At 45.5% G+C, this 265,410-nt stretch overlaps 1 protein-coding gene and 1 long non-coding RNA gene across 21 annotated transcripts; one reads left to right on the top strand and one right to left on the bottom strand.

Annotated features, from left to right (window-relative positions):
- Window positions 1-24,552: 24,552 nt before the first annotated feature.
- On the top strand, window positions 24,553-235,741 carry LOC143269704 (uncharacterized). 11 transcript variants are annotated; one of them, XR_013046284.1, is made up of 8 exons: window positions 66,021-66,189; window positions 93,841-94,130; window positions 94,927-95,008; window positions 163,205-163,281; window positions 170,942-171,046; window positions 224,638-224,823; window positions 233,977-234,103; window positions 234,314-235,741. XR_013046284.1 is itself a non-coding variant. In XM_076555713.1 (6 exons), the coding sequence occupies exons 3-6, from the start codon at window positions 94,948-94,950 to the stop codon at window positions 234,319-234,321; spliced, it is 273 nt and encodes a 90-aa protein (XP_076411828.1). In that variant the 5' UTR covers window positions 66,021-66,189; window positions 93,841-94,130; window positions 94,927-94,947; the 3' UTR covers window positions 234,322-235,741. The 11 variants fall into 11 exon arrangements, 1 of the variants encoding a protein (XP_076411828.1); XR_013046282.1 differs by lacking the exons at window positions 66,021-66,189; window positions 94,927-95,008; window positions 170,942-171,046 and adding exons at window positions 24,553-24,746; window positions 159,104-159,164; XR_013046285.1 differs by lacking the exon at window positions 94,927-95,008.
- LOC121824497 (uncharacterized) lies at window positions 119,820-149,498 on the bottom strand. 10 transcript variants are annotated; one of them, XR_013046294.1, is made up of 8 exons: window positions 149,167-149,492; window positions 147,680-147,805; window positions 145,921-146,075; window positions 141,921-142,058; window positions 138,878-138,913; window positions 131,966-132,048; window positions 123,980-128,719; window positions 119,820-120,292 (listed from the first exon to the last, which is right to left on the bottom strand). It is a non-coding gene; the product is annotated as an uncharacterized LOC121824497 (long non-coding RNA). The 10 variants fall into 10 exon arrangements; XR_013046293.1 differs by having other exon boundaries at window positions 123,980-127,929; window positions 128,299-138,913; window positions 149,167-149,498; XR_013046290.1 differs by having other exon boundaries at window positions 131,966-138,913; window positions 149,167-149,497.
- Window positions 235,742-265,410: the final 29,669 nt, after the last annotated feature.

Raw genomic sequence — 265,410 nt, 5'->3', positions numbered from 1 at the left:
ACTCACTTGGTACCCTAGGCTGGCCTCGAACTCACAGAGATCAGCCTGGCTCTGCCTCCCGAGTGCTGGGATTAAAGGCGTGCACCACCACTGCCCGGCATAAATCTTTAAAGATTAAAAAAATAAAGGATGATGATGGAGGATGAGGATGATGATACTGTTGAGCATCACCCACATCCTACTGTCTTAGTTTTCAAAAAACCACTCAGAGACTCCAAATCTCAGATATCCATTTTCTAGTGTTTAGCCTAAAGCACTGGACCATGTGACTGAGCTCATTTAAATGGAAAGGCTCCATGGAGAAGGAAGAATGAGACAGAGCTAAGCAATCTGATATGCTTTCCAAACTGTATTTACTGCTGAGTGGGTGTGAATGTGTACACATATACTACTGCAAACATGAGCTACAGGCCAGTGAGTGTACAGAACATTGTGAGAAAAGCACACACAGAGAGAACAAATCTATATGGTTTCGTAAAAGCCTGCATTTTGTTTTAAATAATAGGAAAATCAGCCTGGTACAATAAACTAGCACCCGTAATCATGGCAGGTGGAGGACAGAGACAAGAGGATTGCTAAAAGTTCGAAGTCAGTCTGTCCTATATAGTGAGTTTAAGGCTAGACAAGGCTATCAATACGACCCTGAATTTAAAAAAGAAAAGGTATGACCCAAGTGGATATATTAGCTGCTGGCCTTTGTGGAGCCAGGGATTATAGTGGATGTCACGATCTACTGATCCAATTAGCCTTTCTGACCACAGCATCCATTGACCCTGCTGCTAGAAATGCCTGCTGCCTTCCTCTCTGAGCTCCCCCGTCCAGGGCCATGACCCTCTCCCAGAGTAGCCCACATCTAAGAGTGACAAGGTGAGCTGGCCTCCACTCATCTTCTCTGAATGACCATCATACTTACAGAGTTTTCCATGAGGCTAGTTACCACCCATCTTTCTTTATTCCCAAGGTTCAGCCTAATAAGCTTCCTACAGGAAAACTTGCACCAGGGAGTCTGTTTCCCAGGAACCTGGAGGCAACAAGATTACTCTAGGGGATGGTTGCTCAGTTGACTCATAGCCTGAAATGCACAAGTATCTTGGTTGTTAGACCTTGAGATAGGCTGTTCTTGAACTCAGGATCCAGCCTTCATACCTTGAGTGCTGAGATTAGAGGAGTGTGCCACATACCCAGCTTTCCTTCCATTTCTCTTTTAAGCAAAAGAATACCTTTCTGGATCATTTTGATAAGTGCAGTTATCTATGTACACATGAATGCATTTAATATAAGAATCACCTGAATATAGGAGTGCAAACTTGTACAATCACTAAGGAAATTGATATGGCAATTCTCATAAAAATGTGAATATATCTACCTCAAGACCCAACTATACTCTCTTGGGCATGTACCCAAAACTTTCCATCCTACCACAAAAATACTTACACAACTATGTTCATAGTAGCTTTATTCATAATAGCCAGACACTGGAAACAACTTAGATATCCCTTGATGGAAGAATAGGTAAAGAAAATGTGGTACATTTACACAATGGAATATTACTCAGCTGTTTAAAAAATGACATAATGAAAATTGTATGCAAATGAATAATTTAGAAAAAAAAAGCATCCCGAGTAACAAGACCCAGAAAGACAAACATGGTATATACTCACTCATAAGTGGATATTAGCTGTTAAGTAAATGATAATCATACTATAATCCACAGACCCAGAAAAGCTAAATAATGAGGGCTCTAAGAGGAACACATGGGTCTCCCTGGGAAGAGGAAATAGAATTGGTTTTGTGGATTGATTGTGGGTGGGTGAAAATGGGAAAAGGAGGCATAAGAAGAAATGGAGGGAGAGAGTATGAGAACAGATGACTGAAATTGTAGGGCATCTGTAGGATGATATGGAAACGTAGTACAGTGAACATCCCAGGATTCTAGAAGGGTGACCCTAGTGAAGACTCCTAATATTGGAGGATTGGGAGCCTGAACCGGCCATCTTCTATAGCCAGGCAACTTCCAGTGGTGGGACTGGAATGCCAACCCAGCCATAAAACCTTTGACTTATAATCTATCCTGTCTGCAAGATGTGTGGGGACAATGGAGGTACAGATCTGTGGGAATGACCAATCAATGACTGATCTTATTTGAGGCCTGTGGCACAAAAGGGAGCCCATGCCCAACACTGCCAGGATGACCAGGAACCAGAAGCTGGATAGCCCAGAGACCTAGGATAGGAAAAAAATAAAACAAAGCTGAGGGGAGGGGTAGTGTCGCACACCCTAATCCTAGCATAGAGGCAGGTGGATCTCTGTGAGTTCAAGGCCAGTCTTGTCTACAGAGCTAGTTCCAAGAAAGCCAAGTCTACACAAAGAAACCTTGTCTTGAAAAACCGATAGATAGATAGATAGATAGATAGATAGATAGATAGATAGATAGATAGATGATAGATAGATAGATAGATAGATAGATAGATAGATAGATAGAAATTTTTGAAAAAGAAAAAATCAAAACAAAACAATAAAATGATTCCTAATGGTATTCTGCTATATTCATAGGTGCGTGCCTAGCCCAATCATCATCAAACAGGCTTCCTCTGGTAGCTGATGGGAGCAGATACAGAGACCCACAGCCAACCATTAAGCAGAGAGAGAGAGCCCATATTAGAGATCACCATCAGGTCCCTCCCCTTGGAGCTTGGAGAACCCTGTGGAAGAGGGGAGAAAGAATTGTAGGAGTCAAAGGGCTGGAGGACACCAAGAGAACACACAGCTAAGCATGGCTTCTAGGGGCTCACAGAGACTGAAGTGACAATCAGGGAGCCTGTATAGTTCTGAGCTAGGTCCTCTTCATATCTGTCATGGTTGTTGGCTTGATGTTCTTGTGAAACTCTTAACAGTGGGAGTGGGGGGTATCTATGACTCTTTTGCCTGCTCTTGGGATGCTTTTCCTACTATTGGATTGTCTTACCCAGCCCTGATATGAGAGGAGGTGCCTAGTCTTATGTAACTTATTATGCTGTGTTTGGTTGATATCCCTGGGAGGCCTGCTCTTTTCTGAAGGGAACCAGAGGAGGAATGGATCTGAGGGAGAGGGGAGGTATTGGGGGGAGGACTTGAAGGACTGGAGGAAGGGGAAACTTCAGTGGAGATGTATAAGAGAAGAATGAAAATAGTAAGAAGAAAGAATCATGGAAACAGATGTGTGTTTATAGATATATACTCACCATAACTTGATCATTTTCTACAGCTTCCACTGACATCTTCTCTGGGCCATGCTAAAATGACCGAATCACTGCTTTCAGTTTTTACTTCTGGCATCCCATTCATCTAGCAGCTGCGTTATCCTTTTAGAAGCGACCATAGCTCACTTACAATTACTTAAGTGGCCTGCATCTTAAACATTATTGTCGGCATCTTACATCTCTAACCACACTCTGGGAGGCTTAAAATATTGTAAAATGTAAAAGTATTGCTGCAGTTTTGAAGGGTAGAAGTCCAGGGCAAAGGGACTAGCACAGTAAGTAGTTCTAAGTCCTTGGAGTCCCATCATTTTCTCTCAGCTCCTAGTGTCTTTGGTGTTCCCTGATTTGCAGACATATCACTCTGGTCTCCACCTTCATGTTCAAGCAGCATTCTTCTAAAAAATAGTTTAGCATCAGTTATGTGTACCTGTGTATGTGTGTGAGGGGCATGCACATGTGTGAGTACAGTGCTCTTGGGGCAGGTGAGGGAGTTATAGGCAATTGTGTTCCTTCAGACATGGGTGCTGGGAGTAGAACTTAAGTCTTTGCAAGAATGATAGGCTTGCTCTCTTAACGTCTGATCCATCTCTACAGTACAAGCCTCCAATGGCATTCTTCTCTCTGCTCTGTACCCCTGCCCTCAGTGTGTGTGACCAGTTTCCCTCTTTTTATGAGGACACCGATCACACTGGAGAAGAGCCTACCTTATACAACTATGACCTCAGCGCAAGTAATTACATCTGCAGCGATTCCAAATAAGGTCTCATTCTGAGGTACTGAGGGTGAGGACTTCAATATATGAATGGGGTGTGGGGGGCATGATTCAACCCAATAAACCCTCCTCTCTGCTTTATTTTTTTCCACATCAGTCACCACCTTCTAATGTATGGAATGGCTCCTTTGCTTCCTATAGCATCTACTCTTGTCCATAGATGGTAAGACGTCTTCAGGACGGCAGAAATGTGTTTTAGGTGTTTCGTCTGTTTGTCTCCTTTTGAGAAAGGATTGTAGAGTCCAGGCTAGCCTCAGACTCATTGGGAAGCCCCAAAATGACCTTAAACATCGGCTCCTTCTGTCTGCAACCTCTCGAGTGCTGGGACTGCAGCTTGGATATCACAACACTGTGTGGTGCTGGGGTGGGTGCCTCAGAGAAGGCAGGAAAATCCTTCAACAACTGAACTACATTGCCAGGCCTGTTTTTTGTTTGTTTGTTTGTTTTGTTTTGTTTATTGATTGTTTGTTTTGCTCACTACCTTATCCCCTGTGCCCAAAGTTAACCCCTGCAAATAACAGTTTAAAGACACATATTTGAAGAACAAATACAAACAAAGGAAGACGTGCATTTCTCACCTCTTTCCCCACACCTCTGGCACATTGCAGAAGCTCCAGGCTCAACAAATCCATGGACTCTGAGACTTGCATGGATATCAGGACAATCACATATAGTTCTTCCCTATCACTGAGGGAAACTGATACCCGAGGGGCCAGTGTTTCATTCAAGCATGTGGGAGGAGGGGCAGTCAGTTCTCCTTCCTGTCACTGGCCTGCACAACTGCCAACTTTAGTATACATCATTTTCTCAGGAGCCAAAAAGGGCTGCAATGACAATTTAAAAGTCATCGCATTCTTTGTGTTTGCCCAGTGACAGATGGGCACATGGCTATTTGCTCTAGATAAATTGAGTTGATCAAGACATCAAAGACTTCAGACTTGATGGGCTGGTCCAACCAGATTATGATATTCAGGGTTGATAGGAATGCATTATAAAGGCAATGAACCAACCCCATCAGTCTTAGCTATTTATAAGGAAATGTTCCTGTTTGGGAGAACCTGCACTTCTGGTTTGGAACCAAGAATTACTCAATATAGACCTTACCATGGGGCAAGAACTCAGGTCTTCCAACTGACTTGGATTACTGGCAAGGCAGGAAGAAATGGTCCACTACTCCCTAGTAACAGCTAGAAACAGCATAGTGCCCATATCAAATAAGCCCTCAAGACATCATTTGAATAAAATACACACACACACACACACACACACACACACACACACACACACACACACAAATTTTTTTTTAAAAAAAAGCTTCTAAAATCTTTTCCCTCCTTTTATTCCTATATAGTGACTTTAATTATAGACTCTAAAGCTGACTGAGTGACCTTGAGCAAACCGCTGAAGCTTTTGGTGTCTCACTCCCCCTTCCATAAAAATGGGTTAATAATAGTGTTTACTTCATTATTTGCTCTGAGATTTCAGTGTGGTTACACACAGAAAGCACTCAGAAATGTGCTTGGCCAGTAATAAGCTCTATTCATGTTGCTGGAGTGTCTGTCCTCCCCATCTATTCATTTACTCAACCAACATATACTAAGGGTTTGAGTTCTAAGCTCTGTGCTGTCTATTAAGGATAAAAAAAAAAATGCAAAGGGATGGTTCCTATGTCCCTGCATGCAACAGCCTAAAGCAGATATTGGCAACCAGGGACCAATAGACCATTGAAATGACAGGCATGTGCTACTATAGATATTTTCAGTGTAAAGGGTCCATGGTGATTATTATTTCCCTAAGGGGACAGAATGAACATTCTCCAGACTTTAAATCACCTCTCTCTCTCTCTCTCTCTCTCTCTCTCTCTCTCTCTCTCTGTGTGTGTGTGTGTGTGTGTGTGTGTGTGTATACATACTACAGTACATGTGTAGATATCAGAAGACAACTTGAAGGAGTCGATTTTCTACTTCTGCCATGTGGGGACCAAGCTCAGCAATTGAACTTGGGGCTTTAGGCTTTGGAAGCAAGCTCTCTTACCTACTGAGCCATCTTACTGAATTTCTCTAGATATGTTTTGGTAGATGGATAGACAGATGGAACAATTGATCTGATTTTAGTAATTTTATTAATTTAAGCCAGGAACCTACTGTGTAGCAAAAGCTGGCCTTGAACTTTCAATCCTTCCACCTCTGCTTTCCAACACAGATTTTTAAACAAACTAGCTGAAGACCACCCTCGTTATAAATATAAGCAGAAAATTCAGTAGACACTTTTATCGCAATGTGGAAATTGCTGTACTGGAAGTCTATACAGATTCAAGAGGGCAGATAGTCTGTCAGGTCTGCCTTCAAGTGTCTGATCTGGCCTTGTGTAGAAAATGGCCATCTTTACCCATAACTGCATCTTTGTTTGGTTTGTTTGAGGCAGAGTCTCATTGTGTAGATCTGGCTGTCCTGGAACTCACCATCCTAGCCTAGAACTCACAGATACCAGTATCTGCCTCCCAAGTGCTGGGATTGGAGGTGTGTTGTGCCACTACACTCAGCCTCCATAACTTCCTCTTGGTGCATTCACTGAGGAGCTGGGAATGGCAGGCACAGGTACAGAAAGTAGAGGAAGCAGAAATGAGAGTGAAATGAGTCCTCGACAGAGCTATGCTCTGATTTCTGGAAAAACACATCACTCACAGAAAAATTAAATCTCCACTTTGAGCGACTGTTCTTCAAATTTGACTCTTAAGAAAGGAGCAGGGAAAAGAATGCTTGTTTTGGTGTTCAGCAGACCTGGGATGGAACTTTGACTTTTATAACTGTTTAGAATATGAGGGCCAGATTTTAACATCTCTGAAATTTATTTATTTTTCATATGGAACTTGGTATTTATGAAAACTACTTGTTATGTCTTTCATATGGTGTCTTACAAGGCAAAAATGGTAAGCTGTGTTTTTTTTTCCTTCACTATCATATATTTTCTCTCTGTGTTTTTGTTCCCTGTGGGTAGAATCTGTTTTTGTGCCTACTGGCTTTGAGCTTAGCCTTGGCCATTATTTTGATGAATGTGTTGTGAATATGTGTGAGCAGCACCCAAGTGTGAGGCAAACCTGAGCACCATCTTTAAATACATGGATGGGTGTTATAAACATCTCTCCTGCTTTTATACCCTGCTGTGAGAGCTTGTCCCCAAAATGGGCATGTCCATCAAACCAGATCAGCCAATAAGAATGCACAGCTGAACAGAGCCACAGCTAAAATGTACATTTGCAAAAAAAGAAACAAATCACCAATGACTTTCTTGGGATAATTTTTTCTGCAGCTAAAGTTGACTAGTACATTCATACATAACTTGTATTCAGTGACGTTTCTCCTCTCTCTCACTCACCATTGACAAAATGGAAAAGTTACGAGAACCACTAGAAGATGTCAATGCAATAACATTTAAAGTGTTAGAAAAATCCTCAAGTGTAAAGACAAAAGGAGAGCGTTAGATAGAATGGAGGTTAATTGGGATACATGGCCAGCTGAACAACAGATCCATTCACTTTATACACACAAGTATTGATTGAGTTCTGGTGAAGAGAATGTGGATGAATAAATTAGAACCTCCAGGGCTAATCTTTACTCTGAACTCATGCTTACTCCTTTGTGAGATGATTAGATTGGTGACCTCCAGGTGACTTGGGAGTCACATTCTGAAGATTCTGATGAGTCCTCAGCCTTGAACCTGCCAGAATGAATGTCTGGAAGGGCTGTCCTACCACCTGAGCTTCCCTGGGTAGATACAGTTAGCCTTGCACTTCGGATCCTTTTGCCTCGCTACCTTTCAAGTGATAGGATCACAGATGCCAGCCTTGCTGAAATTTTCATTCTTTAGATATATAGCAGTGAGTTCAATCCCAGCCTGGGCAACACAAGATGCTTCTCAAAAAAAGAAAAATGTCAAGAAAAAGAAAGAATTGGAGAAGGATTGGCTCACATGACTGAAACTGGTTTATAAAGGACACGTCTTTAGGTGTTGGCTAGAACAGTAGTAATTCTTTTGGCAGTCATGGATCTTCTTAGGGAGGCACTTAATGGGTTTAAGATCGTCCTGGAGTTATATCTTTGTGCTACTAGAAACAGAGGTGTGCGTTCAAGTCCTTTGATGTTAAGGCTGAGGTCTACTCTGAGGGCCCAGAAAGGCCTGACTATAATTGAACCCAGAAGAGATTCTGTTATCACCTCTGTTGAATTTCCAAACAAAACCCAGGAAATACTATTGCAAATGGACACAAGCCAAGGGGTTAAGTACTGACAGTTCCTATCAAATGTTTACTGGACGGTGACTGTGTACCAAACACCACACACACACACACACATCTATAACTACAGAGCCTGTAAAACAATAACCCCGTGAAACAGATGTCCTTGGTCCCATATTTGAAGCACATAGTTATGAGCAAGTCGAGGATCTGTGTGCTCAATAATTTATTTATAATTATGTGTGGAGAGAAGCAGAAACAGATTGCAACCAGGTGGTTTTTGGCTCCCAAGTTGGTGCTGTGACCACACAGCATTGATTTCTTGTGTTAGCAAATTTTCAAAGACGTGTAGGTGGTAGATAACCTGCTTTAACCTAAGATCCAGAACATTAAGGAATGATTCTGTCTCTTCATGGGTCCTAGGGTTCTAGAAATTTTTGGGAATAGAAAAGGAGTGGTATTCTAATTTGATTTTTGTTGCTACGACAAAACACTAACCAAAACCAACTTAGGCAAGGAAAGGGTCTATTTAGCTTATACTATCATGTCATAGTCCATCACTAAAGGAGCCTGGGCAGGAACTTGGAGATCAGAAATGAAGCAGAGGCAAAGTTCCTCTGGCTTGCTCAGCTAACTGCCTTATAAAACCCAGGACCACTTGCCCAGGGTTCTCACCGCCCACAGTGGATTAGGCCCTCCTGCATTAATTGTCAGTTAAGAAAACATCCCACAGACCTGCCCACAGGCTGACTTAATGGAGACAATTCTTCAACCATGGTTCCCTCTTCTTAGGCATGTCACATAGACAACCAAGATTAGCCACCACAGGTGGATAAAGGGTAGAGCTAAACAAGCATCCAGGAAAGTTTGGTGGGAACAGGGACCATGTGTCTAGAAGGGCCTGGTTACTACTTAATCATGAATAAGCGTAAGATTCATCAATGCCATTCATCAAATTTTCTTTAACTGTGTACAGCTTCCCAGGTTCCCAAAAAAATATAGAAACATTGCAAGTGCTGAGGCCCGCTTTATGGGTGAAGGGCATGTAGACGTCCAGAAAAATGGAGGGAGCCCTTATAGACATCTACCACTCAAAAAAAGACTGTGTGGGTAGGAAACCTAGATCCAGTCCTGTCTGAGCCTGTAATTAGATATGTAGTATTGGGCAGGACAATTTTACTCCCAGAGACCATGTGCAAAGAAAGTCCTTGCCTGGGAGCTTTGTGGGGTCTTGTTTAGCTCAATCAGTCTGGTCATTGGTAATAATTCATTTGAGCCAGGCCTCAAGGAGGTAGATAATCCAGTTTACTTCTTTGTTGCTGTGATAAAACCCTGAACAAAAACAATTCACAGGAGAGAAGAGTCTATTTGGCTTGCATTCCACATCACAATTCATCATGGAGGGAGGTTTAGGCAGGAATGTGGAAGTGAGAACTGAAGCAGAGGCTGTGGAGAAATGTTGCTTACTGGCTAGCTCCCTACTTCTGCTCAGCCAGCTAGCTTCCTTATGCAATCCAGGGGTGGCACTACCCACAGTAGTCGAGGCCCTCCTCCATCGATCGATTAGCAATTAGCAAAATGCCCCCAGATATGACACAGGCCAATCTGATGGAGGCAGTTTGTCAACTGATATTTCCTCTTCCCAGGTATGTCTACGTGTGTGTCAAGTTGACAAAAACTATGATAGTAAATGTTTGTATTAGGTGTCCTTTCTCTTTTGATTGTACTGAAAATATGATGACCTCTTCTCTCATCTTCCTTCCTCCTTCCATCCCTCCCTACCTCTCTTTCTTCCTTCCATCTGCTTGTTTATTTGAGACAGGGTCTCATTTACACAGCACCAGGAGAGCTTAGGTGAAAACCCTGTTGGTGGAGAGGGGACCGAGTATGTAGCTTATGTTACATCAGCCCACTATGTAGCTGCTAGAGGAAGAGTCAGTAACACTGAAAGTTGACTGTTTATTGGGTGTCAGACCTCACCTTAGGGTCTGTACTCCACTTATGAACACTTATCAGTTTGACTGAGAACCCACTCTATGCCAGGCTCTAGAGATGCAGAATGAACAGGTCAGGCCTCTCAGGAATGCGGAGAACCAGCTGGCAGCTAATTTTCAGAAGGTGAGGGACTCAGGCTCCCTGAGTTTATCTTATCTCATGCTCTTAAGCAAGGTGTGAAGTAGATGCTATGACTTTCTTTGCTCAGGAAGAAACTGAGACTCCTACAATTGGTAAAAGGTCCTAGGCTGGTCCAACTCAAGCTTTCAGGCTCGGCCTTATCATATCCTGAAGTTTCTCTAAGTGAAAACCTAAATCCACAGAGAACATGTCCATACTGTAGATTATGCCTGTGATCAACAGTAGCTAACTTTCTCTACACAGCCATCTCTGTTCTTTGAAGTCTTCTGTATCTCAAGTGTTTTTTGATGTGCTTTGCTGGTGTGAAAGGCGCCTTCATTGATATAGGTAGAGGCTTCAGCCAGAAGACAGTCTACCCATGAGTGAATGCTCAGACACTTGCTAAGGTCAGGGTTGTGGGGTAGAAACTCCAACTGAGGATGCAGGAGCACCATACTCAGACCCAGATCTACACCATATGGTCCTAGTTATAGTCAGCCACGGGTCCTTCTAGTTACTCCTGCACTGGCTAGAGGGACCATGGAATTCAGCATTGGTGTCCCAACACCAGCATTCAGGCTGCTTCATAGGCTTTGCTAACACAACTGTGTGTTCCATCTTTATAGTGTTGAGGATGTACTTGCAATCTCCCAGGAGAAACACGGCAACATTTTATGACCCACTAAAGCTAATCTCCAGGCTGATTGTTATTTTCAGAAGGGAAAAGGGGAGCTATTAAAAACAACTTTAAAAAAATCAAATATTGTGTTGAGGTTATTCTTCAAACGACAGAATGCTCAACTCTAGCTGGTCGCTTATTAGTACTTCCTCAGTGCCTTTGCTGCAGAGAGTGAGACAGCCCAGCTTCCCTTGCAGATAGCAGATGCTTCAGGAAGTCTAATCTTGAGACTGGCATGCTACAGGCTGGCTTTGAACTCCTAATCCACTTGCCTCTGTGCTCCAACTACCTATCATCATAGGTGTGTACCATCAGGACAGGTGACCATTGCTTCTTCTGACCCAAGCTCCAGACATGGCTGCAGTTTTTCCTCTTCCTTTCATCATAAATGTGATGTCAATGGCTTCATCAAATACCTTCTAGCTGCAAAGAATATGCTGCTCTAAGTACATGGAGCCACTGAACCCGGGAGCCTCCATACTACCAAGTAATGAGAAATGTAAACTGTTATTTGCTGAAACCACTTAGGAAAGATTTCATACTACTTCTATGCAAAGGCATTCCTAATGGTAACCACTATCTCAAACAACAAAACCATTACTCTTTTACTTTAGAAGGGGAGAGATGATCCTTCTTTGTCCAGGATCTTGTACATTTTCCCTGGAACAGTCCAACTGCTTTCCTCCAATAAGTACTGACCAAAATGAATCAGTCAGTCCATTCCTGAACTGATATCTAGCAAAGAAGATGGAAGTATATGGTAGGCATAGTCCAATGTCTAGATAGAATGGATACTGGGGCATTGATTTGTTCATGTGATAAATAACAACTTTCTGGATGTAGAAACAAGAGGAATAAATCACTAATTAAAGGGCTGTTAGAGGTGAGTATACTAAAATTAAGCATATTTTTAAAACTTTCATCATAAGTACAGGAAAAACACAAATAAGACACAGGGGAATAATAACTGCATACCATACACAATTTGTATGGCAAGTGAAGTGTTAATATCCCATAAATCACTTTTGAGAATTTACCCTAAGGATGTCACTAAGGACCTATGCAAAGATTTAGTCTCAAAGATGTGTGTGACAGTGCTGGATTTAACAATAAAATGTGCAAGCAAAATGAATTTCCAGCCACAGGGACTGCTGAAGTAAAAAATATATTACAAACTTAAGGAGGAATGCTGTAAACCTGTTAAAGACCAGTGATGCAACAATGTAGCTATTGTCATGGAAACATGATCACCATGTATTATTAAATAACAAAGCAGAATATAAATAATGTATATGGCTTGCTTCTACTTTCCTGAAAGAAAAGCAGATGTGTAGGTATATGTGTATATATAAGATTCTAGGAGGGTAAATTAAGCACCCTATAGTAAACACTGTCTATTCTTAGCAGATGGCATGTTTTTTTAAGTTTCTTTAAAATTCCTTCTGCTTTCCTTTTATAATAAAAAATAATAAATAAAGGAACTTTAATCTGGGAACAAATACCAAAAAGCAAAGAAAAACTTATACAAATAATAATGGGTCTGATCAAAATATGTTCATTAAAAATATCTAATCAGTCAGCTGTAATAGCCCATGCATGTCATTCTAGCATTTGGGAGGCTAAGGCAGGAAGATCAAGAGTTCAAGACAAGCCTGGGCTTAATATAATCATAAGTCAACCTGATCTACATAGGAAAACCTGTTTTAACCAAAAGTAAATAAATAGTGTAATAAAACAATGAACAAATATATGAATATCCCCTTTTTTGCTATAAACCAATATGCAAAGCCAGATATGGTGGAACAGGTCTGTAATCCCAGGGTTTAGGAGACAGAGGCAGGAAATCCACATAGTCTTTGAAGTCGGTCTAGTCTGTATAGAAAATTCCAGGCTGGGCAGGGGTACTGTGTGATAACCTGTCTCAAAAAGCAAAAACAAACAAACAAAAAACCAATTAAAATGAAAATGAGGTGCACCATACACATATACACACACTATATTGGAGAATCTCAAGTCCATGAAAAGAGGGTACCATCTTTGGGAATACAGGCAAAGCCTTTATAAAGAACAGGTCATTAATGGGCAGATATTTTTAAAATGCTTGATTTCACTAGTCAGGGGAATGAATTCTTTAATCTGACCCCAAAATATAGGCCACAAAAGAAAATTTAGACACATGCAATTAAGTCAACTCTTTAGCATAGTAGAAAATGGGATCAAAAGAATAGAAGGGGTCAACAATGAATAGGAGAACATATGTAAGCCATCTCTTCAGTAAGACTTAAGTGTTTAAAACATGTAAGAAACTCTACTCAATAGCAAGAAGATAGCCAAATTCAGAATGGGCAAAGAACCTAAATATATAGTTTCCAAAAGAAGATTCCAATAGGTATATGAAAAGGCATTCAGGATCACTACTAATCAAAAATGTACAAATTAAAATCATGAATTAAAATGAAAACTTATGTTAGAATGATAACTAACCCAAAGATGAAAGATATTAAGGATGTCAAGCCAGGCAGTGGTGATGCATGCTTTTAATCCCAGCAATCAGGAGGCAGAGGCAGGTGGATGGACCTTTGTGAGTTCAAGGCCGGCCTGGCTTACACAGCTAGTTCTAGAACAGTCAGAGTTACACAGAGTTAAAAAAAAATTTTGAGAGAGATTTTTCTCAGGCTGCTGGGAATGTAAATTAGGACAGCATTTTATGAGAAATAACAGGAACTGTCTAAAAAAATTAAAAATAACAAAAAATGTAAAAATTACAAATATAACTTCCCTTTGACTGAGCAATTTCAATTCCAGTATGTATTTAAAGGCATTGAATCAGTGGGTTGAACAGATATTTGTCTCCTATGATCACTATGGTATTTTCATATGTCAGAGGCATAGAACAAACTGAAGTATCCATTGAGAGGTACATGGATAATGAGATTGCACTAGATGAACAATGAGATACTAGTGGGCCATAAAAAAAAAAAACGGAAATTACATAGTTTACAAGAATATGATGGACTTGGACAGCATTGTGCTCAGTGAAACAAGACGTACCTCACGAGACAGATGCTGTGTGGATTTTCTAATACATGGGGTCTGAACTGGTGAAGCTCCTAGAAGCGACGAGGAAATGGTGACCAGCTAGTGGGCACGAGGTGGTAGAAATGGAGGAATGTTAGCTGGAAACAAACCCATCTCAATGATCAATCTACTTCATTTCCTGACATGGACTCCAAAGACAACAGGAGAGGTTTGTAGCAGTCATGTGTATTCCAGGGTGTTCATCTCGGGGTTCAGCACTGTGAAGAAGATTGACGGGGAACAGCCTACACATTTAGAGGTGGGAGGAAGTTTTATCAATTGAGGTGGTGGAGGTGTGTAGTACTTAATTAAAAGAATTTCATTAAAAATATTTAATAGTATCCAGAAATGTTCAAGATATGAAGATGAGTCAAATGCAGTCAGATATAAAGAAGGTTGCATGAGGGCGGGAGAGATGGATTAGTGGGTAAAGGCGGGGAGGTACTTCATCATTTAAGCTTTAATGATGACTGCAACTTACGTCAAGCTGACAAAAGGCTAACCAGCAGACTACCCAAAAGAATGAAAAGTAGGATCTCAAAGAGGCGTTCACATACTCATGTTCACAGCAGCATTGTTTACAAGAGCCAAGAGGAGGGCGCAACTCAAGGATCCATGGATGGATGAAAGAATAAACAAAATGTGGTGTATGCTTACAATGGAACATTACCCAACTTGAAATAGAGGAGAAATTAAAAATGGCTGAAAGACATTTAAGGAAATGCTCAACATCAAAACGACTCTGAGATACCACCTTACACCTGTCAGAATGGCTATGATCAAAAACACTAATGACAGTCTATGTTGGAGAGAATGCAGAGCAAGGGGAACACTCCTACACTGTTAGTGGGAGTGCAAACTTGTACAACCACTGTGGAAATCTATGGTTGTTTCTCAGAAAATTGAGAATCAATCTACCTCAAGATCCAGCCATACCATTCTTGGGCATATACCCAAGGAATACTCAATCATACCACAAAGATACATGCTCATCTATGTTCATAGCAGCATTATTTGTAATAGCCAGAACCTGGAAACAACTTAGATGCCCGTCAACTGAAGAACAGATTAAGAAAATGTGGTACATATACACAATGGAGGATTACTCAGCAGAGAAAAATAATGACATCATGAAATTTGCAGGAAAATGGATAGAACTAGAAAATATCATCCTGAGTGAGGTAACCCAGACTCAGAAGGACAAACATGCTATATACTCACTCATAAGTGGATACTAGATAAAAAGCAAAGGACAGTCAGACTGCAACCCACAGATTCAGGGAGGCTACCTAGCAGGGGGGATCCTAGGATGACTGTGACTTATAATAAGTTTTGGGTTTGCCCAATCACTGGACAAGCTTTAGTGAAGCATTTCACTATTAGGATAAGAATTTATACTGTATCAAGCTGATGAAAGAAAAAAAAACAAAAAGAAAAAGAAAAAGGGGAGAAATTCTGACACATTTTATGACACAGATGAACCCAGGGAACATAATGGTAACTGAAATTAGAAATTATCTAGTCACGAAAAGTCAAATATTACAGGACTTAACTTATATGAAATGTCTCAAGGAATCCAGTTCGTAGAAACAGAAAGTAAAATGGTTGCTTTCAGAGACTTCCTCTTCCCAGTGTCTGTCTGGTGACTAGGTCCCTTAGACTCACCCACTTGCTCTTCTTATACTCACAGTCATGGCTCTGGAAAAAAAGACTTGTCTCTCTTCCTTCTGGATTCTGCAACAGTCCTCCAAATTCAATTCTCTTCCGACTGATGGCCTCTAAATAGTTGATCTCTGTGGAGGAGGTGGTGGAGACACCGTGGCTTACACAAAACACATGGTTTCCAGCCTAATAAAAACACAGGTTTCTCTGTTTCCACCCTAAGGAGGGAGGAAGGAATAGGGGGCTAGTGTGTGATAGGTGCAACTTTAAAAACTGTGTTATGTATTCTTGTCCTTATGTTTGTGTATGTGTGTGTGCACTGAATGTGGATGCCAGAGGTCCAAATCAGATATCTTCCTTGATCATTTTCTACTTTTTTTTTAAGACAGGGTTTCTCTGTGTAGCCCTGGCTATCCTGGAACTCGCTCTGTAGACCAGACTGGCCTCAAACTCAGAGATCTGCCTACCTCTCTCTGCCTACCGAGTGCTGGGATTAAAGGCATGTGCCACCACCGCCCTGCTCTCCACCCTATCTTTTGTGATAGATTTCTCATGAACCTGGAGCTCATTAATTTGACTAGGTTGGTTAGTTAGTGAGCTCCAGGGATCCTCCTGCCTCTGCACCCTGCCCCACACCGGGGCTCACAGATAGGCACTACTATTTCTAGCTTTTTTTTTTTTTTTTTGGTTTTTCGAGATAGGGTTTCTCTGTGTAGCTTTGCGCCTTTCCTGGGACTCACTTGGTAGTCCAGGCTGGCCTCGAACTCACAGAGATCCGCCTGCCTCTGCCTCCCGAGTGCTGGGATTAAAGGCGTGCGCCACCACCGCCCGGCTTATTTCTAGCTTTTATGTGGGTGCTGAGAATCTAGACTCAGGTCTTCATGCTTTGTGCAGCAGGCACTTCACTGACTGAACCACTTCCCTAGCCCACAGTTTCAGTTTTATAGAAGGAAGAGTTCTGGAAATGGATTATGATGATCTCCAACAGTGTGAAAAGACTCAATGTATGACGCTTAAAATACGCAAAATAAGATCCTCAGCTCCAAAAAAAAAAAAAAAAGAAACAAAAAAACAAACAAAAAAAAAACAACACACAAAGTAATAAATTTTATGTCACATGTACGTGACTACAACTAAATAAATAAATGGGGAAAAACGTGAGACTTTGAGCAATTCATCCAGAGTCATACGGTAGCAACAGGGTTTAAAGAGAGTCAGTATGACATCCACCTGGGCCTTTATGGCACTCCTAATTGGAGACTAGAATAGCAAGTGCTCCCTGTAAGCGTCATTTAGGAGAGCTGGCTCTCTGACTGGCCTGGCCTCAGTTCATCAGCAGGCAGCTGTGCTACCGAGCACAGGGGTGGCTGGGTAGCCAATCACAGTGATAACACTCTCTAGGTGTTTGACCGTAGCCAAAACCAGTGATTTCTTGGAGCTTCAGCTGGCCTATTTGATGTAAAGACCGAGAGCTGAAAGGGTCTCAGCCCAAGGACCCTTCAGGAACCAAAGAGGAAGTGGAGGCTTAGTCAGAAAAGAGCCAGAGGTTGCCAGGTTATGCTGGGGCAAGCATAGCTGTGGGTTGTCTAAGGAGAAGAGGTACTCAGAAGTCATGTGTCCATGGAAGAGGGGAGGATGGGGAAGAACTGCAGAAGAGAGTAACGTGCCTGAGCTGGGTCTTCTAGGTGAGAAGAACCATGTGTTTTGCGTAGACCACCGTGTCTCTAGCACCTCCTCCACAGAGATCAACTATTTAGAGGCCATCAGTCGGAAGAGAATTGAATTTGGAGGACTGTTGCAGAATCCAGAAGGAAGAGAGGCAAGTCTTTTTTTTTTTTTTCCCCAGAATTGTGTCTTTGAGTATAAGAAGGGCAAGTGGATGAGTCTCAGGGACCTAGTCACCAGACAGACACTGGGAATAAGGCTGTGTCAAAACCACTCCGGAGGCCTTTGAGAGCATATAGAAGATAGAAAACTAAACCCCAGAGCTTTGCTGAGTATTTTCTATTTATTTATTTTATTGTTTTGAGACAGGGTCTTACTATGTACCTCACCCTGTCCTATAACTTGCTATGTAGACCAGGCTGGCCTGAAACTCAAAGACTTGACTGCCTCTGTCTCTGGAGTGCTGGGGTTAAAGACATGTGCCACCACACCAAGCTATTGACTATTTTCTGAATATAAGCAAGCTGTGCCTATTTTGGTCTACAAAATTTTCAATCCTTAGAATTTTTCCTCTCACTTAAAACATTCTTCTGACCTAGGTGTGCTTACTACTGCCCAACATGTAAACCACTAGTGAATGAATATCTCTTTTTTTTCACTTTTTAAATTTTATTTTTCTATTATCAGCTTGATACAGTATAAATTCTTATCCTAATTGTGAAATGTTTCATTGAGGCTTGCCCAGTAATTGAGTGAAACCAAAACTTATTATAAGCCACAGTCATCCTAGGATTCCCCCTGTTATATAGCCTTCATGGTTTTGTGGGTTGCAGTCTGATTATTCTTTGCTTTATATCTAGAATCCACTTATGAGTGAGTACATATCATGCTTGTCCTTCTGGGTTTGGGTTACCTTACTCAGGATGATTTTTTTCTAATTCCATCCATTTTCCTACAAATTTCATACTGTCATTGTTTTTCTCTGCTGAGTACTCCATTGTGTATATGTACCACATTTTCTTAATCCATTCTTCAGTTGACGGGCATCTAGGTTGTTTCCAGGTTCTGGCTATTACAGACAGTGCTGCTATAAACATAGGTGAGCATGTATCTTTGTGGTATGATTGAGCATTCCTTGGGTATATGCCCAAGCATGGTATGGCTGGATCTTTTTTTTTTTTAATTTTATTTTATTTTACAATACGATTCAGTTCTACATATCAGCCATGGGTTCCCCTATTCTCCCCCCTCCCACCCCCTCCCCTTACCCCCAGCCCACCTTCCATTCCCACCTCCTCCAGGGCAAATCCTCCCCCGAGGACTGCAATCAACCTGGTAGACTCAGTCCAGGCAGGTCCAGTCCTTTCCTCCCAGACTGAGCCAAGTGTCCCTGCATAAGCTCCAGGTTTCAAACAGCCAACTCATGCAATGGGCACAGGACTTGGTCCCACTGCCTAGTTGCCTCCCAAACTGATCAAGCCAATCAACTGTCACACCTATTCAGAGGGCCTGATCCAGCTGGGGGCCCCTCAGCCTTTGGTTCATAGTTCATGTGTTTCCATTCATTTGGCTATTTTTTTCAATAATTGAGTAAAACTGAAATTTATTATAAACCACAGTCATCCTAGGGACCTCCATGCTATATATATAGCCTCCGTTGTTCTATGGGTTGTGGTCTGATTGTTCTTTATTTTATATCTAGAATCCACTTATGAGTGAGTACATACCATGACTGTCTTTCTGGGTTTGGGTTACCTCACTCAGGATGATTTTTTCTAGTTCCATCCATTTGCCTGCAAATTTCATGCTTTCATTGTTTTTCTCTGCTGAGTAGTACTCCATTGTGTATATGTACCACATTTTTTTCATCCATTCTTCCGTTGACAGGCATCTAGGTTGTTTCTAGGTTTTGGCTATTACAAATAGTGCTGCATGTATCTTTATGGTATGAATCAGCATTCCTTGGGTATATGCCCAAGAGTGGGATGGCTGGATCTTGAGGTAGATCAATTCCCAATTTTCTGAGAAACTGCCATACTGATTTCCACAGTGGTTGTACAAGTTTGCATTCCCACCAACAGTGGAGGAGCATTCCCTTTGCCCCACATTCTCTCCAACATTGACTGTTATTAGTCTTTTTGATCATAGCCAGTGAATGAATATCTTGCTTGAAGTGGTGTTGCAGGACTGTAATGCCAGCATTCTGGAGGCTGAGGCAGGGGCATGAAGGGTTCAATGCCAGTTTATGGCCATACAAGCCTGAACACACCAACCTTGTTTGATTCTGGAAGCTTAGCAGGGTGGTGTCTCATTAGTACATGGATAGGGCATTCTAGGCTAGCCTGTGCTACATAATGAGACTGTCCAAAGAAAGACTGTGTTTACTACTGAGACTCCTTCCATGCAGTAGGGACACCTAGGCTAGCTACCTGATGATATGCTATCAATTATTAATAGCTCACAGGCAAGGACTCCCACTCTCTACTCATAGCTGCATTTTCTTCTTTTGTTTCACATCTAAATGACCAGTCCCACCGATTGCTGAGACACAGAACCTGGCAATCATCCCCACTCTTCCTTTCCTCCCCGTCATCCTTGTTTATCTGGTAGGTTTGTTCTCCATATCTAGTCCTTCTCTGTATTCCCAAGGTGACCTTTCCAGTCCATCCAGTCCGCTGTAACCTCCTAACTGGACTTTGCTTCTGACAGACTGTACTAAAATCCATTCTTTGCATGACAAGCTGGGTGATGTGTCTAATGGGCAGGATGCCTCAAGTCTCAGTACTGCTCACAGATCTTCAAGTGAAGTGAAACACTCAGCATGGAATGCAGGGCCTCTAGGATCTGGTTTAACGTTCTGTTCTCTGCTTTAACCTGTCCTGGGGACTCTGTACTCTAGTTTCAGATTCCTGACAGACTCTTCTCTTTGCTCATATGCCTCTCTGGCAAAATGGCAAACCCAACTTCATTTTCCAAGACTCAGCACAGGCTCCTCGCCTCTTTTCATCTTTTGCCAAGTGCAGGCCTCCCTGAGTGCTGCCACATCTGGACCCAAGCCCCTTCTTCCTGATCTCTCTCAAGAGTCATTCACTGGCTCATGGAGTCACACATGTTTATGGAATTGGTGCTGGAGATGGGTGGTCAGCTCAAAACACATGGTTCTTAGCTTAACAGAAAATTGTCTGCAACTGTTGACCTGTCTTATTCAATGAGCCTTGACTGAATGACTGATCACCTTGTTCTTATGCGCCTCCAGAACTTACCCTGCTGTTTTCTCTCCCTGGAATGGTATCTTGTCTTTAGTCTGGCTTCTTCTCATGAGTCAGATTAACTAGAGTCAAGTCCCTTTGGCTCCATCCCCCTCGTTCTTTTGGGCTGGATTTGCTGTCTCATAATATAGGAGGAGCTCAGTCTTGTCTGATGGCGGAATGAAGGTTTCACATAGAGATGCAGATGTAGAGAAAGGGAGGACTGGTCCAGAACGTGGGTATCTTTCATTGCAGCTTCAGTAACTATAGCCATAGAAATTGCAGTATGGAATGCAGGGTGGCGACTTGAAGACAGCCTTGCAGCTCACAAGCAGCAGTGGAGTGTGGGGAAATGAGCTAATGCCATGAAGAAGAACGCCTGCTCTCTCGAATGAAAAGGGTCTGCATGCCAGTCTGCTCCTCTTCTTTACATCTCTGAACCCCTGGAGGATTATTCAAGAAACTAATCTTCATGTCATAAAGAGATATTTAAAATGTAGCCATTCTTTTGGCTCCATATTGCTCTACTTTCCTCCTAAAAAGAAAATTGAGTGATGGGGGGCCCTTGTATTACCTGCATGAGGTCTGCCTGCAGTTTAAACCCCAATAAACACTGAGGAAGGAAGGGAGGGAGGGAGGAAGGAAGGAAAGAAGAAAGAGAATGGCTGAGGTGGTTCAGCAGGTTAAGGTGACTTGAGTTTAATCCCAGGGACCCACATGCTGGAACAAGGGATCCAACTCCTACAAGCTGTCCTCTGACTTCCACGCATGCTCTATGGTCTGTGCTGTAGCTTTAGTTTTCCTGCCTTGCCCACAGTCAGGACAAATCTTTGTCACCCGCCAGTCCCACAGCTGCTCAGACCCAACCAAGTAAACACAGAGACTTATATTGCTTACAAACTGTATGGCCGTGGCAGGCTTCTTGCTAACTGTTCTTATAGCTTAAATTAATCCATTTCCATAAATCTATACCTTGCCACGTGGCTGGTGGCTTACCGGCGTCTTCACATGCTGCTGGTCATGGCGGTGGCTGCAGTGTCTCTCTCCTCAGCCCTCTGCTTGCCAGAATTCTCCTCTCTCCTTGTCCCACCTACTTCCTGCCTGGCCACTGGCCAACCAGTGTTTTATTTATTGACCAATCAGAGCAATTTGACATACAGACCGTCCCACAGCACTGTGCACATAAATAAATACAATCAAAACATTTTTCTTCATTTTTTTTTTTTTCCAAGACAAAGTTTCTCTGTGTGGCCCTGTCCTGGAACTCACTCTGTAGACCAGGCTGGCCTTAAACTCAGAGATCTACCTGCCCCTGCCTCCCAAGTGCTAGCAATTAAAGGGGTGCACCACCATGACTACCTTTAAAACCTTCATTTTGTAACATAAATGTAATTTGATGGTGGCACACGCCTTTAATTCCAGCATTTGGCAGAGGCAGGTGGATCTCTATGAGCTTGAGGCCAGCTTGATCTACAAAGAGAAACCCTGTCTCAAAAACAAACAAACAAAACTAATATATAAATAAAAATAAAGGTAATGCAATTTTTCTTAAAAAAAAAAAAAAAAAAGTCTGATAAGATGGTTCAGAGCATGAAAGTCGCTTCTTGCTAACCCTGACTTCTTCAGTCTGACACCAGAGACTCACATGAAGGGAAGAGAGAACACCCCCCAAAAGTTGTTCTCTGGCCTCCATGCCAGCATGCCTGTACACATATACACACAAACAGAAATAAATACACGTTTGTAAATTAAAGAGAAATAATATAAACAATGCATTTAAAAATAGTTTGAGATATTGACGTTCAAGATAAAACTGTTTTTGCTTTATCAGCCTCAGCCACGCATCAGTTCATATGTCTAGATCATCTGTCTGTGCCTGACCTCATTTCTAGAATTTATTAATGCTCCTGAAATTTACCCCTGGCTGATAGTTTACTTTTTCTGTATTTTTGTGTAATTTAAATATTTTAATATCTATAGAGAGCATCACTCACTATTGCAAGAAGAAAAATTACTTTTACATTTTATTTATTTACTTATTTACTTATTTTTGTTTTTTGAGATGAGATCTCATGTATACAAGGCTGGCCTCTAGGTCTATGTAGCTAAAGACAGCCTTGAAACTTCCTGACTCCACAGAGACTTCAGGCATTTGCCACCGCACTTGGGTTTATGTGGTACTTGAGGTCAAACCCAGGACTTGAGCATACTGTGGCTCCATCTCTGTACTGAGAGTGACTTTAAAACAAAATTAGAAGCAGATACATTATAATGTTTGTTCTGGACGGTAGCGCTATTAAAAATACTTTCTTCTGTGAAATTTTACTGGGAAAAAATTTAAACATTCCCTAAAAGGAACTTTATAAAAGGAAATTTAAAAAAAAAAAAAGGAGTCTATGATTAACACAACAGAATTCAGTCCAGAGAAAGGCAAAGCGGTCAAGGTCAAAGGTGAATGAGCCTGCATGAAGTCTTCAGTCATTAGGGGCCACATTATACAAGGCTAACGGACTAACCAACTAACCCAAGCGCCAGGCAGCATCTTTAGGATTTGGTACTGGGCCTTGGAGAGGAGAGCCTGGAGAGCCCGTGGTTACAGCTTCTCAAAGTCGCTGCAGGTGGCTTGAGAAATGCCGGAAGCATTAAAAGCGCCTACAGCACCTGTGTAGACACGAACTTCAGAACCATCTTTCCTTCTCTAGTGTAAGAGGTAGTGGATAATCTTAACCTCGGGATCTGCTCGGCCACTCAAGAGTGGAAACAAAGCCGACCCAGCGCGATTATTCGCGCACATCGCACGGGCGCACATTTTCTTTTCAACAGAGAAAATCTTCGTGTGGCTAAGAAGCAACGAAAAGAGAAGAGATTGAACGCAACACAGAGGGATGGAGGAGATGAAGACCCTCTCAGAGGTTGAAATAATGTGAGATGTAGTGTCCCGGGTGAAGAGTGGGGCCTTATTCCTTTCCACGGTTATGGTATCATCTAGTCATGCATACCGCTTTTTACCGGACTCAGGTTTCCTGCTAGGGTCCGAGTCTATCTCATCTTTCATTTCCCTTCCTGGTTGTAGCGTGGTACCACGCTGGACTGAACGTTGGTATCACCTTGCACCTGTTCAGTCCCGGATTTAATATAGAGAAAACAAGGTATTCACATGCTACGCATACTAGACTTCTTTCTTTTGGAGAGGATTTTGGACATCGGAGAGTTAGTTTAATACCCTGTATCGGCAAAGAGTGCAGGATGCTGCACTGACGTGTGGTCCTCTCTTAGCTCAGGTTCGCTTAGTGCTTGCGTTCCTGCGTCCTTCTCTCAAGAATACCCAGGGGTGCTCTCAGATTGTGGGATAGATTCAGGGGTCTTCTATGGGAACTGATGACCTCATTTCCAAACATCTTGGTGCTTTTTATTTACTGGAGTCTCCTTCTCTATCTGAAAAGTAGGAAGACTGCTAGCCTTCAAGGTGAAGGGGGAGGAGGTGTCTGTTTTAGAGAGAAACAGTGGGAGGGGAGCCAGCTGACATCTCCTGGGTGTACCGCTGGCTGTGTGAGACCTGGGTGTGAGTGTGGCCAGAACCCCCAGCCCAGGGCAGACAGAGTGTGTTCTCTACTAGAGCCATCCGGGCACTAGGCAGCCTCAGTGGCATGCCACCTCCGTGTGGTCCTCCTCTCAGCCGTGGTGCCTTCTTTGCCTGGGATAGTAAGTAGAGGGGCGAGCAGGACCCCACAGGCCTGGGACCTTCAGGCACCAGAAGACCCGGGACACACGCGGCCCGCCCGGTGGCGCGCGCTTCTCCCCCTCCCCCGCGGTCGGGAGCGAGCCGCCGTGACGTCACGGGCCACCCGCCAGCCCCGCGCTCCACCGGGCAGAGCGCGTGCAGCCGCCGAGCACATGGACCCGCTGGTCGAGCAGGCTCAGCAAGGCCGAGATGAAGAGGAGCTGCGGACCAGGATGCGAAACAGCACCCCCAAAGCCCCCGGAGTGGATATTCACGCGAAAAGGATGTTGGCAGTCCTGGCGACCTGGGAGTCATGGCTGAATCTACCCTCCCGTAAGTTCCAAGTTTATCCCTAGGAAACTCTGGAGCTCAGGGATGTACAGTCTAGATAGAGGAAAGGGGCTTTTGGATTCACTTTTCCTCATCACTGGACTCGAAGATTGCCAGGGAGTTTGGGTTGGGGTGAGGGGTGTGGGTGCGGGGGAGGTTACACAGAATGGCCCTTGAATAGAGAGAGTTCTGGATTTATGCACTTGATCAAAAGCCTATTTCCTCATGCCTAAAAAAGAGACGCCCCCTGCAATCAGCGCAGATTTGGGGCCGCTGATGTGGTTTGGAGGCCTCATTTGCGAAACTGGAAGTCTGAGTCGAGTGATGCTCCCTCCATCCTTGGCCAGCCCTCCTCTGAGACACCCCCTCGGGGCAGAAAGAAGGTGCTCTCCTAAAACTCCCAAACTGTGTCATGAAACTTTCTCGGCTTTTGTATTGCTTTCCTGTGTTTGTTGAAGGTCCCTACACCCTCATCGTGCTAATTCTGTATGGATGGGCTGTTGATTTAACTAGATTGGCCCTTCCTTGGCTAATATTTTCTGCTGTACTCACAGTGTGGTGTGGGAGAGCGGTGCAGACTTCCAGGAAGCGCAGCCATGAAGCTACATGTGCCCATGTGTGGACTCATCATGGATTTTCCTACTAGTTTTCAAGCCGGCGTTAGTCTATTCTTTTGAGCTCTTGACTTCAGGATATTCTAGAAGATCATGAAAAGTAGAGACATCACTTAAGAGGGTGTAGGGACAAGAGGGTGAGGTTTCTGCTTTCTTTCTGCTCTTGTGCTTTTGAGGGGCCCTTGTCAATTGGCCTAGAGAAAGCCATGGAGAAGTGTGTCCTGGTGTGTGTGTGTGTGTGTGTGTGTGTGTGTGTGTGTGTGTGTTGGGGAAGGCTAAGGATGCAGTGTTCTGTCTGCTGAACAGCATGAGGTAGGATGTTGCAGGCCCTGTTTTGCATATGGGCAGTGACAAGTTGGGGCTTGTTCAGTTGCCACGGTCCTGTGGTCAGAGCTAGTCCCTCTAAAGCTCTAGCCAGTGGGAAAGGGTTTGTGTTCAATCCTTGCAAGTCCAAGTGGGATTTCCTCCAAGATTTGTCAGGAGCAGAACTGTCAGGAAAGCAGACGGACAAATGGCACCTAGGACTGGGAAAAACCCCGTGGCCTGCTCTCCAGGACTGGAAATGTGTTGGTTACGGCCTGCAGGTGAGGATGTGCTTTATGGTTTGGGGGGCTCAACCAGGTTCATGATAGATTTGGTAAGACATCAAGACTGGGTTAGGACATTGTGGGCTGTCATGCTGGGGACCGTCCTCCTCCCCCTGCTGTCTGGGAGTGACTGGTAATGGGACTGCCTTGTTGTTCTGCCTAGTTAAGGGTGGCTGCATCTTCCTGCTGTACCTGCCTTGAGTGCAGAATTTTGCATCAACCATGTTCTCTTGAAAAGTAGAAGAAGTCGATTTTTTTCCTTTCTTTTTTATTTATTTTCTTCTCTTTTAACAACCACCACTGACTCATCCTGATTTTCTTCTGTGGCAGCAGCTTTCAGAGCTCTAAGGGTCCTTCCTCTCTTGTTTCTGATGTTTCTGGTGATTTGTGTGACTGGTCCTCGGAAAGCCTTGCAGAGTTCTGAGCATCTCCATGGATTCAATTCTTGTCTTCTTTTAACTCGGAAGGCTGGCAGGCAGCCCACCCGCCTGGTTTCTGAGGCCTGTGTTTGCCATGTCTGGGACCTTTTGTCTGCCCGGGCTAGGTGCTACCTCAGCTGCTGACTCTCTTGGACGCACAATTAACTTCCTTCTCTTCCATTTTGTGTGAGTGGCCCTGAACTTGCTCATAACAAGCACAGGCCAGCCTTTTCCTGGGGACATGGAGGGCTATGCATATTTGCTGGACTCTGCTCCTTAATATGTATATTTGAGAATTCCATGACTATGGCATTTACATCATTTTTTATCCCTCTTTCTTCCCTGCAACTCCTGATGTGACCCCCAGCCCCCTCTCAAATTCATAACTTTTTTTAAAATTATCCACACATACACACACACATACACATACACACACACACACACACACACACACACACACACACACACTCGCGAGCACATGTATTTATAAACATAGCCGGTGGAGTTCATTTAATGTTGCTTGTGTGTAGATGTGTTTAGAGCCAACTTCTTGGGATTGGGTAACTTAATAGGGACTCATCCATGGAGAAAACTGATTCTTCCTCAGCAGCCATTAACTCCCCATCTAGGGGTAAGGCTTTGTGAAGTTTGCTACATTCTCTTGGGCATGTGAACTGGTGGTGTGGTGGTCCCTGTTCTTTAGAGTGATAACTGAATGCCAGTAAATGACTACACGTCAATATGTATTAGATACCACATGGCCTTTCCACGCACTGGCTTGTTATTGTGTCTTTCCTTCTCTAGCTGGGTTCAGATTTAACACTCTCCACCCTGCTGAGCCCCCCACCCCATTTTCCTTCCTAATGTCAGTTTGTGATGAGCCTGGGATTTATCTTCCATGGCATATCTAATGTCTGTGTTGGCATATTGACTCAAAAAGGGGAGCAGAACAACAATCTGGAGTAAGAGTAGCCAGGCAGTGGAGATGGCTCTGGGGTTCAAGTGAAGTCTGGTGACTGAAGCCCATGGTGGAAGAAGAGAACCGACTCTCCAACGTTGTTTTTTGACCTCTCCAGGCATGCTTAGGCATATCCTCTATCTCATGCGGCCTTTTCTACACACACACACACACACACACACACACACACACACACACACACACACACACACAAATCAATTAAAAAAAAAAGAGAGACTAGCCTTTGAAGCCAGGTGTGGTGGCTCATGCCTATAATCCTAGCATATGAGAAGTTAAAGCAGGAGGATTATCATGAGTTCAAAGCCAGCTTTGGCTGTAGGCCTGCTTGAACTCCAGTGTGATGCTTGTCTGGAAAACTAAATATCAGGAAATTCAAACAAAACAAAAAATCAGCTCATGGTCAGTGGAGTCCTGCTGACAATCGTGTCTGCATCTTTCTAGAAAGTACCAGAAATTCTATGTCTCAAGAATAGACGGCTGCAAGGTGAATCCTTTGTTTAGCCATCAGAGTACTAGCTGTGCCTGACCATGTATAACCTTGGAGATCAGCCCAGATGTGAGATTTGGGGCTGTATGACTGTAGATCACGTGAGCTCTTTGGTAGGGGCCTGGATGGTCTGATTTGCTTTTCTGACACCAAGAAATCTAAGGAACAATACATAGTCACATTAACGAGTAGAAACAAGGACAGTAGTATGGCAGTGACTTTCAATTTCTCTAGTATGCTAAGCTTGTTCTTTTTATTTGTGTTGCCCACAACTTTGCACAGTACTTAAGAGAGAATGTCCAGCCATCATGGAATTCTTTTTATGGGTAAGGTTGTGTGTATTTGTTTTAGCCTAGGCTGCCCTTCAAATAACATTCTATCTGCCTCAACCTCCTATGTATTGGAATCATAGGTGTATCTCACCACATTCAGGCTAGTTTTAAAGGCTTTAGATATATTCTTTCATTTTAACCTCCCAGCAATCCCCCGGAAGATAGGATTATTATTATCATCAGCTTTTAGAATAGGAAGCTCAGGGTTAAAGGCATCACCCCAGGCCAGATAGCTAGGCAGTAAGCAAAGCTGATGGGATTTAGATCAGTGCTGTTTGGGCCACGTTCAAAAGTCAGGAGATAGTCAACTGAAGAACAAACCAAAAGATAGCCCTTGGCCTTGAGCAGGATGCCTGAGTATGCCCAGCCTACACACCCGGCTCAGGGACCTGTAAAAGTGGCTGCCTTTGTTTGGCTGCCGGTCTTTGCTGCCACACACAGCAGGCTGAGATAAGACAAAGGTTCAATGCTGGAAGAGTTCTGGGCTGTGGTCTTGGAAGGGGTCTGTTGGGGCTTGGGCAGGAGCCTTGGGTGGGGAGAGGTGGGAAGGTTTGGGCGGAGCCTATGATCTTTAGCAAATAGCTCTATCCAGGCATCCTGTTTGGCCTTGTGACCAAAATCATTCTAGCACTGTGTCCTGAATTGAATTACTGTTGACTTTCCAGCAGATGGAAGCTGGAGCTCCCTTGATATCACTAAAGCTTCTTCTCTCTCCCAGGTGCTCTCTGAGCACCAGCCTGTCTGTTAGGGGTATTCCGGACAGGACCATCATCAGTACAACGATGGTGATGGTCTTCCCTGCACCCTATCATTAAGAGAAAAAACACTAGCTTGTTGGTGTGGTCTTGGAGCCATGAGTTCCCCTCTTCTAGCCTGTGCTCTCCCTCCCTCCTCCCCTTTCTCCCTCCTTTTTTCTCTTCTTTCTTTTCTTCCCTGCTGTTCCGGGGATCCAGCCCAGGGAATCAGGCATGCTAGCTAAGTGTTCTACCCTATCCGAGCTATACTCTTAGCCCATGGCCTTATTAAATCTTTTCCTTGTCTGTCTGTTTTGTTTTGTTAGACCGTGTCTCTATGTAGCCCTGGCTGTCCTGGGTATCTATGTAGACCCGGCTGGCTTCAAACTAAACAAAATCTACCTGCCTCTTCCTCCCAAGTGCTGGATTAAAGGCGTGTGCCGCCACACCCAGCTTCTTTTTTGCTTTTTGAGATAGGGTCTCCTGTATTCCAGGTTGGTTTTAAATTCCCAGTCCTTCTTCCTCTTACTCCAGAGTGCTGGAATAACCAGTGTTTTTTCCCACTACGTTCAACTCTTTTTTCATCTCAGAATTCTGTTGCTTTGGTTTGTTGTTTATATATAGGCTGTTCCTTTTTTTAATGATTTATTATTTTTATTTTTATGTATATAAGTATATCTTGCCCTTGTGTATGTATGGGCAACACTTGTACCAGGTGTCTGCAGAGTTACAGACAGTTGTCAGTTGCTATGTGGTTGCTGGGAATCGAACCCAGATCCTCCGGAAGACAGACAGTGCTCTTAACCACCAAGTTGTCTCTCTAACGACAGGTTTTTTTTAATTTGAACCCAAGCTTTGCATATGCCAGGCAAGTGAGCTGTGGCACCAGCAATCGATGGCCTCCTGTTGCGATTGGTGGGGAAGCTGTTTCATTTTACCTGCCTCTCTTCCATCGTTGACCTTAAACTTCTTGTGAGTAGGCTGTCTGGTGCCTACACAGCTCTGGGCCTTTTGGGAATCAGGTCGCACCTACGAACTGCTTTGTCTTCAAGGAAAGCGGCACCTGCTGCCTCTACTGATACTGCCTTTTAGTTGTGAAACGATTTGACAGGGTGGGAAGTGAGGCCTTGCCTCCAAGGAAAAGACATTTCAAAAAGGAGGAAGCCGCCAGCTGCAAGAGGCAGCCTGGGCCACGTAAAGGAAATGAGTGTAGGGGCTGGAGAAATGGCTCAGAGGTTAAGAACACTGGCTAGTCTTCCAGAGGACCCGAGTTCCATTCCCAGCATCCACATGTCAGTTAACAACTGTCTGCAACTCCAGTCGCAGAGGATCTAAGGGCACCAGGCATCTATTCAGAACACAGAAACAGATGCAGACAAAAAACCTAGACATAAAACAAGATATATCTTTAAAAAAAAAGGAACCGAGTGTAGATCCCTATTACTTTTGAGCGAGTATGTCACCTCAGTTTCCATGTGTGTGAAATGGGTTGATGAAACACTGAGTTGCTGTGAGGAGGAAATGATAATCACAGGGAGGGCTTAAAGGGCAAAGGACCTAGGGTCAGCTCTCCACCCCCTAGCCAAAGCTAGCAAATGGCATTACTCTCACAGGGATGGAGCTTTATGACTACCGGGGTCTCTGAGTGCATTTGGATATGCAACCGGCCCATTCTGGGTCTGAACCCAGATCGTGAGAGGGCCAGTGACTTCACCAATCGGCATTGGAAAACAAGTTCTGGCTGAAATAAGATATGAGAAGAAAGCAAGCCAGCTGCACGAGCATTAGTGTAGAGATCGGAGGGCGCAACCTCAGCGGCCAGACTGGCTTGTATACAGCCGAGGGAGGCTCATGGTGCCACAATTTATTCAGCTCCACTACAGGGTGGTTGTGACCACTGAGGGATGGCGCCCAGCACTCAGTGCAGACGTAAGCCCTTGAGTAAAAACCATCACCGCCATTGTTTATTATTCTCCAGGCCTGTTTGCCTGGTGAATCAGCCCTGCTGTTTGCTGCTCTTTCGAGCATGGCTCGAGTGACTCATTCATTTACTGAGCACTTGCTGGGTGCCAGGCACTAGTCTAGCCGCTGAAGAACTAGCAAGAGCAAATAGACAAAAGTACGTACCATCCTATGGCTTCCGTTTTCATAAAGGTCACATAAGACGACAGGATGGAGGGAGGGAAAGACGGAGAGAGGGGGGAGGCATGATGTCAGTGCCACGTGGGCCTAGTACCCTCTACAAATAGTGGGTGCTCAGCATGTGTCCCGTCGGGCCCGGCACACAGTGGGCACCATGTAAGTACTGCTCGCTGTGTTTATTATTATTATCCTCTTTCTTTGGTGGTTGCCTTGTAAAATGTCCTTCTTCCCAGTTCCTCTGAGTTTTACTTTCTTTCATAATGCTTGCCTGATTTTTCAGGTGGACTGCATGTATCTTTTCCCAGTAAATGGTTAAACCCTTCGAGGCTGAAGACTCATACCTACTCACTCAGTCCTTCATTATCACGCGCTTGGGATATGTTCACTGCCGGCCTGTTCTATTCCAACATGTTTCCGTGCTAGCTGAACTTATGTTATAGCAAGAAGAGGCAGGTGAGGAATTATGCATGTAATAATGGCATGGTATCTGTGAGGGTCACAATTCCACGGAGCCTAGACCGTTAGCATCTGGAGGGAGGGCTGGAGCGGGCCTCGGAAGGATACTGTCTCGGTAGAGCAGTTCCATTGAGAAGCAGCTGCTGAGCTGTCATGCAGGCTGAGGAGCTAGTGTGCTAATGTGGGGCTGTGTATTTGAGGCCCTGGGGAGAGGTCAGACAGTGGCCCAAGGTCAGGGCAGAGAGAGAGACTTGGGAGCAGCAAGAAGAGCAAAATCCGTCCGAGGAGAGCCAGGTGACGGTAACAGAAACAGAAACTAGAGAGCCACGAGCTACAGTGCTTTTCATAAACTCTGCAAAAGCTCTCATTGTTTGTGTATGTTGGGGTGGCTAAATGTAAGTGTGTTTGAGCGCATATGTGTGTGTGGTGCATGTGCAAACCCAGAGGACATTCCTCAGGTGCAATCCACCGTTTTTGTTTGTTGGTTGGTCTTCAGACAGGATCTCTCATCGGCCTGGAGTTGAATAGGCTAGGCTGCAAGTGAACATGTCTTTTTTTATATGGGTTCTGAGGATTTAACTCAGGTTGTCTTGATTGCAAGGCAAGTGCCTTATTGGCGGAACTTACTCCCTAATTGTCTTAGTTAGAGTTTTATAGCTGTGAAGACATACCATGACTATGACAATTCTTATAAAAGAAAACAGTTAATTGAGGCTAGCTCATAGTTTGAGAGGTTTAGTCCATTATTGTCATGGTGAGAATTATGGCGGCATGAAGACAGACATGGTACAGGAGAAGGAGCTGAGAGTTCTACATCTTGATCCTCAGGCAGCAGAAGGAGACTGTGTGCCACACTGGGTGTAGCTTGAGCATGTGTGACCTCAAAGCCCCCCACCCTCCCAGTGACACATCTCCTCCAACAAGGCCACACCTACTCTAACAAGGCCATATCTCCTAATAGTGTCACCCCCTATGGACCAAGCACTCAAACAAGAGTCTCTGGGGGCCATTCTTATTGAAACCACCATACTAATCCTCTTTCTTTTTCTGAGACCACATCCCTATAGTTCAGGATCACTGTTTTACACAGGGTGGCCTGGACCTTCTAGGAAGCCTCCTGCTTCAACTTCCCAAGTGCTGAGATTGTGCCAGGGCTCCTAACTGTAAGCTCTTATCTTTTACCCGGTGAAAGAGAGATTCATGGAAAAGTGTTATTAGACAGCGATGTGATTCTGTCCAACTTGGCTTTTGAAATCAGCGCGCTGGCTTTGGTGTCGAGAAGAAAGTAAATCGAGGTTGGAAGTGAGTGTGAGGAGCCAGTAGACAAGCATTTTGAGTGCTTCTCTATCTAGGCTGTGAGCTATGGATGAGGCTACAGGAATGGGCTGCTAGCTCTTCCCTGAAGATCCCAGCATGTAAAATTCCACCATCCAGCACACTAATAGCCTTATGTGTCCAGAGTATTTGAAATGAACTCAGAATGTGCTCTCTGTTAAGTACATAGAAGATTCTTGAATGCACAACCAAAAGGGATGTAAAATCTGTTTAAAATGTTGATTGGATATCAAAAGAAAGGACAACAAATTTAGATATCTTGGGTTAAATGTAATATGTTTTTAAAGTTATTTTAATCTGGTTTTTTTTTTTTTTTTTTTTTTTTTTTTTTGGTTTTTCGAGACAGGGTTTCTCTGTGTAGCTTTGCGCCTTTCCTGGAGCTCACTTGGTAGCCCAGGCTGGCCTCGAACTCACAGAGATCCGCCTGGCTCTGCCTCCCGAGTGCTGGGATTAAAGGCGTGCGCCACCAACGCCCGGCTTTTTTTTTGGTTTTTTGAGACAGGGTTTCTCTGTGTAAGTTTGCGGCTTTCCTGGAACTCACTCTGTAGTCCAGGCTGGCCTCTGAACTCACAGAGATCCACCTGCCTCTGCCTCCCGAGTGCTGGGATTAAAGGAAAGTATCTTTCTTTTTTTTCTTTTTTTGGTTTTTCGAGACAGGGTTTCTCTTTGTAGCTTTGGTGCCTGTCCTGAATCTTGCTCTATAAACCAGGCTGGCCTCGAACTCACAGAGATCCTCCTGTCTCTGCCTCCCGAGTGCTAGGATTAAAGGCATGTGCCATTACTGCCTGGCTGGGTGATATTTCTATAAGACAGGTCTGAGGTCTGGGAGGCATTCAATGATAGTGTGAGTGGTGGACATGGGATTCTGCAAAGGGAAGAAACCTTACCTTACTTCAAGATGCTTCCAGGAGGCTTGATGTAGCTCAGTTATAGGTTGTTTACTGGGCATGCAGGAGGTCCTGGGCTTGACCCCCAATGCTGTGTATATAGAGCCAAACACACCTGTATTTCTAGAACCCAAGAAGTAGAGGCAGGAAGATCTGCTGTCATGCTCAGCTACTTACTGAATTTTGGCCAGTCTGGGATATAGAAGACTCTACTTAAAAATAATGAAACAAAACAAAGCAAAAAAAAAAAAAAAAAAAAAAATCTTCCAGGGGAGAGAAGAAAGAAGGTGCAGGTAGCTGCTGATACGTTTGTTGGGAGAAGGCAGGCAGGTGAATGGGACCATAGCCATGGACCTGCTGTAACAGAGAAAACTGGCCCAGGACATGGAGAGATGGGATGTCCTGAGTCTTAGTGGGATCCTTTCTGGCAGGAAGCAGTGGGCTGACCACTGAGCAGGTCACAGGGTAGGAGATAGGAAGTGAGATGTCTGTGGGAAGGTAAGAAACTGGGGCACTGTCTAGGTTACCAGTGGTCAGGCTGATTGCTGTGAGGCCCCTTAAAAAGCATCTCAGCAAGGGACAATTTGCAAGGTTCATATTTAGCAAGACTCTCGGAAGCATGTGGAAGGTGGGTTCCAGGAGCAAACACCTGACTTGGGGATTCTGGACTCTTGGTGGGTCCAGCTGTGATTAGGGAAATTAAAATTCTCCCATCAAAGAAGTATGAACTTGCCTGTAAGAATCTGAAGGAGGGCTGGGGATAGCTCAGTGGTAGAACATTCTCCTAACATTCCCAGACCCCAAGTTTGAGCCCCAGGAAACACCCCCTCACCACTCCTACCACCACCAGGGAGGATAGGGAGGGTTAGAGCAAAACTCTATTTAAAAATAATAAATCATTCTGGAGTTAGGGCTTTGGCTTTAGCAGGAGAGCACATGTTTGTCATGGACAAGGCCCTGTGTGGATTTGATTACCAGCATGCGTGCACACACACACAAGAAGCAAAATTGAAAATTTTCTTCAGTTGAGTTGAGTATGATCAGTATTATGATGGTTTTGTCTTTTTGCTATTGCTTGTTTCTTCAATTGCTATATTTACCCTGTGCGTGCCCAGCTGCTGGCTTCTTGCTTTGTTACTGCTCAGTCATATGCATTCCTGACTATTAGATATGTACTATGCATCTGACATTGTTGGCTGAGTAATGTCTCTGCTTAGTGGCTGTTTCATTGTTTAATCTTTGATATGATTCCTTTCGCTTGGATGCTGAGCTTTATAAACACTGTTATATAGATTGATTTTTTTTTTCTTTTCTGTCTTTGGCCAGTCACGTGACTAAGGTTTTTATATTCTAGCATCAAAGTATTTTTAAAATTTTAGATAAATTTGGCTGTTTTCTGGAGACAAGTGAAGTTGCCCCTGTCCGCGATCCACCAATATGTCTTAAAAACATTTTGTGAGTTGCGTGCTAGAAACATGTTTATCTCTATCACATGAATCCTCTGGTCTCTCTTTTTCAGATAAAATTTTCTTATGTATCCCAGGCTAGCCTCAAACTCATTATGAATTCTAGGTTAAGCAAACACCCACAATCTTCCTGCCTCATCCTCCCAAATGCAGACATTACAGGCCTGCACCACCCTTCACCCAAGTCTATGGGAATTGTCTTCACTTTCTTTATCAGCGGATGCTTATGGATACCTGTTGTATGCTGAGTGCTGGGCTAGGCCTGGGGTATTCAGGAGTTCCCAAAGACAGTGTGGTACTGATACTTAAGGGATTTATTGCATGTGAAGGAGACAAGCAAGAAAGCACATACATGAAAGTAACACTGTTGTAAAGAACATGTAATATAAGCAGGGAGGGCTGACAGGAAATAAAGACATTGATACTGAAGTGCTATTTGAGGAATTGGTGTGGAGGTGGGACACAGATGTGGTAGTTAACCAGAGAGACAGAACATAGAAAACAAGTCAATTAAAAAAAAAACAGAAACCTTAGTATAAAAGGGGGGGGGAAAAACGTACTTAGGATTGCAAACTATGATAATATCAAAAGTTAGTAAAGGCCCACAAGATGGCCAATCCTGATGGCCTGACTTCAATCCCTGACCCCAGGGGCTGCAATGGGGAAGGCAAGAAGTAACCCTTGCAGGCCATCTTCTGACTCTACATAAATGCCATGGCCCATGCCCTCCTCCCATTAATAACTAAATGTGAATAAACTACAGCAAAGGCTTGCAAGGTATTTAAAGTATCTGCTATATATTTCAAAACACTGGTATCTAGTATGAGTGTGTGTATATATGTATATATAAAGCATTCCCCAAAGTCAATAACAAAAGACAAACAGTCTCCACAGTCAAGTGAGTAATAGATTTTAAAAGCCATTTTCAAAAGCAGGGAACAAAAGGGATGATTAATTTGAAGAGATTCTGCATGTCACTTCTAAAATCAGGTTTATTGAAGAGAAGGTTTTAAGAGGAGAATTCACCTTTGTGTGTGTGTGTGTGTTTGTGTGCATGTGCACGCACATGCTACCCTGAGTTTTGATAAATTCAGACAGCTCTGTAACACTGTCAAGTCCTATGTCACTATTAAGACCTAGGGCATGTCAATCATCCTCAAAACTCCCTCCTCTTTCTGTGTTGTGACGCTCCTTGGCTCCAGCTCTGACAGGCACAGCTGTCCTTGTGACCTTTCCATGCTGCCCTTTTCAGAATGTCATGCTAATGGAACTGCACAGGATGTGGTGGCCTCAGATTGGCTCCCTTCACCTGGCATCATGCCTTTGAGGAACTTCCATGTGGTTCCCTACCCCAGTGGTTTGGCAGTTTGAACTGGAGGAGCAGCATTGTGTTGCGTGGATGTCCCATACTGTGCAGGCCCCCCCTCTAGTTGAAAGACGTTTGGGCTACATGCAAACACTGTGTGTCTCATCTTTTAAAATGTGCCCCAGCAGGGCGGTGGTGGTGCACGCCTTTAATCCCAGCACTTGGGAGGCAGAGGCAGGCGGATCTCTGTGAGTTTGAGGCCAGCCTGGTCTACAGAGCAAGATCCAGGACAGGCACCAAAACTGCACAGAGAAACCCTGTCTCAGAAAAAAAAAAAAAAAAAAAAAAAAAAAAAAAAAAAAAAATTGTTCCTGAAATAGGAAGTCTGACTCAAGTGTTGGTGTGCCTGTGTGGGACAGGATCCTCGGGCCCAACTAGTGAGTGTGTGAGGTCACTTCAGAGACCAGTTTAGCTGCATGTCCTGAAGTTGGAAACCCATGTGCAGCCCCACTCAGAGGTAAATATGAGGATTCCCAGTTTGGATCCCCATGCTACTTAGGGGTACTTGGAAAAAGATGTGAATGTGGGCTGGAAGGGTCTAGACTCCAGAGCAAGTCGACTGTCATTATCTAGGGATGGGTGAGAGGGCGGGGCTTGAATTTCCTTTGAATGTGTCCTTTTCCTTCCCTTGTTCCTTACTCCCTCCCCTCCTTGTTGTCTTGCTTTCTTTGGGGGAAGATTTTAGAATTTTTTCTTACAATTTTTTGATATTATAATATAATTACATCATTTTCTCCTTCCCTTCCCTCTTTCCAAACCCTCTTGTATACCATGCCTTGCTTTCATTCAAATTCATGGCCTCTTTTTTCATTAATTGTTGCTACATGCATACATGTATTCCTAAATGCAAAAAAATTCCAATTGGTATTGGATAACCAGTTGGCGTGTTCTTCCCTGGAAAAAACGATTTCTCCTCTCTCAGCATTCTTTAGTTACCTGTAATCATTTATGTAGGGTTGGGGCCTCTGCTTTCTCCCATCCATATAACATGTCTATTGTTGTCCTTGTTCAGCACATGTTTAGGTAGTCATGTTAGTGAATGGGTTTAGCTCCTGACATTTCTAGGAGATACAATCTCACAGTAAACTCCTTGTTTCTCTGGCTCTTACATTTTTTTCCTACCCTCCTCTTCCACAGTGAACCCTGAGCCTTAGGTTATGGAGTTATGTTGTAACGTTCTCATTGGAACTATGTTCTATAGCTTTGTATTTTTTTTTGTTGTTGTTAGTTGTTTTTTTTTTGGTGGGGGGGGGGTTGGGTTTTTTTTCGAGACAGGGTTTCTCTGTAGCTTTGGAGCCTGGCCTGGCCTAGCTCTGTAGACCAGGCTGGCCTTGAACTCACAAAGATCCACTTGCCTCTGCCTCCCAAGTGCTGGGATTACAGGCATGTGCCACCACCGCCCAGCCAGCTTTGTATTTTGACTGGTTGTGTTTTTCTTTTCTTTTGGTTTTTGGGGACAGGGTCTCTTTGTGTAGCCTTGACTGCCCTGGAGCTGGTTCTCAGATCAAGCTGGCCTCAAACTCACGGAGATCTGCCTGCCTCTGCCTTCCTGAGCGCTGGGATTAAAGACATGTGACACCACCACCTGGTGGTTGCGGTTTTCTTGAATGGTCTCTGTCTTTTCCAAAAAGAGGTTTCCTTGATGGGAGGTGAGGGCTACGTTTATCTGCATATAAGGACAGATGTTTAGAATATAGCTAAGGATTACGCTGGTTTAGTAAAGTGGCAGTTAGAGGTTCTCTTACAGGACCCATGACTTCACTAACTCTGGGTGGATGTCTAGTTTTCCAGTACTCCTGTTGAGCAGGTCTTTGGCCCAGTTAAAGAGCTGTGGTTACCACTATAATGTGTTTACCATTATTGCACCATTAGGGTTATTGTGCCATTCGGGTTGCTGTTGTGGTTCAGAGGTGTCATAGCCAAAAAGGACTGCTGGTGGCTTCCCTCCTCTGGAAGCTTGTATAGTGTCTTCTGGTACCATGAAAACTACTTCTCAGGGAGGAACATTTCGGGTCAATTCCAGCTCCGAGGCATCTGGCCCTGAGTCTGAAGTGTATGGTATCTACTGCACTTGAGACAGAATCTTGCTCGATGGCTCTAGCTGTCTTGAAATTCACTCTGTTGGCTTTGAACTAGCAGAAATCCCCCTGCCTCAGCATTTCAAGTGTGAGATTATTGGTGGTGTGCATTACCAGTTTGTCAAGACACCCAATTTGTCAACCTGACACACCTAGAGTCACCTCAGAAAAGGGAACCTTAATTGAGACATTGCCTTCATCATAATGGCTTGTAAAAATATCTGTGGACTATTTTCCTAATTGTTAATTGACGTAGGAGAACACAGCACACTATTGGTTATTCTATCCCTTGGTCCTGGTTTGTATAAGAGAGGTAGCTGAGCAAGACATGGATAACAGCCAGAAATCACTGTTCCTCTCCGGTCTGCTTCAGCTCCTGCCTCCAGGTTCCTGTCTTGAGGGGGCTCTAGGTTCCTCCAAGATCACTAGCTTCCCTTGAAGATAGGCTAAAACCTGTTAGCCAAATAAACCTTGTCCCTCTAAGTGAGTTTCAGCCAGTGTTTCATCACAATAACAGAAGATAGACTAGGGCAGATGCATGTCTTCAAAAACTGTCTTTTTAATCGACATAAAAATTGTGCTCATTTATTGCACACCATGTGGTATTTCAACGTGTATAGACACGTTTGAATCTAAGCAGGTGTATCTCCTGAGATACCCATCAGTTTTCTGTGGGGAAACATTCCAATTTTTCTCCTAGCCTTTCTGAAATATATCTTACATTATTATTATCTATAGTTTCCTCTCTGTACAGTAGCACACAGAACACACCTCTTCTATCTAGTTGTGGCTCAGTGCCCACAGGCTTGGCCACCCTCCCACCTAGGCTCCCCAGCCTCAAGTAACCACCATTCTCCTCTCAAACTCAAGGACGTCGATGTAAGAGTGAGACCGTTTGGTCTCTGCCTGCGCCTGCGTTATTTTACTCAAGACCACGTTTCCTTTAATGCTGCTTAGTAGAAGATTATAAACTGGGAGTGGGCGTGCACACCTAGACTCTCAGCTCTTGGGAGGTGGAGACAGAAGACGCATCAGGAATTGCAGCTCAGCTTCAACTACATAGAGAGTTCAAGGCCAGTTTGGGCTAGATAAAACTTTATCTGAGTTTAAGAATAAAAGTATAGACACCAGCCTGACGGTGGTGGCGCACGCCTGTAATCCCAGCACTTGGGAGGCAGAGGCAGGTGGATCTCTGTGAGTTCAAGGCCAGCCTGGGCTACAGAGCTAGTCCAGGACAGGCTCCAAAGCTACAGAGAAACCCTGTCTCAAAAAACCAAAAAAAAAAAAAAAAAAGGGTATAGACACCAATCCATATATATGTACACACACACACACACACACACACACACACATTTTGAAAATATATAGAAAAAGGGAAAAAAAAAACAAAAAACCACTGGGAGCAGGTATGGCATAACAGCTGCCATGGCTGTTAATCCTAACTTCTGCAAGTGCCTTACACTTCCAGAGAGGTGTATATTAGGCAAAGAGAACAGCACGCTCGAAGGCCCTGAAGCAGGAGAAACCCGGGGTTCATTCAGAGTGCCCAGAGAGTAGCGCAGTTAGAATAGAGTAGATGAGACTGTGGGGGCAGGGCCAGGTCTAGGTGAGGCTTGTACAGGGCCCTGCAGTGTTCCTCTGAGTCCTCTGTGTCGTTTTCCTAGGCAGGCTCCTTTCTCCCAGCTGGGTTGAGAGCAGCAGAAGCCAGGCCATTTGAAGGCTATGAGGAAACACCCTGCTTGGGGGTGCCGGGGTGTGGAGAGGGCTGTGCCCTGTAGTGGAAGAAGGCAAGAGGATGGGTTCAGCGTTCCTTTTGGAGTTAGGAAGAACTTCTGCTTGGATAGTAATGTTTGAGAGCTTCTAGATGGGCCTGGACAGTAGCCAGAGGCCTTCTGAAACCAGCTGAGGTGCTCTAATCTTGCCCCAAGGGCTGTGCCTGATTTTGAACTAGGGCAGGAGTGAGATTACCACGGAATGTCAAATCTATCTGCATAGTTGCCAACCCGAAGTGTCTAAAGTATATTCATGTTTATGTGCCTGGGAGAGCACTGGTTGCTCTCTGGTTGAATATTTGACTTTTCCCAGTTTCAAAAGAAAATAGGAAAAGGAAAAGGCCTCTGTGTTTGTGTGTGTGTGTGTGTGTGTGTGTGTGTGTGTGTGTGTGTGTGTGTGTGTGTGTGTGAAGTCCCCTGGAGTCTACGGAGAGCGGCCGTGGAAAGCATAGCATTTGTTGTGATTAGTTTTGTTCCACTTAAGTTGTGACTCAGGAGCTGGCCAGTACTGTTGGGATCCTAGCAGTCAGTCTTGAGATTTTTAAAGAGACCATGCCTGTGTATACAAAACGCTGCTTGCACGGGTTCAGAGAAGCCCCTGAGGCTAAGGCCAGACTTCCCTAGCTGGCCAGACTGGTTTGTAGCTGGAGGACATAGCCTGAGGGTGCCCAGGCTTCCTCCAGCAGCTGTCCTCTCCCTCCAGGGCTGCCTTGCCTCACCCTTCTGGTGGGTGACAGCTTTCCAGAAGTGTGCATTGAGGGTGGTGGGAGGGAGGGGTCTGCAGGCCTTGGTTGCTGTTGCCTGGTCTGTGCTCTGTACATGCTTAGCTGGCTCATCTGGCTTTGGCTTCTGTCCTTCCGGTAGGGGCCAAAGGTTGTATTTCTTCCCTATCATGACTCTGAACATTCCTTACGTGCTTTCTCTGTTACAAAGACATTCCCTGCATGCTTATTCCTTTTTAAAAGGAAAAACAGAGATTTTTTTTTTTTAAATTAAAGTCTGTGAGTGCAAAGGGGAGAGATATGTTTTAGGTTTTGTGGCATATGGATGTATGCCACCATGCGAGGGGGGTTTTAAGAGTGTGCCGAGAGCTTCCTGACACCTATGACTTTGATAGCCCAGCTGTGGTACACGTCAGCTCTGGGTAGCAGACCTAAAAGCCCCTGCTCTGCTCCTCAGCTCCCTGGCCTCCTTTAGTTCAAGAAGGGGCATCTTCCTGTTTCCCTGCTCGCCCCCCTCCCCTTCTCCTAGCAGAAGCAGCGTTTTTCTGGTGGCAAACTGGATCCTGACTGAAATCGTGCACTTAAAAGTTTTTAACAGCTTGTCATTGTTAGTCGGGTGTCTGTTCTCAGTGATGTTTATTGAACTCCTGGATGCATGGTTTATATCCTAGCCCTCCCCAGATGAACTTTGGAGGCCAAGTGCTTTTGCCCTGAGGATGCCCCTGGCTTGGATCACCACAGAAGCAGCCACGCGGTGTACGTTTGAATCATTAGGAAGTTTTGGACTGATGAGATTCTTCTAGAAGATGTATCTCTGCTCATGCTTCTGAGTTTCACTTCTTACGATTGCACAAGAATTAGCCAGTCTGGGACTGGGGGTATGATTCGATATCTTCCCCGCTTCTTCAACAAGGGAACTTCAGTTTTTTGCTTTATGACACCACTTACGTATCACCTCCTCCAGGAAGCATGCAGTCTCTCTTTAACCCTAGCAGCTTCTAAGGGCAGACCTTCCTAGCCCCTTAGCATGAACTGCAGAAGCATCATGTCCCTGCAGGCCTGCAAGTCCATCCAGGAAGACAAGCAGATTAGATACAAATGTCCCAGGTGAGCCCGTAGCATACTGTGCAATAGGAAACATTGACAGTGACCCCTTCTCCAGAAAGAGCAGCTGCCCAGTGATTAGAACTCCTTCTTCCTTGCCTACACAGAAGCTCTGCTGCTGCTTCTCAAAGAGAAGCCTGGGCTTGGGGATAGCGCTGGGGTGCAGTGCTTGCTTAGCAATACACGAGGACCTGGGTTTATTTCAACAACCTCACCAGACCAAGGAAAAAGTGAGATTGGCGGGGCTTTTAAAATACAGAAATCTTTTGGTTTCTGCTGGGAGTGGTAGCACTAAGAGGCAGGGAGATCACAAGTTCAAGATTAGCTAGGGTTATGCAGTGTGAGACTGTGTACTAGTTACTCCTTTTCAATGCCTCAGTCAGAAACCTGACGAAAGCTCTTTATGGGAGGAAGGGTTGCTCTGGGGTTAAGTTCATGAGGATGCAGTCTATCACTGTGGAGCATGTGGGCATAGTCTACCACCAGGAACATGAGGCCGCTGGTCAAGTGGCATCTGCAGTCATGAAGCAGACAGGGATGAATGATGGTAGTCAGCACACTTTCTCCTTTTTTTTTTTTTTTTTTGAGACAGGGTTTCTCTGTGTAGCTTTGCATCTTTCCTGGAACTCACTTGGTAGCCCAGGCTGGCCTCGAACTCACAGAGATCTGCCTGGTTCTGCCTCCTGAGTGCTGGGATTAAAGGCATGCGGCACCACTTTCCCCTTTTTATTCAGTCTAAGACTTCAGCCCATTGGAATGGTGCTGTCCACATTGAGGGTTGACCTTCCTACCTTCTCACCCAGGCTAGAAACTCCCTCATAGACTTTTCCAGAGGTCTGTCACCTAGGCATTTCTAGATGCTGTCAAGGAGATGATCAATATTAACTATCACACTCTGCATGAAATGAGATACAACAAGCCCCTCCTAATTTCAAGTATGTTCAACTAAGACTTTAAGGGAAATCAGAAGGCAAACAAACAAGTGTTATGGGCCAGTAGTTTGCAGCCTTCAGGTGATAGTGGGCCCCTTAGGTTGGCCGAGCTCCTCCTGATGAGCCATGACTCTCCTGTTTGTATCCCCAGATCCCTTCAGTCCACAGCCCTCATGGTGGGTGTGCCCTGCTATGGTGGCTGTGTGCTAGAATGCTACTCCAGTCCGGCACCTCCGGACACAGAATTAACACGTCTTTCTTTAGAGTTATTTACCCGGAATGGAACCACTCCTTCACTTCCTTTCATACTTCCAGGCCATGTAGAGCGGGGAAAGCCACCACTTCCTTCATTCTAGATAGATCTGTTCTTTTCTGTTCCCTCTCCGCCTCCTCAGCACATGCTGGCTCTCTGTTTCTGTTGTGTGGGGTGTGGGTCACTTGAGTTTCCCGAGAGCTCGGTGACCTTTCCCTTGCTGCTGGCTGGTTAGCCACTGAGGATTTCACCTGCGGACCAGAATGATTGTCACATTTCTCTTCCCAGACAGGAAGAGATTATAGCAGGATTGCTTGAAGAAACAAACTAGCCTGATGTCCTGAGGAAAATAGCCCTCTGCCATTTTATGCGTTTTTTTTTTTTTTAAATCATCTGCCATTTTATGGAGCTTTTTATCATCTTCCTGTGAGTTGTGAGAGGAAATTGGACAGGGATGCAGGGGGAGCTTGACATGGACCTGGAGGTATTCAAGATTGTCAGGAGGATAGTGAAGAGAAATCTGGACTGTTCCTGGAAGGTTCAGCCTTTGTCCTTGAGAGTGAGAGAAAGTGCTAAGAGGAGGATACTGTGTCATTAAGATAGTCACAAGTTGGGGACTACAGAAGTGGCTCAGCAGTTAAGAATGTGCGGAGTTCTTACAGAAGACCAAAGTTCTGTTTCCAACACCCACATCTGGTAGCTCAAAACCGCCAGTAATTCCACCTTTGGGGGCATGCAACACCTTCTTCTGGCCTCTGCGTGCATAACATACATTTATACAGTCACATATGTATACGTGAATAGAAAAATAAATAAATCGTGGCAAAGATAATCATAATCTGCTGTTAATTAGTATTGCTAGCAACTCTAATAAAATGGAGATGTTAACCCTGGTCGCCAGCATTATCCTATTCTCATAAATGGTTGAGACCAGGGTCCCTGTCCTGTGGTGGAAGCCTGAAATCTGAGCAATTAGGGAGGTAAGGAAAGAAGAGTTTGAGGCTAGCCTCAGTTACAGAATGAGCTCAAGGCCATTTTGGGTCTTATTGCAAAAGTCTGTTTCCTGTTGTCCTACCCTCTTCACTCACTTCCCCTGTCTTCCTTTTGTTCATTCTTTCTGTATAGTACAATTCAATGACTTTAAGGATGCTCATTGTGCAACCATCTCTACTAAATATTACTAATTCATTATCTCAAACTGAAACTTGTTATCTAACATTTTCGCTTCCCCACCAGCCCTGGAAAATGCTCCTCAACTTTGAGTCTATTACTCCGGCTGCTCTTCTACATCATCTCTGTGGAATCATTCAACATTTGTGGCTTTGTTCACTTAGCACAGTGTACTCAATGGTCATACCGACTAAGTAGCATGGACTTCACATTGGTTCTTTGTGGAGACTGCCCAAGTATTTTGTTGTGTGTGTGTAGCACACTTGTTTGTTTGTTCATCTATTGGTATATGTTTGGGTTGCTTCCACCCGTCAAATATTGTGAATGATAGTACTTTGAATATGGATGTGTATGCTTTGCTGTATTTTTTTTTTTTTTTTTTGAGACAAGGTTTCTCTGTGTAGCATTGCTCCTTTCTTGGATCTCCCTCTATAGACCAGGCTGGCCTCGAACTCATAAAGATCTGCCTGCCTCTGCCTTCCAAGTGCTGGGATTTTATGCTAAACTATTAGGGGAATTATACTGTTTTCTATGATGATGATACTAACCTACCTTCCCACCATCAATGCACAAGAGTCCCCATTTTTCTTCCTTATCTCCATGCTTGGTAGTTTTCAGTTATCTATTCTTTCACTACTAGTCATCTTAATAAGTATAATCAATATCTTTTATTCATTTATGGTTTTGAAACTGGGTCTCACTATGTAGTCCAGGCTGGTCCCCAACATTACCATCCCCCTGCCCCAGCAGCCTGAGTGCAGAGATGACAGGTGGAAACTGTAATCTCACTGGGTTTTGATTTGTATTTCTCTAATGACAGCTGGTGGGTGTCTTTTTCTATGTCCATTGGATTCTGAAATATCTCCTGAGAAACTTTGTTGCTATTGTGGTTGTTGTGTCCTAGAAGTCAGTTGGTGGCAGTTCCTTCCCAGGCACGTGACTCTAGATAGCTCCTTTCCATGTTGTGGGCTGTCCTTCCACTCTCTGGAGCGTGTCCCACAGTGCAAAATCATTTCTGTCTTTTGTGCCTCTTTCTAGGGTGTCCTACATCCTAAGCGGACCTCAAATTTCCTATGTAACTTATGATCCTCCTGCCTCTACCTCTAAGTGCTGAGATAATAGGTACGTGTCACCATCCCTGATTTTATAGGGTGCTGGGAATTAAACCCAGGGCTTTGGGAATGCTAAAAGACATAGGAGCTATATCCTCACCCCTTCATTTCTGGTTTTGATAATCTTGGCTATATTTTTGTTGATTTTGGTGTTAAAGACCTAGTTAAGGCCACTATCTATCCTAGGGTCAGGGCCCAGGTCTTGACAACTTGGCTGTTATCCTCTGAGGTTTTAGCCGCCTGTCCTCAATGTCAGCACTATGCCGAGTACTATTTAGTTGTTGCAGTCCAGGCCGGCTATGAACCCAAGATTCTCCTGGCTTCAGCCACTTGATTGTCGGTGGGGGCTACCAAGCCTAGTTTGGCCCATGCATCTTGTTCATCCCCCTAGTGGCTCTTTCCGGGTGCTGTTGGTCCATTTTTTGTATTTAAGGGAGAGCAAGCAGCAGCTTACTTCTCCTTGGCAGAGATTCAATGACTTGCTGACTTGCCCTGGACGCTCACTTTGTGTACAGAATTATCTGCCAAAGGCCTTTCCAGGGTTGTGCTCAATTTCTTGGATTCAGGGACTCTTGAGTTGGAAGGGACTTTTTTTGGCTCAGCTGTTTGTCCTCATGGATAATCTACAGGAACACCCCTGGTGGGATGGTTTAGACCATAGTTCTCCAGTTGAGAGCCACAGAGTCTCTGGCATTTACCTCATTTCTCACTTACTACTTCACTGAGCAACGAAATTAACTTCCCTGTGCCTGGCTATCTACTACCAACCGGAAGATAAAATTAGGTCCTTTTAGTTTTAGGGTTTTTTTTGTTTGTTTGTTTTTAATTTGTTTGTTAAGATAGGGTTTCTTTGTGTAACACCCTTGACTGCCCTCTGTAGACCTGGTTGGCCTTGAACTCCCAGAGATCTGCCTGCCTCTGCCTCCTGAGTGCTAGAATTAAAGGCATGTACCACCTCACCCAGCTGGTTTTAGATTTAAATGAGGTAGAGCCTGCAAAGCATTTAACCCAGAGACACACTGAGCACTCTCTGCCGGTTTCTGAAGATCACTTTCAGATTCCATTTGAAGAAAACCCGAGGTCTAGAGTTGGGGGCAGTGAGCTCTACTGCCTCGTTGGGTGGCTCACAAGGTGGGCTCAAGATGGCAGGTAGATATACAGTTCATCCAGACGCTGCCCTCTGCCTACCTGGATGGCACTTCCGCTTCCTCTGAGCTTCCCATTTTATGCAAGGAATGTGGAGCTGTGAGTTGTCTCCCCTCCCCGGGGAGACTGCTTTGCTGAACTCTGAGCTGGGCTTACTCCCATCAGGATAACAGACCACATTGAGAAACAGATCACCTACTTGCAGCTGGATGGTGTAGCTCCAGGAGGCCCTGCCCTTCTTGATGTCTCCTCAGGGAGCCCTACTCAGTTCCTGTGCTACCACCTGCCTGACATTCCACACCGGGGGGCCCAAATTACCACCCACTTACCTTCTAGATAGGGACCCAGTTTGTCCTCGGGACCTAGTCATTTAACCGTTGCTTCAGGTCTGGAGCCTGGACTTTTTGCACCTGGGGTCCTGCCTGGAGATCTGCATCTTTGCGATGGTTAGAGACAACCAAATGTCAATAATTGTCCTCATATCTTAGAAGGCTGAAGAGCATCATGGGTGTGTTCCTTCTGCCCCTTCAAAGCTCAGACCTAGTTACTTGTCTTTTTCCAGGCTCCCTTTCCCCATCTGTAAAAGTAGAAAATGAAGACAAACCTTGCAGTGAGTTGAATGAGATTCCAAGCACTTAGCACCTGCCTATTACCACCCAGAAGGTGAGTGTTCAGTAAGCACTGGTCATTGTCACCTTTCTTGTCTTTGAGTCCTGGATTCTGCTTACTGGGGTCTATGGTTGTGGTAAAGAGAATTTACTTTATCTTTGTTGAATAAGGAAGGGCATTCAGAACGTAATGTTCTGCAAATCCCACTCTTTAGCTTCTGTTTTCCCCTTCCTTGTTTGGAAGTCCAGTTCCAGGAAGTTGAGTCTTGTGTGTAGAATGAGACCAATCACTTACATCCCCTTTGACCTCCATGTCCTCACTATTTAGGTCAGGGTGCACAGAAGGGGCCGAGGCTGTTTGTACATTCTTCTCTGAGCACTTCATACCCATATTGAATTTATAGGTTCATCCTTACAGCAGTTTAATGGATTGATGCTGATTCCCCCATTCTAAAGGTCGGGAAATGGAGGCAGGGAGCTAGATAACTTCCCAACATGATAAGCAAATCACCAGCAGTGCCAGAGCCAGCATTTACAGCCAGGTGCCTCTGGTTAGAGCTTATGTGTCTTCACTGGTCTGCTCTTCTGCCTTGATGCCATCCCCATCTCTGGGACTCTGGGACTCAGATTGAAGTCGCCAGCGCAGAAACACTCTGGGCACCAGAGTCTTTATCGTGGCGCCTGTGGCAGGTGTGCTGTGCAATCCAGGAGGTCTCTCTGAGATGAGCTGCAATCCGGAGACCAGATTGGAAGGCTGCAGATCCTATCAGGCATCCTCTGGCAGCTCCCCATATTTGGGATTTGGGACTGTTTGCCTTTTTATAGAAATGCCCCCTGTGTTGGCAGCTCCCATGAGTTCTACTCTCCTCCAGTTCAGATTCTGGGGCCTGGGTCTGAGTTTAGAAGGGAAGGGCAGGTGAACCACGCATGCTCAACTTTGTCCTGGTCCTTGATGACAAAAGGGATGCCTTTGTGCTGCCTGGGACTTTAGGCAGAGAGAGTGGACTAGCAAGAGGCTCATTCCAGTCGCTCTTGTAGGCCACGGACAAAGGAAACTGAATGTACCCTCTATGCTGTGTACTTCTGATAGCAAAATTACATCCCTCTGTCTTCACATATACAATATAGTTTCTGTGGAAAACTGTTTATAAAAGCAAAACCTAGAACACGTTCCCACTAAGGAATGTTTATCATCTTGGTCTGGAAGTCCCAGACTGCACTTTGACACCACAACTATAGCCTTTGAGTAAGACCAAATTTTGACCAACCAGGACTGTCCAGATTTGCATGGACCTTATTTACAGGGCAGAGATTCACACTAACCCTGCAGAACTGCACACCGGTGTATTTTCAGTACTGCAGTCACTGTCCAGTGCCCTGCCCTGTTGCAGCGCTTGATAAACTGATAAAGTATCTCCCCCGCCCCATTCGGGTTTAAAGGATTACTTAATTCACCACCTGCCACCCTTCCTTTCTACCCTAGTGGACATGACCGTTCCCTTACAATTTCCACTGTTGAGATTATAAATCATGCGTTTTAAGGATAAGCAGACTGCCCAGCTGAGAGGAGTTGAAACTTCCAGATGCTTCACTGCTGGGCAGCAGAGAAGGGAACATGATGGGGTCTCCGTAAAAGCTGATATACAAGATGGGCCATTAAGTTTCAGTGGCTTGCCAATCTTTCCCAGGGGAGTCAGCTCTTGGATTTCCCTGCAGGCAAGGAGGCAGTATCTCAAATAGATGCTTCTTAGAGAAAGAATGTGAAGAAGCATAGACTCCAGTATTCTGAAGGGGCTGAGTGAATGTTAGGTTCGTTAGTTTCAACCGCTGATGCAGATTGACTTGAAACTGACAGTGGACAGATCAAGTTCACCATCACATCATTCCAGAGACACAAGGACCAGGGAAGTTGGATTAGTTTAACCATAGCTGATACTGTTCTGCCCAGCAAGGTAAGCACTGTCTCGTGTGGCTGTGGATGAGTTTCCCATCTGGATTAGACAGTTCTATGTATATAAAATATAACTATATTTTGTAGACTTAGAAAAGATACAGCTACTTTGAATTTTTTTTTTCACATTGCTTACATGTTGAAATGGGATTTAAGTGTGTTCTGGCAAAGATGAAATATATTGGTAATATGAATTTCACCTGCATATTTATTATTATTTTTAATGTGACTGTTAGAAATATTTAAATTACATATGGGGCATGCATTATATTTCCATTGGATATTGACAAGCAGAACTGATACCCGTGTAAATGTCAGTTTTGAGGTATACATCCTACACCAACCTATGTAGCAGACCTCACAGGTCCACATCAGATGGCCTGGGTTTGAGTCACGGCTGTGATGGTATTCAGGTGTGGTATTGGTTCAGACATTTACATTTCATTTGTTCATCTGCTAAGATAATATGGCAGTAGTACCACCTGCATAGACTTACAAAGGTTAAATGGGATAATTCACGTGAAGTACTTAGAATTGGGCTAGCCTGGGAGCTCAGTGAGTCTTAACTGTCATAGTTGTTATTTTGGTGGCTGTTGACTCAGAACCTGAAGACATGTAGATGGGAACCAGGCAAGGAAAGAAACAAGAAACCAATGCAGTGGCGGGCAAGGCAGCTCACACTCATAGCTCTTGGGAGGTGGAGGCTGGAAGATGTAGGCGTTCAAAGCCAGCTTCAGGTACATAGTAAGTTCAAAGCTCTGTGAGGCAACAAGAGAAACTGTCTCAAATAACAAAACAAAACCCAAACCACAAAGCAGTGCAGCCTCTTCTCCAGGGATAATGATTGTTAGAGGTAGGGATGCCGAGCCTGTTGGGTCAAGCAGGGAATTTGGATAGCGTATTCCGTGTTCAGTTGGGTGGTGTCTGACCCACTCTCCTATCACAATGCTGTGTGCCAGGAACCTTTGATTTACTTAATAATGGTCCTGAAGTAGAACCATGATGTTGCAATTTGGATGTGCCACAGATAGCTGTGAAGTGCTTATTTTTAGTGTAAAGCTGAAAAGGTAATTGCACACCTAGGTTGCTGAGATTTGGTGTAATTATTATTAATCTCCCATCATGTCTGATGTATACATTAGCCCTTAGCATGAGGTACGGATGTAAGCATAGGACACATATTGTTCTGCACGCTCTGAGATGTCCTGTATGCACTGGGGTGTGGAGTGGATCCCTGGGGCCTTTCTTGCTTGCTCATTCTATTAAGGTTTTCTCCTCTCATTCTCGTTTTCAGAGTTCTCTTTGAGAGGCCTTTACCCACTGCTTGCCTGTATTCTGCAGAACTGCCCCAGTGTGTAGACAGATGATTCTCAGATTTACTTCCCTCCATTCTGCCAGGCCAGAATGCCTTCTTGACTGCCCCTCCATCCCTCTCTTGTTTCTAATTTTTGTTTTGTAGGATCATAATCTGAAAACGTAACACTTGAGTGAATTGTTCAGCCGATGTCATGTTTTACATGTTTCTTGTTTTATCTAGGGTAGGGTCATTGCTTTTTTTTCCCAAATAATTTTTATATTTATTATATATTTTTATCTTGCTTTTGTTAGAAACATGGGGAATGTTAAAAGCTTAAGGAAGAAAAGAATGACCATAGACACACCTTGTTGCATGTTGTGTTTTTGAACGTATTTCTTGTTAATTTGAGATACCTAAACTGAGGAATTGTCTTAGATTGTTCTCTTAGTGTAAGGCACAGAGCTTCTTGTGTCTTTTGAGTGCAATGTGATGTGGCACAATGCTGTTGCAACAGCAACTTGTGTAGCCCAGGCTGGCCCCAATCTCCTGATAGCTTCCTGTTTGAGCTTTCTTCAGGCTAGGATGACGAGCATGAGCCACCATGTCTGGCTCTGGGTTTAGATGACTTTGAAGCTCTCTATGTGCATTGCCCTGGCATTTCCTTATTGTGTTGCACCAAGTGCAAACGTCAGAGACTCTTTCCTCACAGAGTTGCCTCCTTGTGAAGTTGATTCTCAGTATGGCAGAAGCTTGGGTCTGCTGGAGATGAAGCCTATGGCCCTTCAGAGTAGTTCCATGGGACTACAGAAGTTTTCTATCCTTCCCCTCCTTTTTTTTTTTTTTTTTTGAGACAGGGTTTCTCTATGTAGTTTTGGTGCCTGTCCTGGATCTCTGCAGACCAGGCTGGCTTCAAATTCACAGAGATCCACCTGGCTCTGCCTCCCACGTGCTGAGATTAAAGGTGTGTGCCACCACCGCCCGGCTGAAGTTTTCTCTCCAAAGTTGCTGGTGCTGAGTGGAAAGAATCTTAGCCTGGACCTGATGTGTCTCCAAGAGGATTTTGGAAAGCCACTTAGCTTCTGTTAGCCTTGTCTGCTCATGGGTAACAAAGGAGATGTGCAATCTCTGCTTCAGGATGTCTGGGCGAGGGTCAGGTGAGACCGTGCCCATCTGACTGCCTCACTGGGCTCTACCATAAAATTCTATTTCAGATGTGTTAGTAGACACAACAGCACAGGTCATAGATGTGAAACCAAAGAAAAGCTTAGATTTTTCTGACCCTTTTCCTAAGTGACCGTTTATGTCAGTCGGTTTTCCATTATTGGAACAAAACACCAACAATAGTCAACTTGAAAAGAGAAATAAAAAAACTTGGTATAGTGGTATGCACCTCTATAGTGCTGCTCCAGAGATTGAGGCAGGAGGATTCTGATTTTGAGGCTACCCTCAGCTGTGTACTGAGGCTTTATTTTTAAAAGAAAGACAAGGTGGGGATGGGGAGGGAGAGGCTGGTATCTCAGGATTCCTTCAAGGGATCCCTTCATGGGCATGCTCCTTAGGACCTAAAACCTCTGACTAGGCCCCGCCCACTACCTAAAGGTTACACTGCCTCCCAGTAGTGCCTTCCTGGGTTGTGGGTCAAGCTGAGGACCCAGTCTTTTATACATGGCCCTTTGGAGGGCAGTCCAGGTACAGAGCGAGCAGTATTTCCTACAGCTACACAGCCTTGCTGGCTGGGATGAAGACTTATACCAAGGGTTTGTAGCTCTGCCCCTGCTATGTGTCTGCCACAGAAAATGACTAGTGCTAGAGATGCACCCAGGCCCCCTTGGGCCACTCCTTCTAGTTAAATGACCTTGGGCTAATTGTTTCACTGAGGCTTCAGTTTTGTTTTCTGTGAAACACTACAGCTCCTGACTACTTGGGTGAGTGTGTGTATGTGTTGATCAAGGCGATGCCTGCGGCTTGTGTGGTCCAGTGCCCAGCCCTGGAGACTCTTGGTTGAGATCAGTCACCTCCTATGGACCCAGAAGCCTCAATTTGCCTTTCAGAGTCCACCCAGCCTGCATTTTAGCTTCTCAAGCTGCCTTGTGCCTGGCGTTTGGCTGGATTTGTTCATAGTTAGGAATCTTCCAAAGTCAGAAGGGACCCATCCAGGCCTGTCATTAGACGGATGACAAAGTGAGGATCCAGATGGTGAGGGACTATTTTGGAAGCTCTTAACTGTTCCCACTTAATATGCAAAGGAGGAACACACACACACACACACACACACACACACACACACACACACACACACACACACATGCGCACAGATTTATACCCAAACATACATACATATATGTACATAGTCATCTGGAAGGATGTATGGAGGTGATTGTAATCCTGGCTGCTTGTAGGAGGAGCCGCTGGGGACAGCAAAGATACTTCAGCTCTATTGTGTGACTTTGTGTGCCTTTCTGCTGTTGGAAAAGATTACCATTTGTATTTTTTAATTTTTCGATGTCAGGAAATAAGCCTTTTTTCAGGGGTATGGGGATGGGATCTCACATTGCTCATGCTGACCTATGAAGCCAAAGATCCTTCTGCCTCCACCTCCTTCGTGCTGGAATAGAAGGCATGTACAGCCATCCCTGGGTTTGTACATTTCTAGTCATCAAATCCAGGGCCTAGTGCATGCCAGGAAGCACTGTACTAAGCTCTATCTGCAGACACAGGACATCGTTTTTAAAAGTCCACCTGGTAAATACAGACCTCAGGATAACCATCTGACTTACTAATTCAGGTTTTCATGGAAGCCCTAAGAGAATTTAGAAATATATCTATTCTACAGTTGTCTCTGGGAAACCAGGTCATCTGGCTTCTTAGCCTGAGTGCTTGGTGATACTTGCACAACCTTTAACCCTTTGCTGACTGCTCATCTTCCCCGCCCCCGCCCCCGCCCCCCCCCCCCCCCGCGCCCCCCCCCCCCCAAGCTGCCATCCTACACTGCGGTCCTTGGGTAGTGCTGGGTAGCCTGAGTACCCACCTCTTCCCTTGCCCCTTCCCTGGCATGGCACTAATGCAGACGGGAGCAGCGAAGTGTGCTCCCTCTCCTCTGCGGAACCCAGGCCTGTTCCAAACATTTCAGGCCTCCTCTGCCAGCACACCAGGGCCTGGCTGCTTCCGGAGGCCCCACATGGTGTTGGAAGCTCCTTGGAAACATTTCCCAGTTTCTTTCTGGCCCATAGAATAAAGTCATCCCTCCTTTACCTCTCTGACACCGAGTCTTAGGGCTCATTGGAGTTCAATCCTCAGCGGCCCCTGCAGGGACAGGAACAGAAAGCCGGAGCCCCCTACCCTCCTCCTTCCTCCTGAAGGCCTTTGATCTTCATCTTGATGCAGAGCTCCATCCCTCTCCCACACCCCAGTCCCATTGTTGCATCTGTGGGCCAGGCTGTTAGGGACCAGTCACTGCGCTGTGGAAGCCATCTAGTTCAATAGCGAGCAATATTTCACTGCCCAATGGCCAATTCAGGAAGCATAAATAGGTTTATGGGCCCATTTTCCACTTCTCCATTTAACATAGAAAGACCATATTGATCTACAGTGGGGGGATGGGGTGGGGTGGCAGGTTCTACCTTCTCTCTACTGAGCCCCTCCCTGTTTGTCCAGAAAGCCATTTTGAAGCCTGCTCTTTCTTTTCACGCTCAAAGAAAACGGAGAGGCACGGACGGGGTGGAGATGACATTTCTGAGGCTCTGCAAAGTTCAAGACATTCTTGTCTGAAAATAACAATAACGACGACGACGAGGACAAGAGTAGGTAAGAATTATGGCGGCAATCACGGACAAGAACTGCAGCTATAAAGTGGGGTCCTCTGCCACCTGGGCTGGGGAGCCTGGGGGTCTCTCTTCTCATCACAACACAAGCCCCAGTGGTGGCTGTGTTTCTGCTTGGCCAGAGGCATATTTTGAAATTTGAACGAGAAAGCAAACAAGCCTTGCTTTTATAGATGTGTCAGAAAACTTACATTCATCCTCTACGTGGTGGTTGGGGAGCCCAGACAGGCCAAGTTTCCCTTTAGACGTGGGGAGATGGGGATGGACACTTGCGCACGCATACACAGAGAGAGTTTCTCCATCCATCGGGATAAAGCTGGCAAACCGGCGAAGGGGTGGTGTGTCCTACACCCTATGTTTACCTGTGCCCTTGTGGCCAGTTTGTTATCCTCTGAAATGAAAAACAAACTGAGAAGATGGGCTGTTTATTCCTGTTAAAAATAATGGCCTACCAGATGCCGTTCCAGGATCTGCACCTCAATCAGCTAAGGGCTTTTGGATCTTCTGCCCAGAATGCCGCTTCGCAAGTGGAACTTGTTAGCATCGGAGCCAAGTATAATAATAATGAGTCAGGTCCGGACTACAAAGGGCTCTGTGATGAGCAGAAAGTAATTATTGCACATTGCAGATAATAAAACCTTTAATAGATACTTAGAAACATATACATATATATATTTTTAATGGGTGGTCTCAACAACCAAAAAATACACATTATCATTGCAGAATCCAGCCTCCATTGCCTGGAGGTTGTTCTGAAAGGATTGGTAGCCAGTTGGAGGAACTCCCTGGTAAACGGTACTTCCCAGACACCTTTCCGGACAGGAGCTGCCAGAGGCCTTTCAAGCAGGCTTCCAGGCGTTGCCTCTCAAGACTCCACACTCTGCATCTGGTCTGCTAAGAGAGTGGCTTCTCATCCAGCACAGACCTGGCTTTCTGGAGCTGAACAAGATCTATATCTCAGCTCACCCCTTACCAGCTTTGAGAATATGAGAAAAGGCTAGTTCCTGTCCTGTCCCCATCTGTAATGTGAGAGCACGGATGCTGGACTGGAGCCTCTAAGAGGCACCGTGGCATCTTAGGGCTGCCACCTCCCGTGGCCACAAACTGGTCAGTGATGCTCAGTGGCAGATATTTTCCTTTCCACAGTAGTAGACCCCACTCTAACTACTTGCATAGGGACCCTATTTCTGAATATGGCCATAGCCAAAGTTCTGTTTAATATATGGAGTTTGATGAGACTGGCCTTGTGTTCCCAAGGACAGGGATAGGATGCACTCTACACTGGTCTTCTCCCTGTGCTCAGTGCAGACATCACTAGTTGATCATGACCTCTTTTTCCTTCGACTCTGAACCCACCCCCAGGATTGCATTTTAGGTAGCAGCCTACAAGCCAGTTGACATAACTGTTATCACCGATTGGCATTCTGTCCGCAGTGCCTCCTAGGTTCCTGGAACATGATCTGGGCTCAGCAAGGGATGTCTGGAATGATCCAGTCTCTGAAAACACTGAGTGATGGCTTTGTCACTGTAGTCAGTCTTGATTTGACTTACACTTGAATGAGGTGAATACAGTTCATACGTTAGCTAGATAGGGTAAGTCGAAGGTGGTTTGATATTCATGGATTCAGTGTAGAGTGTTTGGGGGACAAAAATAGAGCACTGTGAGGGTGTTAGTGGTGTGAGCTTTTAATCCCAGTACTTAGGAGGCAGAGGCGGATCTCTGCGAGTTTGGTGGCCAGCTTGGTCTATAGAGCAAGCTCCAGGACAGCCAGGACCACACAGAGAAACAAACAAACAAACAAAAACAAACAACCCAGCCACAACAACCAAAACAGCACTGCTGAGCGGAACCCGTAAGGAGGTGCAGGGCAATAACAGTGTCACCCTCTTTATTCTTTTGTCTGCTGTGGGCCCAGCTCTTGGCCTTTCTGGGTTTGGATGATGGCTGTTCCTCAAGCAAGGAGTGACAGGGAGTGGTAGAAGCCTCCAGGGTCTGTAGGGCAGGTCTGACCAGCAGGCTGCTAAGTGGCCTTTGCACATGCAAGCCTGCTGTCTCCTATCATCCCAGGGGCCCTGCCGCGCCCAAGGGCATGGATGAGGCAGCACAAATCAGGGCCGATGCAGTGAGATCGTGCGCTTCAGTTTTGCTCAACAAGCAAAATATTCCATCATTTTTTAATTTTTTTCCTACCTCCCTCGGCCCTGTTCTGGGGACTTTTAGGAACTGCCTACTTTTCTCTTGTGGAATGCGACAGGCTGTGGGGACAAGCCAGCTGCTCCTACCCTACCTCTGCTGTCCACTCCAGTCCAGGGATGAAGTAATATCAATTCCCCTCTTCTTCCTCCCTCTTCTTCATTCTTCTTGCTAGAGCTCAAATCCAAAGCCTTGTACACGCTAGACAAGTGCTCTACTGCTGAGCTTATGCCCCAGGCTTAGACCCTTCAGGTTCAGTACCACCCTTCCCATCTTCACCGAGGCCTGGTCAGGCCCCCGTCCAGGAAGTAGAGTTGATCCTACAGACATACTCTTTTCTCGAAGCCAGCTTGCAGCTTTCTCCATTTTGGCGGGGCCTGGCCCTGGGCAGATGTGAAGTCCGTCTCTGGGGGACACACCTGGGTATATTAGTAATGCTGGTAGTCATCCAGTCCAGTGATTCTCCAATAAAGTGGACATTGCTGTGACCTGGAGGGCTTGTTAAACCTTGGAAGCTCATCCTTGGGGTGAGAGGATTGGTCTCCAACAAGCTCATGGGTGACCATGGAACTAAGAACCTCTTACTTTACTGTGAGTGTGGTCTAGAATATTCTCCCTCCAAATAGCCTCCATCTCTGCCTCCACTCTGCTTGAGTCTCACTGCCTTCCTGGACTACTTCCGCTATGGCCTTCTCACGACCTGCTAATTGCTAACAACCCCCTTCCAGTCTCTTCAAACTCTCACTTTCCCATGAGTGCAGTTCAGTGAGAGGCCTAGCTTGTGTAAGGCCTGGGGCTCCATCTCAAATACTGGAAAAAAATTCTCAGGGCATGAGTTTTATCCTTAGCACCAAAACAGACAAACAAGCAAGCAAGCAAGCAAGCAAGCAAGCAAGCAAGCAAACAAACAAACAAACAAAAAAAAACCCAAAAACAAACAAACTCAAAACTGTAAAAGCTAAACCCTCTCCCGCAGTCGTATTGCAACTTTCCACTGTTGAAACCCTGAGGTGACTGGCCCTGCAGGTCTCCGGTCTCATGTCATTGTCCCTTTTCTTGTTATTCAGCACTTGAGACTTTGGGTAGCACACCTTCCCTTTTCTGTGTATTCCAGGATCTTTGCACTTCTAAGAACATTCTTCCCCGAGCTCTGTAGAGGGCTAAGTTTTCCTCTTCCTCTTCCTTGTCTTCTTCCTCTTCTTCCCTCTCCCTTCTCCTCCCCTTCCATCCCTCCTCCTTCTTCTTCTTTTCTGGTGTTTGGGGTTGAACCCACAGCTAGTCCCAGTCTCCCCTCGCCGCTTATCCTGGAGGAGTTATTGCCTCATCATCATCCCCATCTAATAGGCCCATTCACTAACCTCCATCGTATTCTGTCACCAAGCGCTATTGAGTTCAAACCCATGTCCCTGACAGTATGGTTTGTGGCTCCAGCCAGTGAAAAAAATAAGCATAGGCAGCTTATTTTGCCTCTTGTTTTCAGTGTGGTTCCTCCCCACAAGGCTGGAAGCGGTGTCTCCCATTCTCTGAGGTGCTGTGCATTTATGGGGTGATTTGTACATGGTAGAAGGAGTGGAGCGTGAAAGGATGCCTCGTTAGTGAACATAGCTTCTCTCTGCCAGAAGTAAGGCCTTCTGAGGGCAGGTTGCTTGCTTGGCAAGTGCCAGGGCTCTTTGGAATCTTGTTCCATTTCACAACCAACAGACAACCCTGCTTGCCTCTAGCCATCATTATCACCTGACGCCTGCACAGGCACAGGGAATGCCTGGGTTTCTGGGTGGGGGCGGCCAGTGAGCAGAAAGAGGCCTGGGGCTGTCTTCCAGCTCAGCCCTGTATTCCACAATGGCAGCTTGCTTCTTCACCTGCCTGCCCCCTCGCTTGCCTGCTCCCTCCCTCCTTCCCTTATTTCTTTCATTGGTTTTGTTTCTTTTCTTTCTGAGACAGAGTAAGCGCTGGCCTCAAAGGCATGGCAATCCTTATGCCTCAGCATCCTAAGTGGTGGAATTACAAGCGTGAGCTCTATAATCCTCTGCTACAATGGATTTTAATCTTTAAAGGAGGGAAAAAAGTATTCCAGGTAGACCTCAGCTGCTGCTGACCCTTATGGACTTTATTTTTCTTCTCCTCTTGGGAACTGAACCTACGTGCTCACGTATGCTAGCTGTGAGTTCTGAGCTCTAGAAAATGCTGTTTTGAAATTTTCTGTGGACTTTTGATATTTTGGGGAAGTTGTAGATAACTGTACTGTATTTTGTCCCCTATAAGTTCCTGGGATTCCTACATCAATTATTGTTGTATTATTTCTTTAAACAATTATTTTGTTTAAAGAGGAAAAAGGAAGTTCAGGCCTGGTGGAACGTATCTGTAATCCCAGTACATGAAAGGTAGAGGCAACAGGAGGATTGCCATGAGTTTGAGGCTGTCCTGGACTACAGTGTGAGACTCTGTCTCAAAAAGCCAAAAAGAAAAGAAAGATAAGGGGAGAGAGGAAGGAAGGATAGGGACTTTAGAGAGAATGATCATGAACACGAGCTTTCACTGAGGTCTTGATTATCAGGTGGAAGATCTTTTTTCTTCCTTCCTTCCTTCCTTCCTTCCTTCCTTCCTTCCTTCCTTCCTTCCTTCCTTCCTTCCTTCCTCCCTTCCTTCCTTCCTTCCTTCCTTTCTCCCTTCCTTCCTTCCTTCCTTCCTTTCTTCCTCCCTCCCTCTCTCCCTTCTCTCCCCCTCCCTCTCTCTTCTTTCTTTCTTTCTTTCTTTCTTTCTTTCTTTCTTTCTTTCTTTCTTTCTTTCTTTCTTTCTTTCTTTCTTTCTTTCTTTCTTTCTGTCTCTCTCTGTGTCTCTCTGTCTCTCTGTCTCTCTCTCTCTCTTTCTTTCTTTCTCTCTATGAGATGAGATCTCATGTAGCCCAGGTTAGCCTCACATAGCCAATACCAAGAATGAGTTTGAATTTCCGAGTCTCTTGCCTCCTGCCAAATGCTGGAATTATAAATCTTCACCTGGCTTCCGTTCATTACTGCTCATCTTTTCTGGACTGATCCTGAGGTGGGAGGCTGAAACTGGCCAGAGGAAGATCTTGTCACAGGTCATGGCTGGGACTCCCACTGTGTCCTAGCATCCATTCCTGACCCGCCATGAGCCTTCCTGGCTTTGTTTTGTGCAGGGTTGTGAATACGAGATGTGGTCCTAAAGGGCTATGACTGTTTATGTGGATACATAATGCATGCACATGTGTTCCTCACAAATTTTGTGCAAACTCTGGTTGCCTTTTCCAAAGCACTTGTCTGGGGAGGCTGAGAAGGCTGGCAGCACCCTGATTCTGCTCATGAGCAAGGGGCCTGTCACTGGGGACTGTTGAGAGGTAAAGTGATTGGCCCAGCTGATACCACATGCCACATTGTTACCCCAGCGACAGCGACAAAGGTAGCTTCTACTTTCTGCTTTCCCTGTATCACATGCTAGGTTCTGCTTTCTGTCAGCTAAGTCATTTTATCCCTCTAGCTATGTTCTATTCTAAATATTATTATTCCATTCTGCAGATAAAAAAAAATAAAAATAAATTAAAAAAAAAAAAAAAAAAGCTCAGAGAGGTTGAGTAACTTGGCCTGAGGTGGCCCAGTTAATGAAAGACAGATCTGGGATTCAAACCTAGATAGTGAGTCTGGTAGAAAGCCCAAGGAAATGCCCAGATCAGTCATAAGGCTGTGAATTAGTCATGGTGCTCAGGGATCAATTAGGAGCAGTTGATGATAGATGAAGCTTTAGTAGTGGAGACAGGATAGGGGATAGTGTAGTTAGAACTGGGGAGGAAGGACTGTTTGGGGGAGTTGAAATGAGGATAAGCCAGCCACTGTCACATGGAGGGAGCCCCCCAAAATCCCTCTTTGTTCTGTGACCGCCTGCTGGTGCCTCCTGGCACACCAGAGCCCAGATGCAGGCCCTACCTGCATTCCTCCTGGTTTCAAAGACAGTGAATGGCATTTGGAGAGGATGGCCAAGACGCAGTGGTTCTCAACCTTCCCAACGCTGCAGCCCCTTAATACAGTCCCTCATGTTGTGGTGACCCCCCCAAATTATTTTCATTGTTACTTCATAACTGTAATTGTGCTACTGTGATGATTCATAATGTAAATATCTGATACGCAGGATATCTGATACGTGACCCCTGTGAAAGGGTCAAGTCCAATCCCAAATGGGTTGTGACCCACAGGTTGAGAACCACTGTTAGGGTTCCTGGGCTGCAGAGGAGTAAACAGGATGGTGGGAGGGGCCAAGATGAGCCAGAAAGAAGAGGGTCACTTTACATATGACCTTGGGCTGAATGTGGAGGGGAACCCATTTAAATGTCATGGATCACCTTCAAGAGGATGAATGACTGGGTGTTGGCTGGGACTCTGTTGTTGCCCTCCATTCTGTGGCATGGGAACTGGGGCCTGTCCAAGAGATCTCACTTTGGAGGAAAGGGCTATTTCAGGCCAACTGCCTAGATGAGCCTCTGCCTGGCCTCCATATATGTCCCTGCCAGCCTGTAACTGGCAGGAAGGAGAAAAGAGCTGTCTGTCTCCAGAGAGGATATTCTGGAAGGCTTGATAATCAGACCCCATTGTAATGCCGTGTTTTGAGTTCTACCATTTATATCTTCATTCAAGTGGAAAACATTCACTGTCCCCTGTGAGCAGTGAATCCTGCAGAGTTCTGAGAGCCTTAAAATAGTGTGGAATGCTAGGAGATGAGGCAGGGCTGTGGCTGGCCATGCTGGCTGTAGGTAGGCAGGACCGGCCCGAGCCAGGGACACTGCAGCTCTTAGAGTTTAAGAGAAGGGTCCCACAGGATGTGGTGGTGCAGGCCTTTAATCTCTGCATTTGGGAGGTGGAGACAGGCGGAGCTCTGTGAGTTGGAGGCCAGCCTGGTCTACAAAGCAAGTTCCAGGAGAGCTAGGACTGTTAAACAGTGAAACTCTGTCTAAATAGAAAAGGGGGGTGGTCCCAAGTGATCCTTAAAACCTAAGATGCTTCTACCCAGAGAAATACAAATTGAAATGACTTTTTTTCCCACTAAGACTACACTGTGCACAAGCCAATAATGGACTCTTGCAAGCCATGGCATAGTAGAACCTCTCTCTGATGCATACCTTGTTGAGGGCATGCGAGCTGGCTCTAAGACATGGTGCTTTGGTTTTTTGTTTTTTGTTTTTTTTTTCTGTCCACACTACAGAAGCGTGCACCCCTTGTTCTTCTAATTTCCCGCTGGTAGACTGAGCTATTTCCCCGGCAGATGTACCGGTAGATATCTGTACAAAATGAACTGTGCCCAAGGTGACTCATAGTTACATTTTTATAGCAGCAAAAGATTGGGAGCAATTTTGTGAATGGAAGATCGATTCGGCAAATGATGACACATGGTGCAGCTGGCTAGATGTGGGAAGAAAGAGGAATCACTGTGAGCACGCACAGGCAGATGCAGGGATAGATTGTTGAGATTAAAGCAAAGTTCAAAAGCACACCAGCGTTTGCCTGAGTTGAAAGGGGAATGGACAGACATACATTTGTCTAAACTCCTTAGCCACTAGGAAGTCTGTGTAAGTGACGGTCTTTGTAACCTAGGTCTATGGTTATGGGGATGTCAGAGGCTTCATGTGGGGATAGGGTTTGTGGAAAGACAATCACAGAGCATGTGCAGCCCTTGCTTGTCACAGCATGCCAAGAGGATGAACTAATAGGACAGCTTAAACAGATTCCGTGAGGAGCACACCTACAAAATGCGTGGCCTGTACCAGCAAGATGACTCAGTGGGCACAGGCTCTTGCCTCACATGTGCGGTGGTCTGAGGTCCATCTCTGAGTCTACATGAAGACAGAAGGAAAGAATTAACTCCACAGAGTCATCCTCTAACCGCTACTCAAATGCTGTGGCACAGATGCACCCCCCCCCATGCATGAACATAGACATATAATCACTAATAAAAAAATAAATAAAAATGCTGGGCCAACACTCTTCACAACTGGCCCGATGAATGCCCCACCTAGGACTGTAGTAAAAGGAATGGGAGCAGTTGCCCAGTGGTTACAGCAGTGTGGGAAGGGCCTTTGGATGCAGAAGGGGAGAGAATGTCAGGCCTGGGGACAATAAAGTTGTCACCCAGGGTATAGGTGTGGGCATGGGCTATAGGACAGATCCCAGGGGTCCTGGTATGTGAGGAGAAGCTACTGGGAAGAGGATGACAGAGAGTCTTATTCCTTGATGGTGGCAGCTGAGGTCAGAGCTGAGTAGAGGAGACAGTGTCTATTTGGTAAGAGAATGAAAAACAGGAATAGGGCATTTGAAAGAGCAGGTGTTAGTGACTGCTGAGTCGGCTGATCTTTGGCAGTGCCATGCAAAATGTGCATCCATGTTTCTTTTTTTCCCCTCAAACCCCTGAGGACCTTTCTCTATCCAGGATCTGCAGAGTGGACAGGGGCATTTGTGAACAGGGTAGGAAGAACTGCCTGCCCCCTTTCCCCCAGTCTTTCAGGCTTGCTGTTATTAAGGAAGAAATGGAACTTGCAGCCAGCTGCCTTCAGAACAAGGTGTTCCCAGCAGGTGGAAGAACTGGTTTGTAATCAGATAAAGGCTGGATCCCTCAGAAGCTTCTAGTCCCCTGTCAGCTGCCATTATACTGGCTCTGCCATTGAGGTGAAAGGGGCTGGAAGAAGAAACAGGGACTCAGGAAGAAGGAAGATTGTGCATGTATAGAGGGTGATACAGTCCCCCTGAGTGGGTACCACCTGAGCAAGGGCTGTGCAGGACTGCAGCTTGGAAACAAGGTTAGAGCTAGAGTCCAGCTGGCTTTAAAAGCCACTACCCAAGCAAGGGTCAGGCTTATAAAAACAGGAACGGTAAGGAAACCTTGGCATCTCTGTGGCTTTCCTAGTACGACATCAGAAAGCTTCGCTCTTTGCTTGTCTGCTTTGTGCTTTTGGTGATGATGCCACTGTCCATGGTTCAGGGGCACTAGACACAATTCCTGATGATGAAAGGAACTGAGCACCCACATGGTGGCTGAAAACCCTCTGGAACTCTAGGGGAATCTAGTTCCTCTTTTGGCCTCCATAGGTACCAGGCAAAACACTCACACAAATCTGACAAATAAATGAATAAATAAATAAATGAATAAATAAATAAATAAATAAATAAATAAATAAATAAATAAATAAATTTTAGCTGAGCATGGTGGTACATGCTTTTAATCCCAGCACTGGGAGACAGAGGCAGGCGGGTCCCTGGGTTTGAGGCTAGCCTGGCCTACAGAGCGAGTTCCAGGATAGCCAAGGCTATGCAGAGAAACCCTGTCTCGAAAAACCAACAAAAGAGTAAATAAAGAAATAAATAATAGAAACAACTGATATTATATAAGTTACAGAGCTCTGTGGTTTGACGTGAATACACAGCAATTGCATGGACCTGAGAATCATGAGCTTTGCAGAGACTTCCTGGGTTTGGTTTTGTGATGGGATCTCTCTATGGTGCCTGTTTAGAACTTAAGATCTCAAGTGATACTCTTGCCTCAGCCTCCTCAGTAGCAAGGAACACAGGTGTGTTTGTGCTTGGATTTATCTTTGCAGATAGTAAGAATGAAACGCATTTTCAATATTTATTATTGTTTTAAAATTTTTATTTATGTGTATGTGCAGATGCAGGCAGGGCCTTGGGAAGCCAGGACGGGGATATCAGATCTACTGGAACTGAAATTAAAGGCAGTTGTGAGCTGCCACATATGGATGCTGGGAACGGAACTCTGGTCTTCATCATTGAGCCATCTCTCCAGCCCCTAAGAATGAGATACTTTATTTGATTTCTGTGAAGCACGTGGTGGTTTTCAGAGCACAAAATTAGAGTATGCATGGCTTTATACAACACAAGATGTCTGTGGGTATTTTCTCCCTTAGATTCATTTAAAATTTATTTACTTACTATTTATTTGTTTAATTTTGTATTTATGTGTAGGAGTGAATGCCAGGGAAGAGTACCACTTTGGGGAATTGCTTCTCTCTGTCTGCCATGTGGATTTTGATGTCTTTGGCCTCTATGGCAAGTGCCTTTACATACTGAGTTATGTTGCCAACTATTGTCAAGGAAATTTTCATGCAACCCCAGATATACAGGTAGCAAAAGAAGCATATAAAGCAAAGATTTATTGATAGGCATAAAGAAATTAATTTTAAAGTAATTCTTCGGTATGCTTATGATTTTATCATATATTAAAGTTGAAATTTTCATAGGATGTACTTGTTTATCTTTACATAAAGTATTGTAGCTATATGTTTGATCCTTCAGGACACAGCATCTTTAATGTTTTGTAGATGTGGTTAACACTTTGATTTCATAATTATTAATGCTGCTACATATAAATAAGCAGAAAATGATAAAATATCTGTCTGTCTGTCTATCTATCTATCTATCTGTCTATCTATTCTTTTTTTGGGGGGTGGTTTCAAGACAGGGTTTCTCTGTGTAGCTTTGCGCCTCTCCTGGAACTCACTTGGTTGTCCAGGCTGGCCTTGAACTCACAGAGATCCGCCTGGCTCTGCCTCCCGAGTGCTGGGATTAAAGGCGTCTATCTATCTATTTTCAAGACAGGGTTTCTTTGTGTAGCCCTGGCTGTCCTGAAACTCACTCTGTAGACCAGGCTGGCCTCACACTCAGAGATTCACCTGCTTCTGCAAGGATTAAAAGCATGCGTGCTAGGATTAAAAGTGTCAGCCACCACCGCTCAGCTGGTAAAAGTATTTTAAAAGCCAATGTAGAAGTTGCTGGAAATCACATCTTATGGTCAGCCTAAACTTGTAATTCCTTCAAAGTGTATGTGAGTGTGTGTGGCGGGGGCGGGGCTAAGGGGTAATCTAGGAGGACTTGAGGGAGGGGAAAATATGATCAAAATGTATTGTTAAAAAAAAAAAAAGCAACCAAGGCTGCAACTCAAGTAGCAGTTTTCAAAACTATATATTTTAACCCACAACATGGAAAGATACATGAATTTGATACTTTTATGTTGATGACTGATGATACAAAAAAAAAATCGTCCCTTTCCCATATTTTAACTGTCATGTTTCTAAAAGAATGGAAAACTTCGTATGTTCAGTAAAACACAGTTCTTTATAACACACCGTTGTCTCGAGTCTGAGGTCGAGTACTTCAGGCATGTTCATTGATGCTGAATGGAACGACAGAATGTGTGGGCCAAAGTGCAAGTGTGTTCAGGCTGCAGTGGAATCATGTGATGCACCGTGGGTGAGCCTGCCAGAAGCAGCTCGGCTTCTTCCTGCTTTTGTTTGGAAGTAAGTGTTGACTCTCGTACATTTCAAAACCCTTTTACTTTTGCCAACCATTTTGCATCCTCATATTTAGTTCTACGATCTATCACAGTTTGAGAAGCTGGAGTCTCAAAGGATGGTCAGAGTTTCATCTCTCTGCTTTGGAAGGCTCGAAGCAAATGGGAAGTGTGGTGTAGAGGTTAGTACATGGATGTGACTAATAACCTGGTGAGGTTTGAATCTTTGTTGAGTGTAATTAACCTCTCTGGTCCTCTGCTCAGCTCTCTGTGTCTATTTCATGGGGTTGAGGTCTTGTATGAGTTAATATGTAACAGTCACATGGTATTCTTTGTAGCCTCTCAGCAAGACTGCCACCAGGATTAAGGGAGGTAAAGCCCTGAGTGCCAAAACAAGGCTGAGGAAATTGAGCTGATGGTGATTGCCATTCCTTACTATCAAGAAGGTCCTCTCTGCCGGCACAACATAGCTGGATACCCACTGTTTCTCTAGTTCTGGCCACGTATAAATGAGTATTCTTTTTTTCATTAATTTCTTTTTCAAGATAGCATCTCTCTACATAGTCCTGGCTATCCTCGAACTTGCTATGTAGTCCAGGCTAGCCTCTAACTCTGTCCTCCTGTCTCTGCCTCCCGAGTGCTGGGATCAAAGGTGTGTGTCATCATGCCCATCCTTAAGTGAATGACCTGGATGCTCTTTAATGGTTATCCCATGCGGGGCTTGGCCCTCCCTTCTCCGACACGGAGCACAGTGTCCAGCTTACCTAGCCAAGCCTCTTTGATTTTGCCGACCTAGAGGTTGCTGGGAAAGAAAGGCAGTTTCTCAGGCTTCTCCTGGTAGCCTGTGTGGAAGAGATGCAGCAGGAGCCTCAGAGGTCCCATAGAGAAGGGATAGGCTAGAGGAGGCTCTGCTGGAGGGGCAGATTGACTGAAGGGCCTGTAGCGGAGGAGTCCATAGTATTTCTAGGGGGTGTCTTGGCTCAGGCTGGTTGTGGCAGAAGCTTTCTGTTAGGGTGCATTTGCTGGGGGAAGTGATCAAAGATGAGTTCTAATAAATAAAGAGAGGGATAAAGAAAGAAGGAAACGTGGGAGGTGGGGGTGGAGGAGATGCAAGATGCTCTTTGTGTCTCTGCACATCATTCAGAATAGTTTATACTGAGGCTTTCATTGTGCCCTCTATTTTGCCCCTTTGTTTCCTGTTCTGTGACTGGCTCTTCTCTCCCTAGTTCCAGAAACCAGCTGGCTGTAGCCTGGCAAGCAGGCTTGCTGACTTCCTGGCCATCCCCACCCCTTCCCGGGTCCTGGCTCCTGCTTCCTTTCTCGCCCTCCACAATGACCTCATCCCAGGCAGCAAGTGGGGCTCTTGTTGCCCCTGCCTATTTGCCCTGGCCCAGTGACAAGGTCCATCATATAGCGCTGCTGGGATGCCAGGTGTATGAATCACAGGCAGTGGGCAAGTTAGGCAGGGGAGGACATTCCTCTGGACTGAGTTGTGCTGGTAGCTTGGCGCAGGACCCCTGCTTCTAGAACCAGCTGAAGAGCCTGCCTACATGCCCTTCTAGTGGGCTGCTGAGTCATCGCCTGAGTCACACTCAGTTCAGCTGACTACTCAACAGTGAGCCCTTTGTGGGACCTAGATAGGCTTTCCTCATTCTTGGGGCATTTAAATGTTGTCCAGATTGGCATTTGACCCTCTCTGCCATCTTTGGGGACTCTTCTACCCTAATCCCTTTCCAGGCCTATGCCTGTGGGCTAGGGAGTGAGTGATACACACCTCCACCTTGGGCTGCCAGCTAGGACTCAGAATCCAAAAGTTCAAATCAAGTCAGCAGCTGGGTGACAGGCACAGAGCCAGGGCAGTGATTAAGCAAGTTGGGGCAGGAGTGAAGCAGGGCAGATTCCTGGGGCCCTGGGCGGGGCCCCAGGGAGATCAGCCAACTTTCCTGTCTCTTGCGTATTTTGGGAGCATCCAGAATCTACCTTGAGAACTCAGTCCTGTTATCTGGGGGGTAGGGGTGGGGGTGGGGGGCAAATGCAAGCATTCTTGTGTATTGGTATCTTATAGCCTGTTTCATCCCATTGTCTTTATACGTATTTGGTGGTTGAAGTGGGGTCGAGTAGGAGATGATACTGTTTCAGAGCAGAATCAGAAGCAGAAGGTATCGGAAAGTCTAGGATTTGATGCTCAGACTTGTCTGACTCAGTTTAGCGCTTTCCCCCTCCGGCTGGTTGCTGGAGTCTTATGGCAGCTGTCTTGTAGGGCACGAAGCCAACTATTCAGGTGGAAATGTCATTAGGAGTCCTGGACTCTCCGTGGGTTGAGCCTGTGTTCGGAACCCCAAGCTTGTCTCTGGTAGGGGAGGGTTCCAGCTAGCTGTTGGGGGCAGGGAACCACTAGGGATTTGCAGAGAGGACCCCTTATGGTTGCTGTATCTGTCTGGTTAGCACTGGAGATGGGGTCCCTGGCTTACCTTTAGTAGAAAGAAGTTTGGTTGCATGGTGGTGCTAGCTTAGGAGATGCCTCTAGGACTTGGGTTCTAGAAGTATCCCTCTGCTTATGTGGCTTTGGTAAGGTCACCTCTGTTGGCTAGTGCCGGTACTAAAGCCTAAGTCCTTTCCAGGAGATTCATTTTTAGTGACACTTTAAAAAATATTTTCTATTACTCATTTTATTTGTGTGTGTGTGTGTGTGTGTGTGTGTGTGTGTGTGTGTGTGTGTGTGTGTGTGTGTTCGCGCGCATGTGTTTATGCCATACTGCGTATGTGGAAATCAGAGGACAACTTTCAGGAATTGGTTCTTTGCTTCCACCATGTGGATTCCAGGGATTGAACTCAGGTTGTTGGCCAAGCTTGGCAGCTGGAAAATAATTCTCAGTGTTGTGTGAAGGAATCTATTAACAAAGTGAAAGTAACTCTGCAAGGCAATTTCTTTTTGTAAAAAGAATGCACCAGAACCCAAACTGGGCCAGTGAACACGCACGGCCAAAATGGCCTTTGTCTTTTATCCCTAATACAGGTGGTAATTATTTCTCATCCTATTGGTGGAAACTCAACTTCACAATCTGATGAATTGGCTAATCAGTGTGAAGGGGATGGAGGAATTTCAGGGAAGATGGATCTCTGTTGATAGAAGAAACATTTCTCACAGTAGCAAGCACCTTTACCCACCAAGCGCTACCCTGTAATGACACATTTAAATGAGAGATGGACGATTTCCCCCTATTTCTGTGGTAGATTTACTCATGTTGGACTAATTGACCAGTCAGTGCCCTGGCTTCACCACTGTGTCCTTAGAAGACAAAACAGTTGTGAGTAGGGTTCTTTCCTTGTTGGACAGAAAAAGGACTGGGGGCTGGATGTTCTCTGGTTCTTCCACTTCATGCCAGGCAGAGTGGCACTCTAACTGGAGTTTTCAGGGCAAAAGCCTCCTGGGCCTTTGCATATATCTACATTTAGAGGCAGCCCCAGTAGGCTATGTTTGGCGATTAGCCCCCAATCCACTGTTTAAAGAGATGAGCAATGGTGCCAAAGTAGAGAGAGCACATTTATTAGTGTGGCCACCCTGAAAAGAACAAATAAAGGGTTCCAGTAAACCATCCCCCCCAAGACTGTCTGCTGGGACACTGACATAAGCTTCAGATTTGAATAGAGGAAATATTGGAGCAAGGGGCAAGAGGGCCATACTATTAAGCAATCCTGGTCAAAGGATGGTGTATTTGGTCATTGTCTCGCTCCAGTTCTGTAAGGTGGTCCATGGGAAGGCCTTACTGATGTCATTGCTGGGTCAACCTGTTTCTTAAGGAAGATGATCACTTCTGCTTCAGTGTGCAGCCTTGGCATCATGGATAATTGCTGTCATCTGGTTTTACTGTTCTTGGGATCTAATATAACAGCGGGTTTCAGACAATGACCTCTGTCTGTCCCGTTAACCTTGAAGGAGGATGAGATTGGTTAGACATACTCCTTGAACTGCAGACACATCTATGGGCTACAGTAAGCAGATGACCCACAGTGGAGGAGATGGACAGACCCAAAATGAAGCAAGGATGCTAGGCTGTTATCCTGGGGCTAGTTTGTGGACCCAAGTGAGCTGTCAAGGCTTTTTAGCCGAAGCATCTTCTAAGTGCTTATTTCAGTTCTGACTCTGGATTGGGGAAGGGCATAAGGGTGAAATAACTTGCTCATGGTCACAAGGTAACAGAAGTGGAATGTGAACTCTGGTATGCTTTTGAGCTTGCTCGTCTCCTTGCTAGTTTGCACCACTTCCCCTGAATAATCGGGAATCTAACAGGCAGTTGTACTTAAGAAGCTGTATGGTTCCCACAGAGAGACGCACCCCAGATCTCCTGCATGCTCTGCACAGGTCTGTATCCCACCAGGACCCACACTGGTCCATCTGATGTCTAAATATTCTGTCTTCATATTGAGCAGGGACAGGGCAATGCTGTGTGGAAGAATCAGTGCAAAAATGAGATTTGGCCTTTTTGTCATCTGGAGTTGACTCTGGAGTTTGCTATTCAATTAACCAGTTGTAACATCAATTTCCTTGTCTGTCAAATGAGGGTGATATCATCTAGGTCAAAGATGAGAGAGTGAGGTTCTCATGCTTGAAATGCCTGGTACCCAAAGGCCCTTGCAATCCTTTGCTTCTTTGTCCTTACAAGTAGACAACCTGAGTCACAAGTCCTGAAGGAGATTGCTTTTTCTTCCTCTGCTTGCCTGTGCCGTCTTGCCCTCCATGAGCTTGTATTACCTGGGTGTGGTGAGCCTCAGGAATAATACTGTTCTGCCAAGAGATGGGTGACATCAAACCCTGTGAACACCAACTTTGACCTTGAGCCTTAGGACTGGCTCACAGCTGCCAGTGTTGACGGGAACCAGGGATGCTCCAGGGGATACAGGGAAGGCAGCGTGTGAATCTGGGCAGGGCCATTTTCCGGAACTGTCAGGAAACTGGCTCCTGGGTGAGCCTGTGTAGGAGAGGAGCAGGTTTAGTGGTGGATGTGGTGCTGCCAGGAGCAGAGCTATTCTTGGCAGAGCTCAGTTGCCAGTTGTGGGCGCTGGGGTACTGCTTGGGACCAAGATAGGTTGTGCCACTGCCAGCCCAAAGCCAGCTTGGTTGCACCCAAATGTAATTCTGACATTCAAGGGGCTTGAGGCATAAATTTGGCCAGGCTGGGCTACCATCTCCACAAAGAAATCTTCAGAAAACCAAGTGATGGCTAAAAGTTTCTGATGGTGCATTTTTGGAAAAGGTCCCTGGGAACCTTGAAGCTTCGCAAGTACCTCAGGAGACGGGGCAGGTACCCACTGCTGGGTTTCTTGCAGAGAATGAGGTCCACAGCAAGGAGTTCATGGCCTACTTGGTCACCTTGACAGATGACATTTCTTCCTTGCCATGTGACCATCTAAAGGCCTGGCAATTTCTCACAGTGTCCATTTCATAGAAACACACATCTGCTGCTGCTGCTGCTGCTGCTGCTGCTGCTGCTGCTGCTACTACTACTTCCCACAGTCAAGGGCCTGTGATGGGACTTCACAGTGGATTCGCCACCCTGCCTATCTTCCTCTGGATCTGTCCCTGTCAGGGTGTTTGGGAAGGCAATGGCTCTTCATGATCATTTTCCTTCTGAGCTTGTTTCTCCTGTGCTTATGCGCACCATACCTGTCTTTCACGCCTACGTCCTCACATGGTCCATGTTCTTTTTCAACAATTCTACTATAGTTTATTCCACACAGCCACCTTTCCACCCATTCAGCTTTGCATCTAGCCGCCCTTGCAGGTAAGAGCCCTTCTGACAACCCAGCCCTAGGGACAGAGACACAGGATGCTTCTCCTTACCTGTTGAAAGGATCATAGCTGACATGCTCATAATAAAATGTGCATTAGCAGGAGCAAAGAATAATGTTTTTTTCTTTCTGTCTTTTCTATCTGTCTGTCTATCTGTCTATCTATCTATCTATCTATCTATCTATCTATCTATCTATCTATCTATCTATCTATCTATCGTGCTGCGATTAAACCCAGGGCTTCACATCTGTTAGGCAAGCACTCTACCACTGAGCTGTACTCCCAATCAAAACAAACGTGTTTAATTAAACTTTTATATTATTTGGGGAACCTTCAGAAATAAACAACCAAGGACACAGAAGATTCTGAGAAAACTACTTTATCCTCTGGTTTGAAGTGGAATGCACTGTATTGTAGAGATGTGATTGGACAGAAGTGTCTGATCTAGCAGCCACAGACTAAGAGGTAAGACCTAGCAGCCTGACTGCTCAGATCCCTCTGGCCATTCTGCATGTGTCTTAGTTAGGGTTTCTATTGCTCTGAAGAGACACCAAGACCATGGCAACTCTTATAAAGGGAAACATTTAACTGGGGCTGGCTTATAGTTCAGAGGTTTAGTCCATTATCATCATGGCTGGGAACAAGGCAGGCAGACATGGTGCTGTAGAGGCCTCTGAAAGTTCTACAGCTTGACAGGCAACAAGCTTGAGAACCTGAGCTTTAAAGACCACCCCCAGTGACACACTTCCTCACACCAGGCCACAGGTCTTAATCCTTTCAAATAATGCCACTCCCAATGAGCCAGTGGAGGTTATTTTCATTCAAACCACCACAGCATACATTGCTTCTTTCTAAGTGTGAGCTGGACCACCCCTGAAATGAGAGTGAGTGAGAGAGTTCATGGTCATTCACAAGACAGTAGACATACGAAGTTAGAGTGGTACGCCTAGGTTTATGGCTTGCTTTTAGGAACAGGGGTTCTAGGTTGTGTCACCTGCCCTGAGGAACAGGAATCCTATGAGTTTCTATGACCGAAAACTGTGGGAGAATGAAAAAGAGACAGTCAATGGGACAAGAAAAAGTCTGTAAGCTCTTATGTCCAAGGCTTTCTAAACTCCTATAGTTCAAAGTATTCAGCCTGCCAGAGCATTATGTTGTGGTTTTTCTAAGCCCCTAAACATCCTTCTACTTAAATACATTCTTACCTAGCCACTCTTACATTTAGCTACTCCTCCACACAGCTATCTATCCACCGCAAGCATCCTTACACAAAACCACTTCCAGTAGCCATTGACAGGGTCATTGTCTGACCCTACACACTTGGCATTGAATAAGAGCCTATAAGGTCTCTACTTATAGGGGGTGGAGATGCAAGTTTAAAACTGAGCCATCATAGTACATCATTGTATTAAAAGGGTACATGAGTGTTGAGTGTTCAGTTTGGGAGACATAGGACAATTCCTTAGACAATTGTTTGAATTAAATCTTACATGAATTGGTTCTGTGTGACTGTGTGGACAAGGGCCAGGAGGCATAATTCCATGAGTAATTGATGGGCCAGGCTACAGGCCTCTCAAAAGATCCTTGTTAAATTGTCAGCTGATCAACCCAGTGGTCCATGTTGTTTCTCAGTTTACTGCTGTTCTTTCCCAAAATGAGTTTCTGTTGGACCTGTACCTCTGCCCATAGGTCTCATCACAATGTGACAGCTCGCAGCTGCCATCCCAACTACATGCCCAATGGTGTGCAGTGCTCACACAGTTGTACAGTTTTGAGTATATTTCAGGACGACCATCACATACCTCACAATAAAGGATTCTGTGAGAGGCAAGCACACTTCTCTTTTGAGCAGGCTTATAGGAACAGAAAATGAATGACGTGTCTAGATCAAGTGCCAATCCCTGGCTGTCCTGAGGTTCCATACCTTTCACCTTTGACATCCTATCATCTTGCTTCTAGATGGCCTCATATTTTATGTCATTGCTCACTGTCATTGTTACTGTTATTATTATTAGTGTATATGTGCTTAGGAATGCTTGTTGTGGGGGCCAGAGAACAACCTTGTGATATCAGTTCTCTCCTTCCACCTTTATGTGGGTCCCAGGGATTGAGTTCTCACCTTCACACTTGAGCGGCAAGGACCTCTACTGCTGAGCCATCTTGCCAGCCGCTGATACCATATTGTGATGTTTTATCATTGTATCGTGACAATATCCTAAAGCCAGTCACAGTTTTAGGGACATGAGCGGTGTGTCTACCATGTTCACTATGCACCCATACAGAAATGGTGCTCCAAACCTAGTTTCTTCTAGGAATCCCGGCGGGAGTTGCTGTGAGCATGAGCAGGTGAGCATCCTTCTGGCTCCTTACCTGGGACCAGTCCCACCACAAGTATTGGGTGCTTGCTGCTGCTGTTGACTCTGGTAGTATCAGCTGCTGTCATGATCAGCCACATGGATGCGGCTGGGCAGCTAGACTTCCTTTCGCCTTTTACTGGACACGGACACGGACGGAGACACACACACACACACACACACACACACACACACACACACACACACACACACACACACACGACACACAGCTGTTTTCTGTTTTCTTGACAGAGATGCTATTCCTGAAATATCTGGGCTTTTAAGAGGCCATCTTCCTTCTGCCTGATTCCTTTGGAGATATTTCTCCAGTAGCCACTCTTTGTTATGTGGTGGTGGTGGTGAGGTGGTGGTGGTGGTGGTGGTGGTGGTGTGTGTGTGTGTGTGTATGGGGGCAGGGCGGCTTTCTAAGTGTGAGCATCCTAAGTAAGGACAGACTCCTGCAGGAAAAGCTTCATTTGATAGGTAGTTTCACTAAATGGTAAACTAACAACTGAAATTAGAGACTACAGGTCAGTCCTCTTAACCTCCTTATAAAGTGGCTTCTGTGGCTGTAGCTTTTCCTGTTTATCACCTGTGCGTGTTTGGTAAACCCAATTCCCTCAATGGAGTTAGTGTTCTCCCCCACCCCCCATTGGTTGATAAGACCCCTCTGGTTAACTTTTGCTATTGTTAGGAACTAGGGAGTCCCCACATGGCCTTTGTTAGGCATACTGTTTCAGGAACCAATGCCTCCATTTCTATGGTGGATGCGTCTTTACAATTCTGCATCACACTGTGGAACCAAAGACTGTGATTTGCAAGTGAATATGAGGACCTGCTCATCCATCAACCCCTCTCCCTTCTTCCCAGACCCCCTCCTCACCCTGGAGCTGTCAGTTTTAAATATTCTCAGATAAGTGGCCTCTTCTTCCTCACGGTCTTTAGATATACATAATCCTGCTCACTTAAAAAAAAAAGATTCTGGAAACTCTCCCTCCATGCTCTTCTGTGGCTTCTGGGCGGCTCAGACTTCCTCACAGCCCCACTTCCTCTGGTGAGTGTGCCAGTGTGTGTACCATTGTCCAGCCACCCGCTGGAGGCTTCCCTGCTTCCTGTGTCGGGCCAGCTGCTAGCACGGGAGTCTGTTTGGGAGCTGATCTTCAGAACGGGAAGTGACCTGCCGGAGGCCATGCAGCTGGGAGGCAGCGAGCCCCACACTACACAGGTGTCTGGGCCTGGATTTAATCTCCAGAGCCCTAGCCTGTTTGCACCTGGGCTCTGGACTTTTCCCTGGTGCCTCAGGTGAGTGGAGTAAAGGTTTGTCCAGGCGCCAGGGGCTTGTTTCTGTGGTCTGTAATCATTGGCCATCCTGGGTTAATCAGAGTGTAGAGGGAACTAGGGGAAGGTTGAGACAGGCTTCCAGGTGAGAACCCTAGTGACAGCTGGCTTCAGTGGCCCCTTGGCCAGGCCAGGCCTGTCCCCTGTGTACCGTGTGGCTTCTCTAGGCCTGCCATGGAAAGGCACTTCTGTGACCATACACTGAGCCATGAAACCGAACTCCTGAGAACTCTGCTTGCCCTACTCCAGGCCCTGTCCTGTCCATCTAGAGAGAGTGAGCAGGAAAGGAAGGCTCCAGGCATGGGGAGCTGGCAGGTGACTGCAGGGAGCATGGTAGCATGCTTGGTTCTATGTAGGAGGGACAAGGGTAAGAGGAAGCTTGAGGCAGGGAAGAAAGCCCTGCCAGCTGGAATCAGGGTCACTGTCAACTTCCTGCTCTGGGAGTTTGGGCATGCTACCCATGCTTCGGAGAGCCTTGGCTTCCTTCTTGCTTGTCAGATGGAACTGGTGAGATCTGCCCTCAGGTTCGCGACCTAGACTGAAGTGATGGATGCTTCTTTTGAGCCCTTGCCCGTATCTCGTGGATGTCTTTTGCTTTCTCCGCTTCTTTACGGAGCAGACCTGTGCTAAAGAGTCTCATTCACTTTCCTCTTGCCCCTCTTCCTCCTTGTCTCTCTCCTTGCCTCCCTCCTTTGTTTGTGTATAGTCGTTGTGTATAGTAACTAGTTGCCTTTTTCCAGTGTTGGGGGCTGACCCAAGAGCCTCATGCAGGTTAGTCTGGTACCCTACTGCTGACCTTACACCATCACTCCTTCTTCCCCTTTTATTTGGAACAATGTCTTGCTAAGTTGACCAGGCTGGCCTTGTGCTTGTGACTTTGTACTCCGGCCCTCCGAGTATCTGGCATTACAGGCCTTGTGCTTCCAGACCTGGCTTCTTAGAACCTTTTCATACAGGTGTATAATGTACTTGGACTGTGCTCCCCCCACTCCCTGGGGCACAATATTTCCAAAATTGGAAAAATGTTCAGTGGAGGTCTTGCGATTTGAAAATGTAGGTCCTCTTACCCCTTGGAGTACCAGGTCTATGTGATGAAGTACCCGTGTACTGTTAGGGACCCTACTAAGAAGCTCAATTCGTTAACATAGGCTAGACGGTCCCCCCATGTTCCAAATGGGACTATGGGACCTATGATCCGTCTAGATCTGGGGTGTTTAGCTTCATCCTGAAGTGAGTACCAGGTCACCGCACCCCAGGATAAGTTAGGCTCCTGTGAATAAAGAGGTGGTTGGAACCCCCCAAAATTTGATGGGATAAAGGTGGGCCTTGTTTTCACACGGAGAGTTGTAGGTGCCAGTCAGATGGGTCTGAAGTAAATGTGAGTGACTGACAGAATCTTGTTTCCCCCCAAATGTTTATGTCCATGTTTCTGGAGCATTACATGGCAAAAGGGCATTCAGGACAGGATGGCATTTAAGGGTGACCTTGAATAGGGGTTATTTTGGATTATTCAGTGGGCTCTGGGCTATAATGACAGGAGTTCTTGAAAGTTGGCAAGGGTGAGGCTAGAGAAATGACTCAGCAGTTAAGAGCACTTACTGCTCTTAGGGAAATTCAGAATTGAGTTCCCAGCCCCCGCCTCCTCCCTCCCCTGCAACTCCAGCTTCAGGAATCTGATGCCCTCTTCTGGCGTTGCAGCTCCCTGCACACTTGTGGACGTACTTTCACACAGACACAGACATACAACTAAAAATTAAACATGTCTTGAAAGCAACCAATGAACAGGGGAAATTTGGAGGATGCACCGCTGTTGATAGAGTGGCTGCCTAAGATTCAATGTTCAATCACCAGCACCACGTAGACCAGGCATGGTGGGACATTCCTGTGATTGCAGCACTTAGGAATTCAAGCTCATCCTTGGCTATACATTGAGTTCAAGGCCAGTCAAGGCTACAGAGATGAGAGAGAGAGAGAGAGAGAGAGAGAGAGAGAGAGAGAGAGAGAGAGAGAGAGAGAGAGAGAGAGATACAACGGGACAAGTTTGCTGGCTTAGAAGATGAGGGGATATTGAGCAGCCTCTATAAGTTAGAAAAGACAAAGAAACAGAGAAACGGAAATTGCCCAGCAGCCTCCGGAAAACAGCACTCATCATGAGGCTCCTATTGGAAGGTTGGGGACGTGCATCTTGGACTTTTCCACTTCCCAAACTGTGTGCTAATAGGTGTGTATGGATATAATAGTCAAAGCATCTGGTGGTCACCTTGGCATTAGCCCATCTGGAGTGGGTGCTGAAGCACCAGGCAAAAAGATCCTTTGGGAGTGGCAATGTCAGGTGTTTTCTTGAGTGTGATCATTGTGGCCCATGAGGCCAGTGTGATGGCCTGGCAGGAATGGCTGAGTAACCAGGTGTTGTGGATAGGTAATTTAAAAGGCCTTGTGTGCACATTGCCTCTGCTGTGATAGCCCGCTCAGCCCTCACTTGGCCATCTGGCTTGGATGACCTTACCTAATGTTGCTGGAAATGTCAGTCCCTTCCCATCCTGCCTTGAATCCTTGCTCTGTGCTCTTGTGTGCTATTTCTTTGAGCAGCTTGGAAATGCTGGACGGATATGCTTAGCTCTGAGGGATGAGCACCTTTGGCTCATGGTCCAAAACCTGGCTTTCTCCTTCCTGCAAGTATGTCCCAACGGTTGCTTCGTCATCTTCCTCAGCTTCTAGTGTGGAGAATGTGGCTGCCAACTCATCACTACTCTTTCTCGCCTGTGACTTAAAGGATGACGTAGGGTAGTATGGGAGGTGGTGGTGGCCTGGATCTAGGTGGCCCCAGCCCTGAGACCTTTCTGCTTTCCGAATTGATTTTGTGCCTGCAATCTATCAGGCATCCAGCCTTTAATGTTCTGGTATTTGCACAGCGGGTCCTGCTGCTTCCTGTCTTTACTCTCTGTATCCTCCATGCAGCCCTCCCCCCCATCCCCCCACCCCCATTTAGTTTCCGGTGGGAGGCTGCAAACTTAGATGTGAGCAGGAGGGATGAAAGAAGACCCCACGCCACAGAGATAGTAGTGGGCTGGGCAAATCTGAAAGGGGAGCACCGATTTGGTGTGCCCAGGGGAGAGCGCGAGCAGTGTGGGGTTCAGCTTGTGCTACAGCTCTTCTGGGGTGTACTCTGCGGCTCTTCGGAGGGGTGCATGCAAACAGCCCCTTGCCTGCATCTAGCACACTCAGCCTGCCCACCAGGTTGGCTTCACCTGCCATTATGGAGCCTTGGGCTTCGTTAGAAGGAAGCCTTTATGCCATTTTCAGGAACACCGTGTGTGAGGATTGGATTCTCCTCCTGGGGTGATATTAAACACCTCTGCAAAGCCAAGCTCGCCTGTCACCTGTACCAGGGCCTGGACTGCTCACCTTTTGGAAAGGCTCAGCAGCCTCACATGCCCTTCTCAATCCTCTCAGGCCTGCTCACCAGAATGCTAGGAATGGCCAGATGCTGCCCAGGCTTGTATTTGGCCTTAGCCAAGGTCAGGTTGTCTGGGAGGAAGAAGGGGAGGGGTACTCTTGCTTAGTAAGTAGGAGGAAGAAGGGCCCCAGACAGAGCAGCCTGGCAAGATCTTTTATGTGCAAGCCTGACCCATCAGAAACTCTGCTTAGAGCCACCCTTATCCCTCATTTCCTCCTACCCCCAGGAAGGGGTGCTGGGCAATTGGTGGGGGTATTGCTTCTGATCTCGTGCGAGACTCACATTCCTCTGCAGGATCCCGGGGTTGCCTGCCTGCAGACACCTGGCTGGAATAACAATGAGTGGGAAGCTCTGCTGCCTGCCTCCTCCTCAGCTCTGGGGATGCTCTGCTGGGAGGGGCTGGTTCTGCTGAGCCAGCATTTCCTCCCTCCCTGCCTTTCCTCGCAGGCCCTGCTGCTGGTCTCTTTGACTAGAGCTGGGCTCCTGGTGAAAAGGATATGCTGAGAACAATCCTTGGGGCTGTGCAATCTCATTTTTTATGCATGTGTTGTGGGGGTGGGAGGCGATTGATATGGGGGCCTGGCGAGGCTAAGAGAAATGGACTTTTTAAAAGCTAAGACTTGAAGCTAAAATCACTGGAGATGTCACCTTTTTTTCCAGCATCTCTTTTGTTGTATGTATTCCAGAGGCTTGGGTCACCTGTCTTTTACCACCCCATAATGTGGTTAGACTTGGCTGGGGGATGGGAAGGCCACTCTAAACCATCACAAGACATCATTAAAGGCTCCTTATGTTGATGACCCTGATCCCCACTGCTTTTGACTACCTTTTCCTCCCTTGACCTTTACCCTATTTTCTTATTATAACATGAAAAATTATTCTGTCTAATATAGGATAGCATTTCTGCAGCTAAGCTACTATTCCAAGCCTTTTACAAATATTGACTCATTTGATTCTAAGCAGGCCTGGATGCTGGTACTAGGAGAGAAATTAGTCCATGGTTCAAGGCCACACACATCAAGTTCCTAGAAAAGCCAGTATGGTAAACCTGGAGGGTCTGCCATTCTTCACTCCCAGAAAAGAAGAAAACTTAGAAATAAGCACCGTGCATATTTCTAGATCCCAGTGTGAAGTCACACAGCTTCCCTGGGAGAATTTCATTGGATCTTTGTGTAGGAATATCAGTTTCCTACATTGCAGTGAGTGATGCATTTTTAATGGTCCTATATCCTCTTCCTTCTTCTGAACATAGGTAACTTTTTTATTTTATTTTATTTATTATTCATTCATTCATTTATTTATTTATTATGTATATAGTGTTCTGCCTGCACGTATGCCTGCAGGCCAGAAGAAGGCACCAGATCTCATTATAGATGGTCGTGAGCCACCATGTGGTTGCTGGGAATTAAACTCAGGACCTCTGGAAGAGCAGCCAGTGCTCTTAACCTCTGAGCCATCTCTCCAGCCCCAGGTAACTTTTTAATACCACCCTTTTTACTTTGGAGCAGACCCTTATACTCTCTGTGTGGTACTTGGATATGGAGGAGTCCCACCTGCCAGGCAAGGTCAGTAATAGATACAGCTTAGGACTCTGCTGATGGCAGAGATGTTTTGTGACCAGAGGGCTGGGCCTGGGGTTGGAATTAAGCTCCAGTGAATTGCAGGTTGTGTATTACAGGTTTGTGCTTTGAATATTGCATACTGCAATGAAATGTTTAAGCAGTCATTAGTAAGTCATGAAGCTGCCATTCTTTTTCTTTATTATTAAATAATAATGATGCTAATGCCATCAGGTCTTAATTAATTCTCATTACCTAGTTTTAAGCCTTGCAGTATTTGCCTAATATCAAAAGCCAAGTGATAAAAGACATCAGATAACATCAACCGTTTCCAGCAAGCTCTTTCCACACTGTTCCTTTGCCCTCGAGAACCTAAGGACCTGCATGTTACCATTGCCAACAGTTTCATGCCCTCCCCTTGGAGACTGTTTATCATCGGCAAGTTTTATTTTATTTTGTATTTTAAGGATTTATTTATTTTTATTTTATGTACTTCAATGTTTTGCCTGCATGTATGTCCCTGTGAGGGTGTTGGATCTCCTGGAATTGGAGTTACAGACAGACAGTTGTGAGCTGCCACGTGGGTACTGGGAATTGAACCTGGGTCTTCTGGAAGAGCAGCCCGTGCTCCTGATCGCTGAACCATCTCTCCAGCCCATCTATTAGTTTTGTTAAGTAAGAAACTGATCCAGAGTACCCAAATCCCACAGTTTCTCTCCTTCCCTTCCCCACTCTTCTCTTCTCTCCTCCTTTCTTTCTTTTTTTTTCTTCCAGGGCTGAGGACCGAACTCAGGGACTTGTGCTTGCTAGGCAAGTGCTCTACCACTGAGCTAAGTCCCCAACCCCTCTCCTTTCTTACTCTTTGTGTTTCATGCTAACTGCCTTTGTTTGTTTGTTTGTTAGTTTGTTTTTCAAGACAGGGTTTCTCTGTATAGTCCTGGCTGCCCTGGAACTCACTCTGTAGACCAGGCTGGGCTCAATCTCACAGATCCGCCTGCCTCTACCTCCCGAGTGCTGGGATTACAGGAGTGCGCTACCACCGCTCAGTAAGTGGTAGCTGTCAAGTAGCTGCTGTACTCCTGCCTCACCCAGCCTCTTGAGTGCTGGGATTAAAATAGGCAGTATCATATTCAGCCACTAATACTCCCTTATGAGGAAAGGACACAGTTGGCCACAAATCTTACTTTATGTGAAAACACAACAGAAGATTATTCTGGGCTGACAGGACCCCCTCCCACATTGGTATTCAAACTAGCCCCAGAATGTGCCATTATTTGGACAGTGGGATGCTTGTGACATAATTATTTTAAGTGAGTTCATATTGTCAGCAGTAAGAAAATGGGGCACTGGAGTGGGGATGGGGGTGGGTAAGGTAGGAACACAGCTCTACATTGCCACCTCCACTAGCCCAAGAGGTCCCCTAGTATTTTTAGAGATCTTGACTCAGGCCAAACTTTGGTTTATGGCTTCAACACTGAAAAGACTTTTAGGACCAATTTAGTGAACCAGTATCACTTATGCTATTAAAAATAGTTTAATATAGGTTTAGGCATGAGGGTTAAGAGGAAAAGAATGGTGGCGCATGCCTTTAATCCCAGAGGCAGGCGGATCTCTGTGAGTTCAAGGCCAGCCTGGTCTACCAAGTGAGTTCCAGGAAAGGCGCAAAGCTACACAGAGAAACCCTGTCTCAAAAAGCCAAAGAGAGAGAGAGAGAAAGAGAGAGAGGTGTGCTGGGTGTGATAGCACACACCTTTAATCCCAGCACTCGGGAGGCAGAGGCAGGTGGATCTCTGTGAGTTTGAGGCCAGAGTGGTCGACTGAGAAAAAAGGAAGGCATACACCCAAGTGAAAACAGGGAAAATCAAGACATACCCAAGTGAGATGCAGGCTCTTCCAAGAAGGAGAACCCCCGCCCCCTGCCCCCCCCCCCACCTTCTCTCTTTTGATAAGAGATATCCTGAAGTGGCTCCAGAGATTCCTTGGGTGCAATTAGAGTCTGATAAGGTAAAACCAGGAGCCACCAGGGTTGCACAAGACTCTCTGTGCATGTCCTGTCCCTGTAAGTGGAGTTCCTAGTGAGATTCCTGGAAGATTGCAGGTGGGGGCTGGGAAGGGAGAAAAGCCTCAAGAGTTGTGAATTGTGCTGAAGTTCTTGACCCTCTGCTAACAAAGGCTCCGGCTAGGTTCCAGACTCAGGGGCTTCTTTGTAAATTGTCTCATCCCCAAGGTTTTCTCGACCTTTCTAGCCTGCCTCAGAATTGGATTCCGGTAAAACTCGTAGCCAGGGGTTGGTGTTGGAGCAAGACAAAGGGAGAGGCAGTCTTAGGGGTGCAGGGGAAAGGCCAGACGATAAGGGAAGGTAGAGATGGGAGGGATGGCGCCACAAGCCAGTGAATGACAAGGCCTGAGGGCTCCATAGGAAGATTGCACCAGAGAGCCTCCAGAAGAGAAGAGCCCACTCTTCCTGGGATGTGGACTTCTCACCTCCAGAACTGAGGGAATATGTTTCTTGTGGTGTGAGATACCCACTATAGAGTGACTTGTTAGGTACTCGATAGTACCCCTCAACAGAATGGGACTCTCCCCGTGTGTGGGACATGGAATAGTACCCTTCCCCCTTTTATGCATGTGCTTTACGGTGAACGTGAATGACTACGAAGCTCACGGCGGGACACCGCCATTTTGTTCCATATCCTCTGCTGGAGTTCCGAGAGCAATTGAAATGTCTAGACAGCCTGCCTCTTCTGCTAGTGGAACCATCTCCCACCACTCACTGAGGGATCTTGAGTAGATGGTAAAACACAGGGCTCCAGAGCAGAGAGCCTTGCCTGGGAAGTTGCAACGTGGTTTGGGTCATGGCAGCGGCCAAATGCTATGATGCCTGTATGGTCATAGTGCACTTGGGAATCTCAGCTGTGATAGGTTGTTTTTTTGTCAACCTGACACAAGTGCATGGTATCTGGAAAGAGGGAATTAACTCTATAGAATGGCCTATAGAAGACAAGTCTGTGAGGGGCATTTTCCTGCTTAATGATTAATGTGGGAGGGCCCAGCTCACTATGGACCGTGCTGTCTCTGGGTAGGTGGTGCTAGAAGGTATGAAAAAGCAAGCTGAGCAAGCCATGAAGAACAAGTCAGTAGCCAGCATTCTTCCATGGCCTCTGCTTCAGTTCCTGCTTCAGGTATCTTGGCCTTGAGTTTCTGCCCTGACTTGCATCAGTGATGCACCGTGGTTGGGAGCTGTAAAATGAAATCAAACCTCTCTTCCCCAGCTTGCTTTTGGTCAGTATTTTATCGTTGTCATAGAAAGCAAACTAGCACATTAGCCCTTATTGTTTAAGAAAAAAAATGAAATTTATTTTTATTTATGTATATGTGTGTGTATGCTTGTCTGGATATGTGCCACATGCACGCAAGCACCCAAAGAGGCTAGCGGAGTATTGAACACAGTCCCCTGCCCTGCAACAATAGCCTTGCTTTTCAGGGTAGGAAGTCTGGCCTCTGAGAGATTGTTTTGGTTCTGTGGCTGTTTCCGAAATGGAAAAACACACACCCTCCCTTCTTCAGACCATTCCTGTTACCTCATCAGTTTGGGGTGTATGCGTGCCAGGGGTAGCTAACTGGGTGGGTATCTGTTTGCAAGTCTGTTTTTGCTTTGTTTCACTTTTTGAGACTGGGCCTCATGTAACCTGGGCTAGCCAGCCTGGAGTGTAGTCAAGGATTACCTTGACCTTCTCATCTGCCTTCCTCCACCTTCCCTGTATTGAGATTACTGGTGTGCAACACCACATCTGGTTTAGTCTGGGCCAAGAATGGTACCTCTAGCTTTGTACGTACGTGGGTGCTGTATACCCAAGTCCTACAAGTCTTGTTGGGGTCTAAACTGTTGGGACTCCTGGTGCCTAGGACCCCATGCTTACTTCAAACAGAGCCTGTTAGGAGTATGTGACTGCTTCTCAGTGTGTGTTAGGCATCTGCAAGAAGACAAAGAGTTGGTATACACATTTTGGAGTCTTACATCCTGCAAATAGTGTGTGTGTGTGTGTGTGTGTGTGTGTGTGTGTGTGTGTGTGTGAGAGAGAGAGAGAGAGAGAGAGAGAGAGAGAGAGAGAGAGAGAGAGAGAGAGAGAGAGAGAGAGAGGACAAACTGTGAGAGTCAGTTCTCTTCTTTTACCATGTGGGTTCCAGAAATGGAACTCGGGCCATTAGACTCAGCGGCTAGCACTTTTAAATGCTGAGTCATCATGCTGTCCCTTTGCAGTGCTGTTTGACTGACAGCCAGGAACTGTTCTTACACACCCAAAGAAGAGTATCCTCACACTTTAGCTCTGGGTGCTTATGGAAAAACAAAATCACTCGTCGTATCCGCAGCCTCTTTTCTGGTTGTATCAGAAGTATATACCCGCCGGGTGGTGGTGGCGCACGCCTTTAGTCCCAGCACTCGGGAGGCAGAGGCAGGCGGATCTCTGTGAGTTCGATGCCAGCCTGGTCTACCAAGTGAGTTCCAGGAAAGGCGCAAAACTGCACAGAGAAACCCTGTCTCGAAAAACCAAAAAAAAAAAAAAGAAGAAGAAGTATATACCCATTACAAGCAACTTTGCACCCTGCAGAAATGTGGAAAGTACTATCCCTGTCTTTTGGCAAGAAATGGAAGGAGTCAGAGAACCTTGCATAGGAATTCTAGCCTGATGTCTATATCTTCCTTCAGGCTGTAGTGGGGACAGTCCTGCCGCCAGAGGAGGTGGCAGAGTCACAAGGAGACATTTGGTGAAGCTGTCTCATTTTGTGGGCTCAGTAGGGCCCAGTCTTGGTCCTCACTCCTTCCTGCCCCCTGCTGTATTCCTGTCTGGGAATCCAGATGCAGGAGAGAAGAGGGACTGGGGAGTGACCTGCCCTGACTGCTACTGCTGCTCGCACTAAGTGCTTCTTCCTACTGGCTCCTACCCTTCCCTGCCCTCACGCTTGCTAGTGTTGGCCTGCACAGCTGGCCTGTCAGGGTTAGGCGAGGACACAGAGCAGCAGGCATTCAGCCTGTGGGGCTTGTGGCATCCCGGGTCCTAGGCCTGCCTCTAGCTTCTGGTGCATTCTTCCCAGAGCTGCTGAGAAGCCCTGGGCAGCCTCAGCCCCAGTGCGGTCCTCTTCCTAGATAATGCAGCCATTCCCAGCGTGCATGCTCAGTTCACCTTGAGCCTAATTACCTGTTCAGCAGGCCTTGTGCCTAGTCCCTTCAAGTCCCTGAGGGAATGACATTTTCTTCTCCTTAACCTACTCGGAAGGTGAGCAGCCAGGAGACTCTGAATTCAGCATCTTTCCTGAAGGTGCATCTTGGCTGCTGAGAAACCGTCATGACTAGTATTCATTTTGCTGATGAACCACTTGTGGCTAATGGTAATGAGAGCTAATGTTCTCTGTGCGGAAGGGACCTGCTGTGCACACCGCAGGGGGTTATTTCACTTGCTCCTCCCAGCAGCCCCTTGGAAAGTTTATCCCTTTGCTTCCTTGTCTTCAGGCAGTATCGCTGCAAGACCCTCCACAGATGCCGAAAAACACAGCTGGTCCTGAGACCTTTAGCCACTGTTTTTCCTCTGCAGACATATCTTGAATATACTTTAATTGTAAGGTAACTATAACAAGAAATACACTGAACAACCTCTCTGGTGTGCACTGTAAGCAGTGATGTAGACAGCAGCACGCTCTTTACAGAGCCTGGGCTTTGTGGGAGACATACACCCATGGAATCTGTTCCCATTCTCTGTTGGCCTCTTTCCCAGCGGGACCTTCTGCTCTCTCATCACTAAGAGTAACCTCTATTGCTCTGGTCAAGTACATGGTAGGTAGGCACACATGTCTAATTCTTCTACTAGACATCTGTGATAATTTTCCCCCTTATTGTGGGGACTGGATCTAGGGCCCCATGCCTGCGAAGTAAGCAGTCTACCACTGAGTTATCTCTTGCCTAAAAAACAATTATGGTACACTTGTTTATTTTACGTGCATGATTGTTTTGCCTGCATATGGATATGTACCATATGCACACCTGGTGCCTTTGGAAGTCAGAAGAAGGCATCAGATCCCCCTGAAACTGGAGCTGTGGATGATTGAGTCACATGTGGGTGCTAGGAACCAAATCCAGGTACTACAAAAGCAATACATTCTCATGACCACTAAACCATCTCTCCAGCCTCCAATTTACTTGTTTTTAAAAATAACACCTCTTTATTTACATGTGCGAATATGTGCATGTGGGCACACAGGTCACAGCACATTCATGGAAACCAGAGGACGGCTTGCAGGATTTGGTTCTCATCCCAGGAATTGAGCTCAGGATACAATGCTTGACAGCAGGTACCTTTACTTAGTGAGCCCTGCTGTCAGATTTTATTCATTTTTTTAAAGTTCATTTACTAATTTTGTAATATTCACAACGTATCAAAATGGCCACTGTCTTTTTTACATAACATGTTCTGAGACATTGAACTGATAAGTACAGATACAGATTGTTCACTGACTGAAGCATAATATTCCTCTTATGAGTTCATTTGTTTCCTAGGGATACTCCCCCCACAACACACACACACACACACACACACACACACACACACACACACACACACACACACGGTCTCATGTAGCCCAGGCCAGCCTTGAACTCACTATAACTCACCATGGAACTGAGGACTGTTAACTTCTAATCTCCCTGCCTCTGTCTCCGAAGTGCCAGGATGCCAAATAAATACCACTTTGACCTATTTTATGCAGCGCTATAGGTTGAACTCGAGATCTTTATGCATGCTCAATAAGCACTCTTTTTAAAAAAAAATTATTTTTATTTTATGTACATTGGTATATTGCTTGCATGTATGTCTGTGAAGGTGTTGGATCCCCTGGAACTTGAGTTTACAGATAGTTGTGAGGTGCCTGTGAGTGCTAGGAATTGAACCCTGGGTCCTCTGGAAGAATAGCCAGTGCTCTTAACTACTGAGCCATCTCTCCAGTCCCTCAACAGCACTCTTACAATGGAGCTACAATCCTCAACTGAGCCCCTTTTTAAATTTTAAGATTAAAAAAAAAATCAAGATAGAGTATTGCTTAACTGCTAGCCTTTGAACTAATTCTGTAGGTCAAACGGAGTTTGAATCTGTGATCCCCCTGCTTCAGCACTAGAGCATCCGAGGATACAGGGATTACAAGTGTGTGCCAGCATATCTGGTCTCATGATGTTCCCTGAACACTGAGCAGCTGCCAGGCTCATTAGATGATGTGGATCTGAGGCTTTGTCATGGTCCTAGCCACTTACTACTTTATGACAGAGAGGTCTTGGGATGTGCCAAGCAATGTGGGGCTCAGGCTGAAGAGAATACATCTGTGTCCTCATGTTTTTAGAACATCCATCCTACTTCTACGTACTGAAGTCCATACTACACCAATGGACCCGAGATGACAACAGAGTTGGGGTTTAAAATCAATGATGTCATACCCTGGGGGCACTGGGAAGGGACAGTGATGGGGTCAGTCACAAGGGATTATAAGAAGATTGGGAGTGGCTACGTGGGGGAATGAAAAGGGCTTTGTTGAATGAGAAGTCACTAAGGGGATGGATGGGTCCGGAAGAAGGTTATTGTGTGAGATGTGCTATGCAGTAGTAGCTGGAATGGAATGTCTACGGGTTGGGATAGGGAGCCTTCATTCCAGTCCATCTTATCACTCCTGTGACTCATTCTGCTCTCAGTGCAGGGATGGGGCTGGTTCCTGCCTGCTAGGGGCAGTAGGAGGTTTCACTGTGCTGGGGCTATTGGTATGCAGGGCCTCTGGTCTCCATGATGCTCTATGGATATGAGCTTGGGGAATCATCATCACTGTGGCCTGAATGTTAAGCAGGTTAGAATCAGATGAGACAACTAGCTGTGTCCTGGGATAGAAAAGAAAGTCCTCATTCTCCTCACTACATACTAACCCTTCCCTTTCTTGACATTCCTGTGGTCTTCCTCCAGCCTGCAGGGAGCTGACTACTTTCTCTCTCAACTTCCTGTGGCCCAGAGGCTGCCCCTCTGAGACCTTCTCATACTCCAGGAGAGGGGTGTCCCGGGGTAACCTCGAGGTCCTGAGGAGAGTGTCTTATACTTAGTACTTTTAGTGGCTGGGGGACCTGAGGAGAGTGTCTTATACTTAGTATTCTTAGTGGCTGGGGGAGAACTGAGCAAGGAGGTTTAACTCCTTTATCGGCTTCTCCAGCGGTGATAGGAAGTCCTTAACTAGCCTGGATCTGTTCTCCCCAGCTAAGGCTTAGAGTGTCCCCCCAGGAGCTACTGGGCCTGCCTGCTCTGTTCTGAGAAGTCTTGTAAATAAGGAAACCAAACCCTTTGTGTGAGTCAGTTTTATTATGTCTATGAACAAACACTTGAGAGGGAAAAAATAGCTTAAATGAAGGATTTCTATTAGTCAGGGTTTTCTAGAAGAACAGAACTTACAGAATGGATATGTATGTATATTTATGATATATGTACATATATAAACAATATATATATATACATACAATGTATATAATAAATCCCATCAGAATGGTGTACAGGCTATGGTCCAACTAGTCCAACAATGTCTATCTACCAGTGAAAGGTCCAAGAATCCAGTAGTTGTTCAGTTCATGAGACTGGCTGTCTCAGCTGCTCTTCAGTATGCACCGGAATCCCAAACAAGTAGGTTGTAATGCCTGTGAAGGAATGGACTTGCTAGTGAGAGCCAAGCTTCCTTCTTTTATGTCCTTTGTATACACTGTCAGCAGAAAGTATGGTCCAGATTAAAGATGGGTCTTCCCAATGCAAAATATCTGAATTAAGGGTGTGTTCTCTCATTCCAAAGATCTGGATTAGAAGTGGGTCTTCCCAATTCAAATGATTTCATTAAGAAAAAAAAATCTCTCAAGCTGAATGTTGTGGTACATATACACCTTTAATCCCAGCCATGGGGAGGCACATGCTGATGGATCTCTGAGTCTGAGGCCAGCCTAGTCTACATAGTAAGTTCCAGGACAGCCAAGGCTACACAGAGAAACTGTCTCAACAAAACCAACCAACCAACCAACCAACCAACCAACCAACCAACCAACCAACCAAAACAAAAAAAACAAAACAAAACAACAAAAAGAATAATAATAATAAAAAAAATCCCTCACAGGTGTGCCCAGTCATTTGGGTTTTAGTTAATTCCAAATGGAGTCAAGTTGACAACCAAGAATAGCCATCACAGATTTATTCTAACTCACTGTTTCAGAGGGCTAAGACCATTGTGATAGAGAGTGGTGCTCTTCCACCAGCCAGGAAAAAGCAGATGCCTGCAAGAGGCTGCATTTCCCATTTCTTTCACACAGACCCAAGCCTATGGGATAGAAATGCCTACATTCAAAGCAGATCTGACCCCCTTAGTTAATCCTTCCTGCAAACACCCTCACAGGCACACCCTTAGATGTGCTCTGCTAATCTTCCTCATGCATCTCAGTGGGTCAAATCGGAGAGCAAGATGAACCCTCACAGCTTTTGTTCCCTTAGCCAACTCCAGTGAGTTCAATTTGCTTCTCTCAAGATTCATTCACGATGGTCCCAATTGTCCAGGGTGGTAGTGACTCTGCTTGGGTTGTGAGCGCACTACATGCTTAGTACTCTGTCTATTCCATATATCTCAACAGATGAACCCAGAGGAGGCTCCTCTCTTTTAATTGAACAGAAATCCTTCCTTCCTTCCTTTCCTTTTTTCCTCCCTCCCTCCCTCCCTCCCTCCCTCCCTCCCTCCCTCCCTCCCTCCCTTCCTTTCTTCCTTCCTTTCTTTTTGTCTTCTTTCTTTTTCTTTTTGTTTCCTTCCTTCCTCCCTCCCTTCCTTCCTTTTTGCCAAGACAGGGTAGCCCTGGCTGTCCTAGAATTCTCTCTGTAGACTAGGCTGGCCTTGAACTCACAGAGTTCTGCCTGCCTTTGCCTCCCAAGTGCTGGGATTAAAAGCATGTGCCACCACTGCCCGGCTGTCTTTCTTTTTAAAGATTTATATTACTCATTGGGTATTCTTTCTACATGTCATGTATGTGCACCATGGGTGTGCCTGGTGCTAGTGGAGGTCAGAAAAGGGTGTCATATCCCCTAGGACAGACTGTGAGCCACCATGTAGGTGCTGAGAACTGAATCCAGTTCTGACCCTATAGGAACATTACGCCAGTGCCTCAAATAGATACTTTCAAAGGATGTGTCAGAGGCCACAAAGACCCCACATAGGGACTCACGTTCTGGCTTATCGGGTCCCACTCTGCTTCCTTGGGCACTTCATGTTCTATTTCCTGAATGCATGTGTGTAAGGAGGAACCAGTGCTGGATGGCTCAGGGATTCTAAAACAACTGATCCTTGTTAATCCAGCACCTTGGGGAAGAAAGGAAGTAAGCAAAAATGGAGTCTGCAGGAGGCTACTTACAGCGTTGTCTAGGACCAGATCCTGACAAGATCTGGTCCCTGGAATACAAAGCAGTGTCTTGGTGACTGCTGCTTCTGTATTCCAGCAAGGGAGGGAAGGAGATGTCTTCTTTGCTGTGTTTAAGAAATCTTAATTTTCCAACTAAGAGGGGGTGGAGGGCAGTGAGGTTGGGCCAACCTGACCTCCCAGGACTGTTTTTCAGGTCCTGCAGTCTGTACTGTGGTCCTTTGGCTGAATTACCCAGGCATTAGAGTTGACATCTACTGATATTAAGAGCAGAGTCGACAGTTCTGGAAGATAGAGAAGGGAGTGAGAAACTCAGATATGTGTGCATACATACATGTAGTGTGGAGATGACCTTGAGGAAGAGAGGGGAGAACATGAAGTCATACCCACTGAGACATAAAACGGATGCCAGAAGCCAGGCAGTGGTGGCGCACACCTTTAATCCCAGCACTTGGGAGGCAGAGGCAGGCATATCTCTGTGAGTTCGAGGCCAGCCTAGTCTACAGTGCGAGATCCATGAAAGGTACAAAGCTACACAGAGAAACCCTGTCTCGGAAAAACAAAACAAAACAACAACAACAACAAAAACGGATGCCAGGAATCTGTCCCTCCTTCTCTGGGGAATGCACCTTGGACTGACCCTGCAGCTTGCAAAGCATTCCTCAGTCCACCCGTGTTCAAGGGAGTCGATACACAAAGGTCTTTCTTTTGAGGGTGTCGTGTAGGGGACAGAAGCAGCTTGTGTTTCTTGCCAGTGCCTGCTGGAAGGGGTCAGCTGGAACCAATATCCAGGAGGGAGGGTCACGAAGGAAGTGACACATTTGGGCCTGACAATCTGGGAGACAGGGAGGAAAGAGACCCAGCCAAAAGAAAGGCCCCGGGGCTGTATTTTATAGTGGGACCATTTCTGTGTCACTAAGTTAGAGCATGCTTCCTGATGAGCCTCCTCCTGGATGCCTTCCAGGCGTGGCCAGCTGACCACAGTAGGCTGAGAGAAGATAATGTGATGAGGCAGAGAACCTAGACCCAAAGGGCATGCATTTACTCCACATAAGTAGACTTGTGTGACAGTGTCCCTGTGGAGCGGCCCCCCTTTTTTTTTTTTTTTTTTTGCTTTTCAAGACAGGGTTTCTCTGTGTAACAGCTCTGGCTGTTCTGGAACTCACTGTGTAGACCAGGCTGGCCATGAATTCACAGAGATCCGCCTGCTTCTGCCTCCTGAGTGCTGGAATTAAAGGCATATGCCACCACCACCACCTGGCTTCCTCCCTGTGTATCACGTTTAAACAATCAGCTTCTACAGAATGCCTGTCTGCTCCATGAGGTGGCTGGTCCCTGGGGTCTGTCTTCTTGATTTTAGCTCCACCACTTGTAAGCAGTAGGGTGCAATGAGAATGCGCTCTATAAGAGAAGCATTTGGGTTTGAGGATGCCTCAAGCCCTCATGTAGCACCCCCCCCCATGATATTGTCTGGCAGGTGAGAGTATGGTGTGGTCCCCTTTCTCCTGAGCATCCATGCTGCCGCCTCTGCCCTTGGTCCGAAGCTACCAGTTAGTTGGCTACAGTAATACTCAACCAGCCATGTGATAATTCTTCCTCAGGTGACAGAACTTTAATGGACTTGACCACGACAAAATAAACCTGGTTTCAGATTTGCCTGTGGGCCTCAGTAAATATTTAATAATGTGCTCCCTCTCCTCTCCCCAACTGTTAACTGAGGCTATGGTGTAAATCACAGCTGCCTCCCCCCACCCCCCAACCCCCGGCCCCCCTCTGTATGTCTTCCCCTCTGACAGAATGGACTACAGGCTCCTCTCAGTTGCTGCCCTGGACCTCAAGTTTCTTATCTCAGCAACCAAATAATGACAGTTTAGAACCCACAGCTTTGTGCGCATGTGTGAAGATGAAATGGGACTGCATATGTGTGAAATATGCAATTTTTAGTTACAGTCATCTTGGATAGGCGTTCCTCATAAGATCACGCAGGACACCTTATCGAGGCTCAGACATTGGAAGACAGACTGCCTAGCTTCTGGATGCTCTCTGACTAGTGTGAATCACCCTCAATGGTCTGTGCCTCCAACAATTATTCTGTAAACTTTGTTAGAGAATCCCAGATGGTTGGGGCGTTATGTGGGATGTGGTAGGCCAGGACTCCTAGCAGGATGAATGACAGATGCTCCGGGAAGGACGGTTAGTGCTCTCAGGTGGCTGGGGAAGTCCAGGCCCCAAACTCTGTGATCTCTGGGATAATGTGAATGCACTGGATTGAGGAGCCGAAGACATAGTAGTAGCTGGACCAGCTGAGAAGGACCCAGGAATTGCTGAATGAATAAGAGAAGTAACACGCCCCAGGCCCTGTCCTGGAGAAACAGCTCACAGAGCAGGGCAGGACCTGGAACCAGGCCAGCCTTATGCGGTCGCCTTTAAAAAGAAACAAAACAAAGACTGACTTCCGACCAGCTGACCCCTAAGCCTCTAAGCCTAGTAGCTCCCTACTGGGACCTTTCAGACCTGCTGGGGAGCCTGGCTAGGTGCCAGGCCAGTCTTTTGTGAGTCCAGGCAAGCCAATAACTCAGTCTTCATCAACACTATGGGCACAGTCAGGTCCTACTCTTCTCCTCAGGGGCAGCTCTGTGCATCCTCTTGCAGCTAAAATGTTCTTACCTGGGGAGTAGCAAATGGCTTAGTGGTACTCCCCGAAGGCTCTTCTCCCACCACGCCCTTTCCCCCTAAGCCTCCCACTCACTTGTATTTTGGGTACCAGTGTCACAGGGAGTGTTTTGTACGCAGCTCAGTGTCAAATAAAAGGAAGGAGTAGTGATTGCTGCTGTAGTCTGTGATTGTGCCAACACTGTTTTCTTCTCCTCCCTTGTCTCAGGCCTGACCTTCACATGACTATGGTACGAAGATGCCCTCCAGCAGGCTGTGCTTGCAGACCATATGGAGCCTCACTTGGGGAATTTTCCCAACCCTGTGGATTTACAGTAAAATGCAGTTGCCTGCGGAGTAATGCTGGTGGATGCAGCTTCTGAAATAACACACCTGGCTTGCCTTGGGATGCTACAAGTGGCCTAACATTTCCCACATAACGCCCACTGGGAACAAGCCCTTGACTCCATGAGAATATTTGCTCTGAGCTCTCGGGCATCCTGGAGCTCCCTCTAAAATGTAAGTCCCCAAGACCCATCTCCTGACGAAGTGTCTCTGGCATGTTCCCGTGCTTTAGGCCAGGCTGTCCTGGCTGGTAGTTGAGAGCTCTCTATTGATGTGACTGTTAGGAGAAGATCTGCTGTCCTCTGTGTCCATTTATGTATCTGGCGTGATGCCGGGAACCTGTGGGAGAAAGACAAAAAGTAAAAGTCTTTCTAATTACAAAATAAGAGCGGGGGGTGGGGGGGTACATACCTTTCATTCCAGGAGGCAGATTTCTGAGTTGGAGGCCAGCCTGGTCTACAGAGTAAGTTCTGGGACAACCAGGGCTGATATACAATGAAAACAAACAAACAAACACCAAACAACAACAACAATAACAATAACAATAACGAGAAAAAGAGAATCCTCCCTGGAGCCACCCTTATTCCCCAGGTTGAAGGTTCTTATTTCTGTTTTTGTCCTCTACACTGTAAGTGTCTTGAAGGCCAAGGCCTGAGGAGGATGTCTGTGTCTCTGAGACTCAGTGGGTACCTGGCAAGTGTACTCACGCCGCAGAAAGGATAAATGAAGATGTGATGGTTAATGCATTAAGACTGGCAGTTCCATGGCAGAGACAAACACAATAGAACTGTTTCTTGGCTCTATGCCTAGAGCTGAGAACATGAGACCAAATGGTTGTTACCGTGGGACGTGTGTGTCCGCAGGTGGCTGTTCTGGGTTTAAATCTCTCCCACCCTATGGGACTCAGGACAAGTGACGGTTGGGTGCCCCTCTGCAGCATGGCTGAAGTTTGTATTCTCTTCTATCACAGGGTTGGAATTACGTGCGGAACATGCGCCCGAAGCTTGACACAGGGTCAGGGCCGTACCAGTGCAGGGCAGCTCCTGGGGAGGGTGAGTGTTACTCGGCCCTGAAAAATTTCTGAGCACAGCACGGTAAACAGTGCTAGACTTTGCACCAGACACTGCAGGTTGGCCTGGATAGTCCGTTAAGGGTCATATTTCTTGAAGCCCATGGGAAGGCTGAGCTTCAGAAGGCCTGCAGTCGGCAAGGAAAAGGAGCCTTCTGCCAGCTGGAGGGAGGGAGTAGTGGACTTGTCAACCAATGCTCTCGTGGTTCTGCAGTTTACTGGCAGAAAGCTCGGCCCTTCGGGGGTTGCAAGGTTGGTAGAACCCAGGGATGTTCACTTTAGTGCCAGGCTACCCACAGGGCTGTGAGTAATAGCACCAGTAGGAAGTAGCATAGTACTCAGGGTCACCATTTGGCTACCAAAGTGGCAACTGAGCTAGGGTCTGCTTAGGATGGGCTTCTAGGTCTAGTGTGACGGTGATAAACTCTGAGGCGGGCCTTCTTGAGCTGCTCATGCAAGCAGAGTCCTGTGGTTATGGTCTGCTGTTATTCCTAGTTCCTGGATGTGCACTGACTTGATGCTTTAGGAGTCTGAGAGCCTTACTGTCTTGCTTAAAGGCTAGACACATAGTAAGTACATTGGTGCAGCAGAGTTGATCTGATGAGGTGGTGACCCATTGTGGTTTTCTTGCAGCCCCACAGAGAATAGGAGCATGGTCCTTCAGAACCAGTGTGTCATGGGGTCCAGCAGTCCCTCAGGTGGGTCGTGTGTCTCCACTCTATAGTCAAGAGCCTTGAGGCTTGGGATTTGCAAAGGTATATGCCAGAGAAGGCCAAGCTAGAAGCTAGAGGCATGGCTGCTTGGTGTTCTGTGCAGGACCAGGAGGGTCAGCTGAAGGGGGAAATGTTCTTCTAGGTCTGGAGGTGTAAGTGGTGGGATTTACTCCTGTAGTTTGCTCTTGAGCCCTTAAAACCTAGAGTCCTCTTTTCTCTGCCTGAGAAAAAAGACTTTAGGACTCCTTTAGGACTTGAGCCCCAGGGCTGGGACTGGGGCTGGAGTTGGATCAGGCTGGGAGAACAGCACACATGGTCGAGGGGGATCTGTGCTTTTGGGAAGTGAGGCCTTGTTGGATGGGGCGTTTGGAGCGCTGCTTATGGATCTGCCTGAGCCGGGGCGGTGAGTGGAGTCATGTCAGGGAGGGGCCGTTGAGGCTCTTAGCCTCTTCATGTCTTTATACCCTCTCTCCCCATTCTCCTTTTGTGACAGCTGCACCTCACTTATCACGCGGCTCGCAGCTCCCTTTCTCTTCGTTTATTGGTTACTCCCTAGAATGACCCTTTTGTGGTGGTTCTCTTTATCTCCTACTTCTCATAAGAGGGTGAGGGTGGGCTCTGGCTCCAAAAAAAAAAAACCCAGAACCATAATCGTGAGAAATAAGACGGTGGCTCGAGGCTACATCCTGTGGACACGGATGTAGGAAATATCACCATTTATTAGGCCAGCCTCTGTGCAGGATGCCTGGCAAACACTGAACCACACATGCGTCAGAACAGAGCCATGGGGCAGACAGACACTGTTAGACATCTGGGCTACTGTTACAGGGATGAGTACAGAGAGGCGAAGTACGTGTCCCCGGGGAACACAGTGTTGCCTGATTCCACAGTCATGGACCCACACTGCCTGGAGCTGAGAGATGTGACTTCCGCTTCCTTCTTATCCCCTCTAGTGACTGTAACGTGGGGCAGGTCACCTTTTTTCTTTTGGCCTGCATCTTTAAAACTATGTGGATTTTCCTTCTAAGCTGAGGTGCTTGGGAAAGAAAGGGTCATGATGACACTTTCTATAGGATGACAAATGGCAAGACAGGCAGACGCCTAAATGTAGCTTCTAGGACCTACAGCCTGCAGCACCAGGCCCAGAGACCACAGATCTCACCAGGATGATTAGCACTGTTGGTGCTGGCGCGCTCGATGTTGGCAGTATTACTGCTCTGGTACTGCTGGTGCTGGTGGCATTGGTTGTGGTGACGTTAGTCCTGGTGACTCTAAGGTCCCTGGCCGCTCTGCCTTTCCCTCTTGTGGCCGCAAGAGTAGGCTGCATTTCTCTTTCTGATTCACCTCCTCAGTCATTCCTCAGCTGCCTGATGGGGCATGTGTCCTGTTGAGTGCTATTATCGAGACTTGTTTTCCTTAATGGGTTTCTGTGCTGATGGACGCCCACACTAACCCTTGGGGGCTGTTTCTCTAGATCCTCTAGCCTGGAGATAGCCTAGCACCCTGGACCTGTCCCCATACAGGGGTGCTAGGAGCCCCAGGGGGTCTGGGCACAGATTTGAAGTGAAAAAAAAAAATCTAAGCCTCTTTCTTCTCTAGGGCTCTTGGTGAGCTCTGTGGGGCTGACTGTGAGCTGGACTAAGCCCACTGGACCACCTAATCTGGTGGGGTAGGTGCGGCCCTCTGCTTCACCTTTGAAGACAATGCAGTAGAGAGATCTAGATAGTTGCCAAGGTCATCCTGGTTCTCCTGGGAGGTCCCAGAAGCTATGCTTACACTTGGACTTGTCAGCCTCCCCACTCCCACTGCTGCTTGGCAAGTGTTTCTCTGAGTGGGTCGATACGGACTGAAGATGATTTTGGTTGCAGACAGGCAAGCCTGTTTTAGAGAAAAATGTGTGTGTGTGTGTGTGTGTGTGTGTGTGTGTGTGTGTGTGTGTGTGCTTTAATACATTTGTAAAGAACTGTGACTGGGGCATGAGGCCTTTGATGTCCCACATATCACTGCCCTGCTAAGAGTGTAGGAATCTAACTTAATGAGAGACGATCCCAATTTCCAGAATATAAGTATGCCTCTTAGCCTTAAAGGGACCTTGATTTGTATGCAGTATTGGTCCTTGTTTATAGGTGTGGTACTATGGCTATGGGGAGCTCATGACATTGCAGGAGCAGAATCTTAAGTCTATGACATGGGTAACTGCTAAGCATCTGGTGAGACTGTGGCCTATTGTGCTTCTCTCTGAGTCTGGAAGATTCCTTATGAGATGGCTGCTTACCTTGATCTGCAGCAACACACACACACACACACACACACACACACACACACACACACACACACACACACACACATAAAGACCACAGAAAACCCGCCCTACCAAGAGCATCTTATTTATTTATCTTTATTTTATGTGTATGGGTGTTTTACCCACGTGTATGTCTGTACTGCGCGTACACGTACTGCCTGCAGGCCAGATTCCCTGGAACTAGAGTTACAGGCAGTTGTGAGCTGTCATGTGGGTGCTAGGAATTGAACCAGGGCCCTTTAGAAGAGCAACCAGTACTCTTAACCACTAGGCTGTCTTCCCAGCCCCTCAGAGCATCTTATAATCACGCGAGGCATTGATTGCAGGCACTGTGTGGGCCCTGTCCACTTTCTGGTGCATACTGAACACCCAGAGTGTTCCAGTCAGCACCTATATTACTCTGGGTTGAATCACAGCGTAGTAGTAAATACTCCCACTGTGCAGTCAGCTGGTGACTTCATCTCCTTCATTCATTTCTCCTCAATGACTGGAGGCTGTTATCTTCCCCCACGGTTTTACAGTGAGAATTAAATAAAAGTACGCATTTGAGTGCCTGAGTCAGTGTTTTTTGGCATATAACATGTACTCAGGGAATATTAGTTATTTTTAAATAAATGTTGAAGTAGAATTGGAAGATCAAAATACACAGACACAGAGAAATAAGAAAATGCTGAGGATGTGTCATGACTCTCAGAAATTGAACGTTCAATCTAGCTCTGGGTTTCCTAGTTAGCGCAGCATGCTGAGTGGGTTATATTTGTGTCTAAATTAAAGTTTGGCAAACTTTTCCTATCCAGGGCTAGAAAGTAAATATTTTCAGCTTTGGGAGCCTTGCAGTTCCCCACCACTCATCCATACTACTTCTACTTCTGGAAAGCAGCCAGTGGCAGTATGTAAATGAGTGGGTGTAGCTGTGTGCCAATAAAACTTTATTTACAAGAACTGGCCAAGGGCCCATAAGCTGTCATTTGTCCTTGGTTTAAATAAGGAAACCTGTTTGTCTTTGAAAGAAACTTCTCCTGGATCATAAACACTGGAGGGCAGCTTGTTATGCGATGCAATATTTGTATGAGGCTGTGGAGACAGCAGATGGACAGCGTTTTCATTGGATTGCCCAGGAAATATAAAAGACCTTCACATGGGTAGTTCATGTCTACTGTGTCCTAAGCTGTTACTGACAGGTAGTACATGTGATATTTCCGAGAAGTTATGTTAGAGTGTACACACACACACACACACACACACACACACACACACACACACACACCCAAGTCAGAGTTTCTCTGTGTAGCACTGGTTATCCTGGAACTCGCTCTGCAGACCATGCTGGCCTTGACTTTACAGAGAACCTCCTGCTTCTGCCTCCTGAGTGCTGGGATTAAAGTGGGATTAAAGGTGTGTGCCACCACCACCCAGCTGAGTGTTCATTCTTAAATGCACATGGAGTGCTTGGATCACACTCAACTCTCAATGCTCATTTGAAAGATTACCTTCGGGGCAAAATCAGCCAGGTTCTGCAGCTTTGCTGTTTCATGGCTGGTTGCTCTTCTTCCACTGGGCCCTACTTTATTCATCTGCAAACCCTAAAGCCTCTGAGTTGCACCAGGACTGGGTGTGCTGGTGTCTGCCTTTTAGTTTCTCCCCGAGGAAGATCCTGGAGGCTGGTAAACTTTTCTAGCCATGGCCTGTAGGTTTGAGGATCACACAGGCCCCTCTTCCTGTGAGTATTCAGAACTAACAAAGGTGGCAGATTCCAGGAGGCCATCTGTGTGACCTCCTACCCTGTCCCCAAGCCCTTGTATCCCTGAGTGAGGTTGGAGGCAGGCAAGGCTTATATAGTCACCGAGCCAAAGATCTTCCCTGCAGTGGAGCTAGACTAGGCTGTGGCCACTGGAAACCTGGGTCAGAATGGGTGAGTGTGGGCCTCTTCTTCCCAGTGTTTGGCTCACTGAGGAGACAAGGCTCTGGGCTATTTAGCAAGACTTAAAAGAATAAATATGTAGCCACCAGCTCCCAGCTTTCTCTTCATCCCTGGTCACCAGAAACTCTTCGTTGCATGTCTAGGACACATGAAAATACTTATAATAGTAAAAATAATTTTCTAGTTGGAGAACTGCTCTGAGGAACAGTTGGAGTATCAGAAACCTGGTACTAAGTTCAACAGCTTTTTGGCTGTGTGGCCTCCGATAGAGGCCTCTCTGGACCTTCTTCTCCTCCCTTCTGAAGCTGGCTATGGTAAAATCAAATGCACTGAAGTGGGAAACCAGGCAGGTGTAACTCTCTTCCTCGAGCTTAATGCTTAGCAAAATCATAATCCAACCCTACTTTGCCAGTTCAAGTCAGCTAAGGCAGTTCTTAGGACTTTCGGGGAGGCTCTGACTTGGGGTGACTGACTAGCCAGGTATTATGATACTTGGGTAGATGCTGAGAGGACAATTTAGTTCTGGATGTGAAACTGAAGGAGATCCACAGCCAGTGATAGCAGAACAGAATGTCAGGGTCCAGAGCCTCCAGCGACAGAGAAGGTGACTTGGCAAATTCCTTACAGGCCATGCAGCCCTTGCCCGCCTCAGAGCTGGAGCCACACAGTGGTTGTGACTGCTAGCACCCTGCAGCCTTGCCTCTTTCTGTGACACTGGGAAGCCTCCCAGGTAGTTCTCTGCAGCTCCCAGAAAGTCTATCCTTCTTCAGGAATTTGCTTTGGAATTTGGAGGCTGTTTCTCTGTGTAATGTGAGTTATCTAGACAGTGGAAGTCACAAAGGGCCGCTTGACAAACGCACTGTTCCCACCCACAGGATTAACACACGCCGCGGAGAGGATGTGGCTTGTTTGCCTTGGGCCAGTAGTGCCTTTGAAGAAATAAATGAAAACAAAACCTAGGACAGTGGGAAGCTGTCCTGCCTGTGTTCACAGAAGCTCTCCTCTTGGACTTGGGTCCAGTGGGTCAGGCGGTGCCCTTCTGGTTCACATCTGTGTGGAGGCCTTCCTGGGCACCATGGCTTGTGTCTCAGCAGTTCTTTGGCAGGTGGTACGGTGTCATTCAGCATTGGGCTTGTAGACTATGGTGCCATTGTCTGTTCAATCCAGGTGTTGTGGGGGTCACTTGTAGGATCCTGCTTTTGCAAGCAGGCCTGCAGTGAGTGTCTAGGTACACAGCAGAATGTGTCTCCAGGAGTCCAGCATGTAGGGCACATATTTGCAATCTTTCTACATATGGCCACCTGGCTTTCTAGGTAGAACCATCAGCTTTTTGAGTTTCTTCTCCCAAGAAGCCTAGGGAACTTCTTGGGGTGGGGGGAGTGGGTGGTACACATCTGTGTTCCTGTGTTCATCAGTAGGGTCTGGTACCCGATACTGCTTAGGATGTAACTGTGTGGGCTAAACTCTGGAAGGAAACTAGCTAAATACCCAGGGATACTCCAGAGTCAGGGTGTGGAAGGAACAGTAAGTTGGGGTCCTTCTGCAAGAGGAAAAGAGAGCTGTTGCAGAGGTGAGGAAGAGCGTGTAGCTAAGGCCCCGAAAGGCCACTTGAGGTGTCACTTTTGCTAATATCACCAATCCAGGCATGAAGGGCCCAGGCACCATGGCAGATCTGGTGCACTAGGTACCCTAGGCATGTTGAGAAAGGGGCACCTCATTGGCCAGGGAGGTGAGGTTGCCATGACTCCATGAGGAGCCATCTTTGTAGGAGATGAGACTCTAGGCAGTTCCACAGCTTGGTTCAGCCCAGGAACATTGGGGAAAATGGAGATGATTGTGATCCCCCTAGCAGGACATCTCAGGGGGCATCAGCACAGTTGCTTGTGGGAATTCAGGACTGGAAATTTCTGGAAGGAAGTTCACTGCTGTGGAAAATCTTAAGAGAGATAAGAGAAAAGGAAAGTCACACATGGAAAACTGGAGAGGTGGTCTCTCTCTTTCTCTCTCTTGTGTATGATTAGACATGGAACACCGAGGGATGCTAATTAGAAAATAACTGTGTTCTGTGATGTCTCCTCTTGGCATCTTAAGTGTGCTCCACAATGAAATATTACTACATAGACCCTGAACCAGTTGGACTGGACCAATTTTTGTCTAATGGCTTGACACCTCATGCTGCTTTGAGGCACAAGGCTGGGTTGGTATATAGGCGTACCTCCCTTCCCTGTTCTATTTGGCACATTAATAGATGGCATCAGCAGGGTCCTCATGCCTACTCTTCTGTTTGCTGAGCTTTACAGTCTCTGCTGGGGCTCCATGGGTGCATCACTCAGGTAATGTCCTAGTTAGTACTATGCCTGGGGGAGCCCCTTCTAGAGGGGAGAATTTCCTTCTGGACCTGCATTTCTTGTCCATGAGTACCAGCAGTTGTTTTATTGTTGTGGTCATTACATAACCCCAGCTGCCCTTGAACTTGTGTTGATAGACCCGACTCAGCTTTTCAAGGGCCGGGATTACAGTGTGACATGTATACCCTGCCTAAATTGGCACTTCTTATTTGTGCTGTGACCAGCCAACCTAACTGTTAGTGTTAGCAGCTCAGTCTTTTGCTTCATCCGAGACACATGGCTCGAGGAGAGGAGCAGTTCTGTCCCCAGCCAGGCTCTACTGGGGCCTCTCCTAGAGCTTGAGGGGACAAGCCTACTGCTCTCTGAAGGAACAAAGAGGAAAGGTTGCATGGTCATCCCAGGAGCTGTCAGAGCTAGGCACTGCATCCTCAGGAGGGCCACAAGTGTGCAAAGAAGCAGGTGTCATAGACAGGACAATCTGAGAATGCTGGTACTGCAGAAAAATGCTTCTCCTTAAGATGGACAGAAACCATTCTTGAGAAGTCAGTCTTCTCACTCAGTCCTACCTTAATCCTCCCAGGAAAGCTACAAGGTTGGCCCAGTCGGGGCTTAGCTCTCTGGATTCCCTGAATGATTAGGGAGCACCTCCTCAGTGTAGGGCAGTGTGCCGAGACATCACCCTGTCCTACTGTTCAGGTATATTTTTTTAGTATTTGACAGTGTTTTACTGGCTTTATCTCATTGATTCATTGTAGTAGTCCTATGAAGTGGTTTCTGTCCTCATTTCAAAAGTGAGGAAACGGAAGTCCAGCCAGTCTCCCACCCTGGCCTTCCTCAGCATCACAGTCTTGAATATTTTCTGTCTCATTAACCTAGAGCAGTGACTTGAGGACATGTAATCTGGGTGGCCTTGGTTGCATATCAACTTAGTGCGTTCAGGTACAGTCTCAGGCAAGTTCCTCCTCTGCTTCTTTTCCTGTAAAGTGGGCTGTAACAGTTTCTCTTTGGGGGGGAAGGGTTTGGGGTTAAATCGAATACAGTTAGGACAGCCACAACACAAACCAAGGGCTTGGCAAAACCTTGTCATTATTCTTCTGGCTCCCAGTTTACAAGTGGCCTCACAGGAGTTTGCAGAGGATCCCAGCCTATGACAGCTCTTAGGATGAGTCCAGCCAGTCTTCTTTCCAATGGGAGCTCCTTTCTTGCCCTGCCGTCACAGCAAGGCCCTCCTAGTAACATCCTGGGATGTGTTTCTGTAGGGTCCCTGTCTTCATTGACTAACAGCAAGATAGGGGGTGGGGTGGGGGAAGAAATACCCAGCTGATGCTCATGGAGTTAATTAAGACATTCCTGGCTTTCATTTGTTCTCTAGTTAGCACAAAGATAAATCCTCCAAATGGCTGGGAGGGTTTCATTGACAGTACATTGTGAATTCACATAGCATTTGCATCTTCCTGGGGATGATAAATGTTCAGATAACAACAAACAACAGGGCAAAGGGGAAATCCAGGCAAGGCTGATCAGATCGGGGGCCCCTTTGGTGCGATGAGCCAGCTATAAATGGCTTAAACAACATATCTGATGCCCTCTGCTTTCCATGTTAGACTTGGGGGGGAGGAGGCTGAGGCAGTGGGCTCTTTTGTTGCTTGGTGAAGCCCATGTCTTCCTGATGCTTCAGTGGGCTGGTGTGAGCCTGTTGCTCACCCATGTATGAAATGTCAAAGTCATCACTGTGATGGTTGAAGATGTAGGGGTGGGGCCCTGATGGCCAGGATTTTACATGATTCTGCTATTTTACTGGACACCCCTAATGTACCAAGGTTCAATTTAATTTTTCTAGCAGTTCCCCAAGTTAGAGGCTGTATCATCTTCATATTGCAAGTGTTGAAATGAAGGCTGGAGGTGGGGTTCAGCCCTCAGCTAGCAAGGACTCTAAGCTGACATTCCTTCCCTGGCGCTTCTGAATCCACTCTCCCATATCACTGCTTGCTACCACAAGTACTACCTTCAATGCTTAGATGGCAGGTTTGCTGCCTCTAGGTGCACAAGAGGACACTCAGACCTGCACGAGGCTGAGTCCTTGCAGCCTAGGGAGTGATAGGAGCCTTTCTGTTGACAGTCACTGTTCTCCTGGAGTCTCTAGAAGAGATAAACTTAAGGCAGCCATTGCTCAGGAGGACGACAGGAAGTTGTGCTGCAGCTCTTTTGGTCTGCTGGGAGACAGCGAATGCAGGCGTGGCTGGCAGGACCAGTGTAAGAGGAAGCTTGCTCCTTGCTCCCCAGTTCAGGCTGCTTTTCCTGGATTCCTAGCTGATTACACTGTGCCTCCAACGATGAACAGATTGGGGTCAGCAAGCCAGAAAACTCTGCACTCTCCCATCGAGTCCTCACTAGTTCAACCCATCCCTCTCTCTTTTCTCTCCTCCATCCCTATCCCACCTCCACTTCAGACAAGGTCTCACGTATCCCAGGCTGGCCTCAAGCTCAGTAGATAGAAGAGAATGATCCCGAACTTCAGCCTCTGCCTCCGGATTGCTGTGATTACAGGCATGGACCACTATCCATACCTCGTTTCATGAAGCGTTGTGCATCTAATCCAGTTCTTCATGCATGCTACACAAGCATTTTAGTGACTGAATTACATCCCCCTAGCCCCAAAGGACTTTGTTTTCTGACAGATCACCTCAAGGATTCTGCATGTGGAGTCTTCCAAGCCACAGGCTTACTGAGGCTGTAAGAGGGGCGCACTTGGTGGGGTGGGGGGAAGGGTGATAGCTGAAGAAAGGGAAAAGTACACATTCCACACCCAGCCTCTTCCTGACTCTGGTTCCCTGGAACTGCAAACAAGGGGCTGATTCACGTGGCTGACTCCAGGGCCCCCCTCACTGGAGCTGAGGTCCTGTGCCTCCCAGTGACGGGGAGGAAATTCCATTTCAGTTATTCCATGCTATGAGTTGTTCATGGCATTCTCTATCTTGATTTTAGGGCTGCCTCATCTTTTTGGAATTTGCCTTTTTTTTTTTTTTCCTATTTTTCTTTCATTGGGTGATAAATTGAGGTGAATGCTTCGTGCAGTTCTACAACACACAGTCATTCTTGGCATCTTGGGCTTCATGCTTTCAGGATGCTGGCCTGTTAGGGGCGCGGATGTGTTTGCCCTCTCCCTCTTTCCACAGTCACTTCTTAACCCTCCGTGGGACTTCTGAGTCGAGGCTCTGTCACCTGGAGAGCTGGGATCTGTTACCACTCTGAGAGCCTCCTTGGGGTTTAGTGGATGAGCCGCCATGTTGCGTGAACTAATGGAGCAGTATGGAACATTGTCTTAGAGGTACATGGCCCACATCACCAAAGGTAAATGTGTCTGCCGTCAGTCGGACTGTGAGGAGAAGTTTCCTGACTTTACCACCTTCTCCCATTCTCCACCTGACCTTTGTTTCAAACCCAGCTGCTACAGGGTCTGTAAAGCCCCCTTGTGGCTTCCATAGTAGAGGTAGTTGCTCTGGCCTCTTAGCGCATGGCTATTGGGCCCTTTTCTTTGAGGTGTCCTGTCTTTCCCATGAGACTGTGAACATTTCCTGGGAGAAGTAAGTAGTAGGTTTGGGTCTAGAATATATTGGGTATATACAACACAGCTGTTCATTTGTGGTGAGTTCATGTTTGCAGATCTCAAGAGCCTTATTTGACACTTTTAAATGTATATGAAAAGCTGGGTGGTGGTGGCAGACACCTGTAATCCCAGCACTTGGGAGGCAGAGGTAGGCAGATCTCCGAGTTCAAGGCCAGCCTGATCTAAAGAGTGAGTTCTATGACAGACAGGGTTTACATAGAGAAACCCTGTCTCGTAAAGCAAAACAAAAGAATATGAATGTGTACTGGACCACACAGGCCACTTTCCCATCTTACTCACTATAACAACTTTGGTGTAATCCAAAGCACCACTGAGAAAATAAGTGACTGCCACTGCATTCCCAGAGTCCTTTTCCAAAAAGTCCTGCCTCCTGCTCCTCAAATTCAGTGAAACAGCAACATTGTAGTACGAAGATACTTACAAAGACGCATGGGGGCGAAGGCAGAGTAAATCTAACTTGACTTTGGATTTGTAGCTTCATGACCTATTAGCATAGGAGTCTAGATGCTTTTTCTTCTCCAAGCCCATTTTTCCCATTTACAAAGTAGGGGTGATGAAAGTACTCCCCTTAGGAGATTGTTTCAAGGACTGTGGAGGTGATGCAGGCACAATGTTCAGTAGGTACAGGGATGTCTGTGGGGTGAGAGCCAACAAATCATTGAAGCCTTCAGTGGGTGGATGAGACCTTTCAGAACCATCTTTATTATAAATGTCCAGTCTTAGCTTGGCTTGTTTCTAGCCAGCTTTTCTTAAATTGCCCCATCTACCTTTTGTCTCTGGGCTTTTACCTTACTCTACTCTGTATACCATTCTTTACTTCTTGCTCCATGACTTACTGTATAGCTGGGTGGCTGGCCCCTGACTTCCTCCTCTCCTTCTCCTTTTCTTGTTCCTCCTCTTTGTTGCTCCCCTCTTCCCAGATTTCTCCTCCTATTTATTCTCTCTGCCTGCCAGCCCCACCTATCCTTTCTCCTGCCGGCTATTGGCCACTCAGCTCTTTATTAGACCAATCAGATGTTTTAGACAGGCACAATAACACAGCTTCACAGAGTTAAACAAATGCAACACAAAAGAATGCAATACATCTTTGCATCATTAAATATTCCACATTAAATATTCCATAAACGAATGCAACACATCTTCAACTAATATTCCACAACAGGCACCTGGGCTTAGAAAAACAAAACTAGAAGGAAAGAGGGAGGAGGGAGGGAAGGAAGGAAGGAAGGAAAGCGAAGGGGAGGAAGGGAAGGGAAGGAAGAAAGGGAAGGAAGGGTAGGGAGGGAGGGAGGGAAGGAAGGAAAGAAGGAAGGGAAGGACAGATGTTAGTTTATGCGACTGAGACATGACTGTATCCAAAGCTCAAACACGAACTTCAGTATCCTCTCTGTAGCTGGCTGGAGAGGGGCTGTACATGAGCATTCGTGATTCCTCTCCTTGAGGACACAGAGACCCTATAACGGAAGGGAAGGTGAGTGATAAAAATATTGGGCTGGAAGTTTTAGAGCCGGAGAGACACAGGGTGCTGGTGTTATCTGTTAGGTTCCTGTGTATCTGCAGCACCAAGGGGTAGATAGGTTCTTTAAAGGCTGACTTTGGAGACGACCAGGCTCCCCTGAGCTGTGGTAAGGAGAAACAGGAGGTGAGATTTGGGGCTAGAACCCCTGATTTGCAGAGCAGTGCAAAATCCTGACCTGAAGCATTTGGCAGCAAGTTTCAAAGAATGCAAATTTCCTATCTGCCTTCTTTTTGTTTTTGTTTTTGGAGACAGGGTTTCTCTGTGTAGCTTTGTGTCTTTCCTGGATCTCGATTTGTAGCCCAGGCTGGCCTCGAACTTACAGAGATCCGCATGGCTCTGCCTCCCGAGTGCTGGGATTAAAGGCGTGCACCACCACCGCCCGGCTTGCCTTCTTTTTATTTCTCTGTTTATTATTGCCTTCCCTCTCCTTAGGCCTGTGCTCCACCCTACCCCCCACCCTCCTGGTCCTGAGGATGGCCACAGGGCCTGCTCCAGAATGCTAGGCTAGTCCATAGCTGTATCTCTGACCCACACTTTTGGCCTCATTCCTGCTGCTCTTTTTTTTTTTAACTTTTTTTTTGGTATCTGTAGTGTTATTTTGTCCCTTTAGTACTTATTTCACAACCCAAAGCAGAGAACTTTCAGTTAAAAGTTAAAAAAAAAAAAAAAAGGCACTCTTAAATTATCAGTCATATCTCCTTGAACAGAAATCCAACCTATCAGAAACTCTAGGTCTGAGAGGTGACCAAGCTGTATATGAGTGTGACTTGTCCACAGTGGCAGAAATCTCTTCCTGTTTTCCTGCCTGGTTCTCCCAGCCTGTCTTCCTCGTTGACCTCTTTTTGCTGTTGAATCTCCCACCTACTAATACACGAAGCCCCCACCAGTGAGATCAGTTCACTTAAATGGTTTACTGATGGGGTTGATTAGCTTCATAAGAAATAATCAGCTATAGCTGACACTTAGCTAGTGCTTATTAATTTTGAGACAACAGAAATTAAGCCTCTTCTGTTATATATAATTTAACTCCTATAATAATCATAGGAGACACAGTGTTAAAATTAATTAGCCCCATTTTTACAACGAGAGAAACAGTAGACCAGAGAGGCTAAGTGTAGTGCTGGAGTCACACAGCTGAAATGGCTGAGCTGGTATTCTAGCACCAGTACCAGGCTCTAAGCCTGTGATACCAGAGTGCCCAAGGAGGTGTGGGGATGCCAACATCGATGGGTTAGCTGGTTGGTTGACAATTCGTGCTGAAAACCAACAGGAATCGTTACATTTCTAGACTATTCAGCCAGGTGTGCTGGCAGGAGTGGGGGAACCGACAGGGATGTGGATTTTGATTTCCCCCACATCTTGTCAGTCTCAGAGTCAGGGTCTAGAACCTGGAGCTGCTGGACCTTGAACTCCTAGCTCCTCTGTCCTGTTCTGACCACCCAGAATGGGGGCAGGGCAGGACTTGGAACTGAACAGTAGCTTGCAGCTTTGTTCCATTCTGCTGTGAGACGTCTGGTTGGTGACCACATTCTTGGTTCTAGACCGTGCTCTCCTGGGCTGTGTCGGATGCTTAGTTCCAAAGCATCTGTATTGGGAACTGTGCTGGGGAATACTGCATGCAGGAATTTATCAAAGTCCCAGCCCTGGAGCCAGGTCTGGAGCAGCATGTGACAGCACCCCTTTCCTGCACTGTCCCACGTCAGTCAGTGCTCCTCAGGGTGCCATTGAAGAAAGTTGAGACTCTTCCTCTGCCCTTGCTAGGGGATGGTGCCGTTGGTGACGACACCTAGCTCTCTTGGCTTCAAATTTCCCTTATCTGAGGCTAGAGAAGGACAGAAAGAACAGCTTTACGTCCTATAAACTGTTTCAACCGAATCCCACCGCAGGCTGTGGGTGGGACACCGTTAGTGGTGGATAAAGACTGGGCGCGGCCCTTGTGGGGAGGTTGGTGGATGAGGCAGGGGTCCAGGGAAACTGTCTTTCAGAGAGCACTGACTTTGAATGCCCGGACTAGAGGACCTTTGGGGCCTCTCTCCTTCTTCGAGGGATGTCACGTGGCAGCTTGTTTGCAGTCCACATTCAGTGTGCACAGTGCAGTGATCTGCACCCAACAGAGCCCTTGCGGAGGAAGTGTTTGTTTTGTTTCAAGTCATGCAATAACAGCTAGGTAAATTTCCGAGCACTTCCCAGGCATCTTCCAAGTGCTGTCTGTGTGAACTCATGTCTGACAGGATTCATGCGGTAGCCTTCGCCCCTGTGTTACACAAACCAACCTCAGGGGAGCCAAGTAACATACTCGAGGTCCACAGCAACCAGGACAGGACAGCAGAGCACAGGCCGGCAAGCTCTGCCTCTCACAGCCTCCACCAAGGGAACACAGCAGCCTTTGAGGAGCTGTGTCCTCTATGGCGTGCCCAGAATAGTCATGGAGAAGTTCCCTTAACTGCAGCCTGGGAGGAGGAGCCGCTTAGGAGTTGGCTGTTATTATAGTAAATGGTGGCATGGGATGGAGCACTAAATATGAGCTCACTTTTATAGTTTCTCTTTCTTTCTGGTTAGATTGAGGACCAGCTCATGTTCCCTTGTTGGTCAGCTTTCTTGTCAAGGTGGCCCTTTGGTGGTACCTGTGCCTTAGTCTGGCTTGGTTTGAATGGCTTCCTGATGTCCTGTCATAAGCTGACACATGGGGGCTCATGTGTGACACCTCTAAGTCTTAAGGTGGGAGAGTAGGGTGGCGGAGATTGCAGCGTGGGTCCAGGCTGTCCATACGTAGTAGAACTTAGTGTCTATGCAAGGGGCTGGAAGTTCCTGCCCGGGGAAGATTTTTTTTTTTCCCTCCGCAGCTTCTTTCAGGGCAGCTGGTTCTTTGCTGTGTGCATTTTTTCTTGTTGATGGAGGAAATGGGAAACAGCTGGCTACTGAGCCCTTGAAGTCACCTGGGCAGGTACCCTTAGTCTCCATACTACAGGTCACCCAAAGACTTTTTCCCTTATTTACTCTTTACTCTGCCCTGGACGACCTTTTGTGCCTCAGTTTCCCCAAAGGCACACAGCAGAGTATAAGAGCACCCACCAGTTTCTTCCTTGGGTTACTTGTCACGATTAAATACATCATGTCCCAGAAAGTGCTTGTATGCTGGACTAGCTGTGGGCTGACAGGACTACTGGTGTAGTGGTCCTTGTTAGCTGTTCCCCTCTCAGACTAAGTTCAAACATTTTGCATACTCTGCAGAGAGCAGATCTAAACTCCAGAATCCAAAAAGCTCCAAATATGCCCCATCCTCTTGGTGAGGTGTGCAATCCAGGGCAGAAGCCAAAAGAACTGACATTCCTTGCATTCTTGGTGGGAAGTTGTGGGCCATTGCTAGTAAAAACAGAAGGCCTCCGCCTTCCTTGCACCCCTTCCTCTGGATTCTGCCAGGTTTCTAAGAGCACTTAGCAGACCTGTGGGTAGCACCCCCTCTGTGTACAAGCTGTCGAACTTGAGTATTGACTATGAGATGGGCTGTCGTTTATCCTATCAGACTGAAGCCCTAAGTGTTACTGTGGATTCTTTAGCCTATGACTGTAGACAAAGCAGTCTTGTTTTAGAGTCCTGAATAGTGGGGACAGGATGGGGAGTTGAGACCAAAAGTCCCATGATTCCAGAGTGAGCAGGTTTAACAATCTTAATGGCAATCCTTTTCCACCTCTTTTTGTATCAGTTCACTCCTCTCTTGTATGTATATCCATCTATCAATCTGTCTCTTCATCCATACATCATCCTACCCACTTGTCTATCCTTCTCTCCTATCCATCCATTTGAATACTCATTCACTTCATCCATTTACCCTTCTGACCATCCCACTGTTTCGTCCATACTTCCATCAATTCCTGTACCCACCCAACTCATGTCTGCATCCATTTGTGCGTCCACTCAAAAACTCATGTGTCCACCTGTCAACCCATTATCTACCCTTCTACTCATCCACATACCTGCCCACTAAGTTATCTGTTGCTTCATTTACCTACCCGTCCACTTACCTATTCATATATTCATTTTCTATCAACCATCTATGTACACATTCATCTATAAATCCACCCATCCCTCTTATCTACTGACCTATGATGCATTAACCTGTTCATCTACCTACCTACACTTACTAACTAGATCCCTAGACTGAGCCTCTTGGCCAGTGCTGAAAAGACAGAAAAGAAGAAAATGGACACTGGTCTCGAAGATTCACAGATATGAGTAGGAGATCGATGCTTGGATAAAAGAGGAAGCTCAAATGTAGCAAGTACCATGATTTAAAAAGGTACAGGCTGCTCTAAGGATGGCAGAAGAGGCCAGCCACCTCTTGGGCTCCCTTTACCAAGGACAAGGCCTCTCCTGCAAGAACCGTAGGATGGGCTTGTCTTCCTGCGGAGGAGCCATCCAGAGCTACAACCTCAAGAGGTCCCTTTGAGCCACAGGAATCTGTGTTATAGAGTTCCTAATTGCTGGCTTTGCTGCAGGAAAAAAGTGAGAAGGAGAGAAAAGAAACAGAGAGGCAGGTCAGCCTCACTGTACATTCAGTTTGTGGTTCCAGACCTCCGTTTCCTGGATCTGATTTGTGTGGGAGGCACGTAATTGCACTCCTGCAGCCAGGGCTCGCTGCAGGGTCTGCTGGCCATGCTGACTGACTCTATGCGGTGGTGGCGTCTGGCCCAGACAGAGCTCCTCTCTGTCCCATTGGTCAGCGTTCAGTGGCCAAGGGCAGAGTGGAGCCTGGGTTTCCAACGGCTAGCCACCTCACACAGTGAAGCAGTTCAGCGATTCTGAAGGTGTGCTGGATTAAGGCTCCTCAACGCTGTCCCCCACAAGGGAGAGCACAGACAAACAGGATTTCTAATGAGCGGCTCTGCTTGGCCCGTGGAAGCTGCAAGTGCCAGAATGGGCAGTCAGATATATCTGGCTGATGAAAGCATTGGCATCGGCCTTCAGACCTCATGTTCACTGCTGCGCTGCCTTGTGCTCTCAAAGCCATGAAAGCTTCACCCATCTGCATTGACCCACTGGGGACAGTAAGAGCCAGTAGAATCCAGCAGAGCCAATGGTAGAGAGAATAGAACGGATGGTCCTTGAGGCAGTTTGTAGAGTGGGATGGTGAAGCCGAGTCATGGCCTTCCTGGCGTAGGGATTTGGGTTAGTGTGGGAGCATGTGTGTTCCCCCATCTAGAAGAGGAACAGAGAAAAGGCCTTTTGGAGTTGATGCCAATTTCTCTCGTAACTTCCTGAGCAAACAGCACTCATTTGTCCTCTCTGGTCTGCAGCCTCACTCAGTGCAGACAGCAGAATCATATTGCCATCAATGTCTACGGCCTCTACAGTTCGCTTTATGTCCTGCCTAAAGGACCCTGGGTCCCCAGGAATTATGTCCATTGCAATCAATGACGTGCTAGGGCACAGCTATTAGAGCAGCGGTTCTCAACCTTCCTAATGCTGCAACCCCTTAATACAGTTCCTCATGTTGTGTTAATCCCCAACCATAAAAAAAAATTATTTTTGTTGTCACTTCATAATTATAACTTTGCTACTGTTATGAGTTGTAATGTCAATATCTGTGTTTTCCTATGGCCCTCCCCCCCACTCCCTGCCCCACCAAGATAGTGTTTCTCTGTGTAACAATCCTGGCTGACTGTCCTGGAACTTGCTTTTGTAGACCAGACTGGCCTCGAACTCACAGAGATCCGACTGCCTCTGCCTCCCGAGAGCTGGGATTAAAGGCGTGTGCCACCACTGCCCAACTTTCCTATGGCCTTAGGTGACACCAGTGAAAGTGTCATTCGACCCCCAAAAGATCACAGGTTGAGAACCACCGTAACTGAGGATAGGGCACGGAGACGTGAGCTCTTCGTCTGAGTTCCCCATGCCACACTTGTGCACAGCCAGTCTTCCATACAAGGCTGGCAGATGGCCTGGTGAAGAAAGGACTCTTCTTGGCTTTTGCCACCCATATACAGCTCCTGAAACATGTGTGAGTGGATGTGAAAAGTGGATGTGAGTTTTTTTCCCCCAGGTGCACGTGTAACACACACACAGAGGGTGAACTCTAAACACTGGAGTTGTTCATCTGATCCCTGTGGGCAGTTGTGTGTAACTGCCCTCATGATTTGTTGAGAGCAGTGGTTATGACATCAGATATTTATATTACAATTCACAACAGTAGCAGAATTACAGTGAGGAGAAAGCAATGAAATAATTTCATGGTTGGGGGCTCACCACAACACGAGGAACTGTATTAAAGGGTCACAGCATGAGGAAGGTTGAGGACCACTAATTTAGAGAATGCTAACTTGCCTAAGGACCACTGTTGGCCTGCCACCTTCTTGATGGCACTTCATGGGGAATGGGGACAAAAATCCATGTCGTCCTTCCTCTCTTTTAAACAGGTGTCATTCAAACTGAAGCTGGGTAGCTAGGGCTCCCCGAACCAACCAGATCTGATCTGTCTGCCTTGTAGCATCATCACCTTCAGGCAGCACCAAGGCTGTTATGAAGTGAACATGTCCCCATGCAGTCACCTTGCTACAGGCTGAAGAGCCTGTGAGCTCTCTGTGTTTCTTAGTCTCCCTCAACTCCCTAACCTTTGAGCGAATCCCCTTTGCAAAGAAAACTGAGTGAGGGTCCTGATGGTCTCTGTAGCTGAGACAACAGAAAGAACACTAGGCTAGGATCCCAGGGTAGGGTACCTGGTTCCCATGGCCTTTGGGGAGCTGCTTGTCTTCTTTGCAGGGCCCCTCTCACAGGGCCTTACCCGGCCCACCATCCAAAAGCCCGGGCCTCTTGGGGATTTGGCATGTTCAGGAATGGGAGGGAACCCCCAAGTCCTCACCCCGTGGCCCACCATCCCTGTCCTAGTTTTTTTTGTTCATCTTTACTGATCTCACCAGCTTGTGGGGATTTCCAAGTCATGTGCCACTTGTTAAGTGTCCTCAGCCAGGCAGGGAGCATGTTTCTCTTAGTGACTAAACAGAGAGCCACATCTACAGATGGGGGATTAACTCCGCCCCCACTCCCCCAAGCATAACATTTTCTCTGCCCTACATCCACAGTTCATGCTTTGGTTACCCCGACACTGTGAGGGGCATCTACATCTGTGACCCTGAAAACGTGCATCACACAGGGGATTGCACAGTAAGGCCTGAGTCATCGCCCCATGAAAACATGCGCTCATAGACTCATTGCTAATGTCCAGCCCAGACACATGGACACTCATCAGTCATGTCCTGATTGCCAGCCCTTGTAAACAACTGTCAGTAAGGGTATGAATAGCTAGAACTTGGAAGTGACCTCCATTTGGCCCACTCAGTGTATTGAGTGATACAGCAAATCCCTTTTGCAAAGCCAACTGAGTAAGGCCCCAGTACTAGGAAGGATCTGGGCTGGGTAGCTGCTACTCAGAAGCCCATTTTTTCCCCACATTAAATGACCTATTTTGTTACTTAAAAATTATCAGCATGTATTAATTATGCATAGTCATAGGTTTCATTTCATTCATAGGATATGTTTTGTACAACTCTACTATTTTGATCACTTCCTTCCCTATGTCCTCTTTGGTTCCCCCTTCACTCCTGCTGAACCTTCCTTTATCTTGGTGAACCCTGATTTTTCTACTGTTATTACTATGGCGTCTGTGTGTACATTTCCATGAATTTACTTGAGGTTGCTTGTAGAAGCCTGGTGAGGGTTCTCTAGCTGTTAGCTGGCCTTTTCTGTGCCTCTATGTTCTTTACCTTCTCTGTTCCTGTTTGTTTCATTGATAATCCCTGACCACATGCCTATTTTCTAGGGAGGTGACTGAGTTAATATAATACACAGGAAGGCTTAGAACAGTGCTTCCTGGCGGATGTATGGTAAACACTCGTTAAATGTTAACTATGGACACTGGTGTGCCTAGAACGCCAGCCGCCACCAGCTGATTTGTGCGCTTGCCAAAAGTTAGTCCTGTTGGTAATTACATATTACATAAATGGAGAAACGGGAGTTTCTCATGAGGTGGTCCCCAAGAAGCAAGCATATTTCTTTGGGAGAAGTAGATAACGTTAATTTGGGGAGGCGTTGTTACCAGATTCCTTAGAGGCAAAACAGCTGTGAAAGAAAGACATGGTAAAGCTGTAGGGAGTCTGCATTCCATACATTACAGATGACTAAGCTTTGTGTTACTGCGAGGAAACGGAAATCTGGGATTGCAGGTACCCACGCGTGAGTTTGTTTTTTCCTGGGAAAGAGAATTTGTACCTATAGTCAGTGGACCAGAGGAAATTCCTTCCCTTCCATTGGTTGATTGACATGCAGTCTTCTAACAGAGTTAAGTCTTCGTGCTGCTCAGGGTCATCTACTTTTTAAATGGAATAGTGGTGGTGAAGTTGGGTAAGGGCTTGTTTTCGCCAAGGTTGGTCAACTGCCAGAAACTGCCTGCCTTGTACCAACAACCCAGATTTATGGAGTGGGTGCAGGGCTGGCAGGACTCTGTAACAAGAAAGGGTACTGGTTGTGTTAGGAGGGGTATAAAGAAGGTTGTCTGGGGGACCTTGTGTCCTAACATGGGGAGGGAGAGCATTGTCAGTGAGACAAATCATTAAAATGTGAAGTGGGCTATGGAGATAACTCAGTACCACCTTGCAAGCCCGAGGAGCATGGTGTTGTATGCTCACAATCCCGGCAATGGAAAAACAAGAGACAGGAAGTTCGTTGGGACTGGCTGGTCAGCATACAGACTACGTGTTGGATTCCAGGACATTGAGAAGTCCTTTCTCAGAGGAAATAAAGGTGGATTGCATTTGAGGAATGATACCCATGATCTTCTGGTCTCCATATGCAATCCTGTGTGTGTGTGTGTGTGTGTGTGTGTGTGTGTGTGTGTGTGTGTGTGTGTCCAGTGATGGGCTCCCTATCTACTTCTCTCTAGAAGGGACCCAGAAGACCATCTGTAGAGACGCCTGAGGGGCCCTTGCAGAATCCCAGTCAGCAGCAGAGCACAAAGAGAACCACACTTGGCAGATTTAGAGAGTGATTTAACAAGCAGAGAAATTAAGAACAGGCCCGGGAGAATTCAGGAAGCCTGAAAGGTTTTTCTGAAGACACGAGACTTCTCATGAGGGAAGAAGGTAGGGAAGGAAGTTTGCATGCTGTGGAGGAACTGTGAGCAGAGAAAAGCCCCCACAGGCAGGAGAGTGGCCCCTGAGTGGTCGCCCAGTGAGAGCCCTGAGAACGGGGCTTCGAGTAATAACTACAAACATCAGGTGTGAAGTCTGAGGCAGAGCTTTACTTCATGATTTGTACATATTTAGAAGATGTCATAGAATGCTCCTCTGTAGCACCCCGCTAGGATGAGAGAGAAATGGGGGTCACTCGAGGTCACAGCCCATGAGGGGCAGAGCTAGAAACAGCTGTTGGTGGTTAGTTTTTTTTTTTTTTTTTCTTTTCTTTCAGAGATGAAGTATCCACCCCATCCCACACTTGTCCTACTTACTCTAAATATCTGGCCCTTATTTGAAGTGGCTTCACTTTCAGTGGCATTTTTCTTAGGATGACAAGATCTTCAACCTCTGGTTCCTTTTGCTCTTCTTTAACGGGGTATCGACGATTGAACCCGGAGTTGCACATAATCTAACAATAATAGCTCTGCTACTGACCTCTACCCACCTTTAATTTCTTCCTTTGGTTTCCTGTGCCTAGACTTCTCTTCCTTACCTTGTCTGCACCTCTGTATGTCCTTCCGAGGCTTGCTTTTTTTCTCTTTTCCTCTCTCTCCCTCCACCCTCATCTCTTTCCTTTTTACTAGAGACAACATCTAATGATATACTCTAAGCTAGTCTTGAGCCTCCTGCCTCAGCCATCTGAGTGCTAGGATGATAACCATACTCTAGAACACCTGGCTTTTGGGGGGGTTTTCTTCCTGTCTGGCTCATTGTGTAACTGAGAAGTCTCCAGGGATGGAAGACCTCGCTTGTCAACAGTGTCTTGCTAGCTCTGCCGCTCACACCTGTAAAGAAACCCAGTGTGGCCAGTGTGGGAGAGGTCCTATGGGGCTGGCCACTCATCTCTATTAGCTCAGGCATTCACTCCTGTGTGCCTGTACGGCTGGCCCTCCTGGTGGAGATAGAGTTGGTGGGGATGCTTAACCGAACCGGAGTGGATTGTAGATGTTGGGAAAGCTGTTCCCTAACACAGCTGGTGGCATGACTGATCACTGCACGCTAGCCACTTTAAGAGGTCACCAGGCCCCAAAGGGCGTCATGGGGTCATGGAACTAGTGGAAACATCAGCCACCAAGCCTCTTCCCCGAGCTATATACTATGCCATGTTCTGGCCAGGGTTTTGTAATTTCTCACCCTACCTCAGTTGTAGTTCAGGCTGTTTTAATCTTATCAGATGATTAAACCAATGAAGAGGGCCAGTAAATGGAATTGCCCAACATTATTCCCTGGTGGGGTTCAGAGTGGAGGCATACCTGGGTAATCATCGTCACTGTACCCACATGATATTTCTGACGCCACGTAGCCTCTTAGTTTTGTGGGTTGTTTATATATATATATATATATATATATATATATATATATATATATATATATATATATATATATATTTCACTTTATTTTATGTGCATTGGTGTGAAGGTATCAGGTCCTCTGGAACTGGATTTACAGATAGTTGTGAGCTGCCATGTGAGTGCTGGGAATTGAACCCAGGTCCTCTGTTAGACCAACAACCAGCGTTTTTAACCACTGAGCCATCGCTCCAGCCCCTAGACGGGCTGTTTAGTGGTTTGATGAGAATGGTTCCTATGGGTTCATGTATGTGTGTACTTGGTCTCCAGTTGGTGGAACTGGTTGGGAAGGACTAGGAGGCCTTGTTGGAGGTGTGTCACTAGGAGCTGGCTTTGAAGAATCAAAAGATTTGCTCTCTTCCCAGTGTCCTCTTTCTGCCTCCTATTTGTAGATCACGATGTGAGCTCTTAGCTGCTCTTCCAGCCTCCTGTCACCATGCTTTTAGTCCACCATCGTGGACTCTAGCCTTCTAGAACTATAACCCAATGAACCTCTTTTGTTGATAAATTCCCCTGGTAATGGTGTTTTGTCATAGCAGTAGAAGACTAAGACAGGCCATTCGCTTGTTTTACAACAAAGGAAACTGAGCCCAACAGGTTCATGCCCCAGCTGATAAAAGCAAAGATAGGATGGGGGAGGGGGATCAGTGATGGCCAGTGAGTAAAGGCCCTTGCTATTCAAAGTCTGGTGACCTGAGTTTGTTCTCTGAAACCCATATGAAGACAAAAGGAGAGCCTCAATTCCACAAAGTTATACATGCGTACTGTGCCATCTACACATACACATGCATTTCATGCATGCACACATACATCATGCACATACACATAATAGTAAGTTTTTAAAATGCTGGGTCATCAGGCTGATGAGTTGTTTTTAATAGCTCAGTGTCCTTTCTGAGCCCTGGCACCTGATACGCTCAGATAAGTACCTGGAGAGCAGGTTTTGAAGGTGAGCTCGGTGTACGTGCCCAGCCTCTGTATCTCTCACTGTCTGGACTACACTCAGCATCCACTTAGCTTGTGAGGACTAGCCGTTGGCATAGACAAGGCATAGACAAGAATTCCGTGGGAGGTGTCACCCTCGTGCCCCACCCCACCTAGTCCCAGAAACCGTTCCTGGCACATGCAGATCCAGTAGCTTTTGGTGACAAAGGCTGTCTTCTCTTTGCCCGTGGGAGCTGGGCAGTGAGTTCCGGAATCTCCAGAGCCCTGGGCACAGCGCAAGGCAGGAAGCAACTTCTGCAGAGCTTGGGAGAGGAGACAGGCCATCCTGGTAACTGTCAGGCTCCCTGGTGCACTAGGCTCCTCCTGTTGTATAATCAGCTGTCACCTCAGCAATTTTCAGCATCAGGCTTCCCAAGACCAGATTGAACATTAAACAAACAGCGACTGCTTTATAAATATTTAACTCCCACTGTTTAGGAATTGCTTGGGGCAGGAGACAAAATAAGAGTTCCTGACCGTCTGCCGCATGACTCTCTGTCATGGTGTTGGACAGTGGGAGTCAGAGCTGGGGGGTGGGTGGCTCAGAGGCAGAAGCACCGCTTCCCCTGTTTGGGGGGACATATGTGTATGCACTCATCAAATTGTTGAAATCTGTTCTAGAACCGCGGCTCATCCAGCTGGGACCTGCCATTTCTGGTGCTATTGCTATGGTCCAGTGATAGTCGTAAACTGATCTTCCTTTACCTCATCCCCTGCCCTTTCTCTCTTTCTCCCCTCCCTACCCTCAGCCTCCTCCATCATGGAGGATTGAACCTAAGGCCTACTAAAGCAAGACAGCCACTCTATTGTATATTCCCAACCCCTTCATTTTTAAATATGGAAGTTTTATTTAGATGTAACTCGTACACACCCCAATTCATCCACACAATAGGATGCTTTTCATCTAGTCATGGAACTTGAAGTTGTTACCACAATCCATTTTAGAACATTTTCATCCATCACAAGAGAAACTTCATACTCACTACTCACTACTAGTCTCCTCATCTCCTCTTCCTGATCCCCTCACCCCGCTCCACCCAGTTTCCTGAGTCCTAGGAAATCACGGATCCGCTTCCTGTCACAGTGGATGTGTCTTTTCTGAAAATGTCTTATCAATGGGATCATGTGACACATTCTGCTGTGACTGGCTTCTTTCGTTCTCGTGACTCTTTCAAGGTTCTTCAAGTAGCATCTTCCAGTCCTTTACTCTTTTTCATGGCTAATAATGTTCCCTATGTGGACATCACATGTTTTGTTGACCATGCCTCCGCAGATGGACCTGTGGGGACAGCAACACTCTAGCTGAAAGATTAAGACATGGCTGGCCCAGTATTGTGTGATGAAGGCAGAACTGACTTCACAAGGAAGACCCCCTGCCATGCTTTAAGTCATACTTAGGCATGGGGTACACACAAGTTCTCTTCAGTTACTTAGCACTAACCATATGCTGAGAGGCCCAGTTCATTCACAGGGTTATACAATCCTGCCAAAGGGTTACCTATGAGAGGCTGATCTGTTTTAGACTTGTTTGGATGGGAGACTAGGAGATGTCAGTGTCCTCGGCTGATGGATTTGGTTTAGGAGAGAGGCGTGAGGAACTACAACTTCTTGTCCTCCTCACCTCACTGGCTGGCCTAGTTCTCTTTTCTCACAGATACTGGCTACCCTGTGGGCACTGGGTCCCTAGCACTCACAGAGAGACAGGTTGAGTCTGCAGGGAAAGTCAAGAGTTTATGCTTGCGTGCCTCCCGGTCATCTCAGTCATTTAGCCATGATTCAGAGCAAGATACTGTGATCCAGATACCCTGTGCTGGGCAGCACACTACAGCCAGATACCAAGAGTCCCGGCATCATCTTCTCTGGAGATAAGCTTTGTTACATATCGCAGCTGACTCAGAACCAAGAAGGCTGCCCCTCTCCTACATCCACTACGGCCCATACCAGAGCCTGCCTCCCTGCTCCCCAGCTTTAAACACTCTGTAGATAGATCCCCCTTCTTGGTCCCCTTGGATAACTCTGTCCTGAGATCCTTGACCGCCTGCTCATCTCACTCCTAGGCCCAGAGAGCTTCCTGGGCTGCCCTGGTGACTGTTTCATTTTGTTGGTTTTGATTTCCGTCTTTTCAGGCTAATCAGACACCAGGAAAGGTCTGTACTGAATCACAGTGGTGGCTGTTCCCCTGCTTCCTCTGTCCCTCCCTGCCTTCCCACTGAGCATCCTTTCCTGGGCCAGCAATGACCTCAACAGCAGGCAGCCCAGCTGTGGGTACAAACATCATCCTGTCCTGCTCTTCAGGAGCCAGAAACTGCCCATGCTAACTTCTGTCTCCGACTCCCCATGAACTGGCCCACAGAGGCCTCCTTCTCAACATTGTCTCTCTCAGAGCCAGAGTGGCACAGTCAGTGACACTGTGTAGTAGTGATCACCTCTGCCCACAGAGAGGCTGGGAAGATGTCCCTAACGTCTCCCGGACTTCCCTCATGACCTTTGTCAGCTGGTACCTGCCATCATTTTGTGCCCTCACGGCTCCTGTTTACCTTGTACTTTCTTCCTGGCTCATTCTTCTTTTTCCTCTCTGACCGGGGTCAAAAGCTTTCTTGAAGGCACTGTTACAATGCCACCTCCTCCTTGAAGCCCTCCCGAGTGCCTGTGAGTGGCACTGAGGCTTGCCGGCAGAGCCTTGGAGTGGAGGAGCCGTGGGGTGGTCATTACTACGCTGCTGGGTGTGGAAGGAGAATTAGTGCAGCGGGAGAGCATGTTCCAGGGCCAGGTGGGGGCTTTGCAATCAGTCACCACCTCCCCTTCCTTGCTGGGTGACTTCAAGCAAGGAACAACTTTCCTAGGTGTCATGAGGAAGCTATAGCGCTGCACCCCCCCCACCCCCCCACCCCCGCACACTAGAGCCTTTGCATATCCTCAACCAGCAGCAGGCTCTCACTGCATGACACAGGTCGGTTGGCCAGCAGCGCCAATTAAGCAGAGAGATGGAAGTTAGCTGGTAGGCAAGGGACATCTGCTGCTTCAGACTCTGTTGGGCCAGCTTAGTGAGGATCCCGTTCCCCACCCATATCTGATCTCCCGCAATATCTGATCGATTCTTCATCTTTTTTTTTCCCACACCTATGGTCATGAGGCTGCTCCCCTAACCTGTCCTCAGGAGTAATACTATTTGATCCCTTAGCCCAGAATAATACCCTTTGCTACTGATATTTCTTCCTAGAAGTTGTCACCGTCCTGACCCCAGCCCGCCTTCTGGCTCTCAGGCACCTGTGTCTGTGCTGTGTTCTGGGTTGAGACCCGTTTCTCCTCAGGACAGTTCACCCGCGCTGTCACTTTAAGTGGACTGCAAAGCACTGGAGAGTTTGTGAAGCACAGGCTTGGGAGTATCCGTGAGGGCCTTTTCAGAGAAGATAGAACCCACACTGAATATAGCCAGTACCATCCTGGAGGCTTTGGGCTTAGACTCAATAGAAAGGGAAGGGCACGAGGCAACCAGCTTATTCTCTTTCTCCCTTTCTGCCTCCTGGTTGCCACCATTCGAGTTGTGCTCCATTACACTCTTGCCGTGACGGACTGACCATAAGCCAAAAGAACGCTTTTCCCCCCTAAAGTTGTTCCGGGTACTATTTTGCAGCAAGAACAATTGACATGCACCCCCGCCAAGCTCTGTTGTGACGGAAGTCCTGACCTGTTTTTACAAGCATCACTGAGTCACTCTGGTATATCTCAATACCCCACTAGAGCCTGGGTCCAGAGAACTGAACTAAAACCGGGGCAAAGGATTACCGTGCCCCCGAACATGGGAACCTTGGCTCAGTTTTGGGATTTGTCCACAGCAGCAGAGTTCAGCTCTTTCACTACTGTCATCCCATCCCCTGCCCCTCCCAGGGCACATGGAGGAGAGGGAGGCAACCAGTCACATCCCACCTCCTATCCCCCCCTTCCCCAGCCCTACCTCTGTGTCTGGCAATGCCTTCTGCATCCTTTGAAGGGACACACTGCTTCTCATAGCCTGCCTGGCTGTGGTGACTGTGGAACAGGCCTGAGAATAAGCTTGTGTCCGAGGCAGCCCTCCAAATACAGCAAGGCTAGCCTGACCTTTAAATAGATGGGCTCGGAGCCACTCAGTTCCTGGAAGTTTGAAGAAAGTCAGCCTTTAAAGTGATGCGACTTGCAACCTCAGGAAAGATCTGTGTGTTTGCGAAGGCAGTAATTTGCTGCTGCTTTTGCAATTCATGATATGTGGCTGTGCAGCCGCTGGGAGCCAACATGCCAGTGTTAGGAGGGGAAAATCCTCAAGTATTTTAATATACCCCTGCTTGAAGCAAGATAAACATATGTATTGTACTTTGCGACAGAGGCGTGGTGAGGAGAAGGCAGAGGCCTGGCAAGGCATGAAAGGTCCTTTTAAGCTGAACTCTGAGGGTTTTCTTTCCTCCTTTTTTATTTGTAAGCAAAGCTGGCTTGAGTAGATGATGCTGGGATCTACTTGGCTAGATTGAAAGGAGTGGCTCCCGAGACAGGCAGACTGCTCCATCCCTCCCTCCCTAAGCCAGAAACCACCATCCGCCATCTTGCCTCATCCCATTAAACATGATGAAGCAAAGGCTGTCATCACCCTTGACTTAGATGGCTGCCTTGCTTCCAGGAAACTTCCCCCATCACATCTCTCACTTTGCAATCGTGCAAAGGGGAAAAAAAAAGGCTAAGAGAGGTAGACCGTGGGGATTTGTCATGAGGAAATACCTGACAGCTCACACGGGGGTGATAGGCTTCTATAAAACTGCCTGATAAGTCTAGAAGTAGCAAGGTCACAAGAGCTAAAGAAGGATGTTAGAACAGGACCAGAAGGAAGGAGTGCAGAGATGTAGGGAATGGATGTGACACTGAAGTCTAGACAGATATGGAAGCTTGAGTGGCAGTTGACAAATGTCAGTTACACATCAGGATCAGCTTTAGGTTTTACCTTGAAGTAGACTTCCGTGGTTCTTGCAGTGGGAAGTCCATGTGAAGTACCCTTGGGTGACGAGGCATCAGGTCAGGTTCTCTGCTAACATGGTATGAGGAAAAATGATTCTTTCCTGTATCCGCAGGTTTTCTGGAAAATTCTAATTTTTTTTCCTACAGATTAAAAAACATAATAATAAAATCAACCAATCCGAAGAGGAGAAAATTCCCTTTCGTGAAACCTCAAATAAGTTTGGCTTTCGATTCTGATTCTTAAAACTTCATGGAGAAATGCCTTTGACCAGAGACCTTAAGCTCTCTGTGCATCAGTTTTTGAAGAGAAAGTGTGTGTGTGTGTGTGTGTGTGTGTGTGTGTGTGTGTGTGCTTGCACATGCTGCAGAGCTGGATGCATGTATAGACTCCATGAGAATCCCCTTGTAGCTCTTTTTTTTTTTTTTTCTTATGTACTAACTACATCATAGGTTGCAACCACGTGAATAGACTCTGCTGAATTTTTAGAATTCGCTCTACTGGCTAGTGCCTTCTGGTGTGTGCAGCAAGAGTGCTGTGTTTCTGACTGTCTCTCTCTTTTGCTGGCTGCTTGTGGGAGGCACCCTCGCCCACGCTCATTTCCAGAGTTCCTGGTGAATCTGAGGATGTTGTTCCCCCTTGGCACTGCAGGCTCAGGACCCTGTGTCTTTCTTATGCTTTAATTATCTGTCTTGGATGGGGTGGTACCGTGTTTCTCCTTAGGACCCAGATTGGCATGTATTGAAAGCGTATTTTGTACAGATGGAGACTGTATTCTGTCCCCAGCGTGGTAGCCTAACCAGTGTATACCAGGGCACGAGGACATGTGAGTCAATTCCCCCCCCCTTCCCCCCAGCAAAGAGCTAAGGAGAATCCCCACCCAGACTTCTGTCTACCACTCTGAGGCAGCTTGTGTTTACACAGTCCCGAGGTTCTCCTTCTCATGTTTTTGCCAATCCCCTAATACGGCCATGGCCAGAAAGTGAGAGGGTGCCTCTTATGTAAGGCCCTATGTGTTGGTCCCCAGACAATGCCATTTCCTTGCTTGGCCATGTGTGACTGCATAACACCGCTTGACTCATTTCCTTTGGAAAACTTGGCAGGGCCACTTTGCCCTGTTTCCTGCTTCTGTCACACAGATTCCTGGGAATACCACCTCGCTGTGCTTCTTCTCTGGGGGTCTGAGATCTGAGTGACAAAGAGACTCTGCCATTGGATCCTTCAAATGGATCTGCTGGAGATACAGAGAGATGGCCAGCCTTGGTTCTGAGTTAACTCAAGGGTCCCAGATGAAGAACGGGACAGACATTAACACTTGTCCCAACCTGTGAGAGGAGAATTTTGGACTATTCTATTTACTACTTCGGTGACATTTAGAAGCCCTCAAGTACTTTCTAAAATTGGGGACCCCATTCTTGGGAGGGAGAATCTATCTCAAGGGGCATGGGGGGAAGGTTAAAGAACTTTGCAACTCATTTTATATTGTTGAGACACTATCTCATGTCACCCAGGCTGGCCTCACATTCAATGTGTAGTTGAGGATAGCCTTAAACTCCTGAGCCTTCTCCCTCCTCCACAGCCTGAGAGCTGGGATTTGTAGGTACGTACCATACGGACGGCTGGATTCATGATGGTTACTTGCCAGCTGCTCACTGGAGAAGCAGCTCTGGGGTGGGGTTGATAGTCACTCCTGAGGCAGACCGGGCTGGGATTAAAGCAACATTGGAGCACTGTTTGGTTCCGTTTGAGCTGCTGTACCTGCGTATGCTGGGATCCAGCCAGGCTCCATTCAGGTTTTCTTTTCTTCATTTAAGCCTTTCATCATTGAGAAGGAGGAAAGCAGTGTTGCCTACCTCCTGGTTGTTTCCATGAATAGCAGTATAGAGCTTTCATCTCTGTCTTTTTTCTAGAGCAGTGGTTTTCAACTTTCCCAGTGCTACAACTCTTTAATACAGTTCCTCATGTTTTGGTGACCCCTCCACCCCACCCCCCAACTGTAAAATTATTTTTGTTTCTACTTCATAACAGCAATTTGGCTACTGTTGTGAATCATAATGTGAATATTTTTTGGAGATAGAGGTTTGCCAACAGGTCATGACACTGTCCTCGAGGTTAATTTGATACCTATTCAGGGAGGCCAGGTAGGTATATATCTCTTGGTCTCTGTCTGTCTGTCTGTGTATGCATGCATGCATATGCCTATCTTTCCTATGTACTAACTAGACAGATCTCTACTCATGAGACAGTATCAGTTGTGTGCTAGACCCCGGGGTAGGCATTTTCATTCACTTCTCAACATAAATTCAGCCTGCATGTGGCAGCTCATTTATTTCTTGTTGTAAAGGAATAAATGAAGTTTCAAAGAGACACAATGCCTTGTCTCTTATAGAGCTGGTCTGTATCAGAATCACACTAAGTCTACTGTCTGGCCTATAGCCCACAGAAGGTGAAACAAAGGTGGCCCAGTGACACAGAGCAGGACCTCTGGCTGTGTGACCAGGGGAAGTTCTGAATCTTGCTGAGCTTTAGTTTCTGAAAAGTGTCATGATCACAATACTTACTCCATAATGCTGCTGTGAATATATATTAAAGCCAGGTCCTTCGTATGGAGTATAACGTGTCCAGCATGTATGCTTGGACTGTCCCTAGTTTGGGGAGACTAACCTAAGTGTTCAAATGATGAACAGTCTGATGCTCCTGAATGGCGTTGGCAGGGGCTGTGGACACAAGAAAGGGGATGCTGTGAGAGATGGATGATTGGCTCTTCCAGGGTGATGGGGGCTGAGCGAGGAGTGGCCCCGAGACCAGAGTTGGGCAGCCTGCTTTCTCCAGGCAAATGTGATTCAGGCTGGGACTCCCTGGTTAGTTGCACATACCCTGGCAATGCCCTTGCTTTGCTTGTAAAGGATGGAGCAGCACTGGCCCTGGCTTCTGTGACTGTCCCGATGCTGGCTGGTTGCCCTCCGAATCTGGATTATTCTTCTATGAATACTCCTTTCATCCCATGTGCTGGGCTTGGAGACAGTGCTCCTTCCTTAGAGAGTCCATCCTCAAAGACCAGCAGGGACGATGGGCAGGCTGTGTTGCATCCTTTAGGGCTAGTTGTGTTCTGTCATACATCCTGTGTACAAAACAACAGGCCCCATTGGAAAGGGAACTTTACTTGGAGTGGAGACCTTTGTGTCAGATTCTTGCACAGGATCATGCCCACTGTGTCACCTGGCTTGGCTCCACCTCTGCTGAGCCAGCTGTCCCATCCAGTAACCTCTTCTCTGGCACCCTGCCGGCCATGGATTCTCTTAATGACAGAGCCCCAGAAAAAAGGCACCTCTGTATATAGACACACTCACTTGGACCTTTGGAGAGTTGGACACAGAAAGTAGCCTTCAGGTAGAGGGGAATAAAAATGTCCATCCATGTCCAGCTCCCTTTGAAACTACAGACCCAATCACCACCTGCCTCAGTTCTGCCTCCTGCATCCTCCTCATGTGATTATCTTACATTATTTGGTTCAATTCCTTCTCCTTTAGATAACCATCTTGCTTCCACAAATATATTGCACTTCCTTGCCCACCAATATCTTTCTTACCTGTAATTCATGAGGCCACTGGCCACATCGTCTAATTATCTTTATGTATGCAAGACAGGGCATTAGCATTTATAGTTATACAAAGGTCAGACTCAAGGCTCAGAAAGGAAAGATCCTTTTGATTCTCAGCAAGTGACTGAGCTTGGATTTGAATCCCAGAATCTTCATTACCTCAAGTCATGGCCTTTTCCATGGCTGTCTGGCTTACAGCTGCATGAAACCTGGGCCTCTCCGTGTCTTCTTACCCTGCTCTTGCGTTGGTTCTTCCAAAGCAGCCTCATCCCCTCAAGACTGAAGCCAGCGGGACGTCAATTGGTTTATGTCTTCTGTATGTGACCTCTCTGATGGGCTGCTCAAGGAATGAAGCCATATGGAGAATAAGGATGTCCTTTATAGGGGAGTGGTGGGTAGAGTCCAGTGTCCTGTCTTGGCCCTTCACATCATTCCAGAAACGGATGACAGTTGTAATTATCAGTGAGCAAAATTGAAAGCGTGATTTTCAGAGAGGGAAGTTTGATCTAGTAGGCTACAGGTCCCTGAGGATGTCCCATACTGGGATGGAGAGAGCCAAATTGTATTGTATTTCTTCTGGACTATAGACGAAGTTCCATGGTTTCAAAAGCCTAGATCCTACACTCTTTGAACACCACTGTTTGAATTGACAACAGGACACGGCTCTTGAGTATGGGCAGGTGGGGGGTGTGAAGGAAGGCCTTACCTTGCGGTTATATCCTGCGGTTTCACAAATGTACATATTTGGAAGCTCCTAGCAAGACAGATGGTGTGAACTCAAATTGAAGATCCCTTTGGGCTTCTGACATTTGTTTTCTTCAAGTGTTTAGAGGAAAATGACACCTTTAAAAAGTGATGCCATTTGTTCTGAAAGCTGCAAAACCATAATGCACAGAATAGAAAGATTTACGCTTTGCTGGGCATGAACTAAATTCCAACTGCACTTTTATTGCTTTGGCCTAGGGTCCTCCTGTGACAGGTGCATTGTTCTGTTAGGGCTGATGTCAAAGATGGAGCCATGGCAGTGTGTGATGTAGAAATGCTACTTTCTTTCTCAGCCTGTGATATTAGATGAGGGGCTGGAGGCAACTGCTTTCACCTCTCTGCAGGCCAATGCTTTGTGGTTACTGAGGGAAAAAAGAGCACCTGTTTAGTGGTGTTCCCACCCAACCCTGCCTTCCTTCTCTTTAACAGACATTTATGAAGGGGCTTCATGTGCGGGGACTAATTTAGGACTCTGTGCCCTGATATGGTATGAATGGGGCACAAGCGCTCTGTGGAGGGGGAAGGGATGAGATACCAGAAAGAGCAGTAGTAGATAGGATTTGGCCTGAGGTGACGAGACAAAAGACACATTAAAAGTCATCTCCAACAGGTGCAGGATACACTGGAACTTCAAGTCCTTGGACACGGTGGGCCATAAAACCTGCATTTTGTTTGCATCCTTTACTCTTCTGCGGCCTTTACTCTTCTGGCCAATTGTCCTTCCTAGAGTCTTCTTCTGATGCTGGATATCACACCTACAGTCATTGTGATGGTGATTGATGAGTGAGGTAGGGCTGAGAGTTGAGGGAAAGTCTCACCCCAGGGCCTCCTGTGAATAAGAATAACCAAAGGAGGCAGCATCGGAGTGGTTATGCATGCCTGTACACCCCCCAGGTCCTCAGAGTCTGGAGGAAAGAGGTTTCCATCCATGTAAAGTTCTCTTCCCATTGTTAATTATCTTCAATATTTAAAATAGTAATTATATAGATGATCACCCACTTATAACAGTTTGCTTTCTGAGTGACCTAGGCCTTAATCTACCACCATGCCTATAAAGGTTGCTGTGAAAATTCAGTCTGTTGATACACGGAGAATACCCAGAATATAAGGTGAGACCCCGTGACATGGCCAGCATTCAACATCTGACCATCCTCATTACATGTGGCCAGTAGTAAACCCTCAGGGAGTGTTTGCTCTCCTTGTTCACAACCATGGTGGAAATGATGTCCCTTATTCAGCTGGCATGCTAGGGTCCCAACTTCCTGCTAAAGAGTGTACCTCTGTAACACCAATGCTTATTACTTATGTCCTGTAAGTGTTTATTCGAACATTCTGACCATGACCATCATGCCTCTGACTAATGGTGGTTTCCTTATGTGGGAGAGTTCACATTTCTTTCCCATCATGTTCAGTCTGTGGGCTCACTCTTCCATTGTCAAGCCTTGTTAAGTTACTCATCTTCTTGCTGGTATAAAACACTCACCAAGAAGCAAACTTAAAGGAAGAAGGACTTACTTTGGCTCACAGGTCAAGAGTATAATCCACCATCATAGGGAAGGACGGTGACAGGTTGACCTCAGTGAGGAATCGGATGTTGGTGCTCACCTTTCTTTCTCCTTTTTTTTGTGCTGTCTGGGACCCCAGTCCATGGAATAGGGTGGGTCTTCTCACCTCACTTAACCTAATATAGATGATCTTTCAGGGATGTGCCCAGAGGCTTATCTTCTCAGTGATGCTAGGTCCTGTTTGGTTGATGATCATTAAGCATTGCAAGCTCCCAGCCTGGCCCTGAACGTAGGTGAGAATGGCACTTTTCCCCTTAGGGAAGTAGGCAGCCTTCTGTTTCCAAGGATCATCCCACTTTGAGGTGTTCCATGGGGTCTTTTGCCTATGGGCCCATATTTGGGGTCAGAGTCACGACTCTTTTCCCACAGTCATCCCAAGCCTCAGTCTCCTCCCATGTCACTAGACTTTCAGTTGACTGTTGGAGCATAGTCCTGCATTCTCAGTTCATTCCAGAACATGTCTTTGTGTCTTTTATCAGTTATCCCTGCTAACCAGTTTGTGAGGTATTGGCTTTTTTTTTTTTATTATTATTTATTTATTTAGAAGAGGACATCAGATCTCACTACACTGCAGATGATTGTGAACCATCATGTGGGTGCTGGGAATTGAATGTAGGACCTCTGGAAGAACAGTCAGTGCTCTTAACCTCTGAGCCATCTCTCCAGCCCCTTGAGGTATTATTGTTTTTTGCTTTGGGTTTGGAAGGGGACCTTTTAAATTGCCTGGCTTATCTAAATGTTTTAACTCACTATGAGTGGTAGAGAGGCTTTATTTGTGTGGCCTAAGGATGTCAAGTTACAAAGACATGTGTGGGATCTAAACTAGGTTTCTCAGTCTTCTGTTGACGTTGTGGATCTGATAGTTCAACAGTTTGCTGTCCTGGGCATTTTAATAGTCTGTTTGCCTGGGACAAAGGTCTGTTTGTCTGGTACAAAGGAAAGAAATCAGTACAGTTTGGTTTGGGTGAGCTCACAGCTACCTCTTATTAACATAGCATCCCTCATTTACATTTTTGTACATTGAAACTGATGCTACTGCTTCTCTCCTTGGACCTATAATGGTCCCCCGAGGCTGGGAGGAGGCAGGTGTGCAGCCACCCATTATACAGCTGTTGATCTAGACCCACTGAGAGCACAGGGCTTTCCTGTGAATGATGGTCCTGGAGTGACTATGAACTCTCCAGAACAATAGAGCTGACTCATCCTGCCAGCTGGTATGTTTGTCATTTCAGGTACCCGAACCTCCAGCTTCAGCATCTTTCAGTGGAAAACAAAACCCATAGCTCTGAATCAGTCCTGCTTTGAAGCTGGGTATCAGCTCTTACTTATTAAAATATTGGCTGTTCTAGAACTGTCAAGTCTGTCTGTGAGATTTTTATAAGATGTCACTTTAACTGATATTATTATTCTATTTTGGGATTTTCTTCTAAGAAAGAATAGAATGTGCTATGTCGGGTTATGGAACCGCGGCCTGAGCATGCCCCATGGGCCATCTGGAGATGGTGAGATGACATGGGTCACTCCATTCCTCCATTTCAGAAAGTAGTGCTTGATGTTGGTAACAGTCCTCATCCTAGCATGGGGGTCTGACTCATAGTAGGCCTTCAGGAATATTGCATGAAAGGACAGATTTCTCAAGAATCCTGAATCACTTCATGGGATGAATTTCAACCCAGCTCTTCTCTGTGGTTGAGCTTTTGTGAGAATCTGCCTGTGCTAGCTATAAAAATGGGTTGTATTAAGTCTAATGCAAATCAGTTAAGCAGTATTCTAATGAGTGGTAGAGAGGCTTTCCTTGTGTGGCCTAAGGATGATCAAGTTACAAAGACATGTGTGGGATCTAAACTAGGTTTCTCAGTCTTCTACGTTGTGGATCTGATAGTTCAACAGTTTGCTGTCCTGTGCATTTTAATAGTCTCCTTTGCCTTTTTCCTACTTAATACCAGCAGCTCCACAACCCCCAACCCTAGTGATGACAACTCAAAATGATTCTAGACATCATCAAATGTTCCTCGGTTGGGAGTGGAGAGTGCAGTCACTTACTCATTGGAGACAGTGGGTTTGCAGATCTTCTGTCTCCTTTATCCTAGTAGAGTTGACATGGACCAATCCAGAGAGATTTGTGTCTAAAGACAAATGGACACATAACTTGGTGTACTACTTCTCCCCTTGCTGTGTCTAAAGGAACCTTTTACTGTGGCTCACTGTTTGATGGTACAATGTATCATGGCAGTAAGATCAGCTAGAACTCTGGTTTTAGGAGCTTGAGGTAGCTGGTCAAATGGTGTCTGTAGTCAATAGACAGAGAAAGGTGAATGCTGGTACTTATCTGGAATTCTCATTTTTTTTTTTCCTTTTTCTAAATTCAATACTAGGCCCCAATCCATAGGATACTGTTACTTGTGTTCATGGGGGTGGAGTTTCATGACTTAGGTAGTTCTCTCTGCAAACGCCCTCACAGAACACCTAGATGTCACCTAGGAAGGTGACTCAATCCACTCAAGCTAACAATGAAGATTAACCCTCACACTTGGTCAGGGGACATTTTCCGTGTTGGAAGTGAAGTTCATGCCTGCTGTCTAAGATGAACATTGTCTCTTCTCCTGACTGTGTGACCTTGAACATATTTATCCAGCATCCCAGATGGAAAGCCATCCCATATTATCTGAGCTTAGGCTTACATGTGACAAACAAACAAACAAACAAACAAACAAACACCAAGGTGGTTGAATATTTTGTCTTCCACCAGCGCTCTAGAAAATGCTGGCACTCTGTATATGAATAACACAAGCATCTTCCGGGAACTAACTCTTGGCTTTCGAGTGAGGTCCAGTTGCTATTTTCTGTGTAGCCATAGAGAAGAGATTTGGGTTCCGAGATCTGCACCTATCATAAAACCAGCTTGCTTCAGGGCCTGAGCTCAGGCTGTAGTTTCTACATCTACCGCTGAGACCTTGACTGGCTTTCACAGTCTGGAGTCTGCTCAGTTACAAAATGGGGTCTAGTAGACATACTAACATCACATAGTTACTGTGTGGAGGATGATTCAGAGGGAGCAACTGGTCTCTCTGGGGTCTGTCCATTGGTCCTCCTTGATTCTAATCGCCTGCCATAGCTGTTTCATTTTTGTAGGACTCCAGTTCCATTCTGGAGGCTCAAGCATTGAGGGGAGACAGAGCTTGTTCCCCTGTCCCCAGCGCTATGGGAAACAATCCTGGCGGTAGGAGTGGTGGTTACATGGACAGCTGGATGCCTCATTGGTAACGGTCAGCCGGGTCCCTTTGAAGTGGTTTTAAGACCAATTTGGTAACTTGATTTGGAAAGTGGTATTGATGACTGTGAGGGTGCGGGCTGCCCATTAGCTGCTGTCTGGGTTGGCAAATTGGTTTAAATGGAATGAACGCGGTTCCTTCCTCCCCAGGGCTCATGGCTAAGGGCCAGGCTCTTTGTCAGGGAAAAATCTCCTGGGCAAAAAGACAAGTGAAAAGGTTTCCTGGAGCCTGCTGCTGTTTTTCATATGTGAGCTCTGCTTTCGTCTGTGGGGCAAGGCCAGGAGCTGATAACACTGGACAAAGAGCTGGTCTGGGTGGGTAGGGGAGGGGCTAGGTAGTTCAAAGGGAATGGACAGGGACCAGTGCTAAGCGTTTTCCAAGGATTGCTTATCTGTCCTCCTGACAAGAGACATTGTGCTTGATGACACTCTTGCTTCTTTTTTTTTTAATTTCTTCTGTTTCTATAGCAGCCAGTGTTGCTGGGATGAACTTCCTGGTGTTCCCAATGGGAGGCAAATGTTTAAGCTTCTTGGGGGTTCCCACAGGAAGGCCAGCAACACTGCTGCCTCTTGAGTCTGCTGAACATTCTCCATCACCCACAGGGCTTTGTCAAGCTGTTTCCAGAACAGTCATCCCAGTTTGCACCCCTACTCGCTGGGTGCAGAGCCCCATTCCCCACATCGGCACACACCTCTGTTGGGTTACCATCTTGCCAGTTTGGTGGGTAAGGTGCACATCTGGTTGGTTTTCTTATTGCCAGTGGCTAGGTGTCCTGTTTGTGGGCACTCGCTGTCTATGAGATAGGAGCTCATAGGTAGCTTGTCTAGTCACCCCCTTCCTGCCCCACCTGCTTATGATTATTCATGAAACTTGCCAAGCAATTATTATGAATCAGTTATTCCACTGATTATGTTGGGTACCTGATGCATGCATGTGACATACCCCTGGTGCCAGGGATACAGAGAGCAACATACTAACATGGCTCTGCCCTGAGGGGTCTAGAGTCAAAGGGGAAAGGTATTAAGTATTTGTAAGAGGAAGAAAACATCTTCCATTCCCCTGAATATTTTTAAGTAGCCTTGGCACTCAGGATAGAAAGGAAACCATGGTCATCTTTCTTGCTTTGCTTACTGTCTCTCTAGGAGAAAGTGCTGTTTTCCAAGAAGATGAGAGAGCAAAGAAATAGGGGAGGGATAGGGACAATACTGTTTAGAAATGAAGAGAAGAACTCTTGTTTGGTAAGCACTCACTGTGTGCTAGACCCCGTGGGAAGAGCTCAGCCTAGGGCCAGTCCATAGTGAACCTCTGGTGCTCACAAGGTAGAACTCAGATCTCCCGATTCTTCATTGGTCACTAATGTCAGCTGCTCAACTTCTGTATGGAAGAGCTCAGCAGGACGGAACACTCCTCTCCTTCTGAGAAGATTTCAATGGAGCATCAGGGTCCTGGCCCTGTGTGAACACCATGTGTTCACTATCTCCACCAGCATAGAGGCTCTGGGTGGAATACTGAAGAAAGGGAACTGGCGTGGTTAAGTGACACATTCTCCATATTTCCTCATCCCTTATAGAGAGCTAAGTTCTGTCACTATGGACATTGGCGGTGGCATTTTCATTCCTGTGGTAAGCAGTCAGCCCTGAGGTGGAAGAATTACCTGTGAGATTTGGCTTGTAAACAGCATAGGTGAGGTGGAGTATTTCAAGGTGAGGAGAGAACCATCATGTAAATGGATGGTTGTCTTCTGCCTGCCAGTTCCTGAATAATCATTCAGAGGTTTAATATTACTTTAAAATGCTCGGCTGGTAGCTCAGGCTTATTACTGACTAGCTCTTACACTTAAATTAACCCATAATTCTTATCTGTTTAGCCACGTGGGTTGGTACCTTTTCTCAGTACTGCATTCTCATCTTGCTTCGTCTGTGTCTGGCTGGGGACTCCTGACTCCACCCTTCTCCTTCCCAGCATTCTCACTTTGGCTTTCCCACCTAACTTCCTGCCCAGCTACCAGCTTGTCAGCTTTTTATTTTTTTGACCAGTGAGAATAATACATATTCATAGTGTAGAAAAGGATTATTTCACAGCACACTCTTTGTCACATGTACCTGCTGGTTTCTCTGAGGAGACACATAGACCTGTCTCTCAGTTGTAATGTGATTCTGGGTGGACTGAAGTCAAGGTTTTCTTAACAAACACTGGTGTATCTGCCAGGCTCGGAAAGCTTCAGGAGAAGGTGGTAACTTCTCCAGTCTAATCATGCCCCTTAAAGAGTATGTTGAAGTCCTAGTCTTCTATCTCAGAATGTGACTGTGGTTCCAAATAGGGTCTTTGAAGAGGTTATTTTGTTCAACAAGGTCTCAAGTATGGGCCCTCAGCCCATGTGACTGGTGCGAGAAGAGGATATTGGGACACAGGTGCCATCAAAGCAGATAGTTGAGGAACTTGGGGGAGATGGCCACAGCCAAGGCAAGGGAAAAGGTCTCAGGCGAAATGGACCTGGCTGATGCCTGATCTCGTGTCGAATTATAACTTGAGAACTGAGGAAATGACTTTCTGTTGTTTAAACCACCACCCAGCCTGTGACAGTTTGTTACTGCTGTCCTGTGAAACAAATGCAGTGACCATGAATGAGTCGGTTTGCCTTCATAGCCATCTTCTCAGTCTCAGCTGTGGAAAGGGGCCCGGGACTGTCCACCTCAGGCTGTGGGATCTAGAGCTGGTAAGAAGAGCTCACAATAACTGGTTAGGGCCTTACCACAGGCCAGGCCCTGTTTGAAGCCGAACACAGGACATCTTTTTGTGGGCCTTTTTGGGACGAGATGCTTGAATTCCCCTTTACAGCTGAGTCAGTGGCCCCCAGAGCTGTTGACTGTCTTGCCTGATGGTGCTCAGGTGGAAAGGAATTTAGCAGCCTAAGGACTGTGACGTTGTTCTTTGGAGCCTTTATACCGGATCCCCTAAGCTCTATCAGTTCCCCAGTACCTAGGCTATAGGACATACATTGAAGACAGATTCCCTGAGACAGGATCTTGTATGTTCTGTGTGGTGTATTGTGGACATCAGAAGCGGTGTGTGTGTGTGTGTGTGTGTGTGTGTGTGTGTGTGTGTGCCTATTCTAGCCCTCCTGTACTGTCACTACTCCATCAGGCCCCTGTGCTTCTGTTCTCTCTCCTTAGACCTCATCTTCATTGACATTGGCTTTCATCCCAGAAGTCAGCCTGGCATGCAGACCTGCCCTGTAATCCTCACACCTCACATGGCTAAATCAACAGGGGGTGGCTTTTTGGGAAATGACTTGTACTTATGAATCTGTCTTTTCCTCTCAGCTCTGTCTAATCTTTCTTTCCATACGCAGTTTCCAGGGCCCTGGCATTCTCTGCCTCTTTTAAGCAGCATCTCTCATCATTGACCGATATCAGATCCTAGAGAAGGGAGGACAGTGCCTTGCCCTGGACTTACACAGAACTTACGGGAAAATGCATCACCCTGAGTGTGGGCCAGCCAAGGCACCCACCCAAGCCAGCCCTGCCGGGGGGTTGGACGCACTGGCCGCCTTAGTCACTGGCCAAAGACACTTGCTCTAGCTGTAGCCTACTCCACCTCTCTGATGGCTGAGTTCCTGGAAAAGCTTTACGCCATGGGACATGGATTTTCCTTCCTGCTATATAACTGGAGCTCTCATTGACTGAGTGCTTATTCAGTGTCTGGGACTGCATTGAGCCTTTCAGACACAGCTTGTGAGTGTGTGTTTGTACATGTGTATGAATGTACAGCCTCACGTGTACACATAGGGGTGCCCATTTGCATGTGGAGGTTAGAGGTCTGTGTTGAGGATCTTCTGCAATCTTTCTTTTTTAAAGGTTTATTTTTAAGACTAGGTATAGTGACTCACACCTTTAATTCCAGCACTTGAGAGGCAGAGGCATATGAATCTCTTTGTGTTCAAGGCCAGCCTGGTCTACATAGTGAGTTCCACAAAGGCTGGGTTATGCAGAGAGACCCTCTCTCAAAAAACCAAAACCAAAACCAAAACAAAAACAAACCAACCAAGCAAACAAACAAACAAACAAAAAAAACTGAAACTAAAACAAAAAGATCTATTTTTTAATAATTTTGTTTATGTGTATTGGCATGTGTATTGGCAGGTACCCACAGACGCCGGAGGCTTTGGATCCCTTGGAGCTAGAGTTACAGGCAATTGTGAGCAGCCTGAACTGGGGTCCTCTAAAAGAGCAGTGAGTTCTCTTAATGGCAGAGTCAGTTCTCAATCCATAAACCCCTCCCCTGCCACACTTTATTTTTTGAAAGAGTATCTTACTGAACCTGGATGTGTCTGTCTCCATTCCCCAGCACAGAGATTATAAGCATGGACCACTGCCATGCCTGGCTTTTCACATGTGTGCTGGGCATTTGAACTCTCAAGTCCTCATGCTTGCCTGGAAAACACTTTACAAAACCGAGCCATCTCTTCAACAACCCCAGCTCCAGCTCTTTATTTGATGCACCTGGTAACCCGATCGGGTCTCCTTCTGACTGATTGGGATACTGGCTCTCAGCTTGGGAGCACAAGGATAAACAGGAGAAAGTACCTCACCTACATCAGGTGTCAAATGTTTCCTGAGGTAACTGAGTCAACCTGGGATGGCATGTTGTTCTGGTTGGCTCCTTGTCCACTGGGAAAGACTAAGACCTGGCTCATGGGTGCCATCAACAACAGACTCTGTAGCCACAAAGCTATACTATAGTGCCTTCTCGGGGAGGTAAGCATGGTTTCCCTAGTGGGCCCAAACTTTGAGGCCCAGACTCCAGCCTGAGAGCTCTTGTGCCTTTCCACACTGTCTCCACTGATAAAGCCCCGAGTGGCGGTTCTCTCAAATGAGTTCCAGGGGACAGATTGGGGTCACCCTGCATACGCAGCGCATTTGCTTAAGGAGCCCACCAGAGACGAGCTGATTACTCCAGGGGGAAGAGGTGATAGTGGGCAGTTATTTGGGACGAGAGGATGAAAGATGGACCAGGTAAAGACAGACTTCCACTAGCCCAGAGAAGCCTGTCCTGGGAGACCTCCTTCTGGTTATCTTCTCATGGTTCTCACTCTACAAGTCTACCATCAGGACTCATCCTGGCATTCTAGTCCCCTGTCCCTGTCCATGGTCACAGGGGAAGCAGCATCCCGAGGGGCTATGGAGCCAAGATGGTTCCTGCCCACTCAGCACTCAAGCAGTGCATATCGTACCACAGAGACATGATCTCACTCCATTGAGCAATGGCCTGGGAATCTAAGCCCTGCTAGGCTGAACGGGGAACTAGGACTTCCTGAGAGAGAGGAAGTATCAACCGAGAATGCCTGTACTCTACCATGTGCCTTGTACCCTGTCATGCATTCTGAAATCCCAGAGGGCTCCCTGCACAGAGATTTTCACAAGAGTGTCCATATCATTCTGAAACCTGGTAGTAATCTCAGGGGTGGATTTCCTGAGCCCTGGGTAGGAAACCCAGGGTAGGTTCAGTGCCTTGGAGTTCATGCAGGCCTTAGAATGATGAAAAAGAAGGTGTCACTCCAGGTGGGGCTGGCACATATGGATAGTAGGAGATGCCAGCATGGTCTTGAGGTGAGAGTTGAATAGACATTCTCAGAAAGGCATTTAGCAGGGCTTGGGGCATAGCTCAGTGGTAGAGCACTTACCTAGCATGCACGAGGTCCTGGGTTTAATCCTCAGCCCTGAAACAAAATACATGAAATAAAAGGCATTGGATTGAGGAACTCAGTGATGACAGCACCCGCCCTGCCCTCAGTTGTCACTTCCCTCTACTCTGCATGACCCTGCCTTGCTTTTTTCTTGGCCAAAGGCTCTCCAGGGGAATGCCATTTGCCCATCTCTAGTCTGGGAAACACATCCCAGAAACAGTTGGACAAGCAGGTAATTCCACAGTGGACCCCTAAGTCTGGCAGGTAATTCCACCGTGGATCCCTAAGTGTCCCTTTCTCTTTATTCTGGTCTGTTCCTTAGAAAACCAAAACCAGGATTCATTTAGTGTTGCTGTAGCAAATGTTTTTTTTTTTTTCTTTTTAAAAAAGCAAGGCTCATAGAAAAAGCATTTCCACCTGTGATGCTTGGCTTGGGAGGGAATCTCAGATAAAGAAACAGATTGTAGTGTGTGCTGTGTAAGCAGCTCAGACAAGCCGCCCGGCCTCAGTATGTCCAGGGAGGCCACAAGCCCGCAGTTTCCCTGTCTCAGCAGAGAGGCAGGAACCTGTTAACCTGTCTTAGAAGCTAATAAAAAGATCGCAGTGAGATCATGTCTGTTAAAGGCCTTTGAGTTCCTGGAGCTCCCATGCTGTATTTCCTTATTGCTTACTCATCAAAATGATCACCCGGCTAAAAACTGCCTTCTTCCCCGCTTCCGGTCCCTGGTTTCCTTCAGTATTTCAGTCTGATGCTTCCTTTCCTTTGCATTTTGAAAAGCTGCCTTTCAAAAAAAAAAAAAAAAAAAAAGTGCTTAATTATTTTAAATGCTCTGTCTCAGAGTGAGCTGACACACCAGAGAGCCTTATTCTGTGCAGAGTCCTTTCTCTCTATTAAGCCTGTGCACTTCTGATGGCAGATAGGTCACTGAAGCTCAGGCTGAGGAACCCAGAGAGGTCATGTGGCTGTGAGCCATCAGTTGTATTTGCCTCCAGGTCATGCCTTCTAGTAATCACACTTGCATTTTCTAGATTATTCTTTTCAGTGAGCAGAGCAGCATATATGCATTTCCTCGATGAGGAAAGGAAAGGCCTGCCTGAAAATTGGCCTTGAGTGGACTTTAAGACGTCATTGATTTTTCTTTAATGCAAAAAACTCCAACCAGGCCACTTGTGTTTTTTTTTTTTTTTTTTTTTTTTTTTTTTTTTTTTTTTTTAATCTTGACAGCCCATATGCACAGACCTAGTGGGAGGCCACCACATCATAGAGAGCTCCTTCTTGGGCATGAAAACCTCCACTGCACTGTTGGCATGGAGTGGATGAACAAGTGAACTTGTGAGCAGGACCCAGTTCCGAACCTTCTGATTACACTTTCAAAAACCTAGCCCTTTCTATAGCTGGCTGGGAGATGAATGGAAGAACCGATAAGGACAGCTGCCGCTTACTGAGCAGTTCCTATGGGCCAGCCACGGTTCTGGAAACCGGGCTAGTGCTGGATCCGTGAGGTGTCAGCAGCTCAGCCCACACTTCTCCCAAACTCTCTCCTCCCCTTTTCCAAGGAAGGAAGTTGAAGTTCAAACTCACAACTGTAGAGCTGGGACTAAAACCTAAAGCTCCCAAGTTTAGAGGCTTCGACCATCCCTTTGTCTGCCTTGGAGAAAAATAAAACAGCACCCCTGTGGGGCGTTTACCCACCACCCCCACAGCTTCCCAGAGTTTTCTTGAGTGCGAGCAGCAGGAAATATTAGATAGAAGGATTTATAGCGGAGAATGTTGCGGAGATAAACAGATAGAAAATAAAGGATAGCCTCGAGAGGGCCTGGAACCTATTCCAACGGGCCCCGACTGTCTCTGCCCCAGGGTTTTTATAGAGACGCCAAGGGGTGGAGCAAAAGACCTCCTCCCCCAGCACAGCCAAGTGCAGACCATCTCAGACACCTGCACTCAGGCCCGTGGTCCTGATCATCCTCTATTCGGACCTGCTGGGTAAAGCCACGAGGAACCCCGGAACGGGCTCCCACACACCCCCCACCCCCCACCCCCCACCCAACCCCCAATAACATTCCGGGCACACAACTTTAATCCCAGCACTCAGAAGGCAGGGGCAGGTGGACCTCTTTGAATTTGAAGCCAGCTTGGTCTACATAGAGTCTAGACCAGCTATGTAGTGAGACCCTTTCACAAAAATAAATAGATAATTGCTTGCTTAATTAATAAATGTTCTGTTGTAGAGCCATTTTTCCATGGACTTCTGGATGTCCTCTCTCTTCTGTGGAAAGAGTGAGATTTATACTTTGGCTAGAAGGGTCAAAAGCACCTGGCCACATCTCTTTTCCTTTCCTGTAGAATTCTGGCAGTTGGAGATGCATACAGAAACAGGAAAGGCTTGTCAAGCAGGTTGCCTGTAGGACTGTGGGGAAAACACAAATCCTGAACTAATAATGGTCTTGAATCATCTTAGGTCTTAGGCAAGCAAGACCACTGATGCTTGCAGCATGAAAACAAAACAGAAAACGGTATTCACCATTTCTTTACAAGGACCTGAAGACCTGCCTGTAGTGTCTCACTAACCCTCTATTGCTCTCAGCCTTCCATGTGGGCTTTAGAATAAAGAATCATTCCTGGGAGTGAGAGGAGTCTTGTAATGTCCAGATTTGAAGCCCCCCAAGATTTTGCTGAAACAGTACGTAATTATGTGTGGTGCTGGCTCAGGCTTCACTCACAATCTACCTGTTCTTCATCTTCCTCTTCCCTCCCTCCCTCCCTCCTTCCCTCCCTCCCTCCCTCCCTCCCTCCATCCCTCCCTCCCTCTCTCCCTCTCTCCCTTCCTTCCTTCTTTCCATCCTTCCTTTCAGCTGGATCTCTTTATATAGTTTTGACTGTCTTGGAGTGTGCTATATAGACCAGGCTGGCCTCAAACTTAGAAATCCTCCTATCTGTGCCTCCCAAGTGCCGGGGTCAAGGGTGTATACGATCATACCTGACTATCTACCCACTCCCATGGTGTGTTTTTCACACTTCGCCAGGTGGGGAGTGACCTACCTCACACAGGTCACCAAACAGCGCCAGAGCCCTGATGTTGGTCATGCTTCTCTCTGTATCTCTCTCCCTTTCCCATACTGTTTGTTTTTTTTTTATCCCGAATCTTGCTGCTTAGCTGGGCTGGACTTGATCCTCCTGCTTCAGATACAGGAATACCAGTATCACAGATAGGTACCACAATGCCCAGCTAAAGGATAAGGATTCAGACCCCTGATGAGTACGCCCATTTCTTCATGTAGCTGTGACTGAGCTTGTTTCTGGCCGCTGTGTGGCTTCTTCCTGGGGAGTCTCATATGGCACTTGAATTCTGACTGGGACTTTATATGTGTTACCTCATCTGTCCTCTGATGCCACCATGGGGGCAGTTCTCCAGCTCTCCTGTTCCACATTCAGAATGGCTGGAACAAATTGCGTGGGAATTTACGATGCTCTTAGAGTTTAGTGAGGTGACGTGGTGCTCTGTGTCCTGGCTGCACTGTATGATGCTTTTGAACGAGTCTGTATTTGGAGTTAGTGTTTTTAAAGAGGTCTTCAAGGTGAAGTGAAATCATTGGGATGGGATGAGTCCATCCATTCTGAACAGTGTTCTTGTCGGTGGGACACACAGAGCATCAGGGATGCTTGAACATGAGAATGACAGCACAGGGACAGTGAGAAGTGCCGTATATAGGCAGGCCAAGAGGAGAAACCCTACTGCCACCTTGGGCTTAGCACTGGGAGAGCTTAGATCCCTACTGCTGTAGCCAGGCCTCTGGTGCTAGGCTGTGGTATCCCAGGTCAACAATGACATTTAGGCAATATCAGAGGTTAAAGCCAGGATCTCTGGCTTTGTTTTCATTTCATTTCCATTGCAAGTGATATAAACAGAATCCACAAACAGTAATAGGCTATTAGGTCAGGGCTACGAGTTACTAAGCTCATTGACATTGGGGGCTTCTAAGACTCTGGTGTGGTTCCCCATAGTCTTCACTGGCATTATTTCCATTTGGCAGGTGTCAGTCACACTTAGTTCAAGGACACCAAGCACCTTGTACCAGGGACCTAGATATTTCATACGAGGGCTGAATTTGAAGCCATTACTTGGGCTGTGAATTTGCTCACCGCATTAGAGCATATTCTGTTAGAGCTAGTCTGGGTGGCTGACCTTGTTTATGACCACAGTGCGTTACAGAAATGTAAAAAAGGTATCCATCTACACCCAGCCTGGAAGTCCTGTCTTTACACAGCAGCTTCAGGTTGAGTTTGCACTTGCCACTCTTCCAACCCCTGAAGGAGGGTCCTAAGATGCACTTGTTAGGGCTAGAGATATAGCTGTGGCTGTGGCAATGAAGATCTGCTCCCGACCCGTATTCAATGCCGTCAAAGTCCATGTCTAGACCAGCCCAGTAGTATTACTGAGTATTACTATGTACTATGTACAAGTATTACTATGCTTGCCCTGCATTTAACTACTCTGCCTCCAATGCTGTGATGGTCAGAGGAGGCATTGTGGCATTGTGAGGACTCCACCACCACCTCGTGTTCTCTGTCTAAAAAGGAAGACTCTACTCTGCAGGTCATTTGGTAACAGAACCTCTGCAGAAGATGAAAACAGGTCTACCACACAATGGAGCTAAATCCCAAATGTCAGTAGAACCTTATTTCTACTGTTGGATGGAGAACGGCCATCTCATAGACCCCACTGTTAGATTAAACACTTATCATCATCATCATCATCATTGCTTTTATTCTTCTCTATAGACATCAGCGAGGATTGCTGGCCAAGTTTCATGGTGTTTTAATACTTTCCAGAGAAATTTAGACCGCTGTCTATTTTCTTCATTAGCCGTTATGACCGTCTCTTAGGTTCAGAGATGTCAAATGAGTTGTTATTTGCACAACTTGGCAGAATCTACATTCTCCCCCTGGGAGGAGGGAATGTAGGGAGGAGGGAGCAACAAGCAGATACCACTTGTGATATGAACCCCTTCTCACTCTTAGGTTTCAGATGTATCTTCTACAGACCAGGGCTTCCATGCGTCTATTCTATAGGTAAAGAGATTGTGACTCTGGGGACGGTGATGGATCTCGGGTCACATAGCCTCTGAATCTCTCCTGCAGGTGAGGGAGAGTATGCCCTGACTTCTGTGCCTTGGCCGAGGTGCTCCCGTGACTGGAAGTTTGCACACCCAGGTGCACTCACACGGGCAGCTCCGCGGGGACTTTCAGGAAAGGGGGATGTGGAGTAATCCCCAGGTGCTCTTGTGTTCCTTGTTTCCTCAAGCTGAAACCTCAGGCCAGGGGACAGCTTGTGCAACCTAAGGACAGATGCATTCTTAGGCCTTGGCCCTGGTGTCTAATTTCCTGGCACCAAAATTCCAGCTGACTGGTCAAAGCCCAGTGTTCCAAACAGGATTAGGGCACATGTAAACCAGAGTGGCTGGGGGTGTATGGGGGGCACATGCATGTAAAGGACCCAACAAGAACAAGGAGTGGTATGGTGGCTGACTGACCTGAGGGTCATGGAGGCTGTAATTCATGTAAATATAATCATGTAGCACCTTTTGTACCAACCGTAGAAAGCTTCCTGCTTTCTGTTTTATTTGATCCAGGCTTTTGGGGAAAGCAGCTGTTGTAAGACATATTTTACACATCGACAAGCCTGAGGCTTGGCATAGGAAAGTAAAATACAGACCCAAGAAGACCAAAGGACTTAGGACCCCAGGTGCAAAGTGCAAAGTCTACTTGGACTTTTGGACAAGGGACATGTGTCTCTGAAGTCATGTATCTGAAGTTCCCTAGTGGGAACATTGCTCAGCTTAGCAGGTATGGGTACCATGGAGCCAAGCTCAGACTTAAACACCTTATGCCATCCTCCTAACCCACTCAGAGTTGGGTACTATGGAAACAGGCACTTTGAGGGCATCAGTGAATAATCTGAGGCTGCCTAACTTGCGTAACGCTGCAGAGATCGGAATGTAGCGTGTGGCCGGCCTTCTCATGGTATGCCCTTGTCACAGAAGCTTTCAAGGCTGAAGATTGGGAGGCCCAAGGTGAAGTGAGTGAGCCTAGGTCTGGGTGTCTCTCTGGGCTCTGAAGGAGGAGGGAAATGGAGGAGATATATATAACCAGAGCATAACTAGCTATCCATGGTAATCAGTGATTCTGTATATGATCCCCTGAATACTTCCCTCCAGGTATTTTCATCCTGTTCATGCACAAAGTGGGTGTTTATGAAGACACTCCTGAACTTCAGCTGTAGACTGGGCCTGTGGCAGTGAAGGGACACAGGACTTGCTCTTTCTTGGAGAAGCCCTTGGCATTGCAGACCCTCCCAGGGAAGGAGTCAGGAAGTGCCACTTTAAACTCTTCCACACATGTCTGTTAAGCTGCTTGCCACTTGTAGGGAAATGGTAGGAAGGTGAGGACCTTTGTCAGCACTTGGGCTACTGTATCAAGCCCTGGCAGCCCCAAATGCTCAGCTCCCAGAGAAGACCTCTATGGAGCTGATTTCCAGGCAAGAAATGGATTTCACCACACTGTCCTCATGCTTGCCTCTTGTGCATTTCTGCTGGCTCCTACCCTCCCCCACAAGCTTCTGAGTAGTTCTCAGAAGGCACCCTTGTATGCTGCAGCTTGCCGTTTGCAGAATAATGTGCTTCCTGGAAACCTTCTCCATCTTTCCTGCTTCACAGCTCTCTCCCTGTTCGCTACAAGGAATCATTATAGGCAGACATTCTGGTGTCTTCTCTCATGTCCATCTCAACCCTAATTACTGCAATTTGCAAGTTGGAGGAGCCTGATTCCATAAAAGGTGGCCTTATTTGTCCCAAGGCATCAGCTGAAGAGTGGTAGCCAAGGCTCCTCCAGCCTTGGAGGACAGGCTTCTATGGCCCTTCTGGTCTTCTGCCTCCTGGAGGGCTGTAGATAGGAGACACCCTTCCTGGAAAGACAACAGTTTAGGGACACAACAGATAAGGCCAGGCGGGTGTGCCTGGTCGGCCCAGAATAAAAGACTTACCAGGAGAAGTTTCTTAGGAATCCACCTTCCTTGAGGTGGGTCCTGCCGATAAAGATGCCTTTGAAGTTCCGTTGGTGATAGATAGCATCTCTGTGGCAGAGCCTGTCACCAGGGAGCCTTCTGGATGGATGTCCCCAGATAGCCAGATCATCAGGCTAAAGATAGAGAGAAAGAACACTTATCTAAGAGGGCCTCTGCAGGACTGGCCTTAGGTACTTCCTTCCTGTCAGCCCACTTCTGGAGTCTTCTCCACTTTGCAGATGCAGAAACTGAGGCATGGGTCACCGCTAGAAAGTTCCATTGAGAGCGTAACTATCTGCAGTAACTGGAGCACTACTGAATGTGGCGTTTCACATTGAGGACATGGAACACATACTAAAGCCAAGCACTGTGCTGCATTCTGGGAGCACAGAAACAGATACCACACTCTTTCCCAGAGAAAATTTTCAGTCTCCTGCTTGCAGAGAGCTTAAATGGGCAATCAGGCCATCATGGCCAAGGGGTTCTGGGGATAGGGAAGCTCACAGAGGAGCCCACAGTTGGACTTGAGATTCTGAGAGAGAGGTAGAAGGAAGGCAGGAAACAGTGAGCCGAAACCAGGCTCTCGTGGGATCATTTAAATTTTGGCTGAGAGTAGAGAGTAAAAAGGAATTTACATAAAGGCAGAGGAGGACGAGAGTGACTTTTACAAACCCTAGTCTCTGCATCATGGAGACAATATTGAAGTTTCATTCCCAGCCCTGAAGAAACACAGACATACATACAAGGAGTTAGGGGTCGGGGAGCTATGGGGAGGACTTAGCCTGGGACAGAAATGGGCGAATTGGAAAGCCCTGACACAGAGAATCCTTCCACAAAGACATCATTACCATCATCCCAGAGGCTGGGCTACTCACTGACTTAGGTGGCCTCTGAGAATTCAAGCATGCCCCTTTGTCCCTGACCCAGAAATGAAGTCCCCAGTAGGCTCTAGAAGAGCTTCCTGGGAGGGTGAGAGGCCTGGAAAACCTTTAGGGTAAGCTGTGCTTGTTCCTGGAGACGGGTGGGGCGTGCATGTTGGGTTGGTTACAGGAGGGATGTTTTTATAGGAAGGACTGTTCTCCTGCTGATGGCAAATGCACAGGCAGAATCAGGGAAGGGTCCTCCCCGGAGTAGAAAGCCAGACCTGAGGCCTCTCATAGAAGGAAACCCGTCCATGATTCGGGCTGTGGACTAGAGACCAAAGTTTCGCACCTTGTGGCCTTAAAGAAGGGTGGATGAGGACTGAATCTTGGGATTAGGCTTACAAACACTAGACACTGGACCACTGAGTTCCCCAGATCCTGATCTCAGTCCCGGTACTGGGTACAAAGGTGTGAGGTCAGCCCCGAGGAGGAGGAGGGTGTGAATTTCACTGTGTGCACTCCAGACAGAACCACAAAGTCTGCTCCTATTGAAGAAGAAGCTCAGACACCTGCATGGGCACTCTGGGAAGAGCTTACCCCATAATTCCAAGCTTAGATGGAGGTATCATCTAAGTAAAGGGCAACATAGTGGCAGTACCTCTCCTGCTCTAAAGATGGAAAGGTAGAGGATTTCAAGTTCTCTAGTTCTTTTCAACACCAGCTTCCTCTGTGAAGATAGGAGATATGCTCATGGTGGTTCTCAGGTGCCCCAAAGCCACAAAGCTGCCTTTTTGAAAAGTAGACAGGAAAAACAATCTGCCTTTCTCCAGCCCTACCCCCCCCCCAAAAAAAAAAAAAGGGAAAGTTATCTGTACCTTAAGGTCCAAGTATTCTAGAAGGGGTCAAAAGAAAAAGCAAAGAGCAGTTTCTTGGCTGCCATTTGATATGATCCATCTTGTTACTTCCACCCAAGCATAGCAGTCAGCACACTAGCAGGCCTCCTGTTTTAAAAATAAAGTTTTATTAAAACACAACCCTGCCCACTCTCCTGTATTTTATCTATGTTGACTTGTTGCTTCAAGGGCAGGTGCCAGTCATGGTAGAGAGCTTGTGACCTATAGGGACAGAAGCCTTTCTGTCCCTTTAAGGAAAGCTGGCCAGCCCTGCTCTTAACTGCAATTCTGACACCTAGGCTGAGTTCTTCTTTGCAGAGCATCGAGTACTTTGCAGGCCATTTCTCGTTTATTATTATTGCCTTGATTTTCAGACTGGGCCAGTGAGACCAGGGCCATTCAGGTGGGAGAGCAGCTGCCGCTCACATGAGGTCTCCCTGGATCCCACAGGCTAAGTTTAACCCTGCATTTCTGCGCCACTGCCCCAGCCAGACCCAGCCTCAGCAGGTAGCAGTCCAGGCCCACTCTGCTTGGGTAGATTTTCCAGAGGACATCATTGTTCGGGGATTGCTGGATGAGAGCTAAGGTTTTGAGAGCATGCAACATGTCTCTTTCCATTAAGTATCTGAAAGCCTCTACCTGGCCTGGTATATGAGTTACTTCAAAAAAAATTTTTTTTGTGTGTGTGTCTTTTATTACTGTGACAGTATAACTAACAAAAGCAAAGTGAGAAAGGAAGGGTTTATTCTGGCTCACCATGGTGAAGAAAGCATGATAGCAGGACCACGAGGTAGCTGGTTACATTTGTATTTGCAGTTCGGAACCAGAGAATGACGAATACGGGTCCACTGCTTGCTTTATCCTTTTCATTTAGTCCAGAATCCTGACCCGTGGCCTGGTTCTGCTCATGTTTAGGGCGGGTTTTCCCCCATCACTTAACCCAGTCTAGAAACTCTCTCACAGACATTCTGGAGGCTTGGCTCCTGGGAGAGTCTAGATCCTGGTATATCAGCAATTTATATGAACCATTGCATCTGGCATCAAGCAGGATCCCAATAGCGCTATATGACTGGAAGGAAGACTCTAGCAAAGGAGATAGCCAGAGCCCTTCGGGGTTGAATACGTGAGCCCAGCTTCTGGAACCCATGCCAGTGTGCCATGTGACCTTGGACAGGGAACCCCACTTTCTGTTCTTCAGTTCCTTCATCTGAAAAGTGGGGTAAGCCTAGCACTGATAACACCACGAGAGATACGGGCATGGCAAGTGGGTCATGTGCAGGAAACATTCTTGACATATTGCCAGATTGACAAGAAACAGGCTCTTACAGGCTCAGGGGCATTTGCCACGGAGTCCCCCGAGACAGAGAAGGAAAGGGGAAGCAGCAGCAGCACAGTTCTGTGATAGTCTTGACAGAGGAAATTCCCAGCAGGTGAGAGGGTTAGAGACGGGATAGCAAGCCTCTCCTCACCTGTTCGGCTCTTGAGAGAGAGCCTGACTCAGAGCGGTTGTCCTCCTGCGTGGAACAGGGAGAGGCAGGTTGTCTGCTGTGGATTCCACAGCAGCCGCCCCCAACACCGCCGTGGCTCCAGCCAGACCTGGAAGCCGCACATGGGGCCAAGTTCCACCGTTGATACCCCCCAGCACTGGTCAGGTGCTTCCTTTGCCCCTTGTTGGTAAGTTACTTCCGCTGGCTGGCTTTGCCACTTTGGAGGAAGTCACTGGACTGAACAGGCAAGCAGTAGTCAGGCAACCCCTTGCCGTTTGCCAATTACGCACAGAGCTCTGCCTGGTTCCAAAAGCAGCTATTGAACTGTGGCCTAAACAAATTAAGGAGGACTCCTGTCTCCTGCTCTCTTGGCCCTTGGAGGTTTGGAGAGAAGGCACTGTTGTTTTGTACCAGTTGGAGCTGCCCAGGCCAGCTCCACACAGTTTAATCGGCTTGAAAATGTTACTGTATCAGGGTCCCAGCCTGAGAATCAGATACCTTTATATGGGGAAGGCCTAGACGTTGGTGCCTTTGAGGCCCCAAGGTGACATTGATGTCAGAAAGGTTGAAACACTTGCCTTTGTGTCTACCCTTGTTATATGTTACATGTACTTGATCTGGACAAATCTGAGAGAGAAATCAGCCCCTCCAGGAGACCTAAGCCATTAGAGCCGTGCGGGGAAAACTACCAAAGCGGAAGAAGGCTCCAGAATTGCTGGGCTATATGTTTACCCCTCCACATTCCTAGAGAAAAGGTTCCAGGCGGTCCCCATTTATGGACGGGAGAACAGTGGAGGTTTATGAGATAAACTGAATATGCCCCCAAGGCACAGAACTGGTCAGCTTAGAAGTAGGACTGGAGTTAGGTTAAGGTGGCAAAGTGCTCACCCCTGGTTTGGTTGTCCCTGCCTGTATTTTGTGCAGACAGCAGTCCACTGGGGTTCTAGTATGAGCTCAAATCCCACCTGAGCCCTAACTTACAGGAAACCAAAATTCTCTATGCCCTCAAGCACCCCGGCAGAGGCTGGTCTGAGTTACCTTTCTGAAAAAGGCTTAGCTTTGCGCAGCTCAGTCTAGAAATCATGGCGAGACCTCTCTGCGAACATTTGTGAGAATCGGTTAACATTCGATCACATACAGGCCTGGCTTTTCCTACCCCTATCTGAATACTGTGGGAAGGAAGGAGAGGCCCGGACCTCTCAATGCTGAGGCTATCAGAGACGGTTAGATCCACTGAGCATTGCCAGACTCTGTAGGCAGCCATGGCCCATACGTGACTCCACTCTCACCCACATTCTGCTTTCTCTCCTGTGTCTGTGTGGAGGCTAGAGGACAACCTAGGGTGCCATCTTCAGGAACACCATCACTTCCTCTGAGACAGGATCTCTCATCCCTCTGGAGCTCACTAGTTATGTTAGACTGGCTGGCTCGGGAACCCCTAAGATACCCCAGTTTCTGCCTCCCTGGGGTGGAGATTATGTGTTTGCACCACCATGTCCAGCAAGATCACTTTCTTTGACTTGCCCTTTGATGCTTCCTGAATGGGTCCATTTCACATATACTGAATTGTTTCTAGGGCTCTGAGGTTGAGTCTCACGTTGTCGTCGTCTTCATGTGTTTTTAAAAATTATTTCATTATTTTATGTGTATGAGTGTTTTGCGTACATATATGTCTGTGTACCACATGTGTGCCTGGTGCTTGTTTAGGTTAGAAGAGGCCATCAGATCCTCCCGGGAATGGAGTTATAGGTGGTTGTGAATGTCAGCGCTGAAAATCAAACCCGGTCCCCTGCAAGAGCAACACACATGGTCGTAACCACTAAGCCAGCTCCCTAGCTCATCTCTTTCATTGTTATTGTGCTTTTAGCAGTAAGTATTGTCACTGCCATCATATTTATCTTTGCTATTATTTATTGAGCCAATGGTGTTGAAACGGCATCACACTCCAGAGAAAGGAAAATGATGAGAAAAGGAAATCAATAGCCACCCCTCTGGGCTAATTGGATTATTTCAGCTATCCACTATAGTCCATCCACAATTAATAATTGTGTATGGGTACGGAGGTAGAGCATTGTTTGTAGTGTGTTTTTCATCTGATAATGTTTATAATCTTAAATGTTCCTTATGCCTATTAAAGCACATTACGCATGCTCGTTTCTCTCAGTGTGTTGTGGTTGGTTACACTGATAGATACATTTAAAATCAGTTGACAATCAAGGGGCGTCCCTTTGCTCTTAGGCCCCAGGGGACTGTGCATATCTTCGCATGTAACTTTTCTCTTCTTGGAAATCATTTGAACACATTCTCAGCAGAAGGCTTATTGAGTCAAAAGGCCACAGTTTTATGACTCTTGACCCATATTGCCAAATTACTTTCAAATAGGGCTGTTTACATGGCCTCTGTTAATAGGCAGACATGCGAGTTTTTCCACCCATCAACACTGACTCTTATTAGCTTTTTTAAAAATGTAGTTTAATAGGTGCAAAATGGTCTCTTTTTAATTCATACGTATTTTTATCTAGAGAGGAGCTATTCCCCCACCCTCCCCATCCCCATCTGCTTGTTTACCAACTCTCTTTGGGAATGCTGACACTGGCTACTTCCAGAAGCAAGTTCATTATTTTCCATGTGAATTCCTTCAAGATGAGCCAATGGCAATGCAGCCTTGACTTCAAGTGAGTGAACTTCAAACACTGAGCCTTCGTGCAACATCCTGCTTTTTTTTTTGACTGTCTTCAGTGCTCGAAGGCTAGGACCGAAACGGCCTGCTCCTTACCTGTTGAAAGCTGCACATGAACTGGCCCTCCATCTCTGACTTTCACCTTAGTGCTTGGTTCTCTTCCTCTCTCCCACCCCCAGCTTCATCTGATGAGCAAGACAGGATTTTTCTGCAGAAAATCTTTGAGATACACCTCCTCAACTATTTTGGGGTTTCTTACCTTGGGAGAGAGGGTGTGTGTGTGTCCCATGTCTTCCTGTTAAGACAATTTTTTTTAATTTGAGCAGTTGTTTGCTTTTCTAGACAGCTTTCTTTGATTTTTTTTTTTCTTTCACTGTCTCACCCACAACATCCTGTGGGCTCAGGCTTCTTCAGGGCCTTGTCTCTGCGCTCTGCCCTGAGGCAACCTGGAGCTCCCTCATCTCTCTAGCTGGAGTCCCTTTCACAGAGGGAAGGGCCACACTAGTTGGAAGAAGCCGGGGGTAGCATTTCTAGACTTTGGTTGCCCCAGGGGAAAGGTGGAGCGTGCCTGGGTGGGTAGCAAGGCCCACATTCCCCTGACTGGACATGAGAGGAGCTGGAATTTCAGCTGAGATTTGCAGAGTTTGCCTCTGGTGCTGATTCTGCCAGCCCGTCAGAGCACCACAATTCCTCTCTATGGCTTGCTTCCTCATGAGTGCGCTTTCTTGGATCCCTCCTGGGCTTCAGCATTTATGCCTTTGCTTTTCTTGATTTGAGGGAGGGTCTCAGGTAGTCCAGGTCGGTATGAACTGTACCCAAGGCTTTTCTTGAGCTCCTGATCCTCCTGCCTCTACCCCGCTCTCATTATGTATGCTTTTCATGTGAGGTATATATTAATATTGCATATGTATTTACTTCTTCAAGATGAGCCAATGGCAGTGTGGCCTTGATTTCAAGTGAGTGGACGAGTTTTGTGTGAAATTGCTGATTTTTTTTTTTTTTTTTGGACTGATTGGGATTGAAAAGACATGTTAAAATCAAGAGGGACTTAGGAATCACTGCATAGCATAGGTCCTGCTGTGAACACATGACATCATCTGTAGTGCACGCTCAAATCTGCCTTACACAGACTCCTCCAGACTTATTTTATTCTGCCACTGGAGATGAAGCAGCTTCTTCTTTAAAACCGGTGATCACATGGTGAACTCCAAACTGGAGGCTGAGTGGCTCCCATGAGTGATTTCTCTAGGACTGATCTCTTCTTTGGTGAGAGGCACGCCTGGCTTCCTTCCTTTCCTGGGCCAATTCATAAGTTGATGGTTGACCCAGGGTCACTTGAGAGCATTTGCATTTTCTAGAACTCATTTTCATTCTTTTTTTCTCTTTCCTTCCTCACTCCTCCCCAGCCCCTTGTGTATGTTTGTGTGTATTGGGGTGTCATGAAACTACTTAGAGGAGGATATTTGTGGGGCAGAGCTTAAAATACACAAATGGATTTGGAAATAAAACAAAACCCGCCATTAAGTTCTTATCTATATTGCTTAGTGTCTCATTCTCCATCTTAGACATATTAACCCTGCAGCGACCGTGGGCTGGATTCCACCGGCAGCACGGCACAGTCCTGGTATGTGAGTCTAGGAGATTCTGTTCTTAGGGAAGTATTATGTGGGCGTTCACTCTCCCTCTGCTGTGGATTAGACCCTCCACTTGATATCCTATTTGCTCTGTTCAACAGGCTTTAGGGATGAAGAGTTAAAGGACTTTCTTTGAGTTGTTAAATCCCGTTTGCCTGGTGTGTGATCCTTTTCTCTAGGGCTTAGGCCTTGGCCTATGTAGGCTGACCCGTGGCTCCAGCTTCATCCTCTTTTCCCTGTTGAGTGAGTGTTGATGATATCCTAGCTTCCTTGAGTCTTTAGTGAAGTGGAGGATGGCCATTTGAAGTTCATGCTTTCTTAAAGTCCCCAGCCCTCTGATACAAATGTAGGCCTTATCTACACAACTAACCAGCTAAATGAAGGATGCTTTGGTTCCAGTGAGATGCTGTGCTCCAATTGCTTCATCTGCCTTGAATCTCCAGGAAAGTCTCCAATAGAGTGTGTGAATCTCTAGGGATTTGTGGCATGTGCTTGGAAAGTGCAGCAGGAGAGGCCTGTGACCTGGGTTCTTTTCTTCCTTTTTACCTGTCTTTCTCTTCCTTCCTTCCTTCCTTCCTTCCTTCCTTCCTTCCTTCCTTCCTTCCTTCCTTCCTTCCTTCCTTCCTTCCTTTCTTTCTTTCTTTCTTTCTTTCTTTCTTTCTCCCCTTCTCTCCCCCACCCCCCAAGACAGAGTTTCTCTGTGTAGTCTTGACCGTCCTGGAACTCACTCCATAGACCAGACTGGCCTCGAACTCACAGACATCCATCTGCCTCTGCTTCCCAAATGCTTCCCAATGCCTGGTCTGACCTGGGATCTTAATGACGCTGGCATCCACTTACTGCATTATGTGTAAGGTGATTACTCTCTGTTCAGTCCCTACAAATGATTTAAGGTACCTGACTCCTTGCCCCGTGTCCCCGAAAAGCCCCAGGCTCAGAGAGGTGCACTCTGCTCTGTGTACCTGATGTCACACAGGAAGGAAGCAGTGAGGACTCTGCTTAAAGTCTGAGCTGCACTGCCTCCCTGCGATATGTGTCACCTACTACCTAATACTGACATCAGGGGTTGCCCTGGACTTTGGTTCTTTGAGCCATCATCCCTGCCTGCCACCTCTGTTGGCCCCAACAGTTGGCTGCTGAGGTACTCCCAGTGCAGGGACATACAATAATATGCCAAAGGCAGCAGTGTATTCTGGAATACCCTGTACTTTTTAGCTCTGTGACATCACCTGTTTCATAATTGCCTCAAACAAACATCACCCTCTTCTCACTGTCCTCCCCTACACTTGTTTGTACAAACCCCAAGCTTCTCCCCGTCTCCCTTTCCCAATAGCCCACATTTCTCCAAGTGTCATCCTCAGGAAGGAGCTCACTCAGAGGGCTTGGGGTCTTAACTGAGGGTGTCCCTTTTGGCCCATGGCTTTTCAGCAGGGAAACTGAGGCTGCCATGGTCTGAATTTCCCCAAGGCTGGTTCTGCTCCTACAGAACTATCTTCTCCTGATGCAGGCTCCTGGTTACTCCCAAGGCCCTGTCTGCTTCAGGACCATGGAAGCCTAGGCATCCAAAGCAACTGTGCACAGCTCAAGGGGTGACTTTGTCATTACCGTCTTTCCAGAGCCTTGATAGTTTCCTATCACCATAGGATCAAGTCTCCAAAGCAGAGTGTTCTGCTGATTAGCTTCTGTGGACTGTCCACATGGACCACAGGAGCATCATGGTTTACATTCTTAGTCATGGAGGCTATGGGTCTGGAACGCTTTCACACTTTGCATTTTTGGACTGTCACATGAAGCCAGTGTTTTGGTTCACTGAGTAGCAAAGTAAGGGCCTGGTTTACTAATGCAAATGACAGGTACATCATCTTTTATTCTTCCCCTTCTTTCAGGCCATGTAAATCACAGTTGCCTCCTTCAGGAATTTTTACATGAGTAGTTTAGTTGTTACCTTCACCATTAAATTGTAAGCATTATACTGCCAGATGTCCACTATGCATTATGTATGCACCAAGCATCGAATCATCATGGCCAGTCCTTTACCCTATAGCAGGTTCAGATGTGACTCCCTTGTCCAACTAGTGCATTATTACAATTAATCATCTGTCCATGTAATCACATGAGGAAAGTTTTGTTCATGTTATTTTCTGAATTGGGTGCTGGGGGAACAAAGATAGACCACCTGGGTCTCTAATGACCTAGAACTTACACACACACTAAAACAAACTTGAGTATTTGCACACTTCTCCTAGCTCCTGCTCACTGATCCAGTTTTGTGCCTTGAATCCTAAACCCTTGTCTACATGTTGCTCCCCCATCTAGGAATATTGCCTGCCCTACTGGGTTTCGAGCCTTTATCTGGTGGCACAGAGCCTTGAGCACCCATCATTAAAAACAAACAAAGAAACCCTGGTTGGCCTGTAACTTGCTATATAACCCAGGCTGACCTGAACTACTTATTCTCTTACCTCGGCCTCCTGAGTGCTGGGATTACAGACCTGGGCCACCAGACTGGGCTCATGAGAACCTTTCTCCTATATGCTGGAATCCTTCAGAGGCAGATATGAGTGTTTAGATTGATAAGCAGGATGCTTGTTCTGGGGTACATTGGTGTCAACAATTGTGAATCTCAAGGAAGGAATCAAGATCGGATGGAGATGTCAAGGTGTGACAGTGATAGAACCAAGCCCAGGCCCAGAGCCGTGCACAGACCTGACTAGAATACCCCTTGACAACTGTCTTGAATTGTGATGGGAGTTGGTCAGTGACTATGTTGCCTTGCCTAGGATACTTGAGTTTGACCAAGGTCCCTATATTCAGCTAAGGCTGTCTCCAAAGAAGCTGACAGCTGAGTACCAGCTGTACTCAGTAACTTCTTTTAATGATGGATGAATGGTGCCTAGCACATTATAAGCCCCTAGAATTTGGGGAAATGGACTCATCTAATCTCTATGGAAACAGTGTGTGTAATTCATTCACCAAGTGCTTACTATTCGGGCAATGATCTACTGAGCTCCTCATACATCCTTATCATGGCTACAACTAGGAAGTTTATAATCTAGGGTTTTGAGGTGGATGGTAGTTCAACACTGGCTTCCTGGAAAAGTCAGCCTTTAGTCCAGAGATGTGACTTCCTGGAGGATGTGCTCTTTGCCAACACTGGACTCAGTGTTTGCTTGGCTTTCTAGAGGACAATTTCTTGAGATGAGGTGTAAATGAGTATGTGAGGTCTCTCAGGGGATGGGAATCTCCATCACAGTCCACCTGACGGTGCACCTGTGCACCATGGGAAACTCCCTGCTCAACTTACATTAACTGTTGTTTGAATTCCTAGTCGCCTGGAACTTCCCCGGGGGTCCCATTGGCTCTGTGACTTTCCATCACTTGAGTAATTGGAGGATGGAGCGGAATGGAAATAATCTACACACTTTTCTTCTGTGAGTCACCAAAAACTACAGCCCAGGGTGTGTGCAACTGCTTGACTTACTTTTCCTGTATGTAAATGAGCTGTCATTACAGTTCAGTAGGTCTCTACCTACTGAGTATGATTATTCTACACAGTGAATATGAGATCATTGAAGTTTACATCTGAAAGAGACACAGAGATAACCTGGTCCTACTGCCTTCCTTTGCAAGAGCCCTGGTGGGGAGTGCTTGGAAAGGTGCAGGACCTGTGTGATTCTTTGGGAAGTGTTTGTGGGTACATTCTGCCCCATTTTCCAGCTCTTGCCTTTGCCCAGACATAGCAGGAAGTAGCTGATGTCTAGTGTGCAGGGTGGGTTGTTTTTATCTACACAAGTCACCCAGGTGATCGGAAAAGCTTTACGGAAAGCAATGGCTTTGATGTTCTGGGTGACAAGCCCTAAGTGTGCTCACAGGAAGGGAGGTTTTGAGGTTGGAGAAATGAAACTACTTTGGGTGGTGACTTCATCATTTAACACCCTTATGGTAGGTGCTTATAAAGGAAAGGTGAATGCAAGTGTAGGTATGAAAAGGAAAGTTTGAGGTGGACGACTATGAGATTACATGGTTCTAATGGCTCAGGAAAATCTTCCGGCTGTAGACCTTCCAGAAGCTCTCTTCCTCCCACACCTCAACCACATCCTTAGTTTCTTAGTGAGAAACTATCTTACAAGCATGTTTACACCTGTTATCTCCTCCATCCTTCACACATGATATTGTGCTGACCCATGATGCCTGATCAGGGAGCTTGTCTTGGAAACCAGAGGTCTTGTATCAAATATCCTTCCTTCATAGGACCATGGCCATCCTCATTGACCCTTTTGGGGGTATCCTGTCTTTCAGATCCCAGTTTCTAGAAGTTACACCTTCCCGTGCTCCTCCTGGTCTCTCCTCTGTGGAAACCTGAGGTGCTGTTCATGAGCCTTCTGGGCCTTGGCTTCTTGAGCTCTATAGTGGAAATATAACAGTCCCTGCCATTCTCTTTCGGTTCCTTTGTGGAGTAAAGCACTGAATAAAGCCTAAGTTGAATTTCTTGAAGGCAACTTTCCTTGATGGCTTTTCCAACTGTGCTGAGGTATCAGGGACATATGAACTCACTTCTCAGTGATCAAATTGTTAACACCCTTAGGTATTATCCAGGATACTAGTTTAGTCCTTTGGAACCAGGTGTATTCCCCTTGTGGCCTATAGGTCATTTGAGTCTCAGGATAGCTGTTAATGCAGCCCATCACTTTTGTAGATGACACCATCCTATTGCATTATCAAAGGGTTGGACAGCTCTGTAGAATTTAGACCACCTGTCTTCTGAAAACAGGAAGATGTGCAAAGATTGACAGCTGTGGACCAGGGAAGAAGCCCAATGCTGTATGGGATTGATCACTGCTTCATGCTCAATGCTGGTTCACACAGTAATGTATTAATTTCTTTTTTCTCCTTTGTATTTAACATCTTGGTCCATTTTCTTTTTCAAGTTCTTTTTCACTAAGTATCTAAGTCTCAGAATACTTGAGGTTTAGTAATTTATCAAGGAAGGATGTCTGCTTAGGCTTGTGTTTCTGGGCTTTGGGAAGTCCATGGTTGAGCAATTGTATCTGCCTTATAATAGAGCAGAAGTTGGAAGGTGAAGCAGGTGCATTCGGAAGATAGGGGAGTAGGGTTAGCCTTGCTTCTAACAACTGAGCACCAGGATAGCAAACACTCACTTATCTTTGTGAAAATTAACCCCATTCTCTAAGAAATCTCCTTATTAGACAATAGAAAGAAATGAGTGACAGCAATTAGATGCTGAGAATAATAAAGTTCTTATCAAACCCCTGCTGAGACCCAGGCATTGTGTTATTCTTCATGTTACTCTACATCCAAGAAGGTAACTGTTCTCTCTCTCTCTCTCTCTCTCTCTCTCTCTCTCTCTCTCTCTCTCTCTCTCTCTCTCTCGTTCTCTTCTCTCTCTCCCACTCACTCATTGAATACAAAATAGGACTGGAGAAGCTCTGATTTTGAACCTGGAAGCCAATGTCCTGTCCTGTAATTGTAACTGTTGCTTTCGTGTTCAGCTCTGCTGGATTTCAGAGATTCAGCAAGGATGGGAGCCAGCATTGGCCAACTCTCCTGGAACCATCCATCAGTATCTGTATTTGATCTTTTTCAGGACCTTTTTTGGGGAGAGCAAATACATTCCAATATTACGCCTGTGCTCAGGAACTTCTTGGGTGAGTGGCTAGTTATTAGCTTCCCTCCGCTGTTACAGGTGCCCCAGTGTACCATGCTGCTCTGTTTTCAGGGGTCAATGGTGTTTGGATGGATTCCTGGTCAGAAATCCACCCACAGTCACTTGTTTTCTAACTGGCTCACTCTTTTCTGCCAAGTGTGTAAGATCTGCTACCCATGGCTAGCGGGTGCTGGCAAGCATCTGTGCAGCCAGTTGGCCTTACAAGCTAAGCAAACAGCCAGCTGCCCCAGATGATGAAGCCTAATTGCTGAGAGTCGAATTGGTGTCTCTGATGTGATGGATTGTGTCCATATCTCCATCCTGGCCCATGACTCCTGCTTTACCCAGGTGCTACCCATCTTTGTTCAAGTTGCTTAGCCCTTGTGTACCTCCTCTTTTGTTACAAAGAAGACTGCTTGGTAATCTTTGGGCTTAGGAAGAGTAAAGGACGAGGGACCTGTCACATACTGAGAATTCTGCTGCAGATCCCAGAGCAGACGGGCTAAAGAGTAGGCACCTGGTCAGCCCTCTGCCTCTTAACTCTTGAGGGTCTTTGGTGGCCTGGATCTGCCTGTCACAGACACTGAGCCTTCTTTCTGCCTATTCACAGAAAGTACAACACAGACTTTGGGTCCCAGCAGTTGACCTTTTACAATGCCAAAAGGTCTTTAGCAGACCCATGGCTTACTTGGCTATGTCAGATGTCAGGGAGCAAGCTAATGTCCTATTCTTGGGGACAGTGTTGGTAGGGATATGATGAGAAAGTGAGCAACAGTGCCTGCTGCATGCTGGCTCTCTCCCCACCCTCCTTCTTTTGGCTTGCCTGGGGATTTCTGAGCAGGTCCCCTCAAAGTGGACAAAGGAGTCCTGTCACCCTGTGTGCACATTCTTCTCCTTAGCTCATCTCTGTAGGGGTGTGTGACTCTGTAACTTCTGTATGTGAAGGGGAGATTGAGACATTGCTACTCTGTATCCTGAGGCTCTGAGCCCCCAGAACCCCAGGCTTTCCCCCACACTCTGCATGGAGCTCCTGGGAGAAACTTAGAAACGTTTAGTTCCTTAATTTTTACAGATCATCGCTCCTTGTGTGTGCTTAAAAACATTGATTAAAAACACTCATCAGTTTGACTGCCTTGGGAAGAGGTCCTTGCTTTTTTCAGCAGGAGGTAGTATACTATGTTATTTTTGTGTCCTTCTCCCTCCCCTATTACCAAGGAGACAGAGAGCCAACTTGAAAACCAATAACTCAGCCATACCTATTTATTGTGCGGTGTTGAATGGCCTCCTTCAAATGTTGCCTCATTTAATCCTGCGATCGCATATTGCTGTCACCCACCCCCGTCTCACTGATGAGCAAACCAGGCCTGTTGTGTTCCCTTAAGCCACACACTGACTCTCCTCCCTGGGTAACTGTTGTGCCATAAGAAGGGAGAAGACCTTTGGTGTTTTCATCCTGTTAGGGGTCGACTAAGAAATGAAGTCTCAAATGTGTGCGTAGGAAGCATCACTAATACCAGACATGTCTAAGTGCTTTGAATTCAGCTAAGACTCTCATTTTACACCAAGAACACTCCTTGGAAACGAGACAGAGAGGCTCAGAGTGCTGAAGTTCTTGCTGAGGTTCCTGAGAAGGACTTGCAAAGCGGTAGTGGTAGGCTGTCCCCAGCATGGTCTGATCAGAGCCCACCGACATCCAGGAAGCTGGGCTCCTGGCCTTTTAGGGTCACAAAGTGATTGCAGTGTGACTATAAGGCTAAAAGTACTTTCCCCGGTATAAATGCCTGTGATGCGTGGGTGGCTGCTTGCTGAGTGCAGAGGTGCTGGGAACAAGAGGGCATCTTTCTGAGTCCACCCCTAGTCAGCTGGACTTTCTGGGGAGGGGAATCCACCTCCGTCTGCTGGGAACTGAACTCTGAGCACTGGCTGAATTAAACCACCACTGTCGGGGAGGTGGGAACTCACTCAGCCTTGTAGGGTTGTGGTACTAGCACACTCAAGGGAAAAATGTGACACCCAGAGGGCCTCAGAGGAGCAAATTACGGGTAAGGTGTCTCTGGAAGAGAGAGGGGGAATTCATCAGGAGGAATACAAGCTACAAATGGTGCCCTCTGCTCCCAGCTCTGTAGCAAGGGTAGTTGGCCAGCGGCTCCTAGGCTAAGGGCAAATTCCCCGCGGAACTTTCCAGTGTCTTTTATGCTGAGTCAGTGCCTACTAAGTCCTATGTCATTAGACTGCCAATGTCCTGAGAGGTTTGCAGGGAGGGGAGAGTTACAGGGAAGGGGTTGGTCCCACATAGCACATGGAATTATGTAATGTTACTTTCTCTGGGTATCGCACTGCAGTGTTACTAACCCTGGAAGGGCAGGAAAAGGTGTTTCTGAGTCCACCAGGACAGACACCAGGGCCTGCTTGGGGCTTTGCAGTTAGCTATTAAAGTTCTCCCTTGGCTCATAGGGCCTAACCCTTCCATGTCTCGTTCTCCACACCACGCTATCTCTCCTGGCCACCTCCTGTAGCTGTTTCAATGATCATTGAGTATAAGATTCTCTGCAGAGTGTAGGTGGAATTTTCCTGTCCTGGCAGCCATTTCCCAAATAACCAACACTGGGACTTAATTATGCTTGACTAACACTCAGGCTTGTTACTAGCTAACTCTTACATTTAAATTAATTCATACTTCTTATCTACCATGTGGCTTGGTACTTTTTCTCCGTACTGCATGCTCATCTTGATTCTCATTGCATCTGTCTGCTAGTGACTCCTTTGACTCTGCCCCTCTTCATCCCAGCATTCTCTCTATCTCAGGCTGTCTCGTCCAGCCTCTTCCTGTCTAGCTATCAGCCAACCAGGTTTTTATTAACAATAAGAGCAATACATATTTATGTGTGCAGAAGGATTACCCCACAGCAGTAGAAGCTTTTTTTGTTGTTGTTGTTTCCTGCATAATTCAGGAGGCCTACAAATCCCATGATGCTAGATGAGTGCTTTGCTAACACTTTGAGTGACTTCAAGTTCATCTGATGCAGCTTCTATGGCCCACACCACTCCATTGTGTACATAATGGGCTGGGCGCTGGACACAAGGCTGTTATCAGAATGAATGAATGAATGAATGAATGAATGAATGTTTCTTATTTCTCAGTGCCTAGAATTCTTGCAGTCAGATGAATGAAAATGCCAGTAGGGAGGGGAACATGATTGACATGGCAATCAGTAAGACCAACCATCAGCTGTGGCCTTGTTGCCTATGTGACTTAGGAGCACAAAGAGATCAAAATAGGGAGAAAAAGCCTACCACAGGCTTGGCACCTAAGAATTGTTCACTGATGATGACATTGTTTTCTAAGGGGGGGGGGGTCTACAAAATGGCTCAGTGGGTAAAGACACCTGCTGCTAAGCCTAATGGCCTGAATTTGAGCCCCAGAACTTACATGGTAGAAGGAGAGAACTGACTACTACATGGGGTCTTCTGATTTCCACACATGTATGCCCACACTTACATATGCTCAAATAAAAATAGAAAAAAAAATGGTCAATAAAATGCCTTTTTTTTTTTCTCTGCTTCTCATCTTCTTATTTTTTTTCAGACTGAATCTTGCTATGTGGCAATGGCTGGACACAATATATGGCCCAGGCTAGCTTCGAACTCAAAGAAGTCCTTCTAACTTTGTGTCCTGAGAGTGGGATTATAGGCTCCTTCTATCATAGCCGGCCTAGCTTTTCCGTTCCTTTCTTTCTTTACTTAATCAATCAATCGTGTGTGTGTGTGTGTGTGTGTGTGTGTGTGTGTGTGTGTGTTTCTATGTATGTGGGCACAGGCATGGAAGTCAGAGGATAACTCAGAGTTAGCTTTCTCGTTCAACCACGTGGGTTGTATGATTGAACTCAAGTTGACTGGCTTGGCAACAAGTGACTTTACCATTGAGCCATTTTACCAGCTCTTAGTTTTTATTTTTATTTTTTTAATGAATGAAACATCTCCTTCCCAAATCTGCTCAACATCGATACTAATATATCTCTTTCCTTTTTGTGCATATTCTAGCATACCTGTTAAGCATTCCAGAAGGATTTGAGAATCATCAAATAAAGCTGGAGTATTTGGCGATTTGGAAAATTGAGGTATGTAAGGGATGGTCTCTTTCTGAGCCTCATGGAAACAAAATTTAATTTTCAAAATGGACAGTCTCTATCTCTGGATTTAGGGTATATTTTATAGTGTCTTTACAGATCTTTCTGTGGCAATTCAAAGCTCTTGGGAAACTGACTTCCCATTCTTCCATATCCTGGCTCTCTTTCTCAGCATTTCTTGCATTCACTTGACCATAGTGCCTAGGATGTGCTCCCTGCTCCTACCAGGAGAACCCATTGTTTCCTAGGAGAATCAGTGTTGATTTGCTATGGGTGACTGCCCTGAGAGGGGGCCAGAAAGTGGAAAAGGGTCCTGTAGTGAGGTTAGAGCACATTTGGGACACCCCAGACTGTCAAATCTTTCATTTTGCCTAGCACATTCTGTGTTTTCTCCTCTACCTCCATCATGTGTTGGAGTCACACCAAGTCTGTGGCTACTCTGGTGAGGGGAAGACCTGAAGCTTTCTGCAAACCTAGGTTTTCCGTTCTACTTGTCTGTGCTCCATGGAGTCTTGCTGAGCCTAGAGTGTTATCTGGTAAAACTATGTATTGCATGAGTTTCTTCCAACTCAGGTGTTGTGGATGCTGAATGAAAAGGAAGAGGGACCAAGCTTAGTGAGCCATATGATATGCCAGAGGATATGCCTCAGAAACAGAAGAGGGGTTTTTCTTGATTAATGACTTACAATTTATCAATGACAGCAGGTAGGGTGTGCTGTGGGATGTCCTTCTGTATGCTGTGAATATGTGTTGCTCTGATTGGCTGATAAATAAAGCTGCATTGGCCAATGGCAGGGCAAGATAGAGCCAGGTGGGAAAATCCAAGAGAGATACGGGGAGGAGAAAGGAAAGGAAGGAGACTCTGCAAGCCACTGGCAGAAGAAGCAAGATGTGAAAATACCATTAAGCCACAGCCGTGTGGCAACTTATAGATTAATAGAACTGGGTTAATTTAAGATATAAGAGCTAGCTAGCAAGAAGCTTGAGCCATAGGCCATCTAGTTCATAATTGATATAAGCTTCGGTGTATTTACTTGGGTCTGAGCAGCTGCATGACTGGGAGGGACACAGGAAAACTCCTAGCTCCTCCCCTTTTAGCAGTGCACAGACTGGCCAGGGTTCTCCTCTGTTCATAGGAAGCAGGCAATGCTCCTTTTTTCACTGCCATGGCAGCAAGCAGAGCTCCTCAGCTCATAGGTTCTTGCAGGTTAACTATTATGGCTCTTGACCCATCCCTCTCCTCTTTTCTTCTTGTGGATGCAAACACTTCCCTTCTGTCTTAGTTAGGGTTTCTATTGCTGTGACAGAACACCATGAACAAAAAGCAAGTTAGAGAGGAAAGGGTTTATTTGGCTTACACTTCAGCGTTGCTTCATCACAGAAGGAAGTCAGGACAGAAACTCAAACAGGGCAGGAACCTGGAGGCAGGAGCTGACACAGAGGCCATGGAGGGGTGCTGCTTACTGGTTTGCTTCCTGTGACTTGCTCAATCCACCTTCTTATAGAACCATCAGGACCACCTGCCCAGGCAGAGCACCACCCACCATGGGCTGGGCCCTCCCTCATTGATCACTAAATGAGAAAATGCCTTACAGCTGGACCTCATGGAGGCAGTTCCTCAGCTGAGACTCCTTCCTCTGATGACTCTAGCTTGTGTCACATTGATGCACAAAACCAGCCAGTGCACCTTCCTACCCTAAGACACTCTCTAGATGCTGACTAGATGTAGTTATCTGGTCTTGTGCTTTCTATCATCCAGAACCATGAGCTAAAATGAATTCCTCTTTATTAATGAACTATTAGAACTAAATAAAGTGCTATATGGAAAATAGACAAAGGACACAGACAAGTTACTTGTTGGTCCTCTTCTTGCCTTTTTGCCACCTCCCCCTGCACTGGCAGCCCCCCAACCCCCACAAGCCCCCTCTCACTTCCCCACCCCCACTTCTCTTCGCTGTCTACTCTTCTTAATTCTTTGCCTACTCTGCCCTTACTGGCCTCCTTTGGCTCTGGTGACAGGACATCTGTGGGCTTCTGCCATCCTGCCTGTAGACATGAGCCAACAGTACCCATTAGCCACACGGTACATGTGGAAAGGTTGTTTCCTTTATTCAGTGTTCGCAGTAGTAAAAAGAACTCCTGGCCCACTTGCACTCTACCCTTGACAGCAACGACTTTTCAAGCCACCCCCAGTATCGGCCCGTTTGTCTATTGCTATTTCTTGTGGTTTCATATTGAGGTTTTGGTACATTGCATTTGACCTAGAGTGTATTTTTAGTACTAAAGGCAGAGTTCAATGAATGTCAAATCAGGAGGGCAAATGAAGAGGAGGGATTTGTACGTCTAGGGGAAAAAATGTGCCTAATTTGATCTCTTCTGATGACGTCTGTCCCTGATGATGCCCAGTCACATGCTTTCCTCAGCGATGCCCATCACTATAGATTCTGTAGAGGTGGGAACAGCAGCTGGTCCTGCCCCAAAGACAGGAGCATATGTGAGTGTCAGTCTAGCAGCTGGCCACACAGAGAACATGCATCCCAGCTATAACTAAGACAGGAATTATAACCAAAGTTAAGACCTGGCTGTGAGATTTGCAGGGCCTGTTGCTGTATCAGCAAGCTCTGGTCTGCCTTGAAGAAGCAGGCTCGTTTGTCGTGGCCATCAACTCTTCTCTCGTGTTGATACATATTTAGTGGAAGGCTCTATATCTTCTCTCATTAACCTGGCCCTTTGGCATCAGCACAGACTCAAAGGACGTGCTTGGGGACGCTTGGGTTGACTGAATTTCAGAATGCTGACTTTGGCCTTCAGTGTGAATATTATACCAAAGTCTCCCCTTCTCAAACAAGGGCTACCCTGCCTGCTTCCAGAGGCAGAGCAAGCCTTGCCATCTGCTTAGGACTTCACAGTTCGTAAAGTTTTTTTTTTTCTTCCCCTATCCTGTCTGCTTTCTTTTATTGCACAAGTCTTTACTTTTTATTGCTCTGTATTTACTGAGATGCCGCAGCATGCCACTGTGCAGGGTGCCTGCTGTACTGGAGGAAGAGCTGCTGTTCCCGTGCCTAGGGAATTCCCAAGAGCATGACTGGCATTTTCCTAATGGAGAGGATAGAGTCTGAGGGAGATTTCATGGCTCGAGAGCAAGCTGCTAGCTGTGGCTTTCACATGAGAATACTGGGTTTCCAAAGCTAGCCCTCAAACCTGCCAGGACCTACCTGATGCCCTGCCTGTCCCCTGCCCTTCTCTCCAGCTGTGTGTGACATCGTTTCCTGTCCCCTCACTTCTCCTGCCCTCCTTTTCTGCCTCCTCTTTCCCCCTTCTCCCAGGTTGGTTTCTTCTGAAGATGAACAGCTTTTTCTCTTCACAGTGCTTTTGTGGGAAGGGATCCGATCATATAGATTTGGGCTTGGGACTTGTGTGAATTCCTTTGAGAGCACAGCCTCAGCTCTTATTCTGTCCGTTAATACCTTTTGTGATGGCAGCAGGATGTTCCAGTTTTCTCCTTGTCCTTCTCACCTTTCCTGTAATAAGTCCGGTGCTGTAGCAGGTTGAGGTGCTAACAATGGTTGAGCTGTTATCCCTATCATGAAACTATGCCAGGTGTATTAGTCAGAACTCTCTGGAGAAGTAGAACCAGAGGACAGTGAATATAAATATGTATCTCTGTATCTATGTCTATATAGAGAAGGATTTGTTCTTCACAAAGCATTGACTCATGTCATGGGGGTTGTGAAGTTTTGATGGTCTGCTGTGTGTATCTGGAGAGTAGGGAAGCTGGTGATATGCATGGAGGGACAGAGTTATAGATTGTTTGCACCCAGGCAGAGATAGAGTTCAGCTCACTCTACCTCCCTCCTTATTCAGCTTTCTGGTCACTGCTGAGTTCCAAGTTCACCTCAGCGGGCTGGATGATGCCCATGCACACTGGTACAAGCCATGTATGGTACTCACTCTTCTTCCCTTCCGGTCTGGAAACACCATCATCAACCTTTCTTAGAAATGCCCTTAACCTGTTCTTGTATCTCCTGGTCCAGCCAAATTGACATACTGGGTAGACACAATGTATCCAAGCATCTGGGTCAGCCAGCTGACATCCATCTCAGGCCACAGGCTGAGGACACTTAACCTGCTGGGGACACAAAGGCACCCCTTTGCAACCCAGGTTTTGCAGCAAGGAGACCAAGTTAAATCATCATGAGCTAGTATTGTCCTTATCTGTCTGGCTCTGTCCCTGCTTTGGGGTTTACCCAACACAGAATCCCTATGGAGTGATGCTATTTGCCTCGTCTTCACTTAGATGTCAGCCAGGTATTTAATGAGCATGGATATGTTCACAGCATTGGACTGTGGGGACTGGAGAAGGGGAGCTTTGGCTCTAGTCGTGCCCCCTTGTGACCCAGGGACACCTCATGCTCAATGTGTGTTCTCCATGTGAAGGGAATTCACTTAGGGTGAATTGGTCATCCCTTCAAATGTGTGTGTGTGTGTGTGTGTGTGTGTGTGTGTGTGTGTGTGTGTGTGTGTTGCATCAGTCACTTAGCCCCTTCTCTGGAGGCATACTAGACATCAGGAGCCCCACGGCACAGCACAGCACACACTCCATGCTGCCGTAGCCGGGCTGGTAGTGGTACTAGTTAGTAACTGTTGATGGCGATGAAGATAATACTAGGGACATTGCTTGCTGTAATAGCACGACTAGCTCAGCTGTATTATTTTTGACGTCCCGATCACTTTATATGCGTCACCTCATCAAAGCTCTCATCATAGGCATCCATATGCTGCCCAGGCCTGATGACTTACTCAGGAATGTTTTGGCTGTTGTGCCTGTGGCTGTCCCTTACAGCAGCTCAGCTGAAACAAATAACTGTGGCTCTGGAGGACTGTAAGCCACGAGGCCAGACAAGGTAATTCAAAAGAAGATTGGAAGCGCCTGTTTGCCTAGTCCCTTACAATGTCACTGTGGTAGCATTTTACTCTGGTAGCATTCTCTCAGTAACAGATGCTTCTTGTCCTCAAGGCCTCTGTGTCCCGCACTTGCATCAAGCTTCATCCTGCTCCTATTGGACACAATGCCCCAGAAGGGTCCTGGGTTCGTCAGTTCTGGCCCTACTGCTCTTCCTCCCACCCTGACATTTCCCTTCTTACCCTCTCCCATGTTCAATTCTTGTCTTGTCCTTTTTCATCATTCTAAGTCAGTCCTGTGAATCATCCTTGATGAGCCCTGATGTGGACCTATACCTCCAATCTCTCCTTTCCTTTAGTCACTTGAGCTGGAATCCAGATTCTAGTTGGTCCTTTGGAGACTCAGAGTTGTGCTACCCTCATCGCCGCTGACCTATAGCCCCCTCAACGCCGTACATTCCCCACTTCCCCTGCAGCACCCACTCCTTCTGCAGCCCGTGCCAGGAAGCCCTGTTTCCCGGCTTCAGCCTATTATGTTCTAGCCCACAGGCTGTTGAGGGCGGGCCTCAGGAGACAGCTCCCATTTTCATAGCCCTTCTGCGTATGGTGACAAGGCTTTGGGTTTTCCACCACACTGATCGGTTCTAGGGTAGGCAGGCCTCCTTGTATTTGCAGGGGTACAGGACGACACAGGGTGGAAATAGCACTTGTCAAAATAGACCAAGGGCAATGCTGACGGGGGGAAATGAGCCCAGCTTGGGGAGAAGAGTAGGGCAGGTGCTTCTTGAGGGGGTTTCCTCTGTGCAGAGGCCCTCTTGTTGCTGAAGGGCCCCCAACGGGCTGACTGATCCACTTCCTGTGACCCCCTTCGACCTACACAAGTCCCCCATCAGACACAAGAGCTTCCTGTTCCCTGTTCACTTTCCAATATTTACGGAGCAGGAAGAGTTTGCTTGGTTCTTCTTCCTCTTTTTCCCCATTGGTCCTGTCTCAGTGCATTTGACCTGCTATCAATCATGAAGTGCCATCAGCTGTGTGGCTGCAGAGCAACCACGTTGATTTCTCATGGTTCTAGAGACTGAACGTCCCAGATTGTGTGCTCACAGCATTAGCATGTGGCCAGGGCCCACTTTTTGGCTCCTTGTCAGCTCGTCTTCCAGTTCTCACCTGGTGTGTGGGGTGAGGCTGCTCTCTGGTGTGTTTTTCTAAGGACACTTATTGTGGTCATGAGGTTCTACTCTCATAACTTTATCACCTCCCAAAGGTCCCATCTCCGAGTGCCATCACCTTGGAGGCTAGGGGGTCAACATATGAGTTTTATGAGGACATAAACACTCAGCCCATAGTAGCCTCCTTTGAAATATCCCTTGAGTGCACTCCCCTTCCTAATCAGGCATGCCAACAAAATTTCTTGTCCTTCTAAAGCTGAAATAATTTTACTTGCTATAGTTCATGTTGTAACCCAGGCTACTTCTTCAACATGGTTTAATTGATGACTGATTGGATGCAAAACTTGCCTTTGTCCATGTCTTACATTTTTTCCTACATGGCTTTCTATCCTCAGTCTTTCTTATTCATTGAAGTGTGAAGATTCACTGAGGGTGTACCTTAGTGAGATTTTTTTGTTGTTGTTGCTGTGATAACACCATGACCAAAAGTAACTGGATGGGCGCACGCCTTTAATCCCAGCACTCGGGAGGCAGAGGTAGGCGGATCTCTGTGAGTTTGAGGCCAGCCTGGGCTACAGAGTGAGATCCAGGAAAGGCGCAAATCTACACAGAGAAACCCTGTCTCAAAAAAAAAAAAAAAAAAAAAGTAACTGGGGGAGGAAACAGTTTATTTCTGCTTACAGCTTTGTAGCCATTATCCAAAGAAGTCAGGGCAGGAACCGGGAGGCAGGAACTGATGCAGAGGCCATGGAGGAGAGCTGCTTACTTACTGGCTTGCTCCTCATTGCTTATGCAGCCTGCTTTCTCATAGCGCTTGGAACCAACAGCCCAAGGTTGGCACTACTCACAGTGAACTGGGCCCGGCCACATCAATCATCAACCAAGAAAATGCACAACAACCTTTTCCCATCTGCTAGAAGCATTTTTCTCAGTTGAGATTCCCTCTTCCCAAATGACTCTAATTTGTGTCAAGTTGACATAAAACTAGCCAGCACAGGGTGTATGTTAGTTTTCTAGTGGTACTTAACAACCTGAAACAAGTTAGATTGCTCCAGTCCTGTGGGATGCATTCCCATAGCCGTTGAAGCAACAAGTCTGATATGGAAATGTCCTTACAAGTCATGGGAAGAGCCTGTCCTTTTTCTGTGGGCTTCCGAAGGCTGCTGGAAACTCTAGGCATTCCTCAGCTTGCAGCATGTTTCTCTAGATGTTCCCACATGGCCTCCTCTCCTATGTCTGTGCCTCTCTTCTTATCTGGATCAACTTTCCACCCGAATCTCAAATACCACTTCTTATTTTGATCATGTCTGCAAAGATCCATTTGCAAGTACCGAAGATACAATAGGGTGTGAGGAGAAAATATTAACTGGAAATGGTACACACTAGTCACCCCCAGCACTTGGGATATAGGAACAGAAAGATCAGGGGTTCAAGGCTAGCCTCAATTACATGGTGAGTTTAAGGCTAACCTAGGCTATCTGACACCTTGCCTCAGCACTTCCCTTTGGGAGAAGAAAGAGAAAACAAGCTTTATTTTGTTTATTTTTTTTAATAAAATATCTTTGGTTTTATATTTGCAGTGATATCGACAATCATCTTAGTAACTGTTCCATTGCTGCAAAGAGATGCTGTGACCAAGGCATTCTAATAAAACAAAGCATTTAATTGGAGCCTTGCTTTCAGAGGTTAGTCTATTATCATTATGATGGGGGGCATGGCAGCATGCAAATAGACTTGATGCTGGAGAAATAGCTAAGTGTTCTACATCCTGATCTGAAGGTAGCAGAAAGAGAGACAGCCTGGATCTGGCATGGGCTTTTGAAACCTCAGAGTCTACCCCTAAGGATGCACTTCCTCCAATAATGCCTCCTAATTGTTCTAATCTTTCTCAAATAGTTTCATTCCCTGATGACTAAGCATTCAAATTTATGAGCCTATGAGGGCCATTCTTATTTAAACAACCACACATATGTATAATTAAAAGCAGATTCCTACATAGTTTTGGTTCTGTGAGTGAAGAGGAAAACTCCAAGCAGAAAGTGATCTGGGCCCTATTTTGGTTTATGGAGTTGCCCTGTCTTGGTCTCTGCTCATTGTCATGACAAAATTCCTGTCTTGGATGGTGTCAGCATGAAATCTTCTCAGAGTTATGGATACTGAGAAGTGCAAGGACAAGGTACTAGCTGTTCAGCTTCTGGCAAGGGTGTCTTCTTAGCTTATGTCTGTCTGTCTGCTTGTGTCTTCATAGTAAGGACAAGGGCTCAGGTGTGGGACGATCTGGTGTTTCTCACTCTCCTTTAAAAAAGAAATATTTGTTTGTTTTACATGCGTACATGTGTGTGAATGTGTATGGGAGCATATAAGGTGGTCATAACACAACTTGTGGGACTTAGTTCTTTCCTACCACCATGGGGTTCCGTTGTCCTCAGGCTAGCCTGCTAGCTCCTTCCTCCAGAAAACCATCTCACCAGCCCCATGCAATGTCTCTTCTTACAGGGACACTTATCTTATGAGATCAAATCTCTGTCAATGCGACCTCACATCCTCTTCCTAATCTCTATGGATATCTCTTCTCTATCAGTCTCAAGGAGGTTGTATTCGTCAAGGTTCTCTAGAGAACAGAACTAATAGGATGAATATGTATTAAAAGGGGATTCATTAGAATGGCTTGTAGGCTGTGGTCCCATAGTCCAATAACAGTTGTCTCCTGACAGAAAGTCCAAGAACCCAATAGTTGTTCGGTAGATCAGTTTTATATCTCAGCTGGTCTTCAGCATATGCTGGAATCCCAAAGACATAGTCTCTGATATCAGAAGGAATGCCTGAGCTGCAGGATAGATGGATTTACCAGTGAGCATGAAGGCAGGCAGGTAAAAAGCAAGTTTCCTTTTTTAATGTCTTTTCATGTAGGCTGCCACCAGAAGGTGTGGCCCTGATTTAGGGTAACTTGTCAGACTTCAAATGCTTGGGTTAATTCCAGATATAGTCAAGTTGACAACTGAGATTAGCCAACACAGGAATTAGGAGAGGTGACACAATTCAGTCTACAGCTCTTGTGGATTGCAGTGAAAACCTGAAACCTAGCCCCAGGCACATCTGCCTTCATCTTGAATTTCTCTACCACTTAAAAAAGTAGTTGAATAACTTGGACAACTATATTGTTCTAAGTCTTACTTTCTACAGCTGTATATTAAGATATTGCCTGTAGGTAATTGGTTAGAAGTATTTGGCAGTGTTCTGTGAAACTCACATTCTTCCCTTCACTACTAATTTCCCTTGCCTCTGTCCAAGCAAGACTAGAGAGCTTAGAGGAGTAAAGTCTTGTGCATCACTACATAAAGCATTATCCTGAGGCCTTCCTATTTTTCTTAGATCTGCCATTTATGTCATCATTTTAGTGTTGTCTTAGTTAGGGTTTCTATTGGTCACTACATAAAGCATTATCCTGAGGCCTTCCTATTTTTCTTAGATCTGCCATTTATGTCATCATTTTAGTGTTGTCTTAGTTAGGGTTTCTATTGGTGTGACAACACATCATGACCATGGCAACTCTTATAAGAGAAACATTTCATTGGGGTGGCTGTATTACAGTTCGGAGGTTCAGTCCATTATCATCACGGTGGGGAGCATGGCAGCGTGCAGGCAGACATGGTGCTAGAACAGTAGCTGAGAGTCCTACATCTTGCAGGCAACAGGAATCAACTGTGACACTGAGCTAAGCTTAAGCAAAAGACCTCAGAGCCCACCTCCACAGTGACACACTTCCTCCAACAAGACCACACCTACTCCAACAAAGCCACATCTCCCAATAGTGCCACTCCCTTTGGGGGCCATTTTATTTCAAACCAACACAGATGTTGAACCATCCTTTTATTTTTTTGGTACAAAGGCTGTGATATCCCAGACTAGTTTTTAAAGATATATTTATTCTGATATTACGTGCATGGATGTTTTGCCTGCATGTATATAGGTTTACCATGTAAATGTCTGGTGCCCACAGAGGCCAGAAGAGATGTGGGATCTCCTGAATATGATTTAGAGGCAGTTATGGACTTCAATGCTTACGGAACCAAACTTAAGTCTTCTGCAAGAACAGTTAGTCTTTTCAACCACTGAGGCATCTCTCCCAACCCCAAGACTAATTTTTAAACCAGACCTGGATGTGTAGCAGGCAGGTCTAGTCTGCAGTAGGTTTATGTCTGTAGTAATTCTCTGTGTGCAGTAGGTGTGTATACATAGTAGGTTTCTGTGCACTAGGTCTATATACATAGTAGGTCTTTATGTGTGTAGAAGGTCTTATCTACAGTAGATCTCTGTATGTAGCAGTCTTGTCTGCAGTAGGTGGTGAGCACTGTAAATGTGCTAGGTGGACTGTATGCTTTGGTGGTGGTAACAGCCCCTCTTCACCTTCTCCAGCTTTGTTTTTCTCAAGGTGCGATGAGCAGGAGCTCTCTTTCCTTTGTCTGCCCCGTCTGCTTATTGCTCACAGGGTGATAAGCATTAAACAATGAATTCATCGGCACAGAGCAGGGTTCTCAGGAGCCTGGGCCTGAAGTCACACAAACTTAGCCTGCATATTAAGCTCAGACCTTATTGGTAATGGGCTTTGAGCAAAATTGCAAGTTTTTCGTTTGCAAAGTGGAGCTGGCAATGGTAGCTGTGTCACCAGTTTCTGCAGAGGGAAGGTCTGTATGCCTTTAGTATGATAACAGTCCTGTCCAAAGGGAGAGGCCTGGGCTGGACTGAGGACTGCTCTCTGCATTAATTCCGCAGTATTCTTCTAGCTAGGAAAGCACTTTCTTTTCTAGCAGTGCAGTCTTGACCAAGACACTTCTCCCCTTTAATGGTTTTTAAAATGTAATCATATTTATTATTATTTATTATTATTATTATTATTGGTGTGTATGTGCGTGCGTGCGCACACGTGCATACGTGCATGCGTGCCTGCCTGTCTGTCTGTCCCTCTGTACAAATGACACAGCATAGCTGTAGCAGTCAGGGGACAAGTTGTTCAAGTCATTTTCGCCTTCCCCCTTCCCATGGTTCTGGGGAATTGAACTCAGGTCATGAGGCCTGCACAGCAAGCATGTCACCTTGTGAGCCGTTTTGGCTCCCTCCCTACTCAATTCTAATGTTGCTACCTCTAAAGATGACTCTACCTTTCTCACAATTGTGAAATGTACTTAAAGTGGCAGGAAGCACAAAAACTGTTAATTGTCATTAGGGAGGCGAGCTGTGATTGGAGGACTGAAATGATGTCCGCTACAGCCCCGGGAAAGTTCAAGCTCTTGAGTCATCCTTAAATAGCCACCCTTAGAAACAGCACCCAACATCTGGGCGGTGATGGCACATGCCTTTAATCCCAGCACTCAGGAGTCAGAGGTAGAAGCCGGCAGATCTCTTTGAGTTCGAGGTCAACAACCACCACCACCACAACAACAAAAAACAAAATAAAGCCACACACACACACACACACACACACACACACACACACAAAAGAAGAAGAAAGAGAGATAAGAAAAGATAGCATCCAATGACATTTCAGTCTTGTTCTCTCCTGTACCTTTCCTTGCTTGCTGTTGCCTGCAGCTTCATGGTGTTAAAGTCCAGACAGTCTCTCCATGTCCAGAAACCCAGGATGCTTCCAGATCCTCTGGTTCCTGCTCTGTCCCCTGCTCCTGTCTGCTCTTCACAGTGCCTATCTGGCATTCTTGTTCTAGCCTGAAGTCTTCTGACAGAACATATTGTGAGTCAGGGATGTAAGAACTCCCACATGTTATTGGCAAGGTTCAGAGATGGAGTGGACCCACCTCTGTAATAGAAGGTTGGTGTGACTTCTCCAAGGTTAGAGTGTGTGCAGACTTTGGCCCCTAGTCCCACTACTAGTCTGTTCTCTGGATATGGTGATGGACATTTTCATCGATTTTTTTTTTTTTAATTCTACAACATAATAGAACCTTGAGGACAGCTTGACTGGCCAGTACCAAGTAACCAGCAGTTGCTATAGAGCAAATGATGCCATGTCTTCCTAAGTGTATCAGTCCAGGAGGCACAGGGGTTTTGTGTCTGTTCTGGCTGCTTGAATAAGTGGGACATGCCAGGTTTCTCTTCTGTAAAATGTCTATTCTTCTGACTTTAGATATCTTGTTGGGAGGCACTTGAGAACATGTAGGTATCTTATTTCTCATCACATTTCCCCTGAACTAATTTTAGTCTCATTGAGAATTCTTGTGAGTCAGTTATTACTGTGCTATTTGCCAATGAGTTTCTCCTCTAGTTATGACTTCTGCATTTACTAGTTAGAAGTCTACTGCAAGGCAGAACTTCATTTCCCATTAAAAATGCCACTTATCTATTGGCTTATGGTCTTGTCGATTCTTGCTAAAATCATAACAATCCATGAATAAAACTGCATTATTACCCAGATTTTCCTAAATTTGGTCATTACTATGCCCTTAAAGTTGGCTTCTGTACCCTGTTTTGATATTTCACCAATGTTTTTAGCTCTTTCTTACATTTTGGTCCAAGCTTACAGTATGCTCTGCCTGCCCCAGCCCTGGAATCAGCCATGACTTCTGTGATATTCTTACCTTCCTTAAACTAAGGAAGAGATAATTATGAGACAAACCTAAATTGAGAGACATTCTATGAAGCCACTCTTTTGAAGACAAAGAATGGTTGAACAGTTTCATGGTAAAGAGACTAAGGAGGCTGGGAATGCCTCAGACAGTAACATGCTTTTCTCATATGCATTAGGACTTGAGCTCAATCTCCAGAACCACGTGAAAAGTCGGGCATGGTGACACGTGTCCATAGTCCTAGTGATGGCAGAATGGGAGTTGGAGACAGGTAGATCTCTGGAATTTTCCAGCTGGCCTAGATTACCTGGAGAATGTATAAGCCAATGAGAGACCCTATCTCAAACAAAAGGAGGGGAGGCACCTTATGCATGAAGACCAAGTTTAGTGTGTCATCTCCACACAAATACACACCTGTTCCTACACACACACACACACATACACACACACACACACACACACACACTCCTTCCCCAGAAGAGTAACTAAGAAGCCAAGCATGATGACACATGCCCAAAATCCCAGCACTTGGAAGGTCAAGTCAGGGGGATTGCCATGAGTTCATAAGTTTAACGTCAACCTGGGCTACATAGACTAGCCAAGGTGACATTGCATAACACTGTCTCCAAACTAAACAATAAAAAGACAAAACAACACCCTCCCCTGCCAAAAAAAGACTAGGAGACTCATTAGTTAAATACAGTTTGTGACTTAAGTCAGATTCTGTACTTAGAAAAGTCATTATTGGTGAATTTAAATCAAGATTCTTAATTAGCCACTAGGACTAATTTCCACATAAATTTATATTATTTATTTTGGTTTGGTTTTTTGAGAAAGGACTTCTTGGTGTAATAGCTCTGGCTGTCCTAGAACTTGTTCTGTAGACCATTCTGGTCTCAAACTCACAAAGATCTGCCTTCATCTGCCTCCTGAGTACTGGGATTAAAGACCTAAGCCTCCATTTCTGGGTTCCATATAAAATTAAGTAATTGTACTGTGATAATAACATAAGAAAGATAGCAATATTTGGGAAGGGCTAAGGTTATATAGGAATTTTCTGCACTCTTAAACTTATTTTATAAGTATGACATTGTTTCAAACTGAAAATTAAATAAAAATTATACAACACAGTAAGATCTGTGTGTTTGAGGGTAAATGTATTCATCAATTAATTTAAAAAAGACAAGCTGTTGTACTGTTTGTCCTGAATTGGCCTATTTTTTATAAAAACAAGGCAGGCCCATATAGAACATATTCATGTTTACCTACACATGGAGAAATTCTAAGAAAAACATATGTTTCCTCTTAATACACATTTCTGGGAAGTGTGATTGGAAGATGTGAGACAATGGAAGCTTTCACTTTTTGAAACTTTTATTGAAACTTTTTTAAGCAAACAGGTGCTAGTGTTTGGGGAATCATCAGCACCTGGGTGACATGTGTGTACACGCATGTATGTGTGCTGCACTCTGATGCCTCTGTGCCCAGCTCTTCCCCCAAGTATGTTTTCCTATGTGCACTTACAATGCAAATACACTTGCTGGAGGGATGCTCACACCTTTTCATTCTGTTGACTGTTTTCTCACATCTGATCCTTCTGTTGGTATTTTTATACAAAGGCAGTGTGCAGCCCATGTTGGTTCAGTGGTGCCAGCTCCTTTTATGTTTCTCAGAAACCTGGCAACAGTTAGACTTTGCAAACTTTGTTCCTAACTCAGTACCATTTCAGTCTCCCCAGAGGAGTGTACAAGTTATAATTTACTGTATTAAGGAACTATGACTCATTCAAGTGCTTTGGATCTCAACCCCAAAAATTAGTGAATTGCTGTAGTTCCTTTTTGGATTAAAAAAGTTATTATGTTTTGGGGTACTTATGTGTGTGTGTGGGGCAGGCAAGTACATGCATACACCACAGTTCAAGTAGAGTCAGAGGATAATTTTTTTTTTTTTTTTTTTTTTTTTAAAGGCAGAGTGTCTCCTGTTATTTCTGCCACTGAGCTTTTAGGCAAACTTTGATTCTCCTGACTCTGCCTCCATCTTTACTTGACCATGCTTGGACTGGAATTACAGACCAGAGTCACTGCATCCAGTTTTTTAAATGTCAGCTTTGAACTCAGGCTGTGCATCAAACCCTTTTACCTCTAAGCCACCTCACCAGCTTGAGCCTCTTAGGATGTTTTAACAACCATGAGACTGCAGTTTCTGCAAAATTGCTTTCCTTTTGTGGCGTGAGATAGGGTCCTGCTGGAAGCCCTGGCTGCCCTAGAACCCAGTGTGTAGCTCAAGGTGGCCTTGACCTGGAAGCTGTCCTCAGGGAGTATGCAATAACTGCACCACCTTTGCCCTGCAGTCACTGTCGTATTTCTTCTAGGTGGGTTTATTTCATAGACAAGCTAGTTTTGATCAAGGTGGGGCGTGTGAGAGTGCAAGCAATGTCACTCAAATGAGGGTTCTACATGCCTTTGCAGATGCTGACCACGGTAGCTTCCTGCTACTGTGTGATGAGGAAACTGATGAAGAACATATGAGCCACAGGTCCTGGGATGTTCATCGAGTTAGCTCCGAAAGAGCTCTCACCCATTCTCACCCATTCTAGCTCCTTATCCCTTTTAGGGCTCACTCTCTCTAGAATACTCTCTGCCACTCCTTGCCACATTCCAGGCTGCCTGTCACCCCTTTATAGTTCTGAGATGTGAGCTCCATTTTTGCTTTCTGGGATTTTGCCCTGCATGCTATCTCCATGGATAGGACTGTGAGCAGTGACTATACAGGTGGTTATAATTGTAGCTGAGGAATCTGTGAGTCTTCATCAAGTACACACTGTACTGGAGGAATGCTCATTCATTGTGTCATCCACTTCTCCCAATAAGTCCTTGGTGTTGGCCTTATTGTGGGCTGGCACTTAATGTTCACAGCCAACCTGACTAGGAACCAGAAGGAAAGATGGGTGTCACTCTTTTCAAAGAAGTATTCACTCTGTGTGTTTAAACTCTCCCAGAAGATTTTTGCAAAGTGAAACAAATTATTATCCCTCAGAATTATGGCTATATTTCCCACACACAACAAATAGATGTTTGAGCCAGCATCAGTTCCCATTACTACTACCTCACTCTTGACATCAAACTATTCATGAAGGATGTGAATGTTGCAATCCACATTAAAAGCATGAAATATTAGATATCCACTAAATTCAGTAGCAGAAACCATTCGGGGAACCATTCAGGAAACCAAAGGTAAGGAAAGAATTGGGGGAAGCCAATTTTTCAACAAAAACTAACATTTGTAAGTATAGTCAAAGAAATGACAAAGATGTTCAGAAATCCTATGGTTAACATTTATTCTAGACCACATAGCAAAGTATCTCTATCTTTTAAGATATCGACTCCATAAAGGGTCTGCTTCTATATGTCCTGCATAAGACACAAATGCCAGAATAGAGGACATGTCTACAGCTCCTCTTTCAGCACCCCTCCCACCCCCAGTTAAGGTCCCTCTGTAGGAGAAACAGTGAATGAACGGTAAAGCTCCTTCAATTCTGAAGTCATTAAGAGCACAGCTGTTGTTAGTTAATGGACCTCTCACTAGAACTCTATGCTTTTTCAGAATTTATTTTTGAGAAGATAACAGTACAATGTGAGGCCTTGGAAAACACACTAAGGAATCTCCAAACACTTGGTAAATTCAGTGGTAGTGCCAATCTTCACGTATGCTTTATGTGAATGTGAACAATGCAAATTCACAGGTCATTGGGCAAGTTAGCATGTAGCGAGTACATTTTCTGTCTTCAGTCCTTGAAATGATCAAAGAGGGGATGGGTGAACTGTATCAGGTTGAAGACAGAATGCTATTTCTCTTTGGATGAAAAATATGTGTGTTAAGCCTGGTGAGCATGCTGCTACTAAGTTGTGATATTGAAAGTAGATGTTTGTAAGAGCCGTAGTGCCATAAGATGTGATTTTGGAAAATCAACCATTTAAAAAAAAAGATTCCAGTATTTAGAAGGCTGGGCAGCCAAGATCATTTTCTAAGTGTTGAATAGATTGACAAGAATCCAAAGGGAAAGTAGAGCTGAGCTAGTTTCCAAAGCACACACTGAAACCAGTGGAGGTCACTGGACTCATTGCTCACCACGCCTCCTGTGTTTCTTGTATGTTCTGTCTCAAGTTTGTGCTTCTCCAGAAAGTAATTTAGATGATTTTTTTTTTTTTTTGAGACAGAGTAACCCTGGCCTTGAACTCCCAATACTCCTTTTCCCTAAGTGCTTAGATTGCAAACATTTGTCTCCACACCCAAACACATTTTAATGAATGCAAGAACTATCCCCGTGGCCAATGTAGTCTATTGTCGGGAAGCCATTTCTCCACTGTATTGCTGCCCATTCAGTCTCTATGATATGAATCTGGAGGGCTCTCTGCATTTCACCCCACTTCAAGTTCACGGTAGGCCACTCTCTGGACCTCTCCCAAGACCTGTAGCCCAGTTGGTCAGCAATGTGGCAGCCAGTTTGTTCATTTCAGTTTCTACTTTACAAACTTAACAACATCTCTTGCACTTGAGTGGTGAGTCATCTGATAAAGGTCGCCCTGGTTCCTAGTGACCTTTTCTACACAAGAGCAGAGTCACGGGTGGCTTTGATGGCTAGTTTCCAGGGCCATTGGAGGCTCTTCTTAATTAATCTGCAAGTGGGCCTCTGGCATTTAGACAGGCGGTGGCTACCTTCTAGAAAGTACTAATGTGTTTCCTCTGGAGGAGGGGCCTCGCTTTCCACCTGTGGTTTTACAAGGTATCACCACTGATTGACTGCTCTGGGCCACACACTATAGCTTGGCCGGAGAGGTGTGAGGGAAGCCTGGTGACAGCCACCCTGCCTTGCATCCAGTTCACTGAGTCTCATACCCACAGTAGAAGTAAAGTCCAGTTTCGAAAGGGTTTTGTCTGCTGTGTTCACTATAGCTCACTCTACTTAATGTAAAGATGATAGACCACTTTTTTGTCACCCTTTGTGCGTCCTTTGTTATGAAATGTGGAAAACCATTGCCTTATAATTATGATGTTGTTGTAAGCTTTAACTCAGGGTTGCACCTTGATGGCATGTATCGAGGGCTCCATAATTACTTACCTACCCACCTAAACATTAAAGTACTATCATTCATTGCCTTGGAGTTGGGATTTTTTTTTTCCGTTTTTGTTTTACCAGTATGATTCATTCACGCATTTGACTCAATTCAGTTAAGTTAACACATCCTGAAACTCTGTTAAACACCAGAGTCCTACCAGTGAGCAGCCCTTTGTACCCCTTCACAGTCTTCTGGGAAATGTAGAGATATGACTGAAGACAGGCTGGCAGAGCTGCATTGATAGGTGAGTCAGTGACCAGTGGGGACCCAGTGGTTCCGGAGCCTTCAGAAATGTGTCTGCTCCTGAAATCAACATGAAATTGTGTTTCCAAGGTAAAAAGCTGTGTCTTTCTCACCGACACCTCTCAAGACCAAGGGCACTATCTAAATCAACAGGGTACACAGACATCCACAGAATGTGGCTGGACACAGCACAAAAATTTTCTTGGGGAGGTTATCTTCTTAAAGCAATATTTTAAAGTTCTTGATCCCAAAAGGAAAAGAAAAGAAAAGACAAGAAAAAGCCAGGCATTAGTACATGCCTGTAATCCCAGCATGTGGAAGTCAGAGACAGGTGAGTTTGAGGCTAGCCTGATGTATGTAGTGAGCTCCAGGTTAGCCATCTACAAAGTGAGACCCTGTTTCATAGGAAAACAAAAGCTCTTGATTGAGTTGACATTCTAGAATCCTCTGATTGGTGCCGAGTAAACCCCCTGCTTCGGCGTTGCCCAAGAAAGTCATTATTTTGTGATCTCCTCAGACTCTCATTGTTGCGAGAAGCTGACTAATTTGAAGCAGGGAAATGAAGGGTTTTGTGAAATGTCCCTTTCTGCACATCTGTCCTTACTGTCAAATCAAGTAGTTATTTCTGATAAGTTGTTTGGCTTCTGTGAAGCAGCCTGGCTGGGTCTGGTTGTGGGTGGCGCTGATAATGACTGAACTGTCTACACAGATGAGGGTGGGGGTGGCCTTCTCAGCCATTTTCAAGTAATGAGGGGGTTGGGAGGTGGGTCGGTGAGTGGGATGCTTCCTGTGCAAGCACGGAGAACTAGTGCTTGGGAGGTGCAGACAAAACTTTTGTGGGTCACTAGCCTGTCCAGCTAATCAAATCAATGAACTCTAGATTCAGTGAGAGACTCTATACAAATAAATAGGATGGAAAGTGCTTGAGGAACACACCTGATTGTAACCTCTGGCCTCCACATACACATGAACACATATGTCATCCACACACATGGACACATACACTGCAAACAGAAAAAGAATTTTTTTTAAAACTCCAAGTAATAAGGCACCTTTGAGAATACTTGGGGATGTCTGTGACCACTGCAAATGGAGTTCTAGATGGACTGAGCTGGCCAAGAGGGAGCACAGCTGCCTCTAGAATGCCTTGTTCTTTGCAGGATATTTTGCCTTGAACCTGCTTCTGGACTCTGTGAGCACTTCCGGAAAGACCATAGACTCTGGAAACTTTCCAAGAAACTGATGGGCATCAACACTTTTCTAGCAATGTTTCCTTTTTTACAATTAATTGATTATGTGAGCTTCAGTTTCCTCAGCCAGTGAAGGAAAGGAAAGATGGATTATTTAATTAGAATGGCTGCAGATGTTATAACAAATAAACCTTAATATTTAAGTTAAACCAATCTTCTTCCTTATGTGATAGTCTATGCAAGGTGTTCCTGGTGAGCAGAAGCATGGAAGCCAGGCCTCTTCATATCACCATCCTGCCATCCCTAGGACCTTGAAATCCACCCACCTGGCAGAGGCAGAAAGGGCCAGTAGAGAAGGGCTTCCTAGTTACTTTCATGAAACTTTTAAAAGACTAATATATGAAACAGTACATAGTTAAGGGTGTGCCACACGATGCTTAAATACACACAAACATGGTATAATGTTTCAATCAGGGAAACAATTCTTTCGCTAAATTCACCTATCATTTCTTTTTAATTTTTTTATGTATCTATCTTGTGTGTATATGTGCATGTGTGCATATGCATTTATGCATGCCACTCTGCATGTGTGCATTCAGAGGACAAGTTGGGCAAGTTGGTTCTTTCCACGCCTGTGGGTTCTGGGTATCCAAGTCAGCTTGTCAAGCTTGGTGTCAAGCACCTTCACCCACTGAGACATCTCACTGGTCCCGTATTTCATTTTCTTATAGAATAAATATTCAAAGCAGTTTTTTTTCTAGCTTTTTGAAATAGACAGCCTGCTGTTACTGTTATTGGTGGTTTGTTGTTTTTATTATCTGTACTCTTCATGCTATGCCACAGCAACAAGAGCTCTTTATTCCTTCTAACTATAGTCCTTTTCCAATTCTACCTACAAGTGAAGCTCTTACAGCACTTGCCTCTGTGTGCCTGGCTTTCTTCACCTATTACAGTGACCAATGTCCTCTACTTTCATCCACATTGTCACAAAAAAGCAGGGTGTAGCATGAATCTCTAAAAGGTCTTATTAATAAAGACAAACCTGGAGCCTGGTATTGGGGTGAACACTGCATGATCAGAGAAGCAGAGCAAGCTACAGCTAACCTCACCTTGCCAACTTCTCAGCCGATCCTGTTTCCTCAGACTGGAAGCCTCTGAGTCTATCTGAACGGATCTCAGCTGAACTGCTTCTTAAAAGCCTAAAAGCCTAAAAGCTTAACCAGCTCTAGTTCCTGGTCCTCATGCCTTATATACCTTTCTGCCTCCTCCCCTCACTTCCTGGGATTAAAGGCGTGTGTCACCATGCCTGGCTGTTTCCAGTGTGGCTTTGAACTCACAGAGATCCAAATGGATCTCTGCCTTTGGAATGCTAGGATTAAAGGTATGGATGCCACCATTTTCCGGCCTCTATATCTAGTGGCTGTTCTGTTCTCTGACCCCAGATGAGTTTATTAAGGTTCACAATATATTGGGGAACACAATATCACCACAGCAGGGCTTCAGTTTTTGTGGGTTTTTCTATGGTTATGCTTGATTAGTATCACACTGAGCATGCGTGCCACGTTTTCTTCATCCATCCACTCATTGTGTGATGGACACACAAGCTTTCCTCTCTGTGGCTATTGTAAAGATAGTACTGCAATGAACATGGGAATGCAGATGTATGTTCCACATGCTGATCGTGTTTTGTTTGGACACATACCCAGTAGTGAGGCTGTTGGATCATATAGTCATTCTATTTTTAGCATGTTGAGAAGCCTCCAATCTGTTTCCCATAATGTCTATGCTAGTTTACATTCCTACCAGCATGGTGCAGGGGTAGAATCTCTTCCTGAACATTCCTGCCAGCGTTTATCTTTTGTTTTTTTCTGACAGCAATTAGAGTGAAATCAAATCACTTCAGTGTAATTTTGATTTCTATTTCCCAGTCTTTAGTGTTGGCGGGAAGTTTTGTGTACCTGTTGACCATTTGTTTGTTTTCCTTGGGGGGAACTGCTGACTTCTCAATACATTCCTAAATTGGATGAGCGATCATTGGGCGTTGTGTCTTTGATGTTCTTTAGTATGGCTGTTTTCACGTTATCGGATGCACAGTTTGCAAACATTGCCCCTAATTTTATGGGTAGTCTCTTTATGTTGGTGGCAGTTCCCTTTGGTTTGACATAATCTTGTTTGTCCACATTTAATTTTGTGTTTTCCATTTTTGTTGTCGTTTGATTGTTTTGTTTTGTTTTTGTAGTTGTGTCAAAAACAATACTTGTTCCTTCTAATACCCCAAGGGATGTCTCTTAAATCTTACATTATATTTAAGCCTTTATTCCATTTTGAAATGATTTTTAATAACTGATAAGAGCAAGAGCTAGAAGTCTAGTTTCATCCCCTGCCTAACAACTTTCCCATTTATTGAGAATGTTGTCTCTTCCTTACCAGTGAGTGATCTCTGCTCTTGTACCATTGTGAAAATCAGTTGACTGGTCAGGGATGGTGGTACTTACCTGTCATCTCAATACTTTGGGAGGTTGAGACAGGAGGATTGCCATCAGTTTGAGGCCAGCTTTGGCTATATAGTGAGTATCATGCTAACAGAGTGAGATTTGGTCTGAAAAACCAACTAACAAACCAAACAAACAAACAAATAAAAACCATCAGACTGAAGATGTGTGAATTTACTTGTAGGTCACTGTTGTTTTCCTTCGATCCACATGTCTGTTTTTGTACTCATCTCAGGATATTTTGATTATTATGGCTTTGTAGTAGACTTTGAACTCAAGTATAATGGCCCCTGGTTTGTGCTTTTTGTTCAAGATGGTTTTCACTTTTTGGAGAGTTTTGCACTTCCATATAAATTTTAGGATTGTTTTTAAATTCTGTGAAAAATGGATTGGATTCTTCTTCAGGAATGGATTCAATCTGTAGATTAGATTAACATTTCAGCAATGTTGATTCTTCCCATTCATGAACTTTGTCTTTTTCCCCTTCTTTTTGTGCATATAAATTCTCAAGTGTGTGTGTGTGTGTGTGTGTGTGTTGTTTCCTTGTTTCTTTCATTTTTGTTTATTTGATACTGTAAGTTGGATTGCTTTTTATATGCCTATTTCACATAGTTTACTATAGGTACGTACAAAGCTTTGTATATTGGTATTGTATCTTGCGGCTTTCTTTCTTTCTTTCTTTCTTTCTTTCTTTCTTTCTTTCTTTCTTTCTTTCTTTCTTTCTTTCTTTCTTTTTTTTGTTGTTTTTTTGTTTTTTTGAGACAGGGTTTTTCTGTGTAGCTTTGCACCTTTCCTGGAACTCACTCTGTAGCTCACGCTGGCCTCGAATTCAGAGATCCGCCTGCCTCTGTCTCCCGAGTGCTGGGATTAAAGGCGTGCGCCACCACTGCCTGGCTTTCTTTCTTTCTTTCTTTCTTTCTTTCTTTCTTTCTTTCTTTCTTTCTTTCTTTCTTTCTTTCTTTCTTTCTTTCTTTCTCTCTCTCTTTCTTTCTAATCATTTTCAGTGCAGTCCTTGGGGGTTTCTGTGTATACATCATACCATCTACAATAATAAAAATCTTACTTTGTCTTTCACAGCTTTATTATTATTATTATTATTTGGTGCTAAAAAATAGGGCTTTGTACATAGTAAGTATGTGCAATACCAGCTGGGCTTTTACCCAAGCCCTGGACTCCCTTCATTTCTTTTCTTGTCTCATCACTCTTTCTGGGACTTACAGTACCATGTTGAATATAAGTAATGAGTGTGAATATCCTTGTCTTTTTCCAGATGTTACAAAGTGGTTAGCTTTTTGTCTTTGTATTATTTTAACAGTAGGCTTATTATACGTAATCTTTGCTGTGTTGAGTACATTCTTTCTACGCTTAATGCTCCAAGTTTTAATGTGAAGATATGTTGAATTTCATTAAGTGCCTTTTCTTTGTTGAGAGGATCGTGAGTTTTGTTCTTCCTTCTATGGATATGCTGTCTCATCTTTATTGAACCTTAATCCTTGCTTCCCTGTAATGAATTGTACTTGATCACAGTAGATAATCTTTAATGTGCTCTGTTAAAGGCTTGCTAGTGTTTTGCATCTATGTTCTTCAAGGTATTAGCCTGAAGGTGTGTTTATATATGTGTTAATTTTGTTAACTAGTGTAATAAGGTCCTGTAAGGTGGAGGAATTCTTTATACTTTTTTTTATTTTTATTGTTTTATGAAGAAGAATAATTTCAGAAGAATTGGTAGTAGTTCTTTCTATGCTTGGGAGGTCTCAGTGATGTAGCCATCCGATCACTGGCTTTTTTTGGGAGATTTTTTTACTATGAAATCACTCTCATTATTCATCAATAGTTCGCTCAGGATTTCTGTTTCATTGAGATTCAATCTCCAAAAAGTGCCCGTATTAAAGAATCCTCCAATTTCCTGCAACTATTAAATTTATTGGTATATAACTGTTCATACCCACTTTTTAAATACTTCACCCTGAAAGTCCCATATAGTAACTTCATTCCTGAAGGATAAACTCTAGAAGAGTTCCAGAATTGAAGGTGGTGGAGGTAGAGGTGGATTGCAACCATTCACTATCATGTATATCTTCTTTTTTAATGTTACATAAGAGTAAGTGAGATTAGGTTGTGAACATGCCCTGCTGTGGCATATTCCGCAAACTGCAGAATGCATGGTGATAGTGGATTTCCCCTCTACTTTTTCCTGATACACATTCATATTATAAAGTTATTAATTTTGTGCATGTATTTAATAAACTAATTAAAAACCTCCTAAATTGGTGCTATTTTTAATACTTTGGGTGGGATTAGGGAGAGGTAAATCTTCTTGCTGGGCTTATCAGTGCTTTACCAAAAATTGTTGACAGGCTCATGATGGCTTTTGCTAGGCTGTATGGGTACTTGTTCTCCATTTATGTTCTTAAGGATAGGGACATTTATAAGCTGAGCAGCATCTATGCAGCGTCTGCAAGAGAGTTTGGCCTCAATGTTGGGGAGGGATTTCTGGTAATGAGTGTATTCAAGCACAGTGACAGTTTCCTGTAGCGTAAAGGGGGGGGGGCAGTCATTCCTTTGGGAGTTTCCCTAAATAATTAAAGTATTTACAACACTCTCTGGGGGCCAAGGGCCAAGTGATTGCTTGTGTGAATTCATTTTCATCCCATCAGCGCCTTTAATGATACCCAGTCTGTAGAGGTCCCCAAGGCAACAAAGGACAAGAGGCTCAGAGACCATGTTAGCGTACCTAGCTTGGAGATGCTGGCATAGGCTGTCTCTGTTGCATTCCTTCTGGCCTCATCATAAGGTTCATGACAGGATTTTTTTTTTGTAGGTGTTCAAAATAAAGATATGAACAAACCAGTTTGATTCCAAGGAACTCATTGTTTGGCAGAGGCTGAGGTGGTGGTATTTGTAGGATGAATAATGAAAGAACATATAGTCAATTATTCTTGTTTGTTATAGTCATGCCTTATAAAGGGAAGCACACATTGAGTTGCCCAGTCTGAAAGCATTGCCCCAGATGAGAGTTCTGTTCCTGGGAGCCTCTGACCGATGTGCTTGTCAGCCCTTCCACACATAACCTTGTTTGGTGTGTATCTGTTAAAGGTGCTGTGTTTTATTTATCACATTCCCTAGCATTGAACCCGTGCCAAACGGCAGTAGAACTGCTGTCTGAAGAGGTGTCTCTTAATGCATACTTTCTTTGTGAAGCACATTGTAGCCTCCACAAGCTCAGGAACATCCGATATCACTAAAATACAGGGGAAGAAAACGTTCTTCAGTAGACCATGACAAAGATTCTTCTTTAAAGGCTGAGGAGTAGAATCAGAGCAATGAGCCTGCTTCATTTTGAACTCTAAGAACGCATGGCCAGTGACAGGAAATTTTCACTGCTCTGTCAGTGAACACAATGGACTGCATAATTACAAATACATTTAAGTGAGTAGGTAAAATTTTAGACACATAATCTACAAATGAGAAGCTGAGAATGTTGCTCATTTGGTAGAGTCCTGGCCTAGTGAGTTAGAGCCCTGAGCCACATAAAGTGGACAGAGTGATGCATGCCTGTAATCCTAGCACAAATGTTTAAGGTAATCCTTCGATGCAGATGCATAATGAGTTTGAGGTGAGCTGTGTTTACATGAGACCTTGTCTCCAGATTAGGAAACACACTCTACATGGTAATTAAATATGAGTGGATTTTATCACACTGTCCCCTGAGATGCAAATTTGTCAGAGCCTATGCCGATGATGAGCATGTCTCAAGCCTGGCTGACTTTCTTGGTAAGGAGTCAGAGTGTGATGGATATTTCAAGTTTTGCCAGCCACATAGTCTCCCTCAACTCTGCCAGTCAACTTTCCTGATTCAGCACAAAGTAGCCACAGGGAATCTATTATTGTAAATGCAGGTAGCTCTGTACCAAGAAAAGTTTTAGGTTTACACACTATATTTTGAATTTCACATAATTTTCCTGCCACAGAATACTATTTGTCTTCTGAATTTTTTCCCAACTATTGTAAAATGTAGACATCACTCTTAGCACATAGGCTAAAGCATGTGGTAGCCAGATTTATCCTGAAGGCTATAGTTGGTCAACTCTGGTCTTCCATACTACTTGGTAGGGATGTTTAATAACATAGAAAACACTAATCTTTTAAAAAAGTATGGTGACATTAAAGAATTGCCAAAGTCTTAAGACCCAGCCATTTTCAAAGACAGTACATAAATGTTCATACATAGGTATGTACATCCTGAAAACATGCGGTCTTTTTGAGCCTTATGAATGGGTCTGCACCCCGAATGTAATGACAAACTATGAGGCTGGGCCATTTGTCTTTCACTAGCATTTCATTCCTGTTTGGTTTTATTGCTGTTACAAGGCACATTGCATGGGTTCTCCTTTGTGCTCAGAGATAATGCTAGTGAATGGGGAAAGACATAAAAATGAAGATTCAAGAAGTCATACTAAACCTTGCCCTTGAAACACTTTAGTGGAATAAGCTATCCAAGTGGCTTGCATGTTCAAGTATAGAAGACTAACAGATGAGTCCATTGTACTTCCTGAGTCAATAGTTGCCTTTTGTGGATGCCAGGACCAGGAAAACTCCAGAGAGGGGCTCTCTGAGACCAAGGTTCATTATCCTGCTTTATGAGTGGAAAAGCATAGAGTCCAGGGTGGATGGCAGAGGAGGGATGGAGGATTGGTACAAATCCACCAGACCTCACATTGAGGTATCTTTATATTTTCAATCCTCTATCCTTATATCAGGATATATATATATATATATATATATATATATATATATATATATATATATATTGCTGTCCCAGACTTTGTGTCTATATATTTTTGCATCTGAAGGACCTTGTGAAGGTCACAAGAGATGGATAGGAAGTTGACTATGGCAGAAATTAAATGGGATTTATCAAACATCAAGACTCCTCCTGTCACATTCATGAGATAATCAGCACTGTGTTGCTTGTGCAGCTAATGCAGTCAGCTGCCTCTTCTCTAATTATTAAACATGAATATGTAGCACCTGGACACCAGGTGCCTCATTTGTGTTGATAGCCTCCCCAAGGCTGTCAGACAAAGTCCCTATCTCTGGGGACCTCATTTTTTTCCACATCAGCCATAATGTTGTATTCCTGTGTGCTTCAGGATCAGGTAGGATGCCAGCCATGATCACCTTTCTGTACTCAGGGCATTAGTAATGATCTATAACCAGGTAGGTAAGTTGTAGAGATTCTTCCCGGAATCTTGTTTTGAGTATATGCAAATATAATGGATATATATTTCACCATGAGAATTCAGAAATAGGTTAGGTGTGCTGGCACACATCTGGAATCCCAGCACAGGAGAGGCTAAGAGGTTTGATGACAGTTTGGTCTATATGGTGAGACCTCATCTCTGCAAGATTAAAAAAAAAAAAGTTGAAATATAGCTTCAATCTTTTACCATAGAGGAGTGACTGAAGGCACTGTAGCATATATAGTGATTGAATTTGTTTTCCGGCCATTTAAACATAAAAATGATAGTTTAATATGACTATGTTATGGGAGAAAAATAGTATTAAAATTTTGAAATGAAGCAATGATGTGAAAAGCAAAGCAACATAAAATTACACCTAGGTCGGCAACACTGTCAGGTACCTGCCACAGCAGTGTTTCCCTGGGACATAGACAGCTGTGCTTTCTCACAAGACTCCTAGAAATCACTGTCTCCAAGATGACCCCAAGCCTCCACTACACATAATGGCGTCTTCATCACTGCGTGTAATGCCATCTTTATTAACACATGTGACAGAAATCCTCACTGCTATATATAGTGACAGTCTGGGTGCTTACTGTCCTCAGATGTCACAGAGGGAGTCCAAGGGAAATGGTCCAGTTAGAAAAGTCATTGCTTCAGCTGCTGACACCTATGAAAGCAGGAGAAGAACAAGGAGAATCTTCTAGGGGGAACCTCTGACTGTGTGCAGCCAGCATCCCAGGGAGGAGCCTGTATCTTGGCACTAAACTGTGTGGACTGGATGAGGCGGGTCATGGAGCAAGTTACAAATGAGAAACCCTTGCATCCTCAGGCCCAGAGGTTAATGCTCCTGTCTGGAGCCCATGCTATTTCTCTCCCACTTAAATTCCATGAATCTGACATTGGGAAGGAAGAGCTGGCTCTGGAGAAGATATTGCTCCTTGATTCCTGGCAATCAAATGTGATTCATGATGATGGTAGCAGATGGGACCTAAGGTCAGCCAGCTGAGAGTTCCTCCCTGCAGAGGCAGGTCTAGCCTGTGAACTGGCCTGGGTTGTCCAGTTCTGAGCACTATGGTCAACACTGAGCAGTCCTTTTGTCCCTGGTGTGAGATTCACGGCCACTGTATTGGCACGAGTTGGGTGATCACTTATACAGGATGCTGCCACCAGCTTGCAGAAAGAGGGCTGGGAAAAAGAGAGGGTACAACAGGGAGGAACTCTCTTTACAGTCATTTTTTAAGTACATGGAAAATAAAGGAAATATTGCAAATTCCCATAACCACAACGATTTCTAACACTTATTCCAAAGAATGACTAAGGTCAGCCTGAAACCCTCTTGGCCGTATCTTGAGATCGTACCTCTGACTAGTTCGGCACTTTGTGTAAGCCCACTAGTGTCCTGTTCATTTTCTCAGGAGGGGGCAACATCCTGAACTGGAGGTTTGTCTGCCTTCACAATGAAATATTACCATGAAAATTCATTGGTTCTCACAAGCTTACACAGGCTCACATATTTTTTTTTTCCCTCTGTTTGTGGAGGATTAGAAATCTATCACTATTTTGGTCTACCAATGTCTGCTACATCAGCATGTGCAAGTCTACTTGTTTCCTTCCGCTCCTGGGAGGGAGCTGTCCCCGGAGCATTGTGTGAAGGGCAGAATGGAGTCTCCTGAAAAGGAAGAGCAAGAGCAGCTTGGTGCTAAGCAGCTACCTCTTGCTGTTTTGCTTGGGTCTGGAATTTTCTTGTTGCTCACTCCAGCTCCCAGCTTCTTCTAAACATGTTCTTCTAATAACTCATGACTCAGGCAAGTCTGCGGATGATATTTTCATTTTCCTTTACTTCCAGATCCCATGAGAGAATCACACTTTTCTTGTGCAGATTTTTTCCCTGGTACCCTTCATTCTGCAATTGCCCCTGGACTTCCCTCTCTGCACTGTGATTTCTTAGTGCTGCCCCTCCTTGTGGGGGTAGTAGTGTCCATCACAACTTCTTGACTATTGTACAGTATTCATCTGTTTCTCGTTAAGAAGCAGAGGTGTTCTGGGAGGCAAAAAGAGTCCCCACTTCTGTAGTAAGCTTTCTCATTGGGACTGCCAGTCCACAAGTAACAACACAGAGACTTACTCATTATGAAAGCTTGGCCTTAGCTTAAGCTTTTTCCTAACTATCTCTTATAACTTGTTTCTATTAATCTACACTCTATCACATGACTTGGTTACCTTTCCTCTGTCCCGTATGTCTGACTTGGTGTCTCCCATTCCCATTGGTGTCTCCATCTCTCTTCTTCCCAGAGTTCTCTCTTTCCCCAGAAGTCCTCTCCTGCCTAGCTATTGGCCATTCAGCTTTTTGTTAAACCAATCAGAAGTCACCTTGGCAAAGATGCATTCTCACAGTGTACAAAACGATTATTCCACTACACCCCTCTTTCTAGTGTTTTAAGCTTATGAGCAAAACATATTACATGCCCCAAAGGACTTTGCATGAATCATTAAGGTTACTAATCACTTTGGGCTAAGACTAAGAATTATCTTAAGTTAAGCAGGTGTAATCTCTTAGACCCTCAGTAGCAGAGAGCTTGCTCTATTGGAAACAGGGTGAAGGTATCAAGGAAGAGTTGGAGGGATTCAAATGTGAGGAGGATTTGATGAAATCTGCTTTGCTCCTTAATGTAAGTGCTAGCGTGCATAGACTGGAGAGAAGCTACTGGTTCCTAAGCATCACTGACAACCAACAGCCAGCCAAGAAACTAGAGCCTGCATCCTGCAACTGCAGGAAATGCACTGGACAATGGCATGAATCAGCTCAAAGGAGAATTCTTCCCTAAGCCTCCCGATACAGCTAAGCCTACCTATGCCTTAAACTCAGCTTTGAAGCCTGGGCAGAGAAACTCACATTCTTGCACACAAAATGGTGCGTGTATATGTGTGTGTGTGTGTGTGTGTGTGTGTGTGTGTGTGTGTGAGAGAGAGAGAGAGAGAGAGAGAGAGAGAGAGAGAGAGAGAGAGAGAGAGAGAGAGAGAGAGAGAGAGATGTTTTGGGAGCTTTACAAAATGCACATAGATCCTCAAGGCTAAGAGTGTTATGAGTTGTTTGGGACAAAGCCTGGGCTCTGGCATTCCTGGCAAGTTAGATTCTGACACTGGTCCTTAGTAAACAAAGTAAAGAGACACATAATGGTGAGAATTGAAATTTATTCAGTGTGACCACATTGTGTTATGATACATATAGTAACTACAGCCACTTGGCACAATAGCTCTTTACTGAGTATTCAGTGGGGTTGCTTTTGCCCTGCTTTAAAGTGGGTGCCTCTAAGGACATCACGAGTCTCAGTGTTTTTAACACTTTGTAGGAGTAGTTTTCAGTAAGTTTAAAGATGGGGCAAATGTTGGCCAATATTTTACTATATCTGGTAGAGTATTGCTATTCTGTTACCAACAATTACCGATACACTTGGAATTTGTATGATCATTATTTAACTGCTTAGTCAAGCTTTACAATTATGTTCTGCAGTTAGAGAGTTCGTATCTGCATTTTATGAATGAAGAACCCGGGTCCAGCCAGGCTAAAGGGTGTTTCAATTTGTAATGGTTCCCTAGAAGCTCACAAAGGAAAGGCTTAGACCCAGTGCAGTGATATCCGGAGATGGGATCTTTGGTGGTTACTGCACCGTCAAGACTCTGAGCTTATCAGTAGATTAACTATTGATTCGTTCACAGCCTAATAGGCATTGGGAGGTGGTAGAAAATTCAGGAAGTGAGGTCTAGTTGGAAGAGGTGATGCTCTTAAAGGTTGTATTTTGTCCATAGTGCCTTATTCCCTAGCTTCCTTTCCTCCTGACCATGTATGTGGTCAGCACCTTCCTTGCCTGTGTCTCTCCATCAAGATGTTAGGTAGTTTTTTTTTTTTTTATTATTACTATAGGATGGAAAATTGACACAATGTGGTTTACTGAGCCCTGCACACATTAGTAATAGAGCCCAAGTTCAAACCAGGCTCTTTGCTCCAGAACCACCAACCACGTGCCCACTCAGCTGTATTCCCCAGTTTTCTGTCATCATGTCAGTCCATTCATCAGAGATAAGAAAAGCTCCTGACTCTTGGTAAAAGTCACTATCATTGCAGCTGATTTTTACTATTTGTAATGTCTTATATGTCCACGGGGCTTTGAAAGATTTCATTCTCAACCTGGGATAGCCTCAGGAGTGGAATGAATAAGAGAGCAAGCATGGCTGCATAGCATGGATATGTCAAGAGAAATGATGCACTCCAGTAATTCTCACTGAATCCCACTAAACACTGAGAACTCCCTATCTCAATATGGTATCACCACCTTCCATAGGATATTCTGCCCCTCGCCCCATCCAATCCTCACTCCCAGATCTGCTGCCTCAGCACCAGAGGACAGCAGCAGAGCCCACCTTGAGCTCCTCCCACGGGTCTGAATCACAAATTATGATGTTTCCTCTGCAGTTTTCAATTTGGTCTGTGAGTTTTCTGTCGGTGAGTTTTTATCTTCCTTTGCAACCGTGTGGTCCGTTTTCTTTCTAGTCTGCCAAGCTGAGGAGACATGGAGTCAGGAGGGGAAAATATCTTTCCATATTACATCCTAAGGAGTCTTGCCAGAGTCTGTTCTGAGGCTGCTGGATGGAGGCCCAATCCTGTTCTCAGAAGCCACGTCCACAGTGAGCATCTGCATACAGATCAGGAGCCAGTGTGTGGCCCCAGCAGTGCTGGACACAGAGTGACAGGCTATCCCTGCCCTGGACTGTACTTTGAAAGCACATCATGTCCTTGGCCCTGACACCCCTTCTGCTGGGAAGCAGCATATTTCCCATTCTCTAGCTCTCCTCCACCCCCCACAGCATCAATTTTAATAATTACACAGGAAGTTCCTTTTCCTTAAGAAAAGATGGCCATGGCAGTTTTCAGCTGGGTGTTGACTTTTTTTTTTTTTTTCCTTCGAATCCCCAAGAGTTACGACATGAAGGGAATGAATCACATCTTTGAGGTAGCAAGAACAGGAACACCACAGTAGGCCGTGCTGGAGTTCAAATATAGGGCCGGGCTTTGCAGTGGCCTCTGAGCAAGTCCCTCAACCTCTCTCAAAGGAGGCTGCTTCTGAACCTCTCAACTGTGGCTCCTTCTGTGTCAGAAGAGCTTTGTGGGAAATTGGGGAAAGAGACACTAAATGGGAGGGCAAACCCCTTGGAGAGTGACTGGCTAGAAAGGGTTGATGAAGCCTGAGTGGGAAGTTAGGAGAAGAAAGCGAAAGGTGGTGTGACAGAGCCACACCTGTCAGAAAAGCATGAGAGCCCACAGCTTTGCCCGAGATGTTGGTTAAAGAGTGAGCCGACTGATCTTTAGGGACCCAGCCATACAAGCTCCAGTCCCCAGCAGCAAATAACAGTGCCCCGTGCAGATTGAATGCTTCCCCTACATTACCGGAGTCTGGGCTTACACCCTCTGCACCTGGATGGGCCGCACAATGTGTTAGATTCAGAACTCATATATTGATGCTTTCCCATGCTCATTGTGATTCGACATTTCTCACCTGAAAAACACTCCACAAATATCTCTCCCCTCTCCCAAAATTGTTGTGAAGTTCAGACGAGGATATGGAGGATATGTGTGCCCACAAGTATTGTTTGGTGTGAAGTGTGCCCAAGATAGTTCCTGTCACTACTGACATTTTTTTTGCTTCCTCCTGTGTGATGTGATGTGTGTGTGTGTGTGTGTGTGTGTGTGTGTGTGTGTGTGTGTGTGTGTGTTTCCTGCAGGGGAACAGGTACACTTGATAGCTTTGGGGCCTGCTTCAATTTTGGGGGGCATCCAGTGGTTTGACTACTGCATTCTTGCCTTTGTCGTGAGTCTCCAATGTGACCCGAGAAACATCTGTATTGGAGTCACCTGGGGAACTTATTGACATGTCCGTTGTTGCTCACTGGCCCTGAACCTCTGAGTCAGAGGCTGGGTATCAGCTGGAATTCCTGCCTGGCCCTTTCTTGCTCAGCTCTGCTAACTGCGTGAGGTGTTTGCTACGTGCTGTGCTGTGCTGTGCTGTCTCTATCTCCCCCCCCCCCTCCGCTCCGCCCCCGGAAAACCAGGGCATTTGGGAGCGGGGGAGGGGATGGAAATGGAAATGGATCAATTAGCATGGAGTCTTTGCTTGAACTTTACCCTGGGTTTATGGAGCTTGGAGACACAGGGAAGGTTGCATTCCTCTCTTTGGAGCTGCTTAATTCATCCTCACTCTCTTGTGGAGTGTGCAATTGGCTTATTCCAGCTGCTTAGCCCAGTGACATTTGCTTCCAGCCTAGATGGGTGACCAGAGCGGTTGATGGCAAGGCGTATTAGCTCTCAACCTGAGTCAGGTGGGCACTTCCCTAGCTACTCAAAACTCGGGCCTTCCAAATCTAACAGCTCCCTGGTAAAGTCCCAGCTTGGTATCAAGCTCATGCTGCTAGTGTTCCTGTCCTTTGTAACCCCGCTGCAATGGTGGCAAGCATGGGGAGTACTTCATACAGCTGAGTTCAAGACTAGGGGACAAGTCCCAGGTTTCAAACAGCTAACTCGTGCAATGAGCCCAGGACCTGGTACCACTGCCTAGATGCCTCCCAAACAGATCAAGCCAATCAACTGTTTCACCTATTCAGAGGTCCTGATCCAGTTGGGGGCCCCTCAGCCTTTGGTTCATAGTTCATGTGTTTCCATTCGTTTGGCTATTTGTCCCTGTGCTTTATCCAACCTTGGTTTCAACAATTCTCGCTCATATAAACCCTCCTCTTTCTCGCTAATTAGACTCCCGGGGCTTTATGCAGGGACACTTGGCTCAATCTGGGAGGAGGGGACTGGACCTGCCTGGACTGAGTCTATCAGGTCAATCTCAGTCCTTGGGGGAGGCCTTGCTCTGGAGGAGGTGGGAATGGGGGGTGGGCTGGGGGGAAGGGGAGGGGAGCAGGAAGGGGGAGAACAAGGGAATCTGTGGCTGTTATGTAGAACTGAATAGTATTGTAAAATGAAATAAAATAATAATAATAATAAAAAGACTAGGCACAGGTCCGTTCTAAGTCATATGCTTGCTACACACAAGGTCTTGGAGTACCTAACACCCAAACCAACAGCCATGAAACAGAGCAGAAGCAACAACAACAACAAAAATCTCAAAAGTCATCAAAAGGAAACAAAAATAAATTTAAGTTCAAATCCTAAATCCCAACTTGGAAATTTATTTCTATTACTTTTTTTTTTTTTAGCAGTAGTTTTATGGATCTTCCTTCCTTTGTATACCTGCAAAGCATCATGGTCAGTTGGATGCAGGATTCCATCCATCCCACTGCTTACCTATCCCTGTTATCTTCTGCAGGCCCCAATCACAGGTCTGAACTTTGTTTACTGAGCTGTTCACAGAAGTTGCCAGATAAGTTTTGAAAAAAGAACTTCCAATGCCACTGTTGAACCTCAGCCATCACCAAAAATGGTCTTCATTTGAGATAATCCTTCAGATTCTAAAAGTGTGATTACTGAAGTAAAATATAGTCAGGGCAGTCTACCTCAATTGACAATAGGCTGCACCAGTCATCAGCCAATTTCCAGACCTCTGAATGAACCTAGTAAAGCCCATCCAAGCTGTCTGTCTGATTGCCTTGATGTGCGGACACCAGCCTAGAGTTTATGCCATGGAAGTCTGGTTGTTAGCAATCATGGTTTCAGTGATCTATACAATGGAGATATTGGTGACATCTCCTCAATTCTATAAGGACAGAAGCTGAATAGTACCACGTGTATTACCTGTCCACTAAATCCTTGCTTAGTGACTGGGCAGTCCTATAAGGGAGAGGTAGTGAACCCTCTGCATATCTGGCACATCACCCATCCACTATGTTCAGGGTATCTCTAATCTCCATTACAGCATCTCTTCATCCACTTGCAAGCCCACAATGGTAGAGATGTCATTTGCTAGACAGAGATCCTGAAAAATAGCAAGGGGGTCTTGAGAAGCTAGGTTCTCTTTTGGTGTATGAAGCTGAAGGGTTCCTAAGTCTCCTGTGATCCACTGATTAATTGGGTCTTCCTATGAAGACACACTTATTACATTGCTCTGAGTTGCATAGTCTGATGTAGGCATCTGTTTGTGAATGCAACAAGGAGCAATAGAAGTACTTGGAGCACTTGTTCTGTATCAGCACGTATCATTCCTTCTCATTTGACTCAGCAGGGAGGAATTGCTCTCCTGAGTCTTGGGGAAGAATATCAGCTCATAGATGTCACATGGGTGACCAGAAGTGATAGCTAAGAAAGTAGCAAGATAGACAGGTTTTATGCAGAAAGAAATTCCACCTGGTGGATAGATATCACTGCTGAATGTGACCAGGTTACCTATGACACCTTGTGTAATTGCTGAGACCTCATGGACCAACGGGTGTCACTGAAATGCCTGGGTAATTGCTTTCAAATACACAATGAGTTTGTAGAGCTTCGTGCAAACCTTAGAAAACCGTACCATTCCAAACCCGAGGCACTGTGTCCTCTCATCTCAGGGAAGCCAAACAAAACTGGACACTGTATATGTGCCAGGGTGAGGTACAAGAGCTGCTTCAAGGATGGCATGCCTAGCCCACCCTCAAAAGAGCTGAAGAGAAAAAGCCCCCATTCCTACCACCTGCTACTGACTTCTTCCTCCTGCCTGCCAGCTTGGAGTGGGATGGGGACAGAGTCCAGGACATTCTTAGGCTTCTGTTCTTGCTGGCACACTAGCCAGGAAGAAGCCCTGGCTGGCTGGCTGCCTTGGGCATCTGCCACCATAGTGTGTTCGCTTGCGGGCCATGGGGAGGAAGCATAATGCTTCTCTTAGGTCTTGGGCATTCCAGACCTCTGGAATCAGCTACTGGGACAGGTACACTCAGGACCTAGCTCTTCACCTCTGTAGACCTCCTCCCAACTCCATAATGCACAGATGATAATTCTACCACCTCCTTACCTAACCTTGGGATGAAGGCAGGAGGCATGGCCAATGTCTACAGAATAGTCACTATGCCTTTCAATTCTAGAACCCCACCCCCAACCCAGGGCACACTCAGCAATTTTCTCCACATGCAGGATCTCACACTGTTCAATTGGGACAAATCAGAAGGATTTACTGGAAAGCTGGGCCTGGTGGCCCATACCTGTCATTCCTGTGTCCAGGGAAGTTGAGGTGAGGAAACCAAGGTTCAAAACTAGCCTGGGGAACATGATGAATCCCTGTCTCCAAAACAATATTAGATCTTAGAATTCAACTAAAGGCTTCGGCTATCGCTTTGCCTACTTTTGCATAGACCTTACAAGTTATTTATGTATCCCAAGCTTGTCTGGACTTCCCATGTGACCCTGGACTTAACAATATTCCTGACTTCACTATTCAAGATGCTGCAGTTATAGGTGTATGCCTGCACAACTGTTCTTCTATGGTATTCCCAGGTGGTTTTGTTTTTGTTTTTGTTTTTGCTTTGTTTTATTTATTTGTGTTTTTAATGTGGTACAGGGGATCAAACCCAGAACTTCACACCTGAAGGCAAACACTCTGCTAACTGAACTGTGACCCCAGCCTCATGAATGATTAAAACACAGTTAGAATTTCAATGGAGCTCTCTTCCTGTTTGAACCATGCAAGGGACTAGTTCTGGGGTATTTCTTAAGACAGGATGGTTTCAACCTTGATAAAACAACATGGCAGTAATTAACATGCTGGGCACTTGATGGCTGGCAAGCTTTTACTCTTACATGAGCCTACGCCATGAATGGCACATTGTCAATATCCTATTTTACAGACTGGGCAACCAAAGCCCAAGGGCTAGAGTCGGTCACTCAGCACCTTACAAGAAGCCCTAAGGCAGAAAAGGAATGTCAATCTCTGCTTCTCAACTCTTGCCTCGTTTCTGATTCTCTTGATGAAAATGGTGTGAGAAACCTGAAATGACTCCTGACCACATGGTGTGCACTCAAAAGAAGGCTCGACTGTCTCGTATCTCATTGAAACTCTCAAATCATCTATGAAGCAGGACTCTATCACCTAGTACCCCAACCTCTCTGTCCCCCTCTCTGTGGGTTTTTTCCTATTCTGCCATCTGCCCCTGAGACCAGGGTGGGCTATAGAGGGGAAGAAGGAGCACCCACTTTCTGGGCTGGGTGGGCACCAGGAGCCGCAGCCCTCTGTAGTTCAGTTCTAAGGCCTGGGAGGCCCCAAAGTCAACCTCTTTCTTTCAGCCTCCTTCATCTCTGGCTAGGGCCCAGGGCTGCTGGATAGAGAACAAGTCCTGGCAGAACCTCAGCACAGGCTCGTCATTTGCATAACGAGAGTCCTAGATCTGTGCCTGGCCCTGTCTCTGGACCAAGGAGGAGCTGATATGGCTACAGTGGGATCCAGACCCTCCCCTGTTCTGTGCTCTGAGGTTTGCTTCTCATTGTCCTTGTCCCCTATCCCTGCTCTACCTTATTCATCCTTTTGAGTTCTCTAATAGCTACATGTTGTGACCCTTCATTACAGGCTATTGTACGGGTCCTGTAGTTCCACAAATGTGAGTGCTCATCTCCAAGAAGAAATTAAACTCTCCAGGGGTCAGGGACCAGGTTATCACTTTGGGTTCATTTATGTGAAATGTTTTGCATATATATATATATATATATATATATATATATATATATATATATATATATTGTATGCATATACCTGGTGCCCGTGGAGGTCAGAAGAGGATGGTGGATCCTCTGGAACTGGAGTTATAAATGGTAGTGAGCCACATGTAGATGCCAGAACCCAAGCCCCAGGCGTCTGAAAGATCAACATGTGCTCTTAACTGCTAAACCTTCTATCCCTTCAGCCCCCATAATGGGGAAAAGGGCCAACACTAAGTGCCTGGAAGCTGGGGTCAAATCCTCTGGTGTCATCTTTTTGATGTGACTCCTGCTTCCCCTACTGTGACTCAGGAACAGTGACAGTGACACTCTTCAGGTGGGAGTCAGGACGCAGCCGGATTGGTGTTTCATCCTTCATTGTTCCTATGGGGTACTTAACTCCCTCTGTACCTGGAAATGATACCCTTGGGTGCTGGAAGGCTGCTGTCAGGAGTATTAACTTGGAACCTTATCCTACCTTGCCTACCTTGATGTCCTTGACCATCTGACCCTTACTGCATGCAAGCTGCTGAAGAAAAAGTCACCTACTGGTGGCATCAGGAGGGGAGATATTTTAACTCTTGTGTCATAGACAAGACTCTTCCTGGTTTTTATCCTCAACAGACATCCAGCTCCACCTACCTGGTCCTGACAGGGATATCTGAGGGGAGCTAGTCCAGGAGAGCCCAGTTGTTCAGGCTCCTTTCTGGGCCCTGGATGCTACTGTGGCCGGTACTGAAGTCATGCAGGATGGGGAAAGACCTGTGTGAGGGAATTTCTGAAATGCCTTAGACACCTAGCAGAGTTCCTTGAATGCCTTATGAATGAATGGGCTTGTTCTCAGACTGAGGATGTAGCTCTGTTTAGAGTGATCCATACATGAAGCCCTGGATTTGGTCCCCAGCACCCCAATTGTGCCAGCGAACTCAGAATTCAGGAAGTAGAGGTAGAAGGATCTGAAGTTCAGGGTCATCCTGTGCTACCTAGTGAGTTCAAATCTACCTTGGGTAGGTACCCCAAGACACTATTTTAAAACAAACAAATAAGCAAACAAACAAACTACCCAAAAGGTTTGCCTTCTGCTGGCTTCCACCTACCAAGCCTTCTCCAGGCCTCAGCTTCTTCTATAACTGTGACCTGTTTGCATTCTGTCTCCCTCCTGTGGGCAGAGAATGTCCAATGCAAATAGCACCTTGTAAACCCCCCCCCCCCACCAGCTCTCACTTTGTGCCTCCTGTTTCCCGCCTTCTATCCCGCCATGGGTTTCTGCCAGCTTTAGCCCACAGTGGCCTCCTTTTGTTCAGCCATCTCAGTTTCAGGCAGGCTTGTCCAGCCTAGTCTCCCAGCCTGCTTCATTCACCCTTTAGAAGCCTTGACAGGCAGCCAAGCAAACTGGCCAGTCATGCAAAGAGGGGTACTGGTGCCAGGGCCCTGATGGCTGCTTCCTGTCTTGGTGGCTTCCCAGACCTGGCTACCCTGAGGCCTGGTTACACAGGGATGGAAATGCCCAGATATTCACCTTGGCTGGCACGGATATTACCATCTGGGGCTGCTGGCTGGAGCTAGTCCCATAGTCATGATCCTTTCTCAGACCTCTACTTCTTCCATGGGTAAGCCCTCTGCTCTTTCCTGAGCCGTTCACTCCATAGCCCATCCCCACCAAGGATCTCAGGAAGCAAGAACATAATCTGGCTGGATTCTGTGGTTGTGAGGAGAAGCAGGGTGCTGTGTAGAGGAGCGTGCAGGTTGTGGCTTCGGATTCTGATAGAGCACCTCACTCTGCCAGCCTATCACTGGGACCTACCTGCTTCATGCCTCAGTTTCCCCACTGTACATGGGCATCTACCCAGTATGTCGACACCAGTGAAGGGCACAGGAGTATTACAGGCTAGCCCAGTATAAGTGTTCCACAAACAGTACCTGCTAAGACAGTACTAGTCTGTGAGAGTTAATGTCCTAGTTGTTGAGTGGCCTCTGAGCGTCAAGAGGATGCAGTCCAGAAGCTTTGCTGCACCACCCAGCTCTCTTGGTATGCTCCCTTGTTATAGACCCATCTGAGAAAAAGGAAGAGAGCTTCCATTCTCACTGTTCAATTAGAAAAGCAATGCATACTCATAGTGTAAGTTAGGAAATTCAGATAAGCAAGAAGTAAACTTAAAAAAAAAAAAAAGCTCTTTTGCTAAGATAGGTAGTCATGGCCACACAGATACACACATACTCTACCTACAGTTGAAGAGTAGGGTTTTTTTGTTTGTTTTTGTGTATGTGTTTGTTTGTGTGTGTGCACGTATTTATTGCTACTTCACACATGTATAATGCTCATTTCGTATTCTTTCTTTCAACGTATTTTAGTTGTGTTGAGAACTCACTTATAGCCTTGGGCTGGCCTTGATTATTTTTTTCTTTTGAAATAAGGTCTCACTATGTTGCCCTGGCTGTCCCTGAACTCACCCTATAGACCAGGCTTGCTTCAAACTCAGAGATCCGCCTGCCTCTGCCTCCTGAGTACTGAGATCAAAGGTGTATGCCACCACCACTGGCATTTAACATTCTTATTCCATGTTATGTGGATCTCATATATGAAGATATGTATATCAAACATATATTTTAATATATGTTTGCAAAAAACTAGAAACATGCACTGACATTTATAGCCGGTTTTACCATTTGACTTTAAGTGATCCTTTTTCCTGTCTGTAAATGTACCTATGGAGAAAATGTGACCATAGACCTTCCTTATCCATCTAACTGATGAGGAAGGTGATGTGGTATAAGTCTCTAAGATTTTTCAGGCTGTCTATAGGCAAAGCTGACACCCAGAACATCTCCATGAGCATCTTTGGAGTTCCCAGAGGCAGATTCAGCAAGCATCTGAGTTCTGTGAGCACAAGAGACCCTATTCCCTCACCTTATACTTAATTGAAGTGTGTTTCTGTCTTGTTAAGAGCTATTGAGGAAGTGAATATGGGATGTTATATCAGTTACTTTTCTATTACGGTGATACCAAGGCCACTCACAGAAGAAATAGGTTTATTTGGGCAACAGTTCTAGAAGCTTAGAGTCCATCCACGGTCAGCAGAATCAAGGCACGACAGCAGAAGCAAGATGGGAGGGCTCACAAGAGACTAGAAATGACTCAAACACCTTTACCCTGAAAGCATGATTCTGATGACACACTTCTTTCCAACCATGCTACACCTCATAAATCTCCCCAAACAGTACCATCAGCTGGCGATCAAGCATTCAGATCCCTGAGATCATGGGGAACATTTCTCATCAAACCATCACAGATGTAATGAACCCTTTCCGGTCCTGTTTCATGTTCAGAGTCTTCATCAAACAAAATAGCTCCTCAGGAATGGTTATCTTTTTTGAATCTTTTGGCCCTAGCCTGTCCTGGAGTAAGTGTGGTTTATGTGAACTCGGCCCCGTGGGAGCAGGCTGCACCCTCCCGTGGGGCCCTCCTGAACTCATTCATCCTAGTTAGAGGTTAAGTTTCCTTGAGCCATCACATTGCCAGTGACCTGTGTGTCACTGCTGGTCAAGGAGCTGCTTGGAGGTCAGCCCCTGCCTGGGATATCTGCAGATGGCACACCTCAGCTGTTCCAGGACAGATCCTATGGCTGGGGGTTAAGTAGCACCTGGGATAATTAAAAAGCCTGATAGGTCCCCCTCATGCCTCTTCCCGGGCTAGGTGGTGGGTGGCCTGTGGCTGGTGACTGGCGGAGTATGCATGCTTGGCATACCCGCCAGCTGGGCCTTTGATCATGATGGGGCTGCCCACACAGCCCAGTGTATTATAGAACACAAAAGCTTCAGAAAGCAGCGCAGAACCACTGGCGAACGGCAGGGAGTTGGTTTGCTGTTTCCTGGCTGCAGGTCTGGAGTGTGGGAGGAGACTTGGCATGACTGGCTGGTAACACGGCAGTTGCATACACAGCACTGACCTTGAAATTCAGCAGAATCCTTGGCTTTTCTGAGCCTCCACTGCTCACAGTTACACTGACTTAAGTGCAGGCTCAGAGGAAGCTGGTGTAGTTCAATGCCTAGGGAGCGCCTGTCTCTTAATAACAACAGCGGTTAATAGTAGCAGCATGTAATGTTCTGACTAAGAGCCCCCGAGTCCCAATACCTGGGCTCAACTTAGACCACTCAAAATCCCAGGTTCACCTGTTATCTATAAAGCAAAGACAGTGGCCATTTCCGTATCACAATGGTTATGAGCCATGAATAGTGCAAAGCACATGAAAAGCTCTCCAAACACTGCCATGTCTTCCTGACAGACGAAGAAGACCCGGTGGTTTAGCCCACTGACATCCAACATCTCCAAGAGTAGAAAGCCCTTCAACTGGATCCCATTTGTTCCAAGGGAGTGTATCAGCTGGACAGCCTCTGTTGAGCACTTTTACTTATCTACATGGGTCTGCCAACGGAAAGTTCTGACCTGGTTGCTAGGCAGATTTCCTAGAATTCTGGCTGGTACCATGTAAAAAGTGCTCTATTAGGGGACAGCTGTAGCCTTTGTGAAAAAAGAAGGCCACATTCTGTTGCTCGTATACTATTTGACACATTGAAAAATGTCTTGCAAATGCCCCTGGGGAAGTCTTGTGATGGAGTGAATGACCAGTATAAACACACTCTGTTATCCAACATCATGGATTTGACTCAAATGTCCATGGAAGCACCTTGGTGCACCAGGTTTCACTGGGGATCCCCACCCCATTTCCTTACTGGAGCATGAGTAGTAGTAATGCTCAACCAATCTTATTCTGTATTTTTTTTTTTACATGCCTGGAAGTTCTGTGGTTACAAGGATGCTGTAATGGGCAGTATCCTGACCACTATCCCAGTGGGGTCTAAAACAACCAAGGAGAGGCTGAGGAAGCCACAGTGCAGCCTCTGCTGGTATTAGGAGCTAAGAAGGATGACAGCACATTAATAGACATTAATGCACATTAATAGACACAAGTGCTGTGATCTCCAAAGTCATTTTACCATGTCAATAGCTAAACCACCCTTTTGTTAGCAGTATATACCTCACTTGCACCCATTCTGTATAGGAACAACAATAGATTTCCTTTCCTCCTCAGTGTCTTCAGCCAAGAGCTTAGAACAGAGAGAGTATGCTGACCCTGATGTGTTGTGCTCAGCAGGGGAATAGGTGAGTGGAGAGAGGGGATCAGCCCTGCTTGCTGGGAGTCCTGCCTGGGTACCTTGAACCCCCTCTTGGTCATGGAAATCTTTCTTCCCTTTGGCCTCTGTCAAATGCATTTCCTGTTCCTGCCTTTGGTGTGTGTGATTCTTCTGACCATTGGTTTCATTGGCTTTAAGAGAACAGACTGGACTCACAGCGGAGTATGTGGCAGTTCTAGGATGCTTGCTGAGGCTGTTTTTACCTGCCTTCCTCCCCAACCTAATCATCTTTCTCTCTGATCTTTCCTTACCTGGCCACTAAACCCCACCCCACCCCCCACCCCTCGCATAGTTCAGAGAATAGTCTGCATTACCACCTGCCTTAGACACTTGGCCGAATTCAAATGTATCTATCACCTTGTCTCCTTCACCTGTACTTAATCCTTTGCAGTACTCCAGCCCCTTCCATTGTCCTCAGGTTTCTGCCCTCCCTTCTTTTTTTGGCCAGGATTATAAGATATCTTGTGAATGCTGCACACCTTCCAGATAGGTAGGCTTCCGGAAATGGCATGTCGGGACGAGTTAAGATAGACAGATGGGGAGGGGACGTGTTATAGTCCCAAAGAGCAAAAGGCAACTCAGGGAGGAGAGGGGGCAGGGTAAGAAGTTTGCTTCCGCCCTTATTGAGAAGAGGCCATTGGACACTGTTAAACAGGCTGCTATATTGCAGGTGCACTGGAAGCCACCAGGGTGAAACAGCTGGCCACTCTGCAGGCTATTGGACAACCCAGGTTACTGTAGTTACCGGAGAGAAGACACTGGGTGGGAGGAGAAGGCACCGGGGTTCAGAATGAGTGCCCACTGTGCATTCTGCTGGTAGTTCAGAAGTAAAGTGTCAGGGCAAAAAAGGAATTTATCTTGTGCAACTAGAGACCTAAGTTTCTACCTGGAACCAGAGAAAGGAGTGGGGTGTTTATTCTGTGTTTCAAGTAAGGAGCAGAATTTTTATGTCTGTGACTCTAGTGAGAGGGCCCAATGGAAATGAATATATGTGTAGAGGAATAATCACTGTGTTTGTATCTGGTATGTGAAGGTGAGTTTTGTATCATCTTAGCTGGGGTAGGATACCAAGACGTTTGATCAAATACTAGTTTATGTGCCATGAGGATATTATGCTTTTTGGTTGTTTCTTCTTCTTTCTTGTCTTTCTTCTTTGTATTTTGAGACTCTCACACACAAGTATAGTGCATTTTGATTATATCAACCCCTCCCTTATCACCTCATGTATTCCTCTTTCAAATTCATATCCTCTTCTGTTATTACTATGATTGCTATGATTAGTGTTGCATATACATATGGGTGTAAGGCCCATCACTGGGCTATGAGCAGCCTAGCAGTCTTATCCCTGAAGAAAACTGACTTTCCTTTCCTTAGCAGAAGTTGACTGCCCTTAGTTCTTCAGCCTGGATTGGGGCCTTGTGAGTACCCCAATCCTTCCCCAATCCATGCTGGGATGTTGACGGGGGTGGTTCTGTGTATGTTTTACACAGGCAGCCATAGGGGTTGAGTGATCATGGGTGCACCACCCCTGCCATGTCCAGAAGACACTATTTTGCAGCAGTCTTCCTTGGCCTCTGGCTCTTACAACCCTTCTGCCCTGTGTCCTGTGGTGACCCCGGAACCCTGGGTGTAGGGGTTGAGTTACAGAGGCTCCACAGTCACTTACTCTGTGCACTTTGACCTGTTGTGGATCTCTGTAATACCTTCCATCTACTGCAAAAAGCAGCTTTTTAAATGAGGGCTAAGAGCTGCACTACTCTATGACTCTAAGGATAAGTATTTGTCCTTATGTAAGTATGGATCCTGTGTCAGCTTAGCAGAATTGTGGTAATGGGTTCTCCTCCAGGGTCTATGACCATACCAGCCAAGGATTCTTGGTTGTGTAGCACATCAGGCAAGAGTTCTACTGAGCGGGTTTAAGTCCAGTGAGAGAGTTGTTTGTGGTTATCCCTAAGATGAAGGTGCCACTGTTGTACCATTGGGTATGTCTCACTGGACCAGTAATTATTGTAATTCACAGGATTTACAGCTAGGCAGGCCTGTTGATAACTTCTCTCTCCTGACAGCTTGCATAGCACCTGCTGACACTATAAGAATGAACCAGCAGTGAGGAGGCTGCCAGGTTAGTAACAGATCAATTTCTTCAAGTCCTTGACCGAAGTGGGTGGTGTCTACAGCAACAGCATCTATAGGTTGTGAAAGCAACCAAGAGCAATGCAATAGACTATATTATTTGGGAGGTCTCTTGGACCCCCTTCATGGTTGTTGTTGTTTTGAGGAAAGGTCTTGATGGGTAGTATAGGCTGACCTCTGGAATGCTGTGATTACAGGCATACATCACCTCCCCAAACTAAGGTGTTTCTTCAATGAGGTTTACATTTAAATTAATATAGACTGAATAAAGCATATTACTCTTTATGATGTGGGTGGGTCTCCTCCAGTCAGTTGTAGGCTTTTAGAGAACAGACTGGGGTTTTGTATGGCAGTAGAAAGTGGGAATTCTAACTCCATGCTGCCTGTGGACTTGAAATTCAATCTTGGTCTTGTTTGCTGGCCTGCCTTGCAGATTCTGGGCTTGGGAGCCCAACGATTATGTGAGCAAACACCCCCTTCCCTTCCTCCTCCTCCCTCTTCTATCTCTCTCACATAAACACACCCTCTTGGAAATATCAAATCCATGGAACAAAGGGATCAACTTGGATGTCTGAAATGTGTGCAGAAATGAATATGTTTTTATTTGTATGCAGAAGCCCCCAACTTAAATCCTTCGTTCAGGCTGGGTGTGATCACCCTGCAGGCAAGAAACGATAGAGTAAGTCTTGCTAGTTCTTTGTGCATGGATGCCTCCCTCACTGCCCCCCTGCACCTCCTCCAGTTTGTGTGCGTGTGCACATGCGTGCGTGCTTGTGAGGTATTTGCTGATCACTTACTATGCTCCAGGCACACCCTTGCCCATTACTCAGTGCTGCCTTTTCTTGAAGCCAGGGCCATTTATCTTCTTTCATTCTTTTCTGGCAGTTTGGGATGTGATCCCAGCAGGGTTTCCTATTTGTTGGATTCTCTGTGGTCTCCTCATCGGAGTCCCTCAGGGTCCTGGGCAGCAGCAAAAACATCCAGTAGTTCTTCTCCTATGTCAGACATTGATTGTTCCAGCATCTTCCTTCCAGGCCATTTGCAGTTCCTTTACCCCGAAGCCTCCTGAAGCCACTTAGTGTCTCTTCGTACTGAGTAATCCCATTTATTAAACATGTGCAGCTTCCTTACTGGCAAGTGTTGGTAAAAATAGTCCCGCAGCCCTGAGGGACAGGGTCATTTGAACTTAGTGACTCTAAAAACCTTTGGTGTGCATAATGAAAAGTGCAGCCGCAGTGGCGGATTCCTCTCACCCTCTTTGTTCCTTGTTTGCTTTGGGAAGCAGAATGGTTAGCCCATATTTTCCAAGAACTGACTGAGTAGGTGGATTGCTGGGGACAATTGATTTTTTTTTTAATTTTTTTTTTCTTTTTTTGGAGAAGTATTGTTTCTTTGCATGTGGAAACCATGAAGCAAAGAATAACATTGAGCAAGAGTCATCCTGATGACCGGGCCTGGCTAATTGTGGAGGCGGGTGTTGCAATGTGTTGGGGCCTTCGTGTGCTGCAGGTTGAGCGTCCCTATCTGAAATGCTTGGGACCACATGTGTTTCTCTTTTCAATGCTGTGGACACATAGAAACATCTTAGAACTGGGGTGCAAGTCTTTTTTTGTTTCATATATTCCCAGTATACATGGCCCAAAGTTGATTTTATGCAATTATTTGAGTGTGTATGTGTGTGTGTGTGTGTGTGTGTGTGTGTGTGTGTGTGTGTGTGTGTAGGAAAGGGGGTGAAGTTTATGGTGTGGGTTTTCCCATTTGTGCCATCATGTTGCCCCTCAACACATTTTGGGTTTGGGGACACCTTAAGTTTGGGGTTTAGGCATTGGGAATGCTGGGCCTTTATTGAGGGCACCACTTCTCTCATAAAACTGGACTTTGCTTTAGACCCAGGATAAAACCCTTAAGGCTTTGCTCTAGTCCAAGGTTACACGGACCATTTCTTTCTTAGATTGTGGCTGTTTAGAATAATCGTAGCTCAGCAGTCTTCTGGAGTAATATTGAATTCTGGTTCAGGTTATGGAGTGACCCGGGCAGGGATGGAACCTGTCTCAGCAGGAGGAGTTGGGCTAGGCAGATCCTAGGATGTGGGACTGTGGGTGTCAGCCGATGTCTGTCTTTTTGAGAGGGGCCTCTCCTTCCTCTGCATTTTACCCTCTCTTGTATTGTGAAATCACTTTTGGATTTTGTAATGCAACAGAATGTCCCGTGCGTGAATACTATAGGTGGCCAGTACCCTGGGACCTTAATTGTGACTCAGCATTTATTGCTTGTCCTTCGCAGGTCACCTCCAACTAGAGCTAGGAATGAGGGAAGCTTCTTTGACTCATCAGGTTTGAAAGCAGAACAAGTATTTTCAAGGAAGCAAGTAAAGCGTAGTCAGCTTGGAAGCCTCATCACAAGATGCCTCGAGACCTAGAAAGAGGGCAGAGCTTGCCTTCCTGTGTAGATGAGGACCCAGGCCTGAGAAGGGACTTAGAGCTCGTTTCCTACAGACTGGTCCCCAAGCCCACCCCAGTGCTGCTAGTGGCTCCAGAGCCTTGACAGCATTTGCAGCTGGAAGGAACAGATGTTTCACCCTGCTCATTTTTCCTATCAGTCATGATGCTTGGAGGTGTGTGTGTGTGTGTGTGTGTGTGTGTGTGTGTGTGTGTGTGTGTGCGCGAGCGCGCACATTATGTCTCATTCTGTCTCATTTGCTGCATAGTACTTTATAGTGTTTCTTTCTAGATTCTATAAATGCCTATATTCTTTTTGATCCATTTCTTCCTTTTATTTCTACTTCTGCCTTTAGCCAGATCATAGGATTTCTATTTCCCTGAGCCTAAACTCTTGAACTACTCTTCTCTCCCATCTCTCCCTCTTTACCTTGCATCTATCCATCCATCTATGAAGACCGCTGCCTGTATAGATGCTGGCATACGGGCTCAGGTCCTAAGGGTGTGTCTCCATGTCCTATGTCCAAGGAGACAAAGGGAAGTCCCAGAAGGGATTCCTTGGAACTGGCTCCTTCTGCTGTCTGTGTGGAGTGTAGGAAAGCCCACTAAGGTAGGGGATCAAAGGCAGCGTCAGCCAGTGGGCCACTGAGTCCTGTTCTGCCCCCTGGGGACTTTCTAGGACCGTCACCGGCTGTTCACCTCTCCTGTCCCATCCCAATGTTAGTTTGTACCTGAGTCAGGAAGCAGAGGATGGGTTCTAGTATGAGGCTGGTGAGATGGGTGATAGCACCTTCAATGGCCTTATGGGTGTCTTTTGTCGTAGACAGAATTTTAAACATGTTGCAAATTTGAAGCCTTCAAAGAGGACCTCCCTCTGACTTCAGGCTATTCTCCCTAGAGAAAACTGAGCAGACTGAATCTTAGAGCATTCTTTTCTTCCTGACACTAGAGAAGAGGTTGTCACATTCCTTTATTTTTTCAGACAGGATAAAGCATTTTTTGGGGTGTCCATGCCTCCATCTCCTCTAGGCCTGCCCACATTTTGCTTCTGAGTGAGTGTGCTTATGTTGACCATGAGATCCACAGGATGTCATACTAAGCAGGAAGTCCTTCCTGAGCACATTGAATTTGGGCTGCAGTATTGACACCCTACTGTACTTTGAACCTGATAGGTTTGAACCTGATAGGTTTCCACTATACTGCTGAGTCAGGAAAGCTCAAGCTCCCTTTTGTTTTAGGCAAAAGGTGTGTTTCAGTCTTCCTTTCAGGGATATTAGTGAAGGAAAATGAGCTATACCATGCAAAACAACTTCACTTTGAAATGGTACCTGTCACATAGGAAATAATGCATGCATCTGTGCACACACATAGATAGATGTGTGCATACAGAGTTAAAGCAACATCTTCCTACAAAAGCCTTCCCCCAATTTTTGTTTGTTTGTTTTGTTTGTGTTGTTTTGTTTTGCTTGATTCTTTCAACCACGGTAGATGACTTGTAAATTTCTGCTCAATAAATGAAGGACTATCAAGTCTGTTTTAGAGATGACCCCCAGGTTCAGTCTCAGGAACGGAGAGGCAAAGTAAGTGACCCAGTTCCTGGCAGGCAAGTCCGGGCCCGGCCTGTGTATTAATCTAAATCAATAATAGGTCACTGTTGGAAAAGCCAGCAAAATTGAGCACCTTGCCTCAGCACAGGACCCAGAAAACGTAACACATCAACTATTGCTGCCCCTGGACATGTCCATGTAGCCTCCCTCTCAGTTTTGTGTCTGAGTTGCCAATGTGGGAGGCACATTCTTACAGTGATAGGGCAACAAGGCTTTGAGATGGCAAATAGGAAATACCAAGCACGGTGTATTTGCAACTGGGTTTGTTATTCTCATTGTATTCCGGCACACTGCGCTGTGCTAACAGGTCCTTATTAGCCATTCTTATCTTTGTGCTTCTTGAGGGTGGGGACTGAGAATCTCATTCATCGCCACATCCCCACCTTCTAATGCAATTCTTGGTATGTGCTTGATACACACTGTAAAAGGTGCATGAATGAACGGCATAAATGAAACGACAGACAGGCTTGGGCTGGTGTGTTGAGGCCACCTCAGCCAGTTATCTGGGGTTGGGTTTCCGGGGGGTCTTATCCCTTCTTGTCAGATTCAGGTCCAGGACAACGGTTCTATTGTTCCCAGATAGTATAGCCTATCTGAAGGTCTCCATGGGCAGTCCTCCGTCACACCCTGACTCCTGCCCTATCACTGCCTCCACCTGGACCCCTTGCTGCCACCCGTGTGGTGGGCCTGAGGAAAGCTTTCATGTGGCCGGCATGACTGTTCCTTAATCTCTCTCTCCCCTTGTGTAAAAATTCATGGAAGACTGCCGTTGATTCTCCGTCACTTACTGCGGTTCCAGGAGGCCCAGACAATGGCTTAAGTACGTCTTCAGTGTGGCCCTCAAACTTCCAGCTTGAAAGGACCTTGACTGAAAGCCGCATTCCTATTCCCCTTTGCCATTGGATAAGCTGAGGTCCCCAAATTGTGTGACATCTAGGTTACATGACGGTAGTAAAAGAGCCTGAAATTAGAACCAGCCATCCACACCTAACCTATATTCATGCTTCCTCTCATAAGTGACCCACCCATGACACTTGATTTGTTGCTCTTTTCTACCTTTGCCTACAAATGGACAAAAGAGAGATGTTGCAAAAGTGATGATCCAGGGCCTTTTTGAGTCTGTCAATGTCATGTGTCCTCCAGGTTACCTGAAGGATGTCTTGTGTGGGGGCACCCTAAGGAACTGAAGTAGCTCCTGGAGATTCTCCAGCTCAATACTGGGTAACTTCACCCTTCAGTCTTCATTAGTTGTAGATACTCAATTGGGACACCTTTATAAAAATGAGATGCTATATAGCTTCTTAAAAGAATAAGCCAGAAAAGATATGTATATGAGTTTTTACGTTTATCAGTTCAGCTTAGAATTAGACAAGGTACACACACACTTTATATATATATATACTATAAATATGTATAACTTTATCTGTCAATGAAAATTATAGTCACTAACAGGGTTATGAACTGATGGGGAACATTGTTGAAGTAATTCTATTGAAGAACAACATCAACCTTAGCAATGTTGACTTTTCTTCTTAAAGCAGGGTATCGAATACCAGAGTGTGAAGCTGACTAGCAGCTGCTCATTAACACACAGCCACTGCCCCCATATCAGCCAGGGGATCACCACAGGCCTAAGTATCCTTGGCATGTTCTGTTATCTCTGCCTCTTTGCTGACCTGTCAATCACTCCTAGCTCACCAACCATTCCACGAAGTCTAATGTAGCACTGCTTACAGATGCAGTGATATTACCAGGGCCAAGCCAGAACAGACACATAATACATTGTCCATAGCTATTAATGAATGAAGAGTGAATGAATGAACAGAGAAGAGAGGATTTCCCCACAATTTCCCTCTACCATTCATTCCTTGAATGCATGAACTCAGTATGTAAGTTCCGTTGTCCTTTCTCCCTCTTCTGGTCTCACCCTTGACCTCCCCTCCTCTCCTTGAGTGTCTTGCCTCAGCAAGGCTTCCTCATCCTTCCCAAGCTGCAGAGAAACTAGGAGCAAGAAATGAATTTAAACAGACCTTTGAGATTACACTATGGAGCTGACATTGCCAGTTAAGTCAGGCAGAGCTGACTTAATTGATTAATTTAGCTGTTGGAGCAGAGCCAATCCAGAAGCTGGGATTAACCTCCCCATCTGACAGTGTGCTGGTGAGTCAGACCTGTTGGGGTTTGAGGCTGTGCTCTGGTATGGCTCCCTGGATGACCTTGGCCATGTTACTTACCACCATTGAATCTCAATTTTCTAATCTGTGATAGAAGACTAAAATGCATCTTTGGAGGGTCTGGTGAGGATAAGCTGTGATAACACTAGTCTAGGTGCCCTTTAGAGACAGAGGGAGGTGAGAGTGCTCATTGTGTATGGAGCAGAGGAGGTTCCTGTCTTTCTCAGGGAGGAATCCCAAGGCCAGGTTAGAAGAGGTTATAATTTTGCTCTTCTTCTGTTTGATGCGCTTCTCAGACCGCCCAGGGTTTGCAGCTTAAGCAAATAAATTATCCTGCTCCAGCAGACCCTGTGTTCTGTAGCTAGCCATATGTTGGAGGAGATAGAGATCCTTATCTGGCAGAGTAATATTACCCAGCAAGGGATGACATTTCTTATCAGAGGCTCCGAGGAGTCAGAGATAGGAGCTTTCCTTTTCACTGGCTGCCAGACCTCTATGAGCTGGGCTGCTAGGGATGGTGGGAAGGGCTTGCCTCCCAGGGGTGGACAGCTGATGCTGCTGCAGACATCAACTGGCCTTCATCTCTTACAAGAACCCGGCCTGATAGGCCGCCTCGTCAGAAGTGGGTCCTTCAGAGATTTTTACATTTTGAATGCGCTGATAGAGACTAGGCAGAGGGGAATGAGGAAGGAAGAAGGGAGTGTGTGGTGGTGCTGGCCAACTTTGGGTGGAGGCAGAGCCCTGGCCTTTGTGGGGACTTCCCCTTCTAGGAATAAGTGGGCAATTCCCTGATGCATGGACAAAGCCTGGGTTTCTGGGCTGTGGGTCTGTAGGGTAGCTCAGACCCTTGTACCTACTGAAACCAAGCTATTGGCGTGCTTTTATATGCGTTCCCAAGTCAGCTTCCTAGAGCTCTCTGCCTTGTGCTTTTTCCTGGAAGGGGAGTTGTGTGGCTGCATCTGCATGGTGGCTGAACGGTGGAGCTCCATGCCTTTTGTCAGGGGAAGTACTGACCAGATAGGAGGGCAGAAATGGAGTTTATTCTTCCTCTGACCTCTCATGGTCCTTTTCTACATCTACACAGAAGGCCCTGACTTTGAAACCTGGCTTTCATTCCTTGAGATATTTGCCACGTGAACCCCTTCCAGCTTCTCTTTCTTTGTCTATAGTGTGATGAGGCAACATCACATCTTTCCATGTCTACCATAACTAGTTTTGGGGTTCTCAGGTTCAGGGCCCTGGCTTTCTGAAGGAAAAGACTTTATGAGAAAAAGCTCACTGCTGATTGGGTACCATCATGGACTCAGTCCACCACATGCTTTGGGAATGTGACATCTATTGTAGGCACACACTCGGGGCTCTTCCCTTCCTGGTTTTTGGGAAGTCCTCTCCAGCTCTGCTCTCAAGTAATAATCTTGCTTCATCAAAAGGAAGGAGAAGTGGTTTTTTGTCTTCCGGGACCCCATCCCATCAGCAGTTCCTGCCTCTGCTTCTTTCCTGGTGGCCCCACATCTCTGTTTCCTACTGTCTTTTTTCTCTAACTTCCTTGGGTCTTATCTTGGGACACTGAGTTTTCTTTTCTTGTTCGATTTTGACGTCTCCCACATCCTTTCCCAACGACCAAGTCCAGGTATTAAAGACCAGGTCTGACCATGTTTCTCTTCAACTTAAATGTATCCAGGAACAACTCCCTGTCAGCTTCAGGATTGTAACCACACCTCTTGATAGACTGTTTATGGCTTCCATCAACATCATCCTATCCATGAATCCAACCTGATCTCCTTTGACACCCCCACCCCACTCCCAGTGTCAGGTGCTGGTCCTCAAAATCAGGTTTCACGTCTTGTGTTTTCAACTCCCAGTTTCTCTCTTTGACTTCTGTGGTTTGATCCTGTCATTTTGTGTTTATGCTGAAGAAGTCTGTGTGCTCTGGTCTGAGTCCAACCTCACCTCCATCCCACTTTGTGGCTGTCAACATACTTCTCCCCTCTCTGCCAGCTTTTGGTCAGTATTTGAACCAATTTTTAGCCTCTCTGTGTCCTTAATGATAATCTTTTTTCCTCCTCCTTCTTCTATTAAAATTATTTTGTGTTTTTGAGATAGGGTCTCACTTTGAAGCCCAGGCTGGCTTCTTCCTCCATTTCAGGAATGCTTGAATTACAAGTTTGAGCCTCCATATCAGATCAAAGTCGTCTTATGGATAGCATAATTGGATCTTGTTTTTAACCATTCAGCTAGTCTTTATTTGATTGGACAATTTAATCTATTTATATTTAATGTAATCACTGATCGGTCAGGACTTAATGTTGCAATTCTGTTGTTTTCCTAGCTGCTTTGTGGTTTCATTAATCCCTTCCTACAGTCTTCTTTGTGATTTTATGATATGTATTTATTTGTGTGCTTTGCTTCTCTCTCTCTTTCTCTCTCTCTCTCTCTCTCTCTCTCTCTCTCTCTCTCTCTCTCAGGATCTAACCACTGTGGAATTTTTCTTTGTATTTCCTGTGAAGTTTACACAAAGCATCTTATCATAAAGTCTGTTTTAAGTTGATGACAGCTTCAACTGCATACAGAAAAGCCACACTTCTTTCCCACTACATGTTACATTATTAGTGTTTTGATTTCTACTATTGCATATCTACTAGCAAACAAATAATGCTATAGTTATGTTATATTTCAGTCTTGAAGACTGTGTCCTTGAATTGAAAGTAACTTACATACCACCATTGCAGTATTTTTCTGAACTTGACCATTTCCTTGCTTTTATTGTGAGTTCTGCATGCATGTGTCTTTGTGCTATTAGTTAGTGCCCCTTTATTTAAACTTGAAGGACTTCCTTTAATGCTTCTTTTAAGACAAGCCTTGTGCTGTACATCCCCCTCATCTATTCTCTGTCTAGGAATGCTTTTCTGTGCCCTCCATTTCTGAAAGATAGCTTTCAGGTATTTGAATGACAGCTATTCTTTCAGTACTTTGAATATATCATCCCACTCTCTTTTAATTTTCAGGATTTCTGCTGATAAATCTGCAGATGTTCTTATGACAGTTCACCTGTATATGACAAGTTAGCTTTCTCTTACTGACTGCTGTCAGACTTCTATGTCTTTGGCTTCTGAGAATTTGATTATAATGTGTCTCAGTAGAGATGTCTTCACAATAACCAGATTGGGGTTCTCTGGGACTCAGCTTGATGTTTATTTCCCTTTCCAGCTATGAAATGTTTTCTGTGAGTCTTTTTCTCTTTCAACAAGCTGTTATCAGCCCCTCCCCTCTTTTACTTGATGGTGTACTAGAAGGTTTTTGTATTTTACTCTTCTATTATTTTGTTCCCAGCTAATTTAAAATGACCCGTCTGAGCTTGTTGATTCCTTTTTTTAGTTAGTCAAGTCTGCTGTAGAAGCTACCTATGAAATTTTTAGTTTGGTCATTGTAAATTGGTGTCAAAATTTCTGTTTTGTTCTTTTTTTTTTTAATGGTTTTTGTCTTTGTTTACTTTTGTTCATGTGCTGTTTTCTGATATCATGCAGTAATATATCTGTATTGTTTTATGCTTCACAGAACTTCTTCAAGACAGTTATTTTGAGTTCTTCAGGCAATTCATGAATATCCAATTCCTTGAGATTTGTTTCTTTAATGGTCTCTTTGACTGTTCATGATCCTGTGGTCTTATGTTGATATGAGTCCATTTGAAGAAGTAAGCACACTTACATTCTTCATAGATTAGCTATAGCAAAGCAAGTCATCCGCCAGTCAGCTCACCCACATCCAGAGTTTGGGTGGGCTGACTGATAAAGTCTCTGAGTAGGATTACTGCTGGAACCGTGAATATGATAGGATGCCCTCGTGCCTAGATCATTGGGTAGGTGGGCCTGTGTCTTGAGTTTGTAGGGGCCATGCTAGAGCCTGGAGTCATTTGGATAAGCCCAGAGCTTAGGTCTCTGTGCCTAAGCCCAATGTCTGGGGTCAGTGGGTGGAGTCTAAGACCTGGATCCATGAGTGTAAACTAAATTCTGAGTCTGTGAGGGTTTATTCTCTACTGAACTTCACCAGGGGTTTTTCATTGACTGTAACCTAAAGCCTAGACTTGTAGAACTTGGCCTGAGAGTGGAATTCATTAGGGTAGGCCTGAGGTTGGAGTCTGTGTCAAACACAATGTTCCTTACTCTCTTTCCTCCAAATGAAGGGCAACTCGTTCCAGAGTCATGAGGAGGAAGGCTGATGTGGTACAGTATAGAGCTATCCCTCATACCATTTAAAATATGTCTTCTTTTTTTTTTCCTGTTCCACCCAGATGCTGCAACCTTTCTCTTGGGTTCCTTAGCCTTTTTGGTTGAATGTTGTTCAAATTCATCTTCCTGTGAGGAACAGATGCTGAAATTCCTATTCTTCATCTTGATGATGCCATTTTTGTCTTCACAGCATCATCTACAAGGATATAGTCATTTGCTTTTGTTTCATTCCTGTCTTCCTCCATTACATTTCAACTTTGGAAAGGATAAAGTCAATTTTGACTACTGCAGTCATAGCAACAAAACACAACACAACAGCGCTGTTTCCATACTATGTTCTGGGCAGTATTGTAAATTCTTTATTTTCACCGAAGTATTTTATCCTCATAAGACTGTTGAGTATTGTTACTATTGCCATATTTATTTTACAGATGAACAAACTTAGCAAGAGAGGTTAACTGCTGTATTCCATCCTCCAGTCTAGATGGGAAATGGTAAAAGCAAGCTTCAGACGCTCAAGATGGCTCCAGGATGCTTACTCTTAAGCCCTCAACTATGTTCTTGTGACTTCTCAGCAGCAGCTACTTTGCAAGCAGCTAATACAGGAATCAAAGGGCCCTCTCTCTTTCAGTCTCCGCACTGGATGCAGAGTTGGAGCCTGGTAAAATATACGGAACCAGAGTTTGGGAATCCAGCCATCCTGGGTTCTTTAGCTGGTGACTGTAAGCAAACTAACTTCACCGAGCATTGGCCAACATGGCAACAAATGCTATTTATCCTGCACAGGATGTTTGTGAGCTGAACTGAAGGGTTACGGTATGTGAGCAAAGAATGCCAACTGCCCTTTAGGAGTTCTCATTTTTAAGTAAAATGCTACCACATCCTTCACTGAATCGAAAGAAGACTACCTGGGGTGGGATGGCCTTCACTCAGATTGACAGGGAACAGGAATAAGGTCCAGTTGCTGTAGGACTCACAGGGGATTCTCTGCCCTCTGGTTCAGGCTTAGGGCTTAAGTCACATTAGCCACTGATTCTGTTTGTAGGACCAAGTATGTAGAGACTTGGGGGATCCCTGACCCAAGCCCCAGTATTTAAGGTCTCTGGGTAGTTTTGGTTCTGGGACTATTCTCCAGACACTGGCTGCTTTCTCCTGTGGAGCCACTGCTGCCTCCTGCCCCTGGCTTTCCCGCCCTGTCAGCCTTCTATGGAGGCCCCAGATGTGCTTTTTGATCTCTTCCAGGAAATCCAACTAAGGTGCTCTGAAATACCGTTTCTCAGTAATGCTTCTTTCTGAGGATTACTTCACTCTCGTCTTCATTTCTTTCTACATCTGCTCGCCAGTGCTCAGGGACAGCTCTGCTTCTCCCCATAACTCTCATTTTCTTCCTCAACTTTTCCTCACCGCCTTACCTCATTCTGGTCTCCGGCTGTCAAAGGAACAGACGTGCTGGCCTCTTATAAAGCAGCCTCCCTTAGCAGCAGATTCAGTCCCCGAAGATGGGGAAGAAGGACATTTGGCCTTGTGACAGCCATGGATAGCTGACTCAGCCTGGGTGCTGGACTTGCTGTACAATCATCCCTGGAAAGCCACAGAACCTTCTTGCCCCCAGGCCTGGGAGAGAGAATGCGGCCTCACTGAAAGCAACAGCTCAAGCTGGCTGCCTTTCCATCAGTTTGCTCTCTCTTGGAGTGTTGTTCCTTTGCTTCTGAGAATCTTTGCAGCCCAGAGCAATGCACCCTGCCCAGATACAATAACGTTTAGTGTCATACAGACTTAACTGTACTCACCAGCAGATGTAAGTTGTTAACCATTATTCTAAAGCTACCTACTTGCTTCTGTCTTAGTTTCTTCGTCTATTGGGTTGATGAAAATGCTCGGGCAAAACTCATTTACTAGACAGAGGGTTTATTTCAGATCACAGTTCAGGGTCACAGTCCATCAAAGGACAGAATCCCAGCAATGAGAGCTTGAGGCATCAACTGACCACATGGGATCTACTGTCAAGAAATAGGGAGTGGTGAATGCTTCATGTAGCTTGCATTCTCTCCTATTTAGTCCTGGATTCTGACCCACAGTAACTGTGCCACCCACAATAGATGGATCACCACCTACAATTAATCTAATCAAGTTAATTCATCACAGGTATGACCGGAGCCTATTTTCTTGGTGATTCCAGGTCTTGTGAAGTTGACCATTAAGACTGACCATCGGAAGTTCTGGTCCTAGCTCCCTTGTGTACTAGCGGTATGATTTGGGGGAAATTCTGAGTGATTCTGTTCTGTTTTCCTCATCCGTAACATGGGATGTTGATTGTCTTTGGTAACTTGAACTGCTTGTTATAATTCTGTAACCCTCCCTTAGAAAACTATGCATTCACCCCTTTGCCATGATGGCATAGCACATTTGAATAGAACGGACTTTTATTCCTGGACTTTGGACTTGGCCATGTGGCTTCTTGTGCTCTCTGGGAAGTTCTTGGTCTTATCACCCAAGTGGAGAATGGAATGTGTGGAAACTTGCTCTTGTAACTCTTATCACCCAAGTGGAGAATGGAATGTGTGGAAACTTGCTCTTGTAACTCTCATGATCCTGGTAACACTGTTCCTTTGGTGATGGGAGTGTGATATAGACGCAGAACCATGTTCCCACAAGCACTGCTTACATCAGCCAACACCTAGCTGACCAGCTGACAGGAGAGTGAAGAATAAGCTCTTGTTATCTATCATATGCCCTTGAATGTCTTGTTCCCCTCTTCCCACCTCCCTAGTGCTGGGATTACACATGTGTATCACTATGCTCAGTTATTTGATTCTGGGGATTAAGCTCAGGGCTCTGTGTATGATGCTCTACCAATTGAGTCACCCTGCCCCCAGCCCTTTACTCTTCCTTTTATTTGAAAGCCCTTCTGATGGTAACTTGGGCCACCAAAAAAATCTAGAATCATCTATTTATTTTAAATAAATCAACAACTCTAATTCAATTTTCAGCCTCAATTCCCTTCTGCCATGTAACCTGATATTCACAGGCTTGAGGAATTGGAGCATGGGCATTGTTACATGGCCATCAGTTTATCTACTAGAGCCCACATTAGACACACACAATACTATATTTCTATTGATCCATACTGGTATTATAAGCCCTAGTATTTTATCTGTGACATGAAAATGAGGTGGCCTGTCCTCTGATGTTGCCACCACCTCCTCTTTCAGAGGGGTTTGTTTTCTGAAAATGGTGCTGTCCCTTGCTGGTGGACTACCAGCAGTGGGTTTATGAGATAGAATAAAGTAGTGTAAGATTCTTAGATGCCTTAATATAGAGCTGAGACTCTTCTGATTGGTGATAATTGTCCTGGGTAATAGTTGTGATGGGTGTCTTGCTGTTCCTATCTCCCTTGGTAGGTAAAACTGTACCAGTCTACCTAACTCCCTTGGGAGGTAGACTGATTGAGCCAACTCAGAGTGGCCACAGAACAAGGCTGGGACAGCCCACTTCTATCTCCCCAGGCCAATCTGACTCTGTCCTGGCAGCCACAGGACCCTCTGATCTTCCCACACACAATGCATTACAGAGAAAAAGAAACTTCCTGGCCTGACTGATACCAATTTGAAGGAAATAGCTGGCTTTCATGGGGCAAGGAAACAAAATCCAGCAAGAGTGATAACCTTTTGTTGGTCTGAGTTTTGCTGAGTAGCTAGCTGAAGCATGACTACAGAAGACATTGAGATTTGGGGCAAGGATGTGAATTCTGGGGTGCTGTGTTAGCCATTCATGAGTGAAGAAAGGGTAGTTGAATAGGGGGAGGAGGAGAGCCAGGATCTAGGGATTCCTAGACTTGTGAGGTCCCATCACAGGCTTACTACTAGAAAGTAGATCTGTACTTCTGGGTTCTGGTAGCTGCCTTACCTGTTTAGTTGGCCTTTGCCATTGACAAGTAAATGACCTTAAGCCAAGTTCTCATTTCTTCCATGCCTGGGGCTCCCTACCTGAGATACGTGGTTATGTTAGCATTAACATAGAGCTTGTATGAGAAGTAACTGAAAAAGATGTGTGTGTGTGTGTGTGTGTGTGTGTGTGTGTGTGTGTGTGTGTATTTGTGCGTGAGTGTGTACACATGCATGTGTGTGCAGATAGTCAGATACACATGTGTATCATATGTGTATATTTATTGTGTTTACTGTATAGTTCATAAGGTTATTTCTCTGTTTATGATACACTCACAGCCTGAAGAGAAGTCTCAGTATGCCTTACTGTGGGCTCATCCCAGTGTTCTTTAAGAAAATTTTCTGGTTGGGGATGTGCTCAGTAGAGTCTTGAATGGTGGTTTCCTGAGACTACCTACCACCCAGTAGCCACATAAGAGACTCCCAAGCCTGCCTTTGTGCAAGTGTCTGAAAAAGATCACATCCTATACCATACAAGTTCCTCCTGTGTCCAATCTAGGCCCTCAACAACTGAAATCAAATGTAGACTCTAATATTTCACAGTTCAGAGGGATTTTGAACTTCTCTCCTGGTAGCCTGAGATTCCCTGCCCCTGCACCTATTCATTGTCCTTCACAGGAAAATCTGGTATACTCTGTCCATGTGTAGACAGGAGCTCGCTGGGTACAGGATGCCGACATTTCTTGTTTGGTCAGTCTTCCCTGCTTTCCTTCATCCTTGTAAGAGTCAAGCACCCTCACCTTGCCCTTCCAGCTAAGGGTAGTGAGACCACCAAGGCCCCTCTCTTCAGAATGAGCCTCTTCCCCCATGGCACAGCTTCTCAATGCTTTGTAAGTTCCCCATGGCATTCCCAGAAGAACAAGCCGGCCTTCCTCTGGCTGTTTATTGAGCAGATTATCTACTGCTGTCCCTGCTGCTGTGGAGGGATGCTATTGATCCTGAAGCCAGGAACCAGCAAATAACTTTCAAAAGGGCACAGAGCTGGACTGACACTCTAGCCCACCCCAACACCTTACCTCTCTACTGCTCCAGGGGCTGAAACAATAAAGCCACAGAGGCCCTAAAGACTTCTCTTTCATGTGTGTGAACAAAATGCTGCAGAGAAATTGTTTCCAATTTAAAATGTACAGTTCAGCCTTGGGGTTATAAACAAGAGCCAGAAAGTCATAAGCTGCCTTGGTGCAGTCAGCATCCGGAGGCACATGAGGAGGCCTGCGCTCTCCCTTCAAGGTGTGGGGACCTGAAAACCTGCTGTTCGGTATTTCTCTGTACCATACTCCATGTTGTAAACATGTTTTCTACCCTGCATTTTAGTATCCATCACAATTTAAATTCCTTCTTGGTAGCCTTTCAGAAAGGGGTTGGGATCTAGATACTAAGTCCTCCCGTCTTGTGGATGGGGAAGGATACAGTTGGCAGGATGATTTTTGAACTCAAGTTTACTCTCACAGCTCCTGTAACAGGTTACCCCCTCCCACCTTCCAACTTGTGTTAAAGAAAATCTTCTGCCCAGCTGCAAATCAATTCCCTAGTCTCCTTAAGTATGATGGGAGTCCCCCTGTTTAGCTGCTGGGTAGACGAGGGTATGGAAACCTAATCCACACTCAAGTCATAGGGCAAGACTGCACAGCTCCTTGAGATCTGGTGGTCGTCCCCCCCCACCATGCAAGTACCTTATAAATGCAGCATCTGTACTCTTGGGTGGATGATGATTTGACTGATGAGCTTTTCTTCCGAATCAGGAATGTTTCTGTCTCATCTGCCAGGATTCTTCAGTGTGTAACCAGACTTGCAATGTATCCTTTAGAAAGATACATAGACAAGTAAATTAATACAGAACAATCCCCACATGTACTTGTTACTCTATACTGTCTTGACACAACCTAGAGTCACCTTGGAAGAGGGAGCCAGATCAGATTGGTCTGTGATAATCTCAAGACAAGAGAGATTGTCTTGATCAATGACTGACATGGGAGGGTACATGATCCCTGGGTAGGTGGCCTGGGTTGTATAGGAAAGCCAACTGAGCAGTATTCTTCTACAGTTTCTCCTTTAGATTCCTACCTTGGCTTCCCTTGATGATGGACTGTAACCCATAAAATGAAATAAATCGTTTCCTCCTAGAAGTTGCTTTGGGTTGTGTTTTATCACAGCAACAGATGACAAACAAGAGTACCACTTTAAGAGCACTGAATACCCGGAGAGCAGTTTGCCCTCTTCGGATGAAACAGTAAGTACCTCTCAGAAAAAGCTAAAACTACTCATCATGTTGAGGTAACTAATTCAATAACTGCATGAGTTTATGATTCTGTCTATCATCTATCTCATCTACGTAATATGTTGGTAGTTTGCAAACAGGTTTTTTACGAAATGCATGATAAATACCTTAACCTTGCCATGTATGTTTCTGTTACATCATCACAGGTTCCCTGGGCCTCAGTTTTACCCATATTGAGCAACTAGTGGTAAAAACTCTTTAAATTTCTTCCAAAGCCTGTGCAGTCCTTTAGGATGAGTGAAGCCTCAGTACTGTGATAAGCAGTGGTTATTCTCTTAGCTGCCACAGACAGGGTGAAGTTGAAGTGGGATATGGTACACAAAGGGTGTGTTATACAACTCAGCACACAGTAAGTACTCAGCAGTTAGAGGGAATGGCATTTACTGTGAGCCAGGTATTATAAGCTTCAATGAATTGCCAGTCACAAGCTAGACCTTGCTTGCCACCTGACTTGTACAACTCATGAGTTAAGGAACTTTGCTTATTTATCATCTACTTAATGTGTAGTCATTTATTTTTTGAGACAAGGTTCTGTGCATCTCAAGCTGTCCTTATATTCCCTGTGTTGCGAAGGGTGGCCTTGATGTTCTGTTCTTCCTGAGCACTAGGATTGCAGGTGTGTGACACCTCACAAGGCTTACATATGTGAAAATTACATGAAATGGAAATGGAAAGTTCAATGTCTATAAATAATGAGCTATTGAAATGCAATGTGGCCTTTTTAAAGTCTGTTGGCTTCTTTATGGCACAAATGACAGAATAGCTACCCCAAATACTCTTAGCTCTCTTTATAATAAATCTACCCACATAAACTTACCCACTTCCCTATCATGTGGGTGCTAACATTTTCTCTGGCACACAGATCAGTGAGGCTTAGACAGGACAGGACATTAACTAAAATCATACAGCATGGACGTGATAGCACTGGGTATGTTTCCAGGGCTGGGCTTTAGGTGCTTGGACCAGAGGTCAGGACATTGTTCTTTTGAGGTAAGGCAGAATGAGATGAAGTCCCGCATTAATAATGAGGGATTCTGACCTCTTCCCCTCTGGGGCCTACAGATATAGCACAGCTGGTAGAATCTTTGCCTAGCATACTGAAGACCTGGGTTTGAACCCCAATACTAAATAAACCAGACATAAACCCAAAAGTCCCAGCATTCAGGAGGTAGATGTAGGAGGACCAGAAGTTCAAGGTCGTCCTCTGCTACATAAGGAGTTTAAGGCCATCTCGAGCTAGATGAGAACGTATCTCAAAGCAGAACAAAATAACATTACCAACACAAAACTGTGTACCACAGATTTCTTGACCTTCCTCTCTGATGGGCTCTTCCCACCTCCACATGCTACTAGTATATTCTGCTAAACACAATGCCACACCCAAGGAGGCCATCACCTGGTCCTTGCAAAAGAAACTAACTGAGAGCAGGGGTCACTGGGACAGAACTAGTTGAGTCCTGGGATTTAGACTCTGGAGAGAGGGAAGGGCCCCTGGGAAAGGCAACAAATCCCAGAGCCTTCTCATGGGAAAGAGACCTTACTGGAGCCAGCTCTGTTCCCTGGGGACATGGAGTTCGTTCTTGGGCCGCAATACCAAGCAATTGTCCCATTAAACCTCCTCTTCAGGGATGCTGCTGTGGCTTTCCACCTATGACTGCTGTCTGCACATGGGTGGATTCTCAACATGTTCTCTTAGAACAGCTTTATTTAGACACAAGCCACATACCATGGAATTTACTAATCCTAAAACATATTCATTTCCTCAAAAAGAAAGTCTGGGCCCTTTAGCTACCAAGTTCCTGTACCTCTGTCTACCCTAGTCATCAGACCTCATCAGGGTGCTTCCTGTCCCTGTGGATGGGTCCACTGGAGTCATTTTCTGTAAAGGGAATCCTACCCTTTTAGGGCTGGCCTCTTCCACTTAGCATAGTTTTTCAAGGCTTATTCATGTTGTACAAGTATCTTGACTTCATTCTTTCTATAGACTGGAAGAAGAATACATTTTGTGACTATATGTTGTTTTATTTTCCCATCAGTTGACTAACTTTGGGCTATTTCCTTTTTTCTAAAATAGGCTACTCTGGAGGTTCATATCCAAGTTTTCTCATGGTCTTACATTTATCACAGTATATACAGACCTGGGAGTACAATTGCCACAGGATATGTCTCTGCACGACCTTTTGAGGCTCTGTCATAATTTTGCAGAATGCCTTTGATATTTTACAATCCCTCTCAAACTCCTTGCTCTCATTCCTGATTTCTGCTCATCTTGAACATAAAACATGCTTCTATTTTGTATGATGTTTAAACTCATGCCAAATTAATAAATGGAAGTAGAAATAAGTGTAGTATTGCTTCTGTTTGGGTGGGGGTGGGGCAAGATCAACTAGAAGAAGAACCATCATCCTTCTGGGTAGGGAATGTTCTATCTTGTGGTTTGATATATTTAGATGAATATGTGTCAAATTCAATTTTATATTTCGCTGAACATAAATTTTATATAAACTTAAAATGATAGAGATGAAAAAAAGTTATAGGGAGTGGGGGACACATGCATTTAATCATCTTGAGACACAACTGGTTGCTTATCTACCTACTTTCTCATAGACACAGAGCCTGTGCCTGGCAGTGAAGGCCAAGTGTAAACCAGCTCCTAATTGGCATGATTAACTATGTCTCAATAGGAACCTTAATAATACCAGTGGGGAGCAAAAGAGGCTATTTTCCACTCTCTGAACAAGGGGCTGCTCCTTGCAGTGGGGGAGGAGCCTTCTTGAAGTCCAGCTTCACTTCCTTTGGAACAAAGTTTAAAAATATTTTTCATCATTTTCTATTATTGGGTATAAATCCCATTCTTCATTTTCACCCAGGAGGACGAGAAAGCCAACTCCATTTTGCCTGTGTGTTTTCTAAGGCCAAACTGTGTCCTGAAGAGAGAGCTGCCACAGAGCACAATAACTCTAAATGTATTCAGAGAAATAGAAAGAAACAAATGGAAGTGGGAGATCTCATAGAATATGCAAAAATACATGAATTGATATAAATTCCCAGATTAGGACTGAGCAAGCACTACTCATTATCCTCATTTTAAAATCAATATTATGCAATTTTTGATATAATTGCATTAATTGTGTCATTTTATTTATAGGCTAAAAAAAAAAAACGTGTTTGACAAGAAGAAAGTATCAGTGCATTAAATACCATACTAGGCTGAAAGGAAGTACTGCACCTTTTTTGTACCTTTATTCTTCATCTGTAGTTGATTTCTTTTTCCCTGGAGATCACTTCCATACTGCTTTGAATTTGGTTATTAAGAAATTATTTGGGTTGTTCTTTCTCACTGAGGGTTCAGTTTCATTGACCCCCCTCTCTTTAGAGTAGACTTATATTCACCTCCCTATTCTCTGTACTCAAAGCTGGTATACTTCAGGATCCCTTCCACATGTGGCGTTGAACGTGAGGAGGTCAGTCTTGGGGTTTCATTTCCTAGGATCTGAGCAAGTGGTACATCTTCTGTTTTGGTTTCCTCATTGGAGGAATTGGACAGAAAACACCTTTCCCACTGGGCTTACCTTTGAAACATATGTGGGAACACTCCTGGTATCACCCTAGACTCATCTGTCAGTTCTTCTCTAACTAACCTTGAGTCCGCTGCCTGCCTGCTTGGAAAACAGCAAGTAGGACAGGCTGTATGATTCTGGTCATTGGCATGTCTAACCTCTACAGAGACTTAAAAGCATATGCTCATGACGACAGTGTGTGTGTGTGTGTGTGTGTGTGTGTGTGTGTGTGTGTGTGTGTGTGAATGCTGCATGTGTAAATGTCTATTTGTATCTTGAACCAGGAAGACAAGGCACATATTTTTACTCACATATTTAATAGGAAGGAATTGGCTCACAGAAGTAGAAAATAGGCTAGTGTTTTCCAGAGGTGGGCTGGTTGGAAGAGAGAGAGAGGTGAGGTATTGACAAAAAAAGATAACATTTTAGCACACTAGGAGGAATAAGTTCAGGAGACTTATGGTATAGGGTGGCTATAATTCTTAGTGTCTTGCAGTCTTGAAAAATGCTTAGAAAACGGATATTATATTCTTTCCACAAATAGGAGAGCTATATGAGATAATAGGCACTGCATAAAACCAAGCAAGGTGGCACCTGCCTGTAACTACAGCACTTGAGAAGTAGAGGCAGGGGTATCATCATCCTTGGTCTACATGGCAAGCTCAAGACCAGCTACAGGTCCATGAGACCCAGTCTCAAACAAAACCAGCTGATAGAGCTAGTGAGTGTCACGAGCTGGTCAAAGCTAAGGCTAGTTAAGTAGCAAACATCTAGGCGGTATCAGCTTGTTATTTCCTCCCTCACTGCAGGTTCCTGGCAGTGGGGCTCAGTCTTTAAGGATTGCCCAGTGCTGGGCTGGAAACGTTTCCTGCCAATCAGGATCTTGAACTGACCTCAGGTGGAAGTGAACATTGTTTTCTGAGGCTGGAGGAGTGGTTCAGCAGAGCATGAGTCATGGTTTTGCAACAATGTTTACCCTTTCAGAATATGAGCCCAGTCATACTTATACAGAAGCTACCCACAGCTAGTTTTCAGCCTCCAATTTATTGAACACCTCTATACTGTATCATTCTCCTAAACTGCCTCCCTTGGTCCCTTTGGTCCTTTTGATGACAGTAGGTTTCAGTCTTCAATTTGCCAATGATAATTTTGAAAGCTTGCTGGCATGCAGATACCTGAGCCTACACCAGACTTGCCAGCTCCATGCAGTTGATGAATGACAGTCAGCACATTTTTCAAAGTTTCCGTAGATCCGTTTCACCATTTAAGTATGTTAAACAGCCTGAGACCGATCTATATTTGAGGCCTCACATACAAGTTTGAAAACTAGCAGGTGAAAGTATTAGCTCTAATATAAAAAGCAAAGTGAAAGATGGTGATAGTTGCATATATTTATAGACCTTTAGATCGATTTGTCCAGTGAAGCTAGATAGGTTGAAATTCGGAGCTACATCTTACTTGTCAGGAGACATAGCTCTCCTGACAAATGCAGCCACAAGGCAAGGTTGGAGTTGTCGCCCTGGCCGAAGGATGGAATCTGCCTAGATCTGAGAGGGAAAGACATCTGAGATCCCATCTGGGCTCTGCGTTATGGTTTAGTGATGACCGCAGTGCCCACAGGTGACACCTGGCTTTTCTGCTCCTTATGACTCCTTCCCTGCTTAAGCTTTTTGAAAAACGTTCCTTAAGTCATGGTGGGGGTTGGGCCTTGGGGGTTCCTGGATCTCTGCTAAGGGGGTTTTTTGGCTCTCAGCTTTATGCAATGTTCACATCTCTGTCTCCCAAGTCAGAATCCTCTGCCTGGCTTTCAGAGTCTTCATCATCCAGACCCTCCACCCCTTCTCCCAGAGCTCCATTATTTTTTTTCTGTTACAGCAGCAAGAAGATGCTCACTCTGGTCACGTAGAATCAAACCTCTCTCCACTTCAGGCATTCAGCACTCATGGCTCTGCCTCTCACTTTCCACTCTATGGCTAACCTTGAAATGTGGCTTTCAGAAGATTCTCCCACAAAGCCCACTGTGATCCTGGCCTCCTCTGTTCAGCGCCTCCAGGGCCCACACTAAACTCAACTTTGCAGTCTTACTTTGTTGCGTTATACTTTATACTTCCATGGTTACCTAACTTTTCTCCTGTTGAAGCCTTGACCGCCTAACTAGATTATACACTCCAGGAATGATCTCCAGTTTGCAATCTCTTACTATGCTATTTTAGCATTAGCAGACACTTGAGAAACAGAGTGGGTTCACTTGGTGGTGTGTTGATTGGGGAATAGAAAGGGAAACCAGAAGCAGTCATCTAAAGGTCACACGTCCATCTCTTCTATTGTCCCACCCACTCTGCCTTCCACCTTCCAGGCCAGCTCTCTTTACTCCATGGCTGGCCCAGCTCAAATGTGATTTGGTACATACATATAATATATAATGATTAAATCAAGGCAATTGGCCTTTCCAACCAAGCATCACTTGAGGAAAATAATTTATAAGTCATTGTGGGCCACAGAGAATTACTGCACTGTTTCCTCATTATCAAGTTGACTGGATTTAGAATCACGCGTGAGATACAACTCTGGGTGTATCTTTTAAACGAATTTGGTTCTTGTTGTTAATTAAGTGTGTCGTCTGACAATTAGATCCAGGAATATAATGTATTCTCATTACCCTTGCCTCCATCTTCTCTTATCTTCCACCCACCCCTGTGAACTCGCCTCCTCCCTCCTGATTGGTTCTTTTCCCATGTTCATGTTTTTGTTGTTGTTGTCCTCATTGATTCCTCTTATGGCACCCCGAGTTTCATCTAGGACATCTGAGTGACCACAGGTATGGAACTACACAGTGCGCCTGCTATCTTACCAATAGGTACTCATTTGAAGACAATAATTCCCTCTCCCTGAGAATCCACCAGTAGCCAGTAGTTCAGCAGGGAGGGGTGGATCTCATAAGACCTTCTCCCAACCATCAGTAGCTGTTGACAGATTCAGTCTTGAGCAGGCTCAGAGCAGGCAGCCTCAGCTGCTATGAGATCATGATTATGATGACTGGGCCATACCCAGAAAATGATATTTTATGGTCCTTCCCCCACCTCTTAATGTTCTCACTACCTTTCAACCCTACCATATGGGGGACCAAGCTTATAACCAATGAACCATTTCAATCCATAGTAATCCAGTTTGTGTGCTCTGGGTACCCTTGTTTCAGATGAGAGTCCTACGTTTACCTGCCATTGACCCTGGCTTGCATTTTTCTCCTATCCTCTTCTATTTCCTATTGGTAGATGCTAGGTGACCAAGTCTAGGTTTCTGATGAACACCCTACACCCGTACTGGGAACTATGGGAGAGTCCCTGGTGTGAACCCTGCAATGATGTGAATGAGTCATAACTCACAGGCACATTTAGTTTCATGAGTGTTGTCATATTGTTTTCCAGAATGACTGTACTGACTTACACTTCCATCAACCATGCTCGATGGTTTCTGTTTCCCTGTGGCCTCACCAGCACCTGGTGTATGATAAGATGTGTGTATTTACCACAATGACCATGGCCGGGCACTTGTGCTAGACACTTTACTTGCCATAGAAAAATCTCTAGTTAAAAGGATTATCAGGCAGGCAGACTATCTTCTATTAGAGAAGATAAATCTTTCCAGAAATTTCTTATAGACTCCCACTAAGTCTTTGTTATTGTGTAGCTTGGGGCAGGTGTCCTTCTAGCTAGTCCCCATCAAAGATGACAGGATTCCTGTGGCTGCTAAATACTTCTTTTGAGCACATCCCCATCTGTTTCCCCCTCCCCCACCACCAACCCCCCTTCCCACCCAATAGGGTTTCTCCATGTAACAATCTGTCTGTCCTGAAACTCACTTTTGTAGACCAGGCTGGCCTCAAACTCAGAGATCCAACTACCTCTGCCTCCCAAGTGCTGAGATTAAAAGCATGCACCACCACTGCCCAGCCATCCCCATCTGTCTTAAACCTGTATAGAACTGGAACTATTTTAATAAACAAGAGAACAGAGACAGACTGGCTACCCAGCAACCAACAGTCTACATCAGGTTTTCACTTTGACCAGTTTCTGAAGTGCACACTGCCTGATCTGTACAAGCAATCTTCCCTGGATCTGTATGATTAACCATTTTCAGAGTTCAGAAGTGATGTGTTAACTACCACATGCCATTTCCCTGGGGAATAGATCTGTCCAGTTCATTTTAGAAACCTGATGTTCTCTAGAAAATTTTCATGCCAGGCAGACATCAGACCTGTTCCCGCTCCAGCTGTTTAAGCTGGGGTTTCTGCATGCTCCCAATGAAAGGCGGCGACAGAAAGTTTCAAGGGCAGAGCATCACAACTCTGGCCCTATGCCATGACAGGTGGGAAGGAACACCTGTCAGGGGCTACTATCTCTATAGGTAGCTGCTACTTCTTCTCACCCACCACATGGATGCTTTAGTCATCCTTGCATTTTCCCTCTGACCAAAGGCAGAAAACACTAATCTTTAAGTGATACCCAGTTGTTAAAAATTTGTTGACTACTTGTTCTCTGCCAGGTGGCTTGGAGAGTGTTTCATTCCTATGGTCTCATAGAAGTCTCCGGACAATTCTCCAAGAGGCTGTCCATGTCATTGCCATCACATGGATACCAGTAAGAAACCCACTTCCAAGCTGGGGATCTGGTTCCATGGTAGAATGTTTGCTCAGCATGCACAAGGCCCTGGGTTCAAAGCCCAGTGCCCAGGTTAAAAAAAAAAAAAAAAAAGAATTTTATTCCTGGCACTTATTAGCAGGGTAGTGTTAAGCAAGTAACATCACTAAGATATCCCTTGGCATTATTTGCACAGCCACAGATAATAGTGGTGTGTTTCAAATACTCCACTGTATTTGATAATATAAAGTGGTTTGATAATATAAAGGACTTAGAATACACTCAAATATTAAACACTTTTTATAATCTTAATTTTAAAAATGGAGAAACTAGGAGGTTCAGAGGCATCAATTTGCTAAACTTATCAGATAGCTCTGATTAACAGAGCCACAGTTAAAGCCCAGAGTGTCTGATTCCAGAGCTGAGCTTTTAAGCATCCTACTGACTCTGGGCATCAAGGGTTAGAGTGTTCTGGGGGAACAGTATTCTGACTTCCTCTGCAGGGAAATACATTCCTACTTAGCCATGCTTTTTACACAGAAAATCTTTTGCAACTGACCACAAAAACAGTGCAATGCTTCTAAGACCTGGTCAACTTCCGGTGATCACCTGATACAGAGCCACACACCTAGGAGGTGACTTATGCCAGACACAGGAGCACCAATTAACCATCTCCTGTGCCAAGCTGAATTCTGTGAATAAAAGGCTACAAGGCCCCAAGAATGCTGCTGGATCACAGACCCATTCTGAGTGTCAGGGAAGGCCCTGGTCCCTGTGACCAGCCCTCCTCACACAGTTCATAGTGCCCGACACTGTCCAGAGCACCACGTGACTGTGCACACAGTTCAGCTTCCTCAGTCTTCTGGGATATCTGATGATAACAATAATCCTGTCTTTTTTTTTTTCAGATGAGAAGCATCTACTTAGAGACGCCAAGTAACTCAGCAGATGTCACACAGCTGCTAAATAGCAAAGACGGAAGTCTTCAGGCTGGAGGCAATTCTGTAAGACAGTTGAGCCCTCCAGAGCTAGTGGGTAAGTGCACACTTCCCAGAATGTGATGTGCCCAGAGGTGTGAGGTATTGGTCGTCCAGTGTCTTTTATTGGAACTCTCTTTGTAGACCAGAGTGGCCTTGAACTCACAGAGATCCACCTGCCTCTGCCTTCCAAGTGCTAGGATTAAAGGCGTGCGCCACCACACCAGACTCCTGGATTCCTTTTTAAAATTTGTTTTGTTTTTTGTAGGAGACTGATGGACTTACACAGGAGATAGATCCAGCCATGATATTGTCTTGAAGAGAATGATACATTCTTTCCAGAAGACATAGAAGATTCCTGAAACTGGGAAATGTGCCTGGAAATGTGGAGAAGAGAGAAGAGAGCACTCCCCCTCCCCTGCCTGGACATCTCCTACTATACTCAATACTTTCAACCGGGGTCACGGCTGAGCTCTCCTCTTTCAATCTGGGTTTGATGGAATATTAGTCTGGAAACGTTACTTTCAATTAAACTCACTTGTTGAACCACCTCTATCTTCAAAGGATTCCATTAGGACGGTTAATTATAGCTATTGCTACAAAGCATTATTTGCACTCAATTTCAGCTTTTAGGCAATTCAGTTCAAATGTTTTATATTTTACTCTTTGGAAGCATATGCAACCATCATCCTCTTGCACTACAGGCTTCCCATGAGATATTTTTAGAAATCCGAATCAAAACAGCAATTTTGGTGGTGACCATATCTGGTCTAACCTTAAGTGCTGATGAAAACAGCCAAAGACACAATGCTGTATAGAGCAAGAAAGACACCCCCTTGTTTTGGGGGGTCAAGTGTTTGGAAACGTCAAGCTGTCCTTTATATTACGGTATTTCTTTGCAAACTAGTTAAAACCAATGACAATGGGAATTCCTCCCAATTTGCAGAGATTTGTCCTTCTACTAACTGTTGGCCATAATTACTGTGCTTAAGATGGCAGCCATGCAAGAGTTTCGTGGGGACCCTGTTTTGATATCTGCTTTTCCCATGAAGTGGAAATTATGTTTTATTTATTATTTGCGTATATGTGAGTGTGTGTACTGCATATATGTGATTATAAGTACTTGGATGTTATAGCACAGATGAAGTCAAAAGCCAGCTTTCTGGAGTTGTTCATTCCTTCCACAGTGAGTTCTGGAAGACAGCTCAGGTCATTAGGTGTTTATGTTTTTACCCTCTAAGCCATGTTTGGGCCGAAAGCACTTTCTCTGTATTCATAACTCTGCCCTCTTTTCTTCTTGTGCCAGCAGACATGTAGCCTAACTCATGCTTGCTCACCTGCTCTCTCTCCCCAAAAGTTAAGTTCTCAACTTGTGGATCAGGACTCGACTCTCTCCCATCACATGCCTACCTCATAGGTGCTTGCATGGTGAATTGACAGATGGGTGCATGAATCCTCAAAGTTCAACTTTTATTTTCTCTTTCAGAAAAAGCCAATGTTTTATTACATAATCATTGAATGATTGCATTCATCTTTAAAAATAAACAGCCAACAAAAAGCAAACCCCTAGAACTTGCCCAAGAAGGCTGAGATACTTCTAATGTGTCAGTTGATCTTCGCCTCATCCTTATCTTTGCATAGGGAATTATTTGTCATCATTTTGGAGCACATTTTTTATAAAGTGTTATCCTGCTAAGTGGATGTGTCACCCTTTGATTTGAACCAAATGAATTTGTGTGTTATGAGGTATGCATGCACATGCTTGCAGTACATGGAGAGACCAGATGCCAATCATGGATGCTGTTTCTCAAGCACTGTCTGTCTAGTTTTTTGTTTGGTTGGTTGGTTTTGTGTGTGTGTGTGTGTGTGTGTGTGTGTGTGTGTGTGTGTGTGTGTGTGTGAGAGAGAGAGAGACAGAGACAGAGACAGAGACAGAGACAGAGATCTCCAATTGGCTTGGCACTTGTCAATTAGGCTGTGCCAGCTGGCCAGGCAAGATGCAGAGATCTCCTGTCTTGGCCTCTTGACACTGGGATTATAAGCATGTACCTTACTCAGATTTTTTTTTACAGGGGTCTGATGATCAAACTTAGGTTGTTACATTTGTAAGGCAAGTACTTTATCAACTGAGCTGTCTCCTCAGTCCCTCAAATAATTTTTTTTCTGTAGTTTTAGTCACTATATTTCCAGATGCTTTTTTTTTTTTTGGAACTTGACCAGCTAGCCACAGAATTTTTTAGTAGCCATACCACATTTCATCAAAATCAGCCAGCCACTTGGGGATTATGCCAAAGAAGCAAACAGAATTATGCAAAATTCTGAGGCAAGCTACAGCCAGAAAAAAAAAAATCACTTGTCTTAAGTCTAGGGCATTGTTTCCCAAGTATTCCATAAAAGTGAATGGTGAATGACTGACCTAGGATAATTTCCTCTCCCTGGACCATATATTTTCCTCTGCACAGTGGGCTCAGGGGGCCTTTTGAATGTATTAGGCAGAATAATAGAACTTCCATAGTGACACTGAGATTCATATGCAGTAGCTGTCCCCCATTATGTGTTGAAATGGGGAAAGGGCCCCAGCCCAGCACTTAGCTGAGACAGTCCACTATAAGCCCAAAATTGCCTCTAGATTTTACTCTTCTTTCTAAATACTTTGTCATCATTTATAAAGAATTTTTGGTTTTGCTTTGGTCAAATGTTATATATTGCATTCTGATTACTCTCATTTCCACCATATTCTATATGCCCATACCCTTGTCAACCTCCTTCCTTCCTATAACTCCTTTCTCATACTCATGTCTTTTTGTTTTGTTTTGTGACTCACTCTGTTTAGCCAGGTTTGTCTATGGGGCCACAAGTTTCCCACCATCCACTGGAGCCTAATGGAACCACTTGTGGGTACATGACTGAAGCCAGTGTCTGCCCTTCTCCTGGAATCTACCAGTATCTAACTGTTGAGCAGGATAGGATATGGTCGTTGAGTCTCTCACCTGTCCACGATTGATTGATAATAGGCCTGGTTTTATAAGGGACAGGATAGACAAGCACAGCTGCTATGCAATCATGATTGCAATGGCTTTGTTATGTCCAGACAGTAGAATTGACAGCCCTTATTCCTGGCCAATAGCATTCACAGTCCAGTTCCTTATTGTCTAGCTCTTACATTCTTTCCACTTCTTCTGTGACATTCCTTGAGCCTCGCAGGGTGATTCTATAACTCTCCTGAGCACTCAACCATCACGTATTGTCATCAGTTTCAGAATCCAAGAATCTCTGCATTTATCACAGTTCATTGTAAAGAGAAGCTTCTCTGATTAAGGCCCGGCATTCACATTTGTCTATTATACAAATACAAAATCTAAATGCAGATCTTTCTAAGTACAAATATTTAGAAAGCAGCTTGACTCCATATCACTTTAGTTGAACAACTGTAGTAAGGTTCCCTATGTAGTCTAAGACCCAAGCCAAATATTTTTGACTGAGTTTCTAGTATCAGATATGGACCTTCTATGAAGTAGGTCTCAAATCAAGGAAGGAAGTAGTTGGTTACCACTGTAACATTCATGCCACTATTTCACTAGTGGACGCATCTTACCTGGCAGATTGATATTGTAGTTCATAGGGTTCACAGATGGATAAAAATGTTCATATGTCCGCCCCCCCACCCCCCCGGTAGCTTGCCTAGCACCTTTCAGTACTATCCAATTGAAAGGAAGTTTCCACCTCACTTCCAGCTTGGTTTATCTTTATCTAATAACTGGTGTGTGTGGTATCTTTCAACAGTGGTGCTATTAACTAGTCTGGTTAGCAACCAATGGCAACGGCAAGAGCTTCCTTAAGAATACATAGTGACAGGTCTCACATATGGCATTGGGTTGTTCATTTAGCAACCCGTTGCTTTTAGAAGCAGCATTATCCAGACCCGTATGATATATGTTTTAAAACCATATTTTTAGTTGACTTACAAAGTGGTAGGTTTCCATACTGTCTTTGTACACACTTGTCTCAGTTAATTCTTACCTCTCCTGCCCTTTTGTTTCTTTGTGCCCCAACCCTATCTCTGCTTGAACCTTTCTATCCTCTCTAGTCCCCATTTCTACTTTCATACCACCTATGCTCCTCCAGTCTCCCTCCTTTAGGTCATGCTCCACCCTGATGGCCCCTTCTAGTTTTCTGACTTCTGTAGTTACTCCAGGTTAAGCCCACAAATGTAAAGATCAAAGACAGGATCCATATATGAGAGAGAACATGTACCTGGTATGGTGAAGGAGAAAATAGCTAATAAAATACAAAAAGTTGAACACCATACCCACTGGGAATATTTCACCTGGTGTTTCAAGTCTCTCCCCACCTGCTGATAGGTCATTTCATGTGTCTATGACAAGACTTGAGAGACCAGCAAAGCTCAGGAAGTCTTGTTTCACAAGAGAATCCTCAGGTTCTGGGCCCTTGTGACTCATGCCAACCCTCTCAGGGAGCCACAAGAATGGCCCAGAGGAAGTTCTAAACCACTATGATTCATGGGTAGGCTTTTCTCTTCTGAGACCTGAGCCATAGAGTATTCCCCAACTATGTAGCTCAAGACCACAAGGGTCACCAGCTCTTCTTCATATGCCTGAGGTGTGTTTGCCTTACCATGTGGCAGGAAAACTCTGGCCCTTCGTTTGTACTTGATGTGGTTGCATGGGAGAGGTCACAATGAATAGGTGTGAAAGATGCATCGGAGCCATAATCCAGCAGTATCTGAGGGTGTTGTGTGCCTCCACTCCTGAACACCCCTTTGCTTGTGTGTTCCATGGGTTGAGCAGATTTCTACTAGAGTAAGCTCAGGCTCTACCATACATTTCTCTTTATGGAGATGCTAAGACCACACAGCTAATCCTCTTCTCTTCATCTCTTCCTACCAGCTTGGTCTACTGGCGAAATGGTGCTATGCAATAGACACTCTACCAATTCTTTTCCCTTTTTATGGAAAAGGTATAATTTTTCTGGGTATGATAGTGCACACCTATCATTCTAGTACTTGGGAAGCTGAAGCAGGAAGACCAAGAATTCCAGATAAGCCTGGGTTATAGTGCAAAACCCTGTCTCAAAACAACAAAAACATAATTGTAGTGATTTGGAATTCTAAATGAATATCTAGATGACACACCCACACAATGGGAGCAAAGGGAATGGAGAAGATTTCATTGGCAAAGTGTACCTGGCCAACTGATGATATGAATTAGTAAGTAAATTGTGGGGGTTCTTGCTGTGGTTAATAGCTGACTTTATTGACTACAAGTGTTGGAATCTCTTGTAGATGAATGCAGATCAATCCAAGTTTCTCATCCCATATTTCATGTTCTCAGCCTTTACAGCACATATATTCAGAACTGGTAAACTTTCAAAAGTGAGTCAACCTACTCTATAATTCATAGATCCTTGGTTGGAAAAACTTGATGTGGGGAAGATTCAGACATAAATCCCTTTGCCTCTTCAATTTAGCTTACAGAAACCACCTTCTGGGAGTTTCCCTGAGGGAGCAAGGCTCAGGGTCCACATACTCCCCAGAGCCCTGGCTTGAGTTCTGATTACAGCAGCTGTTCTAGTCCCCTTCTGTGATTAGCATACCTCTCCATCAAAAATGCACTGACTGGGAAGATCTCGGTTTCTGGATAAACTACACTGGAAGGCCTTAAAAGCAGAGATTTAATTTTCTCCTATGTAGTTCCCAACTGCAGGTCCCCTGAAAGGAATTAGGAAGTAGAGGTTTGCAGGTTGAGTGAGCCAGTTAAGTTCATTATTAATCTCTCCCCCTCAGTGTATATCCATTTCCTATTGACCTGAGCATGCTGGAGGCACATCTGGTGACATTGCTGTGTCCCCAACTAACATCTGAACTTCAGGTGTGTTCATTTTGGTTTCACATAAGCAGTCCTTTGCCATCTAGCTTCCGGCTGTGACTAAGTCCCCCTCCCCCCGCCCCGCCTTTTTAAACTTGGAAAAGTATGAAGAAAATTGACTGCCTACCCCTACCTCTTAAAAAAATGAGGTGGGCCACCCCCCTAAACCATCAATGCCTGAGGAATGTGTGCAAGCTGGTGCAGATGCCATAAGCGTGGGAGAGCTGCTTTTGTCCCACACCAGCTGTAACACTCAGGGGAGCAGGCCCTGCACCTTGCCTGGGTAGCACAATAGAGCCAATCCTGTTGTCTGAGTTGTGGGTGGGCCATTCCTGAAGTTGTGAGCATGGGAGAGCTGTCTCCATTACTCATCTGTACTTGGCAGCATGGGTGGGGGTGAGTTGCTCCCTACCTGCCCCCCCCCCCCCAATGCCTGAAGCAGGTGGGAGAGCAGGCTGTGAAGCCATAAGAGCAGAAGAGCTGTTCCTTCCTCTCAGCAGCTGCAGCACTCAGGAAAATGGCCCCTACAGTAGAGCTGGCCCTGAAGGTGTAGGTATGGGAGAACCAACCCTGAGGACCTGAAAGCAGAACTGGCCCCGCCCTTGCTCGTTGCTGCAAGGGGTGAACTAGCCAGGGCAATGCTGAAGAGCTCACCCTGGTGGTGAAGACAGTGGAGAGCTGGTGGGCTGACCAACCCTGCAACTACCCAGGCTCAGAACCAGGGTTAAGTGTTAGCCCACCCCAACGTGCACCCATCTGTGATCTGCTGGAGCAAGGTGGGTGGGGTGCGGATGTTAGCCCTGTGGACCCAGGGCTACAGGATCTCTATGACACAGGGTAGCAATGGGATGTCCAGGAAGAGTCCCAGTGAGGGCCCAGTGTCAAGGGTGTAGCAGAGACCAGGGGCCTCCGTCCAGACCAATGATTCTTTGTGATGAACGCCTGCATGTCAAAATGTGTGGATAAAGGGGTTTACTGTGTGACTCACTGTGTCACACTGCAGCTTCCATAATGAGGTTGATTTTTCCTTTTTTTTTCTCTTAAATTTTACTATAATTTATTTGGGTGGGGGTGGATTGCAAGAGCAGAAGGCAGATATGAAGGGACAGGGAAATGAATGGGATGGAGATGCATGATGTGAAAGACACAGAATATATTTTTTTAAAATGTTGAAAAAAATGGGGGTGGGAGTTGCTATTCCTCCACTCTCCAGCTTCCGGTCTTTTCTCCCTTTGTTCTATGTATCCCATACCTCCAGGGCACATTCACATATTTGAGCAAGTATATTGAAAATATAAGGAACCAAAAAGCACGTTATCTATAATCTCCCAGTCCTTTTTTAATATAAGAGCAACTGTTCTATATAACTCATGTCTGTCATTCTATAGCCCCTCGACACCCAAATAGTTGTCATGACAAGGTGCCTTCCCTTTTTCCCAGCCACAGTGTTCTGCCAGCCATACCTGTGTTATTCCCTAACTCTTCAGTTACATGTTGAAATTTCCTTTTATCTAAATCATAGCTCACAAAAAACAAAACAAACAAAACAAAAAAAACAAAAAACTGGAACTTCCTTTTTCCTTTCCTTTCTGTATTTAAAATCTTCCTTCTGTATCCAAAAACAATGACAGAAGTAGAACCACTGTATTAAAGAATATGGATCTTGTCAAACTGTGTGTGTATTTGTGTTTAAATTAATAGACATTTTTTTTCCCTCAGTAGGTATGGATTTATCAAGAAATCCACTGAGTTCCCCTGTTTCCTTTTCCCTCACACTATCTTATTAGTAATATCTTGCATTACCGTGGCATATTAGAATTTATATGGCAATATGATACCTTATGAGTGACTAAAGTTCATTACATTGGGAGTAACTACTGGTGTCCTGTGGGCCTATGGAGCTTGATTAATATGTAGTAGCATTACAAATCTACTATCTCTGGCTTATAAGGAAATTTTACTGCTTTCACTGTCTTAGAAATTCCCTGTACTCCAGGTATTTATCCCTCTGTCCCTTTTCTTTTTCTCCCCCACTCCTTTTTTTTCTTTCTTTCGTTCTTTTTTTTTTTTTTTTTTTTTTGGACAATGTTTCCCTATGTGGTCCTGGCTGTCTTGGAATTCACTCTATAGACCAGGCTGGCCTCAATCACTCAGAGATCTGTCTGCTTCTGCCTTCCAAATGCTGGCATTAGAGGTGTGTGCCACCATATCTGGCATCCCTTTTCTTAACTTTTAGCAAGCACTGGTCCTTTTAGTATCTCTACAGTTTTACAGTTTTGAGAATATCACTTGGTTGGAGCCACAATAGGCAGCCTTTTTATACCTGCTTTTTGCATGTGACTCAAGTGTCGATTGATATTCTGTAGTCTACATGAGCCTGAATTGACCCATCCTGTCTGCCTTCAAATTTGTGCATCAAGGAATGAAGCTACTCTAAACACCTATGTAGATGAACGCTTTCAGCTCACTTGTGGAGATATTAAGGACAGTTTCTGAATCTTAGGTAAGATGATGTTTAGTTTGAAGGTTACTGCCAGACTCTCTTCCAAAGTGCTGTACCATTCCCACTAGCAATGAATTGAGAGCCTCTATGGCACAGACTGGAGAGGAAGCTCAGCAGCATTAGCACATACCTTGCATTCTTGAAGCCCTAGGTTTAACCCTAGAAGCAAATCAACAAAATTTCACTGAGTCTGATGGTGAAGCCCTGTAATCCCATCTGCTTGAGTGGCTGAGGCAGCGGGATCACAGTTTCAAGTCTGTCTTGGGTACAGGAAACTCCTATAGCTCCAGGTCTCTGACAATGTTTGGTGGTGCCAGTGTTCTAGATTTGGTCTATATTAATATGTGCATAGTGGCATCTTCACATTATTTTAGTTTGTGTTACCTTGGCAGCAGGTAATGTAGACCATCTTTTCATGTTTATTTTATATGCCTTTCACGTATCGTAAGTGAAGTATGTGCTCAGATCTTTCTTTTGCCTAGTTTTTGTTTGTTTGTTTTAATTTAGGTGTTCATTTTCTTGTTCCTAAGTTTTGTGTGTGTGTTTTTTTTAATTTAGGTGTTCATTTTCTTATTCTTAAATTTGAAGAAGGCCTTTCTTGTGCATTAAAATATTGGTTTTTTTTGCATTTACTAATTTTGTGTATGTGTATTTATATATGTGCATGGGCAAGCCATGGCATGTATATAGAGAATTGGTTTTCTCCTTCCACTCCATGGTTTTCTGGGCTCAAACCTAGTCATCAGGCATAGAGACAAGCAACTTTACCTACTAAGCCATCTTTCTGGCCCTTTACACTTTAGAATGCATTTTTAGTTTTAATATAAGCATATTTAGAAATAAGCATAACAATGTGTGAATTTAGGGGGTACATTTTTATTTTTGATGCAAATATAGGGTACCTGGAGGTGCAGCGGCCATGTTAAACCTATGAAGGGATAAGTCATGAAACCATCATGAGACAATAGAGGTGACAGAAGGAATCTGAAGCCTTAACTAAACTGTTGATGGAATATTCCATCATCCCAGGGCTGAGACTACCTTCAGATTGGTGAAACAATTTCTGATTGCTTAAGTTGCTTTAAATTGTGCTGTCTTCAGCTGGCCAGTAGTGGCACATGCCTTTAAACTCAGCACTTGGGAGGAAGAGGCAGGTGGATATTTGTGTGTTTGAAGCTAGCCTGGTTTACACAGTGAGTTCCAGGGCAAGACAAGGCTACACAGAAAAAGCCTATCTTGAAAAAAACAAAAAGAGCAAAAAACAAAAACAAAATAAAACAAAACTAGGCTATCTCTTACTCACAGCTGAAAGCATTTCTAATACAAATTCACATTATCTTCACAGTGAAGGGCAGCCAGAGCTCCTGAGTTTCAACATAGACTCATCTATGTGACCTTGGAGAAGTCTCTTAGCTTCTCCATGAATTCTTTGCTCATCTGTGTAATGCTTAATAAATGTAAACTGAACATTGAGTGAGGGACAATGGTACTATTTAAGTCATGATTGTCAATCTCATTAAATGACTAAATACTTATAAGAAGGTTGGAACAGTGACTGACACACAGTAAGTGGCCGTGGAAGAGCTGGCCAAATGGAATGAAAAGAAAAGCAGTCGTGGTTATAGGCTTTGTTTTGTACCTTGATCCATCATCAAGGCTCTGTGGTCTTTCAACAGAACCTTGACCCTATTCAGTACTGAGGCTCATGGAGCATGAAATGCCCCCCAAACTCTGCCTCAAAACACCCACACTAGTAGTTTCTTTTTGACATGAAAGACTCCTTTACTGTCTTGTAAAAAAGAAGGGGCTGTGACCACTAAGTCATGTCACTAGATGACCAAAATAACCAAACTTGCTCATGCAAATGGACTCAAGTCTCTCCTGGCAGCCCTTATGGAAGGCTCTAGAATTTTTTGAAACTTCTTTTTGAAATGGTCTTTCCATCCAGTGGCTCATCTAAGATTTCTTGTCAGAGGTAGAGTGATGGGGGGGGATTAGTGGCTGAGGTCTCTGCCCTTTCTATCGTGGAGGACCAACCTGCTGGTCATGTGTGAAGGAGCTGATGTGACCTGGGATGTCACTTTCCTTTACCCCAATGGCCAAACTTTAGAGAGGTCACTTGAAGTTGAACAGAGACTAGGCTTTATTTTAAAATAGTTCTTGATTGTGGGGTTAAGAATCAAATAGTAGGTGTGCCTACTGAAAGTCTTTTGGAAAGTGCCTGCAGAATGTCTGCCCTTCTCACTTGCTTCTTATCCTTTCTGTCGGAAACACCTCAGAAAAGGGGGTCCCCATCTTTGAACAGTCTCCTTCCTACCCAGCCTTCCTGTTTCTGTCTGACCTACCTTCCTTCTTCAGCAGCCAGGGTCCTTTAAAAAAGAGTACTGAGACATGGGCCTCATCTAGTCACAAGCACCCTCTGGAGACTAAATTCTGAAGATCCCCTCTAAATGTACACAGTCTTCCTTGAGTAGCTAATGGCTTCTCCTTTTTGCCATTTTCCTGCTTGTTCAGATCATTCTTCTCCTAGACTTATTATGGCACAGACTCCCTGAGTGCACTTTCCATGTAGCAGTTCACTTTTCTAGAACATTCTTTCCTGCATAACCGTCTGCTTCTGTCCTCTCTGTATTCTGACTTGTATTTCAATGTCAATTTCCAGGTGGGCATTCTCTTCTTCCTTGCTGTCATTTGTAGTACCCTAAGTTACTGACCTCATTAAAAACTAAAGTGGTTAGCACTGTTCCATTGTCAGAGTATCTACAGAAGCCAGGATGTCTTCATTGGGTGCTTACTAAGTAATGAAGCTGAATAAAACCTTTTTACCAAGTTCTAAGCCTGAAGTTTCTTGTGAACCTGTGAAATCGGCCTTGAGACCACTACTTGGAAAGTTCCTGATATGTTCTGAACAAAGAGACCAAAGATGGAGATATACCCAAAATGACTGCATTGGTTATGATGTGTAGATGATTGAATGAACTTTGATTTGATTAGAAATCTACCTCACCACACTTAGATAATCTCCCTTCCTCTGTTCATGAGTATCTTTGGGCAGCTCTAGTCTACACAACACTCTCCTCTATGGTGATTTATGGACATAATCAACTTGCTGTTTATGTGCTTCCTATTGGAACATGGGATTCCTGTCTCTTCCAGTGTGTATAGACTGGTGATTGCTGCATGCAGCGCCTGCCTAGTGTTCTTGGAGTACAAGTACTAGGGGAACATGGTACTGTAATGCTGAAGAGCAGTTCTTGCCCTAGCTATGGCCTCAGATTAGTCGCCAGCCAGTGATGGCCATCTTGGCTGTTTAGGCTTTTTGCACTTTTACATGACCACAGTCTTAAGTGACATCTGAATACAAGGGCATGGGAAACCCCCAGTGAGAACGACCCCGCCAAGTTTTTCCCAAATTCCCAACTAAAAACATTACAAGCATTGCTAAATGACTGGTGTTTTAAAACACGAAGCTCTGCAATAATATGTACTCAGCAATGAAATGAGAACATCACTGTAATTCTTTCTCCTGCACACTGGGCAACTGAGCAAATGATGTTCCGTGTTAAGCACATCAAATTTCTCACTTCTGTGGTAGGAGTACTCATGTGGATGTTACCGTTGATTGGTGTAAAAGCAAATTTTGTTCAAATGCAACATGCTTTGCAGGAGCTGCTATATTTCTTCAAACCTAGATGCCATCCACTGTATAACTCGCCATTAATGTGTGTGTACCATGAAAGAAACAAATCTTTCCAGTGAAACTACAGTATGCCTCTGATTGTAGGCTATACATCATTTGAAAAGATATGTGTCTGAAGACTTCTGACCTGAAGTTTGATGAACACAAAGACAAGGCTGAACCCAGATACAAAATAAGACCCTGAAGACTCAAGTTTATGAGAAACAGAGAGCTCAGAGCAAATATACCTTTGTATTTGAGTCTCTAATCTGTTGTTCCATTTCACAGAGTGAAACACAGAGGAGTAATACTGCTCTGTGATCTTGGGCAGAAAGGGATTTCCCTGGACCACTGGCAAGTGGAAAGTGTCAAATGGCATTGTTTTGTGGCTGTTCAGCACCACTGTGCTCTGTGAGAAGGATGAAGTCAGATCCCTTAACCAGGTTGTGTTGATGAGCTGTTGTTAGCAAGAACGTGTCTGTGGCAATAGTGATCAGTCAAGCCCCATTTCCTCCTGGTTCTTGTGACATTGCTTTTTTATGACATGAACTGGCATTTCCTTGTGAGATACCAACAACGATGACAGAGGAGACTCTGGTCACATCTAATGGAACAGAGACATTATCATCAGAATCATAGATGCTCAATGCAGCACACCAGTTAGCCCAGTTGCAAGGGTCAGTATAACGCTGCCTGATGCAAACGTTTATCCTCCTGGAACCAGAGATGTTACGTCTCTTTCCTGAGTCACACTGCTTAATTATAGGAATTTACTTCATTGGACAACAGGGCTTCCCCTTCCCCCCACCCACCACAGCACCATTGCTACTGAGCATGCTTGCCAAGACGAGGAGGGCAAGTGCTTCAGCAGCTGCTTCGATCCAAGACTCTCACCATTACAGCGGTGTGGGCAGACAAGCCTAAACAGTTCTCCATTTAACATCTCCTCATGCTCAACAATGTAGGCTTGCCACCGATCCTGGCAAAATAGGAAAGCCTTAAAAGCTCAGCTCAGACAGAACATTCTAGATCATTGTTCCAGCACAGTGGCCATTGGCATTAGCTCTCAGAAGCAGTGTGGATGGTGGCTTCTGTTGGTCATTCCCAGCCTCCTTGAAGTCTTTGGGCTTCTGGTGCTCGACTGAATATCAGCCCATCTCCACAACTTGCAGCTTGAATGCCTGGGCATATATCTCCTCTTTTTTTACGTTACAAAATGAAATAACTCCAGTATCTACCTTTTCCTCAGAATGTCATAATGAAGTGTGTGTGTTTAGATTGCCTGTTGGATGCTCGGTGATATTATGTGAAAAGGACTTGCTGAGTGTCCTCACCAACTATCTCCTGTAGCCTGTGGTCTCCATCACAGCCCTCTTCATGACTCATCAAACAGTTTTACGGATGAGGAAACATGCAGAGGTTCTTGCCCATAACCCCGTGGCTAGGATATGACAAAACCAGTCTGTTATCTGACCTCTTTAAACAGAATTCTTTAGTGTCCATGAGCTGGATGCTAAGCAAGCTTTTTGTCTGATTCTTCTAGTTCAGGAATTTTCTTCTTTAACTCTATGTAATAACTGCATTTACTTATAAGGTACAGGGTGATGATTTGGGATCTATGTTCATTGTGAATAATCAACTCTGGGCATCATCCATCACTTCAGACATGTCATTTCTCAGTAATGAGAACATTCCAAATCCTGTCTTTTTGCTTTGTGGAACTACAGTGGAATGCTGTGAACTGTGAACACACTTCTGTGTCATAATGTGCCAAAACTTGTAACTTGTTCCTCCTGATAGACAACAGGTACATGGACACTATGGAACACCTCAACCACATGAAGGACAAACTTTTGCCATTTGTGACAACATGGATGAAACTGGAGGTCAAAATGTTAAGTGAAAATAGCCAGACACAGCAAACAAACATTCTGTGATCCTACTCATATGTGGACTCACGTATAGCAAAATAGAGGCTACTAGAGGCCGGGCAGGGTAGAGAATAGAGAAGGAAGAGACAAGATTGGCTAATGGGTTCAGGAGTGTTATACATTTTCTATTTGTTCTTATCTATATAAATCTTCATTCATGGGGGAAATGATCATGCTGCCATCATTATGTTAGTAGACATTTGTTTATATATTTCACATGTCTGTTCATACCATCTGCCTCCTTTTTAGGGTTCTTAAGAGTGGCAGGTCCTTGTCACTACAAATTGCCAATTTATATAATGAGCCAAACCGAGATCAGATCATCTGCCTTGAATAGTTCAAGGAAACTTTTAAGTCCAAATTCTTGTCCCTTTGATTTTCCAAACCAAGGAGCATTGTGGATGTGGTTGCCTTTACCTGGAGCAGCTTGGCTTGCAAAATCTCTGGGTGACCTTGTTGCTACTCTCATGGATGCGCTTCAGCACGGAAGACAGGAAAGCAACCTACCTAGTCATCACTTTGGCCCTTTGGGCCATGTTCAGGTGAGTAGTATGACTCAGCATCACATCAAGCCTCATCCATTACTGGGTACTGTAGTGAAAGTTGATGCTCTTCACCATGAAGAGTAGAGTAGAATCCACTATGACAGGTGTTTGAGATCTTTTCACCCAGGTATGAATCTGGTAAAACAAAACAAAACAAACAAACAAACAAAAAAACCTGGGAGGTTCATTTATTGCCTCAGACTGACAGTGGGTGGCATAGTCAAGACTTTTACCCTTGTCCTTCACCTTCAAAGTCTACTGTCATGACTGTTGTGCAAAGATATGTCAGGGCAGGTATCAGAAGGTGGAGTTACCCATATTCAAGGTCTACTTTGTGCCAAGCACTGAGCAGGATTCTTTATTTACAGGTAACTGGGAATGTATGAGTTATTTTTCATCAGTCTGCTAAATTCCTAAGAGAACTCCATTTTAGATGGAAAGACTTTGGCTATGGCTTGCAGGTTTCAGTCCACAGCTGGCTGGCTCTGTTGTCATGGTCTAGCATTGCAGTGCAACATCACAGTAGCAATGGTATGTGGTAGAGTGAAATTGCTCACCCCCTGATGCCCAGGGAATAGAAAGAGAATGTCTGTAATAACTGACTTCTTTCCCTCTGTGCTCCATCAGGACTCCCAGCCCATGGTATGGTGCCTCTCCAGTTCAGGCTGGACTTCTCCTCCAAATCAATGGTATCTAGAAAAGAGCCTCACAAACAAATGCAGTGGTGTACCGTATTAACCTTCCTAGGAATCTTAATCCAATCAAGTTATGATCTAGATGAATCCTTTGAGGATGGTATATAGATGCCCTACTGCTAACTTCTTATGTATTTCCACAGAATGGAGAAGCCACTATACTTGGATTTAGCTCTTTCAGAGTTACCGCCGATGAACCGAATAGCTCAGCATGTGGTACACCATACTGAATGTTGCATGTGCACTTGAAAGAATGTTTCCTCTGCAATTTGGGGTGGAGTGTTCCATAAATATCCACCATGAGAGGCTGGGCACTGCACTGATGTAGAATTTGCTGGTGAAGGAATGCTTTTGTGTTCTTTTATTGCTGTGATACTTAAATAAACCCACACTAGGAAGCAGAGCCGTTGCCCCCCCCCCAGTATGAGTGTGGGTACACCATCAGTTTCTTAGAATGTCATCTTCCACAGTTTGACCACAGGAGGAGAGAAGGACAACATCCAAGTGGGTGAAAAGCCATGGCCAGGAGGGCAGCTTTTGTGCCAATGTGTCCTCCCTGTGACCCAAAGGAGAAGAAAATGCCAGGAACTCTAACGGATAGCTGAAGCCAAGAGAAAGCAGCTAGATGTTTGCTCCAGGAAGATTCACCCACAGAAATGAGGAAAGATGCTATGTTATTGACTTCCCCCAATTCGTTCACCTGACCTTTATCCAAGTTCTGCTGTCTTCTTAACTTCTATAGATGCTGTCCCAGATTGCTGGGAACTAGTAGCTCACATGTCATGGGAATTTATTTCTCACAACTCTAATTATTGTGCCCTCAGTCCTGTAGTAGAAGGGTTAAGGAGTGTCTTTTGTAAAAATACATATCACAAGGGCTTCAACTTCATGTTTTAATTACCTGTGGTAGTTTGAGTGAGAAATGCTGCAACCACCCCCAACCCCGGAGCTTGTGTGGGAGAGTATGTATAGATAGTTTGATACACAATTATGTGGAATAAGGCGAAAAACCCAGAAGGGCCAAAATGCTGGAACAGGAGGGAGAAACGAAGGATTGAGCATGTATGCCAATGAGACCTGGGGGTGGAGGATGTTGCTAGGCTTCAAATTTTAAAGGAGGTTTTTACCAAATTGGGAGCACCACCCAGGGCTAGTGTGTTTCTTCCCAGGAGCCAAGGGGAATCATGAGGTCCTAGTTAGGCTCATCCTACAATCTGGGAGGCATCAGTGGCTGTGAGCCTGAGATCACACTCAAGTTACACAGGAACTGCAGAGATGGGATGCTTCTTCTTCTTCTTAGGTACGGACAGCTGTACCCCCATTTGCAATGTCAGCCTAGGACCTGGGGTCCTCGCTTTACCAATGAGGTAAGGATCTTGAGCATCACACTTATTCAAGGTCTCTCTGTGTGTATGTGTTTATTGTGCCAAGTCCAACAACCCACATTTGGCAGTCACAGAAGCTGCCAAGATCAGTGGTTCTCATCCTATGGGTCTCGACCCATTTGGGGATTGTACGACCCTTTCACAGGGGTTGCATGTCAGGGGTCCTGCAAATCAGATATTTACATTTTAATTCATAACAGTAGAAAAGTTACAGTTATGAAGTAGCAATGAAAATAATTTTATGGTTGGGGGGGTCACAACAACATGAACAGCTGTAATAAAGGGTCGCATCATTAGGAAGGTTCAGAACCACTGGCCTAGACTCTCACTTTTGGTTCACTCTTAAATAATTTAAGGCTCCCATGTGAGCTCCAAATCCTCAAATTTCTCACTTGTAAAATGGATAATTTGATCACTTTTCATAGGTAATAGTAGTTGTATATATGTGTTGGTGTGGTGAGGCATCTCAATGCATGCCAATAACGTGCAACAATCAGAGTCAGGCTATCAGTCTCAAAAACCATTTCTTTGTCCTTGGGAACAGTGAGAACCTGGCTGTTTTGTGATGTGTTGTCTCTCCTACTTATCCTACTTTGCTGCAGAACGCTGTAAATTGTTTTTCCTGTCTACCCACACCAAGGGCTTTCTGATGCTTAAAGAGATGCATACAAACCTCTGAGCACATTTGCCTGACACATTAATACACTGTGCTATTGGCTACTGAGATTATTATTAGCCCAGCAGGACAGGGAGGAGTATTGGGGGGTCCCTGGGGTGTGATCACTCCTGTTTACTCTTTGGACGGTGCTTGTCTGGCCAGGGATCATGAGTTTGTTTTTCTGGTACGGAGGTTGCCCTGGTGTTCTGGAGTGACCCCACAGGGCTGACTGAGCTCATTATCCAAAGCTGTGTTCTGGGTCCTGTCCAGCTCCATCCAGCCCCACCCCCTTGCCTGCTAAGCCTGTGTGCCCACAGTCCACAGGACTGTCACTAGCGAGCATTGTTTTCACTCTGGAAAAGCGTGACCTTTATTCTGAACCACGTCCAAATCTCCTGGCAAATTCCTTCCTCCTGATACACCTTTTCTTTCCTCTTCTGGGGAGGCAAGAGGGCTTCCATGCCTCCAAAGCAATTGTTTGGCCTTCCCCGCTTTCTCTTTCCTCCAAACTCTGCTCTCTGGTGTGCTTTTCCAACATGAGTCAGATGCTAAAGGACGCGGGGGTGTTGAGGAAAAGAGTGGTGGTGTTAAACAGCCAGACTTTATCCTCGCTGTGCGCTGTGCTCTTCACATACATGGAGAGCAAGAAAAATCCCTGGAAACGGGCTGATACTTAAGGTTTCTAATCTGGGTCACGCCTACAACACACTGATTATATGGTAATATATGTTTACAGCACACATCATGACTGTGCTGCTTGCTTTTTTTTATCAACTTGACATTAACTGAGACGCCTGGGAAGAAGGAATCTCAGTTGAAAAATTGCCTCCACCAGGTTGGCCTGTGTGTGAGGCATTTTCATGATTGCTAATTGGTGGGGGAAGGCTTAGCCTTCTGTGGGTGGTGCCATTCCTGGGTAGGTGGTCTTGGCTCGTATAAGAAAGGAAGTTGAACATGAGCCTGGGAGCAAGCCAGTAAGCAGGTTTCCTCCACTGTCCCTGTCTCTGCTTCTGCTGCCCTGACTTTCCTAAATAAAGGACCGTGATCCAAACATGTAAGCTAAAAGCCCCCTCTTTCCTCCTTGTTCCTGTTGGTCATGGTGTTTAGCACAGCAATAGAAAAAAAAAAAATCCTCCGACAACGACATGCAAAAGCCCACTGTGCCATTGTGAGGATTCAATATCCTTTTACCCCTGGAAAAAGCTTAGCATAGTACCTGGAACATTGCAGGTTTCCAGCATATGCTACCTGTTGTTATTTGCAGGGAGCCTTAGTGGCTTCTGGGACTCAGTTGCCCTGTTTTCATACTGTCTGTATAAGATAAGCATTGTGTCCAGAGCTCCTGTGACTCAGTTTGAGTAGTTACAACCATGATGACTAGTCCACAACCCCAAGACATGTCCTGCCTGGCCAGGTCTTGTCATGGGACACAGAACAGGAGCATGGCTACCCACTGTGTGTGGCACAGTGTGCGTAAAGCTTCTAGAACACACACACCCCTCCCCGCCCTGGACTCTTCTTTACTCTCTTCCTACCAGAATTCCCTTTCATAAGTCCAAGCCACCTAAATATATACAAAGGCCAAGCCTTCAAGTGGGGCTATGTCCTTCAGCTTCATTATCTTCAGCTAAGTAACTCAATGGAGTTTCAAACCCTCCTGTGCTCTGGATATCAGTGTCATCCATACAAGAGACAGGCTTTCTCTGGAGAGCAGCTTCTTCTGGGCTACTCTTAGGTTGGAGGTGTCCTCTACCTCTTTCTTGATGAGCAAATCACAGACTTAGGATGCTCAAGAACAACCTGAAGTAGAAGGACACTTACTCTGGCTAGAGGTAGGGACGTAGTCTTTCACACTGAAATTGAGGATCTTGATTCTGTTCTGAGAAGTGGCCTGGAGTTCTAAGATCTCAGGCTTGGGGTCTTCTCAGGAACCTCTCCTCTGTCCTCATGAGCCCTGTTGTGTTTCCTACCAGCATGTTTGTTTCTCATCTCAAGTGTGGATGACACATCTGATGAGAGGTGAGTAGAATCTCTGCTTGTGTTCAACCTGTTGAATCCCAGAGCCTAGAATAGGGCCTGGAGTGTGGTGATTGATTGGCAAACACTTGTTTTGAAAGAAATACTAAAGTCTGTAGAATTCCTGGCACAGTTGTCTTGAATAGTTTGCCTGTGCCTGTTCTAAACCAGAATCTGACCAATTACAACTTCTCCACCTGTGGTCACCATTAAAGTTTTATTGGAACATGGCTATGTCCATTTTTCATATGATGTCATTGGGTTGTTTTGCTCCTGTATTAAGCCTGGGAGAATTTAATAGTCATGGGAGAGACATGGTCACAAAGCCTAAAATAAAGACTGTTTGGCACAAAACTCTGGCTTCTGTTCTGAATAAAGTGATTGTGAATTTTGTTTTCCCATTTGCAGGTGTTTAGGCCAATTATAGGTCGGAAAACAGCAATGAGCTGGCCACCTTGAGGTGCGTATTCTTTACGTCTTCTCTACCATATTTAGAGTTTTTGCCACCACTCTGTTTTGCCCCTTTAGTTATGCCTTGAACAGACCAATTTCTGTGCCCCCTGCTTGCCAGTGGAAGGTGTTACTTTCATTTCTGTGTAAAAAGAAACCAAACCCATCTGTTAGCTGCTGGCTTTTTCTATAGGGACAGAGCCTATGTCTTACAAGAGGCTTAGGGCCAAGGAACCACACTGGACATGGACGCTTTCAGTATAGGCTACTTTGTAGATGCAAAGACTGAGATGCTGGCAGGCCCAGGATAGAGCCCATGAGAGAATAGAGAGTGCATCACTTGCTACTCTTTCCCAGCATTCCAAATGGCATGATCTTAGACATCTTATTTTTCTTGGATTCACTTCACCAACATGTAAAATGGTCATAATGATGCCTATCAAGCTGGTTGGCATTAAGGCTGAGGCATGAGGTGTCTATTATCCAAATCACAATAGAGTTGTTAAATATTCCTATAATCTTCATCACTGTTTGGGTATGTGTGGTCACTCTTTCTAATGGTCAGCAGTCACCCCTGAGAGTTTGTTGGGTGGGACATTGTTTTCTGGCCTTGTGATGCACAGCTTCCTAGGCAACTATGCATCTATGAAGTACCCCAAGGTCTAGAACTGAAGGCTGCTTGACCTGATGCCAGTTGAGCAATCCTATGGGTCACAATCATGGAACACAGTATGGCTATTGGACAATTTTCTTTCTTTCCATCCAGAACAAAACAACAGGCTCCCAAGTTCCTCAGCCCCAAGCACGGGACCATACAGGCATATCTATAGCCTGAGGAATTCACTGAGAACCAGATATTTGAGACCCAGGGTGGGATCCAAGCTCAAGGCTTGCTGTGGTCTTCCAGTCAACATTTTCAGGTGTCCAGTCAGCTTTATCTTTCTGTCATATTCCTGGTACATTGTCAATAATCTGTAAACATTACTGAGGGGATAGAGGGTGGCTTGCTCTGAGACTTTTACAGCCAAGCTGCCAGCTTCCAATGGGCAGATCCTTGAGAATAGGGTCTCTTTTGCTTTTGCCCTGGCCATGAAACTTCAGAGGTCCTGGGGACCTGTGATCAGCAACACTTTTGTTTTGTTTTGTTTTCCCTTCTAACAGACCCAAGCTCCTGCACTGGATTCCCATGGGATTTTTATTACTGGTGTTTGTTGTGAGTGGTTACTGTCTAGAAAAGAACATCTTTACTTTTGTCCTCTTCTAGGAATGCAGGGGAGAGAAAGTCAGCCCTCCAGTTTACATGCAGCTAGAGCTTTGAAGTGAAGAGACTCACTCAGGGCCACCCAGTGAAGAACAGCTTGGCTGTCCTCCCAGGCTCGATCCCTCTGGTCATCCAAATATGGAAGCCCATGGTGACACAGAGCCACATGCTTCTCCTGGGTCTTCTGAGGCAGAATGTTTCCAAGGACACTTTGGTATGAAGGGAGTAGAGTCCAAGAGGCCTCTGTCAAGGCCCACCAGGAGAAGCCTCCCAAGGATTCTGGTGGAATCTTGCAGTTCTCTCTCTCTGAAGCGGGTAGGGTCTTGGAACACTGCCCCAGTCACTGTGGATATGGCAGCAGAAATGTCCTCCCAGACTGTAGGGATCACCTTACTCCAAGCTTTTCTCTCTGGAAGCCTTCTTTACCCACTGCCTGTCCTTTTGACAGCCATCTGGAGACTAACCTTGAAACTTAGTTCAGATTTCTCTGTACGCACAAATACAATGTCAATCATTTTTTCCTTTCTCCGAAAGTGACACATAATTACCAAAGAATATTCAAATAAGCAAAAATACCCTCATTTCTTTTCTTCTCTTCCCTCCTTCCCCCTTTCTGCCCTTTTCCCTACCTCCCTGTCCTTTCTCCCCTCCTTTTTAGCATTTCTCCTCATTTTCTTCTTTCCTCCCCTCCTTCTTCCTTTCTTTCTTCCTTTCAAAAGTCTTATTAAATATTTCACATAGTTATGCAAAGATGCATTTATTTAAACGCTACCTGGACATCTGTTCTTGGGTAACGACCTGCTTGGTTCCGGTGATGGACAAGATGGCACAAGATGGACGAGGCTCTGCTCTGCTGAGCCTGCGCCCAACGGGGGACACAGACCTGAGTCACATTTTGGATGAAACAAAAGTCATTAACCAACTTTTGTTTAAGGAGAGCAAAAATCAACAATGGAGGGAAATAGAATTAAAGGGGAACACACGCATTTGGCATGACATCCAACCTAGTAGAGACTAGGATAGTTAGGCCACAACCTGAAGGAGCTGGAGCTATTGCAGGAAAGCGGGAGGTGGTCCCACAGGTATTAGCGACAGGCGGCATTTGTTTATTTGTTTGTTTGTTTATTTATTCTTCTCTTGTATATTGCATCCCTACCTCAGTTTCTCATCCCTCCATTCCTCCCAATCTCTTCCCAACTTCTTTCCTCTCCCCCAGATCTGCTCCTCTGTTTCCTTTCAGAAAAGAGCAGGCCTCCCAGAGGGATATCAACCAAACACAGCATAACAAGTTACCAAAAGACTAAGCACAAACCCTCATATCAAGTCTGGACAAGACAACCCAGTAGTAGGGAAAGGGTTCCCAAATCAGGCAAAGGAGTCAGAGACACCCCCCACACCCACTGTTAGGAGTCTCACAAGAATACCAAGCCACACAACCATAATATCAGCTGGGCAGTGGTGGCGAACACCTTTAATCCCAGCACTTGGGAGGCAGAGGCAGGTGGATCTCTGTGAGTTCAAGGCCAGCCTGGTCTCCAAAGTGAGTTCCAGGAAAGGCACAAAGATACACAGAGAAACCCTGTCTCAAAAAACCAAAAACCAAAACCAAAAACAAACAAACAAACAAAAAAAACAACAATCATAACATCTATGCAGAGGACCTAGCTCAGACCCCTACAGGTTCCCTGATGGTTGCTTCAGTCTCTGTCGGCTCCTGTGAGCCCTGCTATTCTGTGGGCCAGGTTCTTGTGGTGTCTCTGACCCTCTGTCTTTTATTTTAAAATCACCCTGGCTTCTTAGAGTAGAGTGGTCTGAAAGAGGAAATGGAACAGGGTGACTGTATATACCCTGGGACTGGGAACTCAAACAGAGACTTACTTTGGAGAATGGAAGTCCAGAAGACCAAGGGCCTTGGTACAATATGGTGGAGAAAAAGAGACAGTCCATGAAGGTCATTGGGTTCTAGAAAGAGCTCCAAGGTGTGACCTGTCTTCAGAGGAGTCCTCCTAGCCAACTGCAACAGGAACTTAGAAGTCAGTTGATATAAGAACTCAGAGATGGAGATGCTGAGATTTGTCCTGTTATTTTGAGCACTAGGGGAGTCTGAGGATCAGATCAGGGAGCCAATCTACTTAAAATCCCAGCTGAAGCATTATGGGGGAGGAAAAGAACTTTGTCTGTCTTCCAGATTGCTCCTATCCATGAGTTTGTTCCATAGAATGCTAGGTAGGTTTCATCTCACTTCCTGGGAAGTATGTCTGTGTGTGTGTGTGTGTGTGTGTGTGTGTGTGTGTGTGTGTGTGTGTGTTTATAAATATATATATTTGTGTATGTGATGTCCTTGACAGCTATTCCAATAGTGACTCACAAAAATTCCTAGGTGACACTTGTGGCCTCACGTTCTAGGGTGACATCAACCCCCACCCTAAACTATCCTCAAAGTCCTCCTTGCAATAGCCTGGAGGATTGCACAACTACCACCTCCTGCTGGCTGGCTCCAGTGAGGCAGCTCTGTAGGGGTCTGCAGCTGGCTGGAGTAGTTTCCTTGCAGTTCTTTGTTGGTCTCTTCCACCTCTCTTCACCAGGTTGGTGAAGAGGCTCAGGGTCCTAGTCAAGTATTATAACATGCAATCCCTGATACAGTGGAGCCCCCAGCATCCTTCTTTCTTCACACTCTTTCATGGTCCAGCATTACCCTGGGGAGATGGCAAAGACTTTTATCCCACCTCCTTCCTACCACTGGCTCCCAGTGAGAAACAGATCTAAAGTCCCCCTTTCCTTTCTAGACCAGTCATCTCCCTCCACCCTCCTGAGCCACTATGCTGAGGGGATTCTGGGGGAAGTTACTCGGATGGCTGTGCCTGACTCTTTTGATTTAAATTTTTACTAGAATGAGGTCTTCCACAGTTGAACACCAAGTGATCACATTAAATAACAGAACTTCTCATTCTAACGTAGGCATGTAGCTTCCTGGAAAAAAAGACCAAAAATCACAGCATCCCTTGTAGCTCTGTGTGGCCATGTGACTTATCTCTTAACAACAGAATTTATAAATACAAGCATCCTGAGTGCAGTCATTGAGGAGTTCTCATGGAGATGGCATAAGAAACCAACTCATCCTCCTTCTTACTAGTTAGAGTACAGAAATGATGGCTGATATGTAAGTAGTTGTGTTGAATAATGAGGGGTACTCATGTTTGGAGTTCTAATGGCTCTAAGCTAAACCATTTCAAGATTTTTATTCTTTTCATGTCTATGTGTATGTGGTAGGTTATGTGCACCATGTGTGTGTAGGTGCCAGTGGAGGCCAGAAAGAGACTGAAACTAGAGTTACAGGTGGTTGTAAGCCTCTCAACATGGGTGCTAGGAACCAAACCAGGATCCTCTGCAAGAACAACAAACATTCTTAGCTACTGAGCTGTCTTTCCAGTCCTTGACAGAATCCTTTAAATCATTTTATACCTATTGCCAAAAGTTCCATGACCTCAGAGCCAAAGATGATCTGTTCTTTGAGGTCGTGATTTGTCCTAGGAACCAAAGGCAGAAAGAATTGCCAGCTTTATAGCTAATGAAAATGACAGATAAGAGATGTTAGATTCATAATTAACACAGTCCAGTAAGCATTGCATCTGTAGTGATAAGAACAAAACAAGTCCATGTATGCCGGGAGACCCCATGTCCTCACTCCTAAGATGTAAATGCTTTCTGTAGTGGTTGATCTGAGCCCTTTTTTGACTTGACCTTGAATTGCCTTTGTTGTAGTTAATTGCTCCTGCATGAAGCATAATCCTCATTTATCTTCCAAGACCCCACTTCCCAGGTCTCTGTAGTCCCTAGCTTGGGTCTGTTTCTCATTGACTGAATTTTATTGAATTCAAACATTTCAGGAAGAATTTGATCTTTGCATGCTCTCTCCTATCTGCAAACAAATGCTTGGAACACTCCTTTGTCCTTACTGAGGTCAGGACTGACTTCTCTCAAATGTCCTTCCATGCCTGCACTCAGTGTCTTAGGATCTCAGACACTGAAGGTCTTCTCCATTTCCTCTCTTACAGTCGCGCGATTCTGCCTCTGCCTTTTTATGTCCATATTAGAGCTGGGCATAAGATGTCCTTGGACTCTACTCTCACATGTCCAATCTATGAGCAGATTGTGTCCTGCATTACTGTTTCTCATTTCTCTCCTGTTCCTATCATGGTCCAGTCAAATTGTCCTTGCCTGGATTACTACCACAGCCAATGGTCTCTTGTTCCTGTTTCTACCTTGCCTTTTAGTAGTTATTCTTTTTTTTTTTTTTTTTGGTTTTTTCGAGACAGGGTTTCTCTGTGTAATTTTGGTGCCTGTCCTGAATCTCACTCTGTAGACCAGGCTGGCCTTGAACTCACAGAGATCCACCTGGCTCTTCCTCCTGAGTGCTGGGATTAAAGGTGTGTGCCACCACCACCCAGCTCAGCAGTTATTCTTAAAGCAAGTTTAGGCAATCCTCTAAAACAGAAGCCATGCTATAAGACCCCAACTGCTTCTAAAGCTGTAAGGTTCTCACACTTTACAGAGTAATGACAATGACCCTGCACTAGTCCATACAACCCATGGACTATGGCTCACCACCTCCTTGGTCCCATCCTGTTCTTGCCCCTCTGATTGTAACTTGGGGCAGGCTTCTGCCCCAGGATCTTTGCAAATGCTGACCCTCTCTACCTTCATTGCTCACATCCTCTTCTGGTTCTAGTAGCAATATCTCACAGAGGCCTTTCCTGAAACCCATGTTAAGTAGTCAGACTCCCTACCATCCTATGTTAGCCATGGGTCCCCCTTTGCTGACTTCCAATGAGCTTGGTGCATTGGTATGTGCCTCACACATTTGACTGACTCTGCCCACTCCTTCTGCCCACTGTACAATAATCTAGGAAGACAGATTTGGCTTCTTCTCTGTTCTGGAAAAGTGTGCATGACAGGAACACCTTCTGCAGCTATTCAGAAATGAATAGTGGCTAACCTTCGATGTGAAGAAAATTTACTCAGAAGAGAAACATTTATATCTGACATAACCCTTTATCGTGTACATACCCCAGGATACCCTACTTCCTTTTTCTTGCAAAGAAGGATGCTGTCTTCTAGATGAAATTCTAAATAGTCTTATTAAATAAGACATACAGAGCCAAATGCAGAGTTAAAAGCCCAGAGATCAGAGCAGTAGCCAAGAGCTAAGACCACCTCATCTTACCAGTCACTGCCATCCTTCCCCTGAGAAAGAGACCTTCTTCCTGTGTCCTGTCTTTTTATTGCCTTTCTGTTCTGCCTTCTAATTGGCTCTAAATCCAGCCACATGATTTCCTCGTCACTGCCTGTCTATACAGACCTCCAGGTCTCTATGGTTGGTACTGGGATTAAAAGTTCAGGTCACCTTGCTTTGGATGTGTTCTTGACCACAGAGATTCTGCCTGCCATGTGATCAGATTAAGGGCATGTGCTGCCACTGCCTAACTCCTACTTATGGCTCTCTGTGACTTCTGATCTCCAGGCAACTTTATTAACACATAAATAAAATCATATTTTAGCACAAATAAAATATCACCATACTTTCTAGTCTCCTCTGCTGCCTGTCAGGATGTTGTAGGGACACTTTATCCTTATAGACAGTGTTACTGCCAGGAACAATTTTGCCTTATCTGTAAGGCATAGAGTGGTGGATCGGTCACAGGTTGGAAGTTGTTTTTAAGTGCGAAGAGCCCAATATGAGGCTCCCCGTCAGGACAGACTCCTCTCTGAGGTGCACACCAATATGAGCTGGGACCATGGTTTATTTTATCAGAGGAGGAAGAGATGGTTAGTTCCTCAGTCACTCTCTCCTCCATCTCCTGGCACAGCATAATCTGCCTGCTGCCCACTGGATCCCCTTCCTGCCCTAGCCTGGAATATGCTAGCTTTTTCCTACCTGGCATGGGCTTTCTCACTGCCCATGTTCCTCTGTTGCTGTGTGTGTAGTGTGAAGGACTGATTTTCCTTTCTGAGATAGCTTTTGTGACTATATTTTGACAGAAACAACTTAAAGGAGCAAGAATGTATTTTAGTGCATGGTTTCAGAGGGGTCAGTCCACCATCGAGGGCATGGTGGAAGAGAAGAGCTTACATCAAGCAGATGAGAAGTGAAGAAAGGCAAAACTCAGCCCTCTCCTAGCTTGCTCTTCTCCCTTGTTCTATTCACTCCAGCCCCCCAGACAGTTGGACAGGCCACCCACATTTGGAGTCTTGCATTTCACATAATCTTCAATGACCCTTAGACACTCCCAGAGTGGGCTTCAGCTTCTTAGGAATTGCAAATGCAACCAATATAAAGATGAAGATTAACCGTTACACTCCTGAAGATAAGTCAAGCCCTACCCTTCAGACCCTGTGAATGGGACCTTTGTAGACATTAAGTTCAGTCAGGGTTGAACTGAAGAGCACATATAAAGGGAGAAGGTCATAGGAAGAGAGAGGCAAAGATGTAGAGGATGCTTCCACAAGCCAAGGACTGCAGAATCCAGCAGGTATAAGGAAGAGGTGTCCCCTGTGGATTCAGAAGGAACGCGATTCTGTTCACACCTTATTTCTGGGGTCTAACTGCTGTCTAAAGCCACCCAGATTTTGGCACATTGTGATGGCAGTTATAAGACACCACTTGCTCCCATTCAGGTGTTCCCTGGGCATCCTGCTATCCCTGGAAAGGTTTGTTTTTAACAACCACGCCTTACCAGTCTGGAGGGATCACCTTCGATTCCCGTATCTATGGCCCCTCCTGGGTTGTGCCTTGGAAGACACTGCTGGATGGTTCCCCTGGGAGAGCACAAGCCTCAGTGTGTCCCAGCAGGGGTGGGGTGGCAGTACACATTTGCTGAGTAAAGTAGTTCAAGAAGAACCTTCTGGCCTCTGTTTGTCACAAGATAAGCAGCAGTCAGAGGTTGCCCTGGTGTTTCCCCTGGAAGTCCTCAAAGTGCTTTTATTCAAATTGAGGCACTCAGTCTATGAGCCCAGGCGAGAGGCATAGTAACCAGTGGACTTTCCAAGCAGGCTGGTTCTTACTGGACATGGGTTCCTGCTAAGAACAGGGCCCAGAAATGGGCTTCACCAAACAGAGAGCAAGCCGTTAAATAGAAAAATATAAAACATCCCCAAATGGCAATCCTCTCACACTTACCCCTCCTCCTCAACTTCCCCTCACTGCCTCCCAGACTGGTTTCCTGGGTCACAGTGAGAAGTGACCCCTATCTCAGACTTCCCCACATTGGGCTGTTTTCTCTTCTTGGGCTTTAGATAGGGATGTGTAAATGCTCCTGCAAACATGCCCCTGCCCAAGACCTATCTGCCTCACATGGTGTAGACCTGGCTGCTGCTGCTGGATTCAAATGGCCTTTGGTGAGGACCTGCTGTGTGCCGGCTTGTCCATGAAGAATGCTTCGACTCTGGAACTTCCTCTTTATTTTTATCTGTTCCAGAAGCATAGATGATCTCATGGTAAAGCTTCTTTGCTAGTGAAGAAATGGGATCCCAGAGAAGTTAAGTAATTTGCCTATGGTCACATAGTCAGTTCATGATGGAGAGCCATTTTCAGGAAGGTTTGAACACATTGATTTACAAACATGGCAATTGTGGCATCCATTTAGCAAGACTTGACCGTTTCCCGATTTCCAGGGTTGTCTGCTCCCCAAGTTGTGCTTTCTTGTCGAGGGGTGCTAGGCTAGCCACTTCCACCCCACGGCTTTGGTTTTCCCACTTGTAACCCATAATCTAGTTCCATGTCCAGGCTGACATGCTACCTGGATAATCTAGGATCTTAGCTTTCCAGGGTCACAGTTGCTGCCGCATTCATGTGTCTTAAAGCCAAGCCTTCACATTCTGTCTGAAGCCATGAACTACATCCAGGCTTGCAAGATATCTATCTAGGCAGGACCTTTCTGTCACAAGCCCTTTGCTGCCCAACCAACCCTCTGCATCTCAGCCCAGATACACTCCTCTCTGGGGGTCAGTTCCTGCGAAGGGTGGAGAATGAAAGTAAGGGATTGGGCAAGTTCCTCTGAGCTCCTGCATCCTCTGTCTAAAAAAAAAAAAAAAAAGGATCTCAGAGAATGGAAGGCCCAGCCTCTTGGGTCTGTTTTAAGGATGAAATAAAAGGAAAGCATTGCTCACATTCCTTCCATGCTCCCCACTGTGCAAAGCACTTGGCCAGGTAGGTTGGGCTCCATGGGTGAGTGGGCCTGAGTCCCAGCTCTGTGATGGTCCTACAGGGGTACAGAGGGGATGTGAGCTGAGGAGGTGAGCATAGAGTTTGCTCTATGTCTCCATGCCGCTGCTTGTCCTCTTTTTGTTCTGTTCTCCTTCCAGGCTTGTATGAGATAAAGTACACCCTTGCATAGCACGTGAGGCAGCAGGGGGCACCTGAAACATGGCAGGAATCAGTGGTTGCCAAGCAGCTCACCTCATCAGCAGAGTGTGGTCTGAAGGGCAGGCTGCCTGGGCAGCTTGGCTAAAGGCTGAGCGCTAAGACCTTGGACCCATGTTGTTGCGACAGTTAAAAGGAAGGCTCATAACATTTAGTAAAACAGACACTAGAAATGAGACGGCTCTCTGATTGATCTGAGACAGCCATCTTACTGAGAAATTACTGATTTTTCTTTGTTATCTGTGCTTTATGATCGAAGTGCCACTTTTTCCACATTTCCTGCCTCCCCCATATGGGTTCCCTCGTGCCCATGCTACCTGGGCCCCAGCCAGAACTTGGCCTCTCTGCTCCTGAGCCTTGGGGGATTAAAAACTGATCTACAAGTACCTGTCTGGGGACAGGCCTATGCACATCCATGAGGTCCCGTTTCTATCCTGCAATGCCCCCCTCCCCGCAACATCTGATAATGCATGGCATTTGGTTTTTAATCTAAAAAAAGAAAACAAACAAACAAAAACCCCAAACCAAACACGTTGTAACAAGTCGAGAGAGAGAGTCAAGGAGGAAGAAGCTGACTTCTCCCCTGTGCACAAACATGCTCACTTGACATGGGCCGTGCTAATTATCTAGCTGCACCTGGGAAACTGGCAGGCTGCAGTGAGAAGGAAACAGTGGGTCCTTTCCCCTTCTGAAAAATATAAATGCCGTTCCACAGTTCCACGTACAGTAATTCAGAGCTGTTTTCTCTGACCACGGGGCCTCCTACACAGCGGCTCCCACTCTCTGACTGAGATCCATACACCTCAGCCCTGGCCTGCCTTCTGAGTCACAGGCAGAGAGAAGGGACAGAAAAATAGGCCTCCAGACTACTCCTGGAGCCTACTGAGACACCTGCAAGCTCTAGAGTGTGGGCCCTTTGCAAGCCCAGTCTGCTTGCTCCTATGTGAGGGGAACGTTGTTGTTTTTTAAAGATGGAATATTTTCTTTAATTTTGCCAAATACAAATAAACTAGATATTGTAACTATAATCCTCACTTGATAACTGTTTTCTTTTGTTTTTCCATTTTTTATTAAGAAATTTTCTATTCACTTTACATACCAACCACAGATGCCCCCCTCTTTCCTCTTCCCAACCCCCAGCCTTCCCACCCAACACAACCCCCACCCCCACATTTTCCAAACCAAGGTCTCCCATGGGGAGTCAGCAGAGCCTGGCACACTCAGCTAAGGCAGGTCCAAGCCTCTCCCCTCTGCACCAAGGCTGTGCAAGGTGTCACACCTTAGACACTGGGCTCCAGAAAGCCTGCCCATGCACCAGGGATGGATCCTGATCCCCCTGCCTGGGGGCTCCCCAAACAGTTTGAGCTAAACAACTGTCTCCAGTATCCAGAGGGCCTAGTCTAGTCCTATGGGGACTCCATAGCTATTGGTCCACAGCTCATGGGTTTCCACTAGTGTGGCCAGTCATCTCTGCACATCTTCCCATCATGATCTCAATGTCTGTGAGGAGAAATCTTACATTGTTGTTGTTGTTTTCTTCTGTCATTCTAGCCCTCAGCTGCACAGTATTTTTTTTAAAAGAAGCCCTGGGCAGTTACCTCATGCAAATGTAAGTATACTGCTCCTTTTCTGTGGGCATGAAGAAACACCATGACCAAGAAATTTGTTGAAGGAAGAGTTTATTTGAGCTGATGGTTCCAGAGGGATGAGTCCTTCATGGTGGGGAGGTATTGCAGCAGGTAGGCATGGCTGCTGGATCGGTAAGCTAAGGGATCGTGTCTCAGAGCGAGTGAACTGAGAGCAGAATGAGGCTGTATAATCTTACAACCTGCTCTCTCCATGATGTACTTCCCTCAGCAAGGCTGTGATTCCTGAACCTCACCAAACAGCACCACCAACTGGGGAACAAGTCTTCAAATACTCAAGCCTATGGGGAAC

The sequence above is a fragment of the Peromyscus maniculatus genome, chromosome 20 (assembly GCF_049852395.1).
Source record: "Peromyscus maniculatus bairdii isolate BWxNUB_F1_BW_parent chromosome 20, HU_Pman_BW_mat_3.1, whole genome shotgun sequence".
Taxonomy (NCBI): domain Eukaryota; kingdom Metazoa; phylum Chordata; class Mammalia; order Rodentia; family Cricetidae; genus Peromyscus; species Peromyscus maniculatus.
Note: the sequence above shows the minus strand (reverse complement) of the source record. Positions and strands in the feature narration are given on the sequence as shown.

Bases quoted from the DNA above. Each gene is read 5' to 3' on its own strand.
- LOC143269704 (XM_076555713.1), top strand. From the start codon at position 94,948: ATGCGCCCGAAGCTTGACACAGGGTCAGGGCCGTACCAGTGCAGGGCA. The intron at 95,009-163,204 runs GTGAGTGTTACT...TGCATATTCTAG, and splicing joins CAGGGCAGCTCCTGGGGAGG to CATACCTGTTAAGCATTCCA. The intron at 163,282-233,976 runs GTATGTAAGGGA...TTTTTTTTTCAG, and splicing joins TGGCGATTTGGAAAATTGAG to ATGAGAAGCATCTACTTAGA.